Below are 278,333 nucleotides of genomic sequence, written 5' to 3' on the forward strand. Positions count from 1 at the left end.
CACACATTTGGCGGGTTGGAGGGTGTTAATGTCAAGCCCTGGTTTTGTGTCAGTTCTTCTATGACTAACACCTGCTCAGCAACATTTACCTTTCAGCAAATCAGGTAGGACTACTGAGCATATTTATTCTTTAACCAAGTGGATAACTTTTAAAATTTGTTCTCCCAACAAATCTTTCAGATTGTTTATTTGCTCCTTTAGTAGGTCATTTGACGGAGGTCAGTTTAGTTTTGATATGTGACGTCTGTCCCTGGATGCGGTCAGCCGTCCCTAACGTCAGTTCTACTTGAGCGGCCCAGCAGAAGGTGTTCCTCAAAACTTAACGTAGCATACGAAAAACAACCAAGATGACCTTAATTGGTAATTTACTGCAAGTTCTTCATGATCGCCACCAATGCCATGAAGTATAAGAACCCCCATATAACTGGAGCACTAAGAAGTTTCAAGGCGAATTCTTTCATCCATATTGGACCGGAGCCAGACTCAGCTGACCCAGGCTGGTCAGGATCTGGCTTGGGAGCTGGCAGAGCTCCAAACCGAGGTGTCCATCGGACCCTGAGCGCAGTCTATAAAGCATCGCCTAGAGTGTAGCGCAGACTGTCCATGCCCTCTTCCTCCAGAGGCGCCCCGTGTGGAGTCAGCCCTGCACTGGAGGTTAGCGCCATACATCATCCATGGAAAAAGTTTCATGAAGGTGAAAAAAAAGCTGGCAAGGTGTCTGGCAGGCTGAACAATGATTTTAATTTCCCTGGCATCATAAATTACCGCCCTATGTCTGCTCTTATTACAGACATAAAGCTGAAAAGGGTAGAGCCAGATTAATAATGCAGCAGAGGATTACAGACCCTCAAATCCCACCTGCCACTCCATGCGGAGGACGGTCCAGCACTGTCCGGTTTGTTACCACAACGACAGGCAACTCAATCACTTGTCCGAGTTTGTTTGTCCAAATTCATTTCACACGTCAAAAGAACTTAACTGGTGATAAAATCCCTCTTTTGGAGGTGTCTGCTAAGACAAGCGTCACTATTATTGTGATTAGTTTCATTGAAGGAGGAATCCAAGCCATATGCTATGTTGACTATCCAAGTTGCAAATTCAGTTCATGCACAAAATCTGAATATCGGAGAAACTATTTGCAGCATTTTCACCTCATGTGTTCCAAAGAACAAAATCGTCATTTCCAGGGAAAATATGGCAAAATTGAAATGAAAATTTAAATTCTAGCTGTCGAGTACACCATTGTGTGTCTTTTTTAAATGTAATAAATTATTTGCAGTTTAGAGTGCACAGACAAACTTTATGCGTCAGATGCCTTACGTTATGGACCAATAATAATATATAATAATAATAATAATAACCAATAATAATATTTCCCTAGCAGTCCTACTATAATAATGCACTATAATAATGCAATAACAACCACCTAAAACACCTTACTATAATGCTGGGTGGGTTTTGCATAGCCAAGCACTACTAAAATAATAAAAAATTCATTTTGAAGCCTAAAAAAGTTTTTTAATATTCGTATTTGTGTGTGTGTGTGTGTGTGTGTATATATGTGTGTGTATATATATATATATATATATATATATATATATATATATATATATATATATATTTGCCCATACATTAAATAATGTGTACACCAGTGTTATTTTATTACTATTTTTTTATGCTATTATAATATTATTAGTATTTTAAATTTGCTTTTATTTTTATATTTTCTTTCTTTTTTTTTGTTTTTGGGGCTGTTTACATGACACCGTTTTCAACTAAAAACTTTTTACGTGTTTTTGCCGTTCATTTATGCGACAGTGGACCTCATTCTTGAAATTTTCATAAATGTACGAGAAAATTCTTTCGAAAAGTAATTTGTGCGTAAAATTGACCTTAACGAAAACTCTCCTCCGGATTCACAAACACTTCATATACAACGGATCTGGTAGTTAAATTTGTATATTAGTTATAAATTTGTATATTAATGAATTCCAAACATTCGTAAATAGGGCGTGCATGCATGCTCATTCATAATTAGCATAATCCCCACCCATGAGTTACAAATACGCAAATTACGTGTCCAGGAACGCTGTGGAGTCTTCTGGACTTCCTTCTCAGGTTTGGCTCCAGTATATTGCATAAATTCAAAAAAGAATAATTGGCCATATGCCTAGCAATAAACATTCAATTATTGTGTGTCCACCAAAGCATTTTAAGCCAGCTAAAAAATGCCTGGCGCTCTTCTGAAAATGGCCAGCTGGTGGTGCTTAAAGGCTCTTTGCAAGTGCAGCGGTTTTCCAGCTGAGATACTTTGGTTGCTATGATACGGAATATCCAAGGCAGTAATGTGTTACTAGTATCTCATTTTGAAGAATATTACTGAATATAAAAATGCTGTAACCAGCAATATTCATTTCTCCATTGTTATTCAGTTGTTGTACAATTAGGATGATTGGTCGGTATATTTGTACCACCTCTCCTCCACTGTGATTGGAAAGTGACAGTGACGAGCGCAACGAAGTTGAAAAGTTAAAAATAAATAAATGAATAAAAATGGCAAATCAACTCGTGAAATATTATTATGGTACATAGTGCATCGAAATGCACTATGTATCATAGGGAGCTGTAGGGAGCAGGTGTAAATTTATTTCGTACCAACTAACATTTTGAAAATATGAACATTTTCTTGAATCCGAAAATTTACGTCAGAATGGTTTTACGAATGATTTACACAAAAATTGGGGGGCTTGAAATGCAACTTTTCAAAGTGCAAGTTTTTGAAAACTACTGTTATTGTCTCCATGTAAACTACAAAAATGCAAATTTGTGAAAACTGTGACGTCATACGCATATGTATTACATGTTCAGTCTGTAGGCGTGTAGTGTTTCTTTAAAAATTGACCGCCAACTACTGGCCTGGCATGAATAATACAGCATTTTTAAGTCATTTTTGAGGATCTGTGTGAACGGGGATCGTTTTGACAATGTTGTTATTTGTATGCGAAAACATAAAGGAAAAACTTTTCGTTTTTAGTACATCTTGTCGAGTAAATATGCCTTTAGTTTCAGTAATTTTGTTATGGGCTTTTGTCACTTTTATTAGGTTTTTTTTTTTTTTTTTTTTTTTTTTTTTTAATTCTGTATAGCTTTAATTTTTATTTCGATTTTAGTAACTCTAGTACTTCAACTTAAGATTATTTATTTCAGTTAGTTACCAAGGCTACATTTCTAAGTTTTTCATTATTTATTTCTGTTAGTTACAAAGGCTACATTTTAGGCTAACATAACTAACATAAACAAAGATTAATAAATACTGTAGCACATATATTGCTCATTGTTAGTTGATGTTGGTTAATACATTAACGTTAATAAATGAGCCCTTATTGTAAAGTGTTACCATTTTTATTTATACTGTTTTTATTTCTATGATCAGTTTATGGAAAGGAGTTCAGTTAGGAGGTCAAAAGTTGTAGAAGCTTATAAATGTACAGTACAGTAAATGTACATGTACAGTAAGGTCTGAAGAGACTGAAATCATACAGGTAAGAAGTCAGTCAGTTGAGTTAGTGGATAAACCTTTTACATTGCTTGAATATTGTTGTCTTTTACTGCATTTGATAATTCAGACTCAGAAAGTAGAACTGAAATGACATTGATTACAAGATGATTAGTTAAAACATTTCAAATACACCTGCAGAATATTTTTTCTAGTCATGTATTTCGCCATCTCGTCTCGTGAACTCAATCTCGAGTCTCGTCTCGTCTCGTGAGATACCTGTCTCGTCACACCCCTACTACATTTCTAAGTTTTTCATAAGCTTTATGTTAATTATCGGAAACTATTTAATAGTTTGTTTTTCTTATCAATAACGGTGGTGTACTATTATATGCAATATTTACCAAGACAAATAAGCTTCTTGCTTGTAATATCCGTCATGGTGTCATTCAGCATATGATCTGTTGAGCCTACACAAAACCACATTTGCAGAGAAGTATATAAAATTCAAATAAGTTTGAACGCATGCATCGTTGAGTGCAAGGTTATCACGCTGATTGGTTCAGAGGCCACTGACGTGGTTTATGAAGGCGATTTATGAATGCTTTTGATGATCTACAAAGCCGACACTGGCCTTGGTTGCAAGTGAAACGGAATCATTAGCCCTATTTCAGTGTTTTATGCACACTGACAGAAGAAACTTATGCACCTGTATATGAAACTATTTACATAGTGAGCGCTGAGAAAAAAAACTGCAAAGAATTGCAAAACCTTTTTTGCTTTGTTTTTAAATTTCAGTTGACAAAAAAATCCTGTCCAGGACTCATCAGTAAGGATTTTTGTTCTGCTTGCCCCCAGTTTTTACTTGCACTGTCAACATTTTCACTGATCCCTCCACAAAAATTAATATATTTTTATTTGTAGCAAGTTTATATTTGGAGAAAATGAATTTATTTTAGGTTTTAATTTGCATTATTGCTAATTAAATCCCTAATTAATTATTTGTGAAATAAAAAAAATGTTTATATATATATATATATTATGAAATTAATTTTATTATTTTATTTTTACTTTAAAAACAATTCTCACTATATATACCGTATATATTCTACAATTTATATAAAACTAGGTTTTAAATTTGCCAGAATATACAATTGAAACTGAAATCACAGAATTAAGCATATCAATTTTCAACACACACTGAAAACAAAAGTTTGAGTTTTAAAGCATAAAAACACATGTACATGGACATGGATCATAAGATTGGCCTGATAGTTTTGTCATTTGGCCTCAAACTTATTGCAGTCATTTACAAAAACAAGTAGTTGTTCTCTCGATTCAGAAGCAGCTTCCTGTGAGCAAGAGTGACCCGCTGCGGTTGCCCTCAGGTGTGTTAGGTTTGTGAAATGTATCCCATATTGCTTTCGTTCCCCCCATTGGCTGACAATTGATTGGAAACCCTCCGCTTCCTCTGCGAGTTCCTCCAAGTAAATAAATCTTCATTTACATAAACAGATCTGTCCTGCAGTCAATCTGGGCGTTGGGGGAGGATTATTCCGAAGCCTGACTTTTCGTCAGGGGAGGGAGACGCTCTCTTGCCCCTTTATTGTGTTGTGAAAGTCCATTTCAAGGATGTCACCCCCAGCCCATTAGTTTGGATAATGAGCCCTATAAAGCACATTTATAACTCTTGACATAACAAGCCAACAGATTCTCCTCTGTTCCTCCTTTTTCTCTCTCACTCGCTCTTTTTCGTTCTCGCATGCAGAGATTAAAGGAGGAAAGGTCAAACTTGTGCCCTAGGCCACTGGTTCACTACTGGTTTTTATTCAGGAGCCAAATTTTACATTTTGATATCATGCAACGAACCGACAAAGTACCAAAATTGTGTATTGTTCAAACTAGGGCTGGCAAGCGATTAATTAATCTAATTAATCGCACATCAAATTTGGCTGAGAAATGACTCCCAAAAGATTATTTAAAGTCGTTATTGTGTAAAGCATCAAATTTATTACAAAAGTAGCTTCAACACGAAATATTTTATTTGATTCAACATAGAATTTATTACACATACTCTTTTGGACCATGAGGTTGAGTAAATGATGACTGGATCTTCATTTTGGGGTGAACTATACCTTTAATGTTTTTTTTTTGTTTTTTTTTGTTTGTTTGTTTTTTTATTACCATGAAAATATGTTTAAAAAAATTAATGAAATTATACTCTAAATAAGAAACTAAAACTGCCAGTAAGTGGTGGCAATTGAGTCATTGAATCATTCATTCATTCGATTCGTCCAAACGGCCGATTCATTCAGGAGTGAAGTAAATGGTTCAGTTTATGAATGGTCCTTTGAATCATTAGGGTTGTTGGACTTGAAGTGAAGACCCGATTGCTGAATAGGCTATGTAGGCATTAAAGGCTCTTTATGAAATGGTTTATTAAAAAAACGCTCAATTAATCGACTAATCGCTTAAAATGAATGAATACTAGTCGACCAGAAAAATCTTTGTACATTTACTACCAATTAAAAGTCCGTTAAACCAATGGAATCAATCGGGGTCCTAAAGGAGACCTGATTCCTGGAGGGAATCAATTTCTCACCACAGCGGCGCTGTAGAGACTGATCGGTGTATGACATCAAAGTACTTTAATGTCTTTCGTCGATCAGTCTGTGCAGTGCCACTTCAAGTCAAGCAAGCCTAATGGTTCACCCGATTCGTTCAAAACACGGACTGTGTGTTCCTCGGAGACGAATAGTTCTGCTTTGTCTTTATATTTTCATTGGCAAAATTAAACACAAAATAACACAATATTAACTTCTGATTTATTGAACTGTTGTATAAAATCAGTAACCTATCACATTTACACTCATGCTATTCTGGGCAGACAAACAGCACTTGTGTGATTACACTCATTACTCGTGTGATATAGCTTAACTATATGATGTAAATATGAGACAAAAAGTCAAATGGGCATTTTTTTTGCCCCTTATCTTGAATTTTAAGGACTTTCTGAATGCATTCTATAGGCTTCATCATGCAGTGAGTTGTTGCCCTGCATTATATTTGTCTTTAGTTGACTGTATAAAATGTCAGATGACCTATGTAGGTCTGGGGCGGGGCAAGTGCGTTAAATGCGTTAATAATTTTAATGCGTTATTTTTCACCAAAATCAATTAATCTAATTAACACGTTAAATCAGCAATCCTAGTTCAAACATGAACGGAAATTGCTTAAAATGTAACATTGATATATTGTCATTAGCCGCACAGGTCCGACAGTATTCGAAAATATTAACATGACGTACTGACTTTATGCAAAAATGCCAAAGCACCACATTTCCCTATAGTGACACATTTGAAACGACAGGCCACTTCTCTTTATAAAAAGAGATTTTACAAGTAACCACCTGACCCATGAAGAATGAGACAGCTAATGTATGATGTTCTAGTGTTTAATATTTTATCTTCAAATCATAATCTGACCATCTCTTGACCCTTTTGTGATTAAAGCAGGTTTTTGTGTAAAGAAAGCTGATTTGGGGCATGGACTTTTTCTTGTTCTGATACATCTTCTGTGTTCATACTTCACAGAGTTAAAGCTGTGATTGATACACGCGGTCAGAAGATCAGCTGCAGTCATTTTGTGGTTGAAGATTCGTACATCAGAGATGAACAAAGACAGAGAGCAGCTTACAGGTAAGCACACAATACAGCACAAAAGTGAAATTAGTATTCATTACTGTAATAATGAGAAACCATGAAAAAAGATATTGATTGTCCCATCTAACGTGCATCAGCTGCATGTAGTGCTGTTATAATGAAGAGCGGGGCTCTACAGTGTTGACATTTCACTTTCATTTCACCAAGTCAGAGCTCATGAACACTGTGATTGGCTGATTTCCCCAGTTTATACATAACACATTTCTCTTTTATCAATTGAGTTGTTGTTTTCAGTCAAGTTAAAAAAAGTTTAAAAAATATCTTTATATTGACTAGTTCATTTTCGTCATTATTTTCGTCAATGACATTTTTTCACAGACGAAAACGAGTGTCGAAAAATTGACATTTTCATCAATGAATAAAAACGAGACAAAAATGGGAGGGAAGATTTGGGAAGAGATCCAGCCAATCACAGACATATCCGATGAGCGCGTCAACACAATGGCCAATCAGAGGTGTTTACGAATCTGCTCATCAGAGCTCAAAGTGTCACATTTTTTTAAATTTCAGTACCGATAGGTACCGAAGTCGGTACTTTTGACAACTCTAATTAACACTGTACTAAAACGTATAACAACTTCTTTGTGAAATGCAAAATTACATGTTTTGAAAAATGTTCATCCTGCACATTTCCATGTAATGTAAGTAAAATGGTGCTGAAAGCTGTCAACTCATAAAAGCACCATAAAGCCATTATAAAAGTGGTCCATATGAGTAGTGCACTATATTCTAAGTTATATATTCTTTGTGTGACGACCCTCAATCACATTTTGCCTTTTTGATTCTCATTGTGTTTCAAACTTGTATGACTGTGGAGCTCAACAAAAGATGTTTATATGTAGTTGCTCTTTCCCATACAATGAAATCATACAGTGCTTTACTGACTTTCAAGCTCTTAAATCATATTCAAACTTGCGTCAAGTTTGATGACAGCGATGCCAAGCCCCAGTGGGTTGTGAGAGTCTCAAACCAAAGACATTGTGCCAAGTTTGTATATGCTGAAGCAAAAATACCATTTGATCATTCTATGCTTTCATTATATTGGAAAGAGCAGCGGCAACATTTTCCTAGACACCTTTTGTTTTGTTTTTACACATGCCCACACACACATACTTGTATATGTGTATTACGGGGACTCTCCATAGACGTAATGGTTTTTATTCTGTACAAACTATATATCCCCCTACACTACTCCTACCCCTAAACCTACCCATCACAATTTCAACAATTTACATTGTAATACCCTTTTGTGTCCTCATAAACCATGTATACAAGAACACACACACACACACACAAAATGAAAGTCGTACAGGTTTGGAAATGGCATGAGATTGAGTAAATGACAAAATTTAGATTTTGGGGTGAACTATTCATTGCAATTACTGTAAATTGAAAAGGCAAAGTGTGATTTTTAGGGTCATTTTGAATTTTCTCTTTTCGGATAATCTCCTTCATAGTTCTCTGTCTCAAATGATTCTTGTTCTATCCGCCTTTTCTTTTTTTAAGGATTTTAATTCTAATTGTGTTTCTCCATTTTCACAGACAGATATCTCGAGCAGTGCTCATCACAGACAGATCTGTGCTGCCTTCAGAATCTGATCAGCAGGTGCTTTCTTGCTTTCTTTCTTATATATCACAGTCTACTTATAAAACACAGTCATTGATGAATTTGGCCTGCTTCCTAAGAAAAGCGGCTTTGCTGACTCTTCTTACACAGACTGTTTGTATTCATTACGAAGCTTAACTTATCAATTATAGAACCTAAATACTTCAACAAATTCAATCGGTTGGTTTTTAATAATAGTAGATGAGGTTGCTACAGTGCCCAGCGTAAATGAGTACACCCCCTTTGAAAAGTAAAATTTTAAACACTATCTCAATGAACACAAAATGTTGACAAGACTAAGTTTTATATAGCATCTGTTTAACTTATAACATGAAAGTAAGGTTAATAATATAACTTAGAAAACAAACTTTTCAGTTTTACTCAAATTAGGGTGATGCAAAAATGAGTACACCCCACTGAAAGTCTCTGGAGCAAAGCTAAATTTTAGACTACAAATGTCTAATTTAACAAGAATTCAACCACAGGTGAGTCTAATTATTCATTACACAGGTGTCCAGCAGACAGTTGACTATAAATGGGTGTTGAAACCCCTTCCCATTTCATGCTGTCAGCAATGGCACCACATGGAAGAGAAATGTCACAATTTCTTTACACCAGAAAGGTGAACGCTACAAGAAGATCAGCAAAGCTTTACTTATCAGTCAAAATAATGTAGCAAAAGTGGTACAAAAATGTAAAAAAGATGGAACTGCAACCATCTCACAGAGATGTCCAGGTCGTCCACGGAAGTTAACACCTCCACAGGAGCGTCTTCTGATGAGAAGGGTTGAAGAAAATCGACATGCAAGTTCACTGCAGTTATCTAAAGAAGTAGAAAGCCAAACTGGGGTGACTATTTCCCGTGACACAATACGGCGTACACTGCAGAGGAATGGCATGCATGGGTGCCGTCCACGAGAGAAGCCTCTCCTAAAGCTCAGGCACAAAAAAGCCCACCTAGAGTTTGCCAGGACCCATGCTGACAAAGATGAAGACTACTGGGACTCTATACTCTGGAGTGATGAGATCAAGATAAATGTTTTTGGAACTGATGGCTTCAAAACTGTATGGCGTCGCAAAGGTGAGGACTACAAAAAAAAAAATGCATGGTGGCTACAGTAAATCATGGTGGTGTCAGTGTCCTTATGTGGGGCTGCATGAGTGCTGCTGGTGTCGGGGAGCTGCATTTCATTGATGGTATCATGAATTCACAGATGTACTGCTCTATATTGAAAGAGAAGATGCTACCATCACTCCCTGCCCTTGGTCGTCATGCACTTTTCCAACATGGCAATGATCCTAAACGTACATCTAAGGCCACTGTTGGATTTCTGAAGAAGAACAGGGTGAAAGTGATTCAGTGGCTCCTGATCTGAACCCAATCGAACACCTATGGGGAATTCTGAAGAGATAAGTTGAGCATCATTCTCCATCCAGCATCCAGTCTCTAAAAGAGATCATTCTTGAAGAAGGGAAAAAGATAGATGTTGCAAAATGTTGCCAACTTGTTCATTCCATGCCTAGAAGACTTGATGCTGTCATTAAAAATCATGGAGGCCATACAAAGTACTAGATGTAGTAGTTTTTGTTGTGGGGTGTACCCTTTTTTGCATCACCCTAATTTGAGTAAAACTGAAAAATGTGTTATCTAAGTTATATTATTAACCTTACTTTCATGTTAGTTAAACAGATGTTATATTAAACTTAGTCTTGTCAACATTTTGGAAATTGTTTTTGTGTTCATTAAGATATAGATTAAAATCTTACTTTTCAAAGGTGTACTCTTTACGCTGAGCACTGTACATGATTACTCCAGAAATCAAAACGCATACCTTTGGTTTTACTGACATTCAGATTCAAACACTGTTCTTTCGTTTGTTCTGTTTTCATTCATTTGTTCATTGTTTTGTTTGTTCCTTTTTCTGTTGCTTGATCTTGTTTGTATATTTGTTGTTCCTTTCAATTCTTTCAATTCTTTCTTTCTTACTTTCTTTCTTTCTTTTTCATTCTTTCTTACCTTCCTTTTTCATTATTTCCTTCTTGCATATCCACATACACATTTAACTTCCTTCCTTCCTTCCTTCCTTCCTTCATTCATTCATTCATTCATTCATTCATTCCTTTTTCATTCTTTCTTCCTTCCTTCCACCATTCTTTCTTTTCTTTCCTTTCCTTTCTTTTTTCATTCTTTCCTCCTTGCATATCCACAGACACATTTAACTTCTTTCAATTCTTTCTTTCTTTCTTTCTTTCTTTCTTTCTTTCTTTCTTTCTTTCCTCCCTCCTTCCTTCCTTTTTCATTCTTTCCTTCTTGCATATCCACATGCACATGCACAACTTCCTTCCTTCTTTCCTTCCTTTTTCATTCTTCCTTCCATCCTTCTTTCTTTTTCATTCAATCTGTCTAATTTCATTCGTTCTTTCTTGAATATCCACATGCTCTTTCTTTCTTTTTCTTTTTCATTCTTTCTTTCTTGCATATTCACATGCACATTTAACTTCCTTCCATCATTCCTTCCTACCTTCCTTTTTCAATCTTCCTTCCTTCCTTCTTTCTTTTTCATTCTATCTGTCTATTTTCATTCTTTCTTTTTCATTCTATCTGTCTATTTTCATTCTTTCTTTCTTGCATATCCACATGCTCTTTCTTTCTTTCTTTCTTTCTTTCTTTCTTTCTTTCTTTCTTTTTTCATTCTTTCTTTCTTGCATATTCACCTGCACATAACTTAATTCATTCATTCATTCATTCATTCTTTTTTATTCGTTCTTCCTTCCTTTTCATTCTTTCCTTCCTTCCCTTTTTCATTCTTTCCTTCTTGCATATCCACATGCACATTTAAAGGGCATTGACCCATCTCTGCTGTGTTTGTGTGGCTCATTTCTTGCCAGCCTTGCACTTTTGCTTTTCAACTTCTATTGCATTACATCTTTTTTATGCTGCATATCACATTTGGATGGATTCTTGGGACACGTCCAAGATTCGGCAGGCATAGAAGCAACAAAACATCAGAGCCGATTTGTGGGATCGTTACAATAGTTTTGACATCCCGTTCTTGAGCGTAACATTCTAAAGTGAATTATGAGAGGAAAAAATAACCAGTTCAATGAAAGGACAGTAATTCTGTTTGCTGTTACTGGTTTAGAATTGGATAAATAAATTTTTCCGATGCGAGAGTGGACGGTGACATGCAAGCATTCCTCTTAGGCTAATTTGAGTGCTGTCCACCAGAGTACAGGAAAAGGAAGCAGAGTGGTCAGCATACCTTCTGAATCTCAGCCCAATTTGCTCTCCGTCAGGAATTCATGCTTGAATATTCAAAGCAGATCAGGAGAGGAAGGAAAAGTGGGTGTAATTTATGCTCATTAGCCTCGGCGAACAGAAATTAATATCAGCGTCTTGACATGGTGTGGAAATGGAATATTACATGACTGTGTGTGACAAAACGTAATTAAATATTCAGGCTGGTTTTAATTAGCCGTTCGTCCTTTGGAATGACAGTCGCCAAACGAGCATGCTCTTCCTCTTTAACACTTTTTTGTTGCCACAGTTGTCTCGCTGCACTTTGACTTGATTAAAAGCAGTTTTAACATAGTTTAACCCAAGGACCATTTTAACCCCAAGGATTGTATAGATCCTGTTACACAGGCACAGAATTTAGCTAATAGGTTTAAGCTCTGACTTTAGCGCTGACTCTGTCTGCATTATCCTCTAAGTTTTCATACTATGCCATTATTTACTTGACAAAATCAGCTTTTTCTTTTCTTTTTCTTTTTTTTTTTTTTTTTGTGCTGAAATTTCTTCATTTAACATGCTGTAGACTACGCACTTGTGCCAGGGTGAATGATATTTCAGTCATATATCTTTTATATAAACTGTAAGATGTAAGTCAGGGGTGTCCAAACTCGGTCCTGGAGGGCCACTGTCCTGCAGAGTTTGGCTTCAACTTGCCTCAACACACCTGCCTGCAAGTTTCTAGTATGCCCAGTAAAAAGCTAAATTTTGCAGGACAGTAGCCCTCCAGGAGAAGGATTGGACACCCCTGGTGTAATTAGTGTGTTCCCTGTTTTAATGGCAGATCTCATTGGTGACGATTCGTCCTCTGGAATCTTCTGCACCAGTTGTGAGGATGGTGGAGCTCTGTTCTTCCTCCATGACCTGCATGCCTGGCACCTGTGAGTTACACATCTACCACAATCACACAGCAGTTATATATTTACAGTAATCACATGGTAAATACATGTTGCACTATGTTGCGCACAGGTCAGGTGTTGTAACATGACACTTATGTTTCAACTTTGACCCTGTTTGCTGACATAGTCTCTCATGATTACCAATGCTGCATTTATTTGATTAAAATCCAGTATAACAGTATATACAATAAAAACAGTAATATTTTAATAACTTAAAATAACTGTTTTCTATTTGAAAATATTTGAAATTTATTCCTGTGAACAAAGCTGAATTTTCAGCATCATTACTCCAGTCTTCAGTGTCATATGATCCTTAAGAAATCATTCTAATATGCTGATTTCCTATATTATTATTATCAATATATCTGCTTAATATTTTTGTAAAACCCCAATACTCCACCATTCAAAAGTTTAGTGTAAGTTAAAAAAAAAAAAAAAAAAAGAAGAATAAAGAAATTGATACTTTTATTCAGGATGAATGCATTAAATTGAACAAGAGTGACAGTAAAGACATTTATAATGTTACCAAAGATTTCTTTTTCAAATAAATGCTGTTTTTTTGAACGTTCTATTAACCAAAGAATTCTGAAAAAAGTGTTCATGGTTTCCAAAAAAAAAATTAAAAATCAGCAAAAACCGTTTCAGCATTGATGATAATAAATATAGCTGCGAGCAGCAATTATCAGGGTTCAAAGGTGTTTAAGCACATGCGTAAAAAGGTATAATGTTTTAATTTGCAAGCCTGTAACCATCTTCATCATAGATGGAATAGACCATTTACAGCCAATACATGCAATTTAGCATAGGAAATTTATGGTTTATAAAGCTTTTTAACAGTTATCACGGTTCAGCCAAAAATATAGGACTAGTTTGCCAAAGTTGTTTTTTGAAATAATCGCCAATATTTAACAAACATTTTGGTGGGCAGTGATGCTCAGAATGAGGAGTTCTACCATGTGGTACGAATGTTGAAAAATCATGCGATACACGATCCTTTTAGCCTGACTTCGTCATACTCATATTCTAGGCAGAATGTGAGTCTGATACTGCTCCATTGCACTTGAATTATGGGGCGTGTCTTAACCGAACCAGTAAAAAAAAAACCTCTGCACTCAATTGGATAGACCTACAACCAATCAGAGCAACGCAGTAAGTGAGGTATGTTGAACTTGTACTTAAACTTTTGCCGAATCCCGTTGGAAGGACGGCAAACATCTTTCCCATCGACAAATGCCTTGATTGCGGTTCTTTGTTCGTCTTTTAAAATTAATGCGCTGTCGATTTCTTTTATTACAGACGTGATAGCGGAATCTAAACATCTTACTTCTCCAGCTGCAGTCATCGTTGGTGAAAACCAATTCAACCCAAGCGCTCTTTGATGACGTGGCGTAACCGCAGATAGCCTGTCCATCATCGATTAAAGCCCGCCCTGGCAATTTGATTGGCTCGGCCTTCTGGGAGCCGAGCATAATTACTACACAATGGATCGAGTCCAGACCGAACTTCCCGTCCAAAAAATGTTGTGGGCGGGGTTCGGGCTGGCACCCAGGCTACGATCCTTTATGCGCATGAAAAACGCGATGGCGCCGATTTCTTTCGAATTTCTCACAGGCCTCTGGGGCCTTGAGTCAAACAGGCCCAGCGAGTTTCATTTCGATCGGCCTCCATTAACCTTGTCTGATAGCTGCTCACATTTCAGTGGCCAATGGCAGACATGTTTTTTAAGATGAATCAGTGTCCTTATGGACAGTCGTGGCACCTCGGACTAAGACACTGCATGCCAATTTTCAAGTCGATCGGACTAACAGTGAAGTAGTTATAGCCATTTTCATGATTTCTTTATGCGACCACATAATGCGCTCTTACATAGGTGTGCTGAGTTTGGTGAAAATATCTAATTTCGTTCACGAGTTATAGTTATTTTAAAGGTGCCCTCGAATGAAAAATTGAATTTATCTTAGCATTGTTAAATAACAAGAGTTCAGTACATGGAAATGACATACAGTGAGTCTCAAACTCCATTGTTTCTTCCTTCTTATATAAATCTCATTTGTTTAAAAGACCTCCGAAGAACAGGCAAATCTCAACATAACACCGACTGTTACGTAACAGTCGGGGTGTACGCCCCCAATCTTTGCATATGCCAGCCCACGTTTCCAACATTATAAAAGGCATTAGACAAGGGCAGCCAGTATTAACGTCTGGATGTGCACAACCAAATCATCAGACTAGGTAAGCAAGCAAGAACAATAGCGAAAAATGGCAGATGGAGCAATAATAACTGACATGATCCATGATATCATGATGTTTTTAGTGATATTTGTAAACTGTCTTTCTAAATGTTTTGTTAGCATGTTGCTAATGTACTGTTAAATGTTGTTAAAGTTACCATCGGTTATTACTGTATTCACGGAGACAAGAGAGCCGTCGCTATTTTCATTTTTAAACACTTGCAGTCTGTATAATGCATAAACACAACTTCATTCTTTATAAATCTCTCCAACAGAGTAGCATTAGCCGTTAGCCACGGAGCACTATCAAACTCATTCAGAATCAGAAGTAAACAATATAACAGTATACAATACTCACATAATCCGACGCATGCATGCCGCATGCATGACGAACACTTTGTAAAGATCCATTTTGAGGGTTATATTAGCTGTGTAAACTTTGTTAAGCCACTGTTCAAGCCAAGCGCGAGCTCTGTGGGCGTGGACCACGGGATTTAAAGGGGCCGCAGCATAAAATCGGCGCGTTTATAATGATGCCCCAAAATAGGCAGTTAAAAAAATTAATTAAAAAAAATCTATGGGGTATTTTGATCTGAAACTTCACAGACACATTCAGGGGACACCTTAGACTTATATTACATCTTTTAAAAACATAATCTAGAGCACCTTTATTTTAATAAAAGTGGCTCCACCCACTTTGAACGTTTTGGTGGCCCATGAATCGGAATTTCAACACTTTTTGATAACTATTGACAGTCAGACTCCATAGTATCTTGCTGCACTGGTTTGGTTCCGATCGGGTCAAACGCCTAGGACTAGTTTGCAAAAGTAGGTTTTTCAAAAAATCCAAAAATTTCACCGAAACAACGGGCGAATCCCAGGCATGCATCTTGACTGTCTTAAGCCAAAGATTCCACCAATATAAGACACTTGAGCCTGCGCCTAACAGTTTGAGTTATGAGCCATTTTTATACTTTTGACTGCTGTAGCGCCCCCGTCAGGCCGATCAGGGCGAAATTTGGTGACGTAGACTGTGTGAGCACTACCAACCCTCAAAGTTTCAAGTCTGTACGACTTACGGGTTGAGCTGCCCGATCTGTTTTAGTGGAGAATGCTGATCCTTTGAAAATGTAACAATTACAATAGGGTTTCAGCACCATGCGCTTGAACCCATAATGATAAATGTTTACTCAGCAGCAAATTAGAATGATTTCTGAAGGATCATGTGACACTGAAGACTAATGCTGCTGAAAATAAATATGATCAAATAAATGCAGCCTTGGTGAGCATAAGAGACTGAAAAAAATCTGAATCATTCCAATCTTTTGACCGGTAGTGTATTTAAATGCTTCTGTTTTACAAAACCAGTATCGGTGATCTTTCCAGAATTGTCACAGTGATGCACATTGAACACAGCCAAATGTCAAAACTGTCCTTCAAAACATTCAGTTCACCGCCCACCTCAGCGATGACTCCATCATTAACTCCATTGTTATTTATGAAAGTTATTGTGTTTGTTACACTGGCCCTATTTTGCTATCAATCATCGTGAAGGGGTAGATCAGGTGGAGATGGTGGAGCGGTCTTGGCGCAGGCCCCAGTGACTGACTCCGTCCTCACGGGGGAATGAAAAGCTTAATCAGCGGAACTCCACTTCCTCTCCCTGGGAATTGAGTTCAGGGGAAATGATAGGAAGCTGGATCAGAGCTATCGTTTGCTTTGCTATAGCCCGATCCCACAGGGAGATGGATCGTAGTCGTTCCTCTTTAAGTAATGCACTTCTACCTGAAAGCATCCTTCGCAATCAGCGGATGATGATGACCGTGACAGACATGCGTTCACAGGAGAAGATGGTCTTTATTTATCATTAACCACTTATGACAAGACTGTTTTACTTACACTGCTGGGTATGTTGAATGTGCTTTCAAGGGCTCCAAGCAACACCAAGACCACTGATTGTAGACTTTGAAGGTGAAGTGTGCAATTTTAAGCCACTAGCGGCACCAAGCAAAGAACAAGCAGATATTCCTGATAGTCCTGCCCCAAACTCAGCCCCAGATTCAGCTTTTCACATTACAATGGGGGTGTGTTTTAAAGGGGACCTATTATGCCCTTTTTCAAATTTTGTTTTTGGGATCTATTAGAATAGTTTTTCATGCTTGAATGTTTAAAAACACATTATTTTTCACATATCTCATATTGTTGCAGCACCTCTCTTCACAGTCTGTCTGTAACGCTCAGTTTAGTTCCTGTCTCTATGAAGACCCTCCATCCAAAAAGCGCAATTGGTCTGATTGGTCGGCTGGACTAGTGTGTTGTGATTGGTCAACTGCTTCGAGCCTGTTTCAGAAATCCCACGCCCCTTACCATAATCGTGAGATTCAACTAAGGTTGTCAAAAGTGCTAAGTCGATACTGAAATTTAAACAATGTGACGATACCAGCATTTCCCCCTAGCATTTTTATCAGATTCTTAAACACCTCTGATTGGCCATTGTGTTCACACGCTCAACAGATATGTCTGTGATTGGCTACAAATGATCAACGCTTCAAAAACATGTTGTAAATTGACATTGTTGATGCTTTTTACCGAGCGCGTACACAGATACACACGGGAGCATTTGAAAGCAGACATCTATCAGTGGATCCCTGATATATCCTCTGATAGACGGATCTGCTGATAGACACCTGCTTTCAAAAGCTCCCGTGTCGTCAAATTTTTTCAATTTCAGTACCAAAGTCTGTACTTTTTTTCAACCCTAGTTTCAACACACTACTAGTACAACTCAACCAGGCCTTTATTTTGAGTATGCTTTGGGCAGGAATCATTTAAATGAGGGATATTGTGACGTGTTCGTTCCTGGAAGAAATCTAAAGACTACAATCGGGGAATTTCAGGGACATAAGAAACTGTGTTTACTGATATAGAGAATAACTTGCTTTGGAGTGACTTTGTGCTTTATAACTGTATAACATTGAAAATGTAAAAAAAGCATAATAGAACCCCTTTAAGTATTTAAAGTATTAGTATTTTAACAAAAAAATACATACTTTACCTTTGAAATCAATACAAAATCAGAATAGGCCCCATTTGCTTTCTTTATACTTTCTTCATACAACATTTCACCTGATGTTATGTTACTACGGCCATTTAAGTTTCAATCAGAGGATATTGTGAATGGAGGATTAAGGCTCATTCACACCAAGAACAATAACTATATTAGTGTTCATACCAGCGGACCATATTGTTGTTTTTATTCTAAGTGTGCGCTGAGTTTTGTCATCTGCCGCTTTAAATGCTTGAGCTCTTCAAAGAGGGATGGATTTTGATTGGATGTCAATGTTTTTATCATTCATCAGCTGAAAAAGAAATCATTCTGACAGTGATTCCAATGATATAGTTTCTCTGTGCCTTTATCATTATAGTTGTGGTGTGGACTCATAATGATTTTTAGAACTATATTTTTATTGTTATAACTATCATTCTTGGTGTGAACCGGCCTTTAGAGTGCCAATTTATTGATAATTCTTATTGATAATTAATTAAAAAAAAAAAATTAAATAAACATTTCAAATAGTTTATATAATTCAAGTATTAAAATGCTGTATCTGTAAAAAAAAAATAAAAAAAAATGTAAAACTAACAAATACACAACATTTATGTTTGATGTAGCCGTGTCATGTTTCAGAGGCACATCTTCAAATTCAGTCGAAAACTCATTGGCTGCTTTCATGTGTGAACTGTCCAATGGCATTTTATAACTCTATTGGCAAATAGATATAGAAAAGCAAATGCTTTATAAATAATGCTTTACGAAAGTTCATTTTTTATAGAGCTGTCAAAAATTACATGTTCGTTTCTGTGATTTAATATTTTCTGTTTAACATGTAAAAAATATTAATGTGCTTGTCTCAGTGATTAAGACACAAGTGTAAGTGCAAAAAATAAGTGTAAACACTTGCAATACTGACGCTGTATCGATCCTCGCATAAAAATATTGATGCCAAATGTTTTATGCTAGAAATTTGTAAGTTTGGTTTGAAGACGAAAAACACCAAGCACGTGTTCTCTCACCATTTCTGATTTCTAACACACACTCACAAATCTTTTAAGGTGCCCTAGATTCAAAAATTTTATTTACCTCGGCATAGTTGAATAACAAGAGTTCAGTACATGGAAATGACATACAGTGAGTCTCAAACTCCATTGTTTCCTCCTTCTTATATAAATCTCATTTGTTTAAACGACCTCCAAGGAGCAGGCGAATCTCAACATAACACCGACTATTACGTAACAGTCGGGGTACGCCCCCAATATTTGCATATGCCAGCCCATGTTCAAGCGATTAGACAAGGGCAGAACGTCTGGAGCAGCACAGCTGAATCATCAGACTAGGTAAGCAAGCAAGGACAATAGCGAAAAATGGCAGATGGAGCAATAATAACTGACATGATCATTGATATCATGATATTTTTAATGATATTTGTAAATTGTCTTTCTAAATGTTTCGTTAGCATGTTGCTAATGTACTGTTAAATGTGGTTAAAGTTACCATCATTTCTTACTGTATTCACGGAGACAAGACTGTCGTTATTTTCATTTTTTAAACACTTGCAGTCTGTATAATTCATAAACACAACTTCATTCTTTATAAATCTCTCCAACAGTGTGTAATGTTAGCTTTAGCCACGGAGCACTATCAAACTCATTCAGAATCAAATGTAAACATCCAAATAAATACTATACTTATGCGATTAGACATGTTGCATGATGAACACTTTGTAAAGATCCATTTTGAGGGTTATATTAGCTGTGTGAACTTTGTTTATGGTGTTTAAGGCAAACGCGAGCTCTTGGGGCGTGGAGCACGAGAATTAAAGGGGCCGCGTACCCTGAATCGGCGCATTTATAATGATAGGCAGTTAAAAAAATTAATAAAAAAAACACTGGGGTATTTTGAGCTGAAACTTCACAGACACATTCAGGGGACACTTAAGACTTATATTACATCTTTTGAAAACATATTCTTCGGCACCTTTAAAAAAAAAAAAGTTATATTTTTAAGCCTGAATATAATGTTGAATGGTTATAATTACTCATTTCATCCCCAGAAATTAAGAAAAAATCTATTTATTAGAGTACATAGTTAAACCTACTTAGTAAAAAGATACCATTAAACAAATATTTAAAATATACAGATTAATCGCAACAAATTACAGAAAAAAATATTGTTTATTTTCTTCAAGATTCTATACAGAATTTTATATGTCCATAACTGGATATGTTATGAATCCACCTGTACTGCAAGTGTTCACTTTTAACTATCCAGGACTTTTAAAATCAGCCCCCAGAGTGTCTTTGGCTGTGGCGAGAATCTTTTTCAAAACTCTGCAGTGTCCCGTGTGTTTTTAGAGCCTTTAGCGAAGCAGCTCCTCCTGTCCCACTGGAGATGCCTACATCTGTGCAGCTCTCCACTGTGTGACACGGAGCCTGTGTGCCGCCCTGAGCTGCCTGCTCTGGAATTGTTCTCTTTGATCCTCACGCGCACAAACTCCAGCGTACCACAGACCACAGGAAAGAACAACGGAGAAGTAATGATAAGCCTGGAAGTGGTGTGTGTGAACTCTTGGGATTACCCAGGACATTTCCACACATCCCACTAGTAGAACTTCTCAGACCTTTATGAGGATTGAGATTTGTTGTTTTGAATTTTGGTGCCTTTTCCCCTCTGGATCACTTTCAGGGCTACTTTCATGGAAGGCCAGAGTCTTACTGTAGTTCTTCTAAGATTAGGATGTTAGCCCAGTTTGTCATACTTATTTAAAGGTGCTGTATGTTTCATTTAACCATAATATGTTTACAGATATTTAGGAAACCTGCTAAGTTCACATGCTTGTTTGAAAAACAAAGCTATATCCAGTTATTCTAGTTTGAAATGTGTGTTCCATGACGGAATGTCTGTTTTTGTTTTGGTCTGTGTTTTCCCACCCGCTGCCAATTTACCTAATAGTATTCCGACACCCCGGGTTGCCAGTTGGCGGAAAACAAAGCGTATTGTAGCCATGGAAGCCGGTCAACAAACCGGGACATAGTTCACAGATTCTACCCGACCTAAAAAGCCTCGGCATCCATTTAAAAAGCTCTGTGACCAGATGCATATTAAAATGTAGCTTATATGTAGGCAGCTCGAGTTCTGATCCTGTTAACCTTGAATACAACTCTTCTATGATGAACATGTTTTATTACTAAATTCAAAATCAATTTGATGTCTTTTTGGGGGGCGTACAACAAAGTCCTGATATTATAATAAAGAATTTTTTTTTAAATAATTAAAATTAAAACTTACCTAGAAAAACATTGTGTCTGTGTGTACGCACACTGGTTTGACCTACATTATGAGGACCCCAAATCCTTATAATGGAGTGTGTATGTATGTTTCAGGCCAGGCCCCCTACATTATGAGGACATGCCAATGTCCTTGTAATTCAAAATGCTAAATAAACATATTTTTATTAAAAATGTATAAATGCAGAAAGTTTTCCCATGATGGGTAGGTTTAGGGTTAGGGGCTAGAAAAGTCATTAACTCCTATAACCATTACGCCTATGTCCTCATAATGATAGGAGTACCAACATGTACATGTGTATGTATATGTATAGAAATTTTGAATTAAAACCAAATGTACAGAATATGTCCACCTTAATTGTCCTAAATGGTCTGTTGTGATCTCTTTTAACAGATTTGGTCCACTTGACCTGTTCGTCCTCTGGTATGGCCCAAGAAGATCTTGCTCCAATTGTATCTCAATTGTTTCACGTTCCCGCCATTCCTGGAGAGGAGCCTTCAGAAGGTAAGACCTGACCTAGCTCTTTCACTTCCAATTAAAACTCCCCATCATTTAAACCCATTAACATCTTCGGTCCTTTTGTGCATCGACCTCCGATTGCACATACAGATCCGCTATACGTCCTGCTAACGGTACTTAACTAACCTTGCCGCCTATGTCAAAGAGAGATCATCTCTTCCTCTCTTTAAAGAAGAAAGATCTGGTATTGCTGTGACATTCAGCGAAGGGCTTACATGGAGACGTTATTGGCGATAACAGTGATTGATATTGATGGTGGTGTGGCAGGCAGGGGCCAGGCGCTGCTCCCATTGATTCCCATTATGCTCTGTCAGGGTCTGCTTGGCTCCTTCAGAGTGAATCTGAGCACGACCTGTCACATACGACCTCACAATCTACCTTCAGATCATAAAGGTGGAATCATATTGTGAGTTCGGAAAGATTTTATTTAAAAAAAAAAAAGTCTAGTTTATGTTCGTTGTGGTATGTGGTGGTGATGGTAAAATGTCAGTGTAGTAACTAAGTAAATACAAAGTGGCTCAAGTACAGCTTTTCAAGAATTTTTTTTTCAAACATGTGGTGGTGTATCCGAACAAACCACTTTTTATTTTCCTAGAATGTCCTCTCTCTTGTGTTTTTGAAGAGTTGTTGAGATGTATGATTCATTTTAGATAGTTCCTTGGCATAGTTGAATAACAAGAGTTCAGTACATGGAAAAGACATATATTGAGTTTCAAACTCCATTGCTTCCTCCTCCTTTTGTAAATCTCATTTGTTTAAAAGACCTCCGAAGAACAGGTGAATTTCAACATAACACCGACTGTTATGTAACAGTCGGGATCATTAATATGTACGCCCCCAATATTTGCATATGCCAGCCCATGTTCAAGGAATTACACAAGCCAGTATTAACGTCTGGAGCAGCACAGCTGAATCATCAGACTAGGTAAGCAAGCAAGAACAACAGCGAAAAATGGCAGATGGAGCAATAATAACTGACATGATCCATGATAACATGATATTTTTAGTGATATTTGTAAATTGTCTTTCTAAATGTTTCGTTAGCATGTTGCTAATGTACTGTTAAATGTGGTTAAAGTTACCATCGTTTCTCACTGTATTCACAGAGACAAGAGAGCCGTCGCTATTTTCATTTTTAAACACTTGCAGTCTGTATAATGCATAAACAACTTCATTCTTTATAAATCTCTCCAACAGTGTGTAATGTTAGCTTTAGCCATGGAGCACTATCAAACTCATTCAGAATCAAATGTAAACATCCAAATAAATACTGTACTCACATGATCCGATGCATGCATGCAGTATGCATGACAAACATTTTGTAAAGATCCATTTGAGGGTTATATTAGCTGTGTGAACTTTGTTTATACACTGTAATAGTCGAGAGCTCCGGGGGCAGGGAGCACGAGATTTAAAGGGGCCACAGCCTGAATCGGTGCATAGTTAATGATGCCCCAAAATAGGCAATTCAAAAAATTAATAAAAAAAAATCTATGGGGTATTTTGAGCTGAAACTGCACAGACACATTCAGGGGACACTTAAGACTTATATTACATCTTTTGAAAACATGTTCTAGGGCACCTTTAATTTCAGTCAATGGGTTTAAAAAAAAATACTTATTTGAGTCATCTGCTCAAGTGTAGTTTTTCAAATATTTTTTTTCAGACATGCTGTGGTGTAGCCGAACAAACCAATTTTATTCTACTAGAATGGCTTCTCTCTTGTGTTATTGAAGTGCTCAGTAGCATTCCCAGAAGCCCTCACATGCCATGTTACATTGGCTGTTTTATGAATAAAGAAATATTTGTGTATTTTAATACATTTTATTTTTGTGTTATTAGTTGAGTTTAGTGTAAATGAAGGTGTTTTAAATAGGGCTGTCAAAAGTATTTAAAAACATTAATTACATTATGTGCTGATTAATTAATCAAATCAGTTTTAATTATCCACACCTGAGAAAAGACAAGCTTTGGAACGAGAGGCGGAATGACTTTTTCTTCTGTGAAGGGTTGCACGATTTATAGAAATGAGATTGTGATAATAAAAATATTAAACAAATTAAGAAATATTACTATTTTAATATTTCACTGTAAATAAAAAATTGTATTTAAGAAAAGTAATATAACTGTAAAATTCTAATGCTAATATTTATGTCTGTCTTAATTTATTTTCAAAGCTTTTATTTTCAAGTAGGGCTCACTGCAGAGCCAAATGGGTGGAGCTTGATCTAATTAGGTTTAGGGATATGTTAAAGGGTTAATTCACCCAAAAAATTCTGTCATTAATTACTCATCCTCATGTCGTTCCACACCCGTAAGACCTCACAAATTAAGATATTTTTCATAAAATCCGATGGCTCAGTGAGGCCTGCATTGCCAGCAAGATAATTAACACTTACAATGCCCAGAAAGCTACTAAAGACGTATTTAAATCAGTTAATGTGACTACAGTGGTTCAACTTTAATGTTATGAAGCGACGAGAATACTTTGCATGCACCAAAAAAACTAAATAAAGACTTTATTCAGGTTTGGGTGTCGTTGAACCTTCTAGCTCAACTGATAAGATCCAGAGAGGGAGAGCTGGACGTCAAGCTTCACCCATTGGCTCTGCAGTGAGCAGCTTAGGTTTATTTTGGCAGAAACCCAGCAGCTGGTTTATAAGCACTTCTCATGACAAGTTTGGGAAGATGGTTGGCACAATGGTTTTGCGTTCCCAAATGCATGTTATAAGCGATCCATACTCAGAGCACGTGCAGAAATGAGTTTGTGTGGCACAACATCTAAGACACTGAAGCGTCCCAGAAGCTTCTTACCGTGCCACTTTGCTAAAGATAGGCGCCTCGCCTTTTTTTCACAGATGCCGTGTCCAAGACACGCAGCTCAAATACAAAATAAAGTCAAAATAATTACCCTGTGTAAACTCCCGCTCATATTTCACATCACTAGAGTGCCAGAAACTGAAGACAAGAGATTAAAAGTTGAAAAACTTGAAATTTCGTTGTTTTTGTTGTCCATAACTGGAATTTTAAGCGTGTTAACTTCATCTGTATGGCTACAGCAATAAAGTATGGCATAGCAATAAACACAATCAAACTGGACAAAATATAACAATTTAGCCATTAAAAACACGAAAAAATCAATGAAAAAAAACGTCAGACATGCAAATCTCGTGGTCTCGGGAACCCAGCCGCTTCGCTTCTGAAATGCTTCTGGTGTGAGTTGACACCGCTCAGAGGACGGAACAAAACCTTGCCGGAGCCGTAATGCAGAGATCAAATACAGAAACAAGTGTGCGTTGCGAACGAATAATTTGGAGAGAAGTCGTTTTGTACGGAGGCATCTGATGACCAAATTACACTGCAATTCACGAATGGAAAAATCAAGTGAGCCCGGACTGATTTGTACATTTTTAGTGAACCATTAGCTGAAAGCAACCGTACTCAGACCACCTCCCGAGATGATCTCGGTTCGGTTCACTTTTAAGGGGTCTCAGATTGTTTGGAGTGTTCACATACAGGCCCTCAGTCCCCTGAAAAGGTGTGAAACCAAGTGTGAAAACACCCTTAAATTCAATCATTTTATCCCTTAAAACTCATCTTTGATCACCAAAATGATGTATTTAAACATTTTTTCCTGAGGAAAAAAAGTTTTTATGCTTTAAAATAGCTTGAATGTAACTCTACACCCTTGCTTCATTTAGTATACGTGGATCCTTGAATATGTAAATTAGCCCTGCCTACACTCACACAAAATGCCTGATCCACTGTCAACTTTACTGTAGTAAATGCTGTACAACGGCAAGTGGAAATACTCTACAATGTCGGACACGTAACGCTAATTAATATGATTGGCCTATTGCTTGACTACGTTATCAAACAGCTAAACATAACATTGTAATATACATCATTTACATAATTCACCTGCTATATTGCTAAATGCACCCGATTTTTCATATCAACAGAAAAATATTCCAGGATAACATGGCTTCTTTTGAGACCCCCCTGCTTCACAACATAGTTAATGATATGCTAAAGCCCGCCCACACACTGACATGATTGGTTACAACATATTTGTAAGATAGAGAACAGGGGCGTTTTTGAGACTGTCTTTGGTTCACTGCAGTTTTAAGGAAAAAATACTCAGCAATGGTGTTGACTGGTGAATTTGCACATCATGGTTTGTCTTAAAGCATATAAAAACACCACATATACTCCTTTTCCACCAAGGCAGTTTGAGTGCTGGTTCGGAGCCAGAGCCTAGTTTCAAATCAGTTCTTTGTCTTTCGACACACAAAGAACCAGCTCCGAACCAGGAAAAGTGGTTTGTAAGTAGCACCAAAACATTGCTGGTCTAGAAGTAAGAACCGCTTGCGTCAGGGGCTGGGGGCGGGGTTACCATGACCAACAAGAAACTTGAGACCGCCATTTTTGAAATAGCAGCTAATCGAGCTAATAGCAGCCCGATTGTAATCTCCATCTATATACAACTTACGGCGAGCCGTGTTTGGATGCCGATGTAGGTTCGCAAAGCCATGAGCATCAACGGTAGTGAAACATCCGCGATTGTTGATAGAAGGCTTGTTCGAGATGCACCAGAGCAGCGCGGACCGATTCGGCGGGTCCACGGGAGCGTTTGAAGAGCATACGACTCCTTGTGCTTTTGGATCGTTCTCGCGGAGCTTTGATGTCATGCGCCGATCGCTATGCGAGAAACCGATGCATCTTAAACGAGCCTGGTGTGTTTGTGTTTGCCGTTGCAGCACTAGCTTTGCTGTGAAATATGAGACGTATACAGTGACGTAAGAAAGGCAAACCGGTTCTTAGAAGGCTCGTCAGTTGAACCAACTCCGAACTGGCACTAGCACTAGCTCTGAACTAGCACCCGGTTCGTGCTGGTGGAAAGGGGGTAATAGACATATGAACAACATTAAAAACTTGATTTTCACCACAGGGGGACTTTAATTAAATTGCAGCCTTGTGATTTGATAATTACACTAAGCCATATTACGATTTAATTTTGTTTGACAAGTCTACTTAGACTAGTTCGTAGCCGGGCTTGATTTCATTTCTTGACACTGATCCTTTCCTATAGCTTCATGTCATAGTTCATCATTCCTAAAATGTGTACTAATAATGTCTTGACTCCAGAATAAGTGTGATGGTAAAATGTTTTTCATGGCTGTAAGATCAAGGTCATCATCTTCAGCCTTCCTCACGCCACCTAACAAACTCAATCTCTCTTTATCAGCCAACATCTCACCACACCTTTAATCTTTATCACTCTCCCATCATGCACATGCTCTCCTTTCAAGCATTGCCTTTTTATATTGATTCTTGTTGTGAATTTAAGTACTTCTGTGGCTCAACAGAATAGAAATGTTATAATTGTTTCTTTGTGTGTGTGTGTGTAAGCATGTGTGCTCAGGTGCGTGGCCAGCACAGCGGAGGGTGCGAGACGCGGGGCCCCGCTGGGCGACACACAGCCTTTTTATCACAGGAATGAGCTAGTACTATTTTAATTAAAATGTCAGAACAAATACTGGCAGAGGTCTTGAGGATGAATCGCTAGATAAGAAGAGCAGTGGGCCAGAACAGGTCAGAGAGACAAAGTCACCTGGGTAGATCTTCATTCATCCCCATGGTCAAAGAGCTGTGTGTGTGTGTGTGTGTGTGAGTGAGTGTGAGAGTGAGTGAGTCTGTTTAGATCATGATGGAGTCAAATGGAAAAAATCAACAGCAACTACTGAAGGTTTCCTTGGGGATTTTGAACCCATTGAAAAGATCAAAGCTCATACATGACCACATGTAGACTAAAAACCACTCCAAACACCTTAGCAACAGCATAGCAATGTGCTAAAAACCACTTAAAACGCCTTAGCGACGCCCTGGTAACCACCTATAACACCCTTTCATCATGATGGTGAGATTTGTGTGGGCAAACACTTACATTTTGCTCAATGTACAAATCTTAGATTAAGAAAATACATGTTTTATTAGGAAATTCAAACATTACCATTTTGTCACTCTTTAACTCCCTGAGGTCTGAAAATTGATTTTTTTCACATTGCAGCAAAACAGACTTAAAATACTCCGTCATTTCTTGTCATAGAGACATAAGTAATATATCAATTGAAACTATAGAATGTCTTCTTTTATTTGTGTACACTCAGGGTAAAAAAACACTGTTGTGCTTTTTGTAAAATAAAGAAAACTAACATGATGCGTGATCTCTCCTCTCCCTCTGAACGAAGTCCAATCTGATAGTTCTCAGAAAATGAACTGTAACTTATGAATAATAATGACAAAAAAATGACACTTACGTCTAAAGAAACGTTGAAATGTCAGGTTTTAAATCGTGCAAGTCAAATCGAAAACAAACATTCTGTGTTTATGTAATCTGTATGAAAAGAGAGCCATGTCAGAAGTCTGTGATTCAGCTCATTATCTGCTAATGCGGCCACGCCCACGGAGCGAGCGCTATTCAGACGCAAATTCAGAGGCAATACATGCATACGTCGTCTCAATCGTGTATTTATTGTCTTGAAAAGTGTTTATTTGGATGTTAAAGCAATGGTTAGCGATCTCTAGAAGACATGCCGTTAGTTCCTAGTTCCTTTTCTTCTTTATATGAATTTGTGGCCTAAAGGTGTACAGAGAGCGCCCTCCGGCTGCAAGTATGAATTAAAAACACCATTCCTGAAATGTCCTCTTCTTCTTTAAAATAATTTGTGGACTAAAGGTGTTCAGAGAGCGCCCTCCGGCTGCAAGTATGAATTGAAAAAACAGTATCCAGCACTCTTCTCAGTATAGAAAATTGACATAAATATATAAGAATCCATCAATATTTCTCCAAATGTGCATGCTTTTAAGCTAAAAGCCTATATGAAATGCCATAGAGGTAACATAATTGTTCAGACACTTTGCACCACAAAAATACATTTTATTTTAAAGAATATAATAGAATACCATTATTTTAAATTGTAATAATATTTCACAGTATTGCTGTTTATGATGAGCTGAGACATTATTACAGAGGTTTTTTTTCACAGCCTACCTGACTGAAAGGCCTCATTAATATGCAAGTAATTTCAGGTCATTATTATGTGATTCTTTTGTCTTCTCAGGTGTAAATGGCCCATTATTCATGCAGATTCACGCCTCCACGCATACTGTGTTTCTTGACAAAAAGTGTCTTACATTATTGTTTTATATGAAGGAGTAGGCAGCATAATTTTTACATAATTCTGAAGCAAAAACTCTAGCCTACAAAAAAAGTCTTGTGAACACAGATTTAATATACTTTTTTTGGCCTTATTTCAGTGACTTAAGTTTTTTGTTTTTTCAATAACCACGCATAAACATTATTCCTTCAAAAATACAAACATGTACATACATGTTCCTCACATATTATTGTAGCCTAGTTTGTGCTGAATACAGTGTAATGACACTTTTGTCCTTTATATGTTTATGAACAACTGAAAAAAGCACAAATGTCAGGACATGTCAAAACTTCTCCAGGCCCCAAATCAGCCTCAGACTCCAGAGGGTTAATGTGGCGTGACAGATTGCTGTAGCATGGTTCAAGAACTGATCATCTCTTCCATGCTTTATTGCTAGTACATCATGAAATAAGCATGAATGAACATCAGAAGGAAATCCGTATCATGTCTCATGTAATTGCTCAATCAGTTTTTCAACCGTGGAAAGACGTCACTAAAACAGCTTGTAAACATTGTCACATAATGTTACATTTACTTCAGAAAAGCCATTAATTTGTTCAAAAACTCGTTGGATAGAAAAATGAACTTAGAGAGGAGCAAATATATATGCACTGTATTGCATATTCATTAATTTCTACTTAAAGGTGCAGTGTGTAAATTTTAGCGACATCTAATTGTGAGGTTGTGAATTTCTCAGTCCACCGCTCACCCCTCCCTTTCGAAGCACATAGAGAAGCTACGGTGGCCAACACAGGACAAAGATGTCATCGTCTGAGACAGCAAAGAGTAGCCAGTCAAGTAATGAGGTTTCTTCTTACTTCTAACAAAGAACGGTCTCTGCTTCTATTAAACCAGATGACTACTACTACTTAGTGTTGTTTTTGGCGGCCTGTTTTAATTTTAGTTTTAGTCTAGTCTTTGTGTCAAGCGGTCATTTTAGTTTTTATTAGTTTTAGTCATGTTCATATTCTTTTTAGTGTAGTCAAGTTTCAGTCGACTAAAAGTCTGAGCATTTTAGTCTTATTTTAGTCAGAATTATCCATGACTATTTTCGTCTAGTTTTAGTCGACGAAAACTGATGACATTTAGTCTAATTTTAGTCAATGAAAATTGTATTTTAGTCTCTTTTTAGTAATGCAATTCTATTTAACCCAGTCAATGTAGTATAAGTACCTAGTAGTATAGACGAAACCAAAATTTTCTTTTAGCCAAACCCATTTTAAACAAGGTTATCTTATTATATTATTGTTACCTTATAGATAATACCTTATAACGCCTTGAGATGTCTCTTAACCCTTTAAGACCTGTAGGCTTTTTTAGAGTGTTTTTTTTTTCCTGAGCGACAAACACAAGCTAGATGGCGCCCACGGACAGTAAACTCAGGTTTAAAAGGCACTTCTCAGCACTCGTTAGGAGTTTTTCAAAATGGTTAGATGCATTAAAAAGAGTTTCTAAGCTTTAAGATGATACCTATTTTGTGTTATTCCACGTTGGAAAATGAACATGGATGGGTCCGGGATCATTGGATACACACTGCATCCCGGAAAGATGAGACACGTTTTTAGCCAAGTATGTTAAATCATTTCCTGTGTAATATCTTGTGAACAACGCAATATATTATGTTGATTTTGGATTCATTTCGTAAGAATCTGCTTTAAATAATGATGTGCATTTTCTATGATCTGTGCATTTTTCATGAAGTTATGAGCACGTGAAATCTACATATTTCCCTACATATCGGTCCCTTTCTCTGTGTCAGACTTAACTTTGTTTGTTGTCATTTATGCTAAACTCACCACAGCTACATCTTCTAAATAATGCCGCGAGTGGGGCTTGAAGAAGTGACGTCGCCTGCGTCTGCGCAGTGCGACCTGATGCAGCTCCTGAAGTGAGACACGGGAAACAAATACTGCAAAATAATAATAATAACGCAACTAAACGAGACGTAATAACGTTATAACATTTCGTCTCGTCTCATTTTGGTCAACGAAAATTAAGAGACATTTTAGCATAGTTTTTATCTTGTAAACCACATTTAGTCTCGTTTTTATTCGTCAACAATATTGCATTATACGTTTAATTATAGTCATCGTAACATGACCAGCATTTACGTCGCGTCTCGTCTCGTTTTCGTCACGTGATAAAGGTTCGTTGACGACGATATTTAGTCATAATTTTCGTTGTCGAAAGCAACACTATTACTACTACAACTGCATGCATGTTCAACGTAGTGATGATGCAAGCTGGCTATAAAAACACCAATGAAGAAGAAGAACAATAATGACGAAACATGCTCTGTAGAGCAGTTTGTCAGTTTAGGGCTACTGTAGAAACATGGCGGCGCAAAATGGCGACTTAACATGTAAGGGGACCCACGGTGTATATAGATAGAAAATGGCTCATTCTAAGGTAATAAAAACATGAAAGGTCTTTATACACCACTGAAAACATAGTTATGTATATTATATTGCATTTCTGTCAATAGATCGGCCTAAAATTTACACACTGCACCTCTAAAAGGTTAGTTCAACCAAAATTATCCCATAATTTACTCAACCTCAAGTCATCCTAGGTGTATATGACTTTCTTTTTTCAGTCAAACACAATCGGAGTTATACTGAAAAATATTCTGGCTCTTCAAAGCTTTATAATGGGAGTGAATAGTAACCATGATTTTGAAGCCCAAAAAAGCACATCCATCATAAAATGTGTGGATTACACATGGCTCCAGGGGGTTAATAAAGGCCTTCTGAAGCGAAGCAATGCAAAAAATATCCATATTTATAACTTATATAGACTATAATCACTAGCTTCCGGTAATGTTCGTCTTGTAGGAGTAGCGTAAGCTTAGATGAGAGTTGACACCTCTCACGGTTCAAACAAATAGGGCTGGGCAAGAAACTCAAGCTTCTCTTTAAAAATTCTCATTTTAGACTTCTAATTCGTGACCGGTGTTTTGTTTTGCTCCATCATCTGTGCTTCCGCATTCGTAAATACATCATGTGTCAGGTCAAAGTTCACTCATATGACGGCTCACGTACGGAAGCCAGTGATTCTAGTTATAAATATGGATATTTTTCTTACAAAAAGCATTGCTTCGCTTCAGAAGACCTTTATTAACCCCGTGGAGTCATATGGATAACTTTTATAATGGACGGATGTGCTTTTTTTTGACTTCAAAATCACGGTTACTATTCACTACTATTGGAAGAGCCAGGATATTTTTTAATACAACTCTGATTGTGTTTGACAGAAAGAAGATAGTCATATACACTTAGGATAGCTTGAGGGTGAGTAAATTTATGGGATAATTTTCATTTTTGGGTGAACTAACCCTTTAACCTGTTCTTTAACATTTAACGTATGGTTGAATGAATCCGTCATGTTTTTATGACAGCCGCCATTTAAATGTTTATACATGAAAAATGAGTAGAAACATAATTATCATTAAAAATGTATTATAATAATGTTATTATTATAAAAACTTCTTTATGTATAATTTAAATGTAAGTAGCCTACAAATCACTGTTTATTTTAACATTTAAGATTAAAGTGATTTAAGGCTTCCCTGTATAGTTTACGGCTTTAGTTGAGAGAGATTTTTTTCCTTCAGAAAATTTGCCATGTACTATACCTGATTGGCCCCAATTAATCGATATCGAATCAAATCGAATTGTGAAATTTGTGTCAATGCCCAGCCCTATGGTTAGTGTGTGTGTGTGTGTGTGTGTGTGTGTGTACTGAGGCAGTTTGCCAGTGTGTGTTAGAGGGTGGCAGTGGTTTGGGAGGTTTGCAGCTACAGGCATGTGTTAGCCGCCATCAGGAGTGCTGCTATATGCTAATCTGACATTTGTCACATCTGGGAACGTGTGTGCGTGTGTATGACCGAAAGAGAGCCACTGCGTCGTCTGGCTGTCGGCCCAAACATTTGCATACTTACAGATACTTCAGTATACTTTTTACACTTAAGATAAGATGATACATAATAACCAAACAGAAATTTATAGAATATTTGATACAAAAGTTAAACTTTGAATTTCACTCACTTTGAGTGAGACCTTGAGTCATTCGTTCAAGCGAGTAATGAATCCCCGCTGCAGTGTGTGTGCTGCTCAGAGACACGCAACGCTTGATTCTGCTTTTATTTGGAACTGTTTTTATGGGAGAGCAAAAACAGAAAAAAAAATATTAATATTAGTGCGGTCAAATCGCAAATCGATTAAGTGTGATTTAATCACATCTAACATAAAGAATAAAGGTTTGTAAATATATAATGAGTGTGTATATATATATATATATACACACACACACACACACACTACCGCTCAAAAGTTTGGGATCGTTAAGATTATTTTTAATGTTTTTAAAAAGTTTTGTCTGCTCACCAAGGCTTAAGTTATTTAATTAAAAATACAGTAAAAACAGTAATATTGTGAAAAATTATTACAATTTAAAATGACTGTTTTCTATTTGAAAATATTTTAAAATGTAATTTATTCCTGTGTTGGTAAAGCTGAATTTTCTGCATCATTACTCCAGTTTTCAGTGTCACATGATCCTTCAGAAATCATTCTAATATGATGATTAGTTCCTCAAGAAATATTTGTTATTATTATCAATGTTGAAAACAGTTGTGTACTTTTTTTTCAGGGTTCTTTGATGAATAGAAAGTTCAAAAGAACAGCATTTATCTGAAATACAAAGCTTCTGTAGCATTATACACTACCGTTCAAAAGTTTGGGGTCAGTATGAATTTTTATTTTTATTTTTTTGAAAATAAATTAAAGAAATTAATACTTTTATTCAGCAAGGATGCATTAAATCAATCAAAATTGACGACATTTATAATATTACAAAAGATTAGATTTCAAATAAAAATAAATGCTGTTCTTTTGAACTTTCTATTCATCAAAGAATCCTGAAAAAAAAATATTGTACACAAATATTTTGTACAGTTATAAACAATAAATATTTCTTGAGGAACTAATCATCATATTAGAATGGTTTCTGAAGGATCATGTGACACTGAAGACTGGATTAACGATGCTGAAAATTCAGCTTTGCCAACACAAGAATAAATTACACTTTAAAATATATTCAAATAGAAAACAGTCATTTTAAATTGTAATAATATTTCACAATATTACTGTTTTTACTGTAGTTTTAATTAAGTAAATGGTAAATGCACCCTTGGTGAGCAGATTAAACTTCTTTTAAAAACATTAAAGATCTTACCGATCCCAAACTTTTGAGCGGTAGTGTGTATATATATATATATATATATATATATATATATATATATATATATATATATATATATATACACACCTTGAACATTTCATTCATTATTACAGTTTATTCACTATGGTTTTAAAAAATGGTAATAAAATATGACAAGATCTCAGAGTTAAACTGTGTCAGAAAACACTTAAGCAAAACATGGTCAGGTCAAAGTGTCTGAATAATTTTTGGTTCCAAATTTTTATCAGTTTTACTGGTAGTCCACTTCATGAAGAATTTTTGAGTATAATATGTCACAGTTTACTTTATTTTGCTATCCTCACTTACATAAATGAACTAGTGTCCTGTACCCACTAGTAAAAATATATCAAAAATTATATATATATATATATATATATATATATATATATATATATATATATATATATATATATACCATACACACACACAAACTTTTTATGTTAGATGCGATTAATCACAAATAATCGATTTGACAGGACCATTTATTGATTATTTTAATTAATTAATTTTAATTAATCAATTAATATGTATTGTTTATTTGATAAAATTATTATATAATTTTTATTTATATTTTATATTATATATATTTATATTTTATTTTGTTAATATTGTGAGAGATTATCACAATTTAAAATGGTTGTTTTCTGTTTGAATATATTTCACAAAGTAATTTATTCCTGTAATCAAAGCTGAATTTTCAGCATCATTACTCCAGTCTTCAGTGTCACATGATCCTTCAGAAATCATTCTAATATGCTGATTTCCTGCTCAAGATTTTTTTTTTTTTTTGTAATATTATAAATGTCTTTACTGTCACTTTTGACCATTTTAATGTTGCTGAATAAAAGTAAAATTATCTTTCAAAAAAAAAAAAAATCTTACTGACCCCGAACTTTTCACAAGGAGTGTGTATGTAAGAACTAATTGATGACGGGCCGCTGAATTATTAGAAAATAATGGCACACCTAAAAACATTCGTCAATTGATCAGATTCAAGCATTCAACGGCCCTGTTATATTATTATTGTTGTTTTTATGTATTTATATATCATTATAAATAATAGAAACATTCTAAATAACAGTATTTGTTCAACACTTTTATATTCTTTTTCCCTTCCAAACTCTGTTTCTCTGTGTCCATATATTATCTAGTCGTATGTTCTTGGCTGTCTGGACTGCATAAAAGAGATTCTTTGGCTGTGTGTGTTCAGTGAAGGGCTTGAGCGTTTTGTGAATCGGTGACCCGGCAGCATTCAGAGGGAAGTATGGGTGGTGTATTTGAAGCGGCGTTAAACATTGATGCCGCCACACCTCTCCCCCTCGCCAAATTAAGCAAATCACTGGGCCACTCCGGGCAGGAAAAGGAACACGCGTCATAATTGTGTGACATTTGGGTAATGACCGTTCTGACATTTCAGACTGACACCTTCTCCCTCTCGCTTTTTCTAGCCTTTCTTTTCCCACCTTTTTGCGGCAGAGGCTCGTGTATTTAAAGGGTAATGATACAGACTGACAGCTTTACGCTTTAAACGAACCAGCGACACACACACACACTCTTGAGATTTTCTGCTCTTCTGTTGGACCACAGAGCCCGTCTCGCCTAAGATGTCATCAAAGGAGAGGAAGAAAAAGAGATTAGATGACCTACGTCATGCAGCCGCTAGCAAAATATTAACAATGACTCATCTCGTGATAAATCAATGTCAGTCTTTTAAAACTGGAATAAGTGGTGTATATGAGAAAAGTGCAGTTTTTTAGTTAATATTATTCCCACAACTAAAGCAGTCTGCAGTCTTACACCAGTTTAAAGGCATATCAAACAAAAACAAAGTTTGATTTGTTGCTTTCCATGTGTTGAGCTCTTCCTGTATAAGTGCATTTCTTGACCAAAAGAATCTGAAGACTGCACGTGTCAAAAGTCTCTCATCAACTCATCAAATGTCCTCTCATCGCTGTCCTTGGTGCTGAAGTTCTCACTGTTTGTTTTATATAAAAAAATGACATTAACATCATTTTACTGTCGTTTGTTTTGTTACAAACGTACTCTTATTGTGTAAATGGAAGCACCTCATACTTATGCAAGGTCATAAACTCCCTCAGGAGCATATACAGTCAAACCAAAATGTATTCAGACACCTTGAACGTTTCATTCATTATTACAGTTTATTCACTATGGTTTTAAAAAATGGTAATAAAATATGACAAGATCTCAGAGTTAAACTGTGTCAGAAAATATTAATCTTAATTATGTCAGAAAACACTTAAGCAAAACATGGTCAGGTCAAAGTGTGTGAATAATTTTTGGTTCCAAATTTTGATCAATTTTACTGGTAGCCCACTGTATGAAATTTTTGTGTATAATATATCCTCACTTACATAAATGAACTATAGTGTCATGCACCCACTAGTAAAAATATATATCAGAAATTATATCTAGTGTCTGAAGAATTTTTGGTTTGACTGTATTTTGGGTTACAGTGTACACTTTCAAATACTTTCCACAAAAACTTTATTTTTTTATTTTATTTTTAATATTTGATATTTTATTTATTTAGCTTTTTTTGTTTCATAATAATGCATTTCTATTCTAAATTAATAAATAATACATTATAGTAATGTTTAAAAATATATAAAGAAATATAAGGATTGTTTATTATTATCAATGTGTTATTTTATTATATTCATTTTATAATATTTATTATCAATATATTATATTGATGATATTTCGGTGACACTTTACAATAAGTTCTCATTTGTTAACATTAGTTAATGTATTAAATAATATGAACTAACAATTAGCAATACATTTGTTACAGTATTTATTCATCTTTGTTATTATTAGTAAAAAAATAGTTTGTTAGTTCACAGTGCATTAACTAATGTTAATAAATACAACTTTTGATTTTAATAATCTATTAGTAAATATTGAAATTAACATTAACTGAGATTAATAAATGCTGTAGAAGTCTTGTTCATTCTTAATTCATGTTAACTACAGTTGTTAACTAATGAAACCTTATTGTAAAGTGTTACCGATATTACTTATAAGTAAATTGATGTTGATTTCCTTTATCACCACATCAGCATTTGACTTCTTATATTTGATTTCTTATATTTCATATAAATTACACAAAAACACTACTTAAACTAAGAACAGAATCTGTGCCCACAGAATCCTAACACCCAACATTAAAACATTTCTACAATATTTTGCATCTGCATGTTAATTTATTAAATATTTTTGCTAATTTGATTATTTGAGTACAGTACTTTTGGCTCGCAAACATTTTACCACATTTAAATCCATTCCGATATAGAATTCCCAAAGATTTTCCCTCAAAATCCATCCAGAACATATGGGAAAAGTGCATAGATTCCATCTAGGTCCTCCTGGAGGGCCACCTTCCTGCAGAGTTCAGCTCCAACCCCAATTAAACATACCTAATCAAGCTCTTAGTAGGCATACTAGAAACTTTCAGGCAGGTGTATTGAGGACAGTGGCCCTCCAGGACCGACTTTGGACACTCCTGATCTCACCCCTAATGTATGCTGACCCAGGTTTGGTTTCGTATTTGTAGGAATTGTTAAGGGGAAGACATCTACAATGCAAAGTCATTGTCTTTCAAGACATTGAAAATAACTGATTGTTTAAACATCGCACGCAGGTGCCGAGGAGAGAAGCAAGCCTTCAGTGCTCTGGGTCATGTACTTCAACATGAGGGACACGTCAGCCCTGGACAGCAGCAGCTACAGCCTGCCGAGCAACGTTCACGTGTGCACTGGTCCCGATAGCAGCCTGGGCAGCGACTACTCCATTAAACTGGTGAGTCCAGCAGAGGGAGGCAGACACTTGGTTCTATGCAGGGCTTGACATTAACACCCGCCAAACGCGGGTGAATTTCAGCAGTGGTGTGTAACGCAGTCACTCCTACTAGCCATTTTGGTGGGTTGAATTTTATATATAAAAGTTTTTCAATCATAGTCTTTTAAAAAGGCATCTGAAATAATAAACTAAGTGCAATGTAGTGTTGTCAAAAATATCGATTTTTTCGATACTTATCGATACTGAAATATCTGAAACACTTTCAATGCTCATTTTCCGCAGAATAGATACACGATACCAGCTGCTCTTTCTCTCCCTCTCATCTCTCCGACAGCGAGTTGACACACAAACCCGCCTTCCCTCACTCACTCTTTACATTTCCTCCGGATGAATATTGTTGGTGTTAAAGGGCTTGAATTTCGGTGTGGGATTGAGCGTATTGCGCATAATTTTACTCATTCCTGCAGATTTTGTGCTCACACTCACAAAGTGCGCGCACATAAAGCCAACTCTCAGTACTAAATTGAGTTCTTTTTCGCTGCTTATTGCGTTTAAACAGTCAAATACACACAAAATAATGTCGGCCTTGGCGAGTATTCACGTAAACATAAGCTGCGTCTCATTTCGGAGGCTGCGTCCTCCGGAGGTTGCATTTGAAGGCTGCATACGTCATCAAGGATGTCTTATTTAAGAAAAGTAACCATAATAAAATTTATGGTTATTCCTTGTGAGGTGTAAAATACTGTATTTTCTTTCTTACTTTGCACTCCAACGGTTATTTTTCTTAAATGAGACCGCCTCAATGACGTATGCAGCCTTCAAATACGACCTCCGGAGGATGCAGCCTTCGAAATGAGACGCGGCTACAGTCAGTTATGTTTTAAGTGAATGTAAACAGTTGAGAAAGAAAACGCATGTGTAACAGTATAATGGTTCTGAGCATCAGGACTTAAAGTGACAGCAGCCTAATATACCTGTTGCCAAATTATGAGAGAATATTAAAAAAAAAATATATATATATATATATATATATATATATATATATATATATATATATGGCAGTTTTTCCCCATGGTATCGATGTCAAAATTGTGGCCAGTAACTTTGGAAAACCATTAGCCACAGTTAATGGCTAGTTAATGTCAAGCCCTGGTCCTATGGATCAGATATTGCCGTAGGCTAAATTATAGGATGTTATTTGTTGATTTAGACAAAAATATGATTTATTTGCAGGCTGAATCAGTGTTTCATCATCTCCTCCCTGATGAAGATTTCTGTCCGCCTGCACCGAACCCAGAGGACATCATCTACGACGGTGACGGCCCGCAGGCCGAAGGGCCAGGGTTTGATGAGAGTAGTAACACAGAAACGGATAAAAGCCAGGCTAAGGAAGAAGATGCCGCCCATGAGAAGAGTCCATCAACTGAGAGCTCTGAACCTTCAGAGATGGACAGTGTTACCCAGGAGACACCGCTGGACATGACCCCACCCTCTGAAGAATAATCCCTTTAGAGACATTCCTTCATTTCCTCTACAATCACCATTTCACTGAGCATATGGAATCCAAAATACTTCATGTTCTGCTCCGAGTGGGCATCAAAACCCAAGTTCTCATCAGCCCTTTTATATATATACATATTTTATGTGCCTTTCTTTTGCATTTTCACACTCAATACCCTTTACAATGTTTCATTTTGACCGGTTACTGTAAGCGGTTTATGAATTTACTTTTTAAAAAACAAAATGCTCTTTTTTTTCAGAATGTATTCATATGTATTCACTATTTTGCATGGTTCAAGCAAGGTGCCTATTATATATTCTACAGTTATTTGAATGGAGGACAAACACACTGATTTTGGCAAGGAGCTTCTCAAAACTCGTCTGCCACGAACTTGTATTTCAAATGTCTATTTAAATGCTTTCATGTCTCAAGTCTGTTTTGCGTCATCACATCCATATGTATTTCTAATGGCTATAAATGTATCATGCAGAAATGGTTGCTGGCATTAAATATTTAATTGAAGATGTATGTCAGTATCATGTCTGCATTATTTGTGTGTGTGTGTGGTAAAGCAGATCCTTCAAGTCCTGTAAGTTGCGAGGTGAGGCCTCCATGGATCGGACTTGTTTGTTCAGCACATCCCACAGATGCTCGATTGGATTGAGATCTGGGGAATTTGGAGGCCAAATCAACACCTCAAACTCATTGTTGTGCTCCTCAAACCATTCCTGAACCATTTTTGCTTTGTGGCAGGACACATTATCCTGCTGAAAGAGACCACAGCCACCAGGGAATACCGTTTCCATGAAAGGGTGTACATGGTCTCAACAATACTTAGGTAGGTGGTACGTGTCAAAGTAACATCCACATGGATGGCAGGACCCAAGGTTTCCCAGCAGAACATTGCCCAAAGCATCACACTGCCTCCGCCGGCTTGCCTTCTTCCCATAGTGCATCCTGGTGCCATGTGTTCCCCAGGTAAGCAACGCACACACACCCGGCCATCCACGTGATGTAAAAGAAAACGTGATTCATCAGACCAGGCCACCTTCTTCCATTGCTCCTTGGTTCTGATGCTCACGTGCCCACTGTTGGAGCTTTCGGAGGGGTCAGCATGGGCACCCTGACTGGTCTGCAGCTATGCAGCTCCATACGCAACAAACTGTGATGCACTGTGTATTCTGACACCTTTCTATCAGAACCAGCATTAACTTCTTGAGCAATTTGAGCTCCAGTAGCTCGTCTGTTGGATCGGACCACACGGGCCAGCCTTTGCTCCCCACGTGCATCAATGAGCCTTGGCCGCCCATGATCCTGTTGCCGGTTCACCACTGTTCCTTCCTTGGAGCACTTTTGATAGATACTGACCACTGCAGACCGGGAACACCCCACAAGAGCTGCAGTTTTGGAGATGCTCTGACCCAGTCGTCTAGCCATCACAATTTGGCCCTTGTCAAACTCGCTCAAATCCTTACGGTTGCCCATTTTTCCTGCTTCTAACATATCAACTTTGAGGACAAATTGTTCACTTGCTGTATAATATATCCCACCCACTAACAGGTGCCTTGATGAAGAGATGATCAGTGTTATTCACTTCACCTGTCAGTGCTCATAATGTTATGCCTGTTATACATACATATATAATATATTTACAAATTTGTTATGTGATTTTTTATATATATATATATATATATATATATATATATATATATATATATATATATATATATATATATATATATATAGTATAGTTCTTTTAGCACCTAAACATTTTACTCAGAAGTCCCATAGATTTCCCTTCAGATACATTTAAGGTGATCATCCACCCTGCAGTATTGAACTTGACATCGTCTGTCACTGATACAAGCAGATTTCACTGCAAAACTCCAATGTAAACTGTGACGCCGAGCATTAGTGATGCTCTCTGAGTGCGGTTCATCTGCTATGAAGGCGAGGGGAGGAAGCGAGAGCGGGCGGGAGAGAAGGAGCACAGTTTGATGACATTTGGTTTGCACTGCCATGGCTGAACAGATGGCTCATTATGGCTGCGAGTGCGCAGTCGTCCCTCACAGCGCTTGCTGTCTTTGTTTCCGTGGAATTTGATATGGGCTCTGCTGAGGGTATTTACCCATTCTGGAGGGGAAGAATTACTGCTGAACACATGGCCCAGGTTAGTCCCAGACCAGAGGAAGTGTGCTGATTCTTTTAGGCGGCTGGGAGTAAGCACACCCCTGACAGCACTGACGAGTGTTTAGAGTCAAGTCAAGAGTGATGTGTGTCACATATAAACCAGTCTTAGGTTTAATTTACTCATTTTGTAGGATGCATGATTGCGCATGCATGTAGGCTTAGAATGCAAAATGCAGTGTATTTTGAAGCTGCAGTGCAAGTTCCTGTGAATCATGCACTAATTTATCACTATCCTGCTGTGATAAAGCCCTAGTTTATTTCAAACCTGTTACTGTAATTTTGGGATTCATATACATAAATTTGAATAGATGACTGAGTTTATTGTGCCTGGTAATAAATCATACATAAAATTGAAATAAATATTAATAACTCATGCATTTTGTTCTTTGAAAAATGTGTTTTGTGTCAACCCTACTTCATACAAAATGTTCAAGGCCTAAAGATCAAGTTGTTCTTGTGATTAAAATAATGGTCGTTATCCCATAACAGAGTTGAACTTTTAAGCTTGAAGTTATTTGTCATTAGTAACCCTTAGCCTGACCCTAAAGCACTACTTTATTTCAACCCTGTTACTGCATGTTTGAAATTCATGTAAATTTAAAAAGGTTACTGAGTTTATTGTGCCTTGTAATAAATCACACATTATTTATTTAAATATAAATAACTCTTGCCATTTCTCATTAAAAGGTGCTTTGTGACAACCCTGTTACAAGCAAAAATGTTCTAGGGGTGAAGATCAGCACAGAAACGTCCAATAATGGGCTCACAGCATTATTTTGACGCTGTATTGCAAGTTCCCGTGATGACATATTACTTTATCACTACCCTGTGATAAAGCACTACTTTATTTCAACCCTGTTACTGCAAGTTTGAAATTTATGTATGCAAATTTAAAAAGGTTACTGAATTTATTGTTCCTTGTAATAAATCACACATTATTTATTTAAATATAAATAACTCATTCCATTTCTCATTAAAAGGTGCTTTGTGACAACCCTGTTACAAGCAAAAATGTTCTAGGGTTGAAGATCAGGGCAGCAACATCCAATAATGGCCTCACAGCATTATTTTGAAGCTGCATTGCAAGTTCCTATGATGTCGTACTACTTTATCGCTATCCTGTCATAAAGTACTACTTTATTTCAACCCTGTTACTGCAAGTTTTAAATTCATGTATGTAAATTTATAACTGTGTTTATTGTGCCTTGTAATAAATAACACTTTATTTTTTATTTAAATATAAATAACTCATCCCATTTCTCCTTAAAATGTGCCTTGTGACAACCCTGTTACAACCAAAAATGTTCTAGGGTTGAAGATCAGGGCAGCAACATCCAATAATGGCCTCACAGCAGTATTTTGAAGCTGCACTGCAAGTTCCTGTGATGATGTACTACTTTATCACTATCCTGTCATAAAGCACTACTTTATTTCAACCCTGTTACTGCAAGTTTGAAATTCATGTATGCAAATTTAAAAAGGTTACTGAGTTTATTGTGCCTTGTAATAAATAACACATTATTTATTTAAATATAAATAACTCATGCCTTTTTTCTTTAAAATATGTTTTGTGACAACCCTGTTACAACAAAAAATGTTCTAGGGTTGAAGATCAGCACAAAACATCCAATAATGATTTTAATCATTTGAAGCTGCATTGCAAGTTTCTGTGATGATGAACTACTTTATCACTACCCTGTGATAAAGCACTACTTTATGTCAACCCTGTTACTGTAAGTTTGGAATTCAAAATTTAACATCCAATACTGGACTCACAGCAAGTACCATTGCACCACACCATATTATTCACAGGCTGTGTTCTGGAGATTAAAAATGGTGTTTATCCCATAATAGAGCTGAACTATTAAGCTTTATGAAGCCAATGTAACTATAAACATAATCAAATAATGATTAAAAAAAACTTTAATAGAAACATACTTCTGTTTGAACCACAGAGCCCAAAAAAACTGTTGTTCCTTTGGATCAAACCATTATAGCAAAGTTGAACAAAACATGGTGACAAGATGAATGCCGCAAAATTTGAATAACGCATTAAAAAAAAAAAAAAAATCTAATTTCAATAAAAGCAAAAAAAAGAGAAAATCTATATAACTAATAAAGGAAATTTCTCCCAATAAAAAACATTATTTTATTATTTATTTAGCCTTTTCTCAAATCTCTCAAATAATGTAAGTATAGAGCTAATCTATGTGAGGACACACAAATGATATCATTTCCTCATTTCCTGAGAGTGACCTACTGATAATTTCCCCCAGCTGAGACACGAGAACCTGAGATCTCAAACATGCCCTTCTTTAGGTTTAAACCTATTGAGTGTCCATATATCTGCTTCATGCTCTGTGATCGATTTCCTCAATTTTCGTAATTTCATGACAATCCTTTATCTCCAGCATTTTGGTTTCATCTCATTGTTTTGGGGGCATGAGATTATTTTCTTCTCTCTTGAGTGACCTGCCTGCTCAATAGCATCATTGGGAATCAATTTTCTGCATGGAGAGTCTTGACATTCAAACGCAAAAGGGTAGAATGTGCCACAGGCAAGACACCTAGCGGGGGCCGTGCTTCTCCGGCACTATGGGGTGCATTCAGTGAGGAATCTTCAGGGACTTACTCTGAGGAGTTGTAAAATGTTTCTCAACAAATTAAGGATTGAGACACAAACATTTTTTTAACCTAGCAGATGCCTGTGGCTACATCTGATTTTATCTTCAAGAAGGCCACTTAATAAGGTGCTGTATAGAGGTGTAAGAGAAGGAATGCAATCATCTAGGACAACAAAAAGGATGCTTAGACATGTTTAGACCACCCATATGCTCACTACAAATAGACAAACAGCAAATAAAGATGTTTAATTATTTTAGGAGTTCAGTGGTGTATTGGAAAACATTGGCGTTGTGGAATGACAGCTGATGCCACGATTCAATCAAGATAAATTCACTTCTGAACAGAGTATGTATTCAGAGCTGTAATTTTCTCAAGCTATGCAAAAACAGGAAATGCTATTTAATTGTAAACATTTAGGATACATAAAATACTAGTTATGAAATTAGCATATAAAGGAGTTTTTATTCCAGATTTTTTTGAAAATTAGGCTATACTTGTAAAATTGTATTTTATTTTTATCACAAAATACTGTTGTTATTAATTCATCAATCATTTATTTGTTTATTTAAAATTAGAAACATTTAAAAAATGTAAACAGTGTTTTTTTTTCAAGTCCAGAGTCAAACGTCCCCACAGCTGAAGAAACAAGCATTTATGTCTTAATAAGGCGCGCCACTTCAGATTCGAAAAGCTTTAACGTGTTTTTACTGACATCTAGTGGCTACATTATGTCATTACATGAGCTTAATTTTTAATGCATTTATCACATAGGCTTGATTTTCACTTATAATAAAAGCTTTTTTTCCTTTGCTATTTTCTTGTCCATACACAAAATATATTGTTTTTTATCATTTTGAAAGGAAAACAGAAATTAAAAAGAAATTAGATAACAATAATAAATAATGTCCATTGTAATAACTTTTTTTTATTATTATCATATTATCATTTATGGCTGCATTTTAAGGTTCAAAATCTATGGAGGACCAGAAGTCTCACGGAAATAGTAATACAGCATATCATTAATTAATAACTAATTGTACAATAAAAATATGCATTAATAAATGTGTTTACAAATGAATGAATTAATCTAAAAATAAATAGATTGAATTGCAGTAATTCATTATTTTATTTTTTAATGGGCAATAAAAGCAGTAATTATAAAAATAATTTATAAATGAAATATTAATCCATCAATACATGGTTCAAATTAAAAATGAATTTACTAAAACAACATAAAACACTCAATAAATACATCATTTAAAAATACATTTATAAATTCATAAATAAAAAGTGTAATTTCAAATTGTATTTGAAAATGCAATTTAAAAAGAGAAATATTTAATTGGATTCAGAAACTGAATTAATATAGGTTATAATCATCCATTAAAAAGGGCAGTTCAATTAACCATTTGCATTTCCCCGCTGTTTTTCCTTTTCCTATTAGCTATTCGATTTGCTTAACCATTTAGTTACTCTTTTTAGCCTCTCTGTTTAGCATTTCAGTGACACTTGTGGTCATCCATAAAAAAAGATTTTTCCTCGTCCAACTGTGCAAAAACAAAAAATTAAGAACATACACACAAATAGTGTAAAATATAACATAATAAATATAACTATTAATAAATGTGTGAATAAAACAAAATACAATATATTATGTAAATAATATTGAATATAATATTGAAAATAGAATAATGTAGCGATTTTGATGCAAAATATACAAAAAAATACTATGTATACAGAAGCTGTACAGTGTGCAAAAACAAAACAAACAAACAAAAACGTGTCAGCATGTGAAGTATGAATATGTAAAAATAATGTATGCACTGCCGGCTACTCCAGTGCAGCAGGGGGCGGAAGTGAGATATTTAGCCTGCAATAAAGATGGCGACTTCCATAGAGCACGAGGATTCGTATGAACAAGTAAGTTTTTTGTGTTTTACTATATCGAGCGTTTCAGTGCAGTCATTTATCGGAATATATTTTAACATACATTTAAAATAAACCGAAATGCCTGAAAATTTCAGTCGCAGAAGGCACTTTAAACGGTAATAAACTGAACGCAGTGCTGCCTGCTTGTGTGTTTACAGGAGGAGACTGCAGAAGAACCCAAAGCACCAAAGATCCGTGAGACTCCAGAAGACATCAAACTAGAGGCGATTGGCAACACAATCGCATTTCATCCCAACCAAGACATTCTTGCAGCTGGAGACATTGATGGAGATATATACCTGTACGTTTGTTTATCTCTCAGGCATCTATAATCCTCATTATCGTTTGAGATAGGCTTTACTGTGTTTGTTTGGGGTCCCACGAATGCTAATGTTGCGTGTGTAAAACAATATTAGTGATTACAGACTGAGCCCTTTAAACGTAAACATATTAATCTGATCAAAACCTATTTAAGCCGTCTAACAACACAAAGAATACATATGTTTTCCAGGTATTCATTCTCCTGTGTTACCACAGTTATAAATGTTAAAAGTTAGATTAGTAGTTCAAGACACTTTTCATGGGACGTGACGTCAGCTGCGCAGTGCATGTTGGGACATTAGGACACGGAAGTAGACGTTAACGTGTGTGTTATACAGCTAAGACACGACGAAATGGTGAACTCTTGCTGTGTAGTTAACTGCCACAGTCGCAATTTCGACCGGCGTGGGAAACGTATCGCAATTGGCATGCGATTTTTCAGCTTTCCTACTTGGAAACAACATGCCGGAACTCAGATTTCCGAGTTAACAAAGCGGCGCCGCATGGCGTGGGTAGCAGCAGTGAGACGGAAAAACATCACCTTCAGCAACATTCCCCGACACATGTTGGTTTGTTCGCGGCATTTTCATAAAGGTAAGTTATTAATAAAACACATTTAACTGTTTTGTTGTTAGCGCTAGCAATGCAAACATGAGCTGTGTCCCAATTCAGAGGCTGTGTTTATGGAGGACTGTTCTTGTCGCCTAGCAACTGTGACTGACTGACTTTCTGAAAGTTAAATTCAACTGTCTGAAAACAAAACAGCGTCCACAACTTGAATAAATATGTTGACCTTGGTCTATTTATGTACATGATAAAGAGTATAAAACTATATCAGATTTATAAAGCGCTTTATTGACAAGTGTGCTTGCACACAGAAGGAATTATCTTGGTATTGAAGCTTTCAGTACACACACACAAATATAACAAGAAGAGACACATACCGGTAATAATATTTAAGAATAAAGAAAAATATATAAAGACCGATAGGTTTAGTCAGAAATTAGAATAAACATTTACAGGTAATGAACACATTCACAGTAGGCCATTTTTCAACATTTTTGATGAAATCTGATGGCTCAGTGAGGCCTGCATTGACAGCAAGTTAGTTAACACTTTCAAATGCCCAGAAAGCTACTAAAGACATATTTAAAACAGGTCATGTGACTACAGTGGTTCAACCTTAATGTTATGAAGCAACGAGAATATTTTTTGTGCGGAGCAGTGTTTTGAAATCGCCCATCACTAGATATGGTTGAAAAGTCTTTTTCTTTTTTTGGCGCACAAAAAGTATTCTTGTTGTTTCATAACATTAAGGTTGAACCACTGTAATCATATGAACTGCTATAAATATGTTTTTAGTACCTTTCTGGGCACTGAAAGTGTAAATGAACTTGCTGGCATTGGAGGCCTCACTGAGCCATCAGATTTTATCAAAAAATATCTTAATTTGTGTTCTGAAGATAAACACAGGTCTTACGGGTATGTAATTAATCACAGAATTTTCATTTTTGGGTAAACTAACCCTTTAAATATTTGCTTAGTTATCACTAGGGCTGGGCGATATGTCGCATGAGATTGTCACGCGCATTTCATTAAAGCCGGTTCCCTGATTACCGCAAAATCGCCATCACCTGCTTTCAAATGGAGCGGCATTTAATAGACAGAGCCGTAGTTCACTGACAAGCTACGCAATATTGCGTTCATTATCAAAGGCGATTCATCTGCGATAATGAACGTGATATTGCGTAGCTTGTCAGTGATCTACGGTTCTGTCTATTAAATGCCGCTCCATTTGAAAGCAAGTGATGCCGATTTAGCGGTAATCAGGGAACCGGCTTTACTGACGAAATGCGCGTGACAATCGCATGCGATGTATCGCCCAGCCCTAGTTATCATCAACACTCACTCTATTTTGCTGTAGATCATTAAACCGTTACGCTGCCCCAGAAGTCTGTCTGAAATCAGTGTCGTGAGGTGTGTGCAACAGCTGCCACAAAGTCATTGCCTGATAAGGCAGCGAGGCAACAAGTCGGCTGCCTAAGATTTTGGACGCAGCCCATCTGTTGTTCATTGCCTGGGAAACAAAGGACGCATTTCAAGGCCACATTTGAAAGAGCCATTGAATTGGGACAGCCTTTGCTGTACCGCTGTATGTGGCCTTTGAAGGACGCAGCCTCTGAATTGGGACGCAGCTATGGTGGTGGTGTTGCTACACAGCTAACTTTAGCCGCGTTTCCACTGAAATGAACTGGAACAGTATGTCCCAGGAACTTTTATTGCTGTTGCTGTCTGGCGGTCTGGCTGGCGGTCTGAAGTACTGTGAAGATTAGGCAAATTAGTCCAGTGACTTAGGACTGTGTGCGACCTTTCCAGTCCTTAGTCCATCTGTCGTATTTTTTGTTGATTCGAATACCAAAACAACTCTTACTGCACGCACTGCAACATACTTTTAAAAATGGTGGTTGAAATAAAATGCTGTGTGGAGTCAACCAATCAAAATGCTGCATGACTCAATCAATCAGCATGTTCAGTGCCCAGATCCCACCCCTGAAAGTTTCTGAACTTTTAAAAATTACTACCTCGTGAGGAGGGACTTTCTGAGGGGGAAATTTAACGAATATGAAAAAAGGTGCACTACCAATACAAGAGGAGGTGCAACCAAAAATCAAAATTCAATTGAGCTAAACAAAGGGGCAACACTCACTCTTAAGAGCTCAAACTTTATTACTTAAAAAACATGACGTTTCGGCTGTCCAAGGCCTTCATCAGATAACAAAAGTAACAATCTCACACAGCTATGTTCACTCTGATAATCACCAACAGGTGTGCAACTCCACTATTTGAGAGGTAGTTTGGAGAAAAAGGCAAGAAAGCAGTTCAATGAATCAAACTTTTTAAAAAAACATAGAGGGTGAAATTTACCCAGAACTTCATTTAGACCCTGGTTCCTGTGGTTAAAACACAGAGTACCACCCCAAAATCCCTAGTTCCTGGGGAAAGTTCCTGTGGTGGAAACGCGGCATTTGTACCAATAGCTGGGCGCATAGCTAAATAACTAATCCAAGAAATTCGGCCTTGTCTTTTTAGGCAAACCAGCCTATGAAATGCTAGAGTGTGATCCCGACTGGGTGCCATCATTACATCTTGGGCACACCGAAGTTAAACCAACGGACCCTGGCCGGTTTAACCGTAGTACAAAGAGACGGCAAGCTCTAAAGGGGAACAATGCTGCACCTCTGGATCTAGCTGGCCTGAAAACAGAGATGGATGAGGCTGAACCACCAGATGATGCTTCACAGATGGTTAAAGCTGGCCCAAAATACAACACTGAAGAACAGCAGGAATGTAGTTTTTGCAGCTGCAGTCATGCCGAAATTAAGCGCTTGTTGGAGGAGAACAGGAAACTGAAGGAAGAGCTCTCCCAAAAGAAGATGGATGAGGATTTTTTGAAAGATGATGATGTGAAGGTCACGTACTACACTGGGCTTCCATGTTTTGCTGTTCTGATGGGTGTACTGACACAACTTCTTCCCTACCTGCCACAGACTGACCAAAAACTTTCACCTTTTCAGATGCTCCTCTTAACCCTGATGCGCCTGAGGCTGAACCTGCCAATCCAGCACATTGCATACCTCTTCTCTGTAGATCGAAATACTGTGTCCACCACATTCAGAGATACCATAGAGACCATGTTTACACGTCTCAACCCTTTGGTGCACTGGCCAGAGAGACATTGCTTGCAAGCCACCATGCCGCCACAGTTTGTAGAGGCTTTTGGCAGTCGAGTAGCAGTTATCGTGGACTGCTTGGAAATTAACGTTGGAGGAGCATCAAATCAGACATCTTCCCACTACACAAACAAGCACACCCTAAAGTATCTCATTGGCATTACACCACGAGGAGCTATCGCTTTCATTTCCCATGGGTGGGAAGGTCCTGTCAGTGACAAGCATGTGACTGAAAATAGCGGCTTTCTTAATAAACTCTTGCCTGGGGACTTGGTGTTGGCAGATCGTGGATTTGATGGACTGATGTGTGCAGAAGTGAAAACGCCTGCAAGCGGACATATCCAGCTAGATGCAAAAGATGTAGAGGAGATGCGGCAGATAGCTCACCTCAGGGTCCATGTGGAGAGGTTGATTGGATGTGTACGCACAAAGTACATCATACTAAATGGAACCGTACCAGTGAGCATGGTACTCCCGTGTCAAGGCGAGGACATGACTTTCCTTGACAAGATTGTGACTGTATGCTGTGCCTTGACTAATATATGCCCCAGCGTTGTTATGAAATCGCAAACCATGACATAAAATGTTAACTATGTAAGAACTGCATTATCAGTCAGTTATTCATGTTGTATACCACCTGTTACCATAATAAATGACAAAAAGTGCTATTATTTTTGTATGTCTTTATTTATCATAACATGGGGAGGTGAATGTCTGCAGTTCACAGTAATAGAGACAACATATAAAATAGGTAAAGTGTGTAACCTTTAAGCAACTGACAACACATAAAAAGGTAAATAATTAACAAGTTAAAAAAAAACTATACTTAAAGGTTCACAGTGTTCCTGTAGTGCAAATACAACAGGTGTAAGATGTAAAGTGGCACTGTAACCTTTAAGTACTAACAATACAGCCAAAAGGCAATATAACTGAACTGAAAAAAAGAGAGATTTTTGGCCCATTTTGTTTCATTAACATATATATTTAAATACAATGGAAAGAAAATATCCAAAATGCACATTTATTTTATTAAACTTTATCTATTTGTGTCTTTAATTTCAATTACATGTCTTTAAAGGCATGCTTTTTTCTCCTGCACTGAGCAAGAAATTTCCTCTTCAGTAGCTCTTACATACACCAGAATTTCCGGTTTTATTCCTGTCTATGTTCTAAAACTTCTTACAGAGGAGTTTGTTAAATCATTTGCCTGATTTACATGACATTTTATTCCTAAAAACATGGTGAAAATGCTTCTTTTTTTTTCTGGCTGTTGACAGTATTTTCTGATTCATTGAGTGATATGGGCCCGGTTTCACAGACAGGGTTTAGCTTAAGACAGGATTAGGCCTTAGTTCAATTAGGATAACTTTTATAAACATACACTAGAAAAAAAAACATTACTGGTGTGTATCTTGAGACAAAACAATGCCACTGACATATTTTAAGATATGTCAGTACAAGTTGCTTTCAGTTAAAACAGTTCAAACATGCATTTTAGTCTGGGACTAGCTTAAGCCTTGTCTGTGAAACCGGCTTATTCCAAAATCCCATCTGTAAAAAAAAAAGTTGATTCTTCTGTGTCAACAAAATGAAACCATTTTTAACCTTGCTTCATCCAATGTTTTCTGTTCTAGAAATGTATTTAAATCACTCCATATCTAATTAGATAATGCATCATTTGCATATTTAAACAATATTTCAGAAAACTTGTATTACAGTTTTTAATACGGTAATACAAAAGTTTTCATAACACCTTATTTTACAGTGCCCTTGTTGCACATTACATGTAGTTACTATAGTAATAACTAAATTATGTTATTTAGTTAATTATGTTACATTTAGTTAATTAATATTACTCAGTTAATTAATATTACTCAGTACTTAAGTATATAATTACACTGTAACATGGACACACTCAAATAAAATGTAACCAAGGTTTTAAATTCGGCATGAAATGGAAGTTGCCAATAGTATTTTCTTCCCAATTGTGACTTATATTCAAGTGAAACTGCTTCTCAAACAAGAAAAAATGTAGGGCAGGACTTGATTGTGTCCATGGGGAATTGATTGGATGGTTGTGGTTTGCTATTGGTCGATCTCATGCAGAGCATTTGAGCGAAGCAGAGCTGTGTGACGCTATTCTGCTCTATGCGTGTGCACTCCACTCAGTTGCTCACGGCTCAAGCGAATGCTCCACTCATGTATCGCTTGTGCTCACTGGTAAAAAAAAAAAAAAAATCCCACTCAGATCCCTCTCTGACATGAAATTTTGCTTGTTTGTAATGAATGTCTTGAATAAATTTCCTCAATTACAGTAGTAGACCTAATTCGTTTCCTTGTTTAAGTAAATTGTATGCACAATTCACAATATAATCATTTACTCATTTTATTTAATCTTTTCCACATTGTAATAATTAGTTCCCTTATATTATTTAAATAAAACAAGGAAACAAATTAGTTCAACGTGGCCATGATTTATTACAACAAGGGAACAAATTAAGTGAAGTCATGGGTACAAATTAAATTCGAGGACACATGGAGAAAAAAAAAGACTTGCATGGAAAAATAATTTATAATAAATACTGCAATATACCATAACAAAAACAAAACAAGAATTGTCTATTTTTCATTTCATGGTGACTCTTTAATTCTTATTTGGTAACACCAGGAAAAGTCATGGAATTTGGAAATTCAGTGATCAAAAGGAGCAGGATTCTAGTTAATATGTTGTTGAAATACAGTAAATCAAATCTAAATAGACAAATGACAGGAGTGTACTGTATAAATTCATCTCTCTGGTTTGTAAATTCATCTCTCTCTGGTTTGCAGGTATTCATACTCCTGCACTGAAGGAGCAAATAAAGAGCTGTGGTCATCAGGACATCATCTCAAGTCCTGCAGGAAAGTGCTCTTCTCCAGGGATGGACAGAGTGAGCAGCTGCTTCTTTTACATTCATTACAGTGTTTATTAGAGTTTCCCCAACACTGACAAGAGAGTGCTGTAGGGAGGACATTTATTTCTGTTGAGGGAACAGGGCATCACCCTGATCCCTCAACAGAAAACCAATAGGATTCCCAAGTGAAAAGATATACTAAAATTTATTAAAAATACATTTATTTTGTGCTAAGTATACTACAAATACATTTACATATTTATGTGCTAAATAAATATACAATGCAATTGTACTTTCGGTATACTAAACTGCTGCTAAATCGGAACAACTCGTTTTGTATTTAATGCACTTTAATTAAAAAATAGAAAAACTGTAGTTCATTGTCCAACTAAAGATATACTGAAGTATATTTGATTGTGCTAAAGTGGAACTGTTACAAGTATACTTTAGGTACACTTTAAATATCTTGCTTTTAAAGACTGATATTATACAAAGATCATACAATCCTTATTAATAGTGATATCAAAACACGTTTTAGGCATAATATTAGGAAATGTGCATTGTGCAATAAAGAAATACTTCAAATAAAGTTTAATTATAGTTTTATAACAGTAAGTCTGCAGTGATATGTCAATAAATATGTTAATGGATTTGAAGTATACTTGGTATAAAATGTATTTCAAATATAGACTGGTATAGGTTTTTTTTTTAACTAGGGTTTTTCCATTGGCTTATAAATTATTGCAGAAAATAAGGTCTGTGACCAACAAAAGTTTGATTCTTGCACATTTTGTCCATCACAATAATCTTCACAAATGAACACAACTTGAAGAAGCTAAGCGTAGGCTAAAAACGAACTACACTACGGTCACATGACTTCAATGTCACCACAAGTTAACTTTACAACAGGTCTCTATTATTCTTCAAAAAACATTTTTGCTGAAAGTTTGAGTTTGCAAGAGGGTGATTATAAACAATACGGGCAGTTGTGGCCTAATGGTTAGAGAGTCTGACTTGTAATCTGAAGGTTGCGCGATTGAGTCTCAGTACCGGCAGGAAATGTAGGTGGGGGAGTGAATGAACAGCGCTCTATTCCACTCTCATTACCCACAACTGAAGTGCCCTTAAGCAAGGTACCTAAACCCCAACCATGTTTAATGTCCCTGACAACCTCTGTAGTGCCATTTAGCCACTTGTTAGAAACCGCCCTTTTCATGACGTGTAAAAAAAAGCTTTAAAAAAAAAATCACATGGGCGGTATTACTGATGTATTTTATGTCATGTCGTAAAATAAAATGTGAAAATATCGAGCTTGTGTTAACCACAGACCTTATTTTTAGCGATTTAACCAAAAACCCATTCAAAAAACCCATTGGTTTGAGATGATGGAACCGAAAGTGCTAAAATGCTAACTCGTTTCTGGGTTTTGCTAACTCATTTCTATATAGCAATTATATTTCTCTCCTCTCTGTTCTTCAGAATTGTTCAGCGTGTCTAAAGACAAGGCTGTTCACATCATGGATGTGGAGGCTGGAAAACTAGTGACGCGCATCCCGAAAGCTCACGGGTATCTGATATTCCTCTTCATTTTTATAAAGCCATTCTTGAAAAGTTAATCTGGCTGTATTAGTAAAGCTGAAATGTTATCACAGAGTTCTTTGAACAGCAAAGTAATTGATGTTTTTGATCATTTTTAAGGGTCCCCATCAATGCCCTGCTGCTGGTTGATGAGAATATATTTGCGACAGGAGATGATGAGGGAACGCTGAAGGTTTGGGATATGAGGAAAGGAACATCGTTTATGGATCTGAAGCACCATGAGGATTATATTAGTGATATCGCCATTGACGAGGCTAAAAGGACACTGCTTACTTCCAGGTACTGTTTAAGGGGACCTATTATGCATTGATTTTGTTTTTGGGGTCTTTTAGAATAGGTTTTCATGCTCGAATGTTCAACACATTTTTCACATTTTTTGAAAAAACACGTTTTTCACATATTTTACATTATTGCGGGACCCAGTCTCTCTGTAACGTTCAGGGCTGCGTTTCTCAAAAGCATCGCCTAAGTAGATCGTAGAAACGGTTGCACGATTACGGGCTGTTTCCTGAAAGCATTGTAAATTAAGTTGTACTTGAAAATTCTCATAGATATACAGAGAAATCGTAGAGTGCATTGTAAAGAGACCGATACAGTATGTGTAGTAATTTTGCAGTTGTCCTGTAGGTGACATCTAAACCTAAAGGGATAGTTCACCCAAAAATGAAAATCATCCCAAAACTTACTCACTCTCAAGCCATCCTAGGTCTAAGTGACTTTCTTCTTTCAGTCAAACACAATCAGGGTTATATTAAAAAATATCATGGCTCTTCCAATAATGGGAGTGAATAATAACCAATATTTTGAAGCCCAAAAAAGCACATCCATCCATCCATCCATCATAAAAGTAATCCATACAGCTCCAGTGAAGCAAAAAATACATATTTAAAACTTGAAATATCCATACTAATGTCCTGTCAGTCATCTTTCCTTACTATCTTCACGTGATAAGTGAAATCCTGTCCCTCTAGGGGCTCTGTAGAATGTGTTATTCATTTTCCGTGCCTTTTTAGATTCAGAATTAGGCACTAATTAACCAATTTTATTTTTTTTTTGTGCTTTTTTTTTGCTTTATGCTTTCTTTAAACAGTATTTTATGTAATGCAATGTTCTTCCTATTTAAGGTGTGCAAATACTTATTCATCTAATGTTTAAATTTGATAAAATCTGATGTTTTTCTCATGGCTGTATATCTATCACAATGTTTTTGTTTTTTCTTGTCTTTTTTTTCAGTGGTGATGGCACTATGGGTGTATTCAATATAAAAAGACGAAGATTTGAACTGCTTTCTGAATTCCAAAATGGAGATCTTACCTCTGTTTCTATTATGAAAGTGAGTCTAAACAGTGTATGTATTGCTAATTAACAAAAACATTTTAGACACGACGTGTTCGACTATTTTCTTTATTTTTGCTTTGTTTACAGTGTTGTGAACTAGAGAATTGAACAAACCAAGGCCGTAACCATGTCTTGAACAATGGGGGGGGACCTATTTTTTAAAGCATAAAGAAATAGAACAATGAAGGAAATTCTAGGTCTAATTCTAGTTGAGAAATAATAGTTTTGAACTATTTGCAAATAATATTTACATTAATTTCCATTAAAATATGCACACATGCACTGCACTTTTATTTGTATGCCTAATATGTCAAAAACGTAAAACGTTTCTGGTCTTGTCACATTCCGTTAGGAATTACATGAATCGCATAAATTTTCAATTCAAAACGGCCATATTTGAGAAAAAAGTTGAGTAGTTTGCATCACTGCATGTTACTGTCGGTCGTTTGATATTTCTTTTGTAAATAAGTTGATGTTTGGCCATTTACATCGTGCCTCACTCTTTCAATGTTAAACTGACGCTTCACGCTGGAATTCACGATCTGCTTCTGTGAACAGTAAACCCTGCCCACTTTGATTTTATTGGCCATCACAATCATTTTGACACTGACGAGCGCTGAGGCAGACCAGACTAAAAATGTAACTTTTAAACCTTTTTGTCATACTAACAACATACAGAGCGCTACGTAATGGAGTACAGCAGAGCAGAGCAGTGCAAGAATTTCAGATATGTGACAATGCACGTGAGCATTTGAGCATGCGGTTAAAAAATAAATAATGTGCTGTTAAAAACTAAGCTCAGAATCGATTTGCGATGCATTTGGAAAATATCAGAAATTATCCACGATTGCAATGTATTGATAGTATTGTCCCAGCCCTAGTAAAAATGGATGTGGCCACTGTTAATGTTAAAAATAAGGTGGGTAATGTAGTTTTAATCAAAACCCCTTCTTCTTTTTTGCCACAGAGAGGCCGTAAAGTTGTTTGTGGATCCAGTGAGGGCATAGTATACATTTTTAACTGGAATGGTTTTGGTGCCACCAGTGACCGTTTTGCAGTTCAGGCCGAGTCTTTGGACTGTATCGTCCCCATTACAGACAGCGTACTGTGTGCTGCTTCTACTGACGGGGTGATCAGGTGAGGCACTTTTGGAACAGATATTTTGTTACTAATATTGTTACATTTATTGTTCTTGGTGTGAACGGGCCACATGAAAAATGTCAGATTGGTTTTCAGAATGACTTTTTTTTTTTTTTTTCCAGCTGATGAACGAAATATACTGTCAAACAAAAATCCTTCCTACCATAGATGCTAATGTATTTATTATTATAGTTGTAATTGGGTGTGAACAAGCCTTAAAGTCCCCCTGCATTCAATAATTTTATGCCTTAAATCTCATCTTTGATCATCAAAATTACACATTTAAATGTTTTTTTCTGTGAAAATAATTTCTTCATGCCTTCTAATTACTAACAATTTCTTCATTCTTCATATTCATGATACGCAGTATCATGAATATGCAAATTAGTCTGATTAGTCTCGCCTCCACTCAGTCACACAATCTCAGACTACCTGATACACTTGGTCAACTTTACTGTAGTAAATGCTACTCAATGACAAGTGGAAATATTGGTTTAATTCGTCCATATACAGGTGCTGGTCATATAATTAGAATATCGTGAAAAATTTCTTTTTTTTATTGTAAATTATTTTAAAAAATGAAACTTTCATTTATACTAGATTCCCTACATGTAAAGTAAAACATTTCAAAAGTTTTTTTTTTTTTTTTTTTATTTGTTGATTAGAGCGTAAAGCTAATGAAAGTCCAAAATCCAGTATCTCAAAATATTAGAATATTTACATTTGAGTTTCATTAAATGACCATCCCTACAGTATAAATTCCGGGTATCTCTTGTTCTTTGAAACCACACTAATGGGGAAGACTGCTGACTTGGCAATGGTCCAGGAGACAATCATTGACACCCTCCACAAAGAGAGTAAGTCACAGAAGGTCATTACTGAATGTGGTGGCTGTTTACAGAGTGATGTATCAAAGCATATTAAATGCAAAGTTGACTAGAAGGAAGAAATTGGGTAGGCAAAGGTGCACAAGCAACAGCGATGACCACAAGCTTGAGAATACTGTCAAGTAAAGCCGATTCAGACACTTGGGAGAGCTTCACAATGAGTCAAATGAAGCCGGAGTCAGCGCATCAAGAGTCACCACACTCAGACATCTTCAGGAAAAGGACTACCAAGCCACTTCTGAAACAGAAACAACATCAGAAGCATCTTACCTGGGCTAAGGAGAAAAAGAACTGGACAGTGAACAGTGATCGAAAGTCCTCTTTTCAGATAAAAGTAAATTTTGCATTTCATGTTGAAATCATGGTCCCAGAGTCTGAAGGAAGACTGGAGAGGCACAGAATCCAAGCTACTTGAAGTCTAGTGGGAAGTTTCTGAAGTTAGTAATGATTTGGGGGGCCGTGACATCTGCTGGTGTTGGTCCATTGTGTTTTATCAAGTGCAAAGTCAATGCAGCCATCTTCCAGGAGATTTTGGAGCACTTTATGCTTCCATCTGCTGACAAGCTTTATGGAGATGCTGATTTCCTTTTCCAGCAGGACTTTAGCACTTGCCCACAGTGCAAAAACCACTTCCAATTGGTTTGCTGACCATGATATTACTGTGCTTTATTGGCCAGCCAACATGCCTGACCCCTGAATCTATGGGATATTTTCAAGAGAAAGATGAGAAACAGTCGATCCAACAATATACAGATGATCTGAAGGCTCAATAGTGCCTCAGCAGTGCCACAGGCTGATCACTTCCATGCCACACTTCACTGATGCTGTAATTTGTGCTAGGAGCAAGTCATTTGCTGTAATATGTGCTGCCGACCAAGTATTGAGTGTACAAATGAACATACTTTAAAGAACTTGAACTTTTCTGTTTTGCAAATCCATTTTTTTGATTGATCTTAGGAAATATTCTAATATTTTGAGATACTGGATTTTGGACTTTCATGAGCTGTACGCTCTAATCATCAAAATTTAAAAAAAAAAAACTTTTGAAATGTTTTACTTTACATGTAGGGAATCTAGAATATATGAAAGTTTCATTTTTAAAAATAATTTACAATAAAAAAAAATGAACTTTTTCACAATATTCTAATTATATGACCAGCACCTGTATGTTTGAACCAGAAACTGATTCAGGAGAAGACGAGGAAGAGTGAATTATACAGGCTCGTCTACAAGTTGATGTATAACGTACACATAACAGTCATTGATATGATTAGCCTTTGGCTTGACTACGTTATCAAACTACATTATCAAGCTAATAATGTGACGGTAGGAAAGAGAAGCAGTTTCAAACCATGTGTTTGAGTCTGTCCTTGATACACTGCAGTTTTAAGGAGAAAATACTCAGCATTGATGAAGACTTATGAATTTGCACATGGTTTGTCTAAAAGCATATTAAAAACACTACATAGACAATTAAAACAACATTAAAAACCTGATTTTCACCACTGGAGGTCTTTAAGAAAGACAGCTCAGGGTGACACATCCAGTGAAATGAGTAAATCTAATGATTAAATACTTTATTTTGCAGAGCCATCAGTATCTTGCCCAACCGTGTGGTGGGCAGTATCGGACAGCATGTCGGCGAAGCCATAGAGGAGATTGCGCGATCTAGAGACGCACGTTTCCTGGCGAGCTGCGCTCATGACGAGCTGATCAAATTCTGGGACATCTCCAGCATACCCGATATGATAGTCACCGATTATCGACGTAGAAAGAAAAAAGACAGACGCCTCAAAGCTCTGAGTAATAAAGCTTTTGATACGGGACAGAATTTCTTTGCCGGCCTTTTAGACACAACTGAGGAAAACTGTAAAGAAGAAGAAGAAGAGGAAGATGGCGATGATGACAGTGACAGTGGAAGCGACTGAATATACTTTATTGCAATAACATTTGCAGTATTGTTGCCATTTGTTGTACAATTAATGTATATTTTCAGATTAACATCTGAATCCATTCCACATATGTTTGTATAATATTAGTTTTTTTTTTTTTTTTTTAGCCTACCACAATTTCAGAATATTTGCAATGCTGTCATGTTCTTGTTCGAGTTACAGATCCTTAATAAATTAACACAAAAACATTTATTGGTCAAAGTATACAAGACAAGTTTACTACAGTATTTTAGTATCTCATTTATTTACTGCTGCTTGTTTTTCTAAACTTAAGTATTGAACTTGTTCAGCACTGTTTGTGCTAAAAATCCAATATGTCCAAGTTAAGGATGTATGTTACTCATTTTTCTAAGATTAGAATTTCACCTGAGGAAAACCAATGAACTTTCAACACAACCATGATATTTCATGAAGTAGCTTATTTACTGAAAATACCTACATTTTAATAGAGAACTACATATTCAAAACATTTTATGATTGAGGTAAATTTTAACAAAAATGTTTATATATATCTATCTATATATCATCAGTTCAAGTATATGCTGCCATAAAAGCAAATGTATACCAAAGGAAATGCTGAAATTCATGGCTGTAACAATCAAAAAAAAAAAAAAAAAAAAGCACCAAAGAATAAATCAGATCTTTTAGTCTTTAGCTAATCTTTATACTGGCTGTTTTAGTCAAAAGTATCTTTTTATAAGGCCATTCGTAATAGAAGGTCTCAGGTTTATATTTTGTCTTGAATTGGGTGGGATTTCTTAAAATATCTTGATTGGCAAGCCAGATAAAAGCATACGAGCTCTGGCAAAAGCTTTAATCCTAAATTAAAACTCATCCATTTAAGCAGGGGCTCGGACAGGTACGCCAGTGTCAGAGGAAGAAGCTGATTGGCTACTGTAGACTGACTGGAGTAGATGGAAAGTCTTTGGCCCGTTGAGGAAAGGAGACAAAAGCTGAACCCTCAGGCTCAATCATCAGAACTTCTCCATTCTTGCTCTCATCTTTCACAAGAACAAGAAAGGCCTTGGCAACAGCATCAACCCTGTAATGAATTACAATCACTATGACTATACAAAACCTGTCATGTATATACATGTTTTTAAATTTTGATGTTAAAGGGTTAGTTCACCCAAAAATGAAATTTCTGTCATTACTCACCCTCATGTCGTTTCAAACCCGCAAGACCTTCGTTCATCTTCGTAACACAAATTAAGGTATTTTTGATGAAATCCAAGAGCTTTCTGATCCCCCATAATGGTTCAACCTTAATGTTGTGATGTGACAAGAATACTTTTTGTGCACAAAAACAAAACAAGAAATAACTTTATCCAACAATTTCTTCTCTTACCTGTCAGTCTCCTACACTGTTCATGTTTTCTCATCGCCTCATAACATTAAGGTTGAACAGAATGTGGTCACATGAACTAATGATGTCTTTACTACCTTTCTGGGCTATGGAAGTGGTAATTGCATTGCTGTTTATGGGGATCAGAAAGCTCTTGGATTTCATCAAAAATATCTTCATTAATGTTCCGAAGATGAACATAGATCTTACAAGTGTGGAACGACATGAGGGTGAGTAATTAATGACAGAATTTTCATTTTTGGGTGAACTAACCCTTTAAATTCATGGTCTTGCTCTCTCTGTTATGTATCTCTCTCCTGGGAGGAAGGATAAATGTGTTAACTCACTCCAGACAGCCGCGGTTCTCCATCATCATCTCCGTTAAACCCTTCAATGGAAAATAATTTCCAGTATGCTCTTCTGAATTCAAGAAGGACAGAAGACTGGTCTTCACAAACCACGGACAGAGGATGTTGATTCTCACCCCATAGTCAACCATCTTGGAAACGGCCTGTTTGACACATGCAATTAAAGAAAAGTGTCGAAAGACATTCTTTTCCACAAAAAGGTTTTAATGCTTTATGCATTATTTTTTGCCACCCAAACTGAAGACAAAATACATACTGCCATGGCACGGCTAAATCCCACCACGCCATGTTTAGTTGCTGTGTAGATGGGCGCCATTGGCATAGGCCCCAGACCTACAGCCAAAATGCAAAGATTCAGTCAAGGCATGTCCTTAAAGTGATAGTTCACTCCAAAATTAAAATTCTGTCATCATTTACTCATATATTTCATGCTGTTCCAAACTTGTATGGTTTTCTTTCTTGTATGGTGCTGGACAAAAACAGTGGAAATATTCTTCAAAATATGAAGTAATTTGTGTTCCACAGAAGAAAAATTCATACAAGTTGAAATAACATGAGGTAAATTTTACATTTAAATAATTTAGCAGATGCTTTTATTCAAGGTAACATACAAAAGAGGAACAAAAATAATTTGTCAAAGAGTTTAACAATATTCGCAATATACGGAAGAGGATTAGGGCCAAGCAATAATAAAAAAATAAAACCATCTTGAGATTAAACAATGTTAAATTTAGAGAAAAAAGTCGAGATAAAATGTTGAGAAAAAATTTGTTAAATTTAGAGAAAAAACTTTAAATTTTGAGAAAAAAGTCGAGATAAAATGTTGAGAAAAAACTTGTTAAATTTCGAGAAAAAACTCGTTAAATTACGAGAAAAAAGTCGAGATAAAATGTTGAGAAAAACTCGTTAAATTTAGAGAAAAAACTCGCTAACTTTCGAGAAAAAAGTCGAGATAAAATGTTGAGAAAAAACTCGTTAAATTTAACAAACTCGTTAAATTACGAGAAAAAACTCGTTAAATTTCGAGAAAAAAGTCGAGATAAAATGTTGAGAATACTCATTAAATTATGAGTTTATTGTCATTATTTTATCTCGACTTTTTCTTGAAATTTAATGAGTTTTTTCTCGTAATTTAATGAGTTTATTGTCAACATTTTATCTCGACTTTTTTCTTGAAATTTAATGAGTTTATTCTCAACATTTTATTTCGACTTTTTCTTGACATTTAATGAGCTTTTTCTTGTAATTTAATGAGTTTATTCTCAACATTTTATCTCAACTTTTTACTTGAAATTTAATGAGCTTTTTCTCGTAATTTAATGAGTTTATTCTCAACATTTTATCTCAACTTTTTTCTTGAAATTTAATGAGTTTTTTCTCGTAATTTAATGAGTTTATTCTCAACATTTTATCTCAACTTTTTTCTTTGAATTTAATGAGTTTTTTCTCGTAATTTAATGAGTTTATTCTCAACATTTTATTTCGACTTTTTCTTGAAATTTAATGAGCTTTTTCTTGTAATTTACTGAGTTTATTCTCAACATTTTATCTCAACTTTTTACTTGAAATTTAATGAGCTTTTTCTCGTAATTTAATGAGTTTATTCTCAACATTTTATCTCAACTTTTTTCTTGAAATTTAATGAGTTTTTTCTCGTAATTTAATGAGTTTATTCTCAACATTTTATCTCAACTTTTTTCTTTGAATTTAATGAGTTTTTTCTCGTAATTTAATGAGTTTATTCTCAACATTTTATTTCGACTTTTTCTTGAAATTTAATGAGCTTTTTCTTGTAATTTACTGAGTTTATTCTCAACATTTTATCTCAACTTTTTACTTGAAATTTAATGAGCTTTTTCTCGTAATTTAATGAGTTTATTCTCAACATTTTATCTCGACTTTTTTCTTGAAATTTAATGAGTTTTTTCTCGTAATTTAATGAGTTTATTCTCAACATTTTATCTCAACTTTTTTCTTGAAATTTAATGAGTTTTTTCTCGTAATTTAATGAGTTTATTCTCAACATTTTATCCCGACTTTTTTCTTGAAATTTAATGAGTTTTTTCTCGTAATTTAACGAGTTTATTCTCAACATTTTATTTCGACTTTTTCTTGAAATTTAATGAGCTTTTTCTCGTAATTTAATGAGTTTATTCTCAACATTTTATTTTGACTTTTTTCTTGAAATTTAACAAGTTTTTTCTTGAAATTTAACAACTTTAATCTCGAGATGGTTTTATTTTTTATTATTGCTTGGCCCTAATCCTCTTCCGTAGCAATAAACAATGAAAGATTTATTATTATAATAAAATTAATAGAAATATAATATTTTGTGTGTGTGTGTGTGTGTGTGTGTGTGTGTGTGTGTGTGTGTGTGTGTGTGTGTGTGTGTGTGAGGTGGTTAAGTGCTTGCGGAAGAGGCATGTCTTTAGCTGCTTCTTGAAAGACACAATGTTCTCACACACGCGGTGGGTAGGTTGGCAGCTCATTCCACCAAAGAGGAACAGAGAGGGTGAAGGTTTTGCAAAGCGACTTTTTGAACGCCGTTGTGAATGAACATCAAGGTGTTAATTGTTCAAATGAGTAAAAGATGACAGAATTCAGGAATTAGATGAACTATCCATTTAACTTCACAGATAGTTTACACATCTAAGAATCAATTCATTACAACATTTTTATCCTGTCTTTTAAATTTGACTTCTGTTTATTTATTTATAGAGACTTTATCAAACCTGCCATCGATGCAATGTTGACAATGACTCCTCCATTACCACCATTTTCCTTCTTCATATGTTCTAGAGCAAGATATGTGCCCCTGACCACTCCACCCTGAAATGACCAACAAAACATACAGATGAAGAAAAAAATAGATTGAACAACAGACAGTAAATTGTGCAGTTGTGCAGGATGTTTTGTTTAATATACAGGAACTGAAACCAAATGGGTGTGAGACGGGTCAATACCCCCCTCTGGTTATCTTGTGAATGTTTTTGAGGCTCAACCTTGTGAAATCTATATGCAGCTTTTTCTATGTGTAAGCAACACTTGCAGTTTAACTAAATACCATGTAAGAAGTTGCTTTGTTTGATTAACAAGAAGCCCCTACCCATCCACTGTGGAGGACTGGGTGGCCTATGTGACTGTGACTTCCTTTTTTTGGAGGTGGGTCTGGCTGCAGACCATGAGCGAGTGGAGCTCCACTCTCAAACGGGAAATAAGTCACCACCACTTAAATAATTTTATCTCACCAGTGTTAGCTGATGTTGCATGACGACTAGGCGTAATCTATGTTTTGATGGCTTGTGTTAAAATAACATAGTGAGGCAAAATCTCACAATAAAATAACAATTCATAAAATTCCTATTTATCAGATTGTGTTTTATTAACATCTACATCTTCCCCAACCCTAAACCTACCCTTACAATAATGCAAATACAGTAATTAAATGACGCAACATTGATGTGCGCATGCCCAGCGGCCATAACTGTAGCCATAACATAACCCTTGAGTTGAGCGCCGCTCGCCCCTTAAAGGATTAGTTCACTTTCAAATAAAATTTTCCTGATAATTTACTCACGCCCATGTTATCCGAGATGTCCATGTCCTTCTTTCTTAAGTCGAAAAGAAATTAAGGTTTTTGATGAAAACATTCCAGGATTATTCTCCTTATAGTGGACTTCAATGGGCACCAAACGGTTGAAAATTTTACAGTCAAAATTACAGTTTCAGTGCAGCTTCAAAGGGCTTTAAACGATACCAGACGAGGTATAAGGGTCTTATCTAGCAAAACGGTCGGTCATTTTCAAAAAAAAAAAAAGTAAATGTATATGCTTTATATAAACAAATAATTACCTTGCACGTGCTTCCACCAAAACAGCACTTTTGTATTCTTCAAAAAGCTTATGCTGTATGCCCTACGCCTTCCCTATTCTACTTACCGAAAAAAATGGAACTGGCGCTGCGTTCGTTCCGTAAGTTGAACAGGGAAGGTGTAGGACATACAGCGTAAGCTTTTTGAAGAATATGGAAATGCGGTTTTGGCGGAACCACTTGGAAGGCGATCATTTGTTTATATAAAGCTTATGGTTAAAGCTTATCTTAAAGGTCCCGTTTTTCGTGGTTTTTTGAAGCTTTGATTGTGTTTATAGTGTGCAATATAACATGTGTTCATGTTTCGCGTGTAAAAAAACACAGTATTTTTCACATAATTTACTTATCTGTATACCGCTGTTTCCACTGTCATAAAAACGGGCTGATGACTTCCTTGTTCTATGAAGTCCCTCCTTCAGAAATACGTAACGAGTTCTGATTGTGCCAGCGGTTCCTGTGTTGTGATTCGACAGAAGCTTAGCGAACCTTGCCCGGAAAGGTCACGCCTCTTACCATAACGTGGAGATGCACGCGCTCAGTGTTATTGTAAACATGTCTTTAATTTTACTCTATCAATTTGAGCCGGAATCAGACCCGGTGATTGGACTGCGGGATGAAAATAACAGCATTTCGACGACATGGCGACAAACACACTCTACAAACGCAACTCTTGAGTATTCCTGTGGGCGGAGGTTAGATAAAAAATTGTTTTAGTGACGTCATTAAAGAAGGAAGTAGAAACTGGCCGTTCGATGTACGCGACTTCTGTTAAATAAAATATCTCGCTTGGCATTGAACTTTGAGCTTTAAAATTTTACAGATTTTATTTATACTCTAACAACAACATTACACACTAACTAAAGTTTGAAACATGGGATCACGAAGAACGGGACCTTTAATGTTTATATACATTTACATTTTTTTCCAAAATAACCGATCGTTTCGCTAGTTAAGACCCTTATTCCTCGTCGTTTGAAGCTGCACTGAAACTGTAATTTTGACCTTCAACCATTTGGTGCCCATTGAAGTCAACTATAAGGAGAATAATCCTGGAATGTTTTCATCAAAAACCTTAATTTCTTTTCAACTGAAGAAAGAAGGACATGGACATCTTGAATGACATGGGGTGAGTAAATTATCAGGAAAATTATATTTGAAAGTGAACTAATCCTTTACGTCTGCAGCCAGACCCTATTGTCTTTTTGTGTCTTGACACTGCAGAGCATCTCTGAATGTTTGATTTGACCTTCTTGCAAGAATATAAACCTTTTAAAGACACCTTGTTTGTTTTTCCAAATCAGCCTCATCAAAATTACATTTATTTTTACAGATGGACAGACAGATAGAGACTCCTACCAGGTTTATTGCAATAGTCTTTTCCCACTGCTTTTCATTGATGATCCCTGCATTGTTGCACACAATGTCTATGCGGCCAAACTTTTCTACAATTTTTTCAAAAACTCCTGTAAAAGAAAATGTGAAGCATTCATAGGATATCCACAATCTTTTTCACTGTGTTACTATGTGCTGTGAAATTGTTGGTCCTGTAACTGATTCTGCTACGCCATATCAGTCACAGGGTCATGTAATCATTTCCAGATAATAGAACATATCTTAAGTGTTGAAAGACCTTTAAAATCTTCCTCCGATGAGACGTCGGCAGCATAAAATTCAGCTCTATCACGTCCATACTCCTCATCAAGTGTGGCCTTCAATTCATTTCCCACTGATTTATTCACATCAATTAAAGCCACCTGTAATCAAATCAAATCAGTGTCAGCTATTATAGTACAGTACAATACAGAAGCCTATAGTAAAGTTTAGTATTCCTCATTCAACTTTAATTTCATCTTTTTTTTCTCAAAGAGGATAACTTGTTGGCCATATTATATACTAATATATTATATATATATATTAATAATTGATTTGATTTTAAAGTCCCCCTGTGGTGAAAATCAAGTTTTTAATGTTGTTTATATGTCTATGTGGTGTTTTAATATGCTTTAAGACAAACCATGTGCAAATTCATCACTCAACACCGTTGCTGAGTATTTTCTCTTTAAAACTGCAGTGAAAAAAGACAAAAGCAGTTTGAAATCGGTGGTGTTTCTGACGTCACAAACTGCCTTGTAACCAATCACGTCAACAGGCTGGCGGGTAGATTTAGCAATATAGTGGGTGTATGATGTATATTACATTGTTATGATGAACTATTTGCCTTTCTCAACTGACATTAAGGTGTTCAAAGTGTTTCTGAGGATACTGATTGTTAGAAGGCAGCTGTCTGACTCACAAACGGGAACATGGTTTGTATAACATTAGCAACACATTATTAGCTGTTTGATAATGTAGTCAAGCAAAAAGCTAATCATAATAATTACCGTTATGTGTCCGACGTTGTAAAAAGCGATAGCATTGTGCAGCGTTTACCTCAGTAAGTTGACCGAGTGGATCTCTGAGTGAGTGGGGGCGGGGCTAATTAGCATATTCATATATCCGTGTATATTAAATAAAGCAAGGGTGTAGAGTTACATTCAAACTATTTTAAGGCATGATGTTTTTTCACATGAAAAAATGTTTAAATATGTCTTTTTGGTGATCAAAGATGATTTTTAAGGGATAAAATTAATTACTACGGGGACTTAAAAAAATTAAAATAAAAGCTAATGTTTTGTATTTATTCTTACAATCTATATTTTTAGATTGTAAGTAATAGAATTATTTATTCAATAATTTATTTAAAGATTTTAAATTGTGTCCCCGGTATATGGGTCAACCTTACTTTTGAAAACAGAACATTTTGAAGGAACAACAACATGAATTCTTATTCGAATTAAACCCTTGTAGTGTCAGGACTTAGTATCTAAATGAACTGTAAAAGTCAATCCCTGTTCAGGCATACATACAGCATAATCAAATTTGATGACAGGGAATTAACAGTTCGGTGACAACAACGCCTACTATGGTCACAGAATTCGACAGATCACTAAATTTGGTAGTCTATACTATTACAGGTCACCATAACGCTTTTTAACTTTATCCCCAATCTTATCGCAGCCAATTATTACCATGCGCAATACTTGCTTATGTAACGAGTGTGTTTGCAATGTCAGGTTCAACTTTGTTGCTTTTTCGTTTTTGTTGTTTTTTCCAGAAATGATTTTGCCTGTTTAATCACTAATGTTTTTTTTAATTTACAAAGCATCGAGATTTATAAAAGCTCAAACGTTACGAAAGGACACCGACTGCATAATTAATAATTTATCTGCATCACTTCAACTTTCCCAGCAGCCAGCTATCCAGAACGAGACTGGTGTTGGCCTTTTTTTTCTTTCTGGGGTGTATTTAAAACAGAACTTTTTGCTTGTCTAAGGTCCAATGTATGTTTTTATATATGCTCAGTAGAATTCCAATTGTTTTCTGCCTAGTGAACTCGTATATGTGTCATTCTGTGACGCGCATTCGTATCTGGAACGCTTTTACGTGGAACACACAGCGGCGCGAGGACGCCCCGACTTAAAAAAGAACACTTGAAAGCCTTTGAGTCTTCACAGCACTGAATTGATTTATAAGATGTTTAATTTGCTGTACTTGGCGTTTGTACAAATACGAACAAAAAACGTTTTAAATATTAAAAAAAAAAAAAAAAAAAAAAAATTATATTAGACTACCTTTGACCCATTTTTCAGAAGTATTTCGACAAAGCTTCTGCCCAAACCCTGAGCTGCTCCGGTCACCACGGCAACTTTATCCTTTAAATCCATCATCAGCCACACACCTGAGAAAGAAAGAGCGTTAAACTGAATGAGGCAAAAGAGTGACGCAACAAGATTAGAACGCTTCCAATACACTGTCGACTGTCTGACGTTTTACATGAAACCATTGCTGTTATACAAACTTTTTCCTCATAAAACCAAAAAACACAAATTTGCATTGTTTACCTGTGCGTCCGAACAGCGTCTAGTAGTGACTATTGACTAAAAGAGGCAAGGGTGAAGGGGTGGAGTTAACCACAAAAACTCACAAACATAGCGGCGGTTCCACGAGCCTGCGAACAAAAGACGCATTTGTTTAGTAGGCTAGGCTAAATGTGTTATGATGTGTCATGTTCAACATCCTGATGATTAACACTTGCTCTGTATCTATCTTTATTATCAGATATGCTAATCAGTCACACGGATCACAGTTTTTTCAACATTAAACTGAAGGTTTGATCCATTTAAAAGAACATTTTATAGCCTATCACATATATAAACACACAAGTTTGTGTTACTATTTTAGTGAGGACTATTCATAGACCTCAAATGATTTTATATTCAGGTTAATGATACTTTGTACCACCTAACCCCTATCCCTAAACCTAACCATCACAGAAACCTGTACAAAACATAAATAAAAAACATGTTTAGGCCAATTTACAAGCCTTTTTAACTAGTGAGGACCAGTCCTCACCAGCCGACTGTCATATATATGTAAAAGAAGACAAGTAGGTCTATATAGTCAAACCAGTACAAAAACACACACTGTTTTGCCCACTTAAAGGGATAGTTCACCCAAAAATGAAAACTGTCATCATTTACTCACCCTCATGTTGTTCCAAACCTGTGTGATTTTCTTTCTCGCTGAACACAAAAGAAGATATTTTGAAGAATACGGGTTGATGGACCCCATTGCTTTCCATAAGGAAAAAAAATACTACAGAAGTCAATGGGGTCCATCAACTATATGATTACGACATTTTTCAAATATCTTCTTTTGTGTTCAGCAGAAGAAAGAAATTCATACAGGTTTGGAATAACATGAGGGTGAGTAAATGATGACAGTTTTCATTTTTGGGTGAACTATCCCTTTAAGATCATCTGTCTGCTACAAAGCCATGTGTAACGCATTTGTCCTGTAATTATTCTTTCACAATCTTGTAAACCACACGTGTTGTAATCATTTCCTAGATGAAGTCATTTTTTACATCTACAAAACCTTTCAAATCCTCCTCCAGCGATGACACATTGGTTGCATTCAATTCAGCCCTTCAATGAATCACATCTGATTCAAGCTATGGAGGAGGATGCTGCCTGATGACTAACAGGTTGTTGTTGTTGTTGTTGCTTTTTTTTTTTTTTTTTTTTTTATAAAGTTGACTTTAATTATTGAAGTTCAGGGATGTGTCCTGTTATATTTACAAACCAATATAGATACAAGGGTTATAATGACACTAAAATTTAGGTACTCATTTTTATCTCACTGCAACCACAGAACCTGACCAACCTGCAGCTGTGCGTGATTATGTTTCAGTTCCTGGAAAGGGGCAAACAAGGGGCTCCGTAATCATAATGAACAACAGACGGAACTTTAAAGGCAGAGTAAGGAAGTGTAGCCTACAGTCATTTTGGTAGATTAAAGCGGTCTAAGAGGCTGCTTTGGATAAACTATCTGAATTTCCATAAACCACCTGTTTATGGAAATTTACGTGCTTAAATATGTTTTGTTCACACATCAACGTCAATGGCTATGCATGTGACAAACATACATATACAATGGTGGTCAGAATTATTGGCACCCTTGGTAAATATGATCAAAGATGACTATAAAAATAAATCTGCATTGTTTATCCTTTTGATCTTTAATTCTTAAAATTAGCAAAAATCTCACCTTTCATTGAAGGAAAATAATTGAAATTGGGGGGAAAATCACATTATGAAATAAATGTTTTTCTCCAAAACACATTGGCCACAATTATTGGCACCCCTAGAATTTTTTATGAGTAAAATATCTCTGTACTATATTCCCATTCATATTTACATTTTTTAGCACATCAGGGTGTCTAGGAGCATGCAATTGTCCAGCCATGACTTCCTGTTCCAAAGGAGTACAAATATGTGGTAACACAAAAGCCAAATTCCCTTAATCATTCATCACAATGAGTAAAACCAAATAATATAGTTCTGATGTGCAGCAAAAGATCATTGAGCATCACAAAATAGAAAGTGGCTATAAGAAAAAAGCTAACGCATTGAAAATCCCCATTTCCACCATCAGGGAAATAATTAAGAAGTTTCAATCAACTAAAGATGTTACAAATGCCTGGAAGATGACGTGTGTCTAAATCATCCTAATGCACAGTAAGGAGGAGAGTTTGAGTGGCCTGTTGTGAACACCAGTCAAGATGGCATTCCAGGGACCAGTTTACAACAGGGCCCCTCTCTAACTGCTGGTGTGTAGGAAGATGTGCCACACCGTGATTGGATCTTTGGTGAATGAACATAAACAAATGTTCAGCAACATCAGATAAGATGTTAGGACAACTACCAGACACCTCTTCCAGAGCAGGAAGGGAGACCTTCTGCACCCACCAAAACCAAGGAGAGGACTTCTCATTGGACAACACATTGACTCTAACCACCAAACTCATTCGTAAGGTTTAGGCAAGGACTGCCATAAAAAATTCCTTCAGGACCCCCTGGATGGAGCAGCAGTGACTGAAATAAAGAGAGGCCACAGAGATCTAAATCCATTCATACCTATGTTTGGAGGTCTTAATTTGATCTAAACTGCATCACATCCACTCCATCTTCATGCAAAGCACAGTTTATGTTAATGGTTACTGACTGTTAAAACAGCAGGTCATGGGACAGACCTGTTAACAGATAAACAAATGCATGGACAATGATTTAACCATTTCATATCGTGTTTGATGTCTATCTGTTACCTACGATGCCTTTAATAATTTGAAAGAGGTTTGGTAAAGAAATAATGCATGGGTAAAATGTTAAAGACACTATTTTAACACTGTACTTTATGCTATGCAAATGAGTTCCACACTAGGGTGGGCAACACCGGTGCTGCTTCACATAACAGTGGCCAATCACACATTAACAGACACTCCACGTCCTGAGTTTCTGACCTGACGAGGAAAGAGACTACAAGACGGTTAAGGTGAAGCTTTCACGAGCAAAACCTTTTACATTGCTTCCAGCTGCATTCTAGCTGCAAAAAGGGCCCCAGCATTGAGGGACTTCATCTGACCCTTACGGCTCCTACAGCAGCGCAGCCCAGTCCACAAAGGACCGCTGCATTGGCAGACATTGCTTGTACCGCACGCCACAGCTCCTCAGCAACGCAGCCAGCCTGCAAAGGAACCTGTGAAGATTCATCTGACCCAGCTGCCCACTCCATCCTAAAGGACCCTCTTGGCGCAACCGAAGTTCAGCATCCTCCAGCCCAGCGTGGCACGACTTTCTTCTATTGTTAAGATATTATTCTTATCTGGTGCCCCGTATTACAAAAGGGGGGAGGGGTCATCTGATACACTCATAACCACACCTTAAGTGACATGTGATCAAAAATCACTACGTCACCGGTGAACTGAGTAAAAATCACTACAGGACAAAGACTCTCTAAGGATCACAGCTAGAGAATTACAGAAATTAGTTGAGTCTTGAGTCTCAGGAAGCCTAAAAAAAAATCAAACAGCACCTACATCCCCACATATTGTTCAGAAGGGTTTCAAGAAAAATCCTCTGCTCTCATCCAGAAACAATCTCCAGCATATTCAGTTGTGAACTTCAAACGGGACCGGCTTCTATGGTCAGATGAAACTAAAAAAAAGAGCTTTTTGGCAGCAAACCCACCAGATGGGTTTGGTGCACACATGAATAAAAAGTACCCCATGCCCACGGTTAAATATACTGCTGGATCTTGCATGGCCATCTCAGTCCCCTGACCTGAACCCTATAGAAAATGAGTGGAGTGAACTGAAGAGAAGAAGCACCAACATGGAGCTGGGAATTTGAAGGATTTGGAGAGATTCTGTATGAAGGAATGGTCTCTGATCTCTTGTCAGGTGTTCTCCTATACTCATCAGGCATTATAGAAGAAGACTCAGAGCTGTTATCTTGGTAAAAGGAGGTTGCAAAAAGTTTTGAATAAAAGGGTGCCAATAATTGTTGTCAATAAATGAAAAACATTTATTTCATAATGTTAGTTTCCCCCCACTTTAAATTCTTTTCCTTCAATAAAAGGTTAGATTTTTGCTAATTTTATGAATGAAAGATCAGAAGGATAAACAATGCAGATTTATTTTTACAGTCATCTTTGATCATATTTACCAAGGGTGCCAATAATTCTGACAACCATTGTATGTTTATGGGTATTTTACAATAAAACTGTGGCCATTTTATATTATAATTCTATATGGCCATTTTATATGGCCATTACTATTTTATAATTCAGATTTTATGTTATTTAAATATGATTTAAATCAACCTACCCTGATAAAAATTCACTAAAGAAACTTTTCAAATTAAGTACTGCATCACTTATTTGAAATATAATGCAATAAGTCATTTTAAATAAATTAAATCATTATTATTATTTTTCATCTTACCGATTCCTGCATGAAATTCCATCGTATCCGAATAAAAAGGCATAAGAGGCCTAAATAACGCCTCACAGATGTTTCATTACAAGCCAGTCAACAAGATAACATTTCTTTTAGATTTTGAAGTACGAAAAAGGTCTTCTTTGATCCATCACTGACCAATCAGCTCTTGCGCTGTGCTTGCGTCGGCATGACGTATTTATGAAAAATGGCGGCTACCCGCAGCAGCGAGTTTGGTGACTTGGTTCAAATTAAAAAGCAACTTATTTCTATTATAGCGCAGTGTAAGGAAAGAGGACTCGTCCACAGCGTGAAATGGTAAGAGCAGTTATATTTATAATTCAACACATATCAAGAATACAGCCAGTTATTTAATTGCACTGTCTTATTGGGTGACAGTTAGCATGACAGCTAACACAATGGAATAAACAGAAATTATGGCTGTATCTTTAATCCTACATAGACAGCGTTTCTGCACATGATTTAGGCGCGTCTATAACATGTTAGCCTTTCATACAGTAACACCTACCATGGTAATACCATGTTGTTTGACGTGCCGTTGTAACACAGTGGTACCTTTAACAGTAATACAACTATATTCTTTGTAAGACCTTGGTGTACCATGTAAAGACTAAATATGACAGTCATTCAGACGAGTATTACCATGGTACAGGACGAGTATATGATAACGAAATTTACTGATCATCTGCTCTTCACCGTTCAACGCTGTGCTGTATATTGTGTTTTATGTTGTATTGTGCTGTTTGATATTTTGTTACTTAATAAAGTCTTAATTTATTGTCTACAATTTACAGTATATATTGCTAAATGTTTACCTCCACACACGTGTATGTGTGTATATATATATATACATACACACACACACACACACACACACACACACACACATATATATATATATATATATATATATACATACATACATACATACATACATACATACAGTACAGTTTGGAACCACTAAGATTTTTAATGTTTTTAAAAGAAGTTTCGTCTGCTCACCAAGGCTACATTTATTTAATTAAAAATACAGTAAAAAACAGTAATATTGTGAAATATTATTACAATTTAAAATAACTGTGTACTATTTAAATATATATGACAAAGTAATTTATTCCTGTGATGCAAAGCTGAATTTTCAGCATCGTTACTCCAGTCTTCAGTGTCACATGATCCTTCAGAAATCATTCTAATATGCTGATTTGCTGCTCAATAAACATTTATGATTATTTTCAATGTTGAAAACAGTTGTGTACTTTTTTTTCAGGATTCCTTGATGAATAGAAAGTTCAAAAGAACAGCATTTATCTGAAATACAAAGCTTCTGTAGCATTATACACTACCGTTCAAAAGTTTGGGGTCAGTAAGAATTTTTATTTTTATTTTTTTGAAAAGAAATTAAAGAAATGAATACTTTTATTCAGCAAGGATGCATTAAATCAATCAAAAGTGGCAGTAAAGACATTTATAATGTTACAAAAGATTAGATTTCAGATAAACACTGTTCTTTTGAACTTTCTATTCATCAAATAATCCTGAAAAAAAATATTGTACACAAATATTTTCTACAATTGTACACATTAAATGTTTCTTGAGCAGCAGATCAGCATATTAGAATGATTTCTGAAGGATCATGTGACACTGAAGACTGGAGTAATGATGCTGAAAATTCAGCTTTGCCATCACAGGAATAAATTACTTTGTCAAATATATTTAAATTGTACACAGTTATTTTAAATTGTAATAATATTTCACAATATTACTGTTTTTTTACTGTATTTTTAATTAAATAAATGTAGCCTTGGTGAGCAGACGAAACCTCTTTTAAAAACATTAAAATCTTAGTGGTTCCAAACTTTTGGACTGTACTGTATATATATATATACACACACATATATATATATATATATATATATATATATATATATGTATATATATGTATGTGTATATGTATATATCTTGTTTTTTTTAGCACTTTCTGTGTTTATAAATAAAGTCCCTTGCATATATATTTAGTTTTTATGTATTGCTCTGCAGTGTTTAAAAAGTTGACAATATACCTGTCATTTGTGTTCAAGGGCATCTGAACTGAACTGAACTTACTGTTTGTCATGTCTGTGCTAGTGAGAATTTCTGTTGTTTCTGGTATAAAACAGTTGAGAGCTGGCTATAAGATGTTTTCAGAGCACGAAGAAATTGTTAAATGTGTATTGAGACGCATGTTAATAAAAGGTGTAGACGATTATCTGTTTTGCCTGAAGACATGCATTTGTAAACATTGACTGTCTTTCCCTTTCTTCCAGGAGGACGCCCAAGATTTGGATGCTCTTTGTCTGGCAAAATCATATTTTGACCTGAAGGAATATGATCGAGCTGCATATTTTCTCAGAGGCTGCTGGAGTCAGAAAGCATATTTCCTGTATATGTATTCACGCTACCTGGTAAGATGTTTCAGTATTGTTTTGTAAATGTTTTCTATCTCTTCTCTTTGGGGTTGAACTGTGGAAGAACCTAAATACTTTTTCATTCTCTCAGTCAGGGGAAAAGAAGAAAGATGACGAGACAGTTGATAGCCTTGGTAAGAGAAACATTTTAAACCGATCCTCCAGTACAGATGGTCTCCACTGCAGGTCCATTGGAAAAGGGTCAGGTCCGAAACGAAGCCCTGCGAGAACTTCGGGTGGAATTGAGCAAAAAACATAGCGCAGGAGAGCTGGATGGATTTGCGCTTTATCTGTATGTATCAAATGTAACGCAATACAAGTAACTCAAGTTATTTAATCAGATTACTTTTTTCAAGTAATTATTAAATTAACGCATTACTTTTAAAGGGGTCATGAACTGTGTTGTTTTATTGATTTATAATGTTTCCTGGGGTGCACTTACAATGTTAGCTTGCTTTTTACATCAAAAATTGACAAAATTTAGGAAAAAAAAGGCATTTTTCCTACCCTGATTTTGGCCCTATTATTTAAACACTCTGTTTTAAGAGGTGTGTCTGCTGTGAGACTTCAGTGTAAACGCCCATTGCTGTGATTGGCTTACATCTTTAGTATCACTCTTTTGAAAACTTTTAGCACTTTTTTTTAATGATTTGTACTTTGATTATCTTATTTGCAGACAAATGTGGTATAAACAATCATGTACTTGACATATAAACAGCCAACTTTTTGCACGTTTTTACTATTACAGCTCTCAGCATTAACTAATCATGAAAAGTGTTGATTATACCATTACATTTAGATCTATGGCATTATATTTAGATTGTGGCATGAAAGGTTGCAGTGATGAGCATTGTAGCCGATCACAGACAGTTGTTGAGCGCATGAAAGCAGCGATCTCGTCATTGCAATTCAATTTCTGCACACTACGAATGCTTTCATCACAACAGTGCAAATGCGATGTAACTAAGAGATTTGTTGAATAAAACGGGAGTTTTGGTGCGAGTCCTGAACTCAGTTACTGATAAACTCGCGCTGTTTGATTGACAACTCCAGTGATTGTAAAGGGAACGTTCTTTGATTTACTTTTTTCTAATTTAATCACTGTTTAAATAACAGATTATTGTCTTCCTATTAAGAGAAACAATGTGAAGCTGACCGTTTAGTCACTGGTTTGATTTACTGACACACAGACAAAGAACATCTGACTATACATGAATCATTACATATCAGATCAAGCATTAGAATTAACACAGTTACTTAAATGTTGTTGCATTGCTGTCAAGTCCATATCATAAAAGTCTGTTTGCAAAGCCTGCCAAATAATCCACAGTGAAATATCGAATACAAATAAATAATGCTCAACTGAGACATTCACATTGTTGAAAATAAATAATCATATTCCTAGCATTAGGATCCTTTGAAAGGTAATGTTATTTTTAGTTGTGTATTGCTCTTCTCTCCTCATCTTCATCTCACTAACACGCCAGTGGGCGGGGCTTCTGCAGAGGTGGTACTTCATAAATGGGTGCATTCTGGGACGAGTCGTTCGCTGGGCCTGGTGTCAATAAAAGCTTTTATTGGACTAACAAAGAATTTTTCAGTTCTGAAACTTACAGAATATTCATAGAGTACGATGACCTCTTGTATATCAAAAGCTCAAGGAAAAGTTGATTTCTCAATTCATGACCCCTTTAAATTTACAACAGAATATTGGAGTTTCTTTTTCAATTAAGTAACTCAAGTTAGTCGATTTTCCCATTTATTGACTGATTCCTCTTTTCCCCATGTTGAAATCCTGATTGAGTCCTGATTAAGGTGCAGAGGTGTTGTGTGCGCTGTGTAAACATGATGATTATTGTACTTCTAGACTAAATGTGAGCATACATTTACTCATCTCGCTTGCACAAAACCAGATTCAGTATTCCTCAAAATGAATAAAAACCATCAACTGCAAACCTGCAATAATTAAATATGTTAAATACAAATTACTTTGTCTTTAATCTCACTTTATTAACCAATGTTTTTGCTGCCGACCTTCAATGATCCAATTCAACCATACTAATAAGCAAAAATGACTTTAGATAAACATCACATTTGTGTTTCTTTCTTTTTTTTTTGTATTGCTGAAGTAAGTGTTGAACTTTCTTTTCCTTCATCCCATTCTTCTGTAATCCAGAACGGCAGCACAGCCGAAAGGTTTGTTTGTAAGGCTTGAATTTACATTTCCTTTAGCCTGAGGCTTATTCATTTCACTTTTGGTGTGAAAGGCTTTTACATTTGCATTAGCCCAGGTGAGGAAAAGTAATGCAAAAGTAATGTAACACATTACTTTACATAAAAAGTAACTAAGAAACACAATGAGTTTCTTTTTTCTTTTATTTATATATATATATATATATATATATATATATATATATATATATATATATATATATATATATAGTAACACATCACTTTTAAAAGTAACTTTCCCCAACGCTGGTATCAAATTGGTTCTCAAATGGTGAGTTGTGACCCCAAAAAATGGGTCGCAGGTCTGGTTTGCAAATAGTAGAGAAATATTTGAAAAAAACTGAAAAAACGAGATCTAGGACTGCTTGTTAACTTTTTGTTAATCTAATCATGTTTTTCACCAGTTATGGGGTGGTTCTTCGGAAACTGGATTTGCTGAAGGAGGCAGTAGAGATCTTTGTCGCTGCGACACACGCTCTCCCTCTGCACTGGGGATCATGGCTGGAGCTCTGCAATCTCATCACCAACATTGAAATGGTATGTCTTTTTTCCCAGCCAACTGTGCTCTGTCATGCTTTACAGTTCATTGCAAGTACACTGAAGTAGACTCTCAAACATACTGAAATAGCTTCTCTGTTTTGTCTTTCTCAGCTGAAGTCCCTGTCTCTGCCAGACTGCTGGGTGAGGGATTTCTTCATGGCACACATGTACACTGAACTGCAGATGATCAAAGAGGCGCTGCAGAAATATCAGAGCCTTATGGAAGCAGGATTTGCCAAGAGCACCTACATCATCTCCCAGATCGCCGTGGCTTACCATAACATACGAGGTGACCGTTATTTGCAGCAAACAGCAAATTATATATCCCTAAATCAGGAAATTCTTTTATGCTTTTACTGATTATTTAAGCATATCATTACCTTTTGCCTTTTTTCCAGATTTTAAAATAATTATATTAAAATGTATAATAATTAGAACTGTCAAAATTAACATATGCGATTTATTTTTTTCAGTTTAACGTTAAAAATATTTAACGCAATTAACGCAGCATCCCTTTTTTCTGTCATAACTTGGCTAGCATTACATGATATGATCACGCTCTTATTCATGCAAATGCTTTTAAACCGTTCAAGCACCACAAGACAAACAAGAACACACTGTCTGCGAATGTCGTGATGTCTGTCATTAATGTTAATCAAAGAACAAAAGTAACAGAAATTTGTTGCTTTAATAAGGATTAATCTGTATTTAATTTATAATTTATGCAGTGAAGACTGTACAGTGTTTGTGTTTGATAAGTGATAACTTTATTCAATTTCTGTATATTTCTATCTATTGGACAGATAGGAAGGCCACAGGTAAATATGACACTTATAGCTTTCAGTTATACTGTACTGCTGATTGTCTATAATTAATGTTTTTTTTTTTTTTTTTTTAATCAATTTCATAGACATCAGTACCAGTATTAGTATCAGCAAACTGGCCTTCATTCATAAAAATATGCCATTAAACAAATATTTAAAATATACTGTTTTAAGTTGTTTCTACATTAATTTGGAGAGTAACTAAAACTATTACAATCTATTACAAAAAATATAAAAAACTCCAATGTAACTTTTTAATCGTGATTAATTACAGAAAAAAATTGTGATTAATTAGTTAAAAAAAGTAATCAATTGACAGCACTAATAATAATATAGTATAAACAACAATGTGTAATATTGCTATATTATTTTATCATTTTAATAAATAATATAATTATAATATAATACACTTGTAGGTAACTAATGTCAACAAATGGATCCTTATTGTAAAGTGTATAAAGTTGTATCTCTTAATTTGTAGTGGACCTGAGCAAACATTGACAATGAACAGTTGAATTTGTATTAACTAACGTTAACAAAGATGAATAAATACTGTAACAAATGTATTGCTTATTGATAGTAAATCTTACTTAATGCATTATCTAACATTGACTAATGGGACCTTATTGTTAAGTGTTGCCAATTTTTCTTTTCCCAGATATTGATCAAGCCTTATATCTGTTTAATGAACTCCGGGAACAGGATCCTTTTCGCATCGAAAACATGGACACCTTCTCCAACTTGCTTTATGTCAGGGTAAGAAACCGATGATCAGGGGTTTAAAGTCGGCCTGAAATGAAAATTCACCCTATCTATTTTCTAAATTTGTTCTAAATGTTATTGAGAGTAATATGTATATATGTGCTGATATGTATATGTTTTAGTCATGATGTTATAACTTGATCTTCCAGTGAAAACGACAGACTTTTCTCTGTTGACATGCACAGGACTTCTCCAATTATTTATTAAGCTTAAACCCCCCTCTTTCTTATGATTTGACAAAAAGGAAAATGTTTATTAAGATATTTATAAGCTTTGGCTATAAAAGCTTATTTGGTTTTAGTGAAACTTTCATATTGTGCCTTTAACACTAAATGCACCATGAAGTGATTTTCTATCATTTCTAATCAGGCAAAGAATAGAGTGCTCATACAAAGTTGTCTCAGCCAATGGAATAGCTTTTGGGTCCAAGGGGATTGGACTGTGCTGGAAGATCTTGCAGGATATCAGAACCATATGTGACCCTGGACCACGGTAAAGACTAGAAGGGATACAGCTACGGACACTGGGCATGTGCAAAATTAATATTAGGTAATTTAATTACTGTATTTGCATTATTGTAAGGGTAGGTTTAGGGTTGGGGTAGGTGTAGTTGTTAATAAAACACAACCTGATAAGTAGCAAATTAATTTACTGTTATTTTATCCTGAAATTTTGCCTCACTTCTAGCCGTTGCTGTATCCCTACTAGAGACAACCTTGGACCACAAAACCAGTCATGAGGTCAATTGTTTTTATACATCATCTGAATGCTGAATAAATATGCTTTCCGTTGATGTATGGTTTGTTAGGAAAGGACAGTGCGTTTATATGCACGCTCTTAAGCCGATTATGCTTAACAAGCCGACGTAGTCATGTAAACGTGGTAACCCATTTTCTTTTATAGGAGTAAAATCATAAATGGCTTAAGCATAAAACGGCCGGAACAGGTAGTTTTTTTGCCTCTTACCCTTTTTCGTGTGGCATGTAAACGCCTTAACCTGTTTTCTGTCGGCTTATTGAAGTGCGCATGTGTGATACGTGACAGAAACGCATCCTTAGTGCAGATTTAAATGCATCCAGACAGAGCGAGCACTCAGACTCTTTCAAGACCCAGAAAATTGTAAAAATGTGTTCTCATCTCTCATGCAGCAGAAGTAGAAGTGGTTCAGTCAAAACGCTGCACCTGTAACTTCATGAGAGGATAATATATGAGCTGTAAGTTTCCTGCTGACATGTTGCAAGCTTTATTTAACATCATAACTTACATAACATATGAAATACTCGGCGTAAGATGTGCAAATTATAATTTTTGGACATCACTACAGGGAAATAACCTGATTTATTAATCAAGTCATGTAAACGCGGTTTACTTGCATTGTCAGGTTACTGGTTTGCATGTAAACGGGGAAACTGGTTATTTTAATAAGCTGATATTTGTGAGTTATCAGCTTACAGGTGTGCATGTATATGTGCTCAATTTGGCTGAGATATGACTATTTGAAAATCCAAAAAATCTAAATATTGAGAAAATCATCTTTAAAGTCATCCAAATGAAGTCCTTATCAGTGCATATCCACTCACAAAAATATATTTTTTATATATTTATCGTAGGAAACTTACAAAATATCTTCATGGAACATCATGAAAATATCATATTCAATCACATCAATATTATACTAATGATTTTTGGCATAAAAGAAAAATCGATCATTTTGACCCATACAGTGTGTTGTTGGCTATTGCTACAAATATACCCGTGCTACTTATGACTGGTTTTGTGGTTCCGGGTCACATGGTTTTTGGGTCAGATTATATTACAGTAAAATATTAATGATGGATTATCTTATGATATTATATTAAACAATGAAAAATACAGGATAATATGAAAATGCAAGTAGAAATGAGCACCAGTTGTAGTAGATAATATTGTGTTAATTTCCTCTGTTTGTCTTATTTTTCAGAGCATGAAGCCGGAGCTCAGTTATCTGGCCCATAATCTGGTGGAGATAGATAAGTACAGAGTGGAAACATGCTGTGTCATAGGTGAGGATGAGAAAGAGCAGTGAATCGAGTCAGTTTGATTTGAGAATTCTAAATTAACTATGGTTAGTCACTGTACATGTGGACATGTCAGACAAACTCTTACTGTCTAAGTGTGCGATTCTTAAGGGGGATGTAAAGTGGACACAATGTTGTGTCGATGGTCATGGTTAAGTCTTGTTAAGTGACACTATGGTCCATATCGGTATCAGTGATCTGGACAGGTGGTTTTCCAAGGAAGTGCTTGTGTATAAAACTGTGCCTTCCAGTTAAACAAGTTTTGGTAAGGCAATAGTATATAATAAAAATAGTCTGGGGCAGTCTTGGCCTAATGGTTAACAAGTCAGACTGGTAACCTGAAGGTTGCAGGTTCCACTCTTAATACTGACAGGAAATGACTGAGGTGCCCTTGAGCTTGGCACCTAACCCCCAATCGTTCCCTGGGCACCACAGCAAAAATGACTGCCTGCTGCTCCTGGTGTGTGTCCACTAGTGATGAGCGGATTGCAGTTATTATATTCGGGGGCGCTGTGGATAATCTGCGGGTCGAGTAATAAAAAATAACATTCCGATTCATTGCAGGTGGATGAGAGATGAATCGTGAATTTAATGATTAGGGCTGAACAATTTGTCGCGATTAAACCGCACGCGATTTGGCAAAGGCTGCGATTATTTTATGCACAGCTTGTCAGAGCTGTACGGCTCTGTGATCAGTGGTAAATGCTTCTCCATCTGAAAGCCAGAGGGCGCTCTTGCTTGTGCAGAAACTGCAAATAGAGCAACTCCTAGTGGACATTATATAGAACACATAGGGAAAAACCTACATGAGAAATTGCTTTAAGGATTAGTTCACTTTCAAATTAAAATTTCCTGATAATTTACTCACCCCCATGTCATCCAAGATGTTACAGTTTCAGTGCAGCTTTAAATCATTCTACACGATCCCAGGCGAGGAATAAGGGTCTTATCTAGAAAAACCATCGCTCATTTTCTTAAAAATAAATAAATTATATAAGTTTTAACCATAAATGCTCATCTTAAACTAGCTCTCTTCTTCTTCTTTATTAGAATTCCAGCAGTGTAGACACTGCTCAGTGTATTACTGCCCTCCACAGGTTAAAGTTTGAGCTAATTGTTATATACTTGCACTAGAATATTGTATATAACAATTTAGTTCAAACTTTAACCTGTGGAGGGCAGTAATACACTTAGCAGTGTCTACACTGCTGGAATTCAAATAGTGAAGAAGAAGAGAGCTAGTTCAAGATGAGCATTTATGGTTAAAATGTATAAAATTTGTACTTTTTTTTTTAGAAAATGAGTGATGGTTTCTCTAGATAAGACCCTTATTTCTCGTCTGGGATTGCTGTAAACTGTAATTTTGACCTTCAACCATTTGGGCTCCATTGAAGTCCACTATATGGAGAAAAATCCTGGAATGTTTTCATCAAAAACCTTAATTTCTTTTCGACTAAAGAAAGAAAGACATGAACATCTTGAATTACATGGGAGTGAGTAAATTATCAGGAAATTTTAATTAGAAAGTGAACTAATCCTTTAATAGCGCAACAGTTTAAACTAAAATATACACAAAATCTACATCAAAATCTAATCAGCCTTTGCTGGGGAGGAACGTATTTAATGACTTGTGTTCGGGAAGTTGCAGTGACGGAAACAATGACATTCCAATTTAAGCTTGAAGGGAGTAAAGCTTCTAATTTTGCCAAAGAAGACCTTTTTACTTTAAATATCTAAATTCATTTAAAAGCAGACTACTTCAGTGTAATATGTTAACATATCATGATGCTTAAAGGGTTAGTTCACCCAAAAATAAAAATTCTGTCATTCATTACTCACCCTCATGTCGTTCCACACCCATAAGACAAAAACAAAATAACGACTTTATCTAGTGATGGGCGATTTCAAAATACTGCTTCATGAAGCTTTGAAGCTTTACAAATCTTTTGTTTCGAATCAGTGGTTTGGAGTGTGAATCAAACTCCCAAAGTCACCTGATTTCAGTAAACGAAGCTTCATTATGTCATAAGTGTTTCGAAATTTCAGTGGATCACCACTGGGGGGCGTGACTTTGGCAGTTTGTTACGTGCTCCGAACCACTGATTCGAAACTAAAAATTTGTAAAGCTTCAAAGCTTCATGAAGCAGTGTTTTGAAATCGGCCATCACTAGATATTGTTGAATAAAGTCTTTTTTTTTTTTTTTTTTTTGGCACACAAAAAGTATTCTCGTCGCTTCATAACATTTAAGGTTGAACCACTGTAGTCACATGAACTGTTTTAAATACGTCATTAGTACCTTTCTGGGCACTGAAAGTGTTAATTTTTGGCAATCTTTTTGGCAATAGAGACCTCACTGAGCCATCGGATTTTATCAAAAATATCTTAATTTGTGTTCTGAAGATTAACGAAGGCCTTACGGGTGTGGAACGGCACGAGGGTGAGTAATAAATGACATAATTTTCATTTTTGGGTGATCTAACCCTTTAAGGTCTCCCTGCGATTTTTTTTTTCCCCCCCCCCCGCCAAAATAAAAGCAAAATAAAAGGTTTGAAAGCAAAGAAATTAAGACAACCATAAATGTTGTACGTAAACATAAGTGTTGTAATTTTACTGTTGTTCTGTAAAATAAAATAAAAATATAATAATAATTCTGATGATATACAGTATATCTTTTATAATAACATAAATTTTATTATAATATAACATTATTATTATTATTATTATTATTATTATGATGATGATGATTATTAAATACTCTATTTTTAATTTTACAGTACAAATGTATCTATGATTGCAATCGTAAGATTCTTTTTTAATGTAATAAAATAATATTTTAAATAATAATAATTGTGGGAGGTTTTTCTTCCTTTTTGTACACCTTGTACAGTTAAAGCCTATCAAAATTATATATTTTTGCTGAAATGAATGCAGCCTTGGTGAGAGACTTCTTTCAAAAACATAAATTGTACCCGCTCCAAATATATGTATATACTGTATATATATGTGTGTGTGTTATTAATGTAATACTAATCATACAAAATAAAAATAAATAAAATTATATAACTGGCATATAGAATTATTTTTAATTCCCATGTTTTTTATATATATATATATAATATCTTTTCTTTTTTTTTTTTTGGACGAGAAAATCATACTGAAGTCATGTTAAGAAATGCTACATTTTTAGTCTACAAGTTTAATACATTGTCTCTCTTGTCTGTTAGACATGCAATTGAAGTGAACAAAAGGGACTGCCGGGCCTGGTACGGACTCGGACAGACCTACGAGATCCTCAAAATGCCTTTCTACTCGCTCTACTACTACAGGAAGGCCCATCAACTCAGGTGAGTGCATCATGTACATGAATCATTTAGTCCGTTTAATGCAATATCGACCCGAGAAACTAATGCTGTGTTTGTATCAGGCCTAATGACTCGCGGATGCTCGTAGCTCTTGGTGGATGTTACGAGAAACTGTCTCAGCCAGTTGAGGCCAAATAGGTAAACGGTTATGATTATTCAGCATAGATCATTTCCTCTCAGAATGTGAATTTGTGGTCCAGTGATTCTATCATCTTTGTTTTTGTGGGTTCAGTGGAGAGAATGGCTCTTCTAAAGCTGGCAAAGTGAGTGAGGTTTTGTTTAGGATGTTAGTGTGAGTAGTAATGGCCGTAGTGGTGTTGTTGCCTGTTTTGGTGAAATGGCGTGTGTTTGTTTTTAGGCTTCACGAACAACTGAATGAATCGGACGATGCTGCACAGTGCTACATAATCTACATCCAGGATATTTTCTCATGCGGTGTAAGTTACTTGATTTCCAAGTTTTTGCACAGTAACATTAAAATCTGATTTGATGTTAAAGTGGCACGTATATTGTTAGTCACATGATTAGAAGAAATATCTGAGTTTAGACTGATCAGATGTGTGTTTTCTGTGATCTCAGGAGCAGCTGGAGCATGCTGAGGTGAGCACTGCTCTGCGTTATCTAGGCCAGTACTACTTCAAGAACAAGCTTTACGATGAGGCGTCTCTCTGCGCTCAGCGCTGCTGCGACTATAACGACGTGAGTTTCTTTTGACCAATCCACTCAATATGTCTTCCTGTCATCACAGTTCATTAAACTATTATTTCAGATGAATTAACTCTAGCTAGATAATGAAGTGCAGAATTTGATGTTGACTTGAGAAAGACTAGCCAGAAATGAATTTTAATAAGCTTTAAGTTTGCAGGTTTTAAGAATTTTTAAGATTGAAGTGGTTTTAAATAGGGCTGTTTAACGTGTCCAGTTTAACACATTAAAAATATTTAATGCAATTAATGCAGCATGTGTTCTTTTATGTCATCAACATATGATCATTCATTCAGCGTGATAAGATTAAAAAAAAAGAATTTAAAGGATTCGTTCACTTTCAAATGAAAATTAGCCAAAGCTTTACTCACCCTCAAGCCATCTGAGGTGTATATGACTTTCTTCTTTCTGATGAACACAATTGGAAAAATATTAATAAATATCCTGACGCATCCGAGCTTTATGATGGCAGTGAACAGGGGTCACGAGTATGAGCTGAAGAAAGTGCTTCCATCCACATCCATCCATCATAAATGTACTCCACATGGCTCCGGGGGGTTAATAAAGTCCTTCTGAACTGAAGCGATGCGTTCGTGTAAAAAAAAAATAAATAAAAAAAATCCATATTTAAACAAGTAATGACGTAAAATATCTAGCTTCCGGCAGACCGCCTTCCATATTAAAATTACGAAGAAAGTGTAAACTGGCGTCGTGTAAGTTACACTTTTTCCGTAAGTTGAATAGGGAAGGCGTAGGGTGTAGCGTAAGCTTTTTGAACTGAAAGAGTTTTACACTTTCTTTGTACGTTGAATAAGGAAGATGGTCTGGCGGAAGCTAGATTTTTTACTTGTTAATTTTTTTATTTTTTTTACATGAACGCATCTCTTCACTTTAGAAGGACTTTATTAACCCCCCGGAGCCGTGTGGAGCACACGTTTATGATGGATGCACTGGATGGAAGCACCTTCTTCAGCTCATACTCATGAACCCTGTTCACTGCCATTATAAAGCTTGGATGCTTCAGGATATTATTAATATTTCACAGGTTGTTTTCATCAGAAAGAAGAAAGTCATATACACCTAGGATGGCTTGAAGATGAGTAAAACTTGGGTTAATTTTTATTTGAAAATGAACTAATCCTTTAAGTGGGACATATGAAAATCTGACTTTTTCCATGTTTAAGTGCTGTAATCAGGATGCCCGGTGCATCTACCAACCCAGAAAACATGAAAGGAAAACCCAGTAACTTTGGTTTGGCAAGTCTTTCTCTGCAAGCATGTGAAAAAATGAGCCGCTCAGATTTCACTCCCCTTGTGACGTAGGAAGGGGATCATCTTATAATATTATCGCCTCTTAATCTGCACGTTTCCACCCACAGCGCCGCCATTTTGTTTTCACTATTGCCAACAGTGTACCAGTTCTAACACCATGGCAAAAGTTTGAGCTAAGCATGCCAACTGTTCTGTCGTTGGCTGCACAGATGAGCACAAAACACTATTTAGAGTCTCATTAGCTTGGATAGTCTGCAAGTTGACCCTGGCAAACTTATTGCTAAAAAAAAAGAGTGTTTTTGTCAGAGCGATATTTTGGAAAAAACATTTGACCATTCACAGCATTTGATAGCAATCTTAAGGCCAGAACACACCAAGCCGACGCCGACGAACTAGTGGTGACGAAAGCGGACTGCGGGGTTTGCTCACGTCCGCACGTCTGTGTCCAAAGTTGCCCTGCCACACCAAACCGACGCTCGACAGCCAACGGCCAAGCAGCACGTCAGTTCTGCGCCTGCGTGATATGAAATGCCTTTCCGAAACAGCAGGCGGCAGTAGCTCAACAGCCAATCAGAATGATCAGATGGCCCGACGGACCGACGAGCTCCAACGCCGGATTCAACATTTCAAATCGGCCAAAAAAAGGCCGACGAGGACCAACTTCAGCCGACGGTGTGGAACACACTGAGAAAACTGAACCGTCGGCTTGGGGTGTGTTCCTGCCTATAAACTTTAGCCTGGTGTGTATGGCTGAGTGAGTGTTCATATGAGTTTCACACAAAAGAGGAACATGACAGCACATGTTAGTCGATTGAGTTGCATCAACACAGTAGATAAATGTATCCACTAATTATTCAGAAACATCCAGTTGCATTCTAAAAGTCATAACTTCTTCCCGGTCTCTCCATCAGTTTCCGACTCTGGTTTGAACAATGTAAAGCTGAACACAGTTACTGACGATTCTCCAGCTTTTTTAGGCAACAAAATTAGGCATCAGTTATCAGGACGTGCACATGTGCATATTGGTTATATCCTACAGCAAGGACTACTATACCTTTTAAGTTCACCACTTTCTGGTAATTTATTTCCTCTTTGTAGCTGTTCAATATAGAATATTTGGAGCTTGTGTTCTCACCTGCACTCACTATAAACTCAAGCTCCACCTCTGCATCAAAGCTTACACAAGTCAAACTTGTTTGTTAATTATTGTGTTTCAGGCCCGCGAGGAAGGCAAGGCTTTGTTAAGACAAATCTCTGTGGTGCGGGAGCAAGGAGAGCCTTCATCTACAGACTTGTCTTTACCCTGCGTCTTCAACCCGCTGTCCAACAACACCACACCAGTTAGGAGGGTATCACCACTCGATCTGTCGTCCGTTACACCCTAACACATTTGGGTCCACATTTTTCCACTGACAAACTTTACATTTTGATGCTGAGAGTAACATCAGTTCATATCTTTACTTACACATATGCCTCATTGTAAATAATTGCTTGTACAGACAAAGGTGGTGTTAAATAAAATGCTAAAACATTAAAGTTGAATGTTTTATTACAAAACTCACTCATTTGGTTTTGATTATACAGTGGAGAGAAAACACTTACACATTCAAACGTGACAAACCATAAAACAAACATCTCCTCCCCAAACCAACTTGAGCAAAATGTGCAAAAGAGTAGCTAATGCAAGAATGTAGTGCTTAAATCTGTGCATTTGGCCACTTACAAACATGAAAGGAAGAAGGAAAAAAAACTTGTATGCTTATTTGGTGACAATAACACTGAATTCCTAAAGAATCACTCCCAAACTTCAAAAGAAAGCAGCAAGCATGACTTTAAAATGAACTAACAAAGCATGGAATGGACATGCAAGGTTATGCTCAGATTTATGTATCTTATACATTTGGGAAACACATGGAATGCAGGTTTAATTTTATCTTTGTCTTGTATTTACAGTTTGATTTGGTTTGCATAATACATGTTTAAAGTAAAAACACATGTAGAAACAGTAAATGACAGTAGTACATGACCATGCTTTTACAATGAAAAACCTTGAGCACAAATATAAATGCCCAAATACCTATAAAATGTTTTCAGAAAAAAGAATCACTCTTATCAAAATAAGGCCCATTTGTGTATCAACAAGGCCGTGTGATTATATTAAAAGATGACTTGTCTAAAAACAGAAATCTAAAGACTGAAAACCAAGAAGCTTTTATGTCTCCCAGTGTACAGCTCTTAACTACTTTCCGCTTCCGCATTCTTCATAATAATGCTTACGCCGAATGTCCTACGCCCTCCCCAATTCAAGTTACGGAAAAAAACGAAACTGGTGCCGCGTTCGTTCCGTAAGTAGAATACGGAAGGCGTAGAACATTCAGCGTAAGCGTTATGAAGAATGCGGAAGCGGAAAGTACGTTCAAGGCGATATTTTGTTTATAAAGCATAAACGGTTGTTTTTTTCAAAAATGACCGATCGATTCGCTAGATAAGACCCTTATTACTCATCTGGTATCGTTTAAAGCCCTTGAAGCTGCACTGAAACTGTAATTTTGACCTTCAATCTGTTGGTAGCCATTGAAATCCACTGTAAGGAGAATAATCCTGGAATGTTTTCCTCAAAAACCTTCATTTCTTTTCGACTGACGAAAGAAAGACATGAACATCTTGGATGACATGGGGGTGAGTAATCCTTTAAAAAGTGGACTAATCCTTTAATTGAGAGGAAGTAGTTTAGAGAAAGGGATGCATGTGAATCTTGTGCATTATTCCCATGTCATTGTTTGGATTTTGTTCTTAGTAAATATGACCAAAGTCTAAATTAGAGTGAAAGGGGTTAAAGAGAGAATATAGGGAGAAACAAAGAGGGAAAGGTGTTGATGTGGTACAGACTAACTCTCTAGGCAGACATGTCAACTTGAATAATAGGGCTGGGTTTAAATAAATAAATAATAATTTGATTCCTCCATTTTAATCTTTTTTCATTTTTATGAACCGATATGGATTCTTAAATCCCAAGATTTGATCTTATAGTCTAAGCTGTTTTCAGTTAATGAATGAACAGAACATTGTAGCACTCCTCCCATCCAATAAATCACGTATACCGATGATTAATATTAATATTTAATTATAACTTAAATTACACAAGGAACTTTAATATTATATAAAGTGTTTGTATACATATCAGTCAATTTTAACCTTCAGTATTATAGTAATGTAGTACCAACTCACTCCCTGTATAGTTTACAGCATTAGTTGAGATTTTTTTCCTTGAGGAAATTTGTCATGTACTGTACCTGATACATATCGAAATTAATCAATATCAAATCAAGCTGAATCGAAATCAAATTGCAAGCTTGTGAATTGAAACTGAAATTTGTCTCAATACCCAGCCCTATTGAGTACCCTCATTAACAGCAAAAAAACAAAAAACAATTACTTTTTCTTTTTTACTACAACAATCTAATGTAAGTGAACTCAAAATCACAGCTAAAATTAAAGGGCCCCTAACTAATGATGGCTAATTATGCCATCAGTTTTGTCATATAGCCAGCAGAATGTTTCATGGTGACATGGTGCTGACTACAGAGGTTTCAGGCTGTTGTTTCTGTTAGAGTTTAACTCCCTTTACTTTGAGCTTAGGACTTTGAGCTCTGCAACACTGCAGATTGTTTACATACACAAACAGCTACATTACACATTAAAGGAAAGGTAAAGAAAAAAAAAAAAAAAAAAAAAAAAAAAGCATAATAGGTGCCCTTTAAAAGTAAATGTTCAAACTGTTGGGTGAATTTATGTAAACATGATGTGACAAAGTGGCACATCTTTCCCGTGTATTCGTGTTCATTACCTGTTTGGCCAGTTTGCCATCTGCTGAGGAGAGAGCGTGACGGAGTTTCTCTCCATCCGTGTTGCGGCAGCATGCTCTTTCTCCTGACTGCAGCTTGATGCCCAACGTCTGAAGCTCCATCCGCAGCTGCTTCAGGTTCTACACACAAAACACAAACACACTCATAATGCAGTCCCATATATGGGATACTCCATTTCTCCCTTTCATGTATAGCAGAAAAAAAGAACACAATCATGTAAATAGTCAACAGTGGAGGATTAGATTTTGTACCATCAAGCGCCCCCTGGAGGAAGACATCAGAGGGACTTTGTCTACAATAGGAACAGTTATTAGCTAGCAACATTTCCAATCAATGTACTATCAATGATCATGAAATTATAAATTCTATGTTTTATACATTTAATAGAAATGTATTAAAAACATTATTACTTTAAGTACATTTTACTATATAGTAGTAGGCTGAAAATATTTCAGTCATTATCATCTTGGCAGGTTTAAGTGAAGACACTAGAATTTCTGTGCTATATATGACAGTAGTATCAAATGAAATGGTGAAATGCTAAAGAAGAGCAGCTCTGGAGAAGAAGTTCATGTGGACTGTCCCAGACAGGGAGACTACAATCGCAGAAAACACCACAAGCATCACGTGTGCTTGAGTACGTGCAGTTGGCCACTCTTTGACTCCGAGGCCCTGTTTATGCCTGGTATTAAAATGCGCTTCCTGTGGCCTGTATGAAGCTAGCTGAACAAACTCTGAGCTTCAGAATAGGTTTAGAGTTGACAAATCCAGATAAATCCAACCTGATTTAAATCAGGTTCAGCAGTCTCACAACACTCTGTATAAACTTTCTCTAACTCAGGATTGATCCAGAGTTTGTGATTAACTCTGAAGTGTGTGCACCTTAAAGTGTGAAATGTGCAGCAAACAGCCAATCACACGGAACATACAGAGCATCAGTTTGATTCACTTCTCGTGAGAGAGATGGCATAATACACTTCTCTTCTAAAGATTAAGAGATCATAATGAAAAAATATCATGGAATTAAATGCATTTACAAGGCAGGAATAAACACTGCTGTTGCAGCAAAAGTTTGAGAAGGCAGCTGAAAGACAATCTCTGACTATATCAATGCATGTCAATCAAATAAACAGGCCTAATCATTTTTATAGGTTCACAAAGAGCTCAAATGAATACACACAAGCTTAATTTGTTTAAAAGCTTTATATATTAATGCATGGATTATGTTTGTATTAATTTAAAAGCAAAGTGTAATATTATTTGTCAATTAATATAATAATTATATGAATATATTACATGAGTTATACATAATTATTCATATAATATAAATATAATAAATAGCAGCAAAAGATGAGCAATTTTGTCTCTAAATTTCTTTCACACTAAACTGCTTTAATTTGGAGTGAGAGATACAGGGGGAATGGCTTTATTGTATCAGATGTGTGTCACTTTGCTCTCAGCTGGTTGGTCCAGATGTGGTCTGAGATCTCTAATGCTGCGTTCACACCAAACGCGAATAGAGCGTCAAATTCGCGTCTAGTTTGCCGCTTGAACATTTTGAATGCATTCGCGCGTCTAGACGCGCGAATGAGGCGAATTCGCGTCTTCCGCACCGCGCTAAATGCCTCATTCGCGCCGCGAGACCTCCAGACGCGCGTAAACACGTCTTTACATTGACTTAACATTGAAATCATTCGCGCCAGACGCTCTATTCGCGTTTGGTGTGAACACAGCATAAGGGTCCGTTCACACTTGTAGTTCGGTTTGTTTGGTTCATTTGGTCTGACTCTGGACCAAAAAAACCCCCAAAAAACATTTAATCCTGGTCCGATTAGTGTTCAGATTGGCAATTTTAACACTGAACCAAAAGATAACAAACCTAAAGAAATAGGGATACATTCACAACAACCTGATTGGTCGGATTTTATGATGTATTGCCTATTTTGAGAGGGAACATCAAAAACAATGCTGTATGGTAAATGCGCTTGCGCTTGCTGTTGGCCAGCTGGGAACTCGTGAAGAGCTAGTAAAACGTTTAAATGAGTCAAAACAGCGGCGGGAATCCCTCCGTCACACACACAAATGATCTGCTGCGTGGAGATGCACGTCTGATGTCTGTGATGGGCAAACTCATGACTATGACAAAAAAAAAATAAATACAATATGCGTAAGGTTTCTGTCCTTTTTTGGGTCTCATCTTCCTGTTTTTGGTTCGTTTATATGTCTTTGGTCCATGACGCACCAGAGTTCGTTTGGAAGTAGACCGAGACCCATCTTTTCAGTGGTCTCGAACCGCTTGTTTGGTGCGCACCAGGGTTCGGATGGCAGCGTTCACACATGTTCAAATGAACCGCACTTACAGAGCACCAGGGTTCGTTTTAACCGAACCAAGCATGACAAGTGTGAACGCACCCTAACCCAGAATAAAAGCTGCTCCGGAGCAGGTTAGCCGTATAACGCAAGTAACCAATGCGATGAACACCGCTAAAAACCAATCCACCTTCTTGAGCCCAAAAACTGAAACCGGCTTCATGCAACAGGACACTGGTGTTTTACACTGCATTCACACGGGGCGTCGGCGTCAACGCTTGACGGAGGCCGTATCTGAACCTTGGTGCTGACGCGACTGTCATAGTGACAACAGCCAAATCACGTTACTTTCTGGTGCTGCATGAAAGCTAATGGCTAGCGTCTGCACTAGGGTATTTGCATAAGGCGATCAGATTAGCTGACGTCTGCGTTAGTGCTTGAAAAGTTGAAAATTTTTCAACTTCTTCCACAAGCAACGCTAGTGAAATGATGCACAGGAACCCACAATTCAGATCGGCAACAAATGACATCACCCAAAGTAAATGAGAAGCTTTAATGCCGACATCCCATGTGAATGCACCGTTAATCCGTCTCTTTTGTCCACTTTCAACCACTTCTGTCCTGCTTTCTTGAAGAGGAGGGTCTATGGGCAGGTAAATGTAAGGGCTTTTTTAGATCTTTCAATCTAATGGACAAAATAAGCTTTTGCAATTTACATATGAGCAAGGAAAAATATACGGAGAGCAGCAGCTTTCGTTTCTGCTCTGAGAGCCGCAAAATCACGTCGAGTGTGTGTAAGAGGCCGTTCACACAGAACGCGTCTTTGCGTCTAAAAACACGAGACGCAGCGCTCAGGAGTGGTTTTAAAAAAAGCGCAGCATAGAACCAGTGCCCAAGGAAGTCGACCGGAAGTTGAAGTCGGCCGGGTGCCGCCATCTTGTAGCAGAACTTCACTTGCGTTAGCTTCCCCATTGACTCCCATTCATTTTGGCGTCACTTTGACAGTGAATAACTTTACATCTGAGGCGTTTAAAGACTCCATTTGTCCATTATTTATTTCTAAAGATACACGACAATGTATAAAGGGCTCCATTACCTTCTATGTTACATTATGGCCCCGTAGATACAGTTTTTGTAAAAATAGGCTAACGATTGCGTCATAACCACTCGACTCTCTGTCGCACAGTAGAGAAATTACTGTACAGACAGGAGGAGAAGCTCGCAGGCAATCGGGGAGATGTCAAGAGAGATGGCGTACTGGCGTTACATTTTAAAATACTATACAAAATAATTAATCAGAATAATTACTCCTGCTCACTCACGCCAAAGAACTCCCCGCTCAAGCTCGCCGTCTCTGCAAGATTAACGATGGCAGTTTGCACGCACAGCTACTAGAAGATTTACATCTGTCAGACAGGTTGCTGACGTCATCAAGCTTAGTTTTAATCTGCGCGTCAGAAACGGAAGTGCTAAAAATCGCTAAAAATGGGCTTCACTTGTCTCAATTGAGTTCCAATGGGGTCGCTGTGTCCATTTCTTTTACTGTCTATGCATAGAACGCGAGAGTCTCGAGACGCGCCTTTGAGACGTGATGCAATAACGACAATAACGGAAATAATAGAAATAGGCAAACTGCAGAATTTACAGATGCAAGTTTTGACATGGAAAAAAAGAAAATAAGATAATAATGAGCGCCTCCTCCGCCATGTTGCCATTATATAACAGTTGTCATGCCAACTCGCAACGCTTGCCCCGCCTCCAAGTTCTTCTGATTGGTCCACTGTTTTGGAACTGACATAGATGAGCTGCGCTGCGTGTAAAAGTTGAAATTCTTTTAACTTGACATGGCGTCTTAAAAACGCGGCGCTCATGTGTGAGGCGCTGCAAAAGACGCGAGACGCGAGCGTAACGGTCATGCACGTCCGTCAAGCGCGCGTTTACATAGAAAAACAATGGGAAAGTAGCGCATTGGAATAGAAAAACGCGTTCTGTGTGAACGGCCCCTTAGAAATCAGGAATGGTGAGAACATTGTTGGCTAAAGACCTAAGTTTGGTTTGAAGGCGAAAAACAAAACGAGCACAAAGTTTAAATCCTGTCTGGCTAGAGCACTTCCCATGTTTACACCAGTGTTTCCCATACATTGACTAGACTGTGGCGGCCCGCCACATTCTAATTTGTCCCGCCACAGTCTCAAAGTACGCCTGTCGCGATATTTAAATAATTGGTTGATAATTGAGTCATAGGGCAAAAGAAATAGAGTTGCACCAATTAAGTTTTCGTGCACTATATTCAAAGTCATATGAAGCCATTCCATAGCTTCATTTGAGGGACAGAAGAATATGTACATCGTTAACTTTTAAGTTCACGGAAACTCGTTTTCCCTCCGCTGCAGCTGTCAATCATTCTCTGTTCAGCACTCAAACAGCGCGTCGCGTTCGGTAACGACAGTCAGCACGGTAAAACTCTCCAATATGATATATTCTCATTATAATACTTGATATGTAGATAAAGGGCTGTGGATTTGCATAAAAACACTAACGTTACATCTTGTTGGAGTTTATTGCCGTTTCTGAACGATGTTATACTGGCTAGGTTAGATCGCACAACACAAGGACTATGAATTGGCGTCACACGCACAATAACTGGTATTTAAAAGTGAAAAGAAACATACGATCAATAAACTGTTAGTTGCAGATATACACAGGGGTTATCTTTGTGCCGTGAACTTTTCAATGCGCAGCGCAACTTCGAGTTGCAACTCCATATTGCTTCAAGCGCATCATTCTGCACCCGGAATGCGCATACGCGGTTTGTTCTGCTGTTTTGAAGCGTTTCATATTATGATGGTTTTGCACACCGAAAGATTATTAATAGCATATTTTGTTCTTTCGTATCTATATCTTGTTGCCCCATTAAAAAGCTGCTCAATACATTTAAAATAAACATATTTTAATCTTAGATTATTATAAATACATATGTCTTTACATTAATATATAAATCAATTTTTTTCATTTCATAAGAATGCATATAGTAATTTTAAACTTTATTAACATATTTAGATTTTATAAAATTACTGTGCAAAGTTTTTTTTCAAGAATTAGGCTAGCATACTTTTTGTTGCTAATCAAAGAGTGACCATTAGTTTTACAAATATAGATATATATGCTCAGAGTAGATCTCAGGGTAGATCGATCTCCTGTGGGAGGTCCTAACAGTGTTCTATTGTTTGTAGCCCTTTTTGATGTCATGTATAAAGTTCTGTCCCACAGACAGAACTTTGGGTTAAGGTATTTTGAAGGCTGACGCTAACATCGCCGCTGAAGAACTGTGCTACACTACTACCTTCAATAAATTCTTCTCCCCACAAGAACTCTGGTCGAGCTTACTTATTTTATGTATTAGAGAAATGTAATACATTGGCGAGCCACCCAAACGACTGCACGGCCAAATACAGCAAAATCTAACAATATGCAAAACTTACCAAGTGTTTACACTGCATGAGCTCCACGCTCTCATGATCCGTGTCTCGCTTGTGTGTTGAAGCCAACCGTCGTGAGCGCCGGGGGCCGTTGACATCACTCAGAGGTGGGAAAACAGGAGCTGGGGCAATATTACCCTCTTCCTTTTCCTTAAGAGCAGCAGTAAGCTCTCTGATCTCATCATCTCGCTCCTTCAAGAAATGATAAAATCAAAACTAAAATCACATCTTTTAATTTATCTTCTATCAGTATAGTAATAACATCAGCTCTGGAAACAATAGTGTTAGCTCACACTGTTGTATTTAAAAACAAATATATAAAAGTTAATATAATATATCTAGAATTTTTTAAGTGTTATTAACACTTGTTCAGCAACAATGAATTGAATTGTTCAAACTTACGGTTTAACACTGATAATAAGAAATGTTTATTGAGAAGTAAATCAGTATATTAGAATGATTTCTGAAGGTTCATATGACAGAAAATTTATAAAAATTCAGCTTTGCGTCACAGGAATAAATTACATTAAGGTAACTTTTTTCTATTTTAACATTTTTTTTTAAATACCACAATATTAATGTTTTTGTGTTTTTGATCAGTCTTGGTTGCATTAGAGACTTTTAAAAAAGTATTACTTAAAATCTTGCATTGCATTTTTTTTTTTTTTTTTTGTCAAAGTGCTACACATGATGAAATATTTTATCTATCCTATAGAAAACAATTGTAGAATTAGTTTGCTTACTATAAAAGCCAGAAGTGTTTTAAGGCCTCATGGCCTATGTGACTGTGATTACAAGGTCAAATGTATCTGAGAAGTTAGCTTGGCAACCAAGCATATTTTGCTGGTAGTTTTCCACCAGACAACAGGTGGCTGTGAAATGAATAAGATCATTATAAAAGGTGTCACGTGAAGGCTTCTTGCCTCCGGGGAGTGATGACTCTCTTTGATACAATATTTCATTTTGCCTCAATTGGCAGAATTCCACCATTAGGGAGCAAGTCAAAAGTTGCAGACTAGGTGGCAGTCAGCCACCCTTACAAATGAATTATTTCTTGCGTAAGCAACACCTGCAGTTTAATTAATGATGTGACTGTGGTGAAAATGTTGGGGAGTACTTGGGAGACTCCAGGAAAGGGAAAGGGAGAAAAGCACCTGTAAATGAGATCATGGGAAAGAACTGTAGGGGTGAATCTTACCAGAGAATTATGCCACTTTGTTGTGATTTAAAGGTGCCGTAGAACGTCTTTTCAAAAGATGTAATATAAGTCTAAGATTCTGAATGAGTTTGATAGTGCTCCGTGGCTAAAGCTAACATTACACACTGTTTGAGAGATTTATAAAGAATGAAGTTGTGTTTATGCATTATGCAGACTGCAAGTGTTTAAAAATGAAAATAGTGACGCTCTCTTGTCTCTGTGAATACAGTAAGAAATGATGGTAACTTTAACCACATTTAACAGTACATTAGCAACATGCTAACGAAACATTTAGTAAAGACACTTTACAAATATCACTAAAAATATCATGATATCATGGATCATGTCAGTTATTATTGCTCAATCTGCCATTTTTCACTATTGTTCTTGCTTGCTTACCTAGTCTGATGATTCAGCTGTGCACAGATTCAGACATTAATACTGCCTGCTCTTGTCTAATGCCTGGCATATGCAAATATTGGGGGCGTACATATTAATGATCCCGACTGTTACGTAACAGTCGGTGTTATGTTGAGATTCGCCTGTTCTTCGGAGGTCTTTTAAACAAATGAAATTTATATAAGGAGGAGGAAACAATGGTGTTTGAGACTCACTGTATGTCATTTCCATGTACTGAACTCTTGTTATTCAACAATGCCAAGGTAAATTCAATTTTTAATTCTAGGGCACCTTTAACAGATAAGAAAAATGTATAAGAACTGCACCCTGGCCAGAGACAGATTCAGATGTGCAGCTGGCATCTCACTTTGTTGCTTGTCAATAAAGTTAAAACTCCTGGGACCCGGAGATTTGACTCAGAGTTTTCTTTGAGACCAGGGGCCTCATTTATAAAGCGTGCATACGCACAAAATAGGGCTGAAAACGTGCGTACGCCAGTTCCTGCGCAAAAGGTGGGGTTTATAAAGAAAAACTTGACGGGAAAATGTGCGCACCTACACGCAGTTTAACCCATGCGTATGCACATTTTGAAGACAAAGGGAATTAGCGACACCGATGGTGAGCTGAGGGACTGACGGGAGATGAAGGAAAACCACTTTAAATCCTAAAGTCGTAATCATAAATACAGTTCATGTTCACAATAACAGTTTAAATAAATAAAAGAATGATTTAAACTTGCATGGAAACTCACGTTTTCATTTTGATTTAAATTAATATTACACTTTCACTACTGACGATAAGCACTGAAATTACATTATGCAATCATTACGGAGAAGTTAAACAAAAATAATATGAATTTAGATGGTAGATATGCTACTTTCGATCAGTTTCCTGTGACACGCTGTTTTAATGACAGCGAGGAGTGATAGGTGCACAATAATTCCTCTTTAAACTAAACTGCAGATGTTATGACAAAATATTTTAGCGAGAACGACGATCGATGCACACTTAACTTCGATGTTATGGAAGACACTGCTGGATTCGGTGGTCAAACGGTCCGTTGTCCAGTTTGAAGAGCTCCAATGATAATATCTTACTGTATAACCGCAGCTGCAGGAGGTGTTGATGTCGTGTGAAGGATCTTCAAACAATTATCACTGTATTTGAAGGATATAATTTGAGGAAAACGGTAAGATTTGCACATTTCCTTTTTTAAAATACTTTGTCAGTGACGCGCCGAGACAGACAGTTACACTCAATAAATAAGTAGGCCTATACGCTTCCACTAAAAATAGCATATAAACTTCCTAAAAGATATGTTCACCTCATCAGCAAAACTGCATAAATTTAATTCAAATTGTTTTAAACTATTAAAATACTATTTGGCCAGTGGAAATTAATATATCAACTCTATATTAAAACCTTTATCTGAAGTATTTTATACAATTTTGTTTTAATGGATAATTTGATATATTTATTCTAAAACATAAAGAGGATATTGGATGTTTTTTTATCACTGTAGTGTATTGCACAAATGGCATTTATAGTCCATATCTAATATTTTCCAATGTCTTGTACCTTTGACGGTGTTAACCATAGTGTTACGTGGATGGGAACGTGCATGGAAATTATATGCAGATGAGGTTATGCATAGTAAAACTAGGCGTCGTAAGCTCCATATATGGTGATTTCGGGGAGGAGACAGGGTGGAGATGCACGTACGCACAATCTTCCGCTGACTGGGATTTATAAAGGGATTTGTGCGCAGGTTCTGGCGTACGCATGGCTTTATAAATCTGAATTTTTTTGTGATTTAAATATGTTTTTAGTACATTAATGGATCTTGAGAGAGGAAATGTCATTGCTGGCTATGCAGGCCTCACAGAGCCATCGGATTTCAACTAAAATATCTTAATTTGTGTTCTGAAGATGAATGAAGAACTTGCGGGTGTGGAACGACATGAGGGTGAGTAATGACAGAATTTTCATTTTTGGGTGAACTAACCCTTTAACAGTTAAAGGAACACTCCACTTTTTTTGAAAATAGGCTCATTTTCCAACTCTCCTAGAGTTAAACAGTTGAGTTTTACCATTTTCGAATCCATTTCATGATATTACGCAGCGCCTGTGACCCCGTTTGCACAGGGAGCGTGCCTTGCAACCAGGGAGACATTTGTGAGAGGCGCTGCGTAATATGATTGCTCCTGCTGCACTCATGGTACGGCAGCAAAGTTCCTTGATTATTACGCCGGAATCAGAGTATAGTTCCTAGCCTTATCGGCCTAGAAAATCATAGCTTTTCATTTTCCGTCAGTCTTAATACACGATAACTACAGAAGTGTCAAGTTTTAAATAGGAAAAATATTGAAACTCTTTGGTCATTTTTGAGCGAGATGCTAACGGTCTAATCAGATTCAATGAACTATGCTAAAACTGGTACCGCCAGACCCGGAGATCGACTGAATGGATTTGAAAACGGTAAGTTTAGGGGAGTTGGAAAATGAGCCTTTTTTCAAAAAAAGTGTTCCTTTAAATATTATTACTATTTTAAATAATTTTTCTATTTGAATATTGTCACAGACACGTCAGGTTCCACCTCACTCCCTTACCCACGCACTCAATCACCAGCTTACTAATCATCGCCACCTGCACCTCATCAGCACGGCAATCACCACCAGCATAAAACCTCCACACTCACACACACTCACTGTCCGGTCTCATTTGCACTACTACTACATGTATGCTTACCTCAAGGACTCCAGATGCTATACTTACCTGCTCCATTCGTCTCCATCATCTCCTTCGTCTCCTGTACTCCTCGTGTTCCTACCTGCCTGTGTGTGTGAGTGTCTCCGCCATCAGTCTCCAGCGCCAGTCTCCATCAGCATCTGAAATACAACATAAGGACAGTATTACCCTCTCATTCTCATTCAAGAACTGCTTCAACTTCACTCCCTTACCTGTTGCTCTGCTGTTTGGATCAATAAACAAACCATTGTTGCTTTTACATCTGCCTCCGGTGTCTCCATTGTAACAGGAGACCGGACCTTAACAACTGTCATCAGCATGTGCACCACCGACCCGTTCCAGGAGCTTGTGGACACACTGCGCCGAGCACTCACCCCACAACCACCTTCACCGTCATCCACCAATGCTGCAGCTTCCGCACCCACCATCACCGTTCCTTCTCCAGCGTTTACCGCCAGTCCCATGGCCAAACCGGCGCCCTACTCAGGATCGACGGAGGAATGCAGCGGATTTCTCCTTCAATGTGAACTGGTCCTGGAGATGCAACCACACCTCTACCTCACCGACACGGCTAAAAGCGCATTCATAATCTCCCAACTGCAAGGTAAGGCCCTTCAATGGGCGGATTCTCTGTGGACTCAGAAAGGCTCTGTTGTAAAGTCATATTCGGCGTTTGTCTCTCATTTCCGTGAGGTCTTCGGGAAACCTCTGGCAGATTCATCGACTGGTGAGAAACTTTACAATCTAAAACAAGGAAAAACTCTGTTAACGAATATGCCTTGCAGTTCAGAACGCTAGCTGCCACCAGCGGATGGAATGAACAAGCCCTCATCACCACCTTTCGTCAAGGATTGGAGCCTAATGTGCGGTTGCATCTCGCTGCATATGAGGACTCCATAGGACTTGAACGCTTCATCCAACTCGCCATCCGCGTGGGTTCTCGTATGCAGTCGTGTCTCCTCGAGCACCAGGGCCAGCCACTCTCCAACATCCTCCTCCGTCGGTCCGAACCCGTCAGCTCTCCAGAACCAGCAAGTGAACCAATGCAAGTGGATCATTCACGTCTCACTACAGCTGAAAGACAGAGAAGGCTGACCCTGAATTTATGTTTATATTGTGGATCTCCGGGGCATGTCATCTCCACATGCCCAACTCCTCGGCCCATGGTGAGTGCAATCATTCCCTCCATTTAAAAAATGAAACCACTCACTACTATTGTAAACCTTACTGCTGCCAATGCCTCTGTTCCAGTGGTGGCGCTCCTCGATTCAGGGTCAGCAGGAAACTTCATCTCTGGCGCCCTCTGTCGACACCTCAAGCTCAAGACCTCCCCATCTCCGATTAACTATCAAGTCCACTCCATCACGGGCAAACCCCTGAGCCGTAAGACTGTCTGTCGCTGTGTGGGACCTCTTCAACTACAAGTGGGTATACTTCACACGGAGAACATCCATCTGCTGGTTCTGGAGGAGTCCACCGCTGACGTGGTTTTAGGGCGCCCATGGCTTGAGCAACACAGTCCCACCATCTCCTGGCGCACGGGCGAAGTCCTGAAGTGGGGCGACCACTGTTTCTCCGACTGCTTCCCAGTACTTCCTGTTCCGAACTCTCCACTCTCCAAGACTCTCTCCATCAATGCCACGTCCATCGAAAGTCCTGTAGAGAAGCGTTCCGTGGATGTTCCACCTGACTATGCCCCCTTCAGTGACGTCTTCTGCCCGCAACGCGCCTCCAAGCTACCTACACACCGGCCATGGGACTGTGCCATCGATGTGTTACCGGGTGAGCCAGTGCCCAGGGGACATATCTACCCCCTGTCATTACCGGAGGAGAAGGCCATGGAGGAATACATCAAAGAGGCCCTTAACCAAGGATACATCCGCCCGTCTACTTCCCCTGCTGCTTCAAGCTTCTTCTTTGTGGCTAAGAAGGACGGAGGCTTGCGGCCCTGCATCGATTACCGTGCCCTCAACAAAATCACCATCAAGTTCCGCTATCCACTTCCCCTTGTTCCAGCGGCCCTGGAACATCTCCGCGGTGCCACTGTGTTCACCAAGTTGGACCTCCGCAACGCGTATAACCTCATCCGGATACGTGAGGGGGACGAGTGGAAGACCGCCTTCGTCACGCCCACCGGCCACTATGAATACCTTGTCATGCCATATGGCCTGGTCAACGCCCCCTCCGTATTCCAGGATTTCATCCACGAGGTGCTCCGAGAGTTTCTCCACAAGTTCGTGCTGGTGTATATAGACGACATCCTCATTTACTCCCAGAGCTTGGCCGAACATCGCCACCACGTTGCGGAGGTCCTCCAACGCTTATGGCAATACCACCTGTTCCTCAAAGCAGAGAAGTGCTCCTTCCACCAGCCCTCTGTCCATTTCCTGGGGTACGTGATTGATCACAGTGGCATCCGGATGGACGAGGGGAAGGTTTCCGCTATCCAGACCTGGCCCACTCCTACAACCATAAAAGAACTCCAACGCTTCCTCGGATTCTCCAATTTCTACCGTCGCTTCATCAAGAATTACAGCACCATCGTCAGCCCACTCACCATCCTACTACGTCACCAGCCCAAGTCTCTGTCCTGGTCCCAACAAGCCACCAACGCCTTTGAGACCCTCAAGAGAGCCTTCACCACCGCTCCCCTCCTCGTCCACCCTAACCCGGACTTACCTTTCGTCGTGGAGGTGGACGCCTCCACCACCGGAGTGGGAGCGGTTCTTTCACAGCAGCAGGGGACGCCAAGTAGACTCCATCCATGTGCCGCCTTCTCCCGCAAGCTCAACCCGGCGGAGGTCAACTACGACATCGGTGACCGTGAGCTCCTGGCCGTCAAGCTTGCCCTGGAAGAATGGAGGCATTGGTTGGAGGGGGCTAACCATCCCTTCCAAGTTCTCACTGATCACAAGAACCTTGAGTATTTGAAGGCTGCTAAAAGACTCAACCCTCGCCAAGCTCGCTGGGCCATGTTCTTTTCAAGATTTAACTTCTCCATATCCTACCGCCCAGGTTCCAAAAATACTAAAGCTGATGCTCTGTCTCGTCTCCATGCTCCAGAAGAGAAGACTGAAGCTCCAGAAACTATCCTGCCTGAATCGATCTTCGTGAGTCCCATCCAGTGGTCGGAAGAGACCTTACCCTCCTCCAATGCCTCCTCACGCACTCCGCCGGGTTGCCCCCAAGGCTTGCAATACGTCACACGGGCACGTCGCACTCCACTGACCGTCAGCCTGTCATCCGGATACCATCCTCAGTCGAACGGGCAGACGGAACGGAAGATCCAGGAGATAGGCCGCTTCCTGCGTACCTTCTGTCACGGCCACCAGAACTCCTGGAACCAGTACCTGGGTTGGGCCGAGTACGCACAAAACTCCCTCCAACAAGCAACAACTGGACTAACACCGTTTCAGTGCGTACTCGGTTACCAAGCCCCACTGTTCCCCTGGGATGGGGAACCCTCCAACGTTCCGGCAGTCGACTACTGGTTCCGGGAGAGCGAGAGGGTTTGGGACTCGGCTCATCACCAACTGCAGAGAGCGTAGACGCAAGATGACAGCCGACCTTCGGCGCTCCGACGCCCCTATCTACCAACCGGGGCAGAAGGTCTGGCTGTCCACCAGAGACATCAGGATGCGTCTGCCCTGCAAGAAGCTGAGTCCCCGCTTCATTGGCCCGTTCACCATCATTCGACAGATCAACCCAGTCACGTACCGCCTCCAACTCCCTGCACAGTATAAAAGAATTCATCCCACATTCCATGTCTCACTTCTAAAGCCTCACCACCCTTCTGTTCTTCCCTCCACAGAACCTGACGTGGCAGCCGTCGAGCCCCCCCTTCCACTCATCCTGGATGATGGTACTGCCTACGTGGTTCGTGAGATTCTGGATTCCCGGCGCCGTGGTGGTCTATTGGAATACCTGGTTGACTGGGAAGGCTATGGCCCCAAGGAACGCTCATGGGTCCCCAAGAATGATATCCTTGATCCTAATCTGTTACAGACTTTCCACACCAACCACCCGGACAGACCTGCCCCACGCCCTAGAGGACGACCACCACGACGTCGGGGTCCTCAGCCCTCAGGAGCGGGCCGTGGGAGGGGGGGTACTGTCACAGACACGTCAGGTTCCACCTCACTCCCTTACCCACGCACTCAATCACCAGCTTACTAATCATCGCCACCTGCACCTCATCAGCACGGCAATCACCACCAGCATAAAACCTCCACACTCACACACACTCACTGTCCGGTCTCGTTTGCACTACTACTACATGTATGCTTACCTCAAGGACTCCAGACGCTATACTTACCTGCTCCATTCGTCTCCATCATCTCCTTCGTCTCCTGTACTCCTCGTGTTCCTACCTGCCTGTGTGTGTGAGTGTCTCCGCCATCAGTCTCCAGCACCAGTCTCCATCAGCATCTGAAATACAACATAAGGACAGTATTACCCTCTCATTCTCATTCAAGAACTGCTTCAACTTCACTCCCTTACCTGTTGCTCTGCTGTTTGGATCAATAAACAAACCATTGTTGCTTTTACATCTGCCTCCGGTGTCTCCATTGTAACAAATATATTGTAAATTTCATTTATTCTGATCAAAGCTTGATTTTCAGCATCATTACTCCAGTCTTCAGTGTCACATGACATTCTCATAAGCCATTTTTATGCTTGGATATTAGCAATTACTATTGGTGGTCTATTATTGATGATGGTTCATATTATCCACATTAAAATAGTTTTTTCCACTTCATGTTTGAGGAAACAGTGATCCTTTTTTAGGATTCTTTGATGAACAAAGTTCAAATGAACAGCATTTATTTGAAATGTAAATCTTCTGAAATGTTATAAATGTGTTTGTCATTTTTGATTTTGCTTATTAAAATTTTTACTCACCCTAAACCAGGGGTCTCCAAACTCGGTCCTGGAGGGCCACTGTCCTGCAAAGTTTAGCTCCAGCTTGCCTCAACACACCTGCCTCAAAGTTTCTTGCATGCCTAATTAGACCTTGATGGGCTGGTTCAGGTGTTTAATTGGGGTTTGAGCTAAACTCTGTAGGACAGTGGCCCTCCAGGACCAAGTTTGCCCATCCCTGCCCTAAACTTTTGAAAGGTAGTTTATTTCGGTTTCCACAAAACTATGAAGCAGCACAACTTTAAACATTAATAATAATCAGAAATGTTTCTTGAGCAGAAAATCAGCATATTAGACTGATTTCTGAAGGATCATGTGCTGCTGAAAATTCAGCTTTGTAAAGCAAGAATTGCTTTTCAAAATAGAAAACAGTTCATATGAATATAACAAAAATGTTTGCTGTTGGATTAAATTTTGTATCAAATCAATGCAATCGGTTAGATTAATTAATTCCAAACATTTGACGGATACTAGTGTTTAGTATAGTACAGAAGAGGTCCATTTCTTTGCTAAAACGTATTTTAATATAACGTTACCTGTTGAAGGTGAACAGATTATCCATCAGCGGCGGGCCAACAATGAAGAAGACCGTCTGGAGAATCTGCTCCAAGGTCTTCAGCACCAACGTCGCCCGCCAACTGAACTGGTGTGGGAGAGGAGACAAGCGGGGGATAAGAAAGACAAATATCGGGTCACTGACTACGTTTACATGGACAGCAGTAATCCGATATTAACACGATTAAGACAATACTCTGATTAAGAAAGGACCATGTAAACAGCAATGTTTTATTACCTTAATCCGACTAAAGTCATACTCGAAGTAAACATAAATCGAATTAAGACAGGTGGAGTATTCCTATTTTAATCGCATTATTGGAGTGCATTGTAGACATGTACACACCTTAATCACACTATTAACGTCATGTGGCAGTTTTCGCCGCACTTTGCTACAGGACACATACCGTTTTGACGGCAAACGAGAGCAAGCTTAAAGCAAGAAGCCACAAATCAAATTCCTCTCACCTCATCTCTCATCCAGAACCTCTGAGTTTGTCGTGGTGGCATGAATGAAAGTTGCCGAATTAAAGTACAGGAGGCCTGTTGCTGGAGAATTTGTATCCACCGTTGTATTTACAGAGCCCCTCACATGAGAGGGAAAATAAATAGTAGCCTAGGCTAAATCGTGCGAACGGTTTACTAATTTGTTCCCTCAATTTATAAATCATGCGCATATCATTTATAAATCGAGGGAATTTAATTAGTAAATCGTGCGCACAATTTATTTATTTTTTCTTGCATGTCATGTGCAGGGCTCCGTATCTATTTGCACGTATATTGCATGTCAAATAATTAACTGCACTTGAAGCTTTTGTAAGATTCAAAATGAAACACCCAAAACTGTATATAGCACAAACTGTGTGGTGATACGTGAAATTCTTTAGAGAACGTCGGACGGCGTGCCGTGGGGACGTAATGACGTTTGCCCTTAAAGGCAGGGTAGGCAAAAAAATGTATAAAAAACTTTTTTTCAAAATTTGTTTAAACTTTATTTATATATCAATACATAATTAAAATGTAAGTACTCTGAAAAAGAAAGTATAAAAATCGAGTGTCTGTAGACCTCTCACGACTGTTTTAAAGACAGCTCATTATTTCCATTCACTCCACCCCCTCCCTTCTGGGCTCCTTCCAAAGCCACGCCCCCAAAACGCATGAACGTGTGACTCCGACCACTGAGCTGGAAGACGCATTATTTACCTGAGACGAGCGGAGAGGAAGGAGCACAGTGCATGTAGTGACATCATGTCAGAATCACATGTAATAAAAATAACTTTAAAATTATGAAGATAAACAAACAAGATGTATTTTAGTACTCACTATCAAGCTAGCATATTGATATTGGTAAAGTTTAAAATATATATTTTTTGATTCGCTAACGAGCTAGTTATCTATAAGGCAAAGCTAAAAACAGGTTGCATGATACACGTTTTTCCATTACCATCATTTACACTGTGATGAAGATGAATTTCGTGTAAGATTCATAACATATACGTTGTTCTACAGATCAACAGAGTAACATACACTCAAATATCAACTCACAACTGCATTGCAGACACAAAATAATAACACACACATACAACAAAGTGTGTACGACACACACAGATACAAGATAAAGACATCAGTAAACATAGGTAGAGAATATAAAAACAAAACAAAGGCGAAAAAAACGTGCAGGTAAACTTGCAGGTGAACATGGTAAAAGACTTAGACAGAGGGTAAAATTATGCACAATTCAACACTATAGCTATCATTATTTATCGTCTCTACTACGGCTCGCTAAGTAATGTTATGTTAGCTATATTACGCAGCTACGTGTGCTAATGACACATGCTTCATGAAAAAATAAACAAAAAAATATGTATGATCAAAATACAAAAAGAAAGATTTACCTGTCCAGCAGAAATAAAGCCATCAAGGAGTCACTTTTCAGCCCCTTGAGTTCCCTCAGTTCTCGCCATCGCTGGAAAGCCACGCCGATATTAACTCGCGTTTTATTTCTTTGTTTATCCAAAGACTTTTTGTTCATTGCCTTTTCTTGTACTGTTACTGTCTTCCTTTTTTGCCTGGTTTGCCTTCACTAACTGCATAGGCCGATACTGTGAATTTAGCTTGCTGTTTCTCTGCCATTGTTTTGGTATTCCTAGGATCCGTGCCTCTTGGATTCCCCAAATCAAACGTGCGCGCGCAAGTGGGCAGGTCATGTGTGGCAAAAGGGTGGTTGCCATGGTTGCGAGAGAGTGACAGCCGCCTAAGCCAATCCTATGTTTCGTCCCGGATGGAAATAATGAGCTGTGTTTAATACAGATTAAACGGTCTAGAGTCACTCGATTTTTATACTCTTTTTACCAGAGTTCTTACATTTTAATTATGCATGTATATATATAGAAAGTTTAAACAAATTTGGAACAAAATTTCTTACCTACCCTGCCTTTAATCGATCTATGTTATATAACATGTAAAACGGGAACATGAAAGGAATATTTTAAAGGCAACTCATGTAAACACCTTTATCATAATATTGTCTTAATCAGAATAAGGTCAGTAATTAGATTACTGCTGTCCATGTAAACGTAGTCACTATGTTAACCGGTAAGTTCAAATGTTGTAACGTTACATGCATTAGATCCAATGGCGGGAAGTTACAGCGTTAAGTTAAATAAGTACTTGGCTAACATGTTCATGAGTCAAACAATCAAACATGTGGTAAAACCAACAGCAAAGTGCCACTTTAAAAAATAGTTAGCAAATATAATGGCTTTGTTTAACGAACTTGGGTTAACCGATCAGTTGCCCAACCACAGAAACGGGCACAACTCGCTCGTTAGTAGCTAACTAAAGTGATTATCATGATCAACCTAATCAACATAATGTAATTTCAAGGTTATTGTATAATCGATCACAGACACCACACAATTAGTATTAAAATATATTTGTTTTATACTTACCCTAAGCACATTTTCCCTCACAACTCGTCAGGACACGTGTCTTCTCCACGCAGCATCAGCGTAGACTCGCGCAGGAAGAAAACTCGCTGATAGGCTATCTTTAACAGATTTATTCGTTTTAAAAAATAAAGTGTTTTTGTTTGTTTGTTTTTTTTACATGCAGCTTCAGCCATGAGGAATCCCGTCCTGCCGTCACCAACGGAAGCAGAGGCGGAGAAATATATATCAAAGATTTCCTCCGCTTGGCCCCAGGGAGGGTGTAATTGTTTATTTAATTTTAATCTTAATTTATTCAATTGTTTATTGTTTTGTTTGAATATGGCGTTATGTTAATATAGATTTTTATAATTAATTAAAAGTTGTAATCAATATAATGAATTACAAATACTTATAGACATCGCCGACGTCGTTCTAATTATGTTTGTTTGTTAATAAACCGTATGGTTGTTCAGCATTTCACATTCCCAGGTATTAACGTGAGTGTACTGGAGGGTAAATAGTGTTTATAATAGAAAAAGGTTATTTATTTATTTAGATTTGTTTCCTTGTGGCAGAGTATTTTTTGTTAGTGTAAATACTAATGTACATAATTTCTGTTAATAAAACGTTTGGTTGTGCAGCATTACACAGTCTCAGGTTTTTATTTTTATTTTTTGAGAGTGCATTTTTGAGATTATACAGTTATACTAGCTCTTTAGGGACAGTATACAGGATGGTATATCGGGGTCAGGAATCCTGACTCAGTCAATATAATGAGATAAAGTAGATTCACTTCTGTATTGTGATATTCTGTATTGCCAACAGTCTGAAATAAAAAAGGGAATCACCATTAAATCACTGGTATCTTACAACAAAAGAATTCCGGGGGGGTGTCCCCACCAAAGCTGAGACCAAACCTACGCCCACGCCGTGAACAATCAGCGCGAACGCTGAGAAGAAATGAGCTGCAGGTGAAATTAACTAAAGAAACGATAGGAAGAAAGGAGAAAATAAGGAGCAATTAAACCTGATTCGTGACAATTTTATGAACGAAAGATCAGAAGGATAAACAATGCAGATTTATTTTTACAGTCATCTTTGATCATATTTACCAAGGGTGCCAATAATTCTGACCACCACTGTATGTTTATGAGCATTTTACAATAAAACTGTGGCCTGCATGCTGTTGCATTATTAAATATATTTTATAATTCAGATTTTATGTTATTTAAATATGATTTAAATCAACCTACCCTGATAAACATTCACTAAAGAAACTTTTCACATTAAGTACTGCATCACTTATTTGAAATATAATGCAATAAGTCATTTTAAATAAATTAAATCATTATTATTATTTTTCATCTTACCGATGAAATTCCATCGTATCCGAATAAAAAGGCATAAGAGGCCTAAATAACGCCTCACAGATGTTTCATTACAAGCCAGTCAACAAGATAACATTTCTTTTAGATTTTGAAGTACGAAAAAGGTCTTCTTTGATCCATCACTGACCAATCAGCTCTTGCGCTGTGCTTGCGTCAGCATGACGTATTTATGAAAAATGGCGGCTACCCGCAGCAGCGAGTTTGGTGACTTGGTTCAAATTAAAAAGCAACTTATTTCTATTATAGCGCAGTGCAAGGAAAGAGGACTCGTCCACAGCGTGAAATGGTAAGAGCAGTTATATTTATAATTCAACACATATCAAGAATACAGCCAGTTATTTAATTGCACGGTCTTATTGGGTGACAGTTAGTTAGCATGACAGCTAACACAATGGAATAAACAGAAATTATGGCTGTATCTTTAAATCCTACATAGATAGTGTTTCTGCACATGATTTAGGCGCGTCTATAACATGTTCGCCTTTCATACAGTAACATCTACCATGGTAATACCTTGTTGTTTGACGTACCGTTGTAATACAGTGGTACCTTTAACAGTAATACAACTAACGTTATATTCTTTGAAAGACCTTGGTGTACCATGTAAAGACTAAATATGACAGTCATTCAGCACCATAGTAAATAAATAATATAGTATTACCATGGTACAGGACGAGTAGATGATAACGAAATTTACTGTATGCTTCACCGTTCAACGCTGTGCTGTATGTTGTGTTTTATATTGTATTGTGCTGTTTGATATATTGTGTTATTTAATAATGTATTTATTTATTGTCTACAATTTACAGTATATATTGCTAAATGTTTACCTAATGTATCCTGTTAGTTTACACACACACACACACACACACACACACATGTGTGTAAATATATATATGTATATATGTATATATATATATGTGTGTTTTTATGTATTGCTCTGCAGTGTTTAAAAAGTTGACAATATACCTGTCATTTGTGTTCAAGGGCTTCTGAACTGGCATTTTCTTTGGATCCCCTTCCTCTGAATGAGATCCCTCCACCACCGGAGCTAACTGAGGTCAGTCTGGAGTCTCTTTGTCTGGTGTAGTTATGTTTGTCATGTCTGTGATAGTGAGAATTTCTGTCGTTTCTGGTATAAAACAGTTGAGAGCTGGCTATAAGATGTTTTCAGAGCACGAAGAAATTGTTAAATGTGTATTGAGACGCATGTTGATAAAAGGTGTAGACGATAATCTGTTTTGCCTGAAGACATGCAATTGTAAACATTGACTGTCTTTCCCTTTCTTCCAGGAGGACGCCCAAGATTTGGATGCTCTTTGTCTGGCAAAATCATATTTTGACCTGAAGGAATATGATCGAGCTGCATATTTTCTCAGAGGCTGCCGGAGTCAGAAAGCATATTTCCTGTATATGTATTCACGCTACCTGGTAAGATGTTTCAGTATTGTTTTGTAAATGTTTTCTATCTCTTCTCTTTGGGGTTGAAATGTGGAAGAACCTAAATACTTTTTCATTCTCTCAGTCAGGGGAAAAGAAGAAAGATGACGAGACAGTTGATAGCCTTGGTAAGAGAAACATTTTAAACCGATCCTCCAGTACAGATGGTCTCCACTGCTCCTATCATAAGCATGTATTTGGTTGCAGGTCCATTGGAAAAGGGTCAGGTCCGAAACGAAGCCCTGCGAGAACTTCGGGTGGAATTGAGCAAAAAACATAGCGCAGGAGAGCTGGATGGATTTGCGCTTTATCTGTATGTATCAAATGTAACGCTATACAAGTAACTCGAGTTATTTAATCAGATTACTTTTTTTCAAGTAATTATTAAATTAACGCATTACTTTTAAAGGGGTCATGAACTGTTGTTGTTTTATAATGTTTTCTGATCTGCACTTATAATGTTAGTATGCTTTTTACATCAAAAATTGACAAAAATTTGAAAAAAAGGCATTTTTTTCTACCCTAAATTTTAGCCCTCTTTTTTGAACGCTCTGTTTTAAGGGGTGTGTCTGCTGTGAGACTTCAGTGTAAACGCCCACTGCTGTGATTGGCTAACATCTTTAGTAGCACTTAGTATCTTTTTTTTTTTTATGATTTGTACTTTGTTTGTACCACATTTGTCTGCAAATAAGATAATCAATTATGTACTTGACATATAAACAGCCAACTTTTAGCACGTTTTAACTATTACAGCTCTCAAGGTGAACTAATCGTGAAAAGTGTTGATTATAGCATTACATTTAGATCTATGGCATTATATTTAGATCGTGCCATAAGAGTTTGCAGTGATGAGCATTGTAGCCGGTCACAGACATGCTGTTGATCGCATGAAAGCAGCGATCTCATCGTTGCAACTCAATTTCTGCACACTACGAATGCTTTCATCATAACAGTGCAAATGCAATGTAACTAAGAGATTTGTTGAATAAAATGTGAGTTTTGGTGCAAGTCCAGGGGCCCGTTTCAATAAGGAGGTTCAACCAACTCTTGAGTTAAAACTTGAACTCTGAGTTGACTTACCCTGAAATGGGAAACTCTTGAGTTTTCGGTTTCAGAACAGCTGAATTGAGTTGAACTAATATTCATTTTCATGGTATCCCACATGCAAAAAAAGAAGAAAAAAAAAATAATAATTTAACAGGATGCAATAATAAGAGTGTAAATGATTTTATCATTATTAAATACTCGTTAGGCAATTTACTTCCACTTTTAGAACATTTTCTTCATTTTTATTGAAAATAAATGCCTTTCTGATGTGATAAGTGAGAATGGCGAGCTCGGCAGAAGGCGGATTCGAACCCAGTCAATCGCATCACAGGTTAATTCTCCGTGCCCAACACACTACCGCCTACACCACTGCAGCCACGAGAATGTGTGTTAATTTTAACCTGGTCTGACATTTAAATGTGCGCTTAGTAATAGATATTCCAAATAATCTTGTTTTTTGTTTGCATTAAGATTATTTTTATTACCACACTGGCAGATATTGATAAATTTACTTCAGTAAAATGCACTTAATTTAGATCCCCCAGGAGACAAGACTAAATATCTTATATCATTTTCTTATATGCAAAATCCATCTTGATTTAAGAATTTTTAGATATTTGTACTTGAAATAGGACAAAAAATACTCAGTAAGAAAAGCATTTTTGTAGTGTGAATGAATGAATGAACTATTTATACATCACTTGCACTTTAAAAAGGGGGAGGAGACCGAAGGAAACTCTGGGCTTACCGGAGAAAACCTGCTCCTGACCAGGTTAGGTTCACAGATTAAGTTACCATGGTAACTGACTCTGAGTATAAGTTACCTCTCTTTCAAAAACAGGCTTGACTTACCCTGCTTTCTCGGGTTTGACATACCTCCCATTCCGAAACAGAAAACCCAGAGTTTTCACTTAACCTCCTTTCTGAAATGGGCCCCAGAACTCAGTCACTGATAAACTTGCGTTGTTTGATTGACAACTCCAGCGATTGTAAAGGGAGCGTTCTTTGATTACTTGTTTCTAATTTAATCACTGTTTAAATAACAGATTATTGTCTTCCTATTAAGAGAAACAATGTGAAGTTGACCGTTTAGTCACTGCTTTGATTTACTGACACATAGACAAACAACATCTGACTGCACATGAATCATTACATATCAGATCAAGCATTAGAATTAACACAGTTACTTACATGTTGTTGCATTACTGTCAAGTCCATATCATAAAAGTCTGTTTGCAAAGCCTGCACCGAAATGCGATTGATTTACCAAAGAATCGAATACAAATAAATAATGCTCAACTGAGACATTCACATTGTTGAAAATAAAAAACCATATTCCTTGCGTTAGGATCCTTTGAAAGGTAATGTTATTTTTAGTTGTGTATCGCTCTTCTCTCCTCGTCATCTCAATAAAACACGCCAGTGCAGAGGCGGCGCTTCATAAATGGGCACATTCTGGGACGAGTCGTTCGCTGGGCCTGGTGTCAATAAAAGCTTTTATTGGACTAACAAAGAAGTTTTCAGTTCTGAAACTTACAGAATATTCATAGAGTACGATGACCTCATATATCAAAAGCTCAAGGAAAAGTTGATTTCTCAATTCATGACCCCTTTAAATTTACAACAGAATATTGGAGTTTCTTTTTCAATTAAGTAACTCAAGTTAGTCGATTTTCCCATTTATTGACTGATTCCTCTTTTCCCCATGTTGAAATCCTGATTGAGTCCTGATTAAGGTGCAGAGGTGTTGTGTGCGCTGTGTAAACATGATGATTATTGTACTTCTAGACTAAATGTGAGCATACATTTACTCATCTCGCTTGCACAAAACCAGATTCAGTATTCCTCAAAATGAATAAAATCCATCAACTGCAAACCTGCAATAATTAAATATGTTAAATAATACAAATTACTTTATTAACCAATGTTTTTGCTGCTGACCTTCAATGATCCAGTTCAAACATACTAATAAGCAAAAATGACTTTAGATAAACATCACATTTGTGTTTCTTTTTCTTTTTTCTTTTTTTTTTTGTATTGCTGAAGTTTGTGTTGAACTTTCTTTTCCTTCATCCCATTCTTCTGTAACGGCAGCACAACCGAAAGGTTTGTTTGAGCTGCGCCCACTACTGTAAGGCTTGAATTTACATTTCCTTCAGCCTGAGGCTTATTCATTTCACTTTTGGTGTGAAAGGCTTTTACATTTGCATATAGCCCAGGTGAGGAAAAGTAATGCAAAAGTAATGTAACACATTACTTTACATAAAAAGTAACTAAAACACACAATGAGTTACTTTTTTTTTTTTTTTTTTTTTTTTTAAATAAGAAACGCATCACCTTTAAAAGTAACTTTCCATAACACTGGTATCAAATTGGTTCTCAAATGGTGAGTTGTGACCCCAAAAAATGGGTCGCAGGTCTGGTTTCCAAATAGTAGAAAAATATTTGAGAAAAACTGAAAAAACGAGATCTAGGACTGCTTGTTAACTTTTTGTTAATCTAATCATGTTTTTCACCAGTTATGGGGTGGTTCTTCGGAAACTGGATTTGCTGAAGGAGGCAGTAGAGATCTTTGTAACTGCGACACACGCTCTCCCTCTGCACTGGGGATCATGGCTGGAGCTCTGCAATCTCATCACCAACATTGAAATGGTATGTCTTTTTCCCAGCCAACTGTGCTCTGTCATGCTTTACAGTTCATTGCAAGTACACTGAAGTAGACTCTCAAACATACTGAAATAGCTTCTCTGTTTTGTCTTTCTCAGCTGAAGTCCCTGTCTCTGCCAGACTGCTGGGTGAGGGATTTCTTCATGGCACACATGTACACTGAACTGCAGATGATCAAAGAGGCGCTGCAGAAATATCAGAGCCTTATGGAAGCAGGATTTGCCAAGAGCACCTACATCATCTCCCAGATCGCCGTGGCTTACCATAACATACGAGGTGACCGTTATTTGCAGCAAACAGCAAATTATATATCCCTAAATCAGGAAATTCTTTTATGCTTTTACTGATTAAGCATATTACTACCTTTTGCCTTTTTTCCAGATTTTAAAATAATAATTATATTAAAATGTATAATAATTAGTACGGACAAAATTAACGTGATTTATTTTTTCAGTTTAACGTTAAAAATATTTAACGCAATTAATGCAGCATCCCTTTTTTCTTTCATAACTTGGCGAGCGTGATATGATCACACTCTTATTCATGCAAATGCTTTTAAACCGTTCAAGCACCACAAGACAAACAAGAACACACTGTCTGCGAATGTCGTGATGTCTGTCATTAATGTTAATCAAAGAACAAAAGTAACAGAAATTTGTTGCTTTAATAAGGATTAATCTGTATTCAATTTATAATTTATGCAGTGAAGACTGTACAGTGTTTGTGTTTGATATTCAATTTCTGTATATTTCCTATCTATTGGACAGATAGGAAGGCTACAGGTAAATATGACACTTATAGCTTTCAGTTATACTGTGCTGCTGATTGTCTATAATTAATGTTTTTTTTTTTTTATTATTGTTTTTTTTTTTATCAATTTCATAGACATCAGTACCAGTATTAGTATCAGCAAACTGGCCTTCATTCATAAAAAGATGCCATTAAACAAATATTTAAAATATACTGTCTTTAAGTTGTTTCTACATTAATTTGGAGAGTAACTGTAAAATTATTACAATATAAAAATATTAAAAACTCCAATGTAACTTTTTAATTGTGATTAATTACAGAAATTGTTTTTGATTAATTAGTTAAAAAAAGTAATCAATTGACAGCACTAATAATAATATAGTATAAACAATGTGTAATTGCTATATTATAATTTTAATAAATAATATAATTATAATATAATACACTTGTAGTTAACTGTCAACAAATGGATCCTTATTGTAAAGTGTATAAAGTTGTATCTATTAATTTTTAGTGGACCTGAGCAAACATTGACAATGAACAGTTGAATTTGTATTAACTAATGTTAAAAAACATGAATAAATTCTGTAACAAATGTATTGCTCATTGATAGTAAATCTTACTTAATGCATTATCTAACATTAACTAATGGGACCTTATTGTTAAGTGTTGCCAATTTTTCTTTTCCCAGATATTGATCAAGCCTTATATCTGTTTAATGAACTCCGGGAACAGGATCCTTTTCGCATCGAAAACATGGACACCTTCTCCAACTTGCTTTATGTCAGGGTAAGAAACCGCTGATCAGGGGTTTAAAGTTGGCCTGAAATGAAAATTCACCCTATCTATTTTCTAAATTTATGTTCTAAATGTTATTGAAAGTGATATGTATATATGTGCTGATATGTAAATGTTTTAGTCATGATGTTATAACTTGATCTTCCAGTGAAAACGACAGACTTTTCTCTGTTGACATGCGCAGGACTTTCATATTGTGCCTTTAACACTAAATGCACTATGAAGTGATTTTCTATCATTTCTAATCAGGCAAAGAATAGAGTGCTCATACAAAGTTGTCTCAGCCAATGGAATAGCTTTTGGGTCCAAGGGGATTGGACTGTGCTGGAAGATCTTGCAGGATATCAGAACCATATGTGACCCTGGACCACGGTAAAGACTAGAAGGGATACAGCTACGGACACTGGGCATGTGCAAAATTAATATTAGGTAATTTAATTACTGTATTTGCATTATTGTAAGGGTAGGTTTAGGGTTGGGGTAGGTGTAGTCGTTAATATAACACAACCTGATAAGTAGCAAATTAATTTACTGTTATTTTATCCTGAAATTTTGCCTCACTTCTAGCCGTTGCTGTATCCCTACTAGAGACAACCTTGGACCACAAAACCAGTCATGGGGTCAGTTTTTTTTTTTTTTTTTACATCATCTGAAAGCTGAATAAATATGCTCTCCGTTGATGTATGGTTTGTTAGGAAAGGACAGTGCGTTTATATGCACGCTCTTAAGCCGATTATGCTTAACAAGCCGACAACGAACGTGGTCATGTAAACGCGGTAACCCATTTTCGTTTATAGGAGTTGTGAGTTATCAACTTACAGGTGTGACTATGACTATTTGAAAATCAAAAAAATCAAAATATTGAGGAAATCATCTTTAAAGTAATCCAAATGAAGTCCTTATCAGTGCATATCCACTCACAAAAATATATTTTTGATATTTATCGTAGGAAACTTACAAAATATCTTCATGGAACATCATGAAAATATCATATTCAATCACATCAATATTATACTAATGATTTTTGACATAAAAGAAAAATAATTTTGACCCATACAGTGTGTTGTTGGCTATTGCTACAAATATACCCGTGCTACTTATGACTGGTTTTGTGGTTCCGGGTCACATGGTTTTTGGGTCAGATTATATTACAGTAAAATATTAATGATGGATTATCTGCTGATATTATATCAAACAATGAAAAATACAGGATAATATGAAAATGCAAGTAGAAATGAGCACCAGTTGTAGTAGATAATATTGTGTTAATTTCCTCTGTTTGTTTGTCTTATTTTTCAGAGCATGAAGCCGGAGCTCAGTTATCTGGCCCATAATCTGGTGGAGATAGATAAGTACAGAGTGGAAACATGCTGTGTCATAGGTGAGGATGAGAAAGAGCAGTGAATCGAGTCAGTTTGATTTGAGAATTCTAAATGAACTATGGTTAGTCACTGTACATGTGGACATGTCAGACAAACTCTTACTGTCTAAGTGTGCGATTCTTAGGGGGGGATGTGAAGTAGACACAATGTCGTGTCGATGGTCATGGTTAAGTCTGGTTAAGTGACACTATGGTCCATATCGGTATCAGTGATCTGGACAGGTGGTTTTCCAAGGAAGTGCTTGTGTATAAAACTGATACAGTTTTGGTAAGGCAATAGTATATAGTAAAAATAGTCTGGGGCAGTCGTAGCCTAATGGTTAACAAGTCAGACTGGTAACCTGAAGGTTGCAGGTTCAACTATCAATACCGACAGGAAATGACTGAGGTGCCCTTGAGCTTGGCACCTAACCCCCAATCGTTCCCTGGGTGCCACAGCAAAAATGACTGCCCGCTGCTCCTGGTGTGTGTCCACTAGTGATGAGCGGATTGCAGTTATTATATTCGGGGGCACTGTGAATAATCCACGAGTAGAGTAATAAAAAATAACATTCCAATTCTGTGTTCCAATACTTGTGAATGTAATGATTAGGGCTGAACAATTTATCACGATTAAACTGCACGCGATTTGGCAAAGGCTGCGATTATTTTATGCACAGCTTGTCAGAGCGGTACGGCTCTGTGATCAGTGGTAAATGCTTCTCCATCTGAAAGCCAGAGGGCGCTCTTGCTTGCGCAGAAACTGCAAATAGAGCAACTCCTAGTGGACATTATATAGAACACATAGGGAAAAACCTACATGAGAAATTGCTTAATAGCCCAACAGTTTAAACTAAAATATACACAAAATCTACATCAAAATCTACCAAAATCTAATCAGCCTTTGCTGGGGCTAAATGTATTTAATGACTTGTTTGTGTTCGGAAAGTTGCAGTGACGGAAACAATGACATTCCAATTTAAGCTTGAAGGGAGTAAAGCTTCTAATTTTGCCAAAGAAGACCTTGATGCTTAAAGGGTTAGTTCACCCAAAAATGAAAATTCTATCATTAATTACTCACCCTCATGTCGTTCCACACCCATAAGACAAAAACAAAATAATGACTTTATCTAGTGATGGGCGATTTCAAAACACTGCTTCATGAAGCTTTGAAAATTTACAAATCTTTTGTTTTGAGTCAGTGGTTTGGAGTGTGAATCAAACTGCCAAAGTCACCTGATTTCAGTAAACAAAGCTTCATTATGTCATGTGTTTCATTATGTCAGTGTTTCGAAATTTCAGTGGATCACCACTGGGTTGCGTGACTTTGTCAGTTTGATACACGCTCCAAACCACTGATTCGAAACAAAAGATTCATAAAGCTTCAAAGCTTCATGAAGCAGTGTTTTGAAATTGCCCATCACTAGATATTGTGGAATAAAGTCATTATTATTTTTTTATTTTTTTTGGCACACAAAAAGTATTCTCGTCGCTTCATAACATTTAAGGTTGAACCACTGTAGTCACATGAACTGTTTTAAATATGTCTTTAGTAGCTTTCTGGGCATTGAAAGTGTTAATTATCTTGCTGGCAATGGAGGCCTCACTGAGCCATCAGATTTTATCAAAAATATCTTAATTTGTGTTCTGAAGATGAACGAAGGTCTTACGGGTGTGGAACAACATGAGGGTGAGTAATTAATTACAGAATTTTCATTTTTGGGTGAACTAACCCTTTAACACTGAGAATTTAAATAACTAGTGTGTGATGGTCGGGTGCGCATATCTAAATCAGAGAAAATCAGAGGTGCAGGTGGGTGGCAGGTGGATGACAAATTTTAAAAAGTGGATTCTGCTCCTAATGTGTGTGCACTAACTTGGATGGGTTAAATGCAGAGGACAAATTCCAATTATGGTTTGCCATACTTGGCCTTCACATGTCACTTTCATAATATATCCTTGAAATTGAGCAACATCAGCCATAAAGTCACTTCTGAAAACGGTTTGTTTTGTTGTGTGCTCACAGGTAACTACTACAGTCTGCGGTCTCAGCATGAGAAAGCCGCCCTGTATTTCCAGCGTGCTCTGAAGCTGAATCCACGCTGTCTGGGGGCCTGGACCCTCATGGGTCATGAGTACATGGAGATGAAAAACACATCCGCTGCCATTCAGGCCTACAGGTACCAGGGGTGTTTTTTCCATATTTATATGGATTTTTGTATTTTCTGACCTGAGAAGTATGACGTGAATTGCGTACATCCGAGAAAAAAAATCGACTGCGGGGTACTTGGCGTTACTGTATGATGATGACTGTAGAATGATTGAAATCACGAAATTGGCTTAAACAATTATTAAATAAACTGCAAAATGTTATATTTTCGAATAATTTCATGCACGGATTGCTTCTGACAGCGCCTCCAAGCTTGCGGCACCATTTGCATGTTAGCCAAGGTTCAAAGTGCCAAATGCGAGTAAAAGTCATGGTTGAACCGGTGTTATGCGCCAGTTGCCTGGTAACTTTTTATGAATCTTGACATTGCATGGTTTTAAGAATGCAATATGGCTTAGTGCAATCATCAAATCGCGACACTTATGATGTAATTATATAAATATATAGTCTGATGCACTGCATGTTTCAGAGCAAAGCCAAAGCACAGCACTGTGTTTATGTTCAGTTTTGATTCACAGTAAATACGACAAGTGCTGTGTGTTTGAGTTGCTTATAATTTGCATTTGGGAATGCAACTAGTGCAACCATCTTCCCAAATTTGTAATGAGAATCATTTATAAATCCATTGTTGTCAACAAAGAAAAGCATTAAGATCTCCCTGCAATTTAACGCCAAAATAAAAGCTCAGTGGTTTAACGTTTGAAAGCAAAGTGGGCGGGCAAAGCACAGAAAGGGGAGGTAACCTTTCCCCTTATGAAGACATATAGCGAAGATTCCAGATTGGGTCGTCTGAGCTTTCATTTTCTCAAACGCGAAGCAAATCACCCAGTGCTCGGTTTACATCCATCGCCTTTTCTAGCCACTGGGGTACCATATGCAGGCTAGGGGAACTCATATTAATGTTAAAAAACCTCATAAAGTGAAATTTTCATGCCATGGGACCTTTAAAGGCCTTTGCAGGTGTTTTGAGTTAATTAGCTGATTAGAGTGTGGCACCAGGGGTCTTCAATATTGAACCTTTTCACAATATTCTAATTTTCTGAGATACTGAATTTGGGATTTTCCTTAGTTGTCAGATATAATCATCAAAATTAAAGGAAATAAACATTTGAAATATATCAGTCTGTGTGTAATGAATGAATATAATATACAAGTTTCACTTTTTGAATGGAATTAGTGAAATAAATCAACTTTTTGATGATATTCTATGACCAGCACCTGTATGTGTGTGTTATTAATATAATACTAATCATACAAAATAAAATTTAAAGGAAAAAAAAATATATATATAATATATATTTTTGACCAGAAAATCATACTGAAGTCATGTTAAGAAGTGCTACATTTTTAGTCTACAAGTTTAATACATTCTCTCTTGTCTGTTAGACATGCAATTGAAGTGAACAAAAGGGACTACCGGGCCTGGTACGGACTCGGACAGACCTACGAGATCCTCAAAATGCCTTTCTACTCGCTCTACTACTACAGGAAGGCCCATCAACTCAGGTGAGTGCATCATGTACATGAATCATTTAGTCCGTTTAATGCAATATCGACCCGAGAAAGTTCACTAATGCTGTGTTTGTATCAGGCCTAATGACTCGCGGATGCTCGTAGCTCTTGGTGAATGTTACGAGAAACTGTCTCAGCAAGTTGAGGCCAAAAAGGTAAATGGTTATGATTATTCAGCATAGATCATTTCCTCTCAGAATGTGAGTTTGTGGTCCAGTGATTCTATCATCTTTGTTTTTGTGGGTTCAGTGTTACTGGAGGGCTTATTCTGTTGGGGATGTGGAGAGAATGGCTCTTCTAAAGCTGGCAAAGTGAGTGAGGTTTTGTTCAGGATGTTAGTGTGAGTAGTAATGGCCGTAGTGGTGTTGTTAGCCATTTTGGTGAAATGGCGTGTGTTTGTTTTTAGGCTTCACGAACAACTGAATGAATCAGACGATGCTGCACAGTGCTACATAATCTACATCCAGGATATTTTCTCATGTGGTGTAAGTTACTGGATTTCCAAGTTTTTGCACATCATGCACATTAACATTAAAATCTGATTTGATGTTAAAGTGGCACAGATGTCGTTAGTCACGTTTAGACTGATCAGATGTGTGTTTTCTGTGATCTCAGGAGCAGCTGGAGCATGCTGAGGTGAGCACTGCTCTGCGTTATCTAGGCCAGTACTACTTCAAGAACAAACTTTACGATGAGGCGTCTCTCTGCGCTCAGCGCTGCTGCGACTATAACGACGTGAGTTGCTTTTGACCAATCCACTCAAGTCTTCCTGTCATCAGTTCATTAAACTATTATTTCAGACGTATTAACTCTAGCTAGATAATGAAGTGCAGAATTTGATGTTGACTTGAGAAAGCCTAGCCAGAAATGAATTTTAATAAGCTTTAAGTCTGCAGGTTTAAAGTATTTTTAAGATTGAAGTGGTTTTAAATAGGGCTGTTTAACGTGTCCAGTTTAACACATTAAAAATATTTAATGCAATTAATGCAGCATCTGTTCTTTTACGCCATCCACATTATATGATCACGCTATCATTCATTCAGCGTGATAAGATTAAAAAAAAAGAATTTAAAGGATTCGTTCACTTTCAAATGAAAATTAGCCCAAGCTTTTCTCAGCCTCAAGCCATCTGAGGTGTATATGACTTTCTTCTTTCTGACGAACACAATCGGAAAAATATTAATAAATATCCTGACGCATCCGAGCTTTATAATGGCAGTGAACAGGGGTCACTAAACGAGTATTACTGAAGAAAGTGCTTCCATCCACATCCATCCATCATAAATATGTGCTCCACACAGTTCCGGGGGTTAATAAAGTCCTTCTGAAGTGAAGTGATGTGTTTGTGTAAAAAAAAAAAAAAAAAATCCATATTTTCCGCCAGAACGCCTTCCATATTAAAGTTACGAAGAAAGTGTAAACTGATGTTGCGTCAGTTACACTTTTTCCGTAAGTTGAATAGGGAAGGCGTAGGGTGTAGCGTAAGCTTTTTGAACTGAAAGAGTTTTACACTTTCTTTGTACGTTGAATACAAAGGCGGTCTGGCGGAAGCTAGATATTTTACTTGTTACATTTTTTCTTTTACACAAACACATCGCTTCACTTCAGAAGGCATTTATTAACCCCCCGGAGCCGTGTGGAGTACACGTTTATGATGGATGGATGTGGATGGAAGCACTTTCTTCAGCTCATACTTGTGACCCCTGTTCACTGCCATTATAAAACTTGGATGCTTCAGGATATTATTTCTTCACAGGTTGTTTTCATCAGAAAGAAGAGTCATATACACCTAGGATGGCTTGAGGATGAGTAAAACTTGGGTTAATTTTTATTTGAAAGTGAACTAATCCTTTAAGTGGGACATATGAAAATCTGACTTTTTCCATGTTTAAGTGTTATAATCGGGTGCATCTACCAACCCAGAAAACGTGAAAAAGGACAACCCAGTAACTTTGTTTTGGCAAGTCTTTCTCTGCAAGCATGTGAAAAAACGAGCTGCTCAGATTTCACTCCCCTTGTGACGTAGGAAGGGGATCATCTTATAATATTACCGCCTCTTAATCTTCACGTTTCCACCCACGACGTTAAGTTAAGCATGCTAACTGTTATGTCATTGGCTGCATAGAACACTATTTAGAGTCACGTTAGCTTGGATAGCTGGCAAGCTTATTGCTAAAAAAAAAAGGAGCGTTTTTGTCAGAGCGATATTTTGGAAAAACTATTTAACCATTCACAGCATTTGAAAGCAATCATAAACTTTAGCCTGGTGTGTATGGCTCTGAGTGGGTGTTCATATGAGTTTCACACAAAAGAGGAACATGACAGCACATGCTAGTCGATTGAGTTGAATCAAATTCACAGTAGATAAATGTATCCACTAATTATTCAGAAACATCCAGTTTCATTCTAAAAGTCAAAACTTCTTCCCGGCCTCTCCATCAGTTTCCGACTCCGATTTGAACAATGTAAGGTTGAACACGGTTACTGACAATCCTCATTTTGGCTGCGTGAGATTCTCCAGCTTTAAGGCAACAGTTATCAGGACGTGCACATTGGTTATATCCTACAGCAAGGACTACTATACCCTTTAGTCTACCAATTTCTGGTCATTTATTTCCTCTTTGTAGCTGTTCAATATAGAATATTTGGAGCTTGAGTTCTCACCTGCACTCACTATAAACTCAAGCTCCACCTCTGCATCAAAGCTTACACAAGTCAAACTTGTTTGCTAATTATTGCTTTTCAGGCCCGTGAGGAAGGCAAGGCTTTGTTAAGACAAATCTCTGCGGTGCGGGAGCAAGGAGAGCCTTCATCTACAGACTTGTCTTTACCCTGCGTCTTCAACCCGCTGTCCAACAACACCACACCAGTTAGGAGGGTATCACCACTCGATCTGTCGTCCGTTACACCCTAACACATTTGGGTCGTTTTTTCCACTTTGACATACTTTAAATTTTGATACTGAGAGTAACATCAGTTCATATCTTTACTTACACATATGCCTCATTGTAAATAACTGCTTGTACAGACAAAGGTGGTGTTAAATAAAATGCTAAAACATTAAAGTTGAATGTTTTATTACAAAATAAAACATTTTGATTATACAGTGGAGGGAAAACACATTCAAAAGTGACAAACCATAAAACAAACATCAAGCAAAATGTGCAAAAGAGTAGCTAATGCAAGAATGTAGTGCTTAAATCTGTGCATTTGGCCACTTACAAATATGAAAGGAAGAAGGAAAAAAAACTTGTATGCTTATTTGGTGACAATAACACTGAATTCCTAAAGAATCACTCCCAAACTTCAAAAGAAAGCAGCAAGCATGACTTTAAAATGAACTAACAAAGCATGGAATGGACCAAGGTTATGCTCAGATTTATGTATCTTATACATTTGGGAAACACATGGAATGCAGGTTTAATTTTATCTTTGTCTTGTATTTACAGTTTGATTTGGTTTGCATAATACATGTTTAAAATAAAAAAACACATGTAGAAACAGTAAATGACAGTAGTACATGACCATGCTTTTACAATGAAAAACCTTGAGCACAAATATAAATGCCCATAAAATGTTTTCAGAAAAAAAGAATCACTCTTATCAAAATAAGGCCCATTTGTGTATCAACAAGGCCGCGTGATTATATTAAAAGATGACTTGTCTAAAAACAGAAATCTAAAGACTGAAAACCAAGAAGCTTTTATATCTCCCAGTGTAAAGCTCTTAATATTTGAATCTGAGCTGGATGGGAGTGGATGGAGGAGAGGGCTGCCGTGTGCGCAACACACGGGCGTATGGCGTGGTGACTTCGGCTCGCTGCCGGGTCTGTCGCGAGGGGGTCTTTGAGGGTGTGCGGGAGGGGAACAGCGAGCGGAAGAAGGCTCGTTTTTCAGGAGGCTGGTTTTCCACATAAGCTACCGCTACCCCGCAGCCCCTCTTTTTGCAGGAGCCGGGTGCCATGGGAGGCTGAGGCGGCTGTGTTCTCTGATATTGTGCAAGCATCTCGTCTTTCTTGCGTAGTTCTGCTTTGACCAGCTGCAGGCTGGTGTGCAGCTCCACCAGCATTTGGTCCTACAGATGAAGAAAACAGGGAGGAGAGGGCAGCGAACAGGGTTAGAGAGGCCAGAGGGCAAAAGGTGAGGTGGAAACTGGAATTAACTGTCATTAATTCTTTTCAAATCACACCTATTAGATAAATATATGGTTAAAGTCAGGAACATCCAAAAGAGGGTTTAGAACCAGAAACAACATGTTAGTAAATTAAGAGGAAGTAGTTTAGATTAGAAAAAGGGTTGCGTGTGAATCTTGTGCATCATTCACATGTCATTGTTTGGATTTTGTTCTTAGTAAATATGACCAAAGTCTAAATTAGAGTGAAAGGGGTTAAAGAGAGAATGTAGGGAGAAACAAAGAGGGAAAGGTGTTGATGTGGTACAGACTAACTCTCCAGGCAGACATGTCAACTTGAATAATAGGGCTGGGTTTAAATAAATAAATAATAATTTGATTCCTCTATTTTAATCTTTTCTCATTTTTATGAACCGATATGGATTCTTAAATCCCAAGATTTGATCTTCTAGTCCAAGCTGTTTTCAGTTGATGAATGAACAGAAACATTGTAGCACTCCTCCCATCCAATAATCACAATTAAGCTTTGTGCCGTTTGATATGAAAAAGTCTCAAATTTTAATTCCGGTCCATTATGAAATTCAAACAATTTGGCACTTCTCTTAAAGTGGGCGTGACAGATCGCTGAAGCGCTTCAGTTCAAGCGAAGCAGCAGCGTGGAGTGCACATGAACTTAATTGATCATCTCTTCCTCTTTACTACTATTTACAGCAGCTAATGAATAAATGAACATCTGAAGGTACAGTATATCTTACTGAAATCCATATCATGTCACGTTATCGTTCAATTAGGCTGTGTGTTCACCAAAGTGTTTTTAGCCAGATGATAGGCAGGAGTCTTACTAGTTATCTCATTTCACAGATAGTTTGTTTCTATATAAAAATGTTGAATACAGTGTTGAAAGTATTTGCTCTGGCTCTTTATTTTAATTATTTTGTTCCGTTATTATGCTTGTTGTTGCCATCTGTTGACGTTCTACAAGCAGAATGTGGCGGTTGGTTTGTGTGGTATTTGTCCTGCCCCTCCCCCTCTGTGATTGGACGACTGTGTACAAAGTAACAGTGATGAGCACTGTTTTTTACCAAAAGTTGAACATTCTTCAACTCGAGACGACCGGTAAAAAACGTTGAGTGCTCAGCATGAAATAGACGCTCAGCACCTCGTTATGCTCCTGCCTTTTTAAAAACGTGGCGCTCCAATTGAAAAAAAATACGCCAGCCGCGGGGGAAAAACGCTTTGGTAGACACACGGATGTAGTGTTTTGACTGCTAAAAGATGTAAATAAAACAGCTTGTAAACAATGTCACTTAATGTTACATTTGCCACACAAAAGTTATTCATGTTAGTCAGCTAGAAAAGTTAACTCTAGAGAGGAGCATTTTGCTAAATATATGCACTACATAGTACATATTTTTTTTTTATTATTTTTTTTTTTCTTCAATATTTAATGTTTGAATAAATCAGACAAGTTATGACAGCCACCATTTAAATGTTTATGTTTCTTATATTTCTTAAATTACACAAGCAACTTTATATAATATTAAAGTGTTTGTATACATAGTCAATTTTAACCTTCAGTATTATAGCAATGTAGTACCAACTCACTCCCTGTATAGTTTACAGCATTAGTTGAGATTTTTTTCCTTGAGGAAATTTGCCATGTACTGTACCTGATACATATCGAAATTAATCGATATCAAATCAAGTTGAATCTAAATCGAATTGCAAGCTTGTGAATTGAAACTAAAATTTGTCTCAATACCCAGCCCTATTGAATACCCTGATTAACAGCAAAAAAACAAAAAACAATTACTTTTTCTTTTTTACTACAACAATCTAATGTAAGTGAACTCAAAATCACAGCTAAAATTAAAGGGCCCCTAACTAATGATGGCTAATTATGCCATTCAGTTTTGTCATATAGCCAGCAGGCGGGCATTAAAGGTGCTACAGAGGATGTTTTGTTTTATACATTTTTGCAATATTACTTGAAACTGTCTTTACTAACTGATAAAAGACTATTAGGTGCACTGAAAGGAATAATATTAATATACATCATCGGTGCACAAGGTAGGGCCTTAAAATCATCAGTCAATCATTTACACGATCATCGCATAAACGATTGGCCCTCTGGCATGTCAATCACTGCCATGACATTCCTTGTGAGAGACGTGCGCGGCTGCGCGCTCCAGTAACTTTCCACACTCCACAGGCGCCGCATGCAATGTTTTTGTCAGGAGACAGGAGTAACAACTGCAGATAATGAGTTACCTGCGGTGAGTCCGACATAATGAATCCACTAACACGACACAGCGAATGCCGGTGGTAAACACTCGTGTTCCAATACTCATGCACGAGTTTTGGGAGGCGTTCCCTCGAAATGAGCTGTGAAGGAGGGGGTTGTTCTTACGCATGCGCTCATTTAAAAAACTCACTAACAGTCTTTGGTTTCTCAGTCAACGAAAAGATCCTCTGTAGCACCTTTAAGCAAATGTTTCATGGTGACATGGTGCTGACTACAGACGTTTCAGGCTGTTGTTTCTGTTAGAGTTTAACTCCCTTTAGTAAGGACTTTGAGCCCTGCAACTAGAGCCCGACCGATATTATCGGCCGATATGAGCTAATTGCATTTAAATCGGCATCGGCGTTTATAACGGCCGATGAAACATGAGAAACAGAGTCTCATGCTTCACTCATGTTATGAGTGTTGCATAGTTTGCCCACCAGAGGGAGCTCTGCAACTCCCCAGTTGACAACAGCGCCAGAAATCCACTACAGAAGAAAGTATTGTTGTACTCTTTTGACGGCGAGTCTGTCGTTCGTCACGTGAAATGATTGTAGATTTAGTTCATACACTGTATATAAAAACAGTGTGGTAGTTCTAGCTAACGGTCCTATCATTATCACTTCTAAATATTCTGTAACATCACTTACAGCCGCTAATGCATTGCTATATTAGATTACCCACAAAGCTAATACCATGTTTATCAGTGGAAGAGCGCGAACGTTAATAAGAGGTCAAACTATAACGTTAGCGTTTAACTTATTCTAAATATATCTGCAGTGTTTCCCATTTAACTTATTTTAATTTTATTTTCAATTCATTGACATGGTTTTGTGGAATATTGAATTTGTTTGGTATAGCTCTTTTACTTTAACTTTAGTATTATAATTTATTTACAGTACACACACAGACTGTTAAAACCAGCTTCAACTGGAAGTAAGTAAAACTGTTAAATGTTTAAAACCAGACTGTTTTTTGATCATTAAAAAATATATACTTTTGATGTGCAATTGTTTAGTCATTGAGACTGTAATCTAAGGCTTTTTTTTTTACATAATCCCTTCTGGAAAATGGTATACAGCCCACATACATAGAACAGGCAGATATTTTGCTATTGAATGTTGTGTAAGTGTAGTTTATAGGAAATGGGTCTAATATCCAGTTTATTTTCAAAATCAAAATATCGGCTTATAAATCGGCTCTTTTTGAGTTAATATCGGCATCGGCCCCCAAAAATCCATATCGGTCGGGCTCTACCTGCAACACTGCAGATTGTTTACATACACAAACATCTACATTACACATTTATTAAAAAAAAAAAAAAAAAAAAAGAAGCATAATAGGTGCCCTTTAAAAGTAAATGTTCATTACCTGTTTGGCCAGTTTGCTGTCTGCTGAGGAGAGAGCGTGACGGAGTTTCTCTCCATCCGTGTTGCGGCAGCATGCTCTTTCTCCTGACTGCAGCTTGATGCCCAACGTCTGAAGCTCCATCCGCAGCTGCTTCAGGTTCTACACACAAAACACAAACACACTCATAATGCAGTCCCATATATGGGATACTCCATTTTTCCCTTTCATGTATAGCAGAAAAAAGAACACAATCATGTAAATAGTCAACGGTGGAGAATTAGATTTTGTACCATCAAGCGCCCCCTGGAGGAAGACATCAGAGGGACTTTGTCTACAATAGGAACAGTTATTAGCTAGCAACATTTCCACTCAATGTACTATCAATGAACATGAAATTATAAATTCAATAGAAATGTATTAAAAACACTTACTTTAAGTACATTTTACTAGTAGGCTAAAATATTTCAGTCATTATTATCTTGGCAGGTTTAAGTGAAGACATTTGAATTTCTGTGCTATATATGACAATAGTATCAAATGAAATGGTGAAATGCAAAAGAGCAGCAGCTCTGGAGATGAAGTTCATGTGGACTGTCCCAGACAGGGAGACTACAATAACAGAAAACACCACAAGCATCACGTGTGCTTGAGTACGTGCAGTTGGCCAAACTGCGCCACTCTTTGACTCCGAGGCCCTGTTTATGCCTGGTATTAAAATGCGCTTCCTGTGGCCTGTTGTATAAAGCTAGCTAAACAAACTCTGAGCTTTCAGAGTAGGTTTAGAGTTGACAAATCCATATAAATCCAACCTGATTTAAATCAGGTTCAGCAGTCTCACAACACTCTGTATAAACTTTCTCTAACTCAGGATTGATCCAGAGTTTGTGATTAACTCTGAAGTGTGTGCACCTGAAAGTGTGAAATGTGCGGCAAACAGCCAATCACACGGAACATGCAGAGCATCAGTTTGATCACTTCTTGCGAGAGAGATGGCGTAATACACTTCTCTTCTAAAGATTAAGAGATCATTATGAAAAAAATATAAATGAAATTAAATGCATTTACAAGGCAGGAATAAACACTGCTGTTGCAGCAAAAGTTTGAGAAGGCAGCTGAAAGACAATCTCTGACTATATCAATGCATGTCAATCAAATAAACAGGCCTAATCATTTTTATAGGTTCACAAAGAACTCAAATGAAATACACGTAAGCTTAATTTGTTTAAAAGCTTTATATATTAATGCATGCATTATGTTTGTATTAATTTAAAAGCAAAGTGTAATATTATTTGTCAATTAATATAATTATATGAATATATTACATGAATTATACATAATTATTCATTTAATATAAATATAATAAATAGCAGCAAAAGATGAGCAATTTTGTCTCTAAATTTCTTTCACTCTAAACTGCTTTAATTTAGAGTGAGATACAGGGGGAATGGCTTTATTGTATCAGATGTGTGTCACTTTGCTCTCAGCTGGTTGGTCCAGATCTTGGTCTGAGATCTCTAAAGCCAGGGACACACCTAACGATTAGCTGAAACATTCTAAGACTGAACTGAACACACATACAGCGATTGTTTCCTTCGACTGGAGCCGATTTATATACTTACACATGGAATTTGAACACCGACTGTAATCGCAGACTGAACGCAACTGGCTCTGACTGGACGCGTTTGAGCGCGATCAGTCATAAGTATCAATTTACATTCATAATCGGCCTTACAATCGTTAAGTGTGTGCGCGGCTTAAGGGTGCGTTCACACTTGTAGTTCGGTTTATTTGGTTCATTTGGTCCGGACCAAAAAAAAAAAAAAAAAAACCATTTAATCCTGGTCCGATTAGCATTCAGATTGGCAATTTTAACACCGAACCAAAAGATAACGAACCTAAAGGAATAGGGATACATTCACAACCTGATTGGTCGGATTTTATGACGTATTGCCTATTTTGAGATGGAACGTACCGAAACATCCAAAACAATGCTTGTATTGCTGAGGTAAATGCGCTTGTTGTGTGTGCGTAGGGCTGGGCGATATATCGCATGCGATTGTCACTCGCATTTCGTCAGTAAAGCCAGTTCCCTGATTACCGCTAAATCGCCATCACCTGCTTTCAAATGGAGCGGCATTTAATAGACAGAGCCGTAGTTCACTGACAAGCGACGCAATATCGCGTTCATTATCGAAGGCGATTCATCTGCGATAATGAACACGATATTGCATGGCTTATCAGTGAACTACGGCTCTGTCTATTAAATGCCGCTCCATTTGAAAGCAGGTGATGCCGATTTAGCGGTAATCAGGGAACCGGCTTTACTGACGAAATGCGAGTGACAATTGCATGCGATATATCGCCGAGCCCTATGTGTGCGTAGCCTGCATATGATGGTATTCATGTGATGGCTCCAGCTGGGAACTCGTGAAGAGCTTATAAAACGTCAAAACAGTGGCGGGAATCCCTCCGTCACACACACAAATGATCTGCTGCGTGGAGATGCACGTCTGATGTCTGTGATGGGCAAACTCATGACTAGACTTGTGCCTATATTTGGTAATGTGATATATCGCGATAATGAATATGCACGATATTGTTATCGTGGGTATTTCAAAATACCTTAAATAATCATGGTTCTCAATCTTCCTTGTTATAATGCATTTAAGAATACTTTCCCAATCAACCGTATAAAATGCACAACACCGCTGTATTCTGCGTCAAAAGAACACGTGCTCATGTAAACAAGCCCAACGTGCAGAAGCAGCACATGGTGGAACGAGTGAAGGAGACGCGCTGAATGAAAGTGCTCGTTCACTCTCTGACAGCAGAGGGCGCTGATGGAACAGCAGCATGCAACGGTTACCTCGGAAACCACATAAACAAAGCAACTGCGCTAGTGAAGTTTTTAAAATGCCTCAAACATATATTTTAATCTGGACTACAACATGCCCTAATGATTAGAAATGTTCTGATTATTTGTTATTGTTCAGTAAAACGTTTGAGACACACGGCTTCATTAGTTAACATGTTAATTCATTAAACTGACAATGAAAAATACTTATAAAGCATTAATTATTCTTAGTTAATGTAATTTCTTAGTTACTGTTTAATATCATTACTAGAAATCAAACAGAACTTATTTAATGGGCCTGAAATTATCAGTTGTATTTCTTAACTAACATTAACAAAACACCCTAACCCAGAATAAAAGCTGCTCTGGAGCAGGTTAGCCGTGTAATGCAAGTAACCAATGCAATGAACACCGCTAAAAACCAATCCACCTTCTTGAGCCCCAAAAAAACAACAGAGTTTTCTCAAACTAATCTCAAACTTAACTGGGTAGCAACTGAAACCGGCTTCATGCAACAGGACACCGATGTTTTACACTGCATTCACACGGGGCATCGGCGTCAATGTTTGAAGGAGGGCGTATCTGAAGCTTGGTGCTGACGAGACCGTCATAGTGACAACAGCCAATCACGTTACTTTCTGGTGCTTGCATGGAACGCTAATGGCTAGTGTCTGCACTAGGGTATTTGCATAAGGTGATCTGATTAGCTAATGTCTGCATTAGTGCTTGAAAAGTTGAAAATTTTTCAACTTCTGCCACAAGCAATGCTAGTGAAAAGATGCACAGGAACCCACAATTCAGATCAGCAACAAATGACATCACCCAAAGTAAATGAGAAGCTTTAATGCCGACATCCCATGTGAATGCACTGTTAAATTTCCGTTAAATTTGTCCACTTTCAACCACTTCTGTCCTGCTTTCTTGAAGAGGAGGGTCTATGGGCAGGTAAATGTATGGGCTTTTTTTTTTTTTCCAATCTAATGGACAAAATAAGCTTTTGCAATTTACATAGGAACGAGGAAAAATATACGGAGAGCAGCAGCTTTCGTTTCTGCTCTGAGAGCCACAAAAATCACGTCGAATGCGGTGACTGTGTGTTAGAAATCAGGAATGGTGAGAACATTATTAGCTAAAGACCTAAGTTTGGTTTGAAGACAAAAAACAAAACGAGCACCAAGTTTAAATCCCGTCTGGCTAGAGCACTTCCCATGTTCACACATTAGGTCAGTTGTGGTCAACACATTCTAACCACATGAGCGTTTACACTTATGAAAGCAACCCGGTCAAATGAGTTTGACTACTTCTGCAAGTGGTTAAAAGTGGACAAGCTCAAAATGTTTTAGACCCCGTTTACACCTGTATTTAGCGTCGCCAACTTGTGATCCGAATCAACCAAAACACATCTTAATAACAGGTGTAAACAGGGCCACAGAAACCTTGTGGTTTAATAATCTCAAACTAGTACATTTCATGATTTGATTAGTTGTACAGCCCTGCTGTTGATTATTCCAGAATTTGTCAAATTCCTTGAAGCAGTCACATCAGCAAAATTTTGCAGGGAAAAAAAAAAGGTTCATTGTCTAGAGCGTAGCGATGCACAAAGCGCCACTCATGTAGAAACCAAGCATCTTTCTGCTGGTCAACACAGCGAATTTGAGTGGATTCCTATTGAAATGACTGGATTTTGTATGCAAAATTTTGCAGAGTAACAATAAATGTGACTGCACCTCAGTAGTTCATACAGTCAGTTACATGGCAAAACCATTGAAAAAAATCATAACAAAATTAAACAGTCTAGCACATCCAATGAGAAACGAAAGCACTGACCCTCTGACCCTCCTCCAGTTTCCTCTCAGCTGTAGTTGTCAGGTTGCCCGTGATGCCCGTCAGTGGGAGGTTCTCCTGGAAACGCTTCAGTTCTAAAGAAGAGTGTAGATTTAGTTGTAGAAACGTGCAGTCAGGTAAATAGATTTTTTAACTTGTAAAATTGAGTCTTTAAACGGTTACCTGAAAATTATCCAATGTCAAATGCAAAACTTACCAAGTGTTTTCAGGCGCAGTTCTGTTTGTTTCAGGTCCAGCTCAGCTTTGCACTGTTCCAGCTCGGCTTTACACTGCATGAGCTCCACGCTCTCATGATCCGTGTCTCGCTTGTGTGTTGAAGCCAAGCGCCGTGAGCGCCGGGGACCGTTGACATCACTCAGAGGTGGGAAAACAGGAGCTGGGGCAATATTACCCTCCTCCTTTTCCTTAAGAGCAGCAGTAAGCTCTCTGATCTCATCATCTCGCTCCTTCAAGAAATGATAAAATCAAAACTAAAATCACATCTTTTAATTTATCCTCTATCAGTATAGTAATAACATCAGCTTTGGAAACAATAGTGTTCGCTCACACTGTTGTATTTAAAAACAAATATATAAAAGTTAATATATATAGAATTTTGTAAGTGTTATTAACACTTGTTCAGCAACAATGAATTAAATTGTTCAAACTTACGGTTTTCAACACTGATAATAAGAAATGTTTATTGAGAAGTAAATCAGTATATTAGAATGATTTCTGAAGGTTTATGTGACAATTTATAAAAATTCAGCTTTGCATCACAGGAATAAATTACATTAAGGTAATTTTTTTTTTCTATTTTAACATTTTTTTTTATTTTTTTAAATACCACAATATTAATGTTTTTGTGTTTTTGATCAGTCTTGGTTGCATTAGAGACTTTTAATTTTGTAAGTTTTTTTTTAATTTTTAAAGTGATTTTAAGTAAAAGTATTACTTAAAATCTTGCATTGCTTTTTTTATTTATTTTTTGTCAAAGTGCTACACATGATGAAATATTTTATCTATCCTATAGAAAACAATTGTAGAATTAGTTTGCTTACTATAAAAGCCAGAAGTGTTTTAAGGCCTCATGGCCTATGTGACTGTGATTACAAGGTCAAATGTATCTGAGAAGTTAGCTTGGCAACCGAGCATATTTTGCTGGTAGTTTTCCACCAGACAACAGGTGGCTGTGAAATGAATAAGATCATTATTAAAAGGTGTCACGTGAAGGCTTCTTGCGTCCGGGGAGTGATGACTCTCTTTGATACAATATTTCATTTTGCCTCAATTGGCAGAATTCCACCATTAGGGAGCAAGTCAAAAGTTGCAGACTAGTTGGCAGTCGGCCACCCTTAGAAATTAATTATTTCTTGCGTAAGCAACACCTGCAGTTTAATTAATGATGTGACTGTGGTGAAAATGTTGGGGAGTACTTGGGAGACTCCAGGAAAGGGAAAGGGAGAAGAGCACCTGTAAATGAGATCATGGGAAAGAACTGTAGGGGTGAATCTTTCCAGAGAATTATGCCACTTTGTTGTGATTTAACAGATAAGAAAAATGTATAAGAACTGCACCCTGGCCAGAGACAGATTCAGATGTGCAGCTGGCATCTCACTTTGTTGCTTGTCAATAAAGTTAAAACTCCTGGGACCCGGAGATTTGACTCAGAGTTTTCTTTGAGACCAGAAGTGAAGGAACATCAAATTTGGGTTTCGATGTTTACAGGTTTACTGTAAAAAAAATTGGGGTACAATAAGTTACTTATTACTCATTTTATTTATTTATTTATTTATTTTGTTTGATCTTATGTCTCGTGTTGAATCAATTCTCATTTTTACGAACTGATATCGATTCTTAAATCTCAAGAATCGATTAGTCTATCCTGTTTTCAGTTGATGAATGAAAAGAACATGCAGCATGCCTCCCATCCAATAAATCATAATTTGTGCTTTGTTACTTTTGATATGAAGCAAAGTCTCAGATTTCAAATGACGTCCATCTTATGAGATTCAAAAAATAAATACCGTTTTGGCGCTGTTTAATGTGGCGTGACAGATCGCTTTAGCACCTCAGTTAAAGAGAAGCGGCAGCACGGAGCACATGTGAACATCCTCTCCTCCACTTTAATACCAGTTACAGCGAGAAATAAACATGAATAAACATCTGAAGGTATGTTAAAAGATACAGTACTACTTATCGAAATCTGTATCATGTCACATATAATCGCTCGGTGTTTCAACCTCGGAAAGACGTCAATAAAACAGCTTGTAAACAATGTCACGTAACGTCACATTTACCTCAGAAAAACATATTCAGTGACCATAAACTCAGTCAAAAATTAACTCTAGAGAGCAGCATTCTGATAAATATATGCACCATTACATATTAATTATAATTTTTAATGTTCTTCAATATTTATTGCATGTTTGAATAAATCAGTTATGACGGCCACGATTTAAATATTTATATTTAAAAAAAACTAATTGGAGTAGAAATATGATTATGTACTTCTAAACTTTATTATATATAAAAAAAAAAAGTGTAGTTTACAGCATTAGTAGAGATTTTTGTACTGTACTATATCTGATATACATCCAAAATAAATTGATATCGTATCGAAAGCATGTGAATAGAAATCGAATCGAATAGTGAAAATTGTGTCAATACCCAGCCCTAATCAGTATGGTTATGCTGTGATATTATGAAATTAGGGAAGGCAAATGAATTGTAATTTGATAATACTAGCCTGATAATAATAATTATAATAATTTAATACATTCATGGGAAAAATTAGCCAATTACAGTCTTCATCTCTGACTATCGTCGATACAAGATACCATCGTCTATCAGCACAACCCTAATCCTTAAAATAATTATTTCATAATTTGTGCTATTACTAATAATTACTCCAATAAAATGGATGCTAATACCAGGTGCAAATGGGTTTGGTTGAATTGTCAGACCCACAGATGACTGTACTATAACTGCTCCCTTCACATCACTGACCTCTAGCTCTTGGCTGTAATATTTCTTCAGGCTGCTCTTCAGGTTGTTAATTTTGTTCTCACATCTCTTCTCCATCAGATCCCTCTCAGTCTCCAGTGTCTCGCTGCACAACAAGGGAGCAACTTAAAACATCTAAACTGTAACAACAACTTAAATTGTGTTACAGTACATATGCACTAAATCATCAGTCAGGTACCTGAAGTCATCCTGCATGCGGGTGATGACCTCCATCATCTCAGTGCAGACCTCCTCTCGAACCTGGGCCTCGAGTTCCTCTTTCTCCTGCCGTTGACGCAGCACCTCGCGCTTCAGAACATCAATGGCCTTTAGGAGCGCCTACCCAACATAACGAAATCCAGCTGAATTATGAAATATTTCACTATCAGTAGAGTTTAGGAAAGATTTTTATGCTTTCTGGTGAATATAGTTTGAGACATTCGCAAAGAAAATAGAAAGTAATTTCATGACTCATGTTATATAGTCATCAACAGCCATATAGACAACAGTCATAGTGATATTCTACAATTACTTTCTACAGGGATAGTTCACCCAAAAAAAAATTGTCGTCATCATTTACATACCCTCATGTTGTTCCAAACACCTAAGACTTTTGATTAATCTTTGAAACACAAATTAGCACATTTTTAATGAAACCTGAAAGGTTAGAAGATCCAAAAAGGTCACAAAGGCATCGTAAAACGAATCCATATGAATCGAGTGGTTTAAACCAAGAGATATCATGGCTTTATATGATGAACAGATTTCATTTAGGATTTTATTCACATATTAACATACATGGAACACATCACATAGGAAGCTCGGACATGTCACAAACTAGAACAAACACCACTGGTTATTGTTCTAGCATGTGATGCATATGCACAGGCTTCCATGTTTACCATATGTGTGTCAATCATTGTTTAGATGTTTATGAAAGCCTAAATTAAATTGTATCTCTTCACAAGAGTTGGATTATACCGCTTTAGTCATATGGATTCGTTTTATGACGCCTTTACAACCTTTTTGAGTCTTTTACATTTTGGTTACATAGACTTTCAATGAAGGAAGTCTTCAGGTTTCATTAAAAATATAAATTTGTAAAATTGATAATAAAAATATTATTTTGTGTTTCAAAGTCATACAGGTTTGGAATGACAAGAGGGTGAGTAAAAGAAATTTCATTTTTGTGTGAACTATCCTTGAAATTATCACCAACGATTATTCACTCTTACAATTAACCAAATTAAACTGGATTTACTTCAGGATCAAACATGGTGATGTCTCCTTCCTCATCACTCTCCTCCTCATCCTCCTCCAGTAAAGTGGTGTCATTGGGATGAGCTGGCTCCTCACGAAGCAGGGACAGGATGTATGCCACACGCGTCTTGCTGCACGGCCCATGTACAAGCTGAAATATGAAAGATATTTGTAAATGGACATTGTTTAAATGTTGTTTGGTGTCCAGAAGAAGAAATGTATAAACATTTTTCAGAGACAGAAGCATCTTTTCTACCTGTGTGGCAATGGCAGAGAATTTGAGCGCTTGGAGCGTTTCGTCATAGGTGGAGGCACAGGAGTTGATGTTGACCACCATGCAAGAGTGCCCATGACCACAGAAGAAACTCTGGAGGACCCTGGTTAGCTTGCTGTCTCTGAATGGAACAACCAGCGGAGGACGAGACCTATGGCAATGACAGTATAATGACGTCACTAATTGCTTTGACAGTTGTTGGACAACTAGTGGACCATCATGACCCATCACACTGTGTAAATTGTTTAGTGTGTCACACTCACTTATTGGTTTGATTGTGTCTCAGAGCAGTGATGCAGCGCCCCAGTGTCAGCAAAGAGGTGTTGATGTTGTTAGCCTCTTTCATTCTCTCTCCATTCTGCTGGGTTTTACAGCGCTCAGACCCCGCCAAATCACACACAGAGAGCCTGTCGAAAGAAGCAGATAATTCTAAATCACCTTTCCTGAAACCTTTTGTCTTTTAATTGCCAGAGTAATTCTAAAGGGTTCAGTCCAATACACCACTAAAATGGCTGAAATTACCAAAAAAAAAAAAAAAATCACGTATGAAGAAGCACACAGCAATGTAGAAGGACTCACTCGCTGATTCTGGTCACTTGACCCAGCTCTGCTTTTGGCTTGACATGTAGAACACGGATAGTAAAGATACTATGGCTAAAAAAGGAGAGAAAATACACATGATGATTCTATTCATTTTCAACTGAATAAACCATACTTTTATTTCAGGTATTCTTGCATACATACATAGATAAACATGTATACTTTAAATATGCATTTCAAATAAAAAGATTCTGATTGGGCAGAACTTGGACAGAAGAGTAGGTGTGGTCGCAATTCTTAGATGAAAAGGGTACATTGTCGATTGTCTATGGCATAGAGATGTTTAAAGCACAGCTGACAGAAGTCAGAAGTGACAAATCCACATAACCAACTTGAACTTGTTGCAAAATCTGTGTTGGGGAAACATCTCACCCTCACGCGAAATTCCCAATCATGCTGCTTCCAGGCCAAGTATGGTAACTAGGCTTGCTGACTCTCTATCCATTTGGCCATGACTGCTATTTGCAAATGTTTTATGTGATATTTTGTGCGCAACTTTGGGTGAAAACATAGCTATTGTCTCTGGAAGATCCAGTTATGACAATTTAATTAAACATTTGAAGGTCAAAACATCTTTTAAAATGAAACATACGCATAGATGAATTGTTCACAATAAGATCAACAACCTGCATTCAGAAAGTGGAGTGAATTTTCACAGGATAATGGGAATGATGACATTAAGCAGGTACCTGCGGCTGGAGTTGTGGTTTAGGTGAGTACTGGCAAAACTTTGGTTGCGTTGTCCAACTTTAAGCACTTTCCAAGCCTCTTCTGCACTTTGTACTTGAATCCAGGTCAGATCTAATAAAAGGACATAAATGATTCAATATAATTAAAATGGCTAAGAAAGAAAAAAAAAAAAAAAAAAAAGGTTATATATTTAAATCAGTAATTGGAATTGGTCATTTCTATGCTCTTTGTGATTCTTACCCTTTACGTATGGGTTTCCGTGTTTGTCATCGCTGAGGCGTAGTGTGGCTCTCTTGCGGGACTGAAGCGAAGGTGGAGCGTCCAGGAGATCATAAAGAAATTCGTTGTAGATCTCATAAAACGAGACCCACACTGAGAACTGTACCCCCTCCTCAAGGTCCTCCCCACCACTGAGACACAGGCCATTTGTCTCCAAACAAATGCCATCTGAATCTGTAATAAAAAAATAAAAAAATAAATAAAAAAAACACCTGCTTAGAAGAAATCTCATAAATTTTACATTTGGATTAAGGTTGCTTGTGAAATTTCACATTCAAAATCCTGACATTTCAATATGAATATTTCAAATGAGAGTGAGATTGCCCCATCGATTTTGCATCAGGTTTCAAATTGGTCACACAAATTCGACATGCTGACCAACAGAAAGCTGCTTAGTCTGAAATAGGGCTGGACGATTATGGCCTAAAATCAAAACCTCGATTAATTGAACATTTTACCTCAATTACGATTAATGAACGATTATTTTGTTTCTTCTTTTTTTTTTTTTTGCCCTCATAGTTCACTGACAAGGTTTGTACTATAAATATGATAAAGGTGGGATATTTTTTTTCCTATTGAAAGAGTGATCTGACATAACAGCTCACTTTCACAAGTTATCTATGGTTTGTAACATTTCTTACAGATTTCTGCTCGTTGTAAATCAGATACTGATAAATTAAGACAGTGCCAGTACATAATGAGAGTGATTGCGTGTGTGAATTAGTCATACCTTCTCTATTAATTGTGAAGCTGTGGGTTGAAAATAGGTCCCTCAAAAGTAGAAAAATATATGCTATAATTAGTTGAGTTTCTATGCTACTTTATGATAAATCACAGGACAGCGCTGACAACTAGTTTCTGCGTTCCTCTCCGCGTGCGCGATCTTCACGTTTTGCACAGCCACTGTTTGTGCCACAATGCAGCCGAGCAAGCAGCTCCGTGTTGCTTTTATGCCACTGCCTGGATGGGGCGGAGTCACGTGGCTACACATGCGGTAGTACGTTTTTAAGGGGGAAGTATTAACAGGATTAAAAAAACGAAATAACCGACATGGGAAAATTACGCCGATTAGAGGTTCTGAATTTCGGTTTCGATTAATCGTCCAGCCCTAGTCTGAAAGTGACTTCTGTGCAAGCAGTGCTTCATGCTATGGAAAACTGACCTTTTTTGCCAGCAAAATTTCACTAATGTGACTGCACCTGATAGAACTACAACATGTAGCTCAAACACTACTGAGGTCTCAAAGATTACTCACAAATTAAAGCTGGAATTTGTCTTTTTTTTTCCTCAATAGGAATTCCAATCTCTTTGTTTGAGTGGCCTGACTTATCAATATTGACTCAATTAGCGTTTGGGATAAGACTGCCTGGCAAACGGGACAATATTAGTGTCATTATTTCTGCAATTTTTTTCAGCATGAAGTAGCTCAGGGTAGAATGTCAGATAACTCCTTACCCTCCAGCTGTGTTGCTATGTGACTGGTTGCTGAGAGTCCACTGATGCCACTGTCCCAGGACAAACCTGCACGCAGCCTAGAATGATGTCCACCTGTGTTTTCCTCCTGAACAAAAGGAAGACAATTACAAACTGTCCAAGAAAAATCTGAAACTATTGAGGGACAAAGAGGATTATTATTACTATTACTATGTTTTTTTTTGTTTTTATAGAAACGTTGAATAATATCTCAAGAATCACCACCAGCTTATAATTCTGTTTAACATAACATATACAATCACACATTTACATACATGGTTGCCACATTTTATTTCTAATTGCTAAAGTTCATAAAAATGCTTCATTGAGTGATGTTTCTTAAGTTTAGTTATGCTTTCAAATGATATCACAGATGAACAAATCTTCAAGGTTCCTTACGCATTTTCTATTTCAAAATTCAATACTTTTCCAGACTCAAATTTCCAAACCTCCTTCCAAACGATTTTTTAGAACATAATTAACAAATGGTTCATACAGCATTATTTTTGGTAAACAGTACAGTCATCTGTATATAATTTTGTCTTTTTTTTCTCCATTGGTTTTCTCAAAGTGATAAAATGTGCTTACATGATGAAAAGAAGCCTAAAACGCTTTATAACGTGCATATGTTTACATCTGACACATTAGTTTGATACTGTAAATGTGGTTGGATGTTGTGTACAGTAAGTACAGTCTAATTTAGATGATTGCTTTCTTTCCCTTCTCTGTTGCTGGTTTGAGTGGCACACACACATTGATTTAATGAAGTTCAAAACAGACTCGCTTATGGTTAAGACAAACAGTTTTGTGTAATCAAAATGTGAAATATAAAATTCTTAATTTTATATTTCAGAAATCTGCATAGGAGCAACAGTCCACTTTTTTCCACACGTGAGCATTGAGCATTGTCTAAATAAGCATCTCTAATCATCACTTAGCAAATTACTTATTCAACATTCTAATTCTTTGTTACCTCTTTCAGCAAAGCATCACGGCGCATTTCCTCAGCATGGACCTCACCAGCATCCAGCTTACGGACCTCTTGGCTCAGTACGGGCTTGAGGTCCATGGCGGAGTACAGCCGCCCAGACAGCTTCAGGAATACAGATACTAACGCCCGTGGCAGCAGACCCGCCTCTCCACCAGCACCTGTTAAATCAAAGCAATTCTAGTACTCTTATAACAGTTTTACATAAATATATGCACCAAACAAACACGCTAAAATCTGTTGTGTTGTGGTGCAGTCTGTTGTGTTGTGGCCGTCTTACCTTGTATGGTGTAGGTTTTGCCCGAGTTGGTCACACCATAAGTATAGAGGAGGCGGTTTTCTCCATGCAGAACATCTCGTACCATCTCCCTTATGGTGTGATCGTAAACCTCCTGCTGAGGGGTTTGTGGTCCAAAAATCTGCACAAAAGGGAAAAAAAAGAAAGAAAAAAAATTCACAAGATGCTGCATCCAGGATGAAGCTTATCAGTAAAAAGTTTAAGAACATTATTGTATTGGCCAGTGAAACATTTCTATGCTATAACATTTCTATGCTATAACATTTCTATGCTATATTCGATGATTTCCTTAATAGTATATGCATTACCTTGGTAAAGGTAAATTTGTGCAGGCTCTGAGAGACCCCTCTCTCAGCACTCTTCATGTTGCGGGAGTCTTTTGGCGCTCTGAGAAGCAGACTGTCCTCAGACTGCACATTTACACAACCCTAAACAGCACAAACAGAGCAATAAAGACGTCACTGTTTGTCAACCAAATCTTTCCTTCCTTTAAAAAGTATTTCACAAGTCTGTCAAATTCCTTTACCTGCTCCTCTCCCCGCTCCTTCTCTGCCTCGGTAAGAGGACGGATCCGTAGGAAAACCTTCAGCTTCTCTGATCCATCATCAGCGCTGCCTCTTCTGCTGACATCACTCTTGACCTGCACAGGCTGCCAGTCACACAAATGAAAGAACTGAGAACTTGTCCACACTAATAGGTTTACATTGAAAAAAAAAAATCTTTTTCTCTCCATCTTGGCCTTCCGTCCACACTGAGACGTGTTTGTCAATGAAGACAAAGCTTTTTGAAAACACTCTTCCAAATGGATAAATTTGAAAACGTTGTTTTCGCGTTGTAGTGTGGACTGTGAAAACTGAGGTATTTGGAAAACTATGACACGTTTAGTCACGTGATGCATTCGTACAAATAATATCTATGGTTATACCGGCATTGTTGTGCCTGCTATTTACTTTCATAGTGTTGTTAAAGATAAATGTTCCTTTGTAGAATATCCATATTACATTCCTGCAAAGATGACAGAAAATGTACTCGCAACTGCTGTCCTGGGGCAAAAGTGAGTAGTGGGATATTTTGCAAATAAAAAGATTGTGCCAGAAGTGAGAACTTCATTATGTCTGCTCTCTTGGTTTCATCCTGTGTGCTTTTATTATGTTTTACGGATGCACAGTAAGGAGATTTAAGTATTCTCAGATGTGTCAGCATGGATGAGCAAGATTCAAAATGTATGGACGAGGAGTATTTTGATACACCGTTTTCAAATGTATTTGGATTAATGTAGATGTAGCCTGAATCTGAACAAAGCCTGAGGTGAGGAACTAACCATTAAGTAAGCAGTTTGTGTTGACCGGAGGAAAAACACATTACTTACAGCTGTCTTTAATGAAAAGAATAATTGTGAGGGAGCCGCTTCTGGCAATATGACAATCTGAGACATAAGAGTTGACTGAACAAACAGTAAGCGTAAGCCTGGGGCAAGTATGGCAAGCAGATTTAACATTATCGCTGTTGAACACAGTATCAATAGTTTCTGTGATGCAGAAAACTTTGCATCCAGTGTCGAGAGCCTACAGCTGTTGACAGGGCTTGAAATTAACTTATTTACTTGGTAGACTACAATAAAATTGTAACCAGTAACAAAGGAAGTTACTTGTCACTACTCAAATAAGTGCTTGTACAGTACAAATATATAAGTCACACAAATAAAAATGAAAAAGTACTAACATCTATTGTTAATAGATGTTAGTAAGTTAAGAATTAAAGGGTTAGTTCACCCAAAAATTTAAATTCTGTCATTTATTACTCACCCTCATGGTGTTCCACCCGTAAGACCTTTGTTAATCTTCGGAACACAAATTAAGATATTTTTGTTGAAATCCGATGGCTTAGTGAGGCCTGCATAGCCAGCAATGACATTTCCTCTCTCAAGATCCATTAATGTACTAAAAGCATATTTAAATCAGTTCATGCAAGTACAGTGGTTCAATATTAATATTATAAAGTGACAAGAATATTTTTAGTGCGCAAAAAAAAAAAAAAAAAAAAAAAAAAAAAAAAAAAAAAAAAGAGACTTATACTGCTGTATGTCCTACGCCTTCTCTATTCAACTTACAGAACGAACGCGGCGCCAGTTTCGTTTTTTTCCCGTAAGTTGAATAGGGAAGGCGTAGGACATATGGCGTCAGCTTTTTGAAGAATGCGGAAAGCGGAAGCACGTGCAAGGCGATAATGTGTGTTTATAAAGCATATACAGTTGTATTTTTTTTTTTAAATGACCGAGCGTTTCGCTAGATAAGACCCTTATTCCACGTCTAGTATCGTTTAAAGCCCTTTGAAGCTGCACTGAAACTGTAATTTTGACCTTCAACTGTTTGGAGGCCATTTAAGTCCACTATAAGGAGAATAATCCTGGAATGTTTACATCAAAAACCTTAATTTCTTTTCGACTAAAGAAAGAAAGACATGAACATCTTGGATGACATAGGGGTGAGTAAATTATCAGGAACATTTTATTTAAAAGTGGACTAATCCTTTAATGGATCTTGAGAGAGGAAATGTCATTGCTGGCTATGCAGGTCTCACTGAGCCATCCGATTTCAACAAAAAAATCTTAATTTGTGTTCCGAAGATTAAGGAAGGTCTTACGGGTGTGGAACGCCATGAGGGTGAGTAATAAATTACATTATTTTCATTTTTGGGTGAACTAACCCTTTAATTGTTCAAATAGCTTGCCACATGATGTGATGAATCGTTATGTTGTGGGCATCTGATTTCAAAGCATGCACACAATCCACGATTCTTGTATAATAAAAAGGACTCTATCACTAAAATATCAGCATCTGACAATCAATAGTTAGTTTTTCAGCTCTGAAGTTACAGTCGACAGAAACATGATCACCGATGCCATATCTGACTGAGCCTCCAAATATGAAGATAATTTGTCAGAGCATAAGTCTACTGCCTATCATACCTCTTTAGTGGGTGTTTGGGAATCTGCAGCAGGGGTAATGACGGAGATCTCTGGCAGAGTAGACACAAACCGCCGAGATCTCAAGAGAGCTCCGATATCAGCAGCTGTGGACTCAAAGACAGCACCACACTCATCCTCATCAGACAGAACCCCGCATGGAGATGCCAGAGCCATTATGACAAACCTAGAAATGAAAACATGGACAATTCTATACTCGCAATAAAAGGGTAGATATTTACTCTCAGTAAGTTTATGAACGGACAACTACTTATAAACAAAGCCAATCGGCTAGCCAGCTAGCTGCACTTCGCGTTCAAAGACGCTGTTTTGTGCTGGTTGTTAAACAATGAGACATTATGATATAATTAACAACAAAAGACGAGAATAGATGAGCAGGAAACAGCATTTCGACAGGAAAGTAACATTTATTTGACTGACTGGAAGCTGTTTGAGCTCTTTGCAGCTAGCATCGCATATTTGAAAAGACTTTTACATTCTTACCTTGATTTAAGATGTCCTCTGGAGGAAAATATGATCCAAATATGATTTTACAGTTATATAAATTACTCCTACAGCTTTCGAAAATCAGAACATCTAAATTGAACACACAGTTAGTACTGTAACTAAACTAAACTAAACTCATCTGTTCACCTGCACAGCGCATAGCTCACCAACGGTTACTGAGACAACAACATATTCGAACACCGCGGTCAGTGCGCTCCACCAATCACCGCGCACCAGAGCAACTCTTGCCAGCCAATCGGATACGCCGGAGGAAATACTTGGCTTTTGATTGACAGAACCGGTTCTGGGTGTTGCCTATGGGTGTTGCCAGCGGCGGTTTTCCGTAATTTATAATTTGACACTTTTTTTACTTTATGATTTTGTTTTCTAAATCATGTATAAAGTTTTTAGTTAAATAGTTCAGTCTTTTAAATTTATTTAAAATTAAAAACCCTGTATGTACGTTACATTGCGGTTGAACATCCCTTTGCGGTGGTTGTGAAATATCAAATGCTGACGGAAAACGCGTTTGGGTTAGTGAAGATAATTCTCACCTGTTTTATTATAGTCCGAAATGTCTATGCAGAAAAAAAAATATGATTGTACAGTCGCGCATGCTGCGTTCGTCCAATCAATGCTCAGGAATCAGAACTGAGCAGCAGGCGCGTGCACAGACTGTCAGAAAAAGTGTGCACAAATTATAACTTTAGAGGAGCTTGTCATTGGGGCAATGCCACAGTACCCTTGTTCCCTATCTACCCCTAAAAGGCGCATATTAGTACCTTAGAATAGTAGTACTAACATTTTAGAGGTAAAATAGGTACAAAGGTGTCTCTTTGAGGGGAATGCCTCAGTGTCAAGCTGTTGTACACCTACATTTTTTTTTTTTTTTTTTTTGCAAAATTTTTCTGAAAGTGCAGATAGACCTCAAGTGGTGCTCAAGCACTTGCCCCTTTGGCATCTGACTATATAAGTGGAAACTATTTTTTTTATTTAAAGGGTTAGTTCACCCAAAAATGAGATGATTGAGATGTTTTAAGTGGTTTAATTTCACAGCAGTGACAAACAGTGCCAAAGTTTAGGGCAAACATGATCATTACCTGGCTGTCAATTGAAGTGGGTCATGGAGAAGTGGATGCTGTGCTCTGAACAAGGGATATCGAAGGGGGGCAGTTGTCGGGTGCACGATTAACTAAGAATTGATATGGACCCAAATTAAAGGGTTAGTTCCCCAAAAATGAAAATAATGTCATTTATTACTCACCCTCACCCTTACGTTCCACACTCGTAAGACCTTCGCTAATCTTTGGAACACAAATTAAGATATTTTTGTTGAAATCTGATGGCTCAGTGAGGCCTGCATAGCCAGCAATGACATTTCCTCTCTCAAGATCCATTAATGTACTAAAAACATATTTAAATCAGTTCATGTGAGTACAGTGCTTCAATATTAATATTATAAAGTGACAAGAATATTTTTGGTGCACCAAAAAAAACAAAATAACGACTTATATATTGATGGCCGATTTCAAAACACTGCTTCAGGAAGCTTTGGAGAGTTATGAATCTTTTGTTTTAAATCAGCGGTTAGGAGCTCCAAAGTCACGTGATTTCAGCAGTTTGGTGGTTTGACACGTGATCCGAATCATAATTCGACACAAAAGATTTATAACGCTCCGAAGCTTCCTGAAGCAGTGTTTTGAAGGAGGTGCTGTTTGAAATGTCCCGCCCCGTCTTCCTGTTTCAGTGGAAATTACGTCAACACACTGAATAATGCTGCACGTTTCAAGGCCTTTAAGGAAAGTCATTTCACTCGGTGGCCATCTTTGAAACATCTGTTGGGCAGCTATTTAATGCTGATGTGCCTGGATGGGTTAGCATTAAATGAGCACTCACTCTTACATGAGAATTGGCTTCAGGGATTTTTTTTCTTTTAACAATGAAAATAAAAGCTTTACCTGTAATATTGTGCATATAGCCAAAAAGGCTTCACAGTACTTTTGTAGAAATAGAGTATCAGGCTAAAAGACAATTTGAAAACAAGACTGCTAAGATAGAACTATATATTTGCTAAATCAGTAGTTTGCTATATCAGTAGTTTATTTTAAACAAATCAACTCCTGTCCTTAGACCTTTACAGCTGTATTCAACAAATAGTAGTGTTTTAATTTTGACAGTCTATTATTTAATTGTCATTCAGCAGATTCTATTATCCAAAACAACTTACAAGAGAGGAACATCACAAAACGATTTATTATAAGAGCCAACAATATTTATAGCCAACAAACAGCAGATTGAGAATATGAATCGCTACTCTACTGCTGTTCCTGCATTACTATCATCAGCCTCCAAGGAGCACTGCAAATTGAATTGGTGGGAATGCCTGCTATTTGCAGTTGATCAACTTGGTGTTTGGAGCCACACTGGTTTACAAACTTGAGTTGTCAAAGGCAGCAGCGAGACACCAAAGCACGGCCGGACACCTACAAGCAACGGACCTTGTGAAAACTTTTGGGGAAATCTGAGTGGATCTACAGCTCAATGAACAAGTCCGCATGAGAAACAGAGAAACAAATGAAAAGGTGAAGAAAAATAGGGACATATTGAAAACACTGATAGATTGTGCTATATTTTGGGGAAAACAGGAACTGTCATTTAGGGGACACGATGATAGCGCTGCATCCACAAATAGAGGCAACTATTTGGGGCTTCTTTTTTTCTTGCTGAAAACAACACAGACTTACATTACCACCTGTCCACTAACAAAGTGTTTTGTGGGACTGATTAATGCTATTGCTGAAGTGATGGGAGAAGAGATAAAAAGGGAGATTAATAAAGCACCCTTTGTCTCTGTCATAGTGGACGAGATGGCGTGCAATACAAATGCATCCATCCATAAAACAAGTAATCCATATGACTCCAGGGGGTTAATAAAGGTGGTTTTGTAAGAAAAATATCCATATTTAAAACTTTATGAATTCAAATAACTAGCTTCTTGTGGATGACCGTATGCAGAATGCGCAAATCAATTTGCGCCAAATGAGTAATCCTCTGACACGATGTATCAGATGTAGGAGCGTAAGCTCACTTGCGGTTCAAAAAAATAGGGATGTGCAATAAATTTACGCTTCTCTTCTCTCATATCGAAATATTCAGACATTTCTCTTTAAAAATGATCATTTTATAATCTCTCTCCTCTGCGCCTCCGCGTTCATCATTGCATTGTGCGTCAGGTCAAAGCATACTCTTCCGCCGCAAATCGAGTTGCGCATTCTGCTTACGGTCGTCCACCGGAAGCTATGGATTACTTTTTTATGGATGGATGCATTATTTTTGGCTTCAAAAATAATGCCCCCCATTCACAACCATTATAAACCTTGAAGGACTAAGGATATTTTTAAATATCTCTGATTGTGTTCGTCTGAAAGAATAGTCATATACTCCAAGGATGGCTTGAGGGTGAGTAGGCCTAAATCATGGGATAATTTTCATTTTTGGGTGAATTATCCCTTTAAGTGCGCTTCCTCGAAACTGCATCAAATAATGTAGGCCTATGCAAAAAAGCATCAAATTACGCAGACGATGCGAAACACACACTGCGAAATCAAAGCACTTTATGCAGTGTACTGGTGAAACATACGGGTTTTTTTCGTGATATATTTGACACATTTTTATCATGTTATGTTTAAATAAGTTAAATAGGTTAGAAATGTGTTGAGTATGAGACGGCAAGTTTTAAAGTTGAGAATGAGAAATACACTCACACACACATATAGGCCTAACATATTTTGAATATAAATTTACCTTTATTTGTAACAGCTATGTTAACAGTAGTTAATCCCTGCTCCCTCCAAAGTCCACTTCAAGGGCTCTGCCCTTCGAAGGGTGGGGAGCACTGGGATGTTCCCTTCCGTTTGGAATTTGCCCCCCTGCGTGCACGCGCATGTCCACACTTATGATCCAAATCACCTGTTGCTACTCCGAACAGAGACGAAGAATCTTCCAGAAAAGACAATCTTTGGAAGGCCACTAATGTTAAAACATGAAGAAAGGTTTACTGAGAAAGAGTTCTTGAAAACGAATATGTTTCTGAAGGTTTTCTCCCATTTTCTCTTCGTTTTAGGCTGTTGTTTTTGTGATGCGAAATCTAAAGTATTTTTGAACCAGACATTTACAGTAAACATGTAGATGAAGCCTAACGTGAATGTGTTTTTTATCGTTATTATTTTTATTATTTGTCAAAGAACAAAAATATGTTATTACTAAATTGAATATTTCAGTTCATATAGCAATTATGATTAGTAGTTATACAGTGTGACCATTATAATTCAGGTTAGGCTACTGTTACTAAATCAATTATTTTAGGATAATTTGAAAGTAATTAATTCAACCATCATTGTGAACTTGAAGTAATGATTAAACAATAAACAATTCAACAATTAATAAAGATTGGGTAAATATGATTGTAAAATTGTATTAAACTGCAATAAAACAAAGTGGGTTCAGTTTTCCAGCACAGTGTAAATTTCTGTTTCCCAGTGAATTCATATTTAGAGTCATGAGCCAGTTAAACTCATTAATCAATCTGAAATTATTAAGCTCATTCAGTTATTTTACATGACAATATATTTGTAACTCACTTTATTTTATACATTGTTTTTGCTTTTGTTGCTAACTCATCATTCTTCATTATTTTCTTCAGTAACTGCCATGTTCTTCATCTCTGTAAAATCTTGTCATTTCCAGGTCCTGCTGAACGATTGATTGTTTTCTCAAACCAGTGCTGCGAGGAAAGATGAATCTCTCAGAGAAACACAGGTAAGTCTGTGTCTGTTTTCACACAATCATTTTAAACTCTACTGGAGTTTGTTTTTTCCTGTGAATAACAAAACTTTAAGTATTGTTTTATATTTGCAGATGCTTTACACAATTTAAACTTCTTAAATTAACTCAATTATTTTTTAACATATTTAATCTCACTCATGTACTTTTAAGAAATCATGAAACTAATGTGAGCCAGTAAAATGAAATGATCGTTAACTATAAAACTGTAAAATGTGTGAATGTGTGCATTTCTGTGGAGGATTAGATAAAGACACGGATGTGTTTCAGACACAGTTGAACCTCTTTTAAAGTGTTTTTTTTTCTCTCTCTCTTTGTGTCATTAGTGTAAGATCAGGCTCAAAAGTGTCCAGCTCTGTGTCTCTGAAGAGTGATCAGTCAAAAGGTAGAGGACCAGACTTCAAGGGAGAAACACCATCATCTAATAAAAGGTATTTTGTGTCTACATGATAGGCTTGCATTATTCGTTCACAGTGGTGTATGTGATTGAACTTGACTGAATAAAATAAGTCACAATAAAACTCAGTTCCTGGGAACCTTATGCAACTCATTCCAGTAACACAATTACACAGGCAGCCACAAGGAGGCATAAATTCACTATGGAAAACAAATCATGCAACTAAACATGTATATATCCATCCTTCCAACCGTAGTCATAAATGGACAGCTATATACTGCATTTAATTACTAAAGCTAAAAGTATCTCCTGTAGTAAAGTGTTTTTTTCTCTGTTCTTTGTGTCATTAGTGTAAGATCAGGCTCACATGTGTCCAGCTCTGTGTCTCTGAAGAGTGATCAGTCAAAAGGGAGAGGACCAGACTTCAGTGGGGAAAAACCATCATCTAATAAACGGTATTTCATGTTTCTATTTTTTGGTCACACGTTGACTGTGTTAAAGTTGCATCAGTGAATACTAATCATGAAATCTTTTTAGATCAACTATTTATCATATTATTCACAGCTATTGTATTTATTTGGTTACAGGCTTCAATATGAGACATTAGACTCAGACGTCCAGACTCATAGGAAGAAGAATTTAAAACACAATCTAAAGGGAATCTTCCAGGTAGGAAAACACATTTTCAGAATTGTTTAATATTTATTACAAACAAATATGTTATTGAACAAAGAAATGTTATTTAATTCCTCTTGATCACTTTTTTTCTGTTTGTTGAAAATAACAGCTGGTTAGCATGTTAGTCTTTTAACTGGATTTTTTTCTTTATAGATATTACAATTATTGAATAAATAGTGTTGACCAAATGTAGATGTACAATTTGGTTTAAATTGTGTTTTTCTGTCTTTTTCCGTACTTTTGTTTGTAGGATCTTGAGAGCAAAATAATCACATTTTTGAAGAAAGAGCTGGAAAAGTTTAAGAAAATATTACAAAATGAAAACACAGAAAACTTTGTGAAGGACTTTAATGAGAATAGATGCAGTATCAAAACAGCAGCTCTTGATCTCACACTACATTACCTGAGAGAGATGAAGCAAGATGAAGCTGCTGATGCTCTAGAAGGTAAGAGACTCATGACCATCTGTCAGATTTACACTTTTTAATGTACACTATAAAAATATAAATTAATAATAAAACTATATGTTTTTTGTTCCTGTGTTTAGTTGAGCTGATCTTCATTCATCAGCTAAAATGTGACCTAAAGAAGAAGTATCAATGTGTGTTTGAAGGAATTGCGAAGCATGGTGACTCCATACTTCTGAATAACATCTACACAGATCTCTATATCACTCAGGGTAGCAGTGAACAGGTCAATACTGAACATGAGGTCAGACAGATTGAAGTTGCTTCCAGGCGTCATGAATCTCAAGATATTCAGGTTAAATGCACAAATTTGTTTGAAGCTCCTGAACAAGACGAGGAGATCCGAACTGTACTGACAAAAGGAGTCACTGGCATTGGAAAATCAGTCTCTGTACAAAAGTTTGTTCTGGACTGGGCTGAAGGAAAAGAAAATCAAGATATCAGTTTCATATTTCCTCTTCCTTTCAGAGAGATTAACTTAAAGGAGAAAGAAAAACTAAGTTTCATGGACCTTATAACAAATTTTTTCCCAGAGACAAGAGGACTGAACCTTACAAGAAGGAATCAATTCAAAGTCCTGTTCATCCTTGATGGATTGGACGAATGTCGCCTTCCTCTGAAGTTTGATTGTAATGAGATGTGGTGTGATGTATCGTCACCTGCCTCTCTGGATGTTCTCCTAACGAACCTCATGAAGGGAAATCTGCTTCCTTCTGCACTCATCTGGATCACCACCAGACCAGCAGCTGCCAGTAAGATTCCTCCTGACTGTATCGACCGGCTGACAGAGATACGAGGATTCAGTGATGCACAAAAGGAAGAGTACTTCAAAAAAAGATTCACGGATCAGAATCAGGCCAACTTGATCATTGATCATGTTAAAAAATCAAAGAGTCTCTTTATCATGTGCCACATCCCAGTCTTCTGCTGGATTTCAGCCACAGTTCTCCAGAACATTCTGGAGGAGAAAAAAAATAATGATGTGAAAAACAATCAGGCTGATGAGATCCCTGAAAAACCACAGGAATCAAATACTGAAGACACTCCCAATACTCTGACACAAATGTACACACACTTTCTCCGTTTTCAGGTCCAGCAGAGCCTCCGAAAATATGATGGAGAATACGCAGCAGATGTTTCCTGGGATAAAGACGCCATCCTTTCACTGGGGAAACTGGCATTTCATCATCTAGAAAGAAACAATGTGATCTTCTATGAAACAGACCTGGAAGCCTGTGGTATTGACGTCTATAAGGCATCAGTGTACTCAGGCATGTGTACCCAGATCTTTAAGGAGGAAACAGGGATCATTCTTGGTACCATGTACTGCTTTGTTCACTTGAGCATTCAAGAGTTTATTGCAGCCCTTTATGCACATCTGTTTCTAGACATCAACAAGAAAAGTGTGTTTATTCTTGAGTCTACAGAACAGGAAAACAAAAATGAATCCATGATTGATTTTCTGAAGACTGCAGTGGACGAGGCGCTCGAGAGTGACAATGGACATCTGGATCTTTTCCTTCATTTTCTCCTCGGTCTATCACTCCAGTCCAATCGATGACTCTTACGGGGTCTGTTGACACAGCAAAACAGCAATGACCAGAGCAACAAGGAAATAGTTCAGTACATCAAGCACAAATTAGAGGATAATCTGCCTGCAGAGAGATCCATCAATCTGTTCTACTGTCTAAATGAACTGAACGACCAAACTCTGGTGAAGGAGATTCAGACCCACCTTAGCAAAGGAAGTCTCTCATCTGGTGACCTTTCACCTGCCCAGTGGTCTGCTTTGGTCTTTGTGTTGTTGACATTAGAGGAAGAGCTGGAGGAGTTTGAGCTTCAGAAATTCAAGAAATCAGACGAGTGTCTCATTAGATTATCGGGAGTCGTCAAAACCTCCAGAAGAGCTCTGTAAGTAATTTGATATGTTTTGTCATGTTTTTCTCTCATCTGAAAAATTTATTTATCTACTTTATTTTATAGTTATTCCCCATCATGAACATTGTATGAACTTAACTCTGTAAAGCCTGACATATGAAATAATAGTCTGAAAAATCTGTTTTTTTTTTTTTTTAACAGAGACAGTTTATCAAATCTTTAGACAAAATATAAAAGAACATTTAAAAATGTTTGCATATTTGTTTTGTATCATATGATACACCAGACTTTTATGATTAACATAGAATTATATATTGGCTCATACTATGATTGAGAAATTTACAAATAAACATTTATCAAAAAACCTGTTGGATTATGTTTGATGTACACAAGATGGTTTTTCTACAAATTAGATCTATTGAGTGATTTAGATCTATCAAATGAGATTTATCGAGTTCAAATTAAATAATTTTTTTCAAATGAACTAAATATCAAGTAAAATAAATATACATGTAATTTCAGCAATTGATATGTTTTTACTATCTCTAAATTAATGATATATCACCCATTGGTCACCCTGCTCTCTAAGATATCAGCATCGGCCATCAGTTGACCACTATGAATAATCAAAAAAACCTACATTGCTTTAATCCAGTAAATGTTAATTTTGAAATATGAATAACTAATACAATTTCTTAGGTTCATAGATTTAAGTATTCTTAGCTTTACTTAAATAATTAAATTTTTCGGTAACACTTTATTTTACAGTGTCATTGTTACATTTATTAGATGCAGTTACTATAGTAATAACCCATAATTACATGCAACTAACCCTAAACCAAACCAAACAAAACCCTAAACCTCATTTTTTTTTAATTATAGTAAAAGGCATTTAAATTGCTATAAAAGTGTGAACTGTCTCATCTAATAGTGTCAGTGCAGTCAAGTCAATAATATTGTTGGATATGAAGGCTCGGTTTCACAGACAGGGCTTAGCCTAAGCCAGGATTAGGCCTTAGTTCAATTAGGGCATTTAAGTTGCTTTTATTAACGTACACTAAAAAAAACATTACTGGTGTGCATCTTGAGACAAAACAATGGTACTGACTTATTTTATGATCTGTCAGTGCAAGCTGCTTTCAGTTAAAACAGCTCAAACATGCATTTCAGTCTAGGACTAGCTTAAGCCTTGTCTGTGAAACTGGGGGTAAGTGTCTCCAACTGTAACAAATCGTCACTCAGACTGGGATCCATTTGCATGCTTTATTGAAAAACAGAGTGGTCATACAGGCTGGGTCAAACAGGGTCAAACGGGCAAACAGGAACAACAGAGGCAGGCAGAATCGTAGTCAAACAACAGGCAAAGGGTCAGGACAGGCAGAAATCACTCACAGTACAGTAACCAAGGCAGAGACCAAGGACTGGCAGCAAAGGGTCGAGAAACGGGGACAGACGTAATCAGCAACAGGTAATCAAACAGGATACAAGCACTCAGAAATGTTCACCTAGGCAAAACAAGACTTCACGATTAACTGATGTGTAAGGCAGTCTTTTATAGTCCAGGTAATGGGTGTCAGCTGAGAGTGTAATTAGTCCAAGGCACGGGCTTCTGGGAAATGTAGTGTGATAAGTGTGTATGTGTCAGTATTCGGGTGATGGCTCCCCCCCTGCGAATGCCTCCTGGTGTGAGGAGGCAAACGGCGCCGAGGTCTTCCACGAGGACAAGGAGCAGGCCTATCCGGATGGTTGGTATGGAACTTTTCCACTAGGTTGGGGTCCAGGATATCATCCGCATCGACCCATGTACGTTCCTCCGGGCCATACCCCTCCCAGTCAACCAGATATTGAAGTACTCTTCCTTGGCGCCTGGAGTCCAGTAGACTACGCACTTGGTAAGCCTCCTCGCCTTCCACCAGAATGGGTGGGGGGCCCTGATCACCAGACCTCTTCTCACCCTCCTCGCTGGGACCATCGGCAGGTTTAAGCAGAGAAACATGGAATGTAGGAGAGATACGAAAGTGGTTAGGCAGAGCAAGACGAAATGAAACAGGTGTGATTTGGTGTGTGATCTGAAATGGGCCAACGTACCTTGGACTTAATTTTCTGCAAGGGAGTTTCAGGTGGAGATCTTGAGTGGAGAGCCATACCCATTGACCTGGTTGGTATGTGGGAGCTGGACGGCGATGACGGTCAGCATGTTCCTTCTGATGGCGTACAGCATGTTGTAGATGGGTGTGAGCTCTATTCCAGGTAGCTTCACTGTGATTCATCCAGTCGGTGACGGCCGGTACGTTGGTGGGCTCTCCAGACCATGGGAATAGTGGGGGTTGAAATCCAAGAATGCATTGAAAGGGTGTTATACCGGTGGCTGGTTTGCGTAGGGAGTTTTGTGCGTATTCTGCCCATAGCAAATATCGGGACCAGTCGCTCTGATTGTGGTTACAGTAGGACTGTAGGAAGCGGGTGAGTTCTTGATTCATACGTTCTGTTTGTCCATTCGACTGAGGATGGTAGCCGGAGGTGAGGCTGACAATAATGTTGAGGGCCTGGCAGAAGGCTGCCCAGAGACGAGAGGTGAATTGGGGACCCCGGTCGGACACAACGTCCTCTGGTAGGCCATAAATGCGGAAGACCCAGTTACACAGATGTTCTGCAGTTTGCATGGCAGTGGGAAGCTTGGAAAGGGGAATGAGGCGGCAGGCCTTGGAAAAACGGCCCACTACGGTGAGTATCGTGGTGTTCCCGTTCGAGGTGGGAAGGTCAGTGACAAAGTCAATGGCGATATGGGACCAGGGACGTTGAGGAAGAGGTAGCGGTTGCAGCAGGCCAGCAGGAAGTTGATGTGAGGGTTTGTTGATTTGGCAGACTTGGCATGACTTGGCATGACTAGAGCGGTGTCCTTCGGAAGAGTTGGCCACCAGAACCGGTTCTGTAAGAGCTGTGTGGTTGCAGTGATGCCCGGATGACCAGATGAGGGAGAGTTGTGCGCCATCTCCAGGATGCGGTTGCGGAAGTTTAGAGGCACGAAGGTCTTCTCAGTTGGACATTCTGGCGGTGACTCATTCTCGGCGTTGGCCTGCTCCAGCTCCGTCATGATATCCCACTGTATAGGTGCAACGATAAGAGAGGCAGGTAGAATGGTATCATGGCTTTGGCTTTGATTCTCACCTTCGAATTGTCGTGACAGGGCATCTGCTTTGACATTCTTGGAACCAGGGCGATAGGTTACTAATGAAATCTAGAGAAGAACAGGGACCATCGAGCTTGGCGTGGATGCATCCAGTGTTGGATGCATCCACCTCGATGACGAAAGGAAGTGAGGGGTCCGGATGGTGCAGAATGGGTGCTGAAGTAAAGCGTTCTTTCAGCTCCTGAAAAGCGTTGATGGCTGATGGGGTCCACGTGAGTACATTCTGACCCTTCTTCACCATGCTGGTAAGCGGGCAGGCTATGGTGCTGAAGTTACGTATGGAGCGGCGGTAGAAGTTGGTGAACCCCAGGAATCATTGCAACTCTTTGAGTGTCTTAGGACGGGGCCAGTTGAGGATGGTGGAGACCTTTCTTTCATCCATGGCCACTCCGTCTGGACTGATGATGTAACCGAGGAATGACGTGGATGTCTTGTGGAACTCACACTTCTCAGTTTTGGTGTAGAGTTGAAACTGGATAAGTCTTTGGAGCACCTGTCTGACCTGGTTGATGTGCTCCTCCATGGTATCTGAATAAATCAAAATATCATCAATGTACACAATTACGAATCTGTTCAGCATATCTCTGAATACGTCATTGATGAAGGCCTGGAAAACGGACGGACTATTGACCAGCTCGAAGGGCATAATATTTGTAGTGCCCAGTAGCTGTTGAGAAATGGTATCATGGCTTTGGCCATGATACCATTAACTAAATTAATAACTAATGATTTTTACAACAGAATGAATCAATACTGAACTTACTTATGCTGGACAATGACGCCATTTTCTTCTAGAGCTGCTGTGCAGCCAAAATTATTTTCCTGTTATCACTGTAAAGCTGCTTTGACACAATCTGTATTGTAAAATGTGCTAAATAAATAAAGGTGACTTTATGTCTATGACGAGTCATGCAAGTACTGTGCTACTCTGTGCTGGTATGATCTGAACCAGTCTAAAATAGTTCAAATATAAACACTTATTCTAGGTGTACAGCAGTAATTCAGGATAAGACAAAACACGATTTGGAATATGGATTTATGATATACTCACTTATTATATAATTTTTGTAAAGTTATGTAAAATTATTGTAAATTAAACAAAGTTACCGACAGCAGCTTTAATATTTCTACATATGAAAATGTATTGTATGTGTTCCATCTAATTCTGTGATGTGATTTATTTCCCTTGTAGGTTAAATGATTGTAACTTAACAGATAAAAGCTGTTCAGATCTGGCTGCATGTCTTGGATCAGATACCAATCTGAAAGAGCTGAACATGAACAATAATAATCTGCAAGATTCAGGAGTGAAGCTTCTCTGCACTGGACTGAAGAATTTAAACTGTAAATTGGAGGTACTTAGGTAAGTTGAGCCACAGGAGTCACATGACGAGAATGAGATGTGATGACGGACAGGATGATGTCAGAGGCAAAAGCGCAAGAGGACTTTTGTTAATAAAAGATGTATTTCTTTGTTTTATATAAGTGAGTTTGTCTTTGTTTTATTGTTGTTGTGTTTTTCATTAAACAGTAATAGAACCACAAACTAAACATTCATTATAAAATTCAAAGATCTTTTATTTGTGTTACAATGCAGGTATACCACATCATTTGTCTTATTCATTTTGTTAATAGAAGTCCAATGTTTAATATAAGCAAATTTGTCATTGTACTTTTTATTGTTGTTGTTTTCATTAATAATAATAATGAACCACAAACTAAGCATTCATTTTAAATTAAGGGGAAAATCCAAATGTATTTATTTGTGTTATAACACGACTGATACCATGTCATCAGTCCTACACGTTTTATTGATAAAAGTTTGATGTTTAATACAAGTGAGTTTATCATTGTAATATTTTATTGTTGGGTTTTTCTAATAAGAGTAATATTGAATTGATATCAAGCATTTGTCTTGTTTCAAGAAAAGGAAAGCTCTAACGTTAAAGATCAAAATGGGCTCAGTGCACAAGATGGTGCCTGTGAGCTTCAGCAATACCAGTGTGTGCGTGTTTACTTCCGCTCTTACTCTTTCTGTCTTAGCGACGTTCGCATTTACTTATATGTAAAACTTGGCGAGATATAATGAATGTTTTTGAGGAAGAAAACCTCATTCTCAAAAATAAAATTCACTTTAAGCATTTATATTGTTCAGATTAATCAGCTGAATGTTTTCATTCCTGTTCTAGACTCTCTAACTGCAGTGTAACAGAAGAAGGTTATAAAGCTCTGGCTTCAGCTCTGAGATCAAACCCTTCACACCTGATAGAGCTGGATCTCACAGGAAATGATCCTGGACAATCAGGAGTGAAGGAGCTCAATGATTTACTACAGGATCCAAACTGTCAACTAAAGACACTGAGGTGAGATGGGATGAAATAATTAACAAAATTAGTTATATGCAGGTTAAATATTCATACCAAATATATTATTTTATACAATAAGCTGGACAATTTGTTGCTTCAAAATGAACAAGGTCAGATGAGATGCTGTGGGTTCTGACATGATGATGATAACCATCAACACAGTTTAGTTGTGTAAGCTACAGGATAAATAGACATTATGGGTCAGTATATGTGCTATTCTGGAGTATGGTATACCTTGAAAATTAACATGCACAATTTTGTGCACACTTATCATTAAAAATTCTAGATAATCTTTCATTCAAATTGTTTTCTGAACACTATTGTTTTCCCATCAAGCCCAGATTGTATCTCTCTACAGCAGGTCTATGAGTATCCAGAGGTTCACAGACATGTAGTTTCACAAGCCAGTTTTCCCTGCTGATGTTTCTCACACCTCCTGCTTAAAAGCCAGAAAGATCTTGAGACCTTAATTTCACACTCATACTGAAAATCATGATCTAGTGAGCTTTTGCCCTTCTGCTCTGTGGGATGTTTCTGTTCTTATGAGTTTGCACTAGGACTGAGTGTTGTTCTAGTTCTTTTAAATAACTCTATTAGACTTTTTCAAGTATTTATGTATTTAAATGTTCAAAGAAATGTTACATCTAAATAACTAACTAGAGCTTGTCTTCAGAATAATTAAAGGCTTAGTTCACCCAAAAATGAAAATTCTGTCATTAATTACTCACCCTCATGTCGTTCCACACCCGTAAGACCTTCATTCATCTTCGGAACACAAATTAAGATATTTTGGTGAAATCCGAGAGCTCTCTGACTCCTCAATAGGCAGCAATTTAATTTAAACTGTCAATGTCCAGAAAGTCACTAAAGACATCGTTAAAATAGTCAGTGTGACTACAGTGGTTCAAAATTAATTTTATGAAGCGACATGAATACTTTCTGTGCACAAAAACAAAACAAATAATGACTTTATTCAACAATCTCTTCCCTGCCATTCTCCTTACGCAGCACAGTGCAGGCCTTTGTGTTTACGTCTGAACGCCGGCTCATTATTGGCCAAAGCTGTACATGTGAGCTGCATGACGCATATGTGTGATGCTGACGCTGGAGGCGACCAATAATGAGTCAATAATGAGCCTGGAAGCGCTGAGTGTAAACAACATATGAGAATGACACAGAAGAGAAGATATTCTTGAATAAAGTCATTATTTTTGTTTTAGCACACAAAAAGTATTCTCGTCGCTTCATAAAATTAAGGTTGAATGACTGCAGTCACGTGGACTATTTTAACGATGTCTTTAGTACCTTTCTGGACCTTGAAAGTGGTGGTTAAATTGCTGTCTATGGAGAAATCATATACCTCTCAGATTTCATCAAAAATATCTTAATTTGTCATTTGTCAATGACATGAGGGTGAGTAATTAATGACAAAATTTAAATTTTTGGGTGAACTAACTAACGAAATTTTTTTTATCTTATTTTTGTAATGCAACAGACATTTAGTTAAGAACTGAATTGACTCTTCTGCAGGTTTTTGAGTGCTGCTGCAGATGAGGCCTGTCAGTATGTGAATAGAGTTATGGGTAAAAACCCGTTACTCCTGAGAGAGCTGAATCTGAGTGAACATGAACTAGGAGACACACGAGTGAATCAGATTGCTGCTCTACTGCAGGATAAACACTGTCAACTCAACACACTGATGTGAATATTGTTCATTTATCTAAATTTTCTTAATAATATATAGTTACAACCTGCACTCTTAAATGTGCATTGAAAATTGCCAGCTGATAAATCCCCATGAACGCGATCTCGGGGCCCCCTCCTGGAGATTTACTTAGGGCCCCCAATAACCTAAACACGCCACTGGGCACCCCAATCTCCCTCCTCCTCTTTTCTTGGCGGTGCAGCTAAATTTGGTTACATATCGTGGCCGCGGTGGTGCATGCAGCTGTGCGGCTGTATACACACTGTTTGTACTATGCACGCTCCTCCGACTGACCTGAGAAACGTTTTCATGTGTGTCCCATATTTCTGTTGACAGAACCAGCGATATCAGTCATTCATGAATTAATCATTCTTTTGTCTCTATGCTTTTCAGTGAATTGGCCAAGAGCACTTGCATAAAGATTTGGATTCATTCGGACCGCTCTGTCACTGAGGTGATCATCTGAGGTGATTTCTTGGTCAGTAACAACAAATACAGAACAAATAGTTTTCAGTCGTTTCACTAATTTACTTTGAACTACGCAGCTTGGCCCAGTGGATAACGGAACGAAAGCTTAAATGACTTTTGGGACCTCACCTTGTCCGTCCAACAAAGATGTTTACTGCTAGCTGCTCTCACTGCAGCAAAAAAGTTGCTAGTCAACCGTTGGAATCCTCCTCACACAATGGACAGACGAACCTGGGCAGTATATTTGTTGGACATTATCTTGATGGAACTCTCAACTTCTCGCATACATGGATCTAATGTGAAAACTGTCAATTTATGGCATTCATCTTTTAATATTGTGTCATCTTTTCTAAAATCTTTGTAAAAATTATTTTATTGTATTTTATGTATAAATACTACTTAATTCAGTTTTATTATTATTATTTATTTTACTTTATGTATTTTATTATTTTTCTTTTCTACCCTTAAGTCTACCAGGGGGTGGGATGGGTTGGGATGGGTTTTAAATTTGCACAGTTGCTTTTTGTTTTATACTACTGTTCACAGAAGAAAATTCAATAAACAGTTGTTAACAAAAAAAAAAAGCCTAATAAGACCCCATATATATACCAAATAATCAAATCGAATTTAGCCCTAGTGTCTGATGTTGTAAAGAGTGATACCTTTGTGCTGTGTGTAAGTTGACCGTGTGGATCTCTGAGCTGGCGTGAGCGAGTGGGGGCGGGGCTAATTTGCATATTCATTGATCCGCATATATTAAATGAGGCAAGGGTGTAGAGTTACATTCAAGCTATTTTAATGCATGAAGAAATGTTTAAATATGTCATTTTGGTGATCAAAAATGAGTTTTAAGGGATAAAATTATTGACTACAGCGGGACTTTAAATTTATAAATGTTTATTATAAGATAAACACATTATTGACTTAATATACTTTATTAAATTAACTATTTGCTCTACAAAATGCACTCAAAAAAAGAAAAAAGGGAATTCCATTCTATAAACCTGTATATGAGGCTCACAGCCTAAACACCGGAGCCACTTTTCTGCATAATGGTAGCCACAAAATTCAAAAACATTACAGAAACCCTTCTAAATGTCCAACATAACTGAACATTAAACACTAACATAGACTAACAACATCTTTCACTTTACTGAAAAACACTTAAAATAACACTCTAATCCCTTTATTTACTTTCCTAATGCAGTCCGTTGCAAAGCATGCAGGGAACTACAGATCCACTGCCCAGTTAGTGCCAAGTGTGTTTCACTCAGCAATGTTGAGTTGACTGAACAAACACTTATTAAGTAAAGCTGACAATACTCATTTTTAAAGACTCCCTGTGGTGAAAATCAAGTTTTTAATGTTGTTTATATGCCTATGTAGTGTTTTTAATATGCTTTAAGACAAACCATGCGCAAATTCATAAGTCAGCACCATTGCTGAGTATTTTGTGTTTGAAACTGCAGTAAACCAAAGACCGTCTAAAACCCGCGATTTGAAATCGGTTGTGTTTGTGACGTCACAGACTACCTTGTAACCAATCACAACAATGTGCCGGCAGGCTTTAGCATATCATTAACTATGAAGCAGGAAGGTCTCGAGAGAAGCCAGGTTATCCCGGTATATTTTTCCTATTTATATGAAAAATTGTGTAGATTTAGCAATATAGTGAGTCTATTAGCATGTTATGATGAACTATATGCCTTTCTCCACTGACATTTTGAGTTGTTCAAAGCGTTTCTAAGGATACTGATTGTTAGAAGGTAGCTGTCTGACTCTCAGATGAAGAACAGGAACATTGTTTGTGTAACATTAGCAACATATTATTAGCTGTTAATGTAGTCAAGCAAAAGGCTAATTATATTAATTCATAATTATTAATGACAGAACCGTTGCAAGGGCTGTGCCAAGTGTGTAAGCGCATAGGGACTCACGCCAAAGTAAAGTGACAGCTGACTTGAAGTAAAGCCAATAAAGTTCATGTTTTTGTCTTTTGAAATATTTTAATACTATAAAACATAGCTAAAACAATATTGCTCTGAGCGTGTGCGTGTGCATATGTTAGTCAGCACATCAAGTTCTGAGAGAGCTATTCAGTCCATTATAAATTCTGATTTTGGCCACCTCTGGAATGGATCAAACCATAGATATTAGCCTACCTGATAAGTTCAAGTAAATATGCTGGAAATCTGCGCTCAGTCAAGCATGTGCATTTATTTCAAGTACGGAGAAGGCACGGGCGCCTGCAGGATTTCATCTGAATGTTTTTTTTAAAATCTGCAAACTCCAAAAAGCAACGAAATTGTCAAACATCCATTTAGCACATGTTCACAGAGGAAAACGGCTGCTTGTTCTCTCAATACTGTCTGTTTTACTGAGAAATCGCTTCAGGTGATTCAGTGAGAGAGCAGTCCAAACAAATGCAAGTGGATTCAGACCGTTTGCAAAGGCGTTTTACCAATTCATAATTTAAAACACAACATGCCCCATTCGTCCTCCTCGTCCCATAATGAGTGTCATTCTTCCCTCCATTATGAGAATGAAGCCACTCACAACTATTGTAATGCTTACTGCTGTCGATGTTTCCATTCCAGTCAATGCCCTCCTCGACTCCAGGTCAGCTGGTAACTTTATCTCTGGTGCCCTCTGCCGCCAGCTCAAGCTCAAGACCACTACCACGGCATCCGTTTACCAGATCCACACCATAATCGGCAAGCCACTTAGCCGCAAACTGGCCCACTCCATCCACGATCAAGGAACTCCAAAGATTCCTCGGGTTTGCGAACTTCTATAGAAGATTCATCCAGAATTACAGCTCCATCGCATATCCTCTGACTAACCTCCTCCGTGGCAAGCCCAAGTCTCTGTCCTGGCCACCAGCAGCCTACGAAGCCTTCAACATCCTCAAGGAAGCCTTCACCAGCGCAAGAATGCGCCATCTCCAAGAGTCCACGTCATCTTCCTTCTGGCAGGCTACTTCCTCTACCCGTTCCCAACAGACCCTAGTCACACCTAGGGGTGGATTTTATCACCAGCCTACCTGCCTCTGACAACAATACCTGTATCCTCGTGGTAATTGATAGATTCTCCAAATCCTGTAGGATGATAACACTCAAGGTACTGCCTACTGCCATGGAAACTGCAGAACTAATGTTCAACCACATATTCAGATACTATGGAATTCCAGAAGACATTGTGTCTGACCGTGGACCCCAGTTCACCTCAAGAGTGTGGAAAACCGCCTTCGCCTTCCTAGGTGTTACCGTAAGCCTCTCGTCTGGATACCACCCGCAGTCGAACGGGCAGACGGAGAGGAAGATCCAAGAGATCGCTTCTTACGTACCTTCTGCCATGGCCACCAGAACTCTTGGAACCAGTTCCTGGGTTGGGCCGAGTACGCCCAAAACTCCCTCCGTCAACCAACTACTGGACTCACTCCCTTCCAGTGTGTACTCAGTTACAAACCCCCTCTCTTCCCTTGGTCAGGGGAACCGTTGGATGTATCAGCAATCGACTACTGGTTCTGAGAGGGCGAGAGGGTCTGTGGTTCAAAATGTGGTTTTTCCATGTTTCACTCCTCAAACCTCACCACCCTTCTGTTTCTGTTCCCACAGAGCCTGGCGTGACAGACCCCCCCCCCTTCCTCTCATCCTGAGACAAGTCAATGAAATCTTGGACTCCCGGCACCGTGGTGGTCTAATAGAATACCTGGTAGACTGGGAGGCCTGGTAGACCTGCTCCCTGTGGAAGAGGACCTCTGGAGCGGGGGGGGGGTACTGTCACAGACACGCCAGGCTCCTCCATCACTCAATCCAGGAGTCCAGGATCCTCAATCACTGCGCACTCCCTTACCAGAGTACTGATCACACACACCTGTTCCCCATCAGCACCTCATAACCACAGACTTTCAATCCACTCCACTCACCTCTGTCAGTTTTCCGGTCTCATTCTGTGTGTGAGTGTGTTCACCTGCTATCCAGTCTCCAGTCATCCTCTCTACCTCCATTCCTCAACCCTGTAAGAAAAGGATAGTATCAGTGTTATATCTTCACCTCATCTAATAATCCATCCACTTTTTACTTACCTCCTCTGCTGTGTTTACCTGCTGTTTCTCAATAAACATCCCATCTGGTTGCAATCCCATCTGGTTATCCGTAACAACAATTTAAAAGTCAGAAATTAAACTGAATATACGAAGCAAAGCAAGCTCTTTTCTTAAATATCCACAACACAAACAACAAATTGCTCGTCACTATAGCAACAGTAGACTCTCGGAGCTGGCGTGAGCGAGTGGTGGCGGGGCTAATTTGCATATTCATTGATCCATGTATATTAAATGAGGTAAGGGTGTAGAGTTACATTCAAGCTATTTTCAAGGCATGAAGAAATTTTTTTCACTTGATTTTTTTTTTTAATTGGTATTTTTGGTGATCAAAGATGAGTTTTAAGGGATAAAATAATTGACTACAGGGGGATTTTAATAGAAACAAGTTCATGAAATTAAATTCATGTAGTTACATGAGTTTTTTAAGTAATGTGAACAAGGATGGTTTGAGAGAAACTAACAACGTTAAAAGTTCATGTTTGTTTTGTTTTTCAGTGTGCACAGTCAGTCATATTGGTTTTCATGGTAATGTTCACTACAAAGGTCAGCTGTTGTTGGACCACACACAGCCATCTGTTCCTTGTGAGGATTTAAAAATATGTTACATCATCAAAGGAGGTACTACATGTTAGAATATGTTTACTGCATTATCTTGTAGTGTGGTGATACAGCTGGAATATCAGTGAGATTGCTTCCCTGTTTCAGAAACACTTAATGTGACATTTTTCCAGTGTACATGAAAAAGTTTAATGGTCCTGAGGTGAGCAGTCAACATTATGCTTTATCCACTCTGATTTAAATGTGATGTATTATTTTAATTTGATTCTTCAGAAATTAAATGTGTTGTGTATGTATTATACTAAAAAAGATTAAAAGCTATAATCTTATAGTTAAATAGATTTTGCTATTTTACTTTTCAAGGAGAGTATCAGATTTACCTGACTGTTGACATTATTGATGACCTTGGAAACAAAGTGATATTATAATCCAGAAGACATTTTTTGTTCCACAGCTGGGAGGGCTGTAGAGAAAACTACATGGAGTATCCAGCTTCTTTCTTTTTTGAGGCAGATGTCATTCATTCTGTATTTTCGGTTCTGTTTTCCGAGCAGATCAGGTGATCATCAGTGTTTAATGCATTGTCACTGTAATGATTGTTTTGAAGTTCAGACATGGTGTCATTCTAGCAACATGACATGAACATGGTATGATATCAGGTATCGAACATTTGAATTATCAATAACATTTAGATTCCGCCAAATAGGAAAGACAACATCTTCAGCCCACCCAGCAGTCTGTCAGTTAGGAACTTGATTTTTCTTTGTTTGTCAAGTCACCTTTATTTATATAGCGCTTTTTACAATGCAGACTGTGTCAAAGTAGCTTTACAGTGATAATTTTGATAAATAATTAATTTAAATTAATTTTGGCTGCACAGCAGCTCTTAAAGAAAATGGTATCATTGTCCAGCTTAACCATATTTAGTATTAATTCATTCCGTTGGAAAAATCAATAGTTAATAATTTAGTTAATTTATCTATATCAGCACTGGAGTAAATGTCATCGTCCAGCTCAGTTCAGTTCGCATACAAGGGTGTCGATTCAGGCAGTTAAAAAAAAAAGAAAGAAAAGAAACATTGAACATCAAGTGTCAAGTGTCCCCAACCCCCAACTAAGCAAGCCAAAGGAACCCAAACTCCAACAGGTGACAAACAGGTGATAAATTGGAGAAAAAAACGTGGGAGAAACCAGGCTCAGTCAGGGGGCCAGTTCTTCTCTGGCCAACAGTGAATAGTGCGTGATTATGATTGTCATTCATTCAGAACTGCTCTCCTATTTGAAGTTTGGACAAACTGAATCAGTTAAAGGAGGTTCAAATAAGAGCCCTGAGCAGCTTCATCCACAGTGTCCCTATCGACCAAGAGTAGCTCTCTTACTCATTTTTTCTAAATGTGTGATTTATGACACTTGATCACAGAAACACGAGTCACTAATCAGGAATTACTGAAGATCTATACAGCTCCTCTCTCTTTGAATGGGGAAACCATTCAAAAAGGAAATTTATCAACCCCCCGGAGCTGTGTGGAGTATGATTATGATGGATGGATGCACCTTTTTGAGTTTCAAACGGGTGGTTTCCATGCATTGCTATTATAAAGTTTGGGAGCATCATGGTGATTAATATAACTCTGACTGTATTCTTCTGAAAGAATAAAGTCATATACCTATGGCTTGAGTAAATCATGGGGTAATTTTCATTTTAAAGTGAACTAATATTGAGCCGCTCAACCGCCCATTGAAAAAAGATAATTTCAGACAGAGGGGCAGAATGAAGGTAGAAAATAACTGTTTTTCTGCATTATTATTTTTTTTAAACCCTTATTAACATTTTAAGTGAACCTCAAGGAACATAGAATGAAAAATAAAGAATTCATGTAGGTAATCACATCACAGGAGCTGTCCACTGCAAACAGTGCTGAACTATAAGACCAAAACTACAGAGAGAATACCTTTGGTGATTTTAAACCTTTTTAAAATAGTTACTTTCCACACATTTTTCCATTGCTGTAAATCTACCAATTTCTGTTTTTCATTAAATGTTACTATAGTCTACATTTTCTATTTTAGGTTAGGCCTATTGGACCAGACTCTACCCTTTCAAACTGTGATAATCTAACTTAAGCTGTGAAACATAATATGATTATATTATTATTTTTTCTACTATTTATAAATGATAAAAAAAATATGCTTTTTACTATTTACTTATTTATAATTATATTTTTATGTGAAGAAGGTGTGATTTATTCTGGCATTTGGCTTAGAGCTGGGTATGATTTCATTTTCAAGCTTTCGTCACTAACATTATTCTGCAGTAACAGTTTTTACATTTTTTTGGTAGCTTTTATTTTTGCATAAGGCGACTCTTTAAGTTGGCTCTAAGTTTTGGAATATGAAATCCTCCTCGTTTTTTAAACTCCACTCGTCTTCTGGGGCAACTCCAGTGTCGTCGGCAGCAAACTCTTATCTCTGGGCCACAGTTTTTCTGAATGTCCAGCTGTGTTTCTTCTTCTCCTGCTCCGCTTTATTTCCGTACTTCTCGGTCAGTCTTTGGATATATAACTCGCTGTCTGCAAAGACGTCTTTTTTCTCCTCTTTTACTTGTGGCTTCACTCGCGGCACTGCTGCGCCACATCGTGGAGGAAATGGTGCCAAACCCCTGACGACAGAGTTGGGGATGTAGCAATCAGGAGCAACAGGCCAGTGAATCTTAGGGCGGGTTGGCAGCCTTATGTCCGGCAATTTGATCGGTGGACGCGGAGGATGTATTTCTTTCGCCGTTTTCGCCGCCGGGCCCCCTGTCTTCTTTCTGCAGCAGCAGGACCCCCGATGCGACCGCTGCCCATTCGTCTGAGACCTTCTAGTCTGGTCACACTGAACCGCGCATCTGCTAACATCGGACTTCTTGTTTATGTCCAGCATTTTGGTCGGTGGGCGTGAAGTGTTTTTCTCTCTCATCTGATTTTCTCTTGTCATCTTGAGTCGCGTGAAGAGCAGCAAATGAATATTCGCGAGCTTCGTCCGTAAAAAAACAAATATAGGCTACGTAGCCTGCGATCTTTGAAAGTAAACAAAGCGTTTAAAATACAATGCTGCTCTGCTGCAGAACACAAATGACCATTAAGTGTAACCAAAGTCTCTTTAAAGCCGGGGACACACCTAACGATTGTAAGGCCGATTATGAGTGTAATTTGATACACGACTGATCGTCCAATCGCGGAGTCAGAGCATCTTCAGTGGTGTTTAAGTTGGTGCTTAAAATCGCAGTGTGCTCTCTAACGATTCTAGTCTTAGAATTTTTAGAAACATCATTGCCAGTCCTCCTCACAAAGATTCTTCTCAAATTTGATAATTCCCACTTCTGGGTGATTACAGCAAATCATTCAAGTTTCAAAGGAAAGTCTTTTTACTAGCGCTGAGAGCACGTGAAGGCAGCATAATATTTGGACCGGACGTCTCTGTTTCCTTGGAACTGTGTCAGGCGATTGTAAACAAGCGGCGATGGCGTCAAAAAACGTTTGCCAAAACACATGGACAACCGGTTGGAAGAAAAACGGTTGACTCTGGCAAGAGTACGAATACAACATTCTTCGAAGGAATAACGATTAAATTAAGGAAAGAAGCTGGGCTGCTATTGCGGAAGCTTTGAACGTTCAGGTACAGACCGGAATCATAGACGGGATTGGGCAGTGTCCTGGGGCACCAGCCAATGGGGGGCAAATGATAAAGATAATGACTAACGTTAACTTTTTTAATGTTTTGTATGTATATTATTTATCTGGAAAGATACGGATACAAAATTAACTTAATGATACATAAACAGAGAGAATTAAAGAGCCCTGCCCCTTTGAGCGAAAGTGAAAGTGCCCTTTGAGGTCTTGTGGTAAAATTTACTTCTGTGGTAATTTAATGGTCTGTACGTGCCGTTTCAATCAACAAGCTTCATTGAGGATTGCAGCTTATCGTTGCTTAAAACGGCGAACCACCGGAGTGCAAGCTTAAAAATAGATTAATTTACCAAAGTTTACTCACCTCAAATTCTCTCTGTTGAAAACAAAGTGTGCGTTTTCCTCTTTTTTTTTGTTATTTTCCGACAAATATAGCTGCAAGAAGAGCGCCAGCTAATCCATTTTCAAGCGCACAGTGTGTTGCTTAGCAGACGTAAACTTTGTGTTCTTCTCCGACTGTCAACGATTAAAATCGCTCCAGTTGAAGGAAACAATCGTATGTGTGTTCTGTTCTTTAGAATGTTTCGCTAATCGAGGTGTGTCGGCTTAGCATTTTCACTCGGCGGCCACTTTGAAACGCCTCTCGTGGCTGGGCATTCTCTCTTTGAACATCAAATTCTCCAAAACTGTTCGCCCTTACGATTAAATTTAATATTTGAAATCACCAATGAAATCTAACAACAACCGTCATAAATTTAGTTTCTACGCGAATCATGACAAAAAAATTTACTAGATCAGTAATGCGGCGAGACCTAAATGGCTCTTTCGGAGGCGAGCATTTAGGTGATTCTAGGCGGGACGCGAAGACTTTCCAGTCCGATTGGCTCTTATTTAGAAGGCGGGAACTTTCTCCCATTCAAAACAATACGAGTCTTGTGTCATTCTATACATGGGTTTCAAAGACGTCACTTCCGCTATGCCCGCCGCCATATTTGGGACCAGTCACAGCTGCGCGTCCTGTTTAAGTCTATGGTGACAGCAGCTACAAATACCAGAGGAAGGCCAACAAAACTCTCTCAGAAGGTTCACAACAAGTTTACAATATATCTGGGATATGTGGTGCTGTTAGCCGTTTCAACAGTCGTCAGAACTACAAATTTATTTGATTTATTTGAAAATATTGTGAATTCTAGTTGCTGTGTTTCGGCGTGTTGTTACAGGATGAACAAATTCACGACACCAGCTGACTACATTACTTAGTTCAAGTATGCGTGCATGATTTTGTGCAAATATAAGTTGTAATTTTATGTATATCTTGTATAAATATATATGAATTACCATATATAGGATGTGTCCCGTTGAGTTAATTAACCTTCTAGCAAAGCGCTTCAGTTTACGGGTGTTCATTCAGTGCGCGCAGCTCAAATAATACTGTTATCAAAATGAGATGATTTGAGAAAAAAAATCTGTTATTGTTCATGATCCTTATTATTAATCAAACTATGTGTTGATGAAAATAATACTAGAACAATATAAGAGCTAGTTATTCAAAATAATGCATTCATTTTCTAAAAGAAATATTAAAGTTTTAATATTACTGTGTAGTAACGTTAAACATTTTAATGACTTAATCATTGCTGTTTGAGCTGCGCACGCTGAAGCTGAAGATAATAAAAAACCCATAAACTGAAAGTTAATTAACTCATCGGAACACATCCTATATAAAATAATCCAGATATTAGTAAAATAAAAATATTACAACTAGCATTTGCACAAAATCACGCACAGATGAACTTGAAGTAACGTCATTGAAACCCCGAAACACAGCAAATAAGCCCAAATAATTCACAACGTTATTTTACAAATATATACGATTATAATATCATGTATAAGAAGAAGACAGTCCCAATCATATTAATGTTTTGTCTTACTTTTTGAGCGCTCGCGCTGAAGCTATAGATGATCATCAGCTCTGTGGGTTATTTACCTCAACGAAACACATCCTTTATGAGAATAATCAGATATTTATACTTAATAAAATTAATAAGTTTTATCTGTACAAAATGACGCGAATGCACAAGTGAAGTTTGAACAAGTTATGTAATCAATGTAATCAAACTCAGTCGACGCGCTCTTACCACAACAACACGCTGAAACAACAACACAGAGAATTCACAACATTTTATTACAATAGTGTTCTCGTTATAATGTTATGTAAATGACAGTCCCAGCAGTTATTAATGTTGTGCATTGCTGTTTGGCTGCCAGTGGTGTGGTCCCTTCTAAATGAAGCCAATAATTCTGCCGATCTAACTACTTTGGGATCAAATAAATTTGTAGTTCTGACGACTGTTGAAACGGCTAACATCACCACATATCCAAGATATATTATAAACTTGTTGTGAACCTTCTGAGAGTGTTTCGTTGGCCTTCCTCTGGTAATTGTAGCTGCTGTCACCATAGACTTTAACAGGGCGCGCAGCTGTGACCGGTCCCAAATATGGCGGCGATAGAATACAGTGACGTCACATGAAACCCATGTATAGTCTTTGGTGTAACAAACAAAGTATTTATCATGAAGTAGCTACTTTAACCCCTTAAAGGATTAGTTCACTTCAAAATGAAAACTACCCCAAGCTTTACTCACTCTCAAGCCATCCTAGGTGTATATGACTTTCCTCTTTCTGATTAACATAATCGGAGTTATATTAATAAATATCCTGACGCATCCAAGCTTTATAATGGCAGTGAACGGGACCAATGAGTAACGTTAGCCTATGACCTGAAGACAGTGCATCCATCATCTTAAATGTAACGTTACTCCACACGGCTCCAGGGGGTAAATAAAGGCCTTCTGAAGCAAAGTGATGCATATATGTAAGAAAAATATTTAACAAGTTATAAAGTAAAATATCTAGCTTTTCTGTATTCAACTTGGGAAGAAAGCGTAACTGACAACGCGTCAGTTGAATATGGAAGGTGTAGGACATAGCATAAGCATTTTGAACTGTGAGAGATGTTACACTTTCTTCCTAAGTTGAATATAGGCGGTCTGGTGGAAGCTAGATATTTTACTAGATATTTAACTTGTTAAATATGGATATTTTCTTACACAAATGCATCACTTATCCCCCCAGAGCTGTGTGTTTATGATGGATGGATGCACTTTCTTCAGCTTCATACTTGTTGGTATCGCTCACTGCCATTATAAAGCTTGGATATATCAGGATATTTATTAATATAGCTCTGATTGTGTTCATCAGAAAGAAGAAAGTCATATACACCTAGGATGGCTTGAAGGTGAGTAAATCTTCTTGGGGTGATTTTCATTTTAAAGTGAACGAGTCCTTTAACTGTCACCTTCCTGCCAAAGGGACGTTTGGCGCTGTTTATATTTATTGCCTTTTTTTTCTTTTTTCTTTTTTGTATCACATATTTTAGTAATCATCATGAATTAGGTATCATTCAAAAGCTTAAAAATTCATCCTGTGTAAACCATTTTGAAATTGGGCATTGCTTTACCATCCTTTTAGCGGCCCCTCCCCCTAGTTGGTGTTGTCATGTTTTATTTTACAAAATGTATTTATATACTTTATAGTCAAAACGAAAAGGTCTAAATCTCCATATTTGGCGTCTGTTTTGTGATAGGAGTGATATTTAGACATAAATTTATTTAATTGTTACAGGAGAATGCATAAAAAAAATTCAGTGGAATGTGGATGACACCAGGTGGCTATTTTTGGTACAACGCAAACAAAATCTTATGGGAACTTCAATTTTTGTGATATCAGCTTCAAATTTGGATCACAACTTGGTTAGACATATGGGTTTGATTTTATATAAATCTTAGAGAAAAAATTATTTTGTAAAATATATGTTTTATATAAAAATTTTTTTTTTTTAGTACAAGTACATTTGATTTACAGTCAATTTAAACTTGTATAACTTTTTCATACTTTAATTTTAATTTTAAGTCCAACAATCTGCTGAGTGTCTTCTTTAAAACAAGACCAAACAAAGGAGTTAAATAACAATAATAAAAAAAAAAACAATACAAAAATAATATCAGAAAGATATTCAGTTCTGCTGTTGTTCATATACCAGTAGTGATGTTATACAATGAGGATGTTGCCATGTTGCCAGAAATAGAGTCATCAGTGTCCTAATGTGTAGCCAGGGTCCTTACTGTCCTTACCAGTGCCCCAATTTGTGTACATGATATACTGATTCATGACCTCGTAAGATAGGGAGCTGATTGAGACGCACCTGAAATCTGTTAATGTCCAGTTTGAGCAACAGTTCTCTAATTATCTAGGCTGATTAATTAATAAATAAGCTAAAAAAAAATGTAGGCTAAACCCAGAATCCCCCATTCGAAGAGAGACACTGGACTGTGAGGATTTTAATATTCTTAATGTATGCTGCATTACCAGTAAGTAATAATATCAGACAGACAAACATGAGTCAAAAGTTAATTAACATAAGCCCTTTTTGATCTAAATGGTCCACTTTATTATTATTCTACAACATGGAGAAAGAATCTGTGGGACAAATGCAAGAGACAAGTGTTTGGGACATGTGTATGACTCCAGTCCCAAGTCTGATTGGTGTCTTGGGTGCTCCATAAAAGGAAAGAGTAAAACAGGCTCCTGGGAAGAAAAGAAACGCCACAGTGTCAATACAGAAGAGCTGAAGAACACCATCATCGTGAAAGATCAGAGGATGACTGTGAAGGAATGAGAGTTTTGGAGGTATTGCTGTAGATTTGGAAAGTTTCAATACAGAGACAGGTGAGTTAGCTGGGCCAAACCTCTGACCTCACAGTGTTTCATTGTTGGACTTTGGAACTAGAACATGTTTTAGATGCATCGGTTATTGTAATATAATGTCAATGTCTTATTTTATTTCTCTTTCCCAGATATTGTCTGTATTTCTTGGGCCGATCAGGCTGGTGAGTGAGATATTCTGTCCTCGGCTAAACTTAGTCTCGACAATAGTCACTGTCATGGTGGTGTACAATTACAACACAGTGAGCAGTTGGTGTGAGAAGTAACTATATATAGGTTCATGTAATGACCACAGTGCTGACAAGAAGGTTAATATACAAAAACAAGCTTGAAAAGAATTACAAGAAAATTACAAAAAAGCTACAGATATATTTACTGAAACTACTAAAATTAATCTTAAATGAAATATTGTTTTATATTTGACATCTAATTTTTTATTTGCTTGTGCTTTTGGAGGTTGTTCTCGTCTCAGATCCATGAGCCCCTTCTTTTCATGTTGCCATGGGCAACTACAACGCCGCACTTGTTGCTGGTAAGACATCTTCCCTTTATCTATATTCATCTACCAAATACACAAGAGTCCTGATGTATTTTAACTGCATTTCAAACTTTTAAAATAAGATTATCTTTCATGTATTTCACTATACTGTGCTTGGTATATAAAATCATATTGTATTTGCAATGTTTATCCTTTTTTATTATTTATATCATAACATATTGAATATAATTTTTCATAAATTATAGTTTTGGCCCATGGTGCTGTATTTTGCCTCTGAACTGTGTGCCTGTTATTTTCCACATTTTGCGTCTCGTCATCACAGATGTTGAAGAATTCAAGTCCATTGTGTCAACTCTAGAGAACCAGCGTATTCTGTCTGAACACAACAGACTGGAGAACACACTCTCAGTTTATCATGTCAGTAAGTGAATTATTAGATATTAAATTACTGCATGATCAAGCCATGGCATTTGAGTCATCATACATTTAAAATTTTAGAGGAAAAATACATTACATAAAGTTTTGTATTTACCAATGACAACCACACCTCTTGTAGGTCCACATAAGATCATTTCACTGTCACTCCTGGGAATGTGTAGACAGAATGTTTGTCACGTTTTGACACAGAGTCTGTGTCAGGATGTCCTTGAGTTATATTTAACTTTTCAGTGTACAACTCAGTACATTGCAATGACTAATAGTGTACAACAGTGGTTCCTTAACTTTTTAGAGTGGCGTAACCCCTGTGGCATTTAACATCCTTCTGCGAAACCTCTCTTTTCTACTTAGACTGCAGTCACACCTTTTCCATTAAGAGACAATATTTGCCCCTTTAAATTGATTTTCCATTGCATTTTTTTTACCTTTATAAATACTTTTATAAAATAAATAATGTTTTAAATAAAAATGTTAAATAGAGAAATAGGCAATGATTGTAAAAAAACAGTGATACTTATAAATATTAAACTAAAACCGCCAGTAGGTGGCGGTAAATCACTGTCTTAAAGGATTAGTTCACTTTCCTGATGATTTACTCACCTCCATGTCATCCAAGAGGTTTATGTCTTTCTTTCTTCAGTCGAAAAGAAATTAAGGTTTTCGAGGAAAACATTCCAGGATTAAACTACATATAGTGCACTACCAACTGGTTGAAGGTCCAAATCGCAGTTTCAATTAGGGCTGAATTGAAGATCGCCATCACCTGCTTTCAAATGAAGTGGCATTTAATAGACAGAGCCGTAGGTCACTGACAAGCCATGCAATATCGCGTTCATATCGCAGATGAATCGCCTTCGATACTGAACGCGATATTGCGTGGCTTGTCAGTGAACTACGGCTCTGTCCATTAAATGCCGCTCCATTTGAAAGCAGGTGATGGCGATTTAGCGGTAATCAGGGAACCGGCTTTACTGACGAAATGCGCGTGACAATCTCATGCGATATATCGTGCAGCCCTAGTTTCAATGCAGCTTCAAAGGGCTCTACACGATCCCAGCCAAGGAATAAGGGTCTTGTCTAGCGAAATGATCACGTTGGAAAGGTCACACGTGATGTAGGCAGAAGTACCGAGCAAGTGTTTACAAAGTCAAATGTACAAAGACCAAGTCAAACAGACTTTAGAAAAAAGGGGAAAACAACAATGTCAGAGTTTTTCGCCCTACCTTGGTACTTCCGCCTACGTCACGTATAACCTTTCCAACTTGATTTTGAATGTGTGGCGCATCGCAGAGCTGTGCAAGATGGGCGTTTGTGGTTAAAAAGTATATCAATTTTATTTATTTTTAGAAACTGGCTGATTGTTTCGCTAGATAAGACCCTTATTCCTTGTCTGGGATCATGTAGAGCCCTTTGAAGCTGCACTGAAACTGCTGTTTGGACCTTTAGCCCATTGGTAACTGTTGAAGTCCACTATACAGTATGGAGAAAAATCCTGGAATGTTTTCCTCAAAAACATTAAAGGGATAGTTCACCCAAAAATGAAAATTTGATGTTTATCTGCTTACCCCCAGCGCATCCAAGATGTAGGTGACTATGTTTCTTCAGTAGAACACAAATGATGATTTTTAACTCCAACTGTTGCCGTCTGTCAGTGGTATAATGCAAGTCAGCGGGAACTTGGACTATAAGAGTAAATAAAACACGACAGACAAATCCAAATTAAACCCTGCAGCTCGTGACGACACATTGATGTCTTAAGACATGAAATGATTGGTTTGTGCGAGAAACCGAACAGTATTTATATAATTTTTTACCTCTAATACACCACTATGTCCAACGGCATTCATCACTCGATTCGTGAGGTCTGATCGCGCTCTGACAACAGCAGTGATGTCTCGAGCATACTTCAATGAGAGCTAGACATCACTTCCGCTGTCAGAGTGCGATCAGACCTCACGAATTGAGTGATGAATGCCCGCTAACTTGCATTATACCACTGACAGACGGCAGCGGTTGGAGTTAAAAATCATCATTTGTGTTCTACTGAAGAAACAAAGTCACTTACATCTTGGATGCGCTGGGGGTAAGCAGATAAACATCAAATTTTCATTTTTGGGTGAACTGGCCCTTTAATTTCTTTTCGACTGAAGAAAGAAAGACATGAACATCTTGGGTGACATGTTAATTATCAGGAAATTTTCATTCTGAAGTGAACTAATCCTTTAATGTGTGAGTCATTGAGTCATTAATTTATTCAGTAACGAAGCAAGTGGCTGTATTTATGAATGGGTTGAATCATTGACTCTCAAGATTTGTTCAAAGCCGCTAATTCGTTCACAAAACACCGCTGTGTGTTGCAGTATTGCTGTGGCTTTCGTTGGAACTATTATTTTGTTGCAAAATAGAGCAAACCATAGTGTGTTTAAAATGTACATCACTTAATAGAGAGTTTGAGTCTTAAAGGGATAGTTCACCCAGAAATGAAAATATTATGTTTATCTGCTTACCCCCAGCGCATCCAAGATGTAGGTGACTTTGTTTCTTCAGTAGAACACAAATGATGATTTTTTTAACTCCAACCGTTACAGTCTGTCAGTCTTATAATGCGAGTGAATGGGAACTCGAACAATAAGAGTCGAAAAACTTGCATAGACAAATCCAAATCAAACCCTGCGGCTTGTGACGACATATTGATGTCCTAAGACACGAAACGATCGGTTTGTGCAAGAAAACGAACAGTATTTATTTTACCTCTAAAACACCACTATGTCCAACTGCGTTCAGCACTCGCTTAGTGAGGTCTGATCACAATCTGACAACGGCAGTGATGTCTCGTGCTTATACTTCAATGAGTGCTAGGCATTACTTCCGTTGTCAGAGCGCGATCAGACCTCACTAAGCGAATGCTGAACGCAGTTGGACATAGTGGTGTTTTAGAGGTAAAAAATGATATAAATACTGTTCGTTTGGATTTGTCTATGCAAGTTTTTTCCGAATCTTATTGTTCGAGTTCCCATTCACTTGCATTATAAGACTGACAGACTGCAATGGTTGGAGTTAAAAACCATCATTTGTGTTCTACTGAAGAAACAAAGTCACCTACATCTTGGATGTGCTGGGGGTAAGCAGATAAACATCAAATTTTCATTTTTGGGTGAACTATTCCTTTAAATCGATCTCTGTGCACAGTCTGTGTCTACAGGCTATTTGTTCTTCATTCTTTTTCATTGTCGAGAACTGCAGTAATGTAGCATGATTTACTAAGGCAGCATACTTTGCATATATGCATGCTGCTTGTGTGGATGCAGTCAGTTTTGACTGCAAAAGATGAGGTCATTTGACTGGATGTCGTGTATTTGACCTTTTACAACATTTTGCCTGATAGAAATACATGCTCAGATTTAATGTTATTTTAAGGTGGGATCAAAATTAAATGAATGGCAAAACTCAGCATTTTATTTGCCAACCCCCAGGGGTTCGCCCCAGTTTGGAACCACTGGTGTACAAATAAGTATGGATGAACACTGATAATTCCATAATTAAACAGTATTTACTGCTAAATTAATTTACAGTATTTCTGGAATAAAATTTTGTTGTTGTCTTTGTAGGATGAAACCATATGAGAAGATATTTTTATATATTTTAGAACCTTTAGAGAATAAAATCTCATCCTTTCTAAAGATATTGAGTGTTTTGTACTTATTACTGTTCCCTTTGCAGGCTGTCGAGGAACAAGCAGGACAGGAAATGAATGAAGTGAATCAGGAACCAGACTTGCTGGCCCTCAAGTTTCTTTACAGTAACACAGATGAACCCGAAGACTCCAAAGTAAGTTTGTTTAAAAAAATCTGTCTGAATGCTGTTTATTATTATTACTATTTATTATTTTTTAAAATTATTTATGATTATTTTCCCTACCCAAAAATTTTCTAATATCAAATTATGAATTTGCTAATGTACTTATCTATTTAGTTGTGAATGCAGTGCACTTGCAGAGAGAGCCTGCCCACACGCTCTTCTGATTGGCTGTGATTTTTGATTAATTTTGTCGAGTCTGGTTTGTACGCATAAATTGCTTACTGCTGGAAATCTTATCTCATCGCATCTGGTTAGGACGTAAACCCCCGTTTGGGAAGCCCTGCCTTATCCTTTTCTAAAAATTTAGGAAATGTGTACACTAAAATAGATCTTAAGCATTCAAAACTGGATTTTTTTGCTCAGTCCTCAGCTTCAGGGGCCCTGTTATGCTTTTGGGACCTCTGGCAATATAAGACCCCTAGAGGACAAACTGCTCACATCTGAAATGAAAAGATTAGGATTGTTCCTTCAATTTTTTTAGGAGCCCGTCAGCAACTGTACCTCTGCTCCTGCACCAGTGGTTTCCTCTTCTTCTTCTTCTGGCACAGCAAACACGACCTCGCTCCCTGCATATCTCTCGGCATTATTAGCAGCTAAACCCCGACCGGCCCTGCAGGGCCCCGCCACCTTGGAGCAGATGAGAGCAGAGCTCCGAGATCTTCGAGATGAACTGGATACGCTGAAGACTCAGCAGAAGTTAGTGCAATATGGATGTATGTTAACTAAATAAAAATGTTGGGATTCTTAGCTTTATATTTCTGTAAATGTAATGGCATTGTGTTTCAGAAAAGAGATCAGACTGCTCATGAACGAACTGGATGAAGAAAAGAAGATGCGTTTGTCACTGCAAGTAAGTCAAGTCAAGAGCCACAGATGTTAAAGGGATAAAATTGAAAATTTGATGTTTATCTGCTTACCCCCAGGGCATCCAAGATGTAGGTGACTTTGTTTCTTCAGTAGAACACAAATTATGATTTTTAACTCCAACCGTTGCCGTCAGTCAGTCAAATAATGCATGTCAATGGGAACACAATCAATACGAGTCGAAAAAACGTGCATAGACAAATCCAAATTAAACCCTGCGGCTTGTGACGACACATTGATGTCCTAAGACACGAAACGATCGGTTTGTGCGAGAAACCGAACAGTATTTATATCATTTTTTACCTCTAAAACACCACTATATCCAACTGCATTCAGCACTCGGTTAGTGAGGTCTGATCGCGCTCTGACAACGGCAGTGATGTCTAGCACTCATTGAAGTATATGCGCGAGACATCACTGCCAACCACAATGAGCTTCTTCTGGGTTGGTGACATCACTAACCCTAAAATTTACATAAACCCCGCCCCCGAGAACACACAACAAAGGGGTGAGGCCATGTTATTGCAATACAGTAAGTAACACAAATGCAATAGCATGTCATTAAAGCAAGATGACAACATAAGTTACAACCATATTTAAACAAAACTGTATCTGTAGGCATCTTACAACAGTTTCCACATGAGCGATTTATAGATTATCATGACAGAATATGCTTATCAATGACTTTAAGATAGTTAACTCCACATCAGCTACATTCATCAACTAACCATTCAGAAACATCCTGTTGCATTATGCATGTTGTCACTTCTTCTTGAGTCTCTCCATCATTGTCTGGCTCCGCTTTGAACATAAAAGGCTGAACAGTTTCTGGCTATTTCAGTGAGGTAATCGGCGCTGCTAACACTAGCTCTTGGAACCCCGCCCTCTTCTTGGGATCAGCAGCTCATTTGCATTTAAAGAGACACACACAAAAACGGAATGCTTTTGCTCACCCTCAAAAAGTGACAAATTTAACATAAAAAAATATCTGTAGAGTATTTTGAGCTAAAACTTCACATACACACTCTGGGGACATCAGAGACTTATTTTACATCTTGTAAAAGTGGCATTATATGACCCTTTTAATGTCAGCTTGCTTATTTTGCTCAAGATAATGATTTATTAAAGGGTTAGTTCACCCAAAAATGAAAATAATGTAATTAATTACTTACCCTTATGCCGTTTCACACCGTAAGACCTTCGTTAATCTTCAGAACACAAATTAAGGTATTTTTGTTGAAATCCGATGGCTCAGTGAGGCCTCCATAGCCAGCAATGACATTTCCTCTCTCAAGATCCATTAATGTACTAAAAACATATTTAAATCAGTTCATGTGAGTACAGTGGTTCAATATTAATATTATAAAGTGATGAGAATATTTTTGGTGTGCCAAAAAAACAAAATAATGACTTATTTAGTGATGGCCGATTTCAAAACACTGCTTCATTAAGCTTCGTAGCGTTATGAATCTTTTGTGTCAAATCATAATTCAGACCGCTGATTCGACACAAAAGATTCATAACGCTCCGAAGCTTCATGAAGCAGTGTTTTGAAATCGGCCATCACTAAATAAGTCGTTATTTTGGGTTTTTTTGGCACACCAAAAATATTCTTGTCGCTTTATAATATTAATATTGAACCACTGTACTCACATGAACTGATTTAAATATGTTTTTAGTACATTAATGGATCTTGAGAGAGGAAATGTCATTGCTGGCTATGCAGGCCTCACGGAGCCATCGGATTTCAACAAAAATATGTTAATTTGCATTCCAAAGATTAATAAAGCTCTTACAGGTGTGGAACGGCATGAGGGTGAGTAATAAATGACAGAATTTTCATTTTTGGGTGAACTAACCTTTTAAGTCCACATGTCATAAAAACAAGAGACTATGCTTCTTCGAGAGCTGTCGTTCTAAACCACAAGTTTGCGATGCAGTTTCCGAATGTTCGTTTGAACGATGGTTTCGGGAAACACCAAATCGTTGAACTATGTTAGTAATGATGGAACTTCAGATGTTAGTTGGCTAATGATGCTTTTGGGAAACGCACACCAGAGCGTTACTGACAGACTGGGAATAGAGGAGTGTCAAATATGTGAAAAATGTGGGGTTTTTTTTTACATTTAAGCATAAAAACCTATTCTAATAGATCCCAAAAACAAAATTAAGACTCTAACATGAAGGTTGGTGATAATTTGACAGTATATATATCACTGACTCACACTTGTGCTCTGTTTCACTTCAGATCGAAGTAGAACGCCTTAAGAAACACATGTCCAAGTGAACCAACTCTGAGGTCCATCACCTGGTCAAAGCGGTCAAACCACACCGATACGCCACCGTGAGTCGGAATCGGCAAACTCAAAGAGTGGAAATGAAAAACTTTCAGAGACTGAGGAAGAACTCTTGAGAATTTATATCAAGATTCATTGTGAAAACATATTGTGTTAGTGCTTTATACATGGGTGATATAAAAGAATGTTTTGGGTTTTAAACCCCTGAAGATGACGGGAAAGAGACTATCTATATAGTTTCAATCAATTCAAATCAGTACATTACAGAATGATGTTAGATCTTTAATTTAATTCTTTATATATAACAAAGTCTTCCCATTTTGTGCAGAAGATTCTAAAGTTTAAGAATAGTGTTCAGTAGTTTGGAGTCAATAAGATTTTTTTATGTTTCTGAAAGAAGTCTCTTATACTCAAATATGCTCTCAACTTATACTCTCTTATAAGGATGCATTTATTTTAATAAAAAAATCATTATATTGTGAAATATTATTACAATTTAAAAATGTTTTCTATTTTAATGTATTTTAAAATGTAATGTATTCCTGTGATCAAAGCTGAATTTTCAGCATCATTACTCCAGTCTTCAGTGTCACATGATCCTTCAGAAATCATTCTAAGATGATGATTTGCTGCTCAAGAAACTTATATTATTATCAATGTTGAAAAGTATGTTTGTTCAGGAATCTTTGATGAATAGTAAGTAAAAAACAGTATTTTTAGTAACAATGAAAAATATTGATTTGATCAATTAAAAAAAACAAAAAACTTTCATCTTACAAAAGAAAACAATTCTTACTGATCCCGAACATTTGAAAGGTAGTGTATAATGAAATGTATTAAAGGCACAATATTTTTTTTTTTTCACCGTTAGAGGTCACCTATTCAAAATGAAGGTGTAGCTTGATGACACTGAAATTGAGCGTAGAATCATGGGAAATGTCGTCTTCACCTCACAGCCAGTGGAAAAGAATCCCACGGGACTTGGGCAGAAATCATGTTCTAATATCATTATGCCACAGTTCCACTGTATGTGTATTGGAGGTAAAGCAGCGCTGTTTATCATATTAGATACATTTGTGTGTTGAAATTATGTTTGTTATATTACTCTTGGTGTTCGCTCGACAGCTACTATGAGACACACTGCAGTAAGCTAGATTGATATTAGAATATCATATTAATACAGTCAAGAAAACGAGATTCAAACAATAAGACTAAATGTGTTTAGCTATATAACAATGATTAGTTTCCTGTTTATAAATGTATCCAAACAGTTGTTCTCATCTAATAAAACACATAATATATTAAAGCGTCTGTGGTGTTTCCATGGTTTCTACAAAATAAAACCAGAAATCGAGGGTAACGTGGGTATGATGTCACTGATAGGTGACGCACGGACACAGTTAAAATCGCTTATTTCTCTGGATTTAAACATTCTTGGAAACATCTGGGATAATGTAAGTACACAAGTCAACAAAATATAAAACACTGTTCTAGTGGTTTTTGGATATTTTAATCCAAAAATCTTACATATTGTGCCTTTAACATTGCTGTTATATTTACAGGTATGGGCATATCATGATTTCATGTTTTATATGCAGTGAGCAGAAAGTCAAGAAGTGAAGCATATGATGTAAAATCCTGCAAGAAAAGGTACTAGATTGTAAGTTAAAACACAGAAAACTAAAGTAATACCATAAATACTGTGACTGATATAAAGAGGCAAAAACAAGAAAAATATATATTTACAAAAATATTTATTTATATTACATAAAAACAAAGTATAGCTGTACCTTCATGAAGAGAATACAACAATAATCAGTACATTTTAATTTTGAAGGGACAAACCCTGAAAGACAACATGTTGACAAAAAAACAACTTCAGATCATGTTAAGTTAAAGACTACAAACAACAGCTATGGCAGTAACTGACTTAAAGAGGCAGTGGTCTTGTGACAGGAATGTGCTCGTTTAGGAGAGTCTGGATCAAAAGTTTGAGTCTTCACAAGGAATTGGTCTGAACGTCACATCTGTATTTTTCTCCAGCAGAAGATCATAGCGACACAGAGGCCTGTTGAAAAGCATAGCAAATATTTAGTTGAATGAACCATTTGTTTTATGGCTGTCAATTGTACACTGGTTTTGTCTGTATTCTGTTTGAGACGTGTATTGACAAGCATGATTTAATCTTCACATCTAAAGAATTCATGTGAATAAAATGCTCCGTTTTGAGAGTACTGCTGATTTAATTCATATTGGCAATGAAAGTTTGAATCTAGCCTGTGGCATCAAACACGGGATTGGGAAATGTCAATGATGAACATTTCGGGATGCAAGAACCATTTACACTACCATTCAAAAGTTTGGTGTCTGTAATACTTTTTAATGTTTTTAAAAGAAGTCTCTTCTGCTCACCAAAGCTTCATTTATTTGATGATGAAAACAGTAATATTGTGAAATATTATCATTTAAAAGAACTGTTTTCTATTTGAATATATTGTAAAATGTAATTTATTCCTGTGATCAAAGCTGAATTTTCAGCATCATTACTCCAGTCTTCAGTGTCACACGATCCTTCAGAAATCATTCTAATTTGGTGATTTGCTGCTCAAGAAACATTTATTATTATCATCATCATCAATGTTGAAAACAGCTGTGCTGCTTAATATTTTTGTGGAAACCATGATAATGTTTGTCAGGATTCTTTAATAAATAGAAAGTTCAAAAGAGCAGCATTTATTTTAAATAGAAATATTTGTAACATTATAAATGAATTTACTGTCACTTTTCATCAGTTTAATGCATAATTGCTTAGTGGAAGTATTCATTTATTTTACAAAAAGCGAATCAAAAGCGTTTCTTTTTCGTTTTTTTTTTTTTTGCAAATAACTAAAGTTTCAGTTTGTTCCTCACATAGACCTATCATCGGGTCTGGAACTCTTGGAATATAGATCAGGTTCAGTCCCTGTTCATAATCAGAATTTTAGATTAACTCCTTCCTTTAAATAAAAATAAATACAATTATTGAGATGCACTCTTCTAAAAGCAGTGCTGCGTCCCAATTCACATACTATCCATCCTAAATAGTTTTCGAAAATAGAATTAGTTTGTCCCAAATCATAGTATGTTGAAATGAGTATTCCAAACATACCCAGATGGTCTGCTTTTTCCGGTTAGAATCCAAAGTGCAGATCCCTGCACACTCTTAACAGCTAATATTGCCCACAACCCATTGCGCTGTGGACGGGGATTTGATTAGAACTACAAACACGAATAAAAAGTATAAAAAAAAAAATACAAACATGACGGATGTGCGAGACCGACGGTTAAGCAGAACGGTTAAGATAAAGGGGTTTGAGTGATAAATAATCAATATCTAACCTGATGAAAAAAAATATTTATTAAATGTTATCCACACTTGAAATGAAAAGTACAATGAAAGTACAATTACTTTTTAGTTCAATGAAATGACCATGAATGCCAATAAAGAACCCTAATTTTTAAGAGTGTCCAAAATGCAAAGCGAATTTTACGAACACACCTGAGGTTGTTCTGTAGAGGAGTGAGGCGTATGTGCAGCACCCGTAGTTTCTTGCGTGGCCGGAGTCCTTTTGCTGGACAGAACTTCAGTGTGATCTCTTTAACAGGCTGGATGTCTCTGTCAAACTGAGCAAGAACGCTGGTCTCCACATACCTCTCAAACTTTAAGGATTTACTGGAAAAGGGATGAGAAACATTAGCATAAGCCCAAATAATGAATCTGGAGCTACTCTTTAATAAAGATACATGTCAGATATGAGACTTTCATGGACTTACTGGTTGAGTTCAACTTGTGTCTCTTCCTTTCCGTTATGTAATTTAATTGTTAAATATCCCCAGTGCAATTTCTGGTTCCATGTGACAATATCAACCTTGTAACCAAACTCTGATGGAGTGAAACATTTAATAATTAGAGTCTGTTTTACAGAACAACTGAAATGCAAAATTCTTATTAAAAATACTTAAAAGTTTTTTTTAAATAATTACCATTTAGTAATGCTTTTTTTTAAAAAAAAGGTGTCTCTTATGCTCACCAAGGCTGCAATTATTTGACCAAAAACACAGTAAAACACTAATATTGTTAGTATTACTAATTGATATTATTATTACAGTTTAAAAGAACTTATTACAGATCCTTCAGATATCATTATTTTATGCTGATTTGTTTTTTTAATGATTCTTTGATGAATAGAAAATTCAAAAGAAATTTGTGACATTATAAATGTCTTTGTCAATTTTGCTCAGATTAATTAATCTTTGCTGAATATTTTTGTTGTTATTATTGTTGTTGTTTTTTAATCTTACTTAACCAAACTTTTGAATGGTAGAGTATCACTGTTTCCACAACAATATTTAGCAGCTGTTTTCAACGTTGATACTAATAAGAAATGTTTCTTGAGCAGCAAATCGGCATATTAGAATGATTTCTGAAGGATCATGTGACACTGAAGACTGGAGTGATATTGAAAAATCAGCTTTGCATCACAGGAATAAATTATTTTAAAAAATATATTCAAATAGAAAACATTAATTGTAATATTATTTTAAAAATATTACTGTTTTACTCCATATTTGATCCAATAAATGCAGTCTTAAAACATTTTTAAAAAATCATAATTATTCCACATTTTTGACTGGTAGTGTATATCATACTGTATGACTAAAACAAAAAAATAATATTAACATGGACCATATAAGAAAGACTATATGGAATATACTATATGATACTTATAAAAATGTCACAATACACAACCATTTAAAATGAACTAGTGAAAGTGAGGGGAAAAATCTTAATGCTGATTAACAAATCTGGTCAAAATTGACCATAATAGTTGAATATAATCGAAATGCACTAAAAAGAAGCTCACTGCAGAATGGAGAAGCTTCATTAGTTTGGAAATATGTCCTTGTTTGATTAAGCTGCAGCAGTTGCTCCCTCCAGTGTACAACATCGTAACCTAGGCAAAGTAATGAAATGATGCGTGTCTCAGAACAGGCAATTAATCAAATTAAACTCAGAGTTTACTCAGTGTTTGGAGTTTACCAAAAACAGGACATCTAGCTGACTTAAACATCCCACAATCCATGCACTTCCCATCTAGGAAATCTGTGTAGGATTCACAGGGGTAGGCAGTAATGGGACAGGAGCCGTTCACAGAACTCATGTAGAGAAACACCGACCTCTGATGGTCACACTTGAAATACTGTGATCCTGTGGAAGATTAGAGAGAATTTTGTAAGAAGAATGAGATATTTAGAGAGAAAACACACCAGGTTCCGAAACAAACGCTCCAAATGTGTGAAAACACCCTAGTGCGTATAAAACACTAGACTTCTGCAGCGTATAAATACATACATTGTTACAATACAGGCTGTATAGAGCAACTTATCAAGTATATGTACAATAATTAAATAATATATACTATGTGTTGTGTTGAATTTAGGTCAAGTTAACACGACAACAACACATCAACAGTTAAAAAAATAGCAATGTTAAAGCAGGCTATATTTGACCCTACAAATCACCCGTAGTTTAAGCCAGGGTTGCCAAGTTACCTACATTATTTGTAGCACATCTCTCATCCATTAATGGCAAAGAGCTGTGTACTTGGTTACCTCCAGAGCAAAATATCAGCTGTCAAATTCTGCCCACTTTACCAGGAAATTCAAACAACAAATGGTTTTGATGCTCTCAAATGTGACAGATCGCTGTAGCGCCCCAGTTCAAGCGGAAGTGCAAAATGCTAGTTTTCTTCCACTTTGAGTTATAGCATGAAAAAACATGCATCATAAAGGTATGTTGAAAGATACAGTACAACTTATTGAGAAGTATCATGTCTCATGTAATGTTATAAGTGTTTATAAAAAGTACTTTATGTGCAACTAAGTTTCACACAAACATTTCAGTTTTTATTTGAATGTAATTATATCTGAAAATAAATAGCAACTGAATATAATAGTTTGGGCTCTATTGTTAATTTTAACATCTAATATTACAGTAATGTACCAAATAAGAGGGTTCCCAGTACAGTTTATAGCATTAGTTGGGAGAGAATTTTTTTTTCCCTTCAGAAAATCAAGCTATTGTAATCGGCAGATGTCACTCGGAATATACCATGGTATCCCTGTTCTTAATTGGCCAGCAAACTCGCCTGACCTTAACCCCATAGAAATTTAGTCTCAGTGCATCTCTAATTAAAATATTTTTATATTATTAATACTATATTATTTCGACTAATGTCAGTAGCATCATTATGATTTCATTGCTTACATGTTCATTTGCTTTACATTACAAAATTCAGAGAGGTATAGTTAGTGAGCAAATAAAAAAGGGCATTAAAATCTTGTAAATAAAAAAAAAAAATTATATATATATATATATATATATATATATATATATATATATATATATATATATATATATATATAATAAAATTTACAGTAAGGTTTCCTTTGTTAACTTCATTAGTTAACATGGACTATTAATCTTAGATAATGTTAATTTCTACGTTTACTAATACATTATTAAATTCAAATGCTGTATTTGTTAACATTAGTTCAAGCACTGTGAACATAAACAAACAATGAACCGTTGTATTTCTATTAACTAATGTAACAAATGTTTTGCTCAATGTAAGTTAACTAATGTTAACAAATGAGACCTTTATTGTAAAGTGTTACCAAATTTTTTTAATGAATATTTTCCATTTAGGTTACATTATTAAAATGATATAAAAGCTGACCTGAAAGGATGCTTTTGGGGCATCCTGGTTGGTCTGCTCCACCGTTTGCATAGTAGTCGATGTGACCCAGGAGATTGCGATAACCCAATGCTACAAGACAATGGCAACAATGAATTAACTAGGCCTAGACTTTCTTTTTGTATTATGCATGTGGTGTTTGCATTTGCAAATGTCACCGCCACAATGCAAAACAGCTGTGAGTGGTTGTTAGGGTGTCGCTTCCTGAACCGAATCAAGAGCCACCCTGATGTGAGAGAAAAACGCACCATCCATGTCTGTATGCAAAGCTTCCACAAACTTGGCATCAGTGGGGTCTAGACGTTCACTGGGATCTTTACCATTAAACTCTGGTCCTGCTGGATCCAGCGCTGATTAGAACAGAAGACGCTAATTTATTTAGCTGAACATATCATAATACTTGAAACTCATGATGGCTTAGAGCAGGGGTTCTCAACTCTGGCCCTTGAGGTCTACTTTCCTGCAGTTTTAGCTCCAACCCTGGTCCACCTGCCTATAACTTTCTAGTGCTGCATCCCAATTTCTAGTGCTACGCCCTAAAAAGTATGTACTCTTTTTGTGAAGAGGTGTGTGCAGCAGAAGAGTATACAAGCTTTGGGACATACTATCACATCATAATATTGTGTCTTTAATTGATGCTCTGTCGCATAGATTTTTTTAAATTAATTTTTGTAACTGCCTATTTTGGGGCATCATTAAATATGCGCCGATTCAGGCTGCTTCCCCTTTAAATGCTTGCGCTCCCCGCCCCCGAGCTCGCAACTGTATAATACATTGCATAAAGTTCACCCAGCTAATATAACCCTCAAAATGGATCTTTACAAAATGTTCGTCATGCATCATTTAAGTATAGTATTTATTTGGATGTTTACATTTGATTCTGAATGAGTTTGAGGCTATGCTCCGTGGCTAACGGGCTAAAGCTAACATTACACACTGTTGGAGAGATTTATAAAGAATGAAGTTGTGTTTATGCATTATACAGACTGCAAGTGTTTAAAAATGAAAATAGTAATGACTCGTCTCCGTGAATACAGTAAGAAATGATGGTAACTTTAACCACATTTAACAGTACATTAGCAACATGCTAACGAAAAATTTAGAAAGACAATTTACAAATATCACTAAAAATATCATGATATCATGGATCATGTCAGTTATTATTGCTCCATCTGCCATTTTTCGCTATTGTTCTTGCTTTCTTACCTAGTCTGATGATTCAGCTGTGCACAGATCCAGACGTTAATACTGGCTGCCCTTGTCTAAAGCCCTAAACTTGGGCTGGCATATGCAAATATTGGAGGCGTACATATTAATGATCCTGACTGTTACGTAACAGTCGGTGTTATGTTGAGATTCGCCTGTTCTTCGGAGGTCTTTTAAACAAATGAGATTTACATAAGAAGGAGGAAACAATGGTGTTTGAGACTCACTGCATGTCATTTCCATGTACTGAACTCTTGTTATTCAACTATCCCAAGGTAAATTCAATTGTCAATTCTATGGCACCTTTAATTGAAATATTAAATAAACAAACTCAATCTTTATGGTTAAGTGTTAGTTAACATCAGCACATTAGCATGTGCAAATGTAACTATCAAAGTGCCTAACACAATATACAGTACTTGCATGAATTGTATGCAGTATATATAGCCTTGAAGTTTTGCAGCCCATTTTCGACCTTCGACCTAACTACAGGCACTACTCTTCACCACGATGGTAAAAACTTCAAAAACTTCAAAACTTCAACATCACAGAAACACCTTTAAATACCTAAATATCAGCATTAAACAATAACATTAACACATATCCCCCTATATTAATCTTGTGCAAAAACACAAATTTATTCTTCACAGTCTGATGCAAAGCATGCTGGGAGCTAGAAATCTGCTGAAACTCAGTCATTTTAAGTTCTGGTTACTAATATCAGATTTTGAGTTCACATAACTTTTTTCTATTAAGTCCAATGAACTTTCAGTAATATTTGAGTGAAATTAACTCATGTCATTTAATTAGTTTAAAATTTGGTTTTACAGTAGAAACAGATCTTTATAAAAGTTCACATTGTTGTTATAAAAAAATAACATGGATAACAATAAATAAACATTTCTTATCAGGTTAAATGTTTGTCATTAGTCACTCAAACCCTTCATCTAAACCTCTCTACTTAACCGTTGATTGTGCACATCTGCCATGTTTGTAGTTTTTAACACTTTTTATTCATGTTTGTAGTTCTGTACCGAATCCTCCTCCAAAGCGCAATGGGTTGTGGGCAATATTAGCTGTTATAGGGTGCAAAGATCCACACTTCGAAAATCTACCAGAAATAGTAGACCATTCGGAGACTTTTGGCATACCCTTTTCAATATACTATGCTTTGGGACACACTTATTGTAATCTCAACTGCAACACGTAATATGGCGGAATACGTCTCGCCTTCTAAGTAAAAGAGCCAATCGCTGATTGACAAAGTCATTGCTGCACTGCAGCTGCTGTTAGAAGCTCTCCTTGAAACTTTCCTTGAAAGGTACTTTGGTAGTAAGCCTGAAGAACTTGATGAGCTTGTTCAGGTGTGTTTGATTAGGGTTGGAGCTAAACTCTGCAGGAAAGTGGACCTCGAGGGCCAGAGCTGAGAACCCCTGGCTTAAAGGTTTAGAAGGCGAGTTAATGAATCTTACCTGTTATTCTGTCAATTTCACCATTAAAGTTGGCCCCAGTGAATCCTGAAATATGGGCCCCTAGACTGACACCAATCATGTGAATGGAGCTCAGTTTGGCCCCATTGTCCTGTAATGTCAACCATGCACACATGAGTACTTCACACCAGAATATGGGAGAAAGTAACAGAAAATAAAATCTCACAAAAGATGATTCAACTAAATGGGATTCCCATAACTTTTGGTAAAGTCACTATGGAAATAAAAATGGACAATTCTTATTTTTATGGAATGTTGCAGTGTTTACTATAAATTATTTATCTGTGCACATAATTATTAAAAAAACAAAAAACAAACATGTGCTCTTGTCATCTTTAATAAAAAAATTCATCCATCCAGTCAATTCCAGTGGTCAAAATGAAGTCCTGTCCTACATCTTTTCTAATTGGCAAAGCCATTTCACTCAGAGTATGTCACAACAGAGAAGAAAACATGATAAGTTCTGTCTTTCAATCCCTCCCTTTCAGAAACCTGTCACTCACATGAAACACTCGAGCAATTAGCAAACGACAATGATCCAACTATCCAATCAATTCCCGTTTAACAAAACCAAGCCCCACCCTATATTTTCTTAAGCAGTTTCACTCAACTATACATCGCAATAGGAAAGAAAAGATGGCCACAATTTCTGCTTAATGCCAACTTTAAAGACAAGGCCATAGATACTTGTAGGTAACTTTGACCTACCACAAACATGACTATTATGTCATCATAAGGACTGCATTAAAATAAGGTCCCTTTCTGTTTATTCAAGTCTCCACTTGAGCAAGTTAATGATTAACGCACAACTATAAAATGTCTGTATGCTTCACGTGAACAAACAAACCTACTGCCATTGCGCAAGACTACACAACAATAACCACAGAACCTTAAAGGGCTCAGATGTGTTTTTTTTTTTTTTTCCCCCTACTCGTGTTGTTCATGACCACTTTCCACCCTCTCTCTGAACCTTAGAATTAAATGGCCTGTTTTTTTTTCTTTGCCTATAAAGGCATCATACATTGCTTAAAGTTTTCTGTTCTTTGTTTATGTATTTCTTATTAAAATTTTGAAAGGCTAGTCCCTTTTTTATTAGCCAGTTAGCTGAACATCACAGCCGTTTGCTACTTGCCAATCAGTTTCTGTTGCACTCTCACTGAAAAATCTGTGTTCACTATTATTGTAAATTTCAAAGTTGAGATGAAATGAAAATTCACCTTATCTATTTTGTAAATGCATGTTATAGATTTTATTGTAAACAATGTCTAGATTTCATCTTTAAAATTTATTTTGACCTTGTAATGTGTAATCAAAATGTCATAACTCGATCTTTTGGTGAAAACAACAAACTTCTCTCTAGTGATGAATGCCAGATCTTTACATCATTTAGTCCAATTAAACTCCACCCCTCCATAATCATCTGCAAGCTTGCATTTATTTGCGAATGCAACACCCACATCTCAATATCCAATCAACAACCAATGGATTGAACCTTGAAGTCCCATACTATGTTTTTCATGCATGTTGATGGTGTAACCCACAGTATCAAGGCAAAAGCCAAAGAAGAAGCAGCTTGTTGTGTTCATTTTCGGAGAAGCAGCAGCAGTTTTGGTGGCAAATAGACAGCGAATTTTGTTGCAGCTTGAGTTGTTAAAGGTGCCCTAGAATGTTCTTTCACAAGATGTAATATAAGTCTAAGGTATGTCTGTGAATGTGTCTGTGTCTGTGAATGTGTCTGTGAAGTTTCAGCTCAAAATACCCCATAGATTTTTTTTATTAATTTTTTTAACTGCCTATTTTTGGGCCATAAACTATGCACCGATTCAGGCTGCGGCCCCTTTAAATCGCGCGCTCCCTGCCCCCCCGAGCTCTCGACTATAATACAGTGCATTTACAAAGTTCACACAGCTAATATAACCCTCAAATGGATCTTTACAAGATGTTCGTCATGCATGCTGCATGCATGCTTCGGATCATGTGAGTATAGTATTTATTTGGATGTTTACATTTGATTCTGAATGAGTTTGATAGTGCTCCGTGGCTAAAGCTAACACACTGTTGGAGAGATTTATCAAGAATGAAGTTGTGTTTATGCATTATACAGACTGCAAGTGTTTAAAAATGAAAATAGCGATGGCTCGTCTCCATGAATACAGTAATAAACGATGGTAACTTTAAGCACATTTAACAGTACATTAGCAACATGCTAACAAAACATTTAGAAAGACAATTTACAAATATCACTAAAAATATCATGTAATCATGGATCATGTCAGTTATTATCGCTCCATCTGCCATTTTTCGCTATTGTCCTTGCTTGCTTACCTAGTCTGATGATTCAGCTGTGCACAGATCCAGACGTTAATACTGGCTGCCCTTGTGTAATGCCTTGAACATGGGCTGGCATATGCAAATATTGGAGGCGTACATATTAATGATCCCGACTGTTACGTAACAGTCGGTGTTATGTTGAGATTTGCCCGTTTTTCTGAGGTCTTTTAAACAAATGAGATTTACACAAGAAGGAAGAAACAATGGTGTTTGAGACTCACTGTATGTCATTTCCATGTACTGAACTCTTGTTATTCAACTATGCCAAGGTAAATTCAATTTTTGATTCTAGGGCACCTTTAAATATCGAAGTGTAGTTATGTTGCAAGCGGAAATGCAACACTATTGTAGATTTTTTTTTTACCAGAGGGAGGGGTTCTAGCAGACCAATCACAGCGCTTGCGGTCAATGTAGAATTGACGTTTTGTTACATTTTTGGAGAGGTGCACGTCAGGCTACATATGCACACAGCCTATGATGTAGCTATGGCGTAGGTTCAACGCAGAAGTATAAATCAGCCTTAAATGAGTCTAGGAATGCATATAATGCATCAATTAAATATAGCATAATTGTTGACATCTAGCACACCAACAATTTGGACTCACCCACTTATTAATTTCCTGTAAGCTCACCCAGAATTTGGCTGGATCTGAACTCATAGTATATAACATAATTCTATATTGTAGGCGAAAAACAGTATGCAAAGAGTAATGTGTCCGAATTCACAGTACTCATAAAATAGTAGGTGAAAGTACCCAGATGACCTACTACTTCCACTGAGATTATGAATTGCACATCAAGTGGTCACTTTACTATCCCATGAGGCCACGGGAGAGGATATTTGAATGATAGTCAAACGACTGAAGTGATGTTGGTAGGTCACATTACAATAACAACGACAAGTAATTACTTATTCAGAAGAAGTACCTACTCAGCGAGTATGTGCAACCTATGATCAAAAACATACTAACTGTACTAGGGATGTTTACATTTACCTTCATTTTCTGGATGAGCTCAGTAAGATTTGCAGCCACCTTGCGGGTGTTTTTCACGACTTTCCAGTAGTTCACACTGGTTGCACCACGGTTCCAATCCACCACAATAACGTTCATGTCACGGCGCTTCAGAAGAAACTCCACAAACGTGTACAGCCACACTGGGGGTGAGCCGGTGGGGCGGTAGCCGTGGATAAGGAAGGTGGTGGGAGAGCTGAGGTTGAAGTGAGGATTGTTGAAGGGCTCTTGGTGGGAGAGCAGCTGACCGCAGGAGATGTTGGCCCGTGTGTAAAGCAGCAATCTAACATCCAAAGACGTCCCAGCAATGGAGTCTTTAAAGCTAAGGTCTGTCATCTCCTCACATTCCTGAGCTTTAGGGAGAAAGTAAACAATGTTTCAAGGCTGGCTTAAAAAACAAAACAAAACTTTAGTATTCAATTTCATACAAGATACAACTTTGATGGCGGTCAATGCATTTGATTAAAAATATGATTATTCAAAATATTTCATAGGAGACTGAGATCCATTGCTGACATTTTGTACAAATGATTTTTTATTTTTTTTTTTAAATACAGTGAAGCTTTCATCACTAATTTACTAAATCAATTATTTTGCAGACACTGTAATTCATTTAAAAATTATCAAATTTAAAAATACACAAAATATTTATATTTCTGATCATCTTTCCGATAACATTTGAAAATCTTTCTTATGATTACTATTCAGCCAAGTCAATGTAATTAATACGTTATGTAATTAAAGATGTAATTAAAAAGTTATTTGATAAAATGCAGTGTTATTGTGTCAACATGAGGGGTCAGCTTGGTTGCCAGGTTTTCACAACAAAACCCACCCAAATGCTACTGAAAACTAGCCCAATTGCGTTTCAGATGGGGTCTCCAGGTAAAAATTGCGTTTTGTGTGGTAAAATACACGTTTTTGGCGGGGTTCCCCTAGTAAAATTAGCATTCCAGGGGATAAATATCAAGTTATTTGGGGTCGCTAACCCCCCGGACATGAAAAACAACCTGCAACAACAATGTTAAAGCAGCTCGATTCTTGATTTTTAAAGTAGCCCGGGCATTGGGTTGCCTATTGCCCCCCTCCTCCACAGCATAATTCGCCTATGAAAAAACATTTTAGACACAATATTGCCAGTTTGTCTATTTTACCTCTGCTAATGAAAAAGTCAAAGCACTTCAAAGTCAAAGCTGAGTCCACCATCGCACATCTCAAAGCAACATACCATAGTGGAGTTTCGTTCCTGAAAGAGTCAGTGTGTTTGAATGCATCGGATAAGCGAGCGATTCAATGACTCACTCATAAAAACAATCACTTGTCTCTACTTAATGGTATACTGCCGTAACTTCCAGAAGGAGTAAATCCCTACTAGTAATACACAGACTGACAGTCTGTCTAGAAGGCATAGACACAGACGAGCGAGAATCGGATATAATTCTTATATAATCGGTTCTTAAAAATAAAACTCAGCTTTGTAAGGTTTTTTTTTTTTTTTTTGGACAGCACAAGAATGGAAGCTTATTTCCACCACAGTTTTTTTTTTTTTAAAAAGGTAATTGCAACTTTTTATCTCATCATTCTGACGTTTTTTTCCTTGCAATTGTGTTTCTCTCTCACAATTCAGATTTTTTGTTTATATCTCAATTCTAAGAAAAAGTCAGAATTGCGGGATATAAACTCGCAATTGTAAGTTATAAAATTACAATTTTATAATTGCTAACAATTCTGACTTTTTTCGCAATAGTGAGTTTTTAACAGAATTGCGAACAAACAAAAAGTCAGAATTGTGAGATATAAACTCACAATTGCAAGCAAAAATGTCAGAATTGTGAGATAAGAGTGCAATTACCTTTTTATTTGAGTTTTTTACGTGGCGGAAACAAGCTTCCATAAATTTCTTTAGAATAATTTTGTAATAGCTTCATAAGTAAAGTCTATGGTATTTACTGCACTATCAGTCACGGGGAAACTGTTCTCACATCACACTGACGGCAGAAGGTCTGGACTCCATCGCAGCTTTCATTGGCCAGGGACCGCCCAAGAGGCCTTCTGACCGACATGTAAAGCAACCAATCACAGTTTGTTGTGTTCCACATCATGTTTAGGGACTTGAAAATATAAAGTCAATCGATGCGTCAATGATAACAGACCGGCGTGCATCTAGTAAATTATTCAGTCAACAACATCGTACAAGTTTACTGCAACAATGGTGCTGCAAACTTCACATACTCTTGAAAAACCAGCGATTAGTTGATGCTGATAAGCGCTCATTGTCACAGTTGTAAACACAATGTCTTTTTTCTTCCATGAGGGGGTTTGGCTTCACATCGGCTTTGTTTTAAGGCGGACTGTGAAAGAATGTGACACACACGTCTCCCAGAAATCCTATAGAATTCAACCAATCAGATGATGACTTCGTCTCCAATTTTGTGTGCCATATGCATCAGGCTAAGGGTGAGACTAACTGAGACCCTAAAGTTGTCAAGTTTTTCAGTTTTTTGGGCAGAAAACCAAGACTTTTTTTTTGAAGGGAACTGACTTTTTTTAATCCACAAATTTACTTTGGAACTATAACTTTACTTAATTTTAAAAAGTGGCTTATCAAAGCAATTAGCATCTCCCAGCACATGCTAGTGCTTTTCCATGTTGTTTTTGAAAGCAATGGTATTGGCGTATGTGTCCAAGAACTTCTGAGGGTCACTGGATATCAAAGTACTACTGGAATCTGATACCATCAATGTACTGCGGTCCTACTGTTTTATAAGAGAGACACCCAAAAGGAATACAATGTAGTCTACAAATGGCCTAACATATGTTCTTTTTACATTTACACTTAAAAGCAGACGAAAATGAGTGGTAAAGGTGTGCACGTATGTTTGAGTTTACAGGAAAAGTGAGAATAATGCTACAGTACATCTGTGGAGCCCACACATGGAATTATTTTAACATTTCAAGAGAACTTATAAAGTAACACCCACCAAAAGTGAGATAACATCCACTGTGAGTAATATAGAAACTGTATTTTTTTTTTTCTTCTCACAGCTGATTGTCTCATGGCGTTTTAAGCCACAATGGTTAACCACGGTGAAGTGTAAGCATTTGGAAAAATGTCATGTGGTTATAAAACTAAACATTTGTTGCAACATTACCTCTACAAGTGCCAAACAACATCAGCGTCACATATACGAGCCCCAAGAAGAACGTCCTGTAGAACTGCAAGGAGAAAAAAGCATGACAAAAACCTCAGATAATGTGTTGTTGTCTAAGAGCGGATTTCACAGTTCTCATCTTAGCAGGGTTTTTTTCTCACTTTACAGTGCGAATGGGTTTATAGAGCAGAGTTGCAAACTTGTTTTGCTTTCTTATTCATTACGAGCCATATAACACTGTTTGGCATTTCTTTGTGGAAAACCACGCATCATGTATTTTGCTCATAATGAAACCATAAGTTTCCAGTGACCCCAACGCACACTCACATTCAGTTTCAATGAAACTCATTACTGTGCAATAGGGTGTGTATCATTTTTTCTTTTTATTATTTTAGTATCATTAAAATACTATTATAGTTTTAGTTAATATTTTGAATTAGATTTTAGTTTTCTTTTAGTAATTTTGTTTTTGTGCATTTTTATTAGTTTTTTTTTTTTTTAAATGTCTATATAGTTTTTATTAAGTTTTAGTTTATTTAGTTTTCATTTATTTTAGTACTTCAGCATAAACTAATGAAACTGAGAAAATTTGCCTTGACAATAAGCTGAAATAAATTTTATTTTATTTCAGTGAATGTTTATGTTTGTGTTATATATATATATATATATATATATATATATATATATATATATATATATATATATATATATATATATATATATATATATGTTATAGCTTTAGGTTTAGTTAATTAACAACAATAACCCTAGTCTGTAGTTCCCATGAGGAAAACAGCTTAGAAACAGCTGTTTACTATAGTATACACTACCAGTCAAAAGCTTGGAAACATTACTATTTTTAATTTTTTGAACGAAGTCTCTTATGCTCATTAAGGCTGCACTTATTTCATAATTAATACAGAAAAAAAACAATAATATTGTGAATTATTACAATTTAAAATTATGGTTTTCTATTTTAATATACTTTAAAATATAATTTATTTCTCTTTCTTTTTTCAGCATCATTACTCCAGTCTTCAGTGTCACATGATTCTTCAGAAATCATTCTAATATGCTGATTTGATACTCAGTTATCAATGTTGAAAACAGTTGTGTTGCTTAATATATTTTTGGAACCTGTGATACTTTTTTCAGGATTCATTGATGAATAAAAGTTTAAAAAGACCAGCATTTATTCAAAATATAAATCTTTTCTAACAATATAAATCTTTACTATCACTTTTTATCAATTTAACACATCCGTGCTGAATAAAAGTATTAATTTCTTTCAAAAAAAAAAAAAAAAAAAAAAAAAAAAAAGACTGACCCCAGACTTTTGAACGGTAGTGTATGTTACAAAAGATTTCTATATTAAATAAATGCTGATATTTTTTTTTACTTTTTATTCATCAAAGAATCCTGAAAAAGTATCACAGGTTATAAAATAATGAGCAGCACAACTGTTTCCAACATTAATAATAAATCAGTATATTAGAATGATTTCTGAAGGATCATGTGACACTGAAGACTGGAGTAATGATGCTGAAAATTCAGCTTTGCATCACAGAAATAAATTACATTTTTAAAGTATATTAAAATAGAAAACCATAATTTTAAATTGTAATAATATTTCACAATATTATTGTTTTTTCTGTATTTATTATGAAATAAATGCAGCCTTAATGAGCATAAGAGACTTCATTCAAAAACATTAAAAATAGTAATGTTTCCAAACTTTTGACTGGTAGTGTATACTATAATATAGTGATTTTAAAATGCAGGAAGGTTTGTGTGAAGAACAGGTTTAGGTGGTTAAGGGATACAAAAAAATATTTAGCTCAGCATTAAAACCATAGAAGTAAATGGAAAACCACACCATTGAACATCAGCTCAAACAGACAGTCTCTGTGTTTTAGAAAGTCATTGTGGGTTTGTGCATATCTCAGACACTCTGCAGCTAACGTTGAAAAGAAGACAAACTGGTTTTAACCTGTTGTCATAGGGAGAGTATAAGAATGTGCTTCCCAAACAAGTATTCCCAAACAAGCAAAACAAATCACATTAATATTTCTGTGTTCTCTGTTAACTGTGTTCTCAGTTAAAACAACTGTACACAATATAATATGCTCTGAGTCTGACAAACCACTAATATAAACAATCACACAAACATACTGTAGCCAGGTGATCACCAGTGGACATAAACATAGTATATTCAAACAAAGAGCAGTTATTATCTGCAAACAAGGAATATTTGACATGAAATGAGGAGACATCTTACCATGTTGGAAGAGTAACCAGACATTTATGTCTGAAAACGTCAGGGTTGCTGATAGTTCATTTGAAGACACCAGGAAATAGTAAGGTGACACACTTACTGACTGAGCAACTCCTCCTGACATTTACTGCTCCACCCACCATCCTACAAACTTCCACCTACAGGTGGCACATTCCTGAAATCTGATCCCGATTGTGTGTCGTACCTGTTGTGATAAAATGCAGGACTCAACAAGAATCTTGCTGTGACTTTACACTGAATTAAACATTTTTGAGGCACTGATAGACTGCATGGGCATATTATTTTTACGTTGGCTGACCAAAATAACTTTGGAAAACTATCAAATTAAATATATAAATCAATGTATATATAATTAATATATTATATATTACAATATAGTATAAATAATACATTTATACCTGGCATTGTTATTAAAGATAGCTTTTCAAATGACTCTAAGAAAATTAAATATGAAAAATTAAATTAAATCCAAATACAGATTACAAACAAAATTTCAAAATTAATGTTTTGTTACCTTCTTCAATGACACTTTTTGTCCAGATATTTTAAGGGCGATATCGACATCTAGTGGTTCGCTGTGGTACTGCGCTGTCGCAATTCAACTATTCATCACGACAAACCAAACACCATCCTTATAAAAAGAGTGCATGACAGTGCAGCATCAACCGACAAAAATATCAAAAATTTTCCATTTCAAACCCTTAAAATCGCTTTGAAGAATGTTTGACAGGGACAGAGATCTCGACAAGACCATCTTCGTGGGAAACATCCACAGCTGTGTGACGGAGGAGATTCTGTTTGAGTTGTTTCTGCAGGTGAGCTCATCCAGGCCATCATCATTCACCTGTTCAGAGTCTTGCAGTGATTATTTATTTATATGCAGTGCTCAAAAAGTGGGGAAAATGATTCTCTTGTCTTCTTGACAAATCGGTTATTGCATCCTGTATTTCTTCGATTTGTTTACTAATGTTTAAAGCAGGGTTTTCAGATGCCATGGACTCCAAAGATCATCCTCGAGATCCTAAAATTTAAAAGGCATCTATTTTTTACAAACACCCAATTTATACACTGAATATATATACACTTATATAAAAATATTTAATATCTGTCTATCTATCTATCTTTCTATCTATCATATATATATATATATATATATATATATATATATATATATATATATATATATATATATATATATGGGCTCTATATATATATATATATATGTATGTATGTATGTATGTATGTATGTATGTGTGTGTGTGTGTGTGTACGTATGTATGCATGTATAATAAATCTCCATTAAGTTACATTATATTTATTTTAGTCACTATAGTAATGTACTGTTAAATGTATTATTTATTTATTTATTGAATTTCAATCAGTTTTTTTATTTATATTAATAAATTTGTATTTATTTATTTATTTTAATTTCAACTAACTAACATTTTTTTTTATTCATTTATTTATCTGAATCTGATTAATGTGTTTATTTTAATCTTATTTATTACTATTTATCATTTAATTTTTTTTATACAGTTTTCTCTAGACTTTTCCACATACTGGGGGGTCTGTGGTAAAGTCTAGAGAAAAACTGTAAAAATAAATAAATAAAATAAATAAAATAATATTTTGGTCTCCAGACCCCAGTTTAAACACTTTGGGTAAAGTTGGTTTTATATTCGCACATTCGGACTTCTGATAAATTCAGACTTTCCAATAAATGTGCAATAAATTAATGTTTGTGAATTTTAAGCAGCGACATGATATTGACAACCAATGATTGTCAACTTACAACATTTTTCACAGTCAATCAAAATTGTTTTAATGGCATATTTACTTGTGAATGTCCACTGAATGTCCAATGTAGTGTGATTAAAAAAGGCTATTGAATACGGATGTCCGAATGTGCAAATATAAAACCAACTTTTTAATAATTAAATTAGACCGGCTTTATGACTAATTTTAGTAACAAATTGACCTAAAATTTAATTAATAAACTTTTGAAGAATAATTTCTGTTTGAGACATTTATTCCTTTTAGAACTAGTACATTCATTCATTCATTCATTTAAATGGTAATTTATTATTGTTGTTGTTATGGTTGTTTGTTTATGATTGTTGGTCATTTGTTGGTCAGTAATTTTTTTCTTAGTGTGAAATGTGTGGTTTGTTTTCATACTTTTTTTTCATATATGATTAACTTTCCAGGCTGGGCCAGTAGACAAGGTGCATATATTCAGAGATGGACATCAGGCGCCTTATGGATGTGTTTATTATAAGCATGCTGAAGCTGTTCCGTATGCAGTTGAACTTCTCAATGGAATCTGGCTCTATGGGCAGCCAATCAAATTACAATGTACAAATGGTGGGTACATTTAAAATCAGTGTTGAATTGAAGGCAGACATTTTGTCTTGAACGTTCACAACCGAATTCTTGTGCTGTGCTATTTTTAGGTGGCCATTATCACAGAAATCACATGCTTGCATACCACATGGAGAATGGACTGATAGCAAACAGGTGTGTCCGATTACAAAAACAGGTACACTAAAGTTCCATGCACTTTTGTCACTGCTTGTGTTTATGACGGAGTTTGGCATTATGGGTATTACAAAAGTGCCTTTATTTATTTTTTATTTTTTTTGCGTGTTACTAATCTCTGGACCACAGAGGTATTTCAGGCAACAAGGTCAAACTACAGACTACAAGTATGTACTTCATTTGATGGGCAATATTGGGGAAAATTACTTATTGTGTTACTCCTTGTAAAGGATATATAGAACTAATTGCGTTATTTTGTTACCTTTTTATGAAAAGTAATATGTTACATTACTTTTGTATTATTACCCCCCCCCCAAAAAAAAAATTATAATAAATAAATAAATAAATAAATAAAATAAAAATAAAAATCTATTTTTGGCAAATGAAAAGGCCCTTTCGCACCAGAAGTGAAGTGAATAAACCTCAGGCTGAAGGAAATGCAATTTCACGCCTGTACAGTAGAGGGCGCAGCTCAAACAAACCTTTCAGCTGTGCATCAGCTGTGTTCACAAATCATCTACGGGATAGTAAAGTTTCCATCAGATGCAAACTTCATAATCTCAGTGGAAGTAGTAGGTCATCCAGGTACTTTTTGCCTACTCTTTTATGAGTACTGTGAATTTGGACATACTTCTTTTGTCACACTGTTTTTCGCCTACTATATAGTAGGGAAGTATGCGATTTTTGGATGCAGCCTCTTCAGCAGTAAAAACAAAAAATCAAACACAGCTGTGATGTACGAAATATCTGAAGTGATTTTTACTTATTATTATGGTTGAATTAGATCATTGAAGGTCAGCAGCAAAGACATTGGTTAATAAAGTGAGATTAAATACATTAAAGGGCATCTATTAGGCCCCTTTTTACAAGATCTAAAATACGTCACTGATGTCCCCAGAGTGTGTATGTGAAGTTTTAGCTCAAAATACCCCACAGATCATTTTTATAGCATGTTAAAATTGCCACTTTGGGGATGAGCAAAAACACAATGTTTTTGTGTGTGTCCCTTTAAATGCAAATGAGCTGCTGCTCCCGACCCCCTTTCAAAAAGAGGGTGTAGCTTCAAGAGCTCATGCAACAACAAAACAGGGCAATCTGACGCACTGAAAATGTCAGAAACTGTCAGTAGCGGTGTTCAGCCTTATATGTTCAAACCAGAGTCAGACAATGATGCCAACAGGGCCAGAGAATATATTCTGCATAGAGACAGAACAGGTATAGTTTAGTTTAATTATGATTATTAAAATTTATGTTGTCATCTTGCTTTTATCCAATTTTAGTACAAGCCTGTTGTATCGGATCCTGTCCGAATGATGGCCAAAACTTTACTGATGAGTTTTATGATGTTTATTGTACATCACACAAAAGATGAAGCATGATGAACAAGATGAACGTTTTCACTTCAGAAAAACACTGAAAGAGCTGAATAAAACAGTACAAAAAGTGTGCATTAAAGTCTTATCCATAAACTCTCTCTCTCTCTCCCTTGCATTATCATCAACATACGAATTACACAAAAAATGCTCATTACAACAGTAAACAAATATATACAGACCTTATACCTTTTTGGGGTGCTTAATAAACTGGTAAACTTTATATCCGTAAAACGACTCTGATGAACTGTAAAAAAGTGTGCTTTCCCCTTCATTACTGCCATAACCAGCTTCACTCCGGAGTCTATAAGCTGGATCACAAACAGTTGGTACTGATCCATCCTTGAGTAACAACTTTTTAGCAAAATCTGTGTTTTGTAATGTCCCTTTGTATTGACTGTTTTCACAAAGGAGTCCAATGTGAAATGATATGGGGGCGCATTCCCTTCAAAAATAAAACAAATCCACTGCATCTTCAGCAGCTCTGATGTCAGCAGGGATGGGCAGTATTTCAAATACATGTATTTGAAATACAAAATACTATTTTGTATTTTGTATTTGAATACATTTGAAAAAAAATCAAATGTATTTTGTATTTAAAGGTGCCATTGAATTGAAAATTGAATTTACCTCAGCATAGTTGAATAACAAGAGTTCAGTACATGGAAATGACATACAGTGAGTCTCAAACTCCATTGTTTCCTCCTCCTTATAGAAATCTCATTTGTTTAAAAGACCTCCGAAGAACAGGCGAATCTCATAACACTGACTGTTACGTAACAGCCGGGGTGTACGCCCCCAATATTTGCATATGCCAGCCCATGATCAAGGCATTACACAAGGGCAGCCAGTATTAACGTCTGGATCTGTGCACAGCTGAATCATCAGACTAGGTAAGCAAGCAAGAACAACAGCGAAAAATGGCAGATGGAGCGATAATAACTGACATGATCAGTTTATGTACTGTTAAATGTGGTTAAAGTTACCATTGTTTCTTACTGACAAGAGAGCCATCGCTATTTTCATTTTTAAACACTTGCAGTCTGTATAATGCATAAACACAACTTCATTCTTTATAAATCTCTCCAACAGTGTAGCATTAGCCGTTAGCCACGGAGCACTATCAAACTCATTCAGAATCAAATGTAAACATCCAAATAAATACAATACTCACATAATCCGATGTATGCATGTAGTATGCATGACGAACACTTTGTAAAGATCCATTTTGAGGGTTATATTAGCTGTGTGAACTTTGTTTATGCATTGATGGAGTCGAGAGCTCGGGAGACTTATATTACATCTTGTAAAAAAACGTTCGATGGCACCTTTAAATACATTTAAGCTGAGTATTTTTGTATTTTCTATATATTCTCTATTAGGCAGCTGATTTCAATTAGTTCAACTGGTTCAGATGTGACTTTTTCATACATGTGAGCTGCAGCATATGAGTCCATCTACAATTTGGTGAACAAATTATCTAGATTCCTGTAAAGAAATAAGGAATAATGTTGCCTTCGCATTCAAGTGTTTTGCTGTCAGAAAGAATAGGAATCATGGAGGACACCGGAATTCATGGGGAAATCTTGTTAAAGCTAAAATGTGTTGAAATTATTTAATTTAGAATAAATTGTAGTGTCCCATTCATTAACAGCCATATAAACATTTACAGCCCTGGACATAAGAGCTAGCCAGTCAGTCATGATTTTTATTATTCTTTTATTTTGCTTTTATAAACTAGCTGTTCAAATTTGCTATGGCTGGGGAATATAGCTATTCAAGTTGAGTTAAATAAAACTACCCAGCAGCTTGGGCAAACATTAAATCCAACTGCTGGGTTAAAACAACCCAATCGCTGGGTTTGTCCATTTTCAACCCAACATGGGTTGTTTTTAACCCAGCATTCTTTAGAATGTACCATGTAGAAATTGTTCAAAAAAACAAAACAAAACTATATTGTTCGAATCACTTTCAGAGTGATTTCATCCAGCTGAGCTGATGAATGAAAAAACATTGACAGCCAATCGGAATCAATCCTGATTTAAAGACCCCTGGTGAAAATCAAGTGTTTTATGTTGTTTATATGTCTATGTCAGTGTTGCCAGGTTTTCACAACAAAACCCACCCAATTGCTCCTCAAAACTAGCCCAAACACATTTCGGGGGGTCCCACGGTAAAAATTGTTTTCCGGGGGTAAAATCTGCGTTTTTGGCGAGGCTCCCCTGGTAAAATTCGCATTCCAGGGCCTAAATATCACGTTATTTGGGGTCGATTCAACCCCACGGACATGAAAAACAACCCTCGGCAACAGTGTAAAAGTAGCCCACTTCCTCAGGAAAACTGCAAACACTGGTCTGTGTGGTGTTTTTAATTTGCTTTTAAGACAAACCATGTATAGTATAAATGCAGCAGTCATCTCCTTTGCTGTGCATTTTTAAGTCCAGAGTACCAAAGACAGGCACAAAAACATGGAAACCACTCCTGTTTCCTACCATCACAAATAATTAACCAATCCTGTCAACATGAGGGGCGGGACTTACTTGAGGTTCAAAGCATTTGTGGATGCTGATTTTTTTAGAATGCAGCTGTCTGATTCTGAATGAGCAATAGGATCATGGTTTGTAACATTAGCAACACATTATTAGCTGCTTGATAACTTAGTCAAGCTGAAGAAAATCATATCACTTTCTGGTATGTGTCCGATATTGTAGAGAGCGATGCAAAAAACTAAAAAATTACCGTTTGGACATCGACTTGTAGATGAGCCTGTCTACAATTCACTCTCCCTCTTCTGATTGTTCAAACATGTCTGAATTAAACCAATATTTCCACTTGCCATTGTGTAGTGGCAGTATTTTCAACAGTTACCGAGTGGATCAGGTAGTCAGAGCTGGTGTGATTGAGTGGAGCCGGGACTAAATTACACATTCATGGACCCACGTATACTAAATGAAGCAAGTGTGTTGAGTTAAATTTAAGCTATTTGAAGGCATGAAAAAATTATTTTCACAGGAAAAAGTTTAAAAGTTTAATTGATTATCAAAGATGAATTTTAAGGGATAAAATGATTGACTACAGTGGGACTTTACGGCGCTCAAGCATTTAAAGCAACAAAAGCGCATGCTTAGAATATGCTAATATAGTTATCTTTATAGTTATCATTCATGGCGTGAATGGGCCTTAATAGTGATACTTCACTGGATGGCTAGTTTCACATGTATTTTGTGTATTTTTTAAAATACAAAATACTGTATTTGTATTTAAATACATTTTTCCACAGAGTATTTTTTTATTTTATTTTAAATACATTTTCATGTATTTATGCCCATCTCGAGTACATGAAGTAGGGCTGCACGATATATCACATGATATGAAAAATAACATTGAACTTTAACGCCATTATTGCTTAAACGCGATTCTTAGTGCGATTATGAAATCGCAAAGGCTGCGATTATTTATTTATTTTTTTTGCGCAGCTTGTCAATGAAGTATGGCTCCAAATGCTAATCCATCTGAAAGCACTGTGAGTTTGAGTCGCTTATAATGTACATTTGAAAAAGCAACACGCGTCAAACTTCTTTTCAGACACGAGAAGCATTTATTAACATCTTGTCCAACAAAAGACAACATTTAATAACATGTTTTTACTCCAAACTCACTTCATAAAGACAGTTGAGCGTCCTTCTGTGAGATGATGTGGCTTCTTACACAGAATAAGGCAGTCGTGTGTTTAATTAATCAAAGCGTTTCAATCTTCTGGTTATTCAGCTACAGCGCGTGTTATCTTCTTCTGCTGCAAGGCATATTTTGCGCAAGAGCGCCCTCTGGCTTTCAAATGGAGAAGCATTTACTACTGATCACAGAGCCGTAAAGCTCTGACAAGCCACGCATTAAATAATCGCAGCCTTTGCCATATCGCGTGCGATTTTATCGCGATAAATCGTGCAGCCCTAACATGAAGACTGTTATGTTCACTCTTACATCCATCAACAAAACACTGGAGTTGCTTATGAGGCATTCTTGTCGCTACAGCTGCTCCAGCCCGGAGAAAATGCCGGACAGTGTACAACTTGCTCAGGGTGAGGTCTATGCTAATGGAGTACCTCAGGGATGACGTGTTTTTGTAGGCCAACCCGGAAGTTAGCAGCGCACGGGTTCCCTCGTTTGAAAGCCTATGCATTTTTCCCATAGACTTTTGGAGAATCGTAAAAAATAAGCTCTGTGTTTAACAAAGGGTTATGACACTTACACGTTTTGTCTATCAAGATAATCTTTACAAGTTAACACAACATTTATACATTTTTGAAGTCTAAATAAAGTCGTCAGATATAAAAACCTAACAGTAGGCTTTAAAGGGACTACAGCACGCCATGGTCGCGGATCAACGTCACCACCACCAAGCTTCCTCAAAATTTATTTAAAAACATGCTCGCTGATTATTATCTGCGCTGTGTATGAATACTTATCCATGAGAAATGCTGTCCAAATGTCCTTGTCATGATGACGTCTAAAGTCCCTGCCAAAGGAAGTAGTCCCTTTTAGCAATCTGTTAGCAACCGCCATTTTTAAGACACAATAAAGGTTTAAAAAAATCACAAGCGGGTTATAACTGGTGTGTTTTATGTCATAGATCAAAACGTGAAAATATTTAGAGGCTTTGTTAACCACAGATCTTATTTTAGGTGATTTAGCAAAAACCCATTAAAAAAACCCATAGACTTCGGGGCGACGGAACCGGAAGTCCTAAAATGCTAACTCGCTTCCGAGTTTTGCCTACAAAAACACATCTTCCCTGAGGTACTCTATACGGCAGAGTCTGTCAGCAGTCGTGGGTGGGGCCTAGGCATTTTGTGATGTCACTTTGTACAGAATCTGTGAACGGCTTGTTCTGAGACACTGCTTATGATTTATGGGGATTAAAAAATTAGTGATTTTTTTTATCATTATAGTGTGGTTGTGTTCACACTGCTGACACACATTTATGTTCAAACACCATGTAAAAGTGAATTTTGTATAGTAGGTCACCTTTAAGTATATTTCTGTTATTTAACACAATTAATGTGTTAATTTGTGTGTTAGTTAATGTGTTAACTTGACATTTGATTTGACATTTGCTATTCAACAGTGCTTTGATCTGCCTGCAAATATTCAAGAGCTGCTACAGCCAAAATAATGTACCAGTTATCAATGTAAAGCTGCTTTGACACAATCTGCATTGTAAAAAGCGCTATATAAATAAAGGTGACTTGACTTGACTTGACTAATGCAGGTTTGAGGATTTTTTTTATTTATTTTTTTATCACATTTAGTCTAGAACTACAATAACCATCATGTTACACAGCACACACAACACCTCAGCACCTTAATCGTGATTTCTCTCAAAATGGAGACAGGAGATGTCAGTCAATAAATGGGGGGAAAAAAGTAACTTGCATTACTTATTTGAAATAGTAACTGATGTTTTGTTGTAAATTGGCCCTCTTCGGTCATTTTTGACCGAAAAATCTTATATTTTGAAATGTTAAAAATCGTAGCTTTGTTGGAATGAGGTGACTTTTGTCGCATTAGCAATATGAACACACACTAAAAAAAATCAAGGACATGATTCGGACATGTTAAAGGGTCATAAAAAAAATAGTCAAACTCACCATCTTTTCAGTCAAAAATTAAATGAATGGGAAATACGAAAAAATACGAAAACTCAGAGAATCTTTTGTTGGTACAAACTACAAATCGGACACTGTGCAGAAAAAAGTGCACAGCACTGATGGGGGGACACTCTAAAATGCCAAGAGTGCAAAATAGACACACCCAACCCCCTCCCCCCCTCCCCCCCACACATATATATGAACTAGCCTGACTATAACACAGAGCAAGTTTATACAAATGTGTGAAATAAAATAAAAAAATTCAGCCACAAAGCAGTAAAAAAATGAACAGCGCTCTATAGGATTCTAGTGGTTACAACATGGCATTGCATAAGTTTTTCTTTTTTTTACTCTCACCAAATGTCACTAATCTACCTCACTGGATTTTAAATGCATTGTCTCTATTTTAACATGGAATTCTGCTTTAATTGAAATATAATTAAAAAATATATTACAAAAAAAAATTGCATTATTTTCAATGGGGAAAAATAGCTAATTAAAAATTGTGTAAATATTGCATAGTATCATAAAATACCCTCAAAATTGTATATAATAATCAAAAAATATTATTGAACAAAAATATATTATATTGGTATTCCTGAAAAACAAAAAAGTTACTTTTCAAGGCTTCGGTCACTTTTGACCGTAAAGAAGGCAAGAGTTGACTCCTAAACGAAGAGGGCCAGAGGGTTAAAAGTAATGCATTACTTTACTAATAACTCGAAAAAAGTCATCTTATTGCGTAACTCAAGTTACCCCCAACACTGTTGATGGGAAAGTACATACTTCTGAGTGTGTAGTAATATAGTGTGCCCATAATGAGATGTCAAAAGATGCGTCTTGCTTCCACCATGTGTTAGCATCTAGTTAAAATTATTACCTTAAAATTCATAATTAGTTCATAAATTCAAAAACTCATTGGCCGCTTCGGCTTCATCATTTTCTACAAGTGAAAACATAGTGAACCGTCACAAGCTACTTTTCTTTTGCACAAGGTTTTGTGGCTAATATTTGCTCAAAAAGCATTCACAGATAAACACTTTAATATATATGATTTGGCATATACTTATAATATTGCGTACTATATAGAACAGATAGCATGATTTGTGAACAGTCTTCCAATGATATTTGGAAGATTGAATAAATGGTTGTTTCATAGTGACACATACTAAGATCACAACCTGTTTTTTTAATTTATACATGCACTACTGTCCAAAAATGGGGTCAGTAAGATTTTGAAGGTTTTGAAAGGAATGAATACTTTTATTCACCAAGGACACATTAAATTGATCAAAAGTGACAGTAAAGACTTAAATTGTTACAAAAGATTTCTGTTTCAAAGAATCCTCCACAAAATATTAACTATTTTCAACATTGATAATAATATAAATGTTTCATGGGCAGCAAATCAGTATCACATTGAAACTTACTGACCCCAAACTTTTGAACAGCATGATATTTAGCATGTTTAAATGTCATATGTTGTGCTTTGATCTTTTTAGTTGTGTGATATTTATTGTAATTGTGCATACTCTGTTATTTCCCATCAACGTTTTCCATACAGTGCTGATGCTGTACACCAGGATAATATGGTTTTGAATTTAAATGGCAGTCCAGGTGTGGAGAACTGCTCTAATGAAGCGTGTGGCTGGAGTGACATGGTAACATACACAAAGAGAAAATATAATCATCATGTTTCTTCCTTAAATCTACAAATAGAGCCAACAGTGCACCTTTAAGAAGAAAATATGAAAATACCTGCATTTGTTATTCTTTGTGTCTTAGGTATACAGCAGACCTCCAGTTGTGTGGTACTGTCCACCCCTCCAGCAGTGGATGAACTCTGGATACCCTCCTTGGACGTCCTGTCTGGATGAGAATCTGTTACTCCATAGGTCAGCCAGCACCAGAGAAGGTTGTGCAAATGTAAGTTTAGAGGGTAAACGCAGGAAGTAATGCGATCCTGAGAGCAAGAACGAGTGTAAATCTTATTTTACAGGCTCAGTTTAAATATAAAATCCAGATAAACATTTCATTTTCAGAGACAACTGTACAGTGGACACTGTACAAGCATCCTGACACCCCTTGCACAAAAAAATGCAACATATATTCCAGCGAGCGCTTTTGGTTGCACTGATTCAGACTGTAAGCTGTAAATCATTCATGTGAATGCTCGGATAAAGCCATCTAAATGCACCTTACTGTTTCTTGAAACATTAAAGCACAAATATGATGATCTGAAATGTTTGTTTTTGTGACTTGCTGATAAACCTCATCTCACGTTAACATCCAGTATAGGACTTTGCATCTTGTGCAGTAAAAGCTAATGAGGTTATTAGAAAAGTAATAGCAAAATGATTGATTGGTCAATTTGTTTTTTTACAATGACATATTTAGTGGCAGAGATAAAATCTTAATGTGACATAAAATGTCATATTTTTATTGGATAATTTATGGCCATTTCCAAGGGCAACTTCAATCTTATTCACTCTTATTACGTGGAACAGTCTGTTGAACTGGTATGATAAGATGCAATAACTGTTAACTTTAGACTTTAGACTTGAGGAGATTTTATTCACCAAGAACAAGAATACAATGAATTTCAGTTGGTGCTGGTGTTGACATTAATTAAGAAGAAATGTACAAACATAACAAAATTTTATATAATAATTGTACAATAATTTTAATGATTAGAAAAGTTTCTTGAGCAGCTAATCAGCATATAAGAATGATTTCTGAAGGATCATGTGACACTGAAGCCTGGAGTAATGATGCTGAAAATTCAGCTTTAATCACAGGAATAAATTACATTTTAAAATATATTAGTTATTTTGAATTGTATTACTAATTTACAATATTACAATTTTTAATGTATTTTTAAACACACTTTTTTTCAGAAACATTAAAATACAGACCCCAAATTGCTAGATGCTAGTGTACATTTTTAAATAAAATAATTATTAATATTATAAATGTGTGTGTGTGTGTGTGTGTGTGTATATATATATATATATATATATATATATATATATTTTTTTTTTTTTTTTTAATGTATAAAAATAATTTCAAACTTAATTCAAACAGTAATAATAATAATAATAATGACAATATTACTGTTTTTGACTGTATTTTAAAATAATGAAACCTTTTTCTTATTAATGAATAAAATAAAATAGTACCAAAGTAATAGCATAATGCATAATAATAAAGTTCTCTCTCTCTCTCTCTCTCTCTCTCTCTCTCTCTCTCTCTCTCTCTCTCTCTCTATATATATATATATATATTCAAAATTTAGGAATTTCATTATTATTATTATTATTATTATTATTTTATTGAGAATAAGAAAAAAAGTTTCATTATTTCAAAAATACAGCCAAAAAAAACAGTAATATTGTCAATTATTATTATTACTGTTTAAAAGACTATTACATTTGAAATAGAATTAAGTTTTGAATTATTTTATACATAACATTTTAAATGTATAAAATAATTTAAAACTTAATTCTATTTCAAATTTAATAGTCTTTTAAACAGTAATAATAATATTACTGTTTTTGACTGTATTTTTTTAAATAATGAAATACTTTTTAATAATGAAATACTTCAGGATTCTTCCTGGAGGTTAAGTTGGGTGGGCAGGTGAGGTTTCACAGCACACAGTGATTCTTCTGGAATACATTTGGATCGTGTGGTATGATTTGACGGTCGTTGAAAATGAAAAATGAAAAATGAGAAAGTCAAAGTGTTTGAACATTATATTTTTGCTTCCAACTTCCATTTATATCCTTGCTTTGCATCTTACAGTCCTGCCTCCTCCCTTTTATTTGACGTTTTGTGGAATAGCTGATAAAATGGTACTCTAATCAACAATATTAGTTATTGTTCAATAAAAATTTATTGCTAGGCTATATAACAGTGACAAAAGCAAAAATGTGGGATATTAGAAGCTCTAGAAGCCAGTGTCACCTCTGACTTTCCAGTAACATGCAGGAGGTTTGTCATCTGAAGAAAAGTGTTTGTTGAGTCTTCATAAATCAGTCACTTGTCTATAAAATGGCTAGAAGAGTTCGCCGTTTGTCGTCCACGGAGATTCTGCTCATAACACTGGTTGTTTTGCTGTTTGTGGTTTGTGTGGGACTAATTGTCGTCACTTCGCTCGCACTGGACAACAAAGGTATGAGACAATTGCCTCCATTTCAGATGAATAATACTGAATACTTATGATGTTCTGTAGTGACCCTTGTTTCATTTTTTTAGCTATAGATGGCGAAGGAGATGAAACAGGCTCTGAGTTCACTGGGAGACTCGTCCTCTCTAATGGAACCGTTTTCACAGAGGAGCTCCTGAACAAAAACAGCTCACAGTTTAAAGCTCTGGCATATGACACTGAGCAGAAGGTAAATTATTATTAATTATTCCTGGAAAGTTTAAAAGCAGTTCACCCAAAAATACAAATTACTCAGCCTCATGTCGGTCCAAACCCATATGACGTTCTTTCTTCTGTGAAACAGAAGAGCAGATGTTAGGCAGAATGACACTCTCACCATTTACTGTCCACACAATGAAACTGAGACATTCATTCTGCCTAACATCTGCTTTTCTGTTCCACAGAAGAAAGTCAAGTCATACAGTTTTTGAATAACATGAGTGTGAGTAAATGGTGACGGCATCTTCATTTTTGGGTGAACTAATTCTTTATTTCACTGAATGAATCATGAAGCATGTCAAAACATGTTTAGGCCACATTTGACCCCTTATTTAAGAGATTATATTTATATTATTTTTTATTAATTAATTTTATTTATTTATTGTACCAAATGTTTGCATTGTGACATTATTTACATGACAACTAAAACATTTTTGTGCAATTACTGGAATATGAAATCACCATAAATTAATTTACAAGTCATAGGACAGGCGTTGTATTTGTTGTAAAACCTTTAAGACTGCTTTTAAAGGGATAGTTCTCCCAAAAAAAGAAAATTCTGTCCTCATTTACTCACCATCAAGTTGTTCTAAACCTGTAAGAATTTCTTTCTTCTGTTGAACACAAAAGAAGATATTGATGGAGCCCACTGACTTCCATAGTATTCCCCCCCATACTGTTGAAGTCAATGGGGTCCATCAACTGTTTGGTTAAGCATATTCTTCAAAATATCATCTTTTGTGTTCAGCAGAAGAAAGACATTCATACAGGTTTAGAACAACTTGAGGGTGAGCAAAATGATGATAGAATTTTCATTTTTGGGTGAACTATCCCTTTAATGAAAACATTACATTAATTGTTTACAGTCGAAATCGCTTTATAAAGGAAAATCATCATTGATAAAAAAATAAAGGGAACGGCAAAAACATCTTGATGCATTACATTCATTAGAATTAATTGTGCTTAATAGTCATGAAAATGCCACAATGTGAATATAAAAATGTTAATAGTACTTAATAAGCTTTATCATGTAAAATATTATTTTAAATGTGAGCATATTTTCATGAGAAAAATCATTGTAATGGTTACTGAAGTTTTGTGTGTACATTATGTGAATCTATATGCAAATCAAGCTTCAGGGCAGAAGATGCGACTAACATTTGTATATAGTGTTATGTTACAGACCATTTCATTCTGTAAGTTGCTGGCTGACTAATATCATTACTATTCCATATCAGTATTTTAGTGTGATAAAGCAGATTTTGTGTTCTTTGTGTATTGCTGCCTGCTTGCAGATCAATGAAGCCTACAGTCTTACTTCCCTTAAAGAGCAGTTCAGAAGTTCCAAGGTCAATGAATTCAGGTAAGACTTTATGGCCAGGTTTCACAGACAGGGATTGGGCCTTAGTTCAGTTAGGACATTTAAGTAGCTTTTATAAATGTGCCGTAGAAAAAAACATTACTGGTGTGCATCTTGAGACAAAACAATGAATGATTGTTCACCCAAAAATGAAAATAATGTAATTTATTACTTACCCTCATGCCGTTCCACACCCATAAGACCTACGTTCATCTTCGGAACACAAATTAAGATATTTTTGTTGAAATCCGATGGCTCAGTGAGGCCTGCATAGCCAGCAATGACATTTCCTCTCTCAAGATCCATTAATGTACTAAAAACATTTAAATCAGTTCATGTGAGTACAGTGGTTCAATATTAAAGGTGCCCTAGATTCAAAAATTGAATTTACCTCGGCATAGTTAAATAACAAGAGTTCAGTACATGGAAATGACATACAGTGGGTCTCAAACTCCATTGTTTCCTCCTTCTTATATAAATCTCATTTGTTTAAAAGACCACCGAAGAACAGGCGAATCTCAACATAACACCGACTGTTACGTAACAGTCGGGGTGTACGCCCCCAATATTTGCATATGCCAGCCCACGTTTCCAACATTATAAAAGGCATTAGACAAGGGCAGAACGTCTGGATGTGCACAGCTGAATCAACAGACTAGGTAAGCAAGCAAGAACAATAGCAAAAAATGGCAGATGGAGCAATAATAACTGACATGATCCATGATAACATGATATTTTTAGTGATATTTGTAAACTGTCTTTCTAAATGTTTCGTTAGCATGTTGCTAATGCACTGTTAAATGTGGTTAAAGTTACCATAGTTTCTTACTGTATTCACGGAGACAAGAGCTGTCACTATTTTCATTTTTAAACACTTGCAGTCTATATAATGCATAAACACAACTTCATTCTTTATAAATCTCTCCAACAGTGTAGCATTAGCCGTTAGCCACGGAGCATAGCCTCAAACTCATTCAGAATCAAATGTAAACATCAAAATAAACACTGTACTTACGCGATTAGACATGCTGCATGACAAACACTTTGTAAAGATCCATTTTGAGGGTTATATTAGCTGTTTGAACTTTTTTTATGTTGTTTAAGGCAAGCGCGAGCTCCGTGGGCGTGGAGCACGAGATTTAAAGGGCCACACACCCTGAATCGGCTCATTTCTAATTATGCCCCAAAATAGGCAGTTAAAAAAATTAATTAAAAAAAATCTTTTTTGAGCTGAAACTTCACAGACACATTCAGGGGACACCTTAGACTTATATTACATCTTTTAAAAAAAAGTTCTAGGGCACCTTTAATATTATAAAGTGATGAGAATATTTTTGGTGCACCAAAAAAACAAAATAACGACTTATATAGTGATGGCTGATTTCAAAACACTGCTTCAGGAAGCTTCGGAGAGTTATGAAGCTTTTGTGTCGAATCATGATTCGGATCGCGTGTCAAACCGCCAAACTGCTGAAATCACGTGACTTTGGCACTCCAAACCGCTGATTCGACACACTGATTCATAATGCACCGAAGCTTCCTGAAGCAGTATTTTGAAATCGGCCATCACTAGGGCTGCACGATTAATCGCATGAGATTGTCATGCGTGTCTCGTCAGTAAAGCCGGTTCTGTGATTAGCGGTAAATGTCCATCACCTGCTTTCAAATGGAGCGGCACTTAATATACAGAGCCGTAGTTCGCGGACAAGCTACGCAATATTGCGTTCATAATCGATTATTATACGAAATGAGGCAAGGGTCTACACCTACAACTCTACAATAAACTCTTATTATAGGCGTACTATAGTGATTCAGGATAAGTGCTTCTCAAGTAAATGCATATGATTTTTGCAGTGACACAACACATAATATCTCTGTTTTTCTCCTGTTGTCCTCAGCGAAGGCAGTGTGGTTGTGCACTTTGACGTCCTCTTCCATGGCGTTCTAGATTCTGAGGTAGCGCAGGAACAGTTAGTAGATGGTTTACAGCAAAGTGAAGGTGGAAATGATGGCCTTGTGATTGACATCGACAGTGTGCAGGTCTCAGGTAATATCATCAATATCAAGGCATATCTACAGTTTCATAGTCATCTGAAAATCTCCATGTGACCTTGTAGTCTTAATTTAATTAGCTAATTGAATATAGGCAATTAATTTGTTTGAGTTGGTTGTTTAACAGTTCATTTGATTGTATAAAATGTATTTTACCTTCAGATAAACCAACTACAACCCAGAGAGCATCTACAACAAAACCAGGTAGGATATGGTTTAGATTTTATTGCTGCTGTTGCAGTGTGTGCTGTGAGGTCACTCATCATGACATGGACAGCGACAGACATCATGTCAGGGAAAAAGTGTCATTTCTGGTTGTTAAAATTGTATTTATTCATGTTATGAAAAGCTAAATACATTTTAATATAAATGATTTGGATCAACATCAAAATGTTTAAAATTAATTAGTATGAATGTATAAGGGAATGTGTGAATACATTTTCACAATTGCTAATCACCTTTTTGCCATTTTAATTGGCTCTTCAGTGTGACAAATTAATTTTACACAATTCAATTGTGAAAATTCAATGTAGTGTCTTAATTATTTTGAGCTTATTAAAGCTGCATGTGTAAAAAATTATGGAAGCTTGTTTCTGCCACTGAATAAAACATAAAAAAGGTAATTGCTACTTTTTTATCTCACAATTCTGACTTTTTTCCTCAGAATTATGATATAAACTTGCAATTGTGAGGTATAATGTCAGAATTGCAGGAAATAAAGTTCTTGTGAGATAAACTTGCAAATCTGAGAAATAAAATCAGTGTTTTTTCCTCAGAATTGGAATTTATAACACGCATTTGCAAGTTTATATCTCACAATTAGGAGAAAAAAAAAGTTTCAAACTCGCAATTGCAGGAAAAAAGTCAGATTTGTGAGTTTGTTCCCCAATTCTGACTTTTTAACTCTCAATTCTGAGAAAAAAGTCAGAATTGCGAGATGTAAACTCGCTATTGTGAGATAAAAAGTCGTAATTATCTTTTAAAAAAAAAAAATTTCGGTGGCAAAAACAAGCTTCTGTAAAAAATAGAAAAATGCTATGAAGTATAAATGTGTGACATGAAGAATTTCATGTCAGTGTATATATTCTGTTCCAAAGTTTGGGTTCAGTAATTTTTAAAAAAAGAAATTAAAGGGATAGTTCACCCAAAAATGAAAATGTGATGTTTATCTGCTTACCCCCAGGGCATCCAAGATGTAGGTGACTTTGTTTCTTCAGTAGAACACAAATGATGATTTTTAACTCTAATCGTTGCCGTCTGACAGTCTTATAATGCGAGTGAATGGGAACACAATCTATAAGAGTCAAAAAATATGCATAGACAAATCCAAATTAAACCCTGCGGCTCGTGATGACACATTGATCCTAAGACACGAAACGATCGGTTTGTGCAAGAAACTGAACAGTATTTATAGAATTTTTTTACCTCTTATACCACTATGTCCAGCTGCGTTCAGCACTCGCTTAGTGAGTTTTGATCGCGCTCTGACAACGGAAGTAATGCCTAGCACTCATTGAAGTATACGCGCGAGACATCACTGCCGTTGTCAGAGCGCGATCAAATTTTCATTTTTGGGTGAACTATCCCTTTAATACTTTTATTCAGCAAGTTTGCATTAAATTGATCAAAAGTGACAGTAAGAAATAGAATCCTGAAAAAAAAAATGTATCATGGTTTCCTCAAAATGATTAAGCAGCAAAACTGTTTTCAACATTAATACTGAGAAATGTTTCTTGAGCAGCAAATCAGCATATTAGAATGGTTTCAGTCTTCAGTGTGACACTGAAGACTGAAAAATCATCCATCATAAGAATAAATTACATTTTAAAATACATTAAAACAGAAAACGGTTATTTTAAATTGTATTCATATTGCATAATATTACTGTTTTTACAGTATTTATGATCAAATAACAGCATAAGAGAATAGGAGACTTATTCAAAAACATTTTTAAAATTCTGACCGACCCTTACCTTTAGAATGGTAGTGTATCTGCATTTAATTAACAACCTTTGTGACAGAAAATTACAGATTTGGATAAAAAGTGAATATTTTTCTACTTGTTGGCTGTAATGGTAATAGTTGTGCGTCCTCTGTCAGTCACTCCAGTGAATTGTCCAGATGGACAGAAGGCATGTGCTGACGGTACAAGATGTATTCCTCAAACTGACTTCTGTGATGGAATACAAAACTGCTCTGATGGCTCAGATGAGAGCCAGAGTGTCTGTGGTATGTATTTATGACTCTTTTGATATGTTTTATTTACAATATTGGTATTTACTTTGAAATTATGCACTTATTGCGATAGATAAAGTATTATATGTCTTTCATGCTCCATAGCAACAGTGTGTGATGGACAGTTTCTCCTGCTTGGTCCGACTGGATCCTTCCACTCTAAAAACTTTCCAGAGGTCTATGACAGTCCCACATCCTGCCGTTGGATCATACAGTAATACAATAATCAGACACATCTAGACATACTTTGAGATTTCACCAACTCATATAGTCTTTCATTCCACCCACAGAGTGACTGAGGGCTTGGCCATAAACATAGCCTTTCACACTTTCCAAACGGAGCAAGATATTGATGTTCTGGAGCTATATGAGGGCATCGGCCCTATGAAAACTCTAACATGTGAGATTAGAAAATCAAACCATATTGCATTAACATTTTGGACTTCTAAAGTCGTGTTTTGACATCAGATTGTGTCTTTCAGTCTCTCTCTCAGGAACGTCACCTGGGGACATCTGGCTATTATCTCATGAAGCCACTGTTGAATTTTTCGCAGACTACAGCAATAACTTCCAAGGCTTCAATGCTACTTACATGGCAAAGAACATCAGTGAGCTCTCTAGTGGGTATTGATTTTCCAAAAATACCATACCTGCCATTGAATCAATGTTATTTGAACATTTATGGAAGGTCGACACAATAATGGTTTGGAAATAGCTTATTCAGATGCATATAGAGCGCTGAAGTTAGGATGTATTTTTGTTGGCCAACCCGGAAGTTAGCATCACCATGGTTTTCTTGACAAAAACCCCATAGGATACTTCCAATGGCTATTGCAGAAAATAAGCTCTGTGTGACTGAGAAAAGTTGGATTCTTACACATTCTCCTCATTTAGATAAATTTCACAAATTTTGAAGCCTAAATACAATCGGCAGAAGTAAAAGCTAAATGTAGGCCTTAAACAAAGTACACATGACTTCAACGTCTCCATCACTAAGCTTCCGACATCTCTATATATTGATCTTGTTTTAACCACAAACCTTATGTATGGCATTTAACCAAAATCACATTAAACACTTAAGCACAATGGAACATGAAGTGTAAGAATATTAACTTTATTTCATTTTTTTTTTTTTTCAAATCATATTCAAATTTATTAGTGAAAAGTCAAGTTTTTATTGAACTCTATGGTCTTTGGTAGATGAAGACAAGATAAGCTGTTCGTTTGAAGAGGACTTCTGTCTCTGGAGGCAAGAATTTGATGACAATGGCGACTGGATTCGAGCTCAAGGCGCTACTCTTCCATCAGACACTGGCCCGAGCTTTGATCACACAATGGGCAACCAGTCAGGTGCCATTTAATACACTCTGCTATTAAAGATTGTACATCAAATTTATCTGCAGTTACCAAATACTCGAAAATGTATTCTATCTAATGTTTTATTATACTTTGATTTCTGATTGATGTTACTTTTACTATATGCACACCTGATGTACTGCACTTAACAGATTTTTATCTCATAGGGTACTACATTGTGACCCCTCGGACTCCTGGAAGTTGGGAAAAAAAATTCAGAATCTACAGTCTTCCTCTGACTCCTACAAAGGAATCAATGTGTCTGCAATTCTGGTTAGTTTTTTATCAGGGGTAACATTTGGAAACATTCAGCTTATACATGCACATTTTTCAGGGGAAAAAAAAAACGTAATCATTATTACAAATGTGTAATTAGAAATACAGTATATTTAAATACATGACATGCAAGTTTCAATAGAAATTACATTAAAGTCTATTTTAGTTTACCATTTTTAATATCAATCATTTATCAATTGCACTTAAGTATATTCTTTTAAAGTTATATTTCCATTTCCATAATAAGTACTCTTCTTAAAAGTAAGCTGAGGTGTACTTCTTTTTCTCAAGGGATTGTACTTCCCTGTAAGCATTTGATGAATGTACCTGTGCTCTTTTCAGGTATCATATGTTTGGGGTGGAGGTGTGGCGTCTGACAGTCACAAAAGAGGAAGGGTCATCAGTCACTGTCCTCTTCCAGAAAGAAGGGAACTATGGTGACAACTGGAACTATGCTCAAGCCACACTAAACGTGACTGAAGATGCTGTGGTCAGTTTATTTAAAAATCAACTTAAATTTTATAACATTAAATGGTTAAAGTAATTAAATACATTCGACTTTTTTGTTTGTCTCTTAGGTGGTCTTTGAAGCACAGAAGAGGGCGGGACTTCTGAATGATATCGCCCTGGATGACATCAGCATAGTGCCCGGTTCCTGTGGACAGGCCCCCCCTGACCCAACCCCTGTCCCCCCTCCCACAACCCCCCTCCCATACCAGGTAAGATCTAGCAATAGACCCTTTTCACAATAACATCAGTTAACTTTCGCCTATCTGTAAAGCAGTGTTTCTGTAGTCTTGCCTTCGCACCAGAGGACCTTTGAATTTCTCAGGAAAATGCAGTAACAACTTGAAATACGAAAGGAAAAGTTAAGAGTAAGACTTATAATTATTGCTGTCAAAACGATTAATTGCAATTAATCGCATCTAACATAAAAGTTTTTATGTATATATATGTATATGTGTATGTATATGTCACGGCTCCCTGATGAATCCAGATATCTCTCAATATGAAAGCTATTTTAGGCTGGGCAGTGTAGCTGTAACCATCTCTTAGCTCTGTATCAGAGAAAAAATTGGTCTTATTTGCACTTTGAATATTGAGAGCGTGCGATTATGGTTGCACTTATTGTAAAGTGTTACCATAAAAATGAATAACAGTTTTCTCTTAATCTTATTAAGCACAAACAATAAGGTTTCATTTGTTAACATTAGTTAATGCACTGTGAACTATCATGAACTAACAATGAATGACTATTTTTATTAACTAACATAAACAAAGATTAATAAATACTGTAGCAAAGATATTGCTCATTGTTAGTTGATGTTGGTTAATACATTAATGTTAATAAATGAGACCTTATTGTAAAGTGTAACCATTTTTATTTATACTGTTTTTATTTCTATGATCAGTTTGTGGAAAGGAGTTCAGTTAGGAAGTCAAAAGTTGTAGAAGCTCATAAATCATGTACAGTACAGTAAATGTACATGTACAGTAAGGTCTGAAGAGACTGAAATCATACAGGAGAGAAGCCAGTCAGTTGAGTTAGTGGCAAAACCTTTTACAGTACTTGAGTATTGTTGTCTTTTACTGCATATGATAATTCACACTCAGAAAGAAGAACTGTAATGACATTCATTAAGATGATTAGTTAAAACATTTCAAATACACCTGCAGAATATTTTTTCTAGTCATGTATTTCGCCATTGAGGATTTCTTAAAAATAGTGTGTAAAAATCTTGTATCGTCTCGTCTCGTGAGATACCCGTCTCGTCACACCCCTAATATATATATATAATTTATTATGTTATGCCATGTTTATAAAAATAAAGCTGAAAAAAAAAACTTTATTAGTATTTAAAAATAATTTATTATGTTGACCTTAATTCTTATACATACAGGCGCTGAATTAAGCAATACATAAATTATGGAATGAAGAGTCTTTCTTTTGCTACATGTAAACGTATGTGTTTATTTGACAAATGCTGACAAATACATCTAATCAACTACATGTGCAAACACTGTGTAAGAGTCACTAAAGGAAGCGTCAAGTCAAGTCAAGTCACCTTTATTTATATAGCGCTTTTTACAATGCAGATTGTGTCAAAGCAGCTTTACATTGATAGCTGGTACATAATTTGGCTGCACAGCAGCTCTTAAATAATAGTGTCAATGCAGGCAGATCAGAAGCACTGTTGAATAAATGTCACGAATACTATTGAATATCAAATGTCGAGTGTCCCCAACTAAGCAAGCCAAAGGCGACAGCGGCAAGGAACCCAAACTCCATCAGGTGACATCAGGTGGCAAACAAGTGGCAAATAGGTGTTAAAATGGAGAAAAAAAAAAACCTTGGGAGAAACCAGGCTTAGTCGGGGGGCCAGTTCTCCTCTGGCGAACAGTGCTTTGTTACAATCAGGTTGCTATCATAAGTCTGATAGGATCGCAACAATCAAAGTATTTATTTCGGTTCCATCCAGTTGAGGATCGTATTCATCACGCCGGTATGGACGGTTTGTTGAGGAACTGTGCTACTGGGTGTCGTGTCGATGAGGCCTTCACAATGGATGATCTAGTTGACTTGATCTCTGCTGATACTTCAGGGCTGCGTTGTGGTCGTGTCCAGTTGAGGATCGTATTCATCACGCCGGTATGGACGGTCTGTTGAGGAACTGTGGCACTGGCTGTCGTGTTGATGATGTCTTCACAATGGATGATCTAGTTGAAAGTGTACGACTTAAGTGCTCAATTTTCAACTGACTACGTGGCTGCTGTCATCCTCTAACTGCATTTGTGGTATATATATAAATAAATATTGGGTGTACTCCATTTGAGTTGCTAAGAATTCCACTATGCTGACGAAGTAAGAATACACCATCCGCTTCAAAACAGAAGTTGAGTGACGTCATGTGAAAAGGGCATATTATACAATGTGTTAGTCATGCAAATGCCATTTTTATCAGCACAAAATTGTAAAGGAGTAACATTTATGTATTATATTAAATGTTTTATAATAGTGGATTGTGGTGGACCCTTTGACCTGTATGAGTCAAACTCAACATTCAACTCTCCAAACTACCCCAATGGATATGGACACGATGCTATGTGTAAGTACTAAAAAGATTAATTTAACTTTTAGCCATGATCATTAAGAATGCAGAACAATTCATAGAAGATTCTAATAAAAAAATGGACAATTACACCCCTAAAGTTTTGATTATTATTGTTTATCTTGGTCAGGTATATGGACTTTACATGCTAAGGAAGGACAGAATATACAATTGCATTTTCAAGACGTTGCTTTAGAGATGGATTATGATGTTTTGGAAATTCGTGATGGAGTGGAGCCCAATTCAGATTTGCTAGGTAATTTTGTTGGGAAGACATGAATCTTTACACATATTTACTATATACAGTCAAACCAAAAATTATTCCTGCATTTTTGATATATTTTTACTAGTGGGTGCAGGACACAATAGTTCATTTATGTAAAGTGAGGATAGCAAAATAAAGTAAACTGTGACATATTATACCCAAAAATTCTTCATACAGTGGACTACCAGAAAAAAATGACATAAATTTGTAACAAAAAAATATTCAGACACTTTGACCATGTTTTGCTTGAGTGATATCTGGCATAATTAAGATTATTTTTTTCTGACACAGTTTAACTTTGAGATGTTGTCATATTTTATTACCAATTTTTTAACTATAGTGAATAAACTGTATTAATGAATGAAATGTTCAAGGTGTCCGTTCAAGGTTTGACTGTGTGTGTGTTTGTGTGTATGCATTTCAATACATTTTTCAATAAAAAAAAATGTATGTATACTACTTTGCAAAAGTTTATGGAGTAATGTGTGTTTCATCACTGAAGGTGTCCTAACTGGTGAACGTTCCTTCCCGGATCTTTTTTCCACAACCTCTCAGATGACCATCATGTTTTACACAGACACAGCAGGGAATGACAGAGGCTTTCTAGCCAACTTTAGCACAGGCCTTAACCTTGGCCAACCAGGTTTGTTTTCTTCTTTGTACTGTATGAGAATGGTACAATAACATGCAGATAGCCTAAGAAACGGCAAAAATTCTTATGAATATGCAGATCCATGTCCCACTGGCCAGTTTCAGTGCAGCACAGGAGCGTGTGTGTCCAGTGCCAGTGTGTGCGATGGGGTAGAAAACTGCTCTGATGGCTCAGATGAAGGCGACTGTGGTAAATCAACAAGTTAAACTACAGCAAAACCTTACAAATCAAATCATGCTGTTCATGCTGTTGATCACAGGCTCTGTTGTATTGTAGTGCATTTAATAAAAGCTGATGCAACTGGAACTGAAAGACTGAGACTTCAAGTCCAGAATGAGCTTTACACGGTATGTGCTGAAGACCTCTGGACCTCTCAGCTATCGGACTTCTTCTGCCGCTACTTGGGTTACAGGTAAACACTTAACCAACGAATAAATTTAACATATTATAATATTAACCCTGTGAAGACAGACATATGAAAGAAAAATCAAAATTTTGAACCCGTTTTTTAACCTTAAAGGGATAGTTCACTCAAAAATAAATATTCTGTCATCATTTACTCAACCTCAAGTTGTTCCAAACATGTATGAGTTTCTTTCTTCTGTTTCACAGGAGCATTTGAAAACATTCATAAAAATTTTGTTGAGTATCATATTTGATACATCAGGCTTTTATGGCTCATATAGTATGATATAGGAGAATATGGAGCTCATACTTGAGGATGAAAAAAACACCTACATTTTATTCAAATGCACAAACTGACCAAAAATATGCAGTTTAGTGCAGTTTCTGATGTTTATGGATAAGATGAAATTCTGATGTAAATCGATGAGATAGGGATAGTTCACCCAAAAATCAAAATTCTGTCATCATTTACTCACCCTCAAGTTGTTCCAAATCTGAAGATATTTTGAAGAAAGTTCTGAAAATCTTAAGATATTTTGAAGAAAGTTTGTAACCAGGCCGTTTTGGGGCACCATTGACTTCCATAGTAGGGGAAAAAAAAATACTATGGAAGTCAATGGTGCCCCAAAACTGTTCAGTTTCCCACATTCTTCAAAATATCTTCCTTTGTGTTCAACAGAACAAATAAATTAATACAGATTTGGAACAACTTGAGGGTGAGTAAATGATGACAGAATTTTGATTTTTGGGTGAACTATCCCTTTAAGCTTAAAATAGTTTGTCAAATAATACCTATAAGGAAAAAACAGTATAACATCTTGTTTGTTGATGTGTCTAGGTCAGGAATTGCCTCATTCTCAATCATTATGGATGGAGATAGTCCGTTTACCACTGTGAGTGTGAATGCTAATGGCTCACTGGATCTGAAACCCAGGTAATCAATAATCATTTTTTTCTGGAAAAAAAAATGTATTGACCTATAAAATCTCATTTCAAATTCTTTTGTCTTTTTAAAGTGACACATGTCTCAGTGAGAAGATCGTGTCACTGCATTGTAACAATCAACGTAAGTTTGAAAGCCACTCCTTGGATCATACACTCTTAAAATCACCAAAAATCTAACATCTCTTGTTGTGTACAATGTGTTTTAGCATGTGGCGTTCGTAAAGTAACTTTAAAAAGTGAGACCAATGTGGAAACGGACAGAAACCAAGCAGGCAAAGTGGTGGGAGGACAGGATGCCCAGGAAGGGGCGTGGCCGTGGATAGTGTCTCTGCACTGGCTCGGGCGCCATGTATGCGGGGCCACTTTGATTGACAGGGAATGGTTGATTACGGCGGCACACTGTGTTTATGGGTAAGCATTGCTCAGCATTCTTGGCATTATGTTGCCATTGTAGTTGAAGCTGTAAAAAAAACATGCACTGAGAGACTAAATGATATTTTGATCCTGTAGAAAGAACGTTCACCTGTCAAACTGGGCGGCTATGTTGGGTCTTCACTCTCAGTTTGGGACGGATAACCCTAACAGACAAATCCATTATATAGATCAGATTATCATGCACAAGCGCTATAACAGGATAACAAAGGAGTCTGACTTTGCCCTAATGCATTTACAGACACCTGTCAACTACACAGGTACGTACACACAAAGTTTTATTTCTACAGATCATGTGACACTGAAGACTGGAGTAATGATGCTGGAAATACAGCTTTGATCACAGGAATAAATTACATTTTAAATTTTATTCAAATAGAAAATAGTTATTTTAAATTGTAATAATATTTCACAATATATTACTGTTTTGTCTATATTTGATCAAATAAAAGCAGTCTTCAGACTTTTGAACGGTAGTGTACATGTAGGCTACTTTCTCATCCATGGTTTATTCATTTTGCAGTCCTAATAGGATGGTCATGTGATCTCAACATGGTGGCCATAATGAGGGGGACATGTTTGTCAAAAATATATTGTAAAAGTTATATTTCACCCAAAAATCAAAAGGAAAACAAACTGAAATTATATTTTAATGAATAAATAAAAAAGCTTATTTTTGGGGCCACCTTGTCTTTTTTTTTTATTACATTATGTTCATGTTTCATGACATTTTAAACAACCCCCCACACCCCCCTTCAAATATGACCTGGACATTTGTGTGGGATTTATTTAAATCCTTTTTAAGTGGAAACAGCTTTTGCAGTTGTTAGCTGCACCACTACTTACAGAGATATATTTCAGAACAATGTTGATTTGTACATATTTTATTTTCAGATTTGTAAGGAATTGTCTGCAAAGCATTAAAAAGATTTTTCTTCCAGATTACATTCAGCCCATCTGCCTACCAGATCCTGGAGCACAGATTGAAGAAGGGAGAAAGTGTTTTATTGCTGGTTGGGGACTGCTGTCTGAAAATGGTCAGATATACACATTTGTGCATTTTATTGGAATTTTTTTATTTATTTATTTATTTATTTTTAAGCCAACTCAGATTTGAGTTTCTAATCTTTTGGATGGTCGTGTCTAAGCTGTTTGTTTTTGATCTCCAGGCAACGTAGCTAATGTGTTACAGGAAGCTGTTGTGCCCCTTTTAAGCAACACACAGTGTCAGGAATGGCTGCCTGAGTACAACATTACAGACCGCATCCTGTGTGCTGGATATACTGAGGGTGGGGTGGACTCCTGTAAGGTGTGTACATATATTAACTTTTTATAGGTACAAAGTATAAGTTTTCATATTTTTGTTTTTTTTTGTTAATTTAAAGCTGCAGTCCATAATTTTGTGTTCAAAATTTACAAAATGCATATAATGAGCGAGTACATCATGAATCCATTTTCCAAACCGTTTTTGTCTCATCCTGAATCATTACAGTACGTCTATAGTAAGTGTTTATATTTGGACTATTTTAGACTGCTGCGGAGTATCCCAGTACCTGCGTGACTCATCATAGACATAAAAAGAGAGAAGTAGCTCCAGCTATAATATTCTTCCACAAGATGCATGCAGTTCTGTTTATTATCCGCAAGAGCGCTAAAAGTTACAGACTACAGCTTTAATTAGACCAAGAACAGTGAACAATTTTTTTAATTGACAAACATCAACATGCCTCATATAAACTAATTTTTCTAGCAATTGCAAGTTTTTTTGTAAGAAATAAAGTCAGAATTGTGAAATATAAACTCATAATTGCAAGAAAAAAGTCAGATTTGAGCTGAAATAAAAAAAATGTAATAAAAAAAAAAAAAAGTAATTGTGACTTTTTTTCACTTTTTTTAGCACACTAGTTTTATATCTCACAATTCTGACTTTAATGACAAACATCAATGTGTCTCGCAATTGCAAGAAAAAAGTAAGAGTTGCGAGTTAATATTCTGCAGAATTGCGAGATGTAAACTCGCAATTGAGAGAAAAAAATACAGGATTGTGAGAATAAAAAATTCTCAATTAATTTTTTTCATTCTGTGGCAGAAACAATGGCTGTGTCCGAAATCAAATACTTCCCTACTATATAGTATGCGAAAAACAATACGGCAAACGAATAGTATGTCCGAAAGCACAGTATTTGAAAAACAGTAGTCGAAAAGTCCCCGGATTCCGGCAAGATTCTGAAGTGTGCATTCGATGGACACTTTACTATCCCATGAGGCCACAGGAGAGGATTTATGAATGGCAGTTAAGTGACACAACTGACGCTGATAGGTCACGTGAACAACATGGCAGATATAGTACGTCCAATCCTGCTCCTGGAGGGCCACTCGTCCTGCAGAGTTCAGCTCCAACCCCAATTAAACACACCTGAACCAGCTAATCAGGTCTTAGGATATTAGAAACTTCCAGGCAGGTGGTTGAGGCAAGTTGGAGCTAAACTCTGCAGGACAGTGGCCCTCCAGGACCGATTTTGGATGTAGAACATACTTCTTTAAGAGTCACAAAGTAAGTTCAAATTCAAATGTAGTACCTACTAAGACAATATGCGATTTCGGACACAGCAAAGCTTACATGCATATTAGTTTATCACTTGTTAAAAAAAAGGGAATTGTTTAAAAGGGAAATGTTTTTGCATTATTAATTCTATTTTTTTAATGTATTGGCATATTTTGTGGGCTTTTGACAGGGGGATTCTGGAGGTCCGCTGATGTGTGAAGAGGCTGGCCATTGGGTTCTTGTAGGGGCGACATCTTTTGGTATCGGCTGTGGACGACCCCAGCGGCCTGGAGCATATGCTCGCGTCAGTCAGTTTATTGACTGGGTAGTAGAGAACCGACGGCTCTATTCAGACTGGAAAGGGCTATAATAATTTAGTATGCAGTGATGTTATGTCTTCAGTCGATTGTATTCTTGATTTCAATGGGCTTCTGGACATTGTAATCAACACCAAGTGATTTGTGCACTTTATTGTCATTGCTAAAAAATGTAAATGTGAATAATGGAGAAAAATGTACTTGCTAGTAACCAGTCAGTAATATTCAGCCTACCCAAATGTGAGATTATAAATAGTTTTGAAATATAAATCACAAACTAATGTTAAAATTGTTTTTAAATAAAGTTTTGAATTTTAATTATTTACTGAAATAATTAAAATGTATTTTGCTACAGTTGTTTTGCAGTGGCGGAGCTAGAGGGGTGTCCAGGGTGGCACTGGGCAGGATAAGACATCTGATGTGCCACCCCAAAATTTAATAGGCTACTACTACAATTTAATTTTTTTATTTAATATTACTGAAAGAAACATGACCTTGAGGATGTGATGAGTCTGGTGTGCGGCATCATGCTTCATCTCGTCAGAAGGGCTGCTCTCACAAACACACTCTCACACCATGTCCATTTTTTTGTGGAGTGAAAAACATCGTTGAACAAATAGGACACCGGCAACATACTGACTGACAAAAGGTTACTTTTGATACTATGATTAGAGGGGTGGTTGATTATGATTTCACTTTTTTAACTTTTTTTCAAAGTGCAAAGGAAGATATTCTCTTACAGAAATCGCTTTTTAAGGACTACAACAAGCTTCTTCCCGGGTTGGTGACATCACAAACCCTAAAATTTCCATAAACCCCATCCTCGAGAACACGTAACAAAGAGGGTGCAACCATGTTGGGCTGCTTTAGAGAAGAGGAAGAGTTGTTGTAGTAGAGTGTTGTTACCATGCCGTCATTTTACGCCCGACTGCTTCACAAACGAGGGTCATTTCAGTACTGTATTTGCACAAAAGTTTAACATGACGGCACATGCTAGTCGATGAGTTGAATCAACTCCACAGCAACTACATACATTTATCCACTAATCATCAGGCTTAACATTATGAGCACTGATTATCTCTTCATCACGGCACCTGTTAGTGGGTGGGATATATTAGGCAGCAAGTGAACATTTTGTCCTCAAAGTTGATGTGTTAGAAGCAGGAAAAATGGGAAAGCATAAGGATTTGAGCGTTTTTGACATGAGCCAGATTGTGATGGCTAGATGACTGGGTCAGAGCATCTCCAAAACTGCAGCTCTTGTGGGGTGTTCCTGGTCTGCAGTGGTCAGTATCTATCAAAAGTGCTCCAAGGAAGGAACAGTGGTGAACCAGACAGGATCAAGGGCGGCCAAGGCTCATTGATGCACGTGGGGAGCGAAGGCTGGCCCGCGTGGTCCGATCCAACAGATGAGCTACTGTAGCTCAAATTGCTCGAGAAGTTAATGCTGGTTCTGATAGAAAGGTGTCAGAATACACAGTGCATCACAGTTTGTTGCGTATGGGGCTGCATAGCCACAGACCAGTCAGGGTGCCCATGCTGACCCCTGTCCACTGCCGAAAAAGCCAACAGTGGGCACGTGAGCATCAGAACTGGACCATGGAGCAATGGAAGAAGGTGGCCTGGTCTGATGAATCATGTTTTCTTTTACATCACGTGGATGGCCGGGGCGTGTGCGTCCCATACCTGGGGAACACATGGCACCAGGATGCACTATGGAAAGAAGGCAAGCCGGCGGAGGCAGTGTGATGCTTTGGGCAATGTTCTTCTGGGAAACCTTGGGTCCTGCATCCATGTGGATGTTACTTTGACACGTACCACCTACCTAAGCATTGTTGCAGACCATGTACACCCTTTCATGGAAACGGTATTCCTCTTTCAGCAGGATAATGTGCCCTGCCACAAAGAAAAAATGGTTCAGGAATGGTTTGAGGAGCACAACGAGTTTGAGGTGTTGACTTGGCCTCCAAATCAATCCAATCGAGCATCTGTGGGATGTGCTGAATAAACAAGTCCGATCCATGGAGGCCCCACCTCTCAACTTACAGGACTTGAAGGATCTGCTGCTAACATCTTGGTGCAGATACCACAGCACACCTTCAGGGGTCTAGAGGAGTCCATGCCTCGACGGGTCAGGGCTGTTATGACAGCAAAACCAGGACCAACACAATATTAGGAAGGTGGTCATAATGTTATGCCTGATTGGTGTATATCCTGTAAACACTTTATATAAACACAATACAGGTAGGTCTAAATTTGGGGATCACTTATATCAATGATAGGCCTATATGTCGTCCAGCCCTAAAACTTACATTTTTCTTTCAGTGTTTATTTAAAAACATCCAATTATGCAGAATATAAGATGCTAAATATTTAATTGATGAGTTGTCAATAAAAAAATATAACAATACAATATACCGGGTATAATTTTACCTCAAAATTGACACAAATTGATAACTGCAAATATGTGTTTTGCTGCCTGGAGTCCAGTTGTTTCTGTGAATTGCAGCGATCCATTTGCATTTCTTTTCTGTAGCTTTCGTCAAGTCTCTCTTTACAGTCAATCGCACAGATCTTTCCCGTTTTAGATGTGTTTTTCACAGCATTCATGCTGAAAACCAATGCTGCCACTCAGTTTTTTTTGCCACTGAGTGGGCGTAACCGCAGTCACTCCGGCCGACGGTGATGTCACATGCACACCCTCTGTACCCAAAATACAAAAGGGATACACAAGTGTGTACGCGAAATGAAACGTTGCACACACAATTTACAACTTAAAAAAATAAAGTACGTAAAACTACACACATATAGGCTATAAAACACACACACACACACAAACAGAAGAGGATCTTAACACTGAGATCACAGAGCTGATTGGCCACACAATACTGTGGTATTTTGTATTAAACAGATAAAACACAAAAATGGCATGGTACACAAAAACAATATTGCATACAATCTAAATTGCTATCAAAAACTTTAAAAGGATGCATGAAATTACTTTTTACTGTGCAGTTCTTACTGTAAACAAGTATATGAATATGATTTTAAATATGACTTCATAACCTGCAGTCCTAACCTAGAAATCATAAATAATACTTTGTTTGCATTAACTTGTCTACTAATTGACATTTTGAAACATTCAGGAGGAACAAATGAAAAACACCCAACCCACCCACATCATGTTGGTATCATTTTAAGTTTGATGCGAGTAGTTCATTGCCACAGATTCTGACAATTTGTGGCAAACATATTTTGCCGTAAAGAGCTAAGGAAGAGAAACTAAGGCTGTGAAGACGATGAACAGGACATATTTGTTCAGATATCTAAAGAGGGTAGTGTCAGTCCATGTGTGACAGCCTATGCTGCAAAGAAATAATTACCTTTTGTTATCTTCAGCAGCTCAGCCATCATTTCAGCTGTTGTGGGAAGAAAGTTGATGGAGGTGATGTTGTAATTTTGCACTATTGCACATTTTAAATAGTCAGACAGCACCACCCAATGCACAATAAATAACATTTTACTTTACAGATGTTATAACCTATTAAAACATTTCATTACATTATTGTTTATATTATTCTGTATATTTTTATTTTACTGTGTGTATTTGTGAAAATGAATATGCATATTTAATGTTATTTATGCTTTGTCAATGTTAAGATTCTTTTCAAAATGCCAATAAAAAGTACTGCAGGCTTTCTCCAAGTCTCTATCACTCAATTAAATTTCTGTAAAACAAAATGACAAATGTTTACTTTTTACAAAGGGGTACTTTCAAGCATCCTCTGTACTTGTGTTCTTATTGGAATTGAACTTTTGACGCAGGGACGTGCACAGGGGGGTTGCTCAGGTTGCCCGGGCAACTGCCCATATGCCCTTCTTGACTCACGTTGCCCTTCCGAGGTGGAAAAAAATAAATAAAAAAATCGTACAATGGATGCAGAATTTCACGTAGGCCTAGATAAAAATAAAAAATAAAAATAAAAAATCGCAAAGCCTCATTCACTTCCATATTCGGGCACCCGTCCGAAAGTGAAAGTCAGTAGGGGAAGGGCAAACTCTGTTTACGTGGCTGCAGCGCTGCACGCGACCGGCACCTGAGCTGAGCCTGCATGAGCGGCACTAGAAGGAGATTGTCGCGGTTGTCGGGAGAGACGACTTAACGTTGTCGGAAAGGTGATAAAGGTTATAATCATTAACGAAAACGAACGAAAAAACGAAAACTAGGTGGGAAAAAACAACGTCTTTAACTGAAATAAAAATAAAAACGAGGCATTACAAAAAACGATAACTAACCAAAACTGTGATGTGTGTTTGGCAAAACTAACTAAAATAAAATAAAATTATAGATTAAATGTCCTTAGTTTTCGTCTTTGTCAATGTCTTTCATAGAGCAAACGTTCAGCTCTTTTTTTACAGTCTATGGTTCAGCTGCATTTCATTTCCCTGCGTCTCTCACTCACGCGTCTCTCTCACATACTCGCGCGCGCACAGCCCCTCCCTCCGTGCACACCGCGCCTCCATGAGAATAAGTGTTGGAAGCAAGTTCGCGAAAGGTTGGTATCTCGTGAAAACCTTTACACAATCACACATTAAAAAGTCGTATAAAAATATTTTTAATTCTGAATATAATTTTGTCAGTGTGTTAATGTCGACCCCAGAAGCGAAAGAAAGTTAACTAGACGCAGGTAAAATGCAAGGGTTGTCGATGTCAAAACACTATTTAAGCTGTGATTCAAGTAAGGAATAATTGACGACGGGCCGTTGAATTATTAGAAAAATAATGCACACCTGAGGTCGTGATTCGGTCACGACTCGAAGCGGAGTCAATTATTCCGCTTATACCGCGGTTATTCTCAGTCCTTCATATATAGGTTTTTTTTTTTTTTTTTGGGGGGGGGGGGGGGGGGGTGCCCTTTTTTTTTTTTTAGGTCAGAGCAACTGCCCCTCAAAATTCCTGTGCACGTCCCTGTTTTGACGGTTGATGATGACAGTACGAAAACACAAGCCTGCAAGATGGCTTAAAGGATTAGTTCACTTTCAAATTAAAATTTCCTGATAATTTACTCACCCCATGTCATCCAAGATGTTCATGTCTTTCTTTCTTCAGTCAAAAAGAAATTAAGGTTTTTGATGAAAACATTCCAGGATTATTCTCCTTATAATGGACTTCAATGGTCTCCAAAATGTTGAAGGTCAAAATTACAGTTTCAGTGCAGCTTCAAAGGGCTTTAAACGATACCAGACGAGGAATAAGGGTCTTATCTAGCGAAACAATCGAAAAAAATGTAAATGTATATGCTTTATATAACCAAATGATTGTCTTCCAATTGGTTCCACCAAAACCGCACTTATGTCACTAATGTCCTATGCCTTCGATATTCTACTTACGGAAAGAAACGTAGCGTCAGTTCCATTTTTTCCGTAAGTAGAATAGTGCAACGTCTGTCACAGGTGCTTACATCTTTAGTTGAGACGAGCGGGACAGCCACAAACCAGCCCCAGTAGCTCTCTGAGAGCTTGCTGCAGTTCCATTTTTCACCACAGATTGCATTTATATTGTGTGGGGCGCTGTAGAGCTGGGGAGGGCTCTAAGCCCGGCTGCCCCTATCATGAATAAATGCCAGCCATATCCATCCTTGTGCTACATTTTAATATATCCTGCTCACTTTACGACTTAAAGGTGCCCTCGAATGAAAAATTGATTTTATCTTGGCATACTTAAATAAGAGTTCAGTACATGGAAATGACATACAGTGAGTCTCAAACTCCATTGTTTCCTCCTTCTTATATAAATCTCATTTGTTTAAAAGACCTCCAAAGAACAGGTGAATCTCAACATAACACAGACTGTTACGTAACAGTCGGGGTGTACGCCCCCAATATTTGCATATGCCAGCCCATGTTTCCAACATTATAAAAGGCATTAGACAAGGGCAGCCAGTATTAACGTCTGGATGTGCACAACCAAATCATCAGACTAGGTAAGCAAACAAGAACAATAGCGAAAAATGGCAGATGGAGCAATAATAACTGACATGATCCATGATATTTTAGTGATATTTGTAAACTGTCTTTCTAAATGTTTCGTTAGCATGTTGCTAATGTACTGTTAAATGTGGTTAAAGTTACCATCGTTTATTACTGTATTCACGGAGACAAGAGAGCCGTCGCTATTTTCATTTTTAAACACTTGCAGTCTGTATAATGCATAAACACAACTTCATTCTTTATAAATCTCTCCAACAGTATAGCATTAGCCGTTAGCCACGGAACACAGCCTCAAACTCATTCAATATCAATGTAAACATCAAAATAAACACTGTACTTACGCGATTAGACATCCTGCATGACGAACACTTTGTAAAGATCCATTTTGAGGGTTATATTAGCTGTGTAAACTTTGTTAAGGCACTGTTTAAGGCAAGCGCGAGCTCTGTGGGCGGAGAGCACGGGATTTAAAGGGGCCGCAGCATAAAATCGGCGCGTTTATAATGATGCCCCAAAATAGGCAGTTAAAAAAATTAATTTAAAAAAATCTATGGGGTATTTTGAGCTGAAACTTCACAGACACATTCAGGGGACACCTTAGACTTATATTACATCTTTTAAAAACATAATCTAGGGCACCTTTAAAATAGTTTAGAAAATCCGCTGTGGCCAAAAGAGAATAGGCTTGTTCGAGATGCATTGGCGCTGCACAGACTGATCGGTGTATGACATCAAAGTACCGTCAGAGCATATGACTCCTTATGCTTATGAAAATGATGTAGGAATTCCAGTGAGGAAAAAGTAATGTCTATTCTCAAACAAACATAAACACAACAGAACTATTGTATATAAAAGCTATTCACACATGAGCACGTTTAAATTGAAGGGTTTATACTCTCATTCAGGGGCATAATTTCCACTGGGGACAGGGGGGACAGGGGGGACGTGCCGCCCCGCCCCCCCCACTTTCAAATTTGTTTGTTATGATTTTTTTTAAGCCACACGCCGTCATCACCACGGAGGAGCAGGACTGAGCAGGACACAGAGAGCCTGCCTGTGTTGATGCGCACGTTCAGGAAATAGCTCACTGAAAGTTCTAATGAACATGTATCGCGGTTGGCGGCACAGTCATTGATGAAGCAGCAACAGAAACAGCAACAGATGACTTTAATTTCAGTAAAGAACACAGATAGCATCCATATTTAGGCCTATTCATGGCCAGCTATGGTACAGTTCTGGCAGCGGTAAAGGTCACACGGGCCGTGTCTGGCCCACACACATCAAGCTGGTTTTAGTGCAAGTTGTGGCTTGCTGTGTATGGCCCAGATGTGGCCCATGTGACCTTTGCCGCTGCCAGAACTTAGCCATATGTGCCATAATTGGCTCTGATGAGGTCTGGATATGTATGCTATTGCCAGCCACACTCAGGTTGAGTCATCACCTTCATTCTATGCATTATGTGGGCCAGAAGAATGTGGGGGATGTGGGCTACAACTGGACCAGATGTCATTAGCTATCTGGGAAAGAAAGGAGATGTGAGTTGGTTGATTCAGTAAATTAGCTCAGGTCAGGATAATCATATTTTCTGTCTACACCTGTTGATGTTAGCCTAACATTGACTGAGCTAACATTAACATACACTGTTGCTAGGTCCACTTTAAACCGCAGCATTTTCTGTCAGCAATGTATGACAGAAAATGTATTACAAATTCAAGTACAGCAGTTAGTTTGAAATAAAAGTTTAACAGATTGAGATGTACATTATTTAAATTTTATTCACACACAAAACATTAATCATTAGTGAACATTTTTGGCTTTATAAAATGATTCTCTCAAGTCTTGGTGATCGACCCCTATTAAACAATAAAGAAAGTAAGACTTTCTTATAAAATCTTTTTCTTATACATAGTTTAGTAGCGTGCTATTCTATTTGGCAGAATTTATCATTACAATCAACTTAATTTTTTCCTGCATTTTGTATAACCATAGTCCCTAAATGTATGTAAATGCAGGAAATGAAATTAAAATTCCCCAAAAACATTTCCCCCCATTTTGTGTCTCTCTTTAACTGGATAAATAAATGGCTATTATATTTTCAAAACTCACTTATTATGATGCAGTGTTTTAAGGAATTAAAACAGAAATAAGCAGAGAGTAACAATCCTAAAAATGCAAATAGAATATGTTTTGTTTTCAATAATTATTACTTGGTTTAATTTAGTGAATATAGCAGGGAGAGTATTTAAAATGAGACGATTATAATGAGAACAACTTTATGCTCGTGCAAAGGTAAAAAATTATATTGTTTTTCTTGAAACTGTGGTAAAAAAACAACAACTTTCCTCTGATCTTGGCTTCAAAGTTAAAAGTGATGCTTCCCCTATTTAACACAGCAGTAACAGAGCTCTCGAATTCACTGTGTTGTTAGCAGTCCTGCTGAAACATTCAAAGAGAAAGTCATCTGAAATCATGCATGCATTTACCGGTAAGCCTTGAAATGAATCTGCTCTTTTATACTGTCAAATATATATATATATATATATATATATATATATATATATATATATATATATATATATATATATATAGCTTTACAAATCTTTAAACATGTAGAGGATGTGGTCAAAGAAGAGAAGTGATCCATTAGTGTAGCTCTAATAAATTTGTTTTAAACTTTTTACTTGCCTATGAATGAAATGTATCATTATATGTACTTTCTGACACTTTCATTGACAGTTTTAGGTCCTATGTTGCTGATATGGTCGTGCCACATCAAGGTCATTTCATGGTTTAAACTGCACTCACCTTTCTTTTTAACCCCTAATTCCAGAGAGATATTTCACCCAAAGATTAAATTTCTGTCATCATTTACTCACCCTACTTGTTGTTCAAAACCTGTATGACTTTATTCTTTCATGGAGCACAAAAGGAGATTTTAGGCAGAATGACAAAATCCAATACAGTGAAAGTGAATGGTGACTGAAGCTGCCGTTCTGACATATTTTGTGTTCTACAGAAGAAAGAATATCGGTACAACTTTACAATAAGATCCTATTAGTTAACACGAGTTAACTAATATAAACTAACAATGTGCCATACATTTGTTACAGAAAGTTGCAAATGTATATGCACAATATGTAATTTTTTTGCATTAAAATATCCAAAAACCACTAGGCCAGTGTTATATATTTTGTTCAATTAAGTACTTACAATATCCCAAATGTTTCCAAGTGTTTGTAGATCGTTAGAAAATTGCGATTTTGACCAAGGCTCCGTGAAGTGGCCGGGAGTCGCCTGTCAATTGCGTCATATGTGCATTACCCTCGGTTTCCGGTTTTATTTTGTAGAAACCTTGGAAATACTAAAGACGCTTTAATATATTAGGCTACATATTTTAATAGACAAGGGAACCACTGTTTGGTTATAGACAGAAAATGAATTATTGTTTTATAGCTCAACACGTTTAGTATTATTGTTTAAATGTAGCTAGTTTTCTTGATTTTCCGAGAGTACCATGCTTTTACCATGCTTCAGAGAAAAACTATTGTCAAATGGCTAATACAGCATTTTCTTCATCATACAATACATTTTAAAATTGCATGCCATTTATCAGCACAAGTCATCCAGCATTTATTAATGATATTATAATATCTACTGCAGTGTGCAACAAGTGTCTCACAGCAGCTGCCAAGCGAACGCACAGAGTAACGTTATAACATCATTTTCAACACATTCAAATGTCTAATATGATAAAACAGTGCTGCGTTACCTCATACGCTTGATCGGAAGAAGCGAAAGCGGCAACTGCGGCATAATTAGAGCTCTGCTGCTCGCGAGGCGTGCATTTCGTGTTCGTCTCTCTCATTAGCAATTGCTCCAGCGGCCTCGTTCAGCTCTCACATCACTCACCCTGCTCTGCTTCATACTACAGTAATGTTAATAATCTCATCCATGAACATGATTTCTGCTCGAGTCCCATCCTGATTCTTTTCCACTGACTGTGAGGTGAAGACGACATCTCCCAAGAATCCGTGCTCAAACTCGGCGTCATCAAGCTACGCCTTTGATTTGAATAGGCAACCTCTAGATGCGAAAAATTTACATATTGTAGCTTTAATAAAAAAATACCACTGTTCATGGTTAGTCCATGTCAGCTCAGGCCCATTAAATATTATCAACAGACACAAATTTTTATTTTAATCTTGTATTAGTAAAAGTTCAAAATGAACATTAACTAAGATTAATAAATGATTCAGAAGTATTTATCATTGTTGGTACAAATTAACTAATGTAGTTAAAGGATTATTTCACTTCTGAGTTTACTCACCCCCATGTCATCCAAGATGTTCATGTCTTTCTTTCTTCAGTCAAAAAGAATTTAAGGTTTTTGAGGACTTTAGTGGGGTTCACCGGGTTGAAGGTCCAAATTGCATTTTCAGTGCAGCTTCAAAGGGCTCTGTGCGATCCCAGATAAGGAATAAGGGTCTTGTCTAGCGAAACGATCGAACGTTTTCTAAAAAAAATAAAAATATATACTTTTTAACCACAAATGCTCACCTTGCACTAGATCTGCGATCCGCACGCATGACGTAATCATGTTGGAAAGGTCATGCGTGACATAGGTGGAAGTACCAATCCAATGTTTACAAAGCGAACTCGCAAAGGTTAAGCCAAATGGCCTTTACAAAAAAAAGGTACAAAATGATATTGGAAGATTTTGAAGTTGGAGGAGAAAATTAGTTTTTCGCCCTACCTCGGAAGCTTGTCACTCGTGACCTTTCAACGTAATACATGGCACATCACAGAGCAGTGCAAGACCGATCGTTTCACTATAGACAAAACACTTTTTCCTCGTCTGGGATCGTGTAGAAGCTGCATTGAAACTGCAATTTGGACCTTCCATCCGTTGAACCCCACTGAAGTCAACTAAATGGAGAAGAATCCTGGAATATTTTCCTCAAAAGCCTTAATTTCTTTTCGACTGAAGAAAGAAAGACATAAACATCTTGGATAACATGGGGGTGAGTAAATTATCAGGAAATTTTCATTCAGAAGTGAAATAATCCTTTAACTAAACTTTAAAAAAAATGGAACCTTATTGTAAAGTATTACCAAAAAAACTGTAGAGTTTGGAACAAGCTGCCAGAATTTTCATTTTGGGAGAACTATTTCTTAGACTTTTGGAGGTCTGCTTGTTTCAGAATCTACAGATTCCAGACTGTCTTTTAAATGTATAGGATAATGGCAGCTTTTGATGAGTAACTGATTACTTGGAAGGTTTTTGTGAAGCTTCTGCATTACCTTTATTTCAGAGAAGTTGGTCCAGTGAGAATACTGAATACCAATTAGAAGAAAAAAGCACAATAGAGTATGAGTATTCCACAGAGGTGGTGGATTACAGCGGGCTTGAAATCATTTGCGAAAAGGGCTCCATCCATACCTTCCGTGCCTGGTTCCTGCCCACCATCTACACAATCATCTGCCTCCTGGCTCTCGTGGGGAACTTTCTGATTATCCTAACCTACCTTTACTTCAAGAGGCTGAAGACAATGACTGACGTCTACCTGCTCAATCTAGCCATGGCTGACATGCTGTTTGCAATTTCTCTCCCCTTCTGGGCAGCTAGTTCCATGAGAATGTGGTATTTGGGTCTGTATACATGCAAGGCCATGTTCACAATCTACAAGGTCAGCTTCTTCAGTGGCATGTTCCTTCTCACCTGTATCAGCATAGATTGCTATTTCTCCATAACGAAGGCAGTCTCTGCTCATCGCTGTTGCTCAAGTGCTGTCTATTATGGACAGGTGTCCTCTCTGCTTGTCTGGGTGATGGCGGTGATCTTTTCTGTACCCGACATGGTGTTCTCTGAAGTCAATGTCAGTATGACCTGTGTAGCAAGTGGCAGCAACTATGATGACTACCGCATTAAGATCCTGGTAAGTCAGATGATCCTGGGTTTTATAATTCCAGCGGTTGTCATTGGATTCTGTTACATCTGTATCATCAAGACCCTTAACCAAGCCAAGAACTTTGAGAGGAATAAAGCCATCAAGGTTATCATTGCAGTGATAGCTGTCTTTGTGTTCAGCCAATTACCTTACATCGTAGTCATGGGAGTGACCACTCAGGAAACAATGGAATGCAACAAGGACAGCAGTCTTTATGCCATGGATGTGACCAGAGCCGTGGCCTTCTTGCGCTGTTGTGTGAACCCATTCCTGTATGCCTTCATTGGGGTAAATTTTCGCAATGATCTAAGAAAGCTATTGAAAGACTTGGGATGTATCAAATAGAGACGCTGTCCAGGCTTCTGTCAGCCTGGACAGCGAAACCACCACGTTTTCCCCCTGAATGCTTGTATTTGCTTAAGAGCAGTATAGTGGTAAATCAGTTCATAAGCTCCATTTAAAGGAAACTGCCTGTGGAGGACTGAATGGTGATATACTGCAAATTTTGGTATGCCTGCTTTGTAACAATAAGCTTTTCACTTGTTTTTGATTGCCCTTTGAGAGAAGAAATTATTTTCACTCTTTGGGCCCTATAATACACCCGGCGCAATGCGACGCAAGGCGCAGCGCAAGTGTGTTTGCTAGTTTGCGTCCGGCGCCGTTCGCGTTTTCCCGTTCAGCGCCACGTCCTTAGTAAATGCATTTGCGCCAGTTAGTGCGCCCATGGGCGTGCTGGTCTAAAAAAGAGGTGTGTTCAGGCGCATTGCCGGCGCATTGCTATTTTAAGGAGCTGAAAATAGACTGCGCCATAGACCAACTCAAACCTGGTCTAAAGTCTGAAGTCAATGGCGCAAAATTTTTTTGTTAGAGCGCGTTGGTAGAAACTGCGCCTCTGGGCGCGTCCACAGTGCGCGTTGACTTTGCTTATTACACACAGGGATGCGCATCACACAAACATGCCAAATATTAAAAACAAAAGGATTACAGTGTAAAATAATATTATTGTGTAGGCTACATAAATATAAAAATGTAATGATGAATAGTCATTGTGTGTATTAGAATTAGGCTACCTATTTTCAATTCAGCCTATTACTACTTATAATGATGAACGAAATTGGCTAATTAATTGAACAATCGTGCCAATACACACACATATTAACTGACTCATCGCGTGTACGCCATGTAAATAGCAATCCTCCGGAATGGGAGATGACACTTTGATTGGTTTATTGAACGTTACGCCCATTACTCATTAAGAGAATAGGGACAACCCATTTCAAAAATGCGCCCCGGCGCACGGACCGTTTTTCCGTCATTAAAATAGCAAACGTGGATTTGGACACGCCCTGAGTGCACCTGCGCCGTGCGCTTTACACTTTGCGTTTAGATCGTTAAAATAGGGCCCTTTGTGTTATATGATATAGCCATTTTGTCTCCATTATCTTATTTTCAAAATCAGTTTGTCTATATTGAAAGTAAATTAGACATTTTTAAGTTAGTCACTAATAAGAAACATAATCCTCTGTTATGGCTAAACAGTTATTTAACATATGCCTTCTTTATTATTTGTGTCTGGGTTGTTTTAAAACTGAATAAATCTACTTTTTTAAAATAAATGACTCAAGTTGCTTTGTGTGTTGTGAGAACATTTGTCAACTTCAATTCATCTCCACATCAAAATAGTTTCACCCTCTTCAGCTATGTGGTTTGGTAGTTAGTGATAATTAAGCGACTGCAAGGTATATTGTGTGGAGTAATGATGTTAACAAAACTACATTAAAGGTGCCATAGAATTCTTTTTCACAAGATGTAATATAAGTCTAAGGTGTCCCCTGAATGTGTTTGTGAAGTTTCAGCTCAAAATAACCCATAAATATTTTTTTATTAATTTTTTTTAACTGCCTATTTTGGGGCATCATTAAATATGCGCCGATTCAGCGTGCTTCCCCTTTAAATGTTCGCAACTCTATAATACATTGCATAAACAAAGTTCACACAGCTAATATAACCCTCAAAATGGATCTTTACAAAGTGTTCGTCATGCAGCATACCCGATTATGTAAGTATGGTCTTTATTTGGATGTTTGCATTTGATTCTGAATGAGTTTGAGGCTATGCTCCATGGCTAATGGGCTAAAGCTAACATTACACACTGTTGGAGAGATTTATAAAGAATGTGTTTACGTGTTTGAAAGTTGTGTTTAAGTTTAATGTGTTTAAGTTGTGTTTATGAATTATACAGACTGCAAGTGTTTAATAATGAAAATAACGACAGCTCGTCTCCGTGAATACAGTAAGAAACGATGGTAACTTTAACCACATTTAACAGTACATTAGCATCATGCTAACGAAACATTTAGAAAGTCAATTTACAAATATCACTAAAAATATCATGATATCATGGATCATGTCAGTTATTATTGCTCTATCTGCCATTTTTCGCTGTTGTCCTTGCTTGCTTACCTGCATAAAGTCTGTTGATTCGGCTGTGCACAGATCCAGACGTTAATACTGCCTTGTCTAATGCCTTGAACATGGGCTGGCATATGCATGAATTTGGGGGCATACATATTAATGATCCCGAGTGTTGTGTCACAGTCAGTGTTATGTTTAGATTCACCTCTTCTTCAGAGGTCTTTTAAACAAATGAGATTTACATAAGAAGGAAGAAACCATGGTGTTTGAGACTCACTGTATGTCATTTCCATGTACTGAACTCTTGTTATTCAACTATGCTGAGGTAAATTCAATTTATAAATTCTATGACACCTTTAATTCTTTGCACATTAAAATATATACAATAAATAAATAAAATTAAAGATAAAAAAATCCCCAAATCGTTAACTATTATTTTCATAATTTCATATAAATACCTTTTTTTTTCATTTCTTACTGAATATTGATAGATCAACACAATTAAAACAATAAAATATGGGTTTTAAAAGACTGTGATTGATCTACTGTTGTGCACACCTGTTGCATATTTTGGTCAAGATCATTAGCCTAACTATTTAAGTCCCCTTGCCATAACGCCGTGTTAATGAGAAATGTTAATGACAAAAAATAAATGACACGAAAACCACAATATTTGAAGAGAGAAATTTCAGTTCTTTTGAAGGAGGTGGAAAATAATAAAATAGTGCTATTTTCAAAGCTGCAAAACTGCATTACAAATGCTGAAAAAAAGAAAGCCTGGGCAGAAATCACACAAAAAATACATGCTGCTGGCCATGGGTATGAGTGGAGCCCAGAAGAAGTCGGGAACAAGTTCAGGGACTTCGCAGGTGTGACGTATGTAGAAGGGAAGCGAAAAAGACGGGTGGTGGCATGAATTCAGTTCCTCGTCTGACTGGAGAGGAAGAGAAAGTTTTGGCCATCCTGCGGCCTGAGGCATTGGAAGGGATCCCTGGAGGCATAGATGCATGTGCGTCAACCAAGCCTTTGCCTTTAAAGGTGAGCTCTCCAACATCTGGTCCCCTCCAACCTGGCCCTCCAACATCATTTACAGATCTACAGACTTGTAATATGTATTTGTGCTTTTCTAATACACTGGCCATTCATATAGTAGTTTAACAGAAAGAAAAGAGCATGGTATTGTAACTTGACTCATCAAAGTATAATGTGAATAATGTGACTAAGGGCCCTATAATACACCCGGCGCAATGCGACGCAAGGCGCAGCGCAAGTCTGTTTGCTAGTTTGCGTCCGGCGCCGTTCGCGTTTTCCTGTTCAGCGCCACGTCCTTAAATTAGTAAATGCATTTGCGCCAGTTAGTGCGCCCATGGGCGTGCTGGTCTAAAAAAGAGGTGTGTTCAGGCGCATTGCCGGCGCATTGCTATTTTAAGGAGCTGAAAATAGACTGCGCCATAGACCAACTCGAACCTGGTCTAAAGTCTAAAGTCAATGGCGCAATATTTTTTTGTTAGAGCGCGTTAGTAGAAACTGCGCCTCTGGGCGCGTCCACAGTGTGCGTTGACTTTGCTTATTACACACAGGGATGCGCATCACACAAACATGCCAAATATTAAAAACAAAAGGATTACAGTGTAAAAGAATATTATTGTGTAGGCTACATAAATATAAAAATGTAATGATGAATAGTCATTGCGTGTATAAGAATTAGGCTACCTATTTTCAATTCAGCCTATTACTACTTATAATGATGAACGAAATTGGCTAATTAATTGAACAATCGTGCCAATACTCATCGCGCGGAGCTATTTGAAAGCCTGCATTTGCAAGACCGCTTTAACTTCGCGCACGAGCAGATCGGTTTCTTCGCTTGAAAAGCGTTAAGCTTTTCCGCCAACAAATTCCGCCATGTAAATACCAATCCGCCATGGCGCGAGCGCATCTCGCTCTTAAAGGGAATGGGAGATGACACTCTGATTGGTTTATTGAACGTTACGCCCATTACTCATTAAGAGAATAGGGACAACCCATTTCAAAAATGCTCACCGACGCACGGACTGTTTTTCCGTCGTTAAAATAGCAAAAGTGGATTTGGACACGCCCTGAGTGCACCTGCACCGTGCGCTTTACACTTTGCGTTTAGATCGTTAAAATAGGGCCCTAAGTCTGATCATGAAACATATGTATTGAATGGAATTCAAACTTTTATTTTGCAGTGGTGAGGCACAATCACATACACAAAAACCATCATGTAACTGAAGATTTTCTCAATTCCCAACATTGTCATCAATAAAAATATAAGCCAAACATGACACAAAACCTTTATTACTATAACAAATCAAAGAGAGATCATGTGTAGGTAGTTAATTTAGAATGATTATTAGCTAAGGTGTTTCTATTATCTCTCTGGTGCATCAATAGCAGGTGTACTAAGGACTCTCCTAATAAAACAGTGTGTATGTGTGTTCCAAGTGCTCAACAATGGCAGCTTTACAAAGAATCCTGGAGCTTGAGCACAGAAGGCGACGCAGAAGTCAGTCAGTGTATATAAATGCCTACATTAGGACAAATTTTACCTCCCTTGTCTGATGATGTCATCTTAAGAAAATTCTGGCTTCCAAGGACCAAGATTCTTGAACTACTTCAGATAGTGAAACCACACCTTCAGAGGGCCACAAGAAGAAACTACGCCTTAAGTCCAGCAGTGCAGTTGTTAGCTGCAACATCCTGATTTTCCCCCAAATTCCTGAAGAAATCCAGCTGGCCAATCAACAATTCTATAGTATTGCCAACATCCCCAGGGTGATTGGCATCATCGATGGCACCCTTATCCCATTGTCAAGCCCTGTGGTAAATGAGCCCTTGTACATTTGCAGGAAGGGCTATCCAGCCATTAATGTTCAAGTAGTGTGTGATCACCAGGGGATGTTCACTGACATTGTGGCAAAATGGCCTGGAAGCACACATGACTCTTTCGCATGGGCCAATTCTGCAATTTGCAGATTGCTGAAGAGGGTGGCTTTGGTGATAGCTGGCTGCTGGGAGACAGTGGATATCCTCTTCGACCATTCCTCTTAACACCTGTGCATCATCCAGCCACCATTGCAGAGGAAAGATTTAATCAGGCCTATGGAAGGACACGCTCTACGGTTATAGGACTGCGGAAACAATGTTTTCGCTGCATCAGCAGGTCCAGTGGTGGCCTGAAGCTAAACCCCTCCAAAAGCTGTTCTGTTATTGTGGTTACTGCAATTCTCCACAACATTGCATTCAGGGAAAATATCCAGCTTCTTGATGAGGAAGAGGGAGGTCATGCTGGTGCTGATTGTGAGGAAGATTCTACCTCTGGTGATGATGATCCTTTGAATGCAGATCAAGGTAGAATGCATCCTGCAGGAGCAGAAGTCAGAGGACTTTTAATTCAGAATATGTTTGGTTAGTATGCTAATATTTGACAGTTTGGATAGTATATTTTCTCTTATTTGTTTCATGTAATCTGACTTAACTTGTTTTAATAAATATTTTGTTTATTCGCCTATGTTCCCCCCTGCAACTTAATTAAAATGCTTTTGCAAACAATAAATATGTATTTGTTTCTTATAAAGCCTCTGAAAATATTCTTTTCTACTTCTGAGAAAACACAAAACCAAGGAATAGTGAAGGTGTGGCTAATTTGCATATTCATTGATCCGTGTATATTAAATGAGGGTGTACAAGCTATTTTAAAGGTGCCCTCGAATGAAAAATTGAATTTATCTTGGCATAGTTGAATAACAAGAGTTCAGTACATGGAAAAGACATACATTGAGTTTCAAACCCCATTGCTTCCTCTTTCTTATATAAATCTCATTTGTTTAAAAGACTTCCGGAAAACACGCGCATCTCAACATAACACCGACTGTTATGTAACAGTCGGGATCATTAATATGTACACCCCCAATATTTGCATATATGCCAGCCCATGTTAGAGCATTAGACAAGGAAAGGCTGTATTAACGTCTGGATCTGTGCACAGACAAGGTAAGCAAGCAAGAACAACAGCGAAAAATGGCAGATGGAGCAATAATAACTGACATGATCCATGATATTTTTAGTGATATTTGTAAATTGTCTATCTAAATGTTTCGTTAGCATGTTGCTAATGTACTGTTAAATGAGGTTAAAGTTACCATCGTTTCTTACTGTATTCGCGGAGAAAAGAGCTGTCGCTATTTTCATTTTTAAACACTTGCAGTCTGTATAATTCATAAACACAACTTCATTCTTTATAAATCTCTCCAACAGTGTAGCATTAGCCGTTAGCCACAGAGCATAGCCTCAAACTCATAGAGAATCAAATGTAAACATCAAAATAAATAATTTACTCACATGATTCGATGTATGCACACAGCATGCATGACGAACATCTTGTAAAGATCCATTTGAGGGTTATATTAGCTGTGTGAACTTTGTAAATGCGCTGTAATATAGTGGAGAGCTCGTGTGGCAGGGAGCACGCGATTTAAAGGGGCGGCGCGCTGAAAAAATCAGTGTATAGTTAATGATGCCCCAAAATAGGCAGTTAAAAAAATGTATTAAAAAAAATCTATGGGGTATTTTGAGCTGAAACTTCACAGACACATTCAGGAGACACCTTAGACTTATATTACATCTTGTGAAAAAGCATTCTTGGGGACCTTTAAGGCATGAAGACATTTTTTTCACTTGAATTTTTTTTTAAAATATGTCCGTTTGGTGATCAAAGATGAGTTTTAAAGGATAAAATAATTGACCACAGGGGGACTTTAACTACAGCAATCTGCACTTAAATAACTAAATACATATTCAAGTTTTGGCCAACTTACAATATCAAGATAAAGAAAGTTGTCAAACTTGTGCATTCGCTTGATGGCAACCTGCAAGAAAAAAAAAAAGTTTCGATAACAGAATTCAACCAGTATTAAGCCATCTAATTAAAAAAAAAAAAAAAAAAAAATCTTTGGTTGTCCTGCTTCCTCAATTGGTTGTCCTGCTTCCTCAATAAACAAGCTACAATTAGTACGTACAAAATGCAGCTGCTAGAGTTCTTACCAGGTCAAGAAAATATGATCATATATCACCAATTTTATCATCTCTACACTGGTTACCTATTAAGTTCCGTATCGATTATAAAGTATTGCTACTGACCTATAAGGCTCTTAATGGTTTAGCTCCTGTGTATTTAACCGATCTTCTATTGCCCTACAATCCTTCACGCTCTTTAAGATCACAAACTCTGGACTTCTGGTTGTACCTAGGATATCTAAGTCCAACAAAGGAGGGAGAGTGTGTTTTCACATTTTTTTCTCCGAAACTCTGGAATAGCCTTTCTGATAATGTTCGTGGCTCAGACTCGATCACCCAGTTTAAATCTAGATTAAAGTCGCATCTCTTTAGCCAAGCGTTCACATAATGCATCTCATATCAGATCAATTGCACATGACTATCTTTGCTTAATATTATGAACAGCAGCTACGCTAATTATTTGCTTTTCTGTTTTATCTCGGGACGCCCGTCCCGATGTGACTAGAGAGTACATCAACTCCAGCCTCTTAAGAAGATCTCAGATGACCAACACCTTTGAAGAAGACGGCACCAACTCCTGTGAGGACTTCAGAAGACGCAATCATCTGGATCAACATGCACATTCCCAAATTTCTATATATCCTAATTATTGTTAATATGTAATTCATTTTTCCAGGAGCTCATTGCTTCTACCTTCAGTTAAACTGTTAACAGTGATTGTCAATTAATTGCCTAAATTATTACATTATTTGCTAACTGCATTCTTTAAATTAATGTTGACATGCATTCTCTGTAAAGCTGCTTTGAAAGAATATGTATTGTGAAAAGCGCTATACAAATAAATGTTAAGTGAATTGAAATGTGAATCTTTTGATGCATGCAAGAGCAAAATGTTTGTACAATTCGGTAAGATTTACCTTTTTGCCATTAAATTTGCATGTTCTCTTGAACACGCTGCCAAATGTTCCAGATCGAATCATCTTTCCCATGTTATAGAGAAACTCAAAGGACTCTGAATAACAAACAGAAAAAATATGAGAAATATATGAGCTTGTTAGATCCATTGTTTTATTTAAAAGAATATCAGTGCTGGTTGTGTCGAGAAAACAGTATGGGGAAAATAATATGAATATTCTCTGAAAATGAGCCTTAAAGGATTAGTCCACTTTTAAATAAACTTTTCCTGATTATTTACTCACCCCCATGTCATTCAAGATGTTCATGTCTTTCTTTCGTCAGTTGAAAAGAAATTAAGGTTTTTGATGAAAACATTCCAGGATTTTTCTCCCTATAGTGGACTTCAATGGCCTCCAAACGGTTGAAGGTCAAAATTACAGTTTCAGTGCTAGTTTTTTTGTGTTAGCACTGAGTGGAATATACAAATTACTTTGATAATAAATAAAAAAAGTAAAATTTCACCTATAAAATATAATTTCATAAAAATAAAAGCCAATGTTATTTTTATTAGAGTCTATGATTTTGCATGAAACGCTGATAAAATGAACTGCAAATTTGTGACATTACATTAGGAACTTCCATTCTCATAAGATCCGGAACTCTTGAATAGTTTTTGAAACTCGCCGGATTTATTATTGAGGCGCACCGCAGCACAAGCGCCACACTCAAAAGCCACCCTAATTATTTCGTAACTTCTTATTTTCTACCTAAATGCAACAAGTCCGGGTATATAAAACAAGAATAAGCAAAAAACGTCTGTATTAACCATGCCAATAAATTCGTAGGAGCTTTGCAGTAAACTTTAGCTGTAATTTAGTCCCCTTTCAATCCCCTGTTGCTCTCAGCGACAGGAACAGCAGATAAAATGATCCCTCATATAAACATTAGAAAGTATTTTCCAAATGTTGCCTTCGCCCTGGTCATTATTACAGCTTTAAATGTAGGTTTTTGTCAGAGTACTGAGATTGATCCGGGTAAATGTCTCGTGTGGGGTCCTGGACTGAATCCTGATGTTGTGCTTCCTGTCAGATACTTCTTCATTCAGACTGTTGATTCACAAGGAGGAAACATCACTGTCTCTCCTGGTAAGAATGTAAATATATCATATATAAAAATATTTATTGGAAATTAGATCATATCGGGGGGTTAAAAAAACTTATTATCAGCCTTAAAACTTAATGACATTTCTAATGTTTGAACGTACATTCTACTGTTCTGTTTTACAGCATATAATAATGAGATAGTGTTTGTATCTGTTTTGAATTTTGTTTTTTTATTATTAAGGACTATTAGATTTTTAAGATCTCTGTTGCAGTAATACACAATGTTCTTCTGGTTTAAAAAGTCAGTATTTAGTAATATATTAGAGATCAATGCAAATATACCTTTTTACTTTCATTTCCTTTGTGTAAATTGACTGAAAGCTATGTTTAGTTCAAACTAGTGCATGTCCATTTCTTTTCTTGGACACTTTATGATTTTTGTTTTATTTCTTTTAGTTAAAGACTCTTTCAAAGTGAAGATATCCTCATTAGAAAAGGAGTATCTTCGTATCCATATCCCAGCACCATTGGATCGGGGCGATGGCTCCCTACTTGTCAGATACCGCCTCTATGGAAGTTCTTTGAAGGGTTTGAAGATTGAAGTTTTGTATCAAGATAAGCCAGTGGCAAAGTCACCATACACTCTTAGAGGTAAAGTTTTTTTGGACATTGATAGATGTCTAAAAATCTAAAAACACTGCATTCAGTTCTCACTTATATTCTTTTAAAGTATATTATTTCCATAAAAAGTACTCTTTAAAAGTATGCAAAAGTGTCATCTATTAGTATTATGTAAAGACAAACTCTTTTCCAAATGATCTGCAATTCTTTAAAAAGTTTTGCATAATATGCATAATAAAATCTTTTAAATTCCATCAGGTCCTGTTTATCATGAATACTGTGATTGTCCAGAGTCTGATGTGGAAGCGTGGCAGAGGGTTATGCAGTGCCCAGAGGAAGACCCCCAAATTCAAAAGGATTTCAGTTCATTTCCATCTATTGACCTGCAGCAGCTCCTGCAGGAGGTTCCAAAGCGCTTTGCACAGCGAGGTGGACTCATTCACTATACCATCTTAAACAACCAGGTGCATCGGCGCTCGCTGGGCAAGTACACCGATTTCAAGATGTTCTCGGATGAGATACTGCTCTCCCTCGCTCGAAAAGTAAGCTACGGAGGTTATTTCTTACCTTTTAGTCTTATTTCACTTTGAAACATTTTGGAAAACAAAAGTCTCAGACCTTTATAAGTACTTTATAATTTTTTTTATTATACATTTTTCATTGGACATGTCATATCAACTATTTTATTGTTATATCTGTATTGTCTCCTCCAGATAAAAATGCCTGATGTGGAATTTTATATTAACGTTGGAGACTGGCCAATGGAGAACAGGAAAGTAAGTGACAAACCTGGACCAGTGCCTATTATCTCATGGTGCGGCTCCACGGACACACGGGACATCATTCTTCCTACATATGATATCACACACTCATCCTTAGAGGCAATGAGAGGCGTAACAAATGACCTGCTGTCAGTCCAGGGGAACACAGGTGCTACTTTGAACATCAATCTGGAGATTGATATTAGCTTACTTTTCTTTGTCTCACTTCTCTTTGTTGGTTTTCCAGGTCCTGTATGGTCAGATAAAATGGACAAGGCATTCTTCAGAGGAAGGGACAGTCGAGAAGAACGCTTGCATTTGGTAACCATGTCCAAAGAAAATCCGGAGTTGCTCGATGCGGGAATAACAGCATTTTTTTTCTTTCGTGAACGGGAGAAGGAACTTGGAAAAGCACCACTGGTTGGTTTCTTTGATTTTTTTAAGGTAAGTAATGTGTTGAAAAACTTTCGATAAACTGTGATATGCTTTTTCTCTGCTTACTAAATAATACAGATTAAGAATTGTGACACGCTTTGCTCTACTCTTGAAAATCTCTCTAGTACAAATACCAGGTGAATGTAGATGGAACAGTAGCGGCCTATAGGTTTCCGTACCTGATGCTGGGCAACAGTTTGGTCTTAAAACAGGATTCACCATACTATGAACACTTTTACACACATCTGAAACCAGGTGTGCACTATATACCAGTGAAGAGGGACCTTTCTGACCTCATCGAGAAGATTAAATGGGCTAAGGTACAAACGATGTCCTTATGTTTGGAGCACATTGACTATGTAGAGTAACAGCATAAATTACATTTCACAATGACAAAAAAAAAAAAAAAAAAAAAGAGACCCATATATCATATGCAAAACAAAAACTGAATTTTTTTTGTAATTGTTATAACTTGTATATTTACTTGTATAACCCCCTCATCATTTAACATACACAGAACAATGACACAGAGGCAGAGGCCATAGCTAAAACCGGACAGTCGGTGGTGAGAGATCTGCTTCAGCCTCACAGACTCTACTGCTACTACTACACTGTTTTCCAGGTAAGAATCTGCCATTTACAGCAAAATAAATGCTGAATAATTTATTGATAAATGTATAGTGACTCCTAATGCATTCAAAAACTACAGACAGCTTTTACATTGCCTGGTCAGTTTTGACTCTTGAACTTATGAATCTTAAAGGTGCCATCGAATTGAAAATTGAATTTACCTCGGCATAGTTGAATAACAAGAGTTCTCCATTGTTTCCTCCTTCTTATATAAATCTAATTTGTTTAAAAAACCTCAGAAGAACAGGCGAATCAAAACATAACACCGACTGTTACGTAACAGTCTGGATGTACGCCCCCAATATTTGCATATACCAGCCCATGTTCAAGGCATTACACAAGGGCAGCCAGTATTAACGTCTGGATCTGTGCACAGCTGAATCATCAGACTAGGTAAGCAAGCAAGGACAACAGCGAAAAATGGCAGATGGAGCAATAATAACTGACATGATTCATGATAACATGATATTTTTTGTGATATTTGTAAATTGTCTTTCTAAATGTTTCGTTAGCATGTTGCTAATGTACTGTTAAATGTGGAGTTACCATCGTTTCTTACTGTATTCACGGAGACAAGAGCCGTTGCTATTTTCATTTTTAAACACTTGCAGTCTGTATAATTCATAAACACAACTTCATTCTTTATAAATCTCTCCAACAGTGTGTAATGTTAGCTTTAGCCACGGAGCACTATCAAACTCATTCAGAATCAAATGTAAACATCCAAATAAATACCATACTTACACGATTAGACATGCTGCATGATGAACACTTTGTAAAGATCCATTTTGAGGGTTATATTAGCTGTGTGAACTTTGTTTATGCAATGATAGAGTCGAGAGCTCTGGAGAGGGCGGAGAGCACGAGCAATTAAAGGGGCCGCAACCTGAATCGGCGCATTTCTAATTATGCCTCATAACAGGCAGTTAAAAAAATGTATAAAAAAAAAAATCTATGGGTTATTTTGAGCTGAAACTTCACAGACACATTCAGGGGACACCTTAGACTTACATTACATCTTGTAAAAAAACGTTCGATGGCACCTTTAATATTTTTCAAAATAATATTTTTCTGATCAATAACTTATCATTAATGAGTGTATGTGAAAAATTTCAAAGCTTTAAATATGGGCTTTTAATAAAACTTGACTAGACACTTTTTTTTTTTTTTTTTAAATTAATGCTATATGACTATAGAAAACAGAGAAAAAGGACTGTGGCATTCCCTTTTACCAAAAATATCAACACCCATGTAGCAAATAAGCCCAAAGGAAATATGAGTAATTAATTATAACTAGTTATAATTAATTATAAACATTTTCATCAGCTGTAAGAATTAACTTGATGTAGCAGAATTAACACCACAATCAACTAACCTATTTGTCCAGCGAACACTCAGTGTTAATTGTTTATTAATTCTAAGAAATTTTAATTTCCGGGGTATGGGAAATAACTTTCTTTCTGTACAATACAACTCGGAGCATGTAGCCAAAATCTGCATGATTAGGGACTCCAGTATATGAGCATGAACCACAAACAACTTTACATGTGACACGAACAAGCCTCTATTAAAGGGATAGTTCATCCAAAAATAAAAATGAAAGATTAATGATTTACTCACCCTCAAGCCATCCTATGTGTACATGACTCTTCTTTCAGACGAACACAATCTGAGTTATATTTAAAAAATATCCTTACTCTTCCGAGCTTTATAATGAACAGGGTTCACGAGTATGAGCTGAAGAAAGTGCTTCCATCCAATGGGGGGCGAGATTTTGAAGCCCAAAAAAATCCATCCATCTTAAAACAAAAAAACAAAAAACATCGCTTTGCTTCAGAAGACCTTTATTAACTCCCTGGAGCCGTGTGGGTTATTTTTAAAGAAAAATATCCATATTTACAACAATTAAACTAAAATAACTAGCTTCCGACAGATGACCATACGCGTACTGTGCAAGTCCACTTGCAGCACAAGAGTAACCTGTGACGCGATGTATGACGCAGGATGTAGGAGTATCGTAAGCTTAGACGCCTCTCGCGGTTCAAACAAATAGGGCTGGGCAACAAACTCAAGCTCCTCTTATATCAAAATCCTTCGACATTTCTCTTTAAAAATTCTCGTTTTAGACTTATAATTCGTGACTGGTGTTTTGTTTTGCTCTCTCTTCTGCGCTTCTGTGTTCGTCAATACGTCATGCGTCGGGGTCAGCGGTTACTCTTCGGCCGGAAAATCGGTGCGTACAACTGTCTACCAGAAGCTAGTTATTATAGTTTATAAAGTTTTAAATATGGATATTTTTCTTCAGAAGGCCTTTAGTAACCCACTGGAGCCGTATGGATTACTTTTATGATGAATAGATGCATTTTTTTGAGCTTCAAAATCCTGCCCCCCATTCACTCCCATTATAAAGCTTGGAAGAGCCAGGATGTTTTTAAATATATCTCCGATTGTTCATCTGAAAGAAGATATACACCTAGGATGGCTTGAGGGTGAGTAAATTATGGGATCATTTTCATTTTTGGGTGAACTATCTCTTTAGCTCGACTAAACTGAAAACCTTGACTAATCATGCATATAGTTGGAAAGCTAACTGAAGCAGAATACAGGAAAGCAAGAAGTAATCACATTGTTTGAAATTCAGCAGATCAACAGATGGTCCTCACTGCAGAACACAAGATCCAGGGGGTGGGATCTAGATCCAACTCCTCCCACTTTACATATCCCTAAACCAGGGGTAGGCAAGTTTGGTCCTAGAGAGCCGCTGCCCTGCAGAGTTTAGCTCCAACCCTAAAAAAAACCCTTCAGCTGCCTATAGCCTTAGTAATCCTGAATAGCTTGTTCAGGTGTGTTTGATTAAGGTTGGAGCTAAACTCAGCAGGACAGCGGCTCTCTAGGACCGAGCTCGCCTACCCCTGCCCTAAACCTACCCATCTACGCCCCTTGGATCTAAACCTACCCATCTCCACCCCCTGGATCTGGATCCAACTCCTCCCACTTTACATATCCCTAAACCAGGGGTAGGCAAGTTTGGTCCTAGAGAGCCGCTGTCCTGCAGAGTTTAGCTCCAACCCTAAAAAAAAAACCCTTCAGCTGCCTATAGCCTTAGTAATCCTGAAGAGCTTGATTAGCTTGTTCAGGTGTGTTTGATTAAGGTTGGAGCTAAACTCAGCAGGACAGCAGCTCTCTGGGACCGAACTCGCCTACCCCTGCCCTAAACCTACCCATCTATGCCCCTTGGATCTAAACCTACCCATCTCCACCCCCTGGATCTGGATCCAACTCCTCCCACTTTACATATCCCTAAACCAGGGGTAGGCAAGTTTGGTCCTAGAGAGCCGCTGCCCTGCAGAGTTTAGCTCCAACCCTTAAAAAAAAACCCTTCAGCTGCCTATAGCCTTAGTAATCCTGAAGAGCTTGATTAGCTTGTTCAGGTGTGTTTGATTAAGGTTGGAGCTAAACTCAGCAGGACAGCGGCTCTCTAGGACTGAACTCGCCTACCCCTGCCCTAAACCTACCCATCTACGCCCCTTGGATCTAAACCTATCCATCTCCACCCCTTGGATCTGGATCCAACTCCTCCCACTTTACATATCCCTTAACCTACCCGATCTCGAGTGTTCTGCAGTGAGGGGCTACTGGATCAACTGCCAAACCATCAGTTTCTTAATTCTAACACACCCTTCTTTAAAAGGGGTAGGTTATACTTATTGTATCAAACAATGAGACTAAATATGATACTTGCATGTCTCACCCATTTGAATAAAAGTGTCCTGATGTCCCTTGTTGAGGCACTAGTTGGTCTTTGCTGAAGTTGTCTTGATGAGAGAGAAATCCAGAAGATCTTTGATGAATGGAAGACAAGGCCTCAGTCCGGCACAAGCGTAGGGTTTAATGAGGACTTCTCCTAGGTCATCTCATCTTCAGGTCTGAGCGTCCAATTCTCCCAAGAAACGGATGGGGAGCATGACCAGTGAAAACCAAACAACTCAAACCCCTAGAACTTGCAAACTCCCCCCAGCTTTGTTCTTAGACTGGATTTTTTAAACCATAAGGATGTATGTAATTTGATTGGGTGTTGATGGAGAAACTATCCTATAATACTAATATGTTGCATAGGTATCGACATATAATGTAAATGATCATTCAGGAAATTAAAACAGAAAGTTGTCGATAGCAGACATGGTATACATGTGATCTTGATTACGTAAGGAAGGCTAAAATATTCATTCAGAGAGTTTAGATTAACACATAGGCAAAACAATATAAAAGAATATAAAAATTACATTTCTCTTTAATGGATACAGCCTTACAGGTAACAAGGAGAAAGTAGTAAATTTTGTAAATTTGTATGTTCTTTCCTTTTACAGACCTATGCGAATCGTCAGAGCACTCGGCCTGTAGTTCATCCTGATATGGAAATAGTGCCTCAGCCATCTGATCACTCTGCACTGTGTAACTGTGAGAGGAGATCCGAGGATCAGAATCTTCAGCAGAAGGATGAGCTCTGACAAAGTCAGCTCAGACTGTCTCAGCCCTCACAGCTCCTTTTCCTCCAAAGATTAACTGACAAAAGTGATCCGTCTGAAACAAGTGTCACAAACATGCACATGAAAGAAATAATATTGAATGGAACACAAAAACCATTCAAATAGTGACACTGAATCAGAATGGCTTTTTATATAGGTATAGAGGAATGATATACTTTTGAAGGATGAACTTGAGTTGTGCTAGGATTAAAATGTTTTAACGGTTTGTTTATCTGACTGCAGATAACCATTTATGTGCCTGTGCATTACACTATTAATCCCACTGTTTTAAATTATTTTATTTCCCACTTTCCTCACTTTTTTCTGCTTTTTTTGCATTTCACAGAACTGCGAGTGTAATGTTTTTGCTTTGATTTTTGATCCTTTTCCCCCCTGTGTTTATCTTTACTTGCATTACTTTTCTTATTAGAATTACTTATCAGTATGGAAAGCAGGGGTGATAAATATAATTTGAAATGTGGAACAAAAATGAGCCTGTAAAACCTGTGAGTAGCCTAGTTTTGTTTTAAAACTTTTTAATGTGTTCTGAATGAAGCTAATGTAAGCTAAGCTTTATGCTGTATGTGTGCCACACTTAAGCTTATTGCCCAAGTAGAGCATCACTACATTCCTAACATTACAGTGATAGTATCAAACTTTGGATTCTCTGACAGCTCAATGAATGGCTGAACTGCTCTTTTGGTGACATAAGTGTCATTTTGACTATGATGTGGAGTTGTGTCTCAGACCTCATCAAAAAAAGTCTGAGCGTAAATCATGCTTGCCTTAAACTTGTACACGTTCCATTTGTTTCCAGAGTTCATTTGTGCCAAACAGCTATATTCTATGGTAAAATATGTGGCAGTGGACTGTCATTTGTCAACTCAAGGATTTTTTTGTTTGTTTACAAAAAAAATTCAGTACTATTGTTTCATAATAAACTCTCTTTAATCATAGTTAAGAACTAAGTGTGCTGGATTTGTCATTGTGTTTTGACGTGTTATGTAAAATGGATTTACTATGCCATATAATCAAAAACATTGGACAAACAACACTGGAATTTCAACGCACTGGCAGCAGGAGGGACAATGGCTGTGTTCTAAATGAGATAAATCCACCTCCCAAGGGCCCTTTGAACAATCATGGCTGCCATATTGAAGGGTCATTCCAAACTGAAGTACTCAAAACTGGATGCTTCAAAGGGCCCTTAGGAATGACCATTGCCAGCAGCCATATCACCCTGTAGCCCAAGACTGGTTGCCCACTGAAGCTAAGCAGGGCTGAGCCTGGTTAGTACTTGGATGGGAGACCTCCTGGGAAAACTAGGTTGCTGCTGGAAGAGGTGTTAGTGAGGCCAGCAGGGGGTGCTCACCCTGTGGTCTGTGTGGGTCCTAATGCCCCAGTATAGTGATGGGGACACTATACTGTCAAAAAGCACTGTCCTTCGGATGAGACGTTAAACCGAGGTCCTGACTCTCTGTGGTCATTAAAAATCCCAGGATGTCCTTCGAAAAGAGTAGGCCAAATTTGCCCATTGGCCTCTGTCCATCATGGCCTCCTAATCATCCCCATACACTGATTGGCTTCATCACTCTGTCTCCTCTCCACCAATAAGCTGGTGTGTGGTGGGCGTTCTGGCGCAATATGGCTGCCGTTGCATCATTCAGGTGGATGCTGCACATTGGTGGTGGTTGAGGAGATTGCCCCTTCAATATGTAAAGCGCTTTGAGTGCCCAGAAAAGCGCTATATAAATGTAAGGAATTATTATTACTATTATTAATGAAGGATTTCTAAGGGTACAACTGATGGACACTTCACTCCCATGATTCTATGTGTACACAACTGTGCGACAACAGCATCTCCTGGCTCAGCAAAATGCCAAGTCCAGAAATCAATCCCAGTGAAGAGTTTTTTGCCCCTTAACCCTTCATCCCTTGAAAGCTCTCACTCTGGGGTGTGTTTCCCAAAGCGAACTATGGTCGTAAGTTCCGTCGTTACCAATAGAGTTCAATAGGACTTATGACCATAGTTGACTAACGATGCTTTCGGGAAATGCACCCCGGAAGGTAAACCCTCTGAAGCGATTAGGGCATAGAGATGAGCCCTTCAGAATGGAATGGAGGGAAAGTTAAGCTCTAACCCTTATTAAACAAACCTGAACCAGATAATGAATGGTTCCCTCAATATTTCCCATGGGTTTTTATGAAGGGGTTTTTCAATTTGAGTAAAATAAGATGTGTGGTATGTGGATGTTTTTCTCTACAATGTAGTTTACACACACCCATATTGAAAATGCAAATTTTGAAGCGGTTATGTTTATTCTTTAAAAACGTATGTTTCTAATAAGTCACTATAAGAACGTTGAGGTGTGCAGTTTGCTCATCATTCGAAAAAAACCCATTATAAAAACCCATAGGAAAATCTCAAGGGAACCACTGGTGAATTAGTCTTCTGAGTTTTGACATCATCCCTACAGCACTGAAATCCCCAATTTCATCAGCAGTTAGTTCTCAACACAGAAAAACGCACATAAAGGGCATGGTATACTGTGAAGTGATGCCAACATATGGAATTTAAACCCAGAAGAAGAACATAGTGCAAAACACCCTCAAAATAAAACATTCTTCTAAAATTAAAATCTTCTAAAATTTCATAATTACTTATATTGTATTTGAAATATGTTTTAAGTATACTGACTAATGTACAAAAAAGCATTTATGGTAAACTAAAATATATTTGAATGACATTACTACTGAGACTTGTATATCATGTATTTAAATATTTGTAATTACACACTTATAATAATGAAGTTGCAATTTAGTTCACAATGTCTTTATTTAGACTAATAAACACTCAGGAGATAACTAAGGAAACGTAGGAGAAAATGCAAACCACATAAACTGAAATGACATGGAACAATGAACTGAAGAAACTAAGTGTGTTAATACACAAGGAGTAATGAGGTAACTAAATTCACTGTATGTGTAACACATAACTTGGACTTTTTTCTGTACAATGTAGTTTACACACACCCATATTGAAAACGCAAATTTTGAAGCTGTTATGTTTTTTTTTTTTTTAAAAAAGGTATGTTTCTAATACGTAACTAGATAAGAACGATTGGGGTGTGAGTGTGTGCAGTTTGCTCATAAATTGGAAAAACCCCATTATAAAAACCCATAGGAAAATCTCACGGGAACCACTGGTGAATTAGTCTTCTGAGTTTTGACATCCCTGCAGCACTCTATATGGTAATAAAAATAAACTCAGGAGATATCTAAGGAAACGTAGGAGAAAATGCAAACCACATAAACTGAAATAACACAGAACAATGAACTGAAGAAACTAAAGGCTTAAATACACAAGGAGAAATGAGGTAACTAAATGAACAACAGGTGAACATAGTCAGTAACTAAGCGAACAAACTGGCATACACTTGGAAACATGGTCAAATTACAATGACAGGGCACACAGGCAAACAGGAACAGGGAAAACAGAACTACACCAGAACAGAACAGAACAGAACAGAACAGAACAGAACATACACCGATCAGGCATAACATTATGACCACTGACAGGTGAAGTGAATAACACTGATTATCTCTTCATCACAACACCTGTAAATGTGTGGGATATATAGGCAGCAAGTGAACATTATGTCCTCAAAGTTGATGTGTTAGAGGCAGGAAAAATGGACAAGCGTAGGGATTTGTGCGAGTTTGACAAGGGCCAAATTGTGATGGCTAGATGACTGGGTCAGAGCATCTCCAAAACTGCAGCTCTTGTGGGGTGTTCCCGGTCTGCAGTGGTCAGTATCTATCAAAAGTGGTCCAGGAAGGAACAGTGGTGAACCAGTGACAGGATCATGGGCGGCCAAGGCTCATTGATGCACGTGGGGAGCAGGACATTGCGCCCTGCCACAAAGTAAAATTGGTTCAGGAATGGTTTGAGGAGCACAACAACGAGTTTGAGATGTTGATTGTCCTCCAGATTTCCATCCAATCGAGCATCTGTGGGATGTACTGAACAAACAAGTCTGATCCAGCGAGGCTCCACCTCGCAACTTACAGGAATTAAAGGATCTACTGCTAACATCTTGGTGCAGATACCACAGCATACCTTCAGGGGTCTAGTGGAGTCCATGCCTCGACGGGTCAGGGCTGTTTTGGCAGCAAAAGGGGGACCAACAAAATATTAGGAAGGTGGTCCAATATTAGGAAGGGAAAAGACGTCCTTGTGCCGTAAAAAGTCCAACAGAGGAGGGAGGGCAGGGGCTTTGGAGGAGGACGCAGAGCAGGCGAAAAGCAGGAAGAGATGGTGGTGGAAGAAACCAAAGTGCCGTTGATGGTAGGAGGAGCCAGGAGCAGGAGTAGCTAGGCAGGGACCCAGAGTGCAGCCAGGATGAAAGCCCACTGTGGAGTCCTAGTACAGTTTTTTTTTTTTTTTTTTTTTTAATATTCTTATAAGATTTGAAATACACTACAAGTGCACATTCAATTACCGGATGGGCATAACCGATGTCCATGGCATATGCAGATTGATAGGCCTATCTAAAAATTTTTTTTTTAATTTTCCTGCTCACTAACATTTGGATATTAAAGTTGAATAAAATGCCAGCAATAAAAATAACTGGCTAGGTTAGCTGATTTGCTGTTAAAGGTGCTAAAGAGGATGTTTTGTTTTATACATTTTTGCAATATTACTTGAAACTGTCTTTACTAACTGATAAAAGACTATTTATTAGGTGCACTGAAAGGAATAAAATTAATATACATCATCTGTGCACGAGGTAGGGCCTTAAAAACATCAGCCAATCGTTTACGCGATCATCGCGTAAACGATTGTCTCTCTGGCTTGTCAATCACTGCCATGACGTTCCTTGTGAGAGACGAGCGCGGCTGCGCGCTCCAGTAACTTTCCACACTCCACAGGCGCTGCATGCAATGTTTTTGTCAGGAGACAGGAGTAACAACTGCAGATTATGAGTTACCTCCGGTGAGTCCGACATAATGAATCCACTAACACGATACAGCGAATGCCGGTGGTAAACACTCGTGTTTTCCAATACTCGTGCACGAGTTTTGGGAGGCGTTCCCTCGAAAGGAGGGGGGGGTTGTTCTTACGTATGCGCTCATTTCAAAAACTCAGTAACAGTCTTTGGTTTCTCAGTTGACAAAAAGATCCTCTCTATCACCTTTAACAAGCGGATGCGATGAGACCTGTTTTCCTGTTCGTTCATGTGACATTCGGCACATAGCCTTTTTGTTCAAGGAGATGGAAACATGGAACCAGTGTCTTTCAATAGAGGAGGACAGTAGGCAACTTTTACAACATTTTATTTAACACATACTGGTTGAATAAGGAACTGCAAGTCCAAAACAAACCTCAGACAAACAACCCCCCCCCCCCATGCTTCTCTTGAAGGCAAATGTTTATGATAACATAGTGAAGTTATTCCACTTCCATACAATTATTACAGACAATTATTACAATCCATTACAATTTATGTAGCCAAGATATGTAGATTATGTAACACTGATCTGAAAACAGTCAAAAAGTGTCATTGTATTTGATTAAACAAACCACAAAGGGTATGAGGAGATTCCTCATACTGTCCAGATGGTGTCAGTGTTGTACAATCCATTACTCCACTGTTAATGTTCAATGTACTCATCTTTAATTACTGTTGAATGATTTCACATTAAATAAAACAGAAAATACAATTTCTGACTCTTCAAATTTCAAATGTTTGAAATCAGCATATAACTTAATATAATCCTCCTAAATATCCTGGTGTTTTTCTTGTGTACTGAGTGGAAACTGTCAGCATAAACATTCAAATGTCCTATGATCCATTTTAATCAAAATATTTAAAATCCCAAAAAATTAATTCACACACTGGTTTCCAGTAATCTTGCATAAACACCCCCAATCAATCATTAGCAATCTTCAAAAGCATGCCAATTTATTTGTATCTATTTGGGTTGTTGGAATATTGTCTGATGGACGGATAATGAACAGATAGATGTTGTGGATGGATGGAAGGAAACAGTCTTATCATCATAAGGTCATAGCCATGCTAATGTTGGAAATAAAGATTTCCTGCCCATTTCAGGAGACAGACACATCATTCTTTGGTATATTCAATAAAACAATTTCTGTCTATGTGAGTAATCACTGACAAGCAGTCCGGATGACAAAGTACAGGTTACTAATGTAAAAAAAATAAAAAATAAATGAAACTATGAGAGAATCTTACAATTTATAGGCCCATTTCTGAGCTGAACTGAACAGTTCTTTTCTGTGACCTGACCCTGTTTTTGAGACTGAGAGTGTCCCTGTGTTCCATCCTGAAGGCTCATCCCTATTCCCTAATCCCTTTGAAGGGATGAAAGAAGTAGGGGACCAAAAAACTGTTCTTTGGAATGCATTTCTGCGTCATTTTGCTAAGTCAATTAAGCAGGCGCCCTTTGTGTACAAAAAGAATCATGGGAGTGAAGTTGTAAATGGTAAATTTGACTGTTATGAACGTGTGTGTGTGTGTGTGTGTGTGTGTGTGTGTGTGTGTGTGTGTGCAATGGCAAAAGGCCAAAGCTGTTGTTTGGCAAGCTGATTGAGAAAGCTGAGACAGAAATGTCAGAGATGATATACAGTGTTTCCATATTAATATTAGAAAATATCTGATGGCTGAATGGCATTATTGACCAATAAGAATGAAGTATTCAAATAGCATTGTGTATGCACATTAATTTATTAAATGATTATAGATTTAAAAAACATTCAGTGTAATTAATTTAATGTAATTCATAGATGAAATCACATTAATTAGTGGTAGCATTAAAAAAAAAAGTTAATCAAAATATGTAAAACGTCTTTTAAAAATTACATCCAAACCTACACTTAAAAAGTAAGTCTTGTAATATCATTTAATATTTATGATTTTGCATCATAAATCATGACTGACAGTTTATAAAGTTTTTAAAGTAATAAATGTTTTAAATGAAAAATTCAACCTATTACTCTACTGTAGAATGCTTGTTATGCTTGAACTATTTTTATACAGATGGTACTTATAGATGCTGTTTGCCCATACTTTATATGTGTACTGTAACTGTAACAGCACCCTCACTAATTTCAGAAGCACCCTCAGTGATCTCTGAGTGTTATGCTTTGTTCAATTTGCACCATGTAGAGTTTCATTACTGCAACTTTTTCAGTTTTAGTGGGTTTTTGAAGTGTAAGTTAATAATGGGTCATCCATACAGCTCTTGTCCATTTTGTTTGAACACATTGAGAGTTAGGACATCAATAGTAAGCACCTCTACTTTTTGATGCTATTGAAACAGACAGCATAGTGCCATTGTACATTGTAAAATGTTTTCCTGTAGCTCAAACAGTAGAGCATGGTGATAGAAATGCCAAGGAAAAGTAATGGGTTCAATTACCAGGGAAAGCAAGAAATGTGTACTTTTACCTTTAGCAAGAACTTTAAATTGTGATCACTTTGGATAAAACTAGAAAACTAGGAAAGAGAACAAACAAACTAAAACATGTGACAATCCAACCCAAAACAGAAACAAACCAAGATTATCCCTTGCATCCCCCCGAATCAAGAAGGCGTGACAACGTGCTTTAACTATAAAAGCAACAACAATAAACAAAGTCCAACAGAGGAGGGCAAGAGTGGGCTTAGGAGGTGGGTACAGGGCAGGCAAAAGGAAAGACCACGGGAACCAGGGCGGAGCAAAGAGTGGGAGAATGCATAAAGGAGATGACGGAGGTAGAAGCCAGGTCAGCGGTAGGAGTAGGAATAGGAGCCAGGATGGAACATAAGCCCACAATGGACTCAAGGGAGGGAGGAGCCATCGTGGAGACTTGGCAGATAGAACCAAGGGGACGACCGACGGAGATGAGGCTGATGGTGATGGAGACCCAGGCAGAGCTGAAGAGCCGATGAGACCGGCAACACAGAATGTCCTGGAGATCAAGGTGGAGCCATGGGGATGAGCGGGTGCCAGGGTGCTGGAGGACTAAGGCGGAGCTGGTGTGCCCAAGGATTGAGGTGGAGCCAGGGGGAAGGCAGATCCCGATGGAGCCAAAGGGGTGGAAGGATGAGTTGCAGACGAAGGCCCGTAAGTCCATGGTGATGTCAGACAACAACTGACCAAGGCGGAGCCAGAGGGACTAGGAAGTCTGATGAAGCTGTAGGAATGACGGTCCCAGGAGGAGCTGAGGAGCCGCGGTGGAGCTGACAGGTTGACGGGCCTAGGAGAAATGACGGGCACGGAGGTACTAGGTGGAGCAAATGGGTCGACAGTCCAGGCTGAGCTGTCGAACAATCTGAGAGGCAGTGAAGACAAGGCTGACAGACTAGGTAGTGCAGGCAAGAGTTTAAGGAACAGCCTCCAGGACAGACAGACTTCTCAGGAATGGCCTCCTTGGCCAACGTGGAACAGGCAGAATTTTCTAGCACAGCTCTCTTGGCCAACTTGGAACAGGCAGAGGAGGTGGGAGTAGGATGCAAGGCAGGAACATCACAGACATCAATAATTCAGTGCTGGGAGACAAAACAGGCTCGGTGCAGGGTGATGAAACAGGCTTGGTGCTATTATCCTCCATATCCTAAAAAAAAAATCAGGGGCTCAGAGTTCAGCGCATTCACACTCGCCTTAGCTGACGAGACAGGGCTTCACAACATCCCCTCATATTCCACCAGTTTACCCTCTGGGACAGATGATTTTGCTTTCTCAGACACCTAGTCAGATTCTTTGTCGGGCTCCGGGATGATATTCGGCTCTGGCATTACATCTGGTGCTGGCATCATGGTGGGTTTGGGATCCTTGTCTGCGGTGGGCTCTAGCTTCTGTAGAGATGGTGGTGGCGGGTAGCACGAAGTGCGCAGCGTGGACTGTAATGTAGTGATTCTTCTCCACCTCACCGATGGTAAAGTTGGATCCGCAATGAAATTGGACCCAGTACACGTATTCCTGGAAGCTCCCTTGAGGTCTGTCTCCATGAGACCTGCCCAGAAAAACACACGCAGGCTGTCGTCGTCATAGTGGGCAAGATGGCATAAATCCAGGAAGGCCTGTATGTGTCTCTCTAGTTCCCCTGGGAGAGAAGGACACAAACTTTCCGCTAGATCCATTATGTGTAATCTGTTCTTGTCAGCTACAGTTGAAAATAAAGATGAAAGGGTTAGTTCACCCAAAAATGAAAATAATGTCATTTATTACTCACCCTCATGTCGTTCTACACCCATAAGACCTTCGTTCATCTTCAGAACACAAATTAAGATATTTTTGATGAAATCCGATGGCTCAGTGAGGTCTCTATTGCCAGCAATGTCACTGAACCTCTCAAGATCCAGAAAGGTACTAAAAAGACATATTTACAACAGTTCATGTGAGTACAGTGGTTCTACCTTAATATTATAAAGCGACAAGAATACTTTTAGTGCACCAAAAAAATGACTTTTCAACAATATCTAGTGATGGGCGATTTTGTGTGTGCACTTGGATGGGTGAAATGCAGAGCACAAATTCCTGGTATGGGACACCATACTTGGCCACACGTCATGTCACTTTCACTATCACTTTCCTAACCCTAACTGAACAGTATACTAATACTTTAATGAGAGTTACTTGACATGTAGTTGCAAATTAATAATAGTTGACACATAGTTGCAAAGTTACTTATAGTAAGAAGAATGTCTAAAGTGGAATATTGAAAAAAAAAAAAAGTGTAACCATAGTTTATATATTTTCATTTCAAAGGTTACACTCTTACTGTTCCTGGTTAAAAATGACAGAAAACAGCCAATTTGTGACCCTTTTTGAACAGCTTAGGAGGGTTCATGTATAGGTGTTTAATGTTGGCTTCACTTATTTCACTGAAAATCCATGCCTTAATCGAACTTTAATCGAACTTTAATCGAACTGGTAGCTATTTTTCAAATCGTTAAAAAAATAAATAAATAGATTCACTTTCAAAAATAAATGCAAAGAGAGACTGAAGTAATTGGGTGCTTCACTCGTTGTCTACTGTCCCTCCTCCATTCATACACCACATCTTGGTCTTGGAACTGAGTGTATATGTTGACTCTGAAGGGCACTGCAAACATCAGGATATATATAATATACATATAATGAAAACAATATATGTGTATTATTTATTCAAAATATTATTGTACATTTAAAGTAATACAGTATTAGCTACATTACATTACAACTTTGGTTTCCTCATCCTCACAGTCCTAATGAAAACTACTTCCTTAAACATAATTATGTATTATAGGCATCTGTTTTTCACCTGTGTGTTCAGCCTGATTGGTTCTTATTGCTTTTAACTCTGCAGACTGAACTACACAGACACAAGCACAATGATTAGCATAAACATAAGTGTGCAGGTGCCCATAATTACATGTTATTTAGACTTCTTCTTCCTCTTCTTTTTTTTATTTTTTTTTTAGTGGACCCAGGGGACAGGCAGCAAATAAGAGAGAGAACAGAATCATTAAAGTCATTATAATCCATCCACTATGACTGACTGAATGTGTTTTTTTCTTTTTCTTTTTTTTTTTTTTAAATTATGGTCTTGATTTGGGCCCTTCAGAATAGAACACATTAAAGGCCTGTTCACACCAAGAACGATAATTCTAAAGATAACTATAACGATAATTATATTTGCGTCCACACCAACGAATCTAAGCTCACGTGCTGTGGTTTCAAAGTGTGTACATCAAGGATGTCTCATTTAAGGAAAGTAACCATTAGATTACAAAGTATGAAAGAAATTATAGTATTTTACACCTCACGAGGAATAACAGTCAATTTTATTATGGTTACTTTTCTTAAATACCCTTACAAAAAAGAAGTATACAAGTATATAAGTTCAAGTATATTTTTTAAGTATACTTTATGTAGAAAGTATACTAGTATCAATGTACTAGTAGTAAACTTGTAAGTGTACTATTTTAATACCGCTTGGGACTAAATTGGCCCGAAAGAGGTATACATTAAGTACACAACTAGTTCTCAGCTGTGCTTCTCATACTACAAGTGAACTTATAAGTATACTAGCTACTTATAACTTAATACTAGTAGTACATTTTTAGTATATGAAAGTACACTTTGAAATATACTCTCAGTAAACTACTAGTTTAGTGCAAGTATACTTGTACAAACCCGATTCCAAAAAAGTTGGGACACTGTACAAATTGTGAATAAAAACAGAATGCAATGATGTGGAAGTTTCAAATTTCAATATTTTATTCAGAATACAACATAGATGACATATCAAATGTTTAAACTGAGAAAATGTATCATTTTAAGGGAAAAATAAGTTGATTTTAAATTTCATGGCATCAACACATCTCAAAAAAGTTGGGACAAGGCCATGTTTACCACTGTGTGGCATCCCCTCTTCTTTTTATAACAGTCTGCAAACGTCTGGGGACTGAGGAGACAAGTTGCTCAAGTTTAGGAATAGGAATGTTGTCCCATTCTTGTCCCATGCTCAACTATCTTAGGTCTTCTTTGTCAGATCTTCCTCTTTATGATGCGCCAAATATTTTCTATGGGTGAAAGATCTGGACTGCAGGCTGGCCATTTCAGTACCCGGATCCTTCTTCTACGCAGCCATGATGTTGTAATTGATGCAGTATGTGGTCTGGAATGGAAAATACATGTTGGAAAATACAAGGTCTTCCCTGAAAGAGACGACGTCTGGATGGGAGCATATGTTGTTCTAGAACTTGGATATACCTTTCAGCATTGATGGTGCATTTCCAGATGTGTAAGCTGCCCATGCCACACGCACTCATGCAACCCCATACCATCAGAGATGCAGGCTTCTGAACTGAGCGCTGATAACAACTTGGGTTGTCCTTGTCCTCTTTAGTCCGGATGACATGGCGTCCCAGTTCTCCAAAAAGAACTTCAAATTCTGATTCGTCTGACCACAGAACAGTTTTCCACTTTGCCACAGTCCATTTTAAATGAGCCTTGACCCAGAAAAAATGCCTGCGCTTCTGGATCATGTTTAGATATGGCTTCTTTTTTGACCTATAGAGTTTTAGCCGGCAACGGTGAATGGCACGGTGGATTGTGTTCACCGTCAATGTTTTCTGGAAGTATTCCTGAGCCCATGTTGTGATTTCCATTACAGTAGCATTCCTGTATGTGATGCAGTGCCGTCTAAGGGCCCGAAGATCACGGGCATCCAGTATGGTTTTCTGGCCTTGACCCTTACGCACAGAGATTGTTCCAGATTCTCTGAATCTTTGGATGATATTATGCACTGTAGATGATGATAACTTCAAACTCTTTGCAATTTTTCTCTGAGAAGTTCCTTTCTGATATTGCTCCACTATTTTTCGCCGCAGCATTGGGGGAATTGGTGATCCTCTGCCCATCTTGACTTCTGAGAGACACTGACACTCTGAGAGGCTCTTTTTATACCCAATCATGTTGCAAATTGGTCCTCCAGCTGTTCCTTATATGTACATTTAACTTTTCTGGCCTCTTATTGCTACCGGTCTCAACTTTTTTGGAATGTGTAGCTCTCATGAAATCAAAAATGAGCCAATATTTGGCATGACATTTCAAAATGTCTCACTTTCAACATTTGATATGTTATCTATATTCTATTGTGAATAAAATATAAGTTTATGAGATTTGTAAATTATTGCATTCCTTTTTTATTCGCAATTTGTTCAGTGTCCCAACTTTTTTGGAATCGGGTTTGTAAGTTTTCTTTAAGTGAACATGTCATTACACTTATAGTTTACTTTTTATATATTATTTTTGCACTTTAAGTATACTACTATGTTCCTATTTAGGTATTATTTTATATACTTGAAATACCTTTAACTGTACTTTAACTCTTTCTATTTTAAAAACATTTTATTCTAGCTTCATGAATACTTTTTTTTATCAACACTTAAATGTGGGTAAGTTTAATTTTTTTAAAAAAAGAAAATTGCATTTTTGTCAAAGACTATGTCCGGATGGAATTCAAAATGCAGGAAAAGATATGAAAGGGATATGCTGTTTAATGTTTGATGAGTTTTCTATCGCTTGTTTCAGTTTCTTCTGCATTTTGATCTGGAGATTTATGGAGTTATTTTACTGTCAAATGTCGAGAGAACGAGAGCACATCAATGTTACATTTCTTTTTTTAATTTTTGTAATGTGATGCAGTTAGACTAGGTTACATTTGATTAATATTATTAAATTGTAAAGTAATTAAATATCCATTTTTGTCGAAAGAATTCCATGTGCAGTTCACTCTCAGCCAATAAGATTCCATGTAGCATTTTCATGGATCAGTCATCTCTTCTGATTGATTGATAACTTTTGACAGCATTTAATCCAGAAGCAAATTAATTTCTAGTGCAAGAGCACGGAGAGATTCGCGAGTGCACAGGACACAGTTTGAGCGCGCAAGACACAGTTTGAGCGTGCACACGCAATATCTAAGCGAGAGGAGAGGCAGTTCATAAGAGAGCACTGTATATTTGAGGGCGTGCGCCAGTTTTGTGCAAGAGCAAAGGAAATGCGCTCGCGCATTACATTGATGTGCTCTTGCGTCACAATAATGTGCTCTCGACATTTGACAGTAAAATAACTTCATAGAGATTCTGTACTCTTTCAGAAGATGTGTAACAGCGCCCCCTACCATGTAGCCTGAAAATGCAGTCAATGGCGAGGAAAGTGAAGTAGATATTTTGCATTTTTTAAAAAACCTACTTTTGTGAACTAGTCCTAGGTTTTTCACCCAATCAGAATCAAACGAGTGCAGAAAGATTATCTGGAGTCTGATTGTCAATATCAAAAAAAAGTCAAACTTTCTATTCACGGCAAAACGTTTGCAGTGGGACTGGGCACTTTTACTAAAACGGCTATCACTCTTGAACGGAATGAGATCATTTCACCAAACTCGGTACACCTATGTACGGGCTCAGTCTGTGGTCTCCTGAAAAAGGACACAGCAACTGGCCACTTGGTGGCGCTACAGATAAAAACACACACATGAAAACAGCTATAGCTATGGAACAGACAGTCCAATTGACTTGAAAATTGGCACGCAGTGTCTTGGTCCAAGGTGCGGTGATATAATGATGTTCGCGTATCTCGAGAAACGCGGCTGCCGTCGACCAATGAAGTTTGAGCACCTATCAGACAAGGTTAACTGTGGATGATCGGAATGAAACTCACTGGGCCTGTTTGACTCATGGCCCTAGAGGCCTGTGAGAAATTTGAAAGAAATCGGCCACCTGGGGGTGCAATTGCATTTTCAGGCACGTAAATGATTTTATGTTATGCTATTTTCAATCAAATCAGCATATTAGAATGATTTCAGAAGGATCGTGTGACACTGAAGACTGGAGTAATAATCCTGAAAATTCAGCTTTGCATCACAGGAATAAATTACATTTTAAAGTAAAATCTGAGTCAGAAAGTGATTTAGGCTATTGGCAAAGTATGTTTGCACACACAAGGAATTCATTCAGCTATTTAAATGTATAACAATTTTACTACAATTTAATATGATATGGAGATTTTTTTTTTCAGTGTCCTATTATCAAATAACCTTTTACTTAGCTATATATGAAACATTGAGTCATCATCAGTATTGTGAAAATGAGCCGAGTCCTGCAGGCTTCATCAGTGGGTGAACAGATAACCCTTTATGCATTTGGCCATCCGTGTATGGTGATTTTTCTTTGTAAAGACTTACGTCTTTGGATGTCACAGGGCAACTATCTTGTCCACCCACTCCTTCATTAAACAGCAGAACTCTACAAAAGTAGAGTATGATCTTAGGACTATAACATCATTATTAAAATGCCCAAAAACATGTCAAAAAGGTTCAATTAGAAGGTGCTTGATTTTTAGTTATAATATAATAAAAAATAAATAAATGGTGATTCAAATATTAAATAGAGACTTTTAGTGCAGCTAATTTAATATGTAATTATTTTATTATTCCATTAGCTTTTCCTGTGATTTCTGGATATATTTACATTACAGCTAATATTTATTATAGATTTAATATTAACTTATTTAATTGCAAAGAGACACTGGTTATTTGTTTGTACACTGTAATCTTGCCTTTGTATCATCCATTCATCTTTGTGTTTCTCTGGACTTTTTTGTACCAAAGGGAAATCACAGGGAGAAAAATCTATTTTTTGTGCCCTCGACAGAGTCACTCAATACACAAATTATTAATGCTCCTGTGGTCTGTTAGCATTAATCTGTGGACTCATTGCTCCAAATGTCCTTTCATCTGTCTGGATTAAAGCTTGACAATGTGTCTACAGCTGTGCGGAATGAAGTAACCCAGTATAGTTTGGTTCAAGCAGCACCTACTTGTTTTTTAACCCTTTACACAGAGTGTGACATATTGTAGTTTTGATAATGTTCCTTATTTTCAGTGATTTCTGTGGCTTTTTGGATCCCTGAAAACACTCTGCTGTTGCTGCAACCCATAACAGTATATGTTTTATAGTTTTCATAAATATTACCATCATTAATAAACATAAACATAGAAATTATTGTCATAACCATAGCTAATTAAATGCAGTATTAGCGATAATATTGAAAAAAAAAAAAAAAAAATCAAAGGAACATAAACCACTTTTTTTTTT

The 278,333-nt window shown here is 37.1% G+C and overlaps 12 protein-coding genes, 1 long non-coding RNA gene and 2 pseudogenes across 19 annotated transcripts in view; 11 read left to right on the forward strand and 4 right to left on the reverse strand.

Moving 5' to 3' along the window:
- chm (CHM Rab escort protein) overlaps positions 1-40,444 on the forward strand; it is a 94,406-nt gene extending 53,962 nt beyond the window's left edge. Inside the window, exons 10-15 of the mRNA XM_048165438.1 lie at positions 7,090-7,194; positions 8,761-8,824; positions 12,901-12,997; positions 21,986-22,096; positions 38,258-38,415; positions 39,649-40,444. Coding sequence (XP_048021395.1) covers positions 7,090-7,194; positions 8,761-8,824; positions 12,901-12,997; positions 21,986-22,096; positions 38,258-38,415; positions 39,649-39,918 — 805 coding nt within the window. The 3' untranslated portion in view covers positions 39,919-40,444. The remainder of the gene's footprint in view (positions 1-7,089; positions 7,195-8,760; positions 8,825-12,900; positions 12,998-21,985; positions 22,097-38,257; positions 38,416-39,648) is intronic.
- A 6,127-nt stretch (positions 40,445-46,571) lies between these two features.
- Positions 46,572-60,728, forward strand: wdr55 (WD repeat domain 55). Of its 3 annotated transcripts, none has more exons than XM_048167078.1 (8): positions 46,572-46,651; positions 46,819-46,961; positions 53,542-53,642; positions 55,086-55,173; positions 55,305-55,484; positions 56,439-56,553; positions 57,511-57,680; positions 60,159-60,728. In XM_048167078.1, the coding sequence occupies exons 1-8, from the start codon at positions 46,613-46,615 to the stop codon at positions 60,496-60,498; spliced, it is 1,176 nt and encodes a 391-aa protein (XP_048023035.1). In that variant the 5' UTR covers positions 46,572-46,612; the 3' UTR covers positions 60,499-60,728. The 3 variants fall into 3 exon arrangements, with proteins under 3 accessions (XP_048023035.1, XP_048023036.1, XP_048023034.1); XM_048167079.1 differs by having other exon boundaries at positions 56,439-56,538; XM_048167077.1 differs by lacking the exons at positions 46,572-46,651; positions 53,542-53,642; positions 55,086-55,173; ... (2 more) ...; positions 57,511-57,680; positions 60,159-60,728 and adding exons at positions 47,172-47,575; positions 50,072-51,380 and having other exon boundaries at positions 46,821-46,961.
- zgc:56585 (uncharacterized protein LOC393297 homolog) lies at positions 60,486-70,199 on the reverse strand. The gene is made up of 8 exons (XM_048167080.1): positions 70,047-70,199; positions 69,777-69,883; positions 67,736-67,859; positions 67,462-67,568; positions 64,968-65,064; positions 62,492-62,568; positions 62,215-62,378; positions 60,486-61,564 (listed from the first exon to the last, which is right to left on the reverse strand). Exons 2-8 carry the CDS (start codon positions 69,870-69,872, stop codon positions 61,414-61,416), a joined length of 816 nt encoding a protein of 271 aa, XP_048023037.1. The 5' UTR covers positions 69,873-69,883; positions 70,047-70,199; the 3' UTR covers positions 60,486-61,413.
- Positions 70,200-74,663: 4,464 nt separating this feature from the next.
- LOC125252273 (cell division cycle protein 23 homolog) lies at positions 74,664-90,238 on the forward strand. Its single transcript, XM_048165462.1, is given in 15 exon segments — positions 74,664-74,800; positions 76,807-76,944; positions 77,039-77,081; positions 77,134-77,239; positions 79,584-79,716; positions 79,831-80,008; positions 81,202-81,299; positions 83,266-83,347; positions 83,614-83,627; positions 85,781-85,800; positions 86,588-86,707; positions 86,788-86,988; positions 87,084-87,162; positions 87,305-87,424; positions 89,920-90,238. Coding segments are annotated over 15 exon segments (1,503 nt in total). The 5' UTR covers positions 74,664-74,797; the 3' UTR covers positions 90,088-90,238.
- A 1,105-nt stretch (positions 90,239-91,343) lies between these two features.
- On the reverse strand, positions 91,344-149,259 carry kif20a (kinesin family member 20A). 2 transcript variants are annotated; one of them, XM_048167073.1, is made up of 19 exons: positions 149,020-149,255; positions 148,519-148,702; positions 146,077-146,199; positions 145,859-145,978; positions 145,533-145,671; positions 145,238-145,413; positions 144,247-144,352; positions 142,753-142,965; positions 142,512-142,623; positions 141,802-141,876; positions 141,486-141,629; positions 141,205-141,373; positions 140,950-141,099; positions 139,888-140,027; positions 139,692-139,794; positions 136,900-137,149; positions 136,686-136,777; positions 132,026-132,163; positions 127,300-128,313 (listed from the first exon to the last, which is right to left on the reverse strand). In XM_048167073.1, exons 2-19 carry the CDS (start codon positions 148,690-148,692, stop codon positions 127,966-127,968), a joined length of 2,772 nt encoding a protein of 923 aa, XP_048023030.1. In that variant the 5' UTR covers positions 148,693-148,702; positions 149,020-149,255; the 3' UTR covers positions 127,300-127,965. The 2 variants fall into 2 exon arrangements, with proteins under 2 accessions (XP_048023032.1, XP_048023030.1); XM_048167075.1 differs by lacking the exons at positions 127,300-128,313; positions 132,026-132,163; positions 136,686-136,777; positions 136,900-137,149 and adding exons at positions 91,344-91,515; positions 92,550-92,687; positions 98,361-98,549 and having other exon boundaries at positions 149,020-149,259.
- On the forward strand, positions 112,626-127,304 carry LOC125253210 (cell division cycle protein 23 homolog). Its single transcript, XM_048167076.1, has 16 exons — positions 112,626-112,781; positions 113,483-113,555; positions 113,789-113,926; positions 114,021-114,063; positions 114,143-114,248; positions 117,502-117,634; positions 117,748-117,925; positions 119,091-119,188; positions 120,497-120,578; positions 122,584-122,737; positions 124,114-124,233; positions 124,319-124,394; positions 124,489-124,550; positions 124,646-124,724; positions 124,855-124,974; positions 126,986-127,304. The coding sequence occupies exons 1-16, from the start codon at positions 112,672-112,674 to the stop codon at positions 127,151-127,153; spliced, it is 1,740 nt and encodes a 579-aa protein (XP_048023033.1). The 5' UTR covers positions 112,626-112,671; the 3' UTR covers positions 127,154-127,304.
- Positions 149,260-153,817: 4,558 nt separating the features above from the next.
- On the forward strand, positions 153,818-164,570 carry LOC125252274 (annotated as a pseudogene).
- Positions 164,571-176,631: 12,061 nt separating this feature from the next.
- si:dkey-71d15.2 (SH3 domain-containing kinase-binding protein 1) lies at positions 176,632-187,343 on the forward strand. 2 transcript variants are annotated; one of them, XM_048166223.1, is made up of 9 exons: positions 176,632-176,647; positions 177,978-178,137; positions 178,266-178,298; positions 178,591-178,666; positions 178,956-179,050; positions 182,792-182,899; positions 183,411-183,625; positions 183,716-183,779; positions 186,042-187,343. In XM_048166223.1, the coding sequence occupies exons 4-9, from the start codon at positions 178,636-178,638 to the stop codon at positions 186,078-186,080; spliced, it is 552 nt and encodes a 183-aa protein (XP_048022180.1). In that variant the 5' UTR covers positions 176,632-176,647; positions 177,978-178,137; positions 178,266-178,298; positions 178,591-178,635; the 3' UTR covers positions 186,081-187,343. The 2 variants fall into 2 exon arrangements, 1 of the variants encoding a protein (XP_048022180.1); XR_007181261.1 differs by lacking the exon at positions 176,632-176,647 and having other exon boundaries at positions 176,657-178,137; positions 183,411-183,642.
- A 484-nt stretch (positions 187,344-187,827) lies between these two features.
- On the reverse strand, positions 187,828-205,030 carry lipia (lipase, member Ia). Its single transcript, XM_048166220.1, has 12 exons — positions 204,890-205,030; positions 204,358-204,559; positions 202,080-202,143; positions 198,910-199,280; positions 195,566-195,674; positions 193,136-193,237; positions 192,870-192,959; positions 191,171-191,338; positions 190,995-191,084; positions 189,904-190,012; positions 189,629-189,802; positions 187,828-188,158 (listed from the first exon to the last, which is right to left on the reverse strand). The coding sequence occupies exons 2-12, from the start codon at positions 204,379-204,381 to the stop codon at positions 188,074-188,076; spliced, it is 1,386 nt and encodes a 461-aa protein (XP_048022177.1). The 5' UTR covers positions 204,382-204,559; positions 204,890-205,030; the 3' UTR covers positions 187,828-188,073.
- Positions 205,031-205,052: 22 nt separating this feature from the next.
- On the forward strand, positions 205,053-216,177 carry rbm11 (RNA binding motif protein 11). Of its 2 annotated transcripts, XM_048166221.1 has the most exons (7): positions 205,053-205,190; positions 206,583-206,739; positions 206,829-206,914; positions 207,043-207,080; positions 215,499-215,595; positions 215,720-215,860; positions 215,977-216,177. In XM_048166221.1, the coding sequence occupies exons 1-7, from the start codon at positions 205,095-205,097 to the stop codon at positions 216,088-216,090; spliced, it is 729 nt and encodes a 242-aa protein (XP_048022178.1). In that variant the 5' UTR covers positions 205,053-205,094; the 3' UTR covers positions 216,091-216,177. The 2 variants fall into 2 exon arrangements, with proteins under 2 accessions (XP_048022178.1, XP_048022179.1); XM_048166222.1 differs by lacking the exon at positions 207,043-207,080 and having other exon boundaries at positions 206,829-206,892.
- Positions 216,178-217,434: 1,257 nt separating this feature from the next.
- Positions 217,435-234,628, forward strand: tmprss15 (transmembrane serine protease 15). Its single transcript, XM_048167236.1, is given in 26 exon segments — positions 217,435-218,108; positions 218,192-218,331; positions 219,656-219,723; positions 221,619-221,767; positions 221,935-221,976; positions 223,873-224,001; positions 224,113-224,221; positions 224,298-224,407; positions 224,490-224,627; positions 225,208-225,357; positions 225,531-225,636; positions 225,982-226,129; positions 226,218-226,337; positions 226,340-226,358; positions 228,657-228,746; positions 228,880-229,005; positions 229,517-229,657; positions 229,745-229,855; positions 229,943-230,078; positions 230,910-231,005; positions 231,088-231,137; positions 231,223-231,427; positions 231,527-231,708; positions 232,390-232,485; positions 232,618-232,757; positions 234,184-234,628. Coding segments are annotated over 26 exon segments (3,102 nt in total). The 5' UTR covers positions 217,435-217,987; the 3' UTR covers positions 234,364-234,628.
- A 6,719-nt stretch (positions 234,629-241,347) lies between these two features.
- LOC125252867 (C-C chemokine receptor type 7-like) lies at positions 241,348-246,920 on the forward strand. 2 transcript variants are annotated; one of them, XM_048166511.1, is made up of 3 exons: positions 241,348-242,786; positions 243,038-243,078; positions 245,614-246,920. In XM_048166511.1, the coding sequence occupies exons 1-3, from the start codon at positions 242,771-242,773 to the stop codon at positions 246,592-246,594; spliced, it is 1,038 nt and encodes a 345-aa protein (XP_048022468.1). In that variant the 5' UTR covers positions 241,348-242,770; the 3' UTR covers positions 246,595-246,920. The 2 variants fall into 2 exon arrangements, with proteins under 2 accessions (XP_048022468.1, XP_048022467.1); XM_048166510.1 differs by lacking the exon at positions 241,348-242,786 and having other exon boundaries at positions 242,933-243,078.
- Positions 246,921-253,120: 6,200 nt separating this feature from the next.
- On the reverse strand, positions 253,121-255,304 carry LOC125252864. The gene is made up of 4 exons (XR_007181295.1): positions 254,904-255,304; positions 254,622-254,716; positions 253,506-253,556; positions 253,121-253,178 (listed from the first exon to the last, which is right to left on the reverse strand). It is a non-coding gene; the product is annotated as an uncharacterized LOC125252864 (long non-coding RNA).
- On the forward strand, positions 255,305-263,638 carry poglut3 (protein O-glucosyltransferase 3). The gene is made up of 8 exons (XM_048166506.1): positions 255,305-255,746; positions 256,161-256,355; positions 256,584-256,867; positions 257,039-257,255; positions 257,334-257,530; positions 257,647-257,841; positions 258,039-258,143; positions 262,519-263,638. The coding sequence occupies exons 1-8, from the start codon at positions 255,527-255,529 to the stop codon at positions 262,657-262,659; spliced, it is 1,554 nt and encodes a 517-aa protein (XP_048022463.1). The 5' UTR covers positions 255,305-255,526; the 3' UTR covers positions 262,660-263,638.
- A 261-nt stretch (positions 263,639-263,899) lies between these two features.
- LOC125253649 lies at positions 263,900-264,016 on the forward strand (annotated as a pseudogene).
- The last annotated feature ends 14,317 nt before the right edge of the window (positions 264,017-278,333 follow it).

This window comes from Megalobrama amblycephala, linkage group LG18, assembly GCF_018812025.1.
Source record: "Megalobrama amblycephala isolate DHTTF-2021 linkage group LG18, ASM1881202v1, whole genome shotgun sequence".
Lineage (NCBI taxonomy): Eukaryota > Metazoa > Chordata > Actinopteri > Cypriniformes > Xenocyprididae > Megalobrama > Megalobrama amblycephala.

What these genes read in the sequence shown, in the direction of transcription:
- wdr55 (XM_048167077.1), top strand. Translation starts at nt 47,335, where the DNA reads ATGGTGAACTCTTGCTGTGTAGTTAACTGCCACAGTCGCAATTTCGAC. An exon ending in TTCGCGGCATTTTCATAAAG is followed by an intron (nt 47,576 to 50,071) that starts GTAAGTTATTAA and finishes TTGTCTTTTTAG; the next exon opens with GCAAACCAGCCTATGAAATG.
- zgc:56585 (XM_048167080.1), bottom strand. Translation starts at nt 69,872, where the DNA reads ATGATGGATTTAAAGGATAAAGTTGCCGTGGTGACCGGAGCAGCTCAG. An exon ending in TTCTGAAAAATGGGTCAAAG is followed by an intron (nt 67,860 to 69,776) that starts GTAGTCTAATAT and finishes ATTTGATTACAG; the next exon opens with GTGGCTTTAATTGATGTGAA. An exon ending in ATCGGAGGAAGATTTTAAAG is followed by an intron (nt 67,569 to 67,735) that starts GTCTTTCAACAC and finishes TTTCTTTTACAG; the next exon opens with GAGTTTTTGAAAAAATTGTA.
- LOC125253210 (XM_048167076.1), top strand. Translation starts at nt 112,672, where the DNA reads ATGGCGGCTACCCGCAGCAGCGAGTTTGGTGACTTGGTTCAAATTAAA. An exon ending in CACCACCGGAGCTAACTGAG is followed by an intron (nt 113,556 to 113,788) that starts GTCAGTCTGGAG and finishes CCTTTCTTCCAG; the next exon opens with GAGGACGCCCAAGATTTGGA. An exon ending in TCATCACCAACATTGAAATG is followed by an intron (nt 117,635 to 117,747) that starts GTATGTCTTTTT and finishes TGTCTTTCTCAG; the next exon opens with CTGAAGTCCCTGTCTCTGCC.
- kif20a (XM_048167073.1), bottom strand. Translation starts at nt 148,692, where the DNA reads ATGGCTCTGGCATCTCCATGCGGGGTTCTGTCTGATGAGGATGAGTGT. An exon ending in AGACACAATCAAACCAATAA is followed by an intron (nt 141,374 to 141,485) that starts GTGAGTGTGACA and finishes TCATTGCCATAG; the next exon opens with GTCTCGTCCTCCGCTGGTTG. An exon ending in TCTCTGCCATTGCCACACAG is followed by an intron (nt 141,100 to 141,204) that starts GTAGAAAAGATG and finishes TTCATATTTCAG; the next exon opens with CTTGTACATGGGCCGTGCAG.
- si:dkey-71d15.2 (XM_048166223.1), top strand. Translation starts at nt 178,636, where the DNA reads ATGGGCAACTACAACGCCGCACTTGTTGCTG. An exon ending in CAACGCCGCACTTGTTGCTG is followed by an intron (nt 178,667 to 178,955) that starts GTAAGACATCTT and finishes TCGTCATCACAG; the next exon opens with ATGTTGAAGAATTCAAGTCC. An exon ending in AGATGCGTTTGTCACTGCAA is followed by an intron (nt 183,780 to 186,041) that starts GTAAGTCAAGTC and finishes GTTTCACTTCAG; the next exon opens with ATCGAAGTAGAACGCCTTAA.
- lipia (XM_048166220.1), bottom strand. Translation starts at nt 204,381, where the DNA reads ATGTCTGGTTACTCTTCCAACATG. An exon ending in GTTGTTTGGCACTTGTAGAG is followed by an intron (nt 199,281 to 202,079) that starts GTAATGTTGCAA and finishes TTCTCCCTAAAG; the next exon opens with CTCAGGAATGTGAGGAGATG. An exon ending in CCTCTACAGAACAACCTCAG is followed by an intron (nt 188,159 to 189,628) that starts GTGTGTTCGTAA and finishes GCTTTTCAACAG; the next exon opens with GCCTCTGTGTCGCTATGATC.
- rbm11 (XM_048166221.1), top strand. Translation starts at nt 205,095, where the DNA reads ATGTTTGACAGGGACAGAGATCTCGACAAGACCATCTTCGTGGGAAAC. An exon ending in TGTTTGAGTTGTTTCTGCAG is followed by an intron (nt 205,191 to 206,582) that starts GTGAGCTCATCC and finishes TTAACTTTCCAG; the next exon opens with GCTGGGCCAGTAGACAAGGT. An exon ending in CCAGAGAAGGTTGTGCAAAT is followed by an intron (nt 215,861 to 215,976) that starts GTAAGTTTAGAG and finishes TTTCATTTTCAG; the next exon opens with AGACAACTGTACAGTGGACA.
- LOC125252867 (XM_048166510.1), top strand. Translation starts at nt 242,989, where the DNA reads ATGAATGAAATGTATCATTATATGTACTTTCTGACACTTTCATTGACA. An exon ending in TATGGTCGTGCCACATCAAG is followed by an intron (nt 243,079 to 245,613) that starts GTCATTTCATGG and finishes CCTTTATTTCAG; the next exon opens with AGAAGTTGGTCCAGTGAGAA.
- poglut3 (XM_048166506.1), top strand. Translation starts at nt 255,527, where the DNA reads ATGATCCCTCATATAAACATTAGAAAGTATTTTCCAAATGTTGCCTTC. An exon ending in AAACATCACTGTCTCTCCTG is followed by an intron (nt 255,747 to 256,160) that starts GTAAGAATGTAA and finishes TATTTCTTTTAG; the next exon opens with TTAAAGACTCTTTCAAAGTG. An exon ending in ACTACTACACTGTTTTCCAG is followed by an intron (nt 258,144 to 262,518) that starts GTAAGAATCTGC and finishes TTCCTTTTACAG; the next exon opens with ACCTATGCGAATCGTCAGAG.